Source organism: Pyrgilauda ruficollis, unplaced genomic scaffold (assembly GCF_017590135.1).
Source record: "Pyrgilauda ruficollis isolate IOZ18807 unplaced genomic scaffold, ASM1759013v1 scaffold3, whole genome shotgun sequence".
Classification (NCBI taxonomy): Eukaryota; Metazoa; Chordata; class Aves; order Passeriformes; family Passeridae; genus Pyrgilauda; species Pyrgilauda ruficollis.
In genome coordinates this window covers 13,932,463-14,185,916 of record NW_024524377.1, presented here as the reverse complement: position 1 = coordinate 14,185,916, position 253,454 = coordinate 13,932,463, and the positions used below count along the sequence as shown (strand labels likewise).

Genomic DNA, 253,454 nt, shown 5'->3' with positions numbered 1-253,454 from the left:
CCAAAGAGATGTGTTGTTACATCTTTTCATGCCACATCTTTCTTGGGCGATGGAAAGGTATCCCCACCAGAGACAGGTAGATTCAGGTCAAACTTATCTGCCAGATATTGGGGTTTGTCAAATCTCCACCTGCTTGTCTTTGCAGATGCCATTCCAGGACAAAATTTACCTCCTGGTCCCTTTAGCAATTCTTGCAGCATGTCTCTGAGGAAAAGACATGTTCAGTGCACCTACCCAAGGTGGACACAAGCCTGTGATGGGAACATTTGTATGCAGGTGATGCCCAGCATGGCAGGACACAGCAGAGGGTGGTTGTGGCACAAGGTTTTCAGTGGGCAGCATGATTCCTCAGCAAAGTCCTTTCTTCTGGCTGTGCCTCTCCAGGGCACTGCCCTTCCTTGTGCAGGGATCCCCCTCCCTCCCGCTCTCCTGCCTCTGCTCCCTTTGCACACACACACTTTTGTAGCTGGGGCATGACCAAGGAGCCGCAGGCTGTTTGAAATTTGTGCTGTACAGTCCAGAGGGACCATAGGGAAAAAATAGTGGGTTTGCATGCTCTGTTGACACTTGACCAGCACTGGTTACCATTGCACAAATTCCCATTTAATTTAACCCCCTGCGTTTTTCTTTCATCATGTTACCTCCCTCAGTGTAGTAACAGGCATCCTCAGTCTCTTGTAATAATAAACCCACTGTAATGAAAACCATGGCATACACTTCCTCCAGGGCATTTGCTTGGTTAAAAGCTAAATTGCACACATTCAGCAACTGGGCTCTAAATCCTCAGCTCAAAAAAAAAAAAATCCACAAAAAAATGGAGACCTCTACTTGAGCTATAATATTTCCTTTGGCAGCTGGTGGAATGTTGGTTTTAAACCTCTGCAGGCCAGCAGTGATATCGTACAGTTTGGTGCAGCCCTGATGCAGATGTGTGAGTAACCATCAGGAACAAACCCACAGGCGTCCTTGTGATCTGAGATGGAATCATTTAAGATGGATCGTGGTGCTTGGAAACACAGCCAGTCTCGGTTTGGCCAGTAGATGGTAGTGGTACACACAGAGCTGACAAAACGAGCTGTGCAAGAGAAAATGTCACAGATCTGCTCTGGTTCCTTTAGAAGTTCAGTTAAACAAGCATCAAAACTCCCAAGTCACAGGGCAGCAAACAACAGTGTGGTTCTGAGCCCTGGCCACAGCGTTACAAAGCTGGGTTCAGACAGTTTTCTGAGTCTCAGTGTTCCTTCTCAACCACTTTAATGGGATGCATGGAAGTGCTCGGAAATGCAAGTCCTTACATTGGTGTGGGGGCTTTTCATTTCTGTGGTGAGTAAAGTGAAAATCCAGTCAGGTTCCTTAATAAATAAACATATCTTTGTGCTATATTTTGATTCTGGTGTCTTTCATGGAAAGGCAACTCAGTGGAAATGCTTCAGCCATGTATCTCTCTGGATTTATTTTAATATTTTATTTCCTGACTGTATCAGTACAGGCATTTGCTTACTACTTTTCAGGGGAAATGAAAAATTAAGACATAGGAATGCTGCATAAGTAATCATTCCACTACACTGTTGAAAGTAGATTTATTTTCTCCTTCTCCCAATTTATTCTTTATGTTGCCCAAAGCATGAGAGTTCCTGATCCACTTCTACATCCTTTATCTTTATGCATGGAAGTAATTCCCAACTGCAATTGTTCCCAAAAGTGCACAGCTAGGAAACAGCAAAAGTACTTCTACTACCTTATCCTACTTTTTCTTAATCTCAGCCTAAAGACAAAATTTCTACTGTGGTTCTCAGAAGAAAATGCTTGAAAACATTTTCTTTTAGTAAGCACAACAGCTAAACTTGTAGATACAAAATAAATCTTAAAATGCAGAGTGGGCTGAAAGTTCCTCTCCTCTGCATGCTAGCAAAGGAAAATAGGGAAGCCTGTCTTTCTGAACCATGCCCAGAAAGGCACAAAACTAACAGCCTGCTACCTAGAGGTGGATGGCCAGCAGCAGTGGTGGTTGTCACTGGGTGCATGAAGGGTGACCAACACCACTATGTAGAACAGGAGAATGCAATAGCTGGGTCAGTGTCTCAGAAAACAAGGCAGAACAATAACATCCCTCTATCTTTTCAGATTTTTATAGATGGATGCTCATCTTTGGAAAGTAAAAGTTTGCATTTATTTTGTACCAAAAAAATCCTTTTTTTTTTTTTTCTTAACTGAATACTGAAAATTATCCCATCAAATCTATTCCTCTCCTATTTATTCAGGTTATTTGTTCTAAATCGTGATCTCAGGCCTTTGATCCCAGCTATAACCTGATTAAATCTGCTTTGCCGCTTATTTCTGCCATAAACCTTGTGTGCATTGTAGATGAGAAGCGCCTGGAAAGTCCCCACAAAGCTGAGAACAGACAGACTCCACCTCATCAGCAGCTTTGGGCTGTGTTGCTTCACTGATGATGGATTTGGGATATCATCTCAGAGCTTGATGCTTCCAGGTTCACTGAGGTATGCAAGCAGAATCCCTAACATTGGATATTGCCAATGAACTGGAGTACACAGACTTTTAATATAAAGTAAAAGAATATTCTAAGTCATGTAAGGCTTCATTTGTTATGGTCTCAATCCAAATTTGCTTCATCTATATTAGTTTCTTTTGGTACTTACTCTTCACGCTAGCAGGCTTACCTGTTATGTACCTGAAATCTGACAACTATCTAAAGGCTCACATGACCTAGGCATGATATTTCTGGTGTTTAATATCCAAGAACACCAGAAGGATTCTTTCTGAAAAGGTAAGAAGGTAAAATTTCTGCTGCTGCATATCATGCCCTGTTAGTCTTATGGGATGAAAATTATGTTGAGGGGCAAATTGAATTACTTTAATTATTGTTTCAAAAGCACATCTTAAAGATGGAATTATACATATGGGATAGATCATGGCTGTAAGAGATGTGAGCTACCATTCAGTTAAATGTGGAAATGCATCAGAACAGCACTGTGAGGCTTTCTATCTGGAAAGAACAGACATTTAGAATACCTACAGAAACAGTGGCTACTTTACCCTTTAAAATTCTTGTAGTACAAATAGCAGAGTGGCTGTTCCCTTCTCACCGTACCCAGGAACACAGCTGATGTAGCCTTTATCCCTGCAGGCTCCTGGAGTGCCTGTCTCACTGACATGGCACCTCTGGAGCATACACACCATGTGTCAAGGTATCTGGGTGTAGTTAAGTTATGGAAGAAGGAAGGAAGCCAATGTGGGCTCTTTTCTTCATCTTGTCCTTGACTATCCACCCCCCCTAACCTTCCAGAATCTAGTCTGCGTTGAGGATATTCATCTTGTCTTTCATTATTGCTATGTATATGTAAATTTGCTTAATTCTTGTCTGATTGAAAGAATGTAAAGGTGAAGTTGGGCGAGTCTCAGCTGCTCTTACAGGTTGATCAACCACTTGCTTTGATGTAGCACGAAGAAAACCCTCATGGAAGGAAAGATGAAAGGAAGAGCCCTTCACTGGTGAAAGCAAAAGTATAAAGAGAACAGGAAACAGTTATTCCTGCTGTTTGGGAAGACTAGAATGAGAATTAAGTGACTGAACCGCAGCAGGAAATACTTGGTAGGTAACTGTGGGGATGGCTGGGCTGACAAGAAGCAGCCAATGCGAGTGGAAGGGTCAGTGTGCACTGTTGCATTCAATAACTGTGCTTTAGAAATAAACAGATCAATCCACCACAGCTGCTGGGGATTTGATTCACAGCACTGCTGGATGGCTCTTTCAGGTCACCCTGGGTAAAGATGGGTAAGCCTGACCTGAAAATATTGGTTTGTATATGTTTGTGGGACTGCTGATGCATCATCCCACTGCCTTCCAGCCCAAAGCTACCTTCCAGCTTTCTGACCCACACAAGTATTCAGCAGCCAGAATTCAGGATCTCTGGGCACAAATTCCATGCAACTGGGACATAAGAAACAGCTCTGCTTAAATTTGCGTTTTCCCTCTGGACAGAAGAAGTTGTTTCAAAATTAGTGAAGCTGAATCATCCAATTCATCTACTACATCAGCTAGTGGGACACAGGCACCCGACTTGTCCTGGGTATCTAAAATCCAGATCCAGGGTAAAGGACATGAAGGTCCAGAATCATTACATAAAGAGCACAAAAATAGACAGATATATGCAAAAATTGAAAACTTTTTTTTTTTTTTTGCTTTTGTTTCTTTGACACTCCTTTTGGGTGTGTGTTTGTTTGTTTGTTTGTTTTTAGCCCTTGAAGTCACAGACCCACATGATGGGATGCCTGATGATTACTCAGGCTGTACTTTGAGGATGTTTCTGTGATGCACCTTTGGGTGGTCCCACTGCCCCATTGGGTCTGGAGCTGGACCCCAGGTGGGGAAGCAGCAGCCCTCCCTGCTATGCAGGAGGCAGCAATGTCACAAACTCCCCTTTCTTCCTCTTGTGTAACATGGTAGTGGAAATCAACTTCCTGCACAGCAACTGCCTGGTTCAAAGCACTGAGATCTGACTGACTGACAGGACAGCTTTTGGCAGGCTTACAAATATCTGTTCCTAGCTCCATGTGGATCTGCTGAAGTAGATCTATGTCCAAATCTGGTTCAAGAGCTGTGGGATACACTGCAAAGCCCATGATGCTTAAAGCAAAGCCATAAGCTATGAGAAAGGGCAGGAATGGTTGACCCCAGTTCTACCAGGATCATAAAATCACTAAAAATTTTCCCTTTTGAAATTTGATGCATTTAACCCATTTGGATAACAACAGCAAAATGAAGAAAATTATTTCTGATGTGGACATTCTTGTCTTTTTGGAAAAGATATTTAAACAGAGCTCTAACACAGCTTGGACGTTTTCTGTCTCCCTCTTGGGACAGAGGGACATTCATGGGATGCTGAAAAAAGCTAAAAACCTCATACTGGAGCATGTTCCCAAATATAAGGACATCCAGTACAGATGCAGAACTTAACCAAAGGTGCACAGTGCTATGTCAGGGTCAGTGTTTATTGTTTTTATGATTGTGTTTTTAAGCAGTCATTCTTTTGATCCATACTAACTGCTGGTCAGGGAAAGAAAAATAAAGCTTACACAGAAAATAACAAAATATTCTGGCTGGAGGCCAAAACTTCACAAGAGAATACTGAAGCCTAATATGTTTTGTTTGACGTCTTTGTTTCTGATAGATGTTGACTGAATTCAGGAGGATGACGGCACTTTGAACAAAACCAGCTGGGTAAGTCAGTTTGCTAATTATTAACTCTCTAGGGAAGAGACTGGATTGGAAATGTGCATTCCAAACATTCTGGGAAAATATAAAACCTAATGTAGATCTCTTTGGAAAAGAAATACTTTGCACTGTGGTTTGTATTTTTAGGAGGAAGGGAGGAGACAGTTTGTGATATATGACTGGATTTCTCAAAATGGGTAATAATTCAGGCTTAGACTTCTTTTCTGCCTCTAGTAGGATTCAACAGTCCTGAGACTGAAGTAAATCTAACATTAAGGAATGACCACAGGGAATGAAGAGGCTGTACATTTATTGTAATAGAAATCACAGGGAGAGGGAGAAAGGGCTGTTGTCAGTCTCTTGACCATTTTTCAAAAAGAGAAGGTGGGGGGAGGGGGGTGTTTAAAAACTGTTAAGCAGAAAAAAGTCTCAAATTTCATACTGTGCCTTACAAAATATTATTCAGAAGCTACTGTGATAAATATTCAGATACCCAAATGTAAAAATATAAATCCTGAAAAGTGAGAATAAAATTATAATAGTCTTAAACAGTAGACTCTGCTGTGACATATTTATATCTCATTCTACCCAGATGCTCTAATCCTTCCTTTGTAACCTGGCCAGAGATGGCTGTATAGAAAGTACAGAGGTTTTCTTTCCTCCATTTCAGGAGTCCTAGGAGTAAAAGAAGAGTAAGATATGAGTACTACACCAAAATTCAGTGCAGTTTAGTGCTTAACTAGTGCCAGGCTTAGCTAAAATTACAGCCTGACATGGAAAAAGATAATAAGGGGGGCAGGGAATGGAATCCTGGTAGAAATCTAAAACAACCAAATATCAAAGATGAAAAGAAATTTAGGAATAATTTTCACAATTTGCTTAACCTTGGAGCTGTTTTCCTGCTTGGCATGTTGGTTGCAGCACAGAGACATCGCCTGTTACAAGTAAGTGCCAAAATAGATGTAGTAGGATGCATTATTGTTTAAAACAAATAGGTCATATAGGATGCTGATGTTTTTTGTTTTCTTCCCAATAGTTCAGTGTAATGCCATTAGGTGTCAGTTAAAGAAATACCTTAGTGTAGAGAAGCTTTTTAAAGTTAAACTCCTTGACAATTAGTTTAACATCAGAACTGTGAATATTTTTGCCTTTTTAATGTCGTACTCTCTCCAGCAGAGAAAGTGGTAGATAGCAAAGTACCTTCTAAACTTGTTCATTCTCTGACTATTTGCAATTCTTTAGTTGCTTTGGTATTTGCTGTGTCTATGTGTGTACTGACAGATGTTACAAATGATGAACTGGAGTAATTATGGAGAGTGCCATATCCAGAGTGCTACAACAGCCCACTGTCCTCCCTCCAAGGACTGATTTAAAATTGCAACTGGTTATGTAAAGTGAACACTTAGAGTATTTTTGACAGAAAGCTAATTAAATTCATGTGTCCCAGAGTGACCACGAATGAGAGTCCTAGTTTGTTACCACACACTTCAGGATTAGAGGGAAAATCCACACATTTGCACAAGAATTAATGCAAAATGGACCCAGCCTTGACTGAGTGTCAACTGTATGAGATGCCTTCAGTCATGGGTCCTGCTGCTTTCATCCTGCCTGTGTGAGAGTAAGCACAGGCCTCCAGCCAAGCAAACAAACCCAACAGGTGGAATATTCAGGATGTTTAGGCATTCTCCGCTGTTTCTTTGCTTGGGTAGGTACAATACTAGTAAGTAGCCAAATGACAGGAGAGGTTAGTCATTGATTCCATGAATAAACCAGATTTTATATCTCTGTTTCACAGAAAAACTGGGCTAAGTGAAAGGAAAACTGTGCCTTTTACTGTTGAGCTGTTTGTCGGCAGGTACAGATAAAAGAATTTGCCCAACGCCAGGAGTGGGGCAGCAGGTCCAGGCTTTGTTTTCAGGCTTCATTATTACTGTGTCATGTTAGCCAGCTCACCTGGTTTCTTGCTTTGAGTTTTCCACACATAAAATGGAGAAAAAACCTTATTCTTTGACACGTTATTCTTTGGCAATGCTCTTTTGAGAAATATTGCCAAGTACCACACAAGCTGCAAAACCAGCACTGTTACTAAAGGGAAGTCCCCTTGCAGCAACAGTGTGAAGTACCTCATTCCATCACTGTTTCCAGGCTGCTTCCAAGGCCAGACAGATACCTATTTTGTCAGAAAATTGTTGGTAATATTTAATTTTCGAAGGGTGTTTTCCCACTTTCCAACTTGAAGTAACTTTAGGTCAAAATTCAGGCTAATAGCAGTGTCAGGAAGGGGCTAAAATGACGGTGTAAAGAAATGGATAAATTAAGTCTATTTTCAGTTATGTGTTGGGTTAAAAAATTGAGACTATCATCCTGTACTTTTTTTATTAGCTTTCCTATGGTGTTACGTTACAGCATTAGCAGTCTATCAAAATCCGTGGTACTGTTTATAAAAACAAACTAATTGAAGGCAAAGTGATCTCTAGCGCTATTTGTGTTTGCTCATGCTTTGTTTTCATGTCCAACACTTGTGTTGGAACTTGTTTTGTTAGAATAATAAAATATACTCGGACTTGGAATCTCACTAACCTTTGCTTTTAAAGTCAAGACTCTTGGCTTCCCTTTTGCTCATTTCTAATTTGCCATGTCTGTCACGTCCTCTCTTGCAGGGCTCACGGTTATAAAAGTGTGAGGGAGTAAAGGTTAAAGATATATATTAGGTTTAATGAATACGGTTATTCTTGCCATAAGGATTGACTTTTGAATTTAGTGTTTGGTTCATCCTATTTTTAAAGTAGAATCTCAATTGCATTCCATATTTGTGCCTGAGTTAAAGTTAAAATCAGTATACTTTTAGCACTCTATCTCTCTGAAGACTTCAGGTTGTCAACTCAAGGGCTAGGTTTGTAAAGGGAACACAGTCCAGCCACTGGACTTTATACTAACAAGTAAATATTCAACAGTTCACAATGAAAACAGGAGTGAGACTGTGCTCCACTAGTAGCAGTACTTTTTCACGGGGAAACAGAATAGGGATACATAAATTTCACTTTTTACTCTAGTAGATATTTCAGTGCTTTGAATGAAGTGCATCAGCTCCATAAGAAACACTGAGCACTTACTTTAGCTTGGTAGTTATTGTATTAATCTGGATCAATGTGGATTCAGATTCAGAAAAAAGGATTGCATTTGAGGTTTTAATAGCAAATATGCTCAAACTGTTGTGTATGATTAAAAGGGGGAAAACAGCATTTTCTTTCTCACTGTCTGGGGACTTTCCTAGGGCACCAGTTCATTGACAGTTTGGAGAACAGTGAGGAGCTGAATAGCTCTGCACTGTCCGTATTTCTGCAAGTGTATTGGCAGAAAATGGAGACTAGAGAAAATGTGAGCCTGCTGCTGAGTGGGGTCGTGGTAACAAAGGATGCAGACAAGTCAGAGATATTCAATGCCTGGTTCACCAGTCTGTAGGATTTGTTTTCAAAAATCCCAGGACCCTGAGACCAGTGGGAGCATCTGGAGCAATGCAGGCTTATCCTCAGTAGAATACATCAAAACATTTAAAGAAACTGGACACAAACAAGTCTGTGGGACCCAGTGGGCTGCATCCACAAGTGCTGAGGGAGCTGGCAGATGTCATTGCAAAGCCAGTCTCATGTACCTTTGAAAGGCCACAGTGATCAGAGGAGGACTAGAAATTCAATGCAGATGCCATAGTTTGCTTCAAGATATGAGAGAAGAGGGAGGATGTGGAGAACTATGGGCCAGTCAGCCTTGTCTCAATACCCAGAGAAGTGTTAGAACAAATCATTCTGGAAACTATTTCAAAATATATTAAGGACATGGAGATGGTTGGGAATCATCAGTATGGATATATGAAGGGGAAAATTATGCCTGATCAGCCTGATAGCCTTCTGTGATTAAATGACTAGCTTGGTAGACAAGGAGAGAGCAGAGGACGTTAATCATCTTAACTTCAGAAAGGCTTTCATCACTGGCTGTATCCTCATTAACCAACTGCTGACTAGATAAGTAGATAGTGAAGTGGATTGAAAACAGGCTCCAATGCCAGGCTCAAGAGATTATAATCAGTGGTGCAAAATCCAGCTGGAGGCCAGTCACTAGTGATGTACTCTTGAGGTCAATACTGGGGCCAATACTGTTGAACACCCTCATTAATGATCCTGGATGAAAGAACAAGTGCACCCTCAGCAAGTTTGACTTAAAGACTTGAAGGAGGAATGGCTGATACACCAGATGGTTCTGCTGCCATTCAGAGGGATCTTGGCAAGCTGGATGGATCAGCTGAGACGAATCTCATGGAATTTAACAAAGGGAAAGGCCAAATCCTGCACTTGTTGTGTAATGTCCTTACTCACATTACTAGGGGCTGAGGACCAACTGGCTGGGAAGTAGCTTTACAGAAAGTGTCTGGGAGCCCTGGTGAAACCAGCTTGAACATGTGCCAGCACTGTGCTGTGTCCTTCTGGCACAGCTGGCCAAAGTATTCTGGGCTGCATTAGGAGCATTGCCAGTAGGTTGAGGCAGGTGATAATTTCCCCCTACTTGGCATTAAGACACATCTGGAGTGCTAGATATCCATATCTGGATTTCCCAGTGTAGGAAAAATATGGTTTCACTGGACTGAATCCAGCAAAGAGAGCCACAAAGATGATTATGGGACTGGAGTGTTTGTTGTAGCAGGAGTGGCTGAGAGCTGGAGGAGAGAAGCCTCAGGGAGATCTTATCAATGTATCTAAGGATCTAAAGTTAGGGAGAGTAAAGAAGATGAAGTGAGACTCCTCTCAATTGCATTCAGTGAAGGAACAAGAGGCAATAGGCACAAAGTGATCCATAGGATATTTTTTTAACAAAATTAAAAAGGTGTTGTTTTTTGGTTGGTTGTTTTTTTTTTTGTTGTTGTTTTTTGTTTTGTTTTGTTTTGTTTTTTTTTTTTTTTTTGCTATTGTGTACATCAGAGAGATGTCCAGAGACATTGTGGAGTCTTCATCTGTGAGGATATTCCAAAATGCAAGTGGCACCAACCCACGGCAATCTGCTCTAGTTGACTGCTCTAAGCAAGAGGGTGCACTAAACGATCTCTTCAGATCCTGTGATTCTTTGACTTAGGTACTTTAATTTATTTCAACAGCATCTGAGTATTTCTACCAGGTTCACTGTTTATAGAGATTTCTGATGCTTCCAAAGTTTTGCATGCTGATGGGACTTAAATTGTGGGCCACACGTTCCTGCTGGGTCATTTAAATACTGCCTGTGCTAGATCCAGCCCAGTTTTCAGTTTGAAATAAAACCAAATCTTAAGAAACTTATGGACTTCATAGAATGAAGTGCCACTGCTTAATAGAATATATATAAAAATAGATTGTATATTACTACGGGCATATTACTGCCTCCAAAAAAGAAGAAATGTAGATGCATGTATCTAAGGATCTAAAGTTAGGGAGAGTAAAGAAGATGAAGTGAGACTCCTCTCAATTGCATTCAGTGAAGGAACAAGAGGCAATAGGCACAAAGTGATCCATAGGATATTTTTTTAACAAAATTAAAAAGGTGTTGTTTTTTGGTTGGTTGTTTTTTTTTTTGTTGTTGTTTTTTGTTTTGTTTTGTTTTGTTTTTTTTTTTTTTTTTGCTATTGTGTACATCAGAGAGATGTCCAGAGACATTGTGGAGTCTTCATCTGTGAGGATATTCCAAAATGCAAGTGGCACCAACCCACGGCAATCTGCTCTAGTTGACTGCTCTAAGCAAGAGGGTGCACTAAACGATCTCTTCAGATCCTGTGATTCTTTGACTTAGGTACTTTAATTTATTTCAACAGCATCTGAGTATTTCTACCAGGTTCACTGTTTATAGAGATTTCTGATGCTTCCAAAGTTTTGCATGCTGATGGGACTTAAATTGTGGGCCACACGTTCCTGCTGGGTCATTTAAATACTGCCTGTGCTAGATCCAGCCCAGTTTTCAGTTTGAAATAAAACCAAATCTTAAGAAACTTATCAACTTCATAGAATGAAGTGCCACTGCTTAATAGAATATATATAAAAATAGATTGTATATTACTACGGGCATATTACTGCCTCCAAAAAAGAAGAAATGTTTCATTAAAGTTACAGGACTATTTAGGTAAGCATCAATTAAATAGATCACTAATTAGAAATCTGCACACACTTCATTACTATGAACTCTTGTTTGGTTTTTGGTTGTTTTGGTTTTGTTGGTTTTTTGTAATTTTGTGATTTATTTGGGTATATTGAGAATTAAGACATATACAAATCAAAGAGTGATAATAGTACGTTTAGGTATTTTGCTGAATGTGCAGTGTTACTATAATTTTCTTTTTTCTCTTTTTAACATTTAAAAATATAACTAGAGTTACTCATACAGCATTGTAAAGTGTGTCTTCCAGAAACTGCCATAGAGAGCAGCATTACTCTTTGACAGCCTCAGGAAAGGAAAGAGAGTGGTCTTTGCTTTCCCAAAGCCAGGAGCAGGTGCAGCTTGGACAAAAATAATGATCTCTACAACAGAAATATGTCACACACAGAGGTGATCTCTGAAGTGACAAAATCCTGAAGCCTTTATAGCTTAAAATCTACTCTGGAGTTTTGCCTAGAGGCTCATTACTGGTTAGTCTGGCAGAGCACTGCAGATCTGAGTCATGAGGGATCTGTGCTGCTCTGTGCTATCTCCATCTTTCTCGTTCTCCCTCGCGCTCTTTGTCAAGCACATGAAACCAGCTCACCAGCAGTACTTGTGCAGTGATGACAGCCTGATAGCAGCACCCTCATAGTCTCTCCCTGATTCACCCATGGTGTCAAGCACACACAGAAGTCCAATAAACTCATTTATATGCACTGTCCACCCACCAACTTTATCTCAAGTTGTGTGAGTGTTGAGTCACAGACAGGTACTTCTTGTTCGAGCCCCAGCTGTGGGTAATAACAAAAGCTATTTCAGACTCACAGAAATAATGACTAAGGTACAAATAATTTCCTTATGACAAAGGCCCTTTAAATCAACAGAAAAATGCAAAAAGCAAGTTCTTGTGAGGAGGATCTGCTGATTTGTTCACCAAGCAAGAGCTTTCATCCAGATAAAGAAATAACTGGTGGACCATATCAACCAGGTCACTCTTGTCTGCATGCTTGCAGACCTCACCAAAAAACTGTCTAGAGGCCTAGACGGTAAATACTATATTTAGAGAAGATGCATTGGCACTGCCCAAATAGATCATGTTTATCCAGGTGCACAAGAATTTTATCCTGTATTGCAGTTTCTACTGCTTTGACTGCTACTGATGTTAGGCTTGCCAGCCTTTAGTGTTTTCCATCATGTCACCTCATTTACCCTCTGGAATCTTCTTTATGGAGATTGTTGTCACATTGCCACTCTCCAGACCACAGGCACATGGAAAGTGTGAAGAGAAAGGCAGGTCCATTTGTAGGCCCTCACTCAGTGCTGAACACTGCCTCAAAAAACTCAGATGTCTGCAGATTTGTTACTCTGCCTAGTTTGGTTTATAGCCTTTCCCAGTTAGCACACTTTCAGGAAGAGTCTCTGCTGACTCTCAAAAAGAAGGGTTTGAGTATGGGGATCATCAGCTTATTCCAGTGAACATGTGCAAATAGATCATTTAGCTTCTCTGGAAATGTTTTGTCCTCTCTTCTTTCTTTACCCTGCAATTGTCCTTTGAATTGTCAGACTCCAGTGGGTTTCTTGGTCTTGATGTACCTAAGGCAAGATTTAATATTAGTCTGGATTTGTTTTGCGAGTTGCTGCTCAGAGTTTTTTATTGTAGTTGCACTGTGCTTTTCATTAACATGTTGGTTTGTGATCCTTTCTGTGGTTTTGCATTTGGAGAAGACTTAAACTTCTGATTTCTAATAATAACCTACCCAGTGGTAAGGTTATTGTGCCAACTTCCTTTTGCCAGTTCTCAAGACTTTAGTAGATGGCACACACTGATGCTGTGCTGTGCCTCCTTCAGGGAGTTCAGCTCCACTGGTGAGAATTTGCTGTTCCTAGCTGCTACCTTTTGTTTCCTCTCCACAAACTCTTTGCTATGTCTCTCTCCCTTTTGAAACTGGGTGCAACTGCTGTGAGTGCTTGGCCTTTGTCAAGTCTCTGGGAATTCTGAATGTAAACACAGGAACAGAAACCATGAGCTGAAGATGTAGGTCAAGATCTTGCACATAAATGAGGACCAAATGAGGGGCTGCATTTATTCTGTGGCTTCCCTGTCCCACTGCTCTGTGAAGCAATATTGATGGAGTGTAATACAGTGTGTGTTACATAACAATGCTGCAGTGTCCAGACAGCATGGAGGTTACATGAAGCACAGTGCTGGTGACATTTCCCACCCTCTTTGCCCATCTGATCATTCTCAGCATGCTCTCTCTGTCCTTCTGGTCAGGCAGGCAAGTGGCAGAGTCAGGACTACATATGCTCAAAGGTGACATTTTGGTGCTTTGGCATTCTATGCCACCTGCCGGGTTCCTATTTTGTTTACTTGATCTGCTTACAAGGTCTCATTAATAAATTTCATTATCCCATTACCAGCAGAGGTTAGACCTATATTTTCTGTAAATTTTATAATCTGGTACTAAAATGTCCAGCATGTGTGTAGCATGTCATTGCCTTTGTCTAAGACCAGACATTTTATTTCCCTCCACTTACTCATTAGATGTTTGGCATTGTTGTTGTGGTGTTTGTTTCGTCCTTCATTTCCCATTTGAAAGGTATTTTATTTGTTTTCTTATTTTTCTTGTTTTATTTGTTTTTATTTGTATTCTTATTTTTGCTCTCTGGCCTCTCCTGCACTCAGAAAGGCACAATTTCCAAACCATTGCTTATGGCATGTTGAACTGTGTGTTCCCCACTCCTGCTGCTACTCAGTTTATATCTTAATCAATCACAACTTTTAAACGCCAGCAGTTTAGCCCTCAGTGAGTTCACAATTTCTGTACAGACCTTTTTTATCTCAGAAGTACTCCCAAGCTGAGATCAATCTGGAATTTTGCCCTTTAAACCATTCTCTCATCTGCTTGTTAAAAGTTTGCTCCTCCTGGTCAAACATAAGGCAGTGGGGGCATTTTAGAGATTGCTATTAGTCAGGGATAAATTTGCCTCCAAAACATGTGGGACCCGAAACTACAGGCTCTTCCCCAGCACTCTTAGGAAATTTTTCTGCTTTGCATGTTTAAAGAACAAAAACAAAAAACAAAACCAAAAAACAACAACAACAACAAAAAAGCAAACAAAAAAACAAACAAAAACAAACAAACAAACCAAAAAACACCCCAAACCAAAAAAACCCAAAAAAACACCAAAAAACAAAAAAACCCCACCACACCAAAAAAAACCAACACCTTTCAAATTTAAAATTGAAAGCTCTTCTACCTGAATTAATTTTTATTTGCTTCAAAAAACATTTTCCAAATTATTACCGATTTTCTTTTAAATCATTCCTTCAAATGATGTTTTCCACAACAAATATAGTGCAGTACAAAATATCATCTTGTTTGCCAGTTCCCACAACCATAATTTGAGTAATCCCACACTGACACAGTGACACGGGAGAACAGCTTTTGAGGAGCTTGAGCATACAAACTCTGCCAGTAGACCTACTAAACCAAGGCACACTTTCTGTTGAAAATGCACAGTACAGATGTCAGAGACCCTTTTTTAAAGTGCTACAGAAAAGTGTCATTTACCACTTTGCAATTTCAAGCAGTTGTCTCAATGTTAAAGTCCTGCTTGTATTACTTTGTCGTTGTTCCAGAAGCACACAGTGATCCTAGCAGGAGTCAAAGCCAAAGCAACACCAAGAGAAAGACATTCCTTGCTATCAACAAACATGCAATGTGGATGTGTCCACACTCCTTTCTTTGTCTTACTTCCCAGACCTGTTTCTAATATTTCAGTGGGCCTGAATATGAACATTTGAATATGCATCAGGGCAGAGCTGAAGGAGCACTACAGAAGTTGCCACTGTCACATTTGAGTAAAAAAGGAACTTGACATTAGAAAAAAGGTCTGTAATTCCTTTTATTATTTCTCAAAGTTATCTACCACATGCAGTAGAAGAAACAAAACAGTCTCTAAAATGCTGTAATAACATCTAGGTATTTATTATGAATGGTGACACTTAAAGAGAATCACATGTAAGGGTCCCTAGCAATAATAAACCCTTCAAGCACAATAAAAGCCTCAAAACTTTGGAACTCATGCCAAAGATGCATACAGAGATTGCAGAAGAGATGCAAGAAATACACATAAACTCAGCTGAGAGAGCATTTGATTCATCTTAAGTTTACTGTGCAATAGGACAGTTTCATAATGTGCTGAAAGGTTTGGCCACTGCAACTGGAAACAGGAAATCTAGAGCAACAAGGGAGAAAAGCCATCTTCCTTTGTGTTCCCTTTTTGCTAAAAGCAAAATATTCTTTGATGTTTAAAAATAATTTAGTCCTCAATATCCATTTAAAAAAACAAGGCAGCAAACAAAGTAAGTGTCCATGAAGAAAAGACCATCCAGATGGAGTTAATGCAAAGCTTAATTGAAGTTACTGCTTAAAAACCTCTCTGGATACAGTCTCTCTTTATCCAAATCAGTTGCTTTTCAGTGACTTTTTTCATAGCCATGCATGGGATCGACTCCATCAAACTAAACTTATGTATCTGTCAAAAAAAGAATAATTTGGCTTTTATCTGCATTTATGGTAAAAGTTGCAATTGTCCAAATTTCTTCTCCATTAAACTACCTTTAAACATACAGATATTTTAGATTATTAGTAGGCACTTTACTCAAACCAGAGGCATGTTCTAATATTAAACTTAGCAGCAGAGTCTAGGTAGCACTGAAATCTTTGTCTGCTGGCTGCTTTGTGGGTACCATCACCTTCTTGGAGAGAGTCCTCTCCCTCAGGAAATAACTGCTCCTGTAACTCTTGTAAGCCTTCATGTGGCTGTTGGGTTTGGTTTGGTTGATTTTTTTTTGTTTGTTTTTTTGGTTTTTTTTTTTAGTTTGTTTTTGGTTTGCTTGGGTTTTTGTTTGGTTTGGTTTGGTTTTTTGTTTGTTTTTTATTTTTGTTTGTTTTTTGTTTTTTGGGGTTTTTTTTTGTTTTGTTTTGTTATGTTCTGAAAGGACTTAGGTATTGTAAACACCCATGTTGCAAGGTTAAAAAGGTAGTAAATAACTAGTGATGTCTGTTCAAAGTCTTTGCTGGAGGAAGCAGCGAAAAGCAGAAGTTACCATCTCCAGAACCTCTTCCTATTCTCTTGAGATGCTGTAGGCAGCAAATCCTTTTCCACCATTCCCTTTGTGCTCACTGGCACATGTGGATGCACTCAACTTAGCCAGAAAAACTGGATTGCAGTGTGTTGGATGTAAAAGGAGGAAGGTTGCTCATGCAAAGTATCTGTTTCATGTGGTGAGCAGAACAGAGATGGGGTGGAGATTTGTGGATAGACAGGTGTTGACACTTTCTACAGGCGTTGCTATTGTTAAAAACATATGGGCATAAGGGCAAAAAAATTATCCTTTGATAAGCAACAAAGACTCCTGCTAGAAATACAAGGCTCCTAGTCATGATGTTGGCACCTTAAAAGGCTTTTTGTTTGGAAAGGCAAAGTAGTCTTCTTGGAAACAAAAAGCTGCTGTGCATTTCTGGGAGCTCTGTGGCTGGGCCCTCCTGTACCTGAAATTCTGTATTTGGTTATCTCTACAGGCATGGTTGAAATTTGCTCAGCCATTAGCTCTGCTTTGAAGTGAGCTGTAGGTATTCACGGGGATATATAGTGCTTGTGACTTGCAATACAGAAACTGCTCACTGATTATGCTGAGTGATAATGTGCAGCTCACATTAAATGCAGAAACCTCATTAATAAAGGATAAATCCTATAAGAAGTAGGCTTTGGCATTGTTACAACTTTGATAAGCTTTAATGCAAACCCACTTTTTCAATAAGAGAAAACTGTATTAGAGTTCCATAGGTTATGACATGACATACACCAAATCTCTTTTTTTCCTGCATGTTCTTTCAGACATTTTGGTTGGTTGGTGGACTGTACATTTTGTATACCCTCTTCCATTAATGTAAAACAGAATTTAAGTATAGGACATGTACATGGACCCAAAACTGAAACTAAGAGGCACCAATGTAAACTGCAATTTTTCCTATTCTTGGGCATCCTTTAATTTTTGAGCCAGGATCAGGGTTTGAGTCTATACTATCAAAGATAATATTTTATAAACCAATAAACAAAAAAGGAGCTGAAATCAGAAGTGCGTATCTGAAAGCATATGTTACATATGTTAAGATACCTTTGAGAACCTCCCCTCTTTTAATACAAATATTTGCTGATATATGTGTGGTAAGTAGGATGCTGATAATTTCAGAATTGCTGGTTTGTGTTCAGTAAATATGCACTGCATGCTATTAGTTTCAAAGTGAAACTCTGCTACTAACCATTCCCAAACTGGGACAGTCAGTGCATTAATAATAACAACACACATTTGGAAAGACTGATGGGAACGCAGGGTTCACCCCTGCTTCTTGTTTTATTTAAAAAGAGCCACACCATCCCACCATACATTTAATTTTCATTTCAATAGCTTGCTTTTGCATCAGGCTCACCAGTGGGGAATTTCTGCTTCCCATTCTCTGTGTGGAGACTTTAAAGCTTTGCTCTTCCTGAAAATGAATTATTTCTGGTAACACAGGTTTGATTTTGCTACGTCTACAGGCTCCTCTCTTCCTGGACCTGACTTCTGATTTTTCAATAGCTCCTGGCTTGGCAGCCATGTGCAGTTTCCAGCAGGAGAGAACATTTGTTAACTTGCAGGTGGCTGGTTTTGTTCACTGCATTTCCACTCAATTCCCAGCCTGGCATACCCTCAAATCCTGTGTCCCCAGGAGTACACATTCCTACATGATGGGCACACTGGAAGCATATAAAACAGACTGCACATTGCATTTCCCATCTTTATGAAAATTTACTATTTCTTTCCATGAACAATGGCTCTTCCAAGTCTAATCAAAATGGATTTTCCTAGAAAAAAAAAAAATCTTTTTCTTGTGACTCTGCAAATCGTTTTTTTAAGCAGATGGAGTTTGAGGTATACAGCCTGTCCAGGTAAGCATTGACTCGGACAGCATGTAGCTATAAACTTGATTTCATTTCACATCGTTTCTATCAGTTTTCCCTTTTTTCTCTCTTTTTCTCCTTCAGGCCAGCTGGTTCTCGCCGTGTACTCACGTTATTCGTGTAACACAAGTTACTTTTGGTTTCTCTAACTTCCTGCTGCCACCCGCAACATTTTCTCGGAGCGGTTGCCGGGCCCCGCGCAGCGCCGTCCCCTCCTCGCCCGTCCCGGCCAGGCCGGGGCCTGGTGGCGATTCCAGCAGCCTCGGCCATGGCACATGGCCAGCGGGGAGCGAGGACCGCACCGCGACGCCCATTGTTTGTGCCATTTTAAATGTTTTACTTGCGTGTGTTTGCTAATTTTTAGATTATTCTATTCACCTTTTGCCTTTTCTTCACTTCTAGCAGTTTAGTAGTTACGCGCTCCCCTTTTTCCCCAACTGAGCTTCTACGTTTTTATTGGGGTTTTTTTGTTGGTTTGTTTTTTTTTTGTTTTTTGTTTTTTTTTTTTTTTTTTTTTTTTTTTTAGTTTTTATTGGGGTTTTTTTTGGGGTTTTTTTGGTGGTTTTTTTTTTTTTTTTTTTTTAGTTTTAACTTTTATGACCATCTGACAATTCGATCTGCTTTTCCAATCTTTCTTCAGGTTGCCCACCTTTTTTTTTTTTAAATTAAATTCATTTTTCCCAGTTTACTTTTCCTCTTTTTTCCCGTCCTCCCCGCCTTTTCCCTTCATTTTCCCCCTCACGTTTTGGCTCGCGGCTTCACGGCCCCGCTCGGGCCGGGCCGGCCCCGCCTCGCCCCAACCTCGGGGGCCGCTTTCCTCCTGGCAACAAGTGACGCGCGCGGGGCGGCCAATGGGCGGCGCCGGCGGCGCGGCGGGCGCGGCGCTGGGGCACGGCGAGCCCGGCAGCGCGGCCGCTCCGCGCAGCCTGCGCGCCGCGGGGCACCATGGCGGGCGCCGGGCGCTGCGTGCGCGCCTGCGGCCTCGTCCTCGTCCTCGTCCTCGCCTGGCTCCTGCTGTGCTGCGCGGCCCGCCCGGACCCCGCAGGTAAGCCGGGAGCCCGCCGGGCGAAGCGGGGCGCGGGTGCGCTGCGGGCGCGGAGGGTCCTTGAGCGCCCCGACGGGCGCCTGGGCGGGTCAGGGGGCGGCGTGACGGGCCTTCCGCCCCGGCGGCTCCTTCGGGCGCTGCGCGCGGCGGCAAAGTCCGACTGCGTGGAAACAACCTGGCAAACTTAGAAGGAGAAGCGAAGAAAGCAGGAAAAAGCCCCGGACCGCCCTCTCGGACCATGCGCTTGGCCTGGGGCGTCGCGAAAGCCGCCGGCCGCGGCTGCCACGTTCCCGGTGCCCGCGGAGCCGGGGCCGGGCCGCGGCCTTTGGCCTGACAGCTCGGGGACAGGAGTCGCCCGGGCCGGGCAGTTCCCGGCAGCGCGCCCCGCCGCCGCTGGTATCGCCGCTGCCTGCGCAGTGAGCCAGAGAAGGAGGCTCGCCTTACCCGACAGGAAGCAGGTGGAAAAGTTTCACGTTGAGCAAATTCTCGTAAGCCACGGCCGCTAGCCCAGTCAGAGCTTCTGGGAAACAAATTGAGCTCTTCGCTAAGTTGCACCTCACATATTTTTTATATCCTATGATAGTAACAGGCTCAGATAGGTAGCTGAAGATGTAACTAAAACTTCATGGCCTGGAGTAAACTTCATTGAACTGGAGTAATTGTTAATAAATTGCTGCCAGAGAGATTTGGTGAGACAGCATCAGCACTTTTTCCAGGGAAATTTTAAAAAGTGATTTTCCACTTGGCATCAGCATGAGGGTTGTGGAGGAAGAAGTGAAAGAAGATGTGAGAAGATGCTAAAAAGTTGTTATAAGAAATAAAAAAGAGGAAGAAAGTCATGAGGGAAGAATAAAAAGCAAAAGCAGATAAAGCGCAGGGTTAAAGGATACCACGAAAACGTTTGGTTGTTAAAATGTCTTAGTTAGTAGGATGAAAGGGACAGTTGGTTGAAGTTGGTGTGCTCCTTAAAAAAAATCACTGTAGTAGGTGGGTGACTTACAGATTCTTCTTTGCAGTGTGATCAGCTAGGTACTATTTAAATACTATTTGGCACTTACAGTGGAAAATTCATGGGTATACTGTGAAGTAGTGGTAAAATTCACTGCATTAACATTACTGAATATTTTCCTTCCTGTTCAGCCAAACCTATTAGTAAGTCATAACAGAAAATGCAGTAGGAATGTGATTGACAGTGCATTGCTATTAAAAGCAAAATACTACTCAGCAGATTCCGTATTTAAGCAGCAGAATAATAGCCTTGTGGGTCTGGGACAGCCACGGTCCATTTCAGCCTGATTAGTGGAAGTTCTACACTGTGGAGCCATCTTTATTGTGGCATAGAAATAGTTTCAGGGCATTTTTTCATGGTCTGCTTAAACCTACCGCTGCTTGTAAGAAGTGTTCTTATACTGACATAGGTGTTAGCTTTTCTTAGCAGGGTTAACCATATACTTTTTAAAGAGTATACTGTGCTTTATCAACTTTAATTTTTGTCTTTAATCATAAACTATGCCAGAACAGAAAATGAAACTCATCACAACTGAAAATGAAACTAGTGTCCTTATATAATTTTTAAAATTATACTCCTAATCTGTTGTGTGCTGTCTTTAGCAGGATACTCATTCTAAAACTTTCTCCTCAAAGCAGTGCTCATTAACTTAGTAGTACTGCAGCTGCACCCACAAACTGGTTCAAATGTAAACCTCACATGCTGTGTATCATATAGGATACACAGTTTAGAAAAAAGTGCTTAATAAGTGAATATTATTGTTAACTATATTTTATTGTGTCTGTTGTGTGTGTTACTGTGTTTGAAGACAGGCATGAAGACAAGATTCTTTACCCAGTAAGCTTGCAAATTAATCAGGGGCTGATGCAATCAGTGTATGTTAAATATAGAGGAAGAATTCTTATTACTAGAATTGGACTCCGAAGTCTCATTTTGTCTCTTCTCATTTTATAAAGACTTGGAAAGAGCTCTTTTTCCATAGAAGTTAAGACTCACTAAAGAGCAGGAAAATGCACTGAATGTGGCTTCTACAAAAGAGGGGGTTTTATAGACAAACAGCAGTTGTGGTACTTCTCTGAAAGCATTTCTCAGAATGTGATTGCCCTTTTAAAAATGAGCTTCCTGTGAAAATGACACTGAATCATAGCCATATGTTTGTTCTTTTGCAGGCAGTGATGCGTTTACCATTCGCCATGACAAACAGAACAAGTGCATACAAGTTAAAAACTCGCTGATAGTCATAGATGACTGCAGGGACACGAGTGAAGCTTTATGGAAATGGGTATCCCAGAATCGCCTCTTTCACTTGGGGTCCAAGCAGTGCCTGGGACTTGATATATTCACCCAATCAGTGTCTCGCCTGAAAATGGTTGATTGTAACTCAGAATTAATGCTGTGGTGGCGATGTGCTGATGCTTCCATCCTTGGTGCATCTCAGTACAAAGTAACTATCAAGAATAACTATGTGACTGCAAGCATAAATGCAACAGACCAGTGGAAAAGCAACAATTCCTCCAGTGATATATGTCGGTATCCCTACCATGGTAAGTAAGTTTGCACTTTGAAGATTTTATTTGTTAAGGGCTTTTTGAGTACGTCTGAGGCAATAAGTTCTTAAAATTAGTTATGTGAAAAGATTGATCAGTAAAGCAATAGAATAGAATGTTGTGCTGTTGAGAGAAGCTTTGAAGGCTTTTAGTAAAAAATAACAGCACAACTGCAAAAGTTGTGTTACTGAGTGGCTTTCTTAGCAGGTTTAAATCCCCCCTGCCCCATGTTTCAGTGCAAACCTATTCAATCCTGAAATACCAACCACCTTCTATCAGAACTGACACTGCCCTCGCCACCGTGATGGGCATTTTCCTGTTAGCAGGGTTTGAGGATGTTTTCTTTGCTGGTGGGCTATACAGTCAAATTCAGAGCATGCTGCCAGCTCACAGCCTGCTGGACTGGGAGCTTTGGTGTGGTAGTGTGTGCACTTGCCATGGAAGCTTGTCTTGTCTGAAATCTCATGCTTCCTGGAAGAAGTGGTGAAAATGTGCTTTACCTTATCCCTCTTCTGTATGTGTTGATTGTTAAGAGTCCTTGTTCTGTAGGACTCTGCAAACCTGGATTTCAAAAGGACAATGAATTATCTCTTATCTTACCAGGAAGGGGGAGACAAGTTTCTGCTGTTTCGCAGAAGAAAATGTACAGAAAAATGTTTCTCAATGTATTTTGTTTTTCAGTTCTGGCATTGCTGTATATTATCTGTAAGAAGATATGGTATTTTAAGACCACAAGTGTGATTGGCATGCATTTAGGCTAACTGTATCTGTGCAAACAGTAACACTGATTTGCTGTATTTTCCATGTCCAAGCAAGGGGAATGTATTTACTTCTTTGTTTTACTTCTTTTTGTCTTTTTTTTTTTTCCTGCAGAAGTTTATACCAAAGATGGTAACTCTTATGGTAAACCTTGTGAGTTCCCCTTTCTGTATAACAAGGTGTGGCGTCATGACTGCATTCAGGATGAAACTCACACGGGTGGGAAATGGTGCGCCACTTCTGAAGATTATTCTCGCGATGGAAAATGGGGAATCTGCTTACAGCCAGGCACGTTGGGTTTCTAAATAGGCATCCCAAAAGCATTCTGTCACTTCTCTGATGTACAGCTCCACCTTTGTGTGGCTGTTAAGCTGTGTAAAAGCTTTTCTGTTGCAGTGTTGGCTTAAACTGCAAGTATTAGTGATAACCAGTATAAAAACCAATAGACCCTACATATTATATTCAAAACTTTTTCTTTTGAAACTTTCATAATGTTTCTGTTTAGTTTTAGTTACAAGTACCTTCTGCTTCTTTTAAACAGAGGATGGTTGCCACGATATCTGGGAACATGATCCAGGGTCTGAAAATTGCTACCAGTTTAATACACAGTCTTCTCTTTCTTGGAAGGAAGCTTATATTTCATGTCAAAGGCAAGGAGGAGATTTACTTAGCATCCAAAATGCATCTGAATTAAGTTACATACAAGGTAAGTGTAATTATTCATATAAAAATATTGGGAAATCTTTATAAAGTGGAGACAGCACTTCAGTTTCTGTCCTTAATCGCTGGGTCAAAAGTTGATTGTACTTCAAATATTTTGGCTTTCACTTGTGTAGCAAAATTAAGGTTCTAATCCCATTTTAGGGAGTTATTTAAATTTATCTGTATGATTTCATTATAACAGTTAGATGTTGTTCATATTGTTAATGAGGAATATCCCCAAAATCTTAAATACAGGCCAGAGTGGCAGTTGGTGTTTCAGCAGCATGTTACTTTCTTGCTATGAAATTGTCCCCCCTGGTGTTCAGTCTTGACCTGGAGAAATTATCTGAGTGTCTTTGGGACTATGAAAACAAAGGAGAAGCACCTGAAGACACTGGGAGGGAAGGCTTGTGTGGATTAATTCCTCCTCAGTTCAAGAAAGTTTGCATGTCCAATTATAGTGGCAATGTTTCTTTCCTGAAATGCATGCCATTTCAGAATGCATTTTCAATTTAAAGAAGACCAATAAAGGATGAGCATTTTATACTAATTGTTTTCTTTAAAAAATATATATCTCTAGGCAAGGATGACATTGCCCAGATCTTCTGGATTGGCTTAAATCAACTGGATGTTTCTGGTGGTTGGCAGTGGTCAGATCACAAACCTTTGAATTTTCTCAACTGGCATCCAGGTACTGATATTTCTGGTGGTATTGACAATATTCCCAACAGTAACTAGTATTACTTTTTTCCCATCTCATTCCACTTTCAGAAGCACCTTGTCCTCCTAGCCAGCAAATCTTTCTGTTCTCATTTTATATTTACAGCTGATTAGGTTAATAAATCTCTAAAAAAGTATAACTTAAATAGTTTTTTGAAGTCCATTTTAGTAAAGCATTCACAGCTGCTAAATTTCTCCTTCCACTGACAGAATGACACTGATTTCCCTCAGTCTGTGTTTGAGCAAGGACTGATGTTAATTACTTAGAAGCTTAACTTGGGTTTTTAAACTTCAAGGTTGCCTAAATTTGTTTCAACATGAAGATGAAAGAGGTATAAAACCCTTGAAAAACCTTTTTTAATTACTCCAAAGATGCTGTAAGGTTAGTGAGAGTATGTGGCATTTCCAGGATGAATTTTTAATGTTTTCACAAATATTTTATGAAGCTATGTGTATATGAGAATCCCAGAGTATTAGTCATCAGGAATATTGAAGCTAATGTTGTTCTGTCATTCAAGCTGAATTTGAGCTTTTTTTAAGTGGAATTCTCTTTTTTCTTTTAGTTTCTAGAATAGTGCTGCAACTGGAATTCTGTGAAAAGTTTGAGAAGTGGTTTCTGTTACTTCTTTGATAACTTTGCTAAGAAATTTCTGTGGGATTTTCCGAATGTACTCTGTCTTTTGGAAAGGTTAAGAACTTTGCTGCTTGTACTATTGACTGCACTTTCTTCTGGAAATGTGACCACTCTGTAGGACTGTAATGCAGGGCTAGAGGCCAGACTATCCTGAGATACAGTGGCATGATTTAGTCTGCAGTCATGGCAGACATATTCATGTCTGCCCCTCTTGTGAAAGTACTTACTGGTGCCTTACAGGAATTTTCATAGCTGCAAGTTGAATCCATTACTTTTCTTTTGCCCCTCTGAAAAGACCCTGTCCTTGTCCTGCTGTTCTTTTTCATGAAGAACTGAGATTTACCCTGAGCCTTTTTTCTGTGAGCCTGAACTAAGCCAGTACAGGGGGAGCTGAGGTGCTCTGTGTAGGTCACAGCTTGGGTTTTGCATTGAGGCTCAAAGAAAAAGAAAGTCAAAAAGTTCCATCAGAAAGGGGCTCCAAGGGAAGCTGAAGACTGCAAAAAATAATTATTCTCTGGGCTCTTTCAAATCTGGGGCATTGTCTAAGGTTTCTGTTATGGTAAAGGTTATGGTTAGCATTGAGAGAAATTGCAGAACTGTGTTTGGAGTGGGGGTGGAATGGGACTGCCAAAGGAAACTGAGGGCTGCGAAAATGGCTCTCCCCTGAGATATTTCTAGTCTGGGAAAGTGCTCAGCCAAGGGTTTCTTGTATTGTAAATAGAACATTCCTCCTGGTTCTATGATTAAACATTGGAAAAGAAGTCAAGATTCCTTGATTCTGAAACTTTCTCTGTCTTAGAAAAAACATTCTGTGGGACCTGTGCTAGGACAGCTGCCCTCAGTTGATGCAAATTACCTTCTTCAAATACAAGGTGCCATACTATCCAAAGAGTGTTATTCTTGTATTGAACACCAGTAGTGAAAAGAAACAGTCACTGCCTTAGTGTGTGATAACTTGTGCTGTTATGTTTTTATTTGTTCCTGTCTATAGATATGCAAAATTCATCCCCACTGGATGGGATGAGCTGTGTGGTGATGAATGCTGCTTCAGGTCAGTGGCAGAGTTACCACTGTGGGGCTCAGCTTCCATATGCTTGCAAGAAGCCACTCAATGAAGTTTCAAGTGCTCCAGGTAGGACAGTTTGCATTTTTGAGTTTTGTATGTTAATGCAAGTGTAATGTTCACTTATGGAGTCATTCTTTTCCCTCCCAAGCCTTTTCAGGCATCTCTGCCAAAACATTTTCACAACAGCTTTGGTTTTTTAGCGGAGCAGAAGCAAACTCTGTTTCTTCAGTGTCAAGATGATGCATCGCAAACAGTTTTCATTTTTTGCAGCTTTCTCATTCACACATAAAGCATTTTGCAGCAGTCCTGCCCTTTTCATCACATTTTCTTCCATGGCTTGTGCCTTCTTTCATCTATTACTGGAAGTCTGGAACTGGCAGTTGCATCCCAAACCTTTCCACCTTTGCTTTAAGCCTGTTTCTCTCCCTCTTGGTGTGTATTGACATAAAATGGGACTTACCTGGATCTTGGATCAAGCTCTGTTGAATTCAAATAGAAGTAGTCAGGTAACCTTACTGTCCTCTGAAACCAGGCCAAGCACTGAAAATCAGAGTGCAAGAGTGGGTAGTTTGCTCAGTGTGTAATCTTTGCTGGACCTGTAACAGCTCTTACAAGATAATAATTCCTTTATCTTGACCTACACACACACACACACAGAGGCCTTCAGTGTTTACAGTGACATATAACTGCTTCCATGCTTTTGGCCACTTATCTACACCTGAATGTCCAACCCTTCCCATGCCCATGACCTCTTCTTCTGTGTATGCTTTGGCCTTACCCAGTTTGCTTTACCCTCCCAGGGCTTCTCCTGCAAAAACTTTTTTAGTAAAAGGTAATTGTCCTTGAATGATAGGGAGGTCTAGAGGAGAAGAGGTGTGGAGTATCTCTGGCTAAGGCATGTCCTCTCCTGCTTCCCCTGGAGAGGTGTGTGTGTTTGAAGAAGAAATAGTAATCAGTTTAAATTTAACTGAGCTGGTTCAAATTTTGCAGCGATGCTCTGAAAGCTAATTGTCAGTTAACAATTCTTGTCTGTTCTCTGGCTCCCCAGTGGGGTATGTAGAGTTATTACCAGTCTTTATATAGTGTTTTATTCATTAAAAAACAAAATTCGTGTGGTTGGAGTATTTTATAGTGTGTTTTGAAACAGAAAGGCTATCGGTATATACCTTTTCAGCATCTATTAAAACTATTTAGAATTTTTTAATATCTTGAGAAGAAAAAAATATTTAAAACTAGGCATTTGTTGAGTTGTGTGTTTCTTTCCTGCAATGAATCAACTTGATTTGTCTTCAGTTGCTTTTGAAATCTTGCTTACAATTACTTTTTAACCTTTCACTTACACTAAGACCAGCTTAATGTAATGTGGTCCTGCCTTTTGCTTTCACTCCCACTAACTTCTTTCTCCTTCTGCCTACTTCATGGCCCCAAAATATGAGTTCTCCTAATGCTGCATTGAATTCTATTTGTTTGACTAAGCTGTGACCCTTTCTTACCTGAAGGGATATAAGCACGTTCTGATTGCTGCCTTCTGGCTATTTTCAAGGGGCTACTGACTTCAAAGCCAACCATTTGCACCAGGCAATGTAAAACAAAAGCCTCTAATTCCATTTCTCTTCATTATTAGAGTTTTGGAGGCACTTGGATACTCGCTGTGATCCGGGCTGGGTCCCCCACGATGGGTTTTGCTACATGCTGATAAACAAGCAGGCAGCTTGGAGTTCAGCAGATGAGTTATGCAAAGCAAATAAGAGTAACCTCATCAGCATTCACTCATTAGCAGATGTTGAACTGATTGTTACAAAGCTTCATAATGGTGAGTTGGGGTAGTTGTAAAGGTCAAATACCAAGTGCTGTACACCATAAATTACAAACTGCTTTCCACCTTGTAGCATAAGGTTGTCATAACCTCTAGCTTTTAAGTGTGGGTGTTAAAGCTGAGCTTGTACTCAGGCTAGTGTTGAATGTTGCTGTGCAGATCCAGGCCCCCTGTGTTAGGACTTGTTCTGCTTCAGTCTATTAATTAATTTATTTACTGGGCTAACCTACTTCTACTTTTGTAATACTTTGTGCTTAATTTGCTCATTCAAAGAGAATAGTAGATAGTCGGGTCAATATTTTGACATCTGAGTCACTGAACTAATAAATAGTATCGGTAGTGTTTGATGTTATGTCTTTGCATACACTCTAAATTTGGTTGAGGATTTTTTTGCTTATGTGTTCATTATTTCTGTTTGTTTGTGGTTGGGTTTTTTTCCTGTTTGTTCCTTCTCTGTTAAGCTTACTCATGGTCATGTGATTATAAGTTAAGAAACAAGATAACAAACATATGGTCTTTTCTCACTGTAAGAAAAATAATACCACTATACTGCTGCACAGTATTTTTCACTGCTGCACAGTATGGTAAAAAATTTAATTTTGCTGATAACACATTGCTTTCCTGTTAGTTTGAATATTATATTGAAATGAAAATGTTGTCCTAATTTTCAATTACAGATGCTGAAGAGGAAATGTGGATGGGTCTCAAGAATGATGATGTGCCAACCTTGTTCAAGTGGTCAGATCACTCGCCTGTGGTTTTTACCTACTGGGATCAGAATGAACCAAAAGTTCCCTTTAACAGCACTCCTAACTGCGTGTCATATTCAGGCAAGGTAGGAATACAGTGTTGAGTTTGGCTGTTGGTTTGTATTTTTTCATCATAGTAGAAGAAACATTGGTGTGTGTGAAAGTCAAGGAGGAGGGTAAAGCAGATAGCTGATCTTATTTCTGGAATCTTTAAAATACATGTTTCTGCAAGCAAATTTCTTAGAGTTATTTAGCTGTAACTTCGTAGCTGTGTACTGCAAAGAATGGAAGAAATGACTCCTAGCTCTGAGACTAACACACTGTTGGCCAGACAGTTGGCCTTGTCACTCTGTATTTTGGGTTACTGTACTCTTGCATGTGTCTGGCAGAAAGGTAGGAAGGAAGGGATATCTGGGTTCAGTCATCTCCCACACCAATTTTGGTCACCTAGTCTGAGGATGGAATGTTCTAAAAAGGGTGTTGGTGAAGGAAGGAGGTCACTAAGAGTAGGACACAGGCTGTATCTCATCCTGCAGATTCATTAGAAAAGTGGAGCATGCATTTGCCTGCTGTGTCAGCAGCCTGGCATTGGAGTTTGTGCTCAGCTCCTCTGAGTTGTCTCTGAGCGACTTCCACATTAAGCTGAATACACCTCCTGCAACCATTCCCTGCCTGATCTAAGAGAGTTGGCACCACCCTGGCCATTCCTTTCCTCTCTGGATGTGATCCAGAATCGTCCCATCTCCATGAGTGTCAGCTTTCTCTCTCCATTCCAAACATGTACCTGTGCATATAATCCAGGGCATCCCGTATCTGTACTGGAGGCATTTTGGCTTTCTCACCGGTGGAAACAGCCCCTGCAAACACAGATATTCAAAGATTGTTAGAATTTAAAATACTTCTTTTTCCTTTTATTCTTACAGCTGGGACAGTGGAGAGTCAAATCCTGTGAAGAAAAATTGAAATATGTTTGCAAGAAAAAAGGAGAGGTTTTGAATGAAACAAAATCAGATAAAAGTTGTTCATTGGAAGAGGTAATAGGAAACCTCTATTTCTTTTATTGTCATTTGGCTCAGAAAGCTGCTTGAAATCACTTACTTCCTCTACTTCCATTTCTTTCTTGTCTGTTCAGTAAATTCTGTGAAACATTTTATCTGAGAAAGGACATATACATAGCATAACCCAAATGTCACATTCTCCTAAGCAGGCTCAGGATGTATTATCAGTCTCTTTATTGATGAAAGTATTATGAGCTTGGACCCAGGAGAGGTTTGTTTTATTTATTTATTTAAAAGAAATGTATTTTATTGGAAATGTTATTGATAACTCCATTTGTTCTGTTGTTTTTGCTGAAATTATGTTTTAAAATTAAATAAGCACTTTGCAACATAATGATATGCAGAGATTGTTAACTGGGATTATGTTTGTTGCACTTCACTGGCTCTCAGTTTTGTTCTATGACTTGAATAAAGGTGGGGGCTTTTTTGGTTTTTGTTTGGTTTTTTTTACAGTATGACATCTTATGGCTTAAATAAAGCTTTTGTCTCTTGAGCTAGGCTGGGATGGTATTGCTAGCTACTTCAGAGTTACTTGGTTCAGCTTTGTGTGGCATATTGCTTGCAGCAGGAAAAATGTTTACCCCTCATCTTTCTTTCTACATGACCTTTTTACTCTCTTTTCAGAGACTTCCAGCATGTAGAGTTACAGCTTTCTGTGCTGTTCAGACATCAGTGGCACTGCTAGGCTACAAAAGAGTTAACGCATTAATGTTTCTCAAAATTTCAGTGTAAATATGGGGAGAAATGTTCGAATAATAGAGAAATTTTGGAAGTTCACACATTTTCAGTATTGAGTGTTTTTCTCAGAAGTAAAGAAACACTGGTGTATGATATTCTTGTTTGAATTTGTTTGAATCCTGGCGTTGGTGGAACAGCATGAAAACTCCTATTGTTTTGAATAGGACTGGGCTGTTGCCCTTGTGTTTCTCTGTAAATGCAATAGTGGTCAGAAGACTCTGCCCAGGCAAGCTAAAACAGTGGTGTATTTTATTCCTGTGGCTGCATTATTTTTTACAACTGTGAATTTGAGAGTTGATGATAGTGGACCTTGTGTGTGACACAGTGCATTTCTTTCTTCTATATGCTGTGCCAGCTTGTGGGCACCAACCAGTGTTGGCAATGATTTATTTTCTCCTGTAGGTAATGCCTAAATTAGGTTGTTTTGTATAAATGTGGTTTTTGTTCTCTAACCAGGGATGGCAGAGACATGGAAACTACTGTTACAGGATTGATAAAATGGAAGTTTCATTTGGAACCCAGTGCAATCTTACTGTGATGAACAGGTAAAGCACATTTGTAATTTATGAGCAAATTTATCATCACAATCCTGGAGATAAAATCAGAGATGAAAACTGCTGTATAATTAGTGGTCTATATAGTAGAGAGAGAATTGCTTTTGCCAAGAACTAGAAATGTGTGACAATGGTAAACCTACAATGTGAAACCTTCCTGGAAGTGTGAGAATTCCCAGCCTGCTGACCCCAAGTTGAATATGGGGAATGCCTGGATGACTGCTTGAACTGACTCATGTAATATCCCTGGTTTTAAAATAACCTCAGTAGTTTGGCGTCTTTCAAATACTGACTCCGATTAATCTGTGAATTTTCAGATTCGAACAAGAATTTATTAACAGTCTAATTAGAAAGGACACAAAAATTGAAGAAAAATACTTCTGGACCGGTTTGCAGGATATCAGCCAGTCAGGAATATATTCCTGGGGTACAGTGAATGGGGAAACACCTGAAGCTGTGACATACACTAACTGGAATTCCATGCAACCAGGTAAATTTGAAAACTAAAAACACATAAAAATACTGTCCTTTTTACATTGAGCAAGCGCTGGAGTACCATGTTACGGAACTCCAAGCATGCAATAAAGTAGTAATTCACAATTATGTCAGGGGTTTTTTGGAAACCAGCCAACGGTTTTAAATGTGGTTTTGTTGACTTGAATTTTAGAGTTTTCAGGAGGATGTGTGGCCATGTCCAGTGGAAATTCTCTTGGAAAGTGGGAAACTAAGGATTGTAAAACCACTAAAGCATTTTCTGTCTGCAAAAAATATATTGGGAAGCCCAAGGAGCCAGAAGTGCTCCCAAAGCCAACTGATCCCTGTCCCCCTGGGTGGCATAATGGATCCGGCCTTGCCTGCTACAAGGTAAAATGTTATTCCTGTTTGATGTTAATTGCTCATTACTGCCTTGGAGGAATTGAGTGATCAGCCATTTTGTGGGCATAGCTGTCTTGAGGGCATTTTCAAGGCGCTCCTCACCCGGAGAGGGAATTGGTGTTGATTCAGATTGACTGCCTGTAGATACTGCCATTCCTGGAAGGTGCATTGTGCCTCTCTCTGTGGGCAGCTGACTGGGGCCACAGCACTGGCCCTGTACTGCTGCCCTCAGGCATGCACAGACACCTGGATAGGAAGGAAAGCACTTTGCATCACCTTCCCTTGCCCTTTTCCTTTCTGTACTCCGAGAGTATAGATAGGAGAGGATTTTCTCTGGTTTGAATATGGATATATAAAAACATTCAGCCTCAGTTGTATTTTACTGTTTTGAAGTGAACCGTGGAAGCAAGCAGTTGTGCTGTTTAGCTGGAATGCTTTAAGCACAATTTTATTTAGAAATGCAGTTTTTTTAATCAAGTTAAAACTGAGGCTGTTCATTGGATTCATTATTTTTTGACTCAGTGTCTGCAATGAACTGTTTCTTGTAAACAGCTCATATAGCAAAGTGGGGAAACCCAGCGTGAATAACAAGGGTTTGGCAAGTATCCCAAATGGATAGGTCTGTTGTGCTGCTGTGCAGCATAGCTGTCCCATAGCTGATGGATATGACAGCTGGCCCTGGCAGATTCTCCACAACTGCTGTTGACCAAATGCAGCATGTCTGTGCAGAGAGATCCAGCTGATGGGAATTGTCTTGGACTGAAACCAAGGGGATCAAGTGGATGTGTTAGCTGAGGTGTATGAGCCAAACTTGCACCTCAGTGCATACAGGTTTCCAAGGGTGTGCCAAAGAAATTTCTTCATGCACAGCACTTAAGTGAGCCCAGTTTAAGTGAACATTGGGCTTTGTAGTTCACCATAAATTTGAAAGAACAACATCACTTAAAACTTATAACTTGACTTGCAGTTATGGAATGAGCTGACTGGTGGTTTCTAAAATCTTTCTGGTAAAGAAAAGCAGAGAAAGTCTGTCATGTGGAATATGTTGTGTTTGAAATAAATTTTGTCAGCTAAACTTCAGAGTCTGGCTGTTGTCAAGCAAACTGAAAGAAAAAATGTTAAAAAGTCAAGTTCTTTCCCTGTGGAAATACCAGTTATTAAATCTCAGGTGGCCATATTTTAGTAGAACAGGAGTGTTTTAAAAATACTGCCTCCTGTGTCATTTTCTGCTCTGACATTTGGCTGTTGTGAAGTTCTTCCATAGTGAAAGAGTGCTGCGAACCAGGACCTGGGAAGAGGCAGAAAGGTTCTGTGAAGCCCTTGGAGGCCATCTGCCTAGTTTTAGCCACTCAGAAGAAATTAAGGCACTTCATTCTATCCTGAGAAGAATGATCAGGTAACAAACTAGCCATGTTCTAAAGTTTTGATTCTGCAGTGGATTGCAAATGCTGCTGCTGACCACAGATGGCAAATATGAGATAGTGTGTGACACCTGTGTTTCCCACAGAACACTTAGATGTGGCATTTGAACTGCCTTGCTGGAAAATGTCATGGGAGTACAGCTTGGGCCAATATTTCACATTGCTACAGGCAGCGCAGGAAGAAAAATTTATGTAATGGAAGATGCTCAAAGCTCAAATCTAAGTCTGTTGTTCCAATAAATTATTCCTTCTCTGTGTTGAATTTTGGTACACCTAGATGGTAAATGTACCATCTACTCTTTACCGGTACATACTTTAGAGATGAGTTATTATTTCAGTTTTTCAGATACGTCTCATTTTTATTCATGAAATGCTTCCTGACTAAACTGGGTGCTAACTTTTGAAAATGTGAATAATGTAGTGTCCAGCAATCTGGTTGGCACAGATCCTATTTGGCATAGCTGCACTAACACTATATGGGCATTAGATGGGTGTGCTGAGTGTTCTGGTATCAACAGATTAAATGCTAAATAATTTATGAGTTTAAAGCTTTATTTTTAATCAAATTAATTGTCACTGCCAAGCTTTATTAGGCATTGGTGTGATGTCAGATCCTTGTGTAATATGGTTTTTTTGATTGACAGTCTGTTTTTTCAGAATTTTTGCCTTCTAAAACTCAAATGCTGCCAGTTACATGATGTAAATTTTTTCATCAACAAACTAAATCAGGATTATTGCAGCAGCTGCCAGCATGCAGCACTGTGATTAAATTTTTAAACCTGATGACTGAAGAGATGCCTTCTTGAGAAACCAGTGAACTTTTTTTAGAAGTGCACAAGTCATGAAAATTACTCAGTGTTTATGTTAATAAGGGACAAAACCAAACTTGTATGCTCTATATATAGATAGTTTAGCTTGTGTAAAAGCCACTTGTGATTCCTTTGCTAAACTGGCTGAAGTCCCACAATGAAAATCAGTGCACAAATTATTTCTAGCTGCAGACCTTATTAGATGGTTTTTCAATTACGAATTTTGTTTTAGTGCACCTAATCTACTATGAAATGTGAATAGAGAAGTAACATTTTATTTTCCTACAAGTACTTGGAGCTGCTTTTAAGCTTGAAGACTGTCTGAGGTATTAATTACATTTTCTGTTAGGAGTTTAAAGATGGAGACTTCTGTCTTTGCAGGAAGTCAGTTGACACAAAATGCTTCTGCATTTCCCATAGTTCAGAAATTTCAAACTTAGTCTGAAAGATGATAAGTCCCAGTATTTCAACATTATTCCAGCAGAACTTAAAATGAGGGGCAATATATTGAGCCTGGTAGAAATTGACTCTGCAGTCAGTGTTGCTGTAACTGCTCATATCAAATGTGACTGAAAACACAGTATTTTCATCTGGGCTAACTCCTTTCTCAGCACTTCAGCACATTCTGAACTGAAATACTACATAACTGATACTGCCTGAGGTATTTTAAATAATGTTTGCTTAGGTAACATGATGAATTGTTGAGGATAGTTTTGCTTTTAAATTACTCAGAGGTGTTGATTGCATAAAATATTTTGGAGGTCAGATGTCAAGGGCAGTTAATATAAAAATCAAGTTCGTTTGAGATGGGAAACCATGTGAATTATTTCACCAAGAACAAATACTTTAGCTAACTGGGAGAAATCACACTAAGGTGATATTAGATATGATTAGCTGCTGGAGTGTGCTGGCATGCAGTTTGTTCGTATTCTCTGTATTTACTCAGTGCAAACTCCAACCTAAAGCATTCATTCAGTGCATTCATTTCAGCTTGGGGAAGGAACCACACCTCGACTCTTGGTTTCAGGTTTTTTCCCCTTGCACAGTTCTCTGGTGACTCATTGAGAATTGTTTGTTTTTAAATGTTAGCAAGAGTCATTTTGGTTCACCAGGAAAAAGGGCAGCTTGCCTAGTCCATTCTGTTCTTTACTCGGATTCCACCTTAGAGTCAAATAAGAGCCAGAATTACTCCAGCCAAGTCAGAGTACTGCCATTGGAAAGGAAAATAAAATTTGCCTGCCAGCCTTCCCCTCTGTGGAAGAAGTAGGATAACCTCTTTTGGCTTTAAGGGACGTGATACGGGCAGAACAGATCCAGTTCAGCTACTTCCATTCTTTTTGGACTGTGTTTGTGAGCATTCTGCATCTTCTAGCTGGCAGCAATGCTGGACACAGGAGAAGCAGCAGCTTGGACTGGTTAGAAGTAACATTTCAGTGAGGACGCCTTACTGGAAAGAAATCCAGGTTGCCTTTTATATGAACAGCTCTGCTGCTGTAATTGTTTTGAGTCTAGAAAGCCTCACAAACACTTAAGTTTGAAAGAAAAAAATCATCTTAACAGAATGACCAAAACAGCAATGAAGTCAAGATGCAAGTTTTAGTAATTTTGTTAATTCAGCTTCTCTTTTCTTCCAATCAAGACCAGGTAATTAGCAGGATTAGTGATTTAGCTATTGCAGTAACCTGTTACAGCAGGGAGAACAAGGTGGCCCAATGGGCTTCATGCAGAGTTTTAGGTCAGCACTGCCTAAGATTAAATAGTGCCTTAAATTGAACCATTAAGGAGTTGGCCCAGATGTATACTTTGCCTCTTGTCAAGAACTAGGTTGACCTACAAGCCCTAAAAACTTCACTTAGGCTCTTAATCTTGTGTTGGAGCTGTCATAAATGACAGAGAAAATAATTTTCTATTTTGGCAGTTAGAATATGATCAGAAAAATTGCAGATTTATAGTCCCTTCACAGTCTGAATTGTATTTATTTGCTCCTGTAGTATTTGACTTTTATGAATGTTTAGCTCTGTGTAAAAGAAAAACCAGCAGTATTCTGCAGGGATTGCTAGAGATTTAGGGTCTTTCAGTGTCAATCAGTATGGAGTCCATTGTAAAGCACAAATTGCATGTATGTTTTAGTTTAAAACTCAGGATACTTTAGGTTTTTAGAAACAGTTGCTGTAGTGTAGCTCAAAGAATACCCTGTCAGTGATAAATCCATTTTGATATCAGTCCACAGGATGAATTTTAGTGCTTTGCAATGAGGGGACAGATACTTGAAGCACAAGCAAATTCCTTGCTGCAAGCTTATTTGCAATAGTCTTAATTTATCTTTGTCTTAAATAGTTGGTGGAATTCTTTCCTGTGATGAGATGACAGTATAATTTCAGAGGGTTATCAGAAGGCTTTACTGAAGCTTAAAAGTACTGTCAATTGTAGTGTAGCAGTTACTAAATTACTCATGGTCATGTCTGAACAATTCCAAAAGAAGCAAAAGAGGTTACATGAATGTGTAAGAGCCCAGTCAGCTGAAAACATTGTTCTGTTTTCAGGCTAGTGATTGTAAACTGGGAGATAAGCTGGAGAAATTCTTGACCTGGCACAGTTCTTGGTTTTAATTTATTTATTACACAATAGCCAAATACAAATTGAAGGAGTTTGAAAAATTGCTCTGAAACCTCAGGTAATTACTGCAAATAATTTCAAAATTAGTGTCTCAAATTTTCTATTTAGTAGATATTCCTGTGTGGTGATCAACTGCTTAAACTGCACTGCTTAAACTGCACTAAGTAGGTGACAATGAGGAGGGGATCTCTGCCTCTTAATTGGAAGAACAGCCACAGAAAAATGAGCTCCTAAAGGCAAATAGCCAAAAGTCACTTGGCTGTTTGACAGCTGTGAATGTTTGGCTCGCAGTTTTCCCACTGCAGTGGTATGGGGCATTTAGGCTCTTTAAAGGCTCCTTAGCTGTATCATTGAAAGACTAAAGATTGATCAGTATGATAAAATCACATTAGAGTGATCACACTATCTCACCAATGTCAGAAAACTATTACTGGAGTTGAGAACAAAGATCAAAAAAAATCAGATCTGTTGATGGCTGATACTTTCTTCCTGAACGAAACTTTACCAAGTACTGTTGTCCTTCTTGGATTTCACACACTTAGCTCACAAACCCTGGGTTAAGCTGTTTCTTGGTGCTGCACCATCAGTATTTTCAGACTGTTCAGAATCTTTGTGGTGATACGTGTGGAAAGCTAGTGACAAAGCCTGATTCTGAGTCCATCCCTCCAGGTAATAAAGTAATTTTAACATAAACTTTCCAAGTTCTGGCTTCAAATCAGTTTGTCAGCCCTACCTTCTAGGGAGCCTTTTACGAGCTCTGACCTCTGCTGGTCAAATGTCTCTGTCCAGTTTTGAGCTTAAATTTATTTTTGAGTTGTGGTTCCCTCAGACGTGATGTTCTTTTTGCTCAAATCACTTCTCTTCTTGCAGGTTTAGTCTCCTAAAATATTATAAAGAATAACTGTATCCTTTCCCTGTCTTTCTGTGGGAAGACTAAACAAGAAAATCCTTAATCCTTGTTAATAGCCTGAGCTCCTAATTTCCTCAAATGTCCTGTGTTCCTTCTCTGTTTTTGGTGCATCCTGATGCAGTTCTACAGGAGCTCTGTAATGTGGCATCAATGCTTTATTGTTGCTCTCAGACCACCTTGATGAGAGTGCCTTTTCCACAGCTCTTTTGCAGTAGGGTTTCATGTAGTCTTTGATTTCACAAGAAACTCATGGTCTTTCTCCCCTCTGCTGCTTCCAGCTGACACAGTCATTCAGAGAAGTGTCTATTGACTTTATTGGGCAGGGTAGTGGATTGGAGTGAGTTATCATAAAATTCAGTTTATGAGCCCTGCACAAAATTGAATCATTGAGAATTTGCAGTGCAAAACAAACCTTGCAGTTGGACTAGCACCTTTAACTTTCTTACAGCATCTTTAGATTCATAAGCAAAAGCTTATTGTAAAGGTTCTTACTGCAGATTTGAGTATTTGCATTGTAAACCTGTTTTTTTTCAGGTAATTTTACATCTTTGAACATAACTGAAATTTTAGATTTAAGTGTCTGCTGCTTTTGAAAATGAGGAAGAAAAATCTAAGAAAAAAACCCAGTTCTGACTGGACTAAAATATCTACTGCCACTTGTTCATGCAGCCATTGTAGTCAGTGGTGTTAGGTGCTGATTTATGTCCGCCTCATTTATGAGGGTTCACAATTGAAATAGGTGCTCATGTTTAGTGTGTTCATACCACTTACAAAGTTAAGGGAAATCTGCCAGTTCTTTGAGTAAAAGCTTTTGTGTGGTTTGAGGAAGAGTGTATTTGAGCTGATGGTATCTGGGAGATAGCCCAAGGTGGACAAGAAAAAGGGAACCAAACTATATAAACATTCTGTGTATGATTCTGGAAGAAAAGAGACTATTATATCAAATGAGAACTGATGAAGTGGTGATGCAGCCCACAGAGGAACTCCCTGATTTAGTTAGTTGTCTTTTGTACAGAAGAGGTCTTAGCTCTTTTGTCTGTTTTCTCTTTGAACTGCTACAGCTTGCTGTAGTAAAATCTTGGTTATGCTGCTTGGTCCTAAATAATGCCATGCCATAGGTCAGTCTTCCTATTAAATGAGCTGAACCATATGCTTGGCATAAGATTGTATCTTGTTTATTTACAGCAATGACAGATGGGTCTGGATTGGAATGAATAAGAGGAGTCCTGATTCTTTGGGAACCTGGCAATGGAGTGATAACAAACCAGTAAGTTAACTTTAATCAGGAAGTGTCACATACTAGGACTAGGACTGAAGTGTCTTTCAACAGATTAATAATTCAGAAGAAGATTGTGCCATGCAAGCAGATTTCCAATTAAAAACATATCTTTAACAAGGCTAACCTGATTTCTATCTCCATTATATTAAAATAATTTCACAGAAATGTAGTAGTAAACATCCAGGAGCTGGTGGAGAGAACAAGGTGTCTTCATGCCACAACAGAAGGGAGGGTTTATCAGCTCATTTCCTTGTTGTCAGACTTTTCCAAAAATATCTTCCTCACTGTAATTGTTTTATTTGTCTGAAATTGTGAGTTCTTCCTCCTTCCCCCCAAAAAACAGACAAGGAGACTCAAAACTGAAGGAGTAACTGCCATTCAACACATATTTTAATAGTAATGAACATAATGGGACCCCAGGTTTGAATGGTTATCTCTTGGGATTGCCACAGCAGAATGTTAGATGCTGATTCTTTCACCCTGTCACTCATCCTGTAGGTAACCAGTGTTGTTATCCCACTCGACTATTCAGAAGATGAGTATGATACTAGAGACTGTGCTGCATTAAAGGTTAGTTTCAAGGTTTTTAGTAATGTATGTTTTTACTTGGAAGTACTTGGAAAAAATAATTCTTCCAGTTGTAAACTGAACTTAGGTTTAGATGTTTTCTTAGTATAATGAAAAATCTGTTGTGTTCCTTTTATCAATCTACACCTATTACAAACTTTCCCCTAATTATTTTTTTTGAGACAAGTTCTATTCTAATGATAACCTCTCATAGGACTTCTTCTGAACCTTTTTAACTACAAAATGTTTTAGTAACAATGCTATTCTGTATTGCATAGTGCCATACTATGGATCTCTTGTGTATTACATATAATTCTTAAGGGCGTGTCATGGAGTCCAAAACAAAAAAAGCACAGAGAGTCCTACCAGTAATTAAAACAAAAATTTATATTGGCTTTTCTTAGCTGCAGATTAAGAAAAAAATTGAAACCTGAAGGGGAATGCAGTAGCCAGGACAGAGCATGTGTTTGTGTTTATTGTGTGTATTTCCTTGTTTACTTGTGAAATAGACTGTATGTTCTCTGTTGGTTTCTAATTTCAAATGTCAGACCTCAGCCTGATTCCTGATTAAGCTCTTCAATACTTAATTTAGTCTTGATGGCATGAGTTTTAAAATAGCCTTTAATTTTTCTGAAGTATCATCTGACTTTTTGCAGTACCTACCATCCCTTTTAACCTAAATAGAACCACCTCTGCTTTTAGGATTTATTTGAGGAAAGGATAATTGCATCCCTTTCCTTCTGTTCACAGCCATTTCCCTCATTCACTTCTCCTGTGTTCATGACCCCAGACTGAGAATCTGGTCGGCACTGAGCTCCTAAAATTTTAGACCCAGGAGAGCACTTTGAAGGGAATGCTGTGAACATAGTTACTTTCCTCTCCTGCCTGCTAGTTATAGACGTGTTGTTTCAGTAAATGATAAAAAATTCGCTTTACTGGAGAGACCAGCAAGAGTAAAGTCAGTTCTTCAAGCTTGATTGTAAGAAATAATTTTAAGTAAGAATGATTGTTTCTGTGCCAGTTCAGATGGTTTCTTCTTTTCAGCAGAAATGAGATTCATTTCAGGGGAACAGGTTGCAATAGATAATTTAATAATAAGCATTGGTGGGAAACTGGGCACTACAAAAACCCTAAGAAACATTATTTCTAGAAAAAACTTCTAAGATTTTTTATGTAGACTGACCTTAAGCCCTTTATGTAATTGCTTGACAGCATCAGCTGACATGGAGAGTTATAGTTGAAGTTACAGCTGTATTTGCTCTTTTATTTACAAAATAAATTGTGTGACTAACAGCACAGTAAAACACACTGACTTTGCCAAAGGAACTTTTTATTACAGTTTAATTTTACATTTCAAAGGCCTATGCTGGCCTAACTCAGGACTGTTTCTATTTGTACGCAGACCACACAGTTTTCACGGAGATCATTTTGGAGATTTTACTTCCATGAAAGCAGAGACCTTGAATTTTACTTCAGGCCTTTTGATTGTGAAGCTAAGCTTGAGTGGGTCTGCCAGATAACTAAAGGTAAACTGCAGTTACATCCATCTGTTCGTATAAAGAGTTAATACAATGAGTTGTAATTATTGCCATATAATAGAAACTTTGCAAACAGTATTTTATTGTTTCCTCTCTGGACTGCTAAGAGGACAGTACATGAAATGTCTCCCTGATGTTACATACAAACAGATGTACGCTTAGATCAGAAACTGGCCCTGAGGAGGATGCAATATCACTGCTCTCGTATTCTTTCTAGTCCCATGAAGTAAGAAGTGGTTTCTTGTGTGGTGATGTAAGCCACTGAGTTGCAGCATTTGTGGACTTAAGTCAAAAATATCACTTTCTTAGTGATATTTTTAACTAAATCACCACAAGTACTTTGGGCGTACAGTTTGCTTCCACCTTAGGTCACCTAGCCTTCTTCTGGTAAAACTGATGTACTAGCTCCTCATTGTAGTGAGGAGTGGGGATGCAAAAGCATAGCATGGCATATCTGCACACATCCAGGTTTTTTCATGCAGTAGGAAATGTAATCCAGTAGACTTTTACATTTGGGTTGTTGACTAAAAGTGTCTTGGCATGAAACTTTCTTGTTGGGATGAGATTCTGGTAGAAATGCTACTTTGATGCTTGAGAGATGAAAGAACCACAGATATGTAAGATGGAGGTATGCAGTACTCCCATTAATTTTATACCAGCTAATTTTAAACTATTAAACCCATGTATGATTTCATTCTCCTTTTTTTTTTTCATCATGAATACTGAGAAGTATGAGTACTAACCATCACTTCTATTGTTGGTGGCCACAGTCTTGTTAGAAAGTGAATTCAGTGACTTTTCCTTTTTTCTTCTGAACAGGTAGCACTCCAAAGACACCAGAGTGGTATATACCAGGTAATTTGACTTCTTTTGTATTTTTCCAGTATGTTGTAGGGTTATTTATACTCAATATCTTTTATTAGGTTTGTTACATTGCTACTGCAATACCTGTTTCATTCCAGAAAAGGTTATGACTGGTAGAATTTGATAGAATTTGATTTTGAGAGAGCTCCAAATGCAGAGCGTTGAATCCTCCCGGTGTCAAATTGACATTTCTTAATCAATTCAGAAAAATAAAAGACTTGTATTTCAGAATTCATTTCTTACTCAAATGATATTTCTTCTGTGTAGATGAAATTGGAATTCATGGAGCCCCACTTGTTGTTGATGGAGCAGAGCTGTGGTTTGTGCCAGATAAAAACCTGAGCTACCAGGAAGCTATTTCCTACTGTCAAAAAAATGATAGTGATTTAGCCTCTGTGGAGTCTTACCCAAAACTCAGGACAATACTATCTCAAATAGAAAAGGTAAGGGGGTGTAATCTGTTTTCACACTTACTTTCCCTTGCAGGGAAATTTACTTGCCAAGTTTTCCAATATAAGACAATGTTAATCCTAATTTCTTCTTTTTCCTGTTGGGCTGAATGATTTTCAATTGTACTTAAAAGGAAAAGATGGGATAAGAGAGAATTATTTTAATGGCAGTCTGGTAAAAGGATTTCTAAATTTAAAAGTAGGTTTAACAACATTAAAAAACCACAAAACTCTCTGGTGAAAAAGTGTCATAGCAGGACCACCATACAAGCATCCCATTGTCCGCAAATATTTCATTAACAATTGTGCTAGTTCTTAATTTTGTGCACAGGACAACATATAGTTTTTCACCTGGTGAGAGGATTTAATTAGAAGTGACAGATGGTCTGATAGGCTTGATGGAAGGGGTTTGTGTTTTTCCTGGCGTGAAAGTACATTCTTGTAAGGCATCTGAGAAAAACATGTCAAGTTTCAGTACCTCTGTGACTAATTTTGTCACACTGTTCTATGTTTGGTAGAGTCAGGAGCTCTTTCTATGTGGGTTGTAAAATACTGGGTTTTGTTCTTTACTTCCACAGTTATCAAACAGCGAACAGAAGTGGTGGCTGAAGTTTATTGATTATGGCTACAGCTATCATTCACCGTATGTAGAATAATTTTGAGATGCTTTGTTGTAAGCTTTACTTTGTGCTTTTTAGGAATTGTTAACTAGAGTAGTTAATTCATTGTAATTTTATTGTAACTAAGTTAGTAATCCATTTCTTGTGTGTGTCATCAGAGCCTCTAGATTTTGGGCTGTTGGGCTTAGGCATCTTAATCTTGTGTGAATCCTTGAAATGTGTGATCCTTGTAGCTAATGTATTCCTGTGATCTTTGAAATGCTTTTATTGGGGTTTTGGGCCAACTTCTGCTTGCTGTTAACATTTGGAGAACTGACCAAAAAAAAAGTGCCCTGTCTGTTGACTCTGAGGATTGAGGAATACCCAAGAACAGGGAATAGGAAATTGGTTTAAGACATCACACTTCTAGTTAGGTAGTGGCAAAGTCTTGGAGGACTTTGAGTATGGCCTTGTAGAGCTGGGATGACTCACAGCAAATCTTGCATCATTCCCTTCTTGACTGCAGAGAAGATTCACCAGCTTCTTAAAAGGAAAGTCCTTCACTTTCCAAAATACTATAGCAATGCACTATTGTGAAAAGAAAACCAGAGCTGTTTCCTATTCCCTTCACTTGTCCTGGCAATGTGCTGTGATTGCAGCATGGTGATAAATAACCTCATTCTGCACATCTCAACACAGTTAATTTGGGCACAGTATATAACTGCTGAACCCACCACATATTTATTTCTAGCCTAGTTTGTGTAGGGCATCTAGAAACAGTTAATAGCCAAAATTTTTATTTGCACTGACACTGTTGCTGTCAGAGTTTCTCCATGAAGGTCACATTGAATTGGAGATTAACTCTGAAATATTTATATCCAGTTTACAGTTATTTCCACGCTTCCATGATAGATTACTGAGAGATTGCTGGTATATTTCCAGAAAGAACTGGTATCGAGGTAAGGCTGATTTTATTTTTCACCCCCTGTGCTATTGTTGTGGTTATTTGAAAAGAAAAAAAGTAGTAATTACTGTTCTACCCAAACTCTTTTATTAACTGCATATTGATACCAAATTAAGAGTGAATGGCTTCTTCATGATAATCTGATTGACTGTTGAATCATTTATTACTTCCTCATGGTAGAAGCCATGGTAATATTTCTTAATGACCAGAGGCAAACCTGAATTCAAATGACAATTTTTTATGATAACTTGTCACTCTTATTGCAACAGAAATTAATTAGGTGAAATTTGGTTTTGGTGGCTACCTTTTTGTGTTTATGCTACATATTCTGAGCTCTGGAGTTTGTCTGAGAGGTGTCAGTTACAAAGGTTAACTCTGTACTTGTAACTGTGTACGTATCTGGAGACACAAATTCCATTAACTATTGGAGTCATATTGTAAGAGATAGACAAAGGAATGAAAAGGCCGCCTGGTGGTACTTGAAGTGTATTGCTTCCTTTCTTCAGCACTTTTATGCTGAGGAAAATGTATAACCTCCAGAGAACAAGAAGCTCCTTCTGTCTTCTACCGTTTCCATGTAAAGCATGTTTCCCTATTATTCAGTTGTTTGCTGCTGAACTGATTTCATCTGTTAGCCAAAAATTGCTCTAGACCAGGAAGTCAGTCCATTTATGACTACAGGAGTCCTGTAAAGCAGTGCAGGTCAGATGCTCTCCATGTAGATATTAAAGGATTCCTTCTGGCTTTTTTTGACAATTAGGTGTACCCTCTTTGCCAGAATACAAGGTTAGTCCTCATACACAAAATCTTTTTTCAATAATATTCTGTTTTCAAGTTCTCTCTGCCTATATGAAGTGCTAATACTGGAAGTAAGAGTAAGACTCTGGATCTTGAGGAATATTGTACCGCTGTCTGATATAAATGATTTATGCTTGCCTGCTGCTCTACTGCTATTTTTAATGCTTTCAATTGTGCAGTAGCTCACTGTGGTTGCACCAAAAAGGCTTTCCCTTCAGTTTGGTCTTTGTCATGTCATAAAGTATGGAAAGCAACTGGAGTGTGATAGGCATTACTACAACTGTTTTTTAAAACTTCTGTTTCTGCAGACTACCCAGTTAATTGTAATGTGAAACTGCCCTTCATCTGTGAAAGAAATAATGCCTCCTTACTAGAGAAACATGATCCCAGTTACCGCCCAGTGAGAGGAGGTTGCCCTAAAGGCTGGCATCAGTTCCGGAACAAGGTACAGAGATAAGACAGGTTCATCATCCTTGCCTATTCTTCACAGTCCAGTAAGCTGGAAGGCCTTTCTAAGAAAGGAGGAGGTAGCCCCTCTGCTGAGGAATAGACTGGAAATGGACTTTTGAAAACTAACTATAGTGATTAAAATAATCTCCTCCCATTTTTGTCCCTTATTCAGCACTGATAGTTTCTTAAATTCAAAGTATTCATTTTCAGATTGTTTTGCTTTCCCATCACCACACATTTAGGTCCAAGAACATAGGTTGTACTCTCTAGTCTTTGGCTTCTACTTTGAATGAAGAGAAGGATTAGAAAGGGGGAGGATGAGGTTTCTGTGGCAGAGGCATGTTGTATCTCTTCTGGAGTAATCATAGGCAGGCAGCAAGTTGGCAGACACTATTTCCTGAGTTGCCTGAATGACTAAACTGACTTAAGAATTAGTGAGCAGCTTTTAAGAATTAACCAACAAGTCAGAAGCCATAGTATTATTAATTATTTCAGTGCTACATTTTAAGACAGTCATCTAAAGTCTTAGTGAGACTAATTCCTGTCGTTTGCTCCATCTTTGTTCTGTACATGTACATCAAATCTGCACATTACGTTGTGCCAAGGTTTGCAAACTTACTTCACGTCATTGCAGAATAGACTTTGGAGTTCCCAGGTAGTTTTTCCCCCAAAGGTAGCTTATTACAAGTTGCTGACCAGCATTATCTGACTGCAGAGTTCATGTGTGAGTTCTCATTCCTAAAGCAGTACATGATTCTGAGGTAGCAAATAAGAATTACTGAATATGAGTGAGGAGTGAGTCAGGGGGATCATTTATATTTAGTTACTCTGCTGAACCAAATAAATGTTTGCAGCTAGTATCAGGTCCCTTGCTTTTTTGCAAAAACTGGTTATATTTTATTGCAGGAAATAAGAAGTGAATTTTTAGGGTTGGTTTAAGATTTTGGTTTATGTCTTAGGCAGAATGGTATGATGAAAATAATTTTCATTATATTTATTTTGCAGTGTTTTCTAAAGATGAAACCCGAACATTTAACATTTAATGCAGCTAATGAAAAGTGTGTAACTTTTGGAGGCTCTCTTCCATCTATCTCAGACCAAGCTGACCAAGGTATGGTGGTGAACTGGGGCACTTTAGTATGCAGCTTCTCTTCTATATTCAGAATAGTTCTGCTTAAGAACTCGAGCATAAATCACTTGGTTATCCACAGGCATACTAGGAGCATTCTAAAAATCCAGGACTGATTAAAAATGTTCTGTCTGTTGTTTGCATCACTGGAAACATGACATGGAAAAGCAGTTACCAGATACTTGAACAGTTTGAAGAGCAGCTTCTCTATATCATCTTAACCTGTTACAAAAAGAAAAAAGTTGCAAAACCTTGCACTGAAGGTTGAGCATAGAAGGGTAGTCATTGAATGAAGGATGATTTGGCTTTGAAAGGTAAAATATAACTGAGACTGTAGGCTTTGCACTCTGAAAAACCACCTTAGAAGCTGCTTCCAAGAGAAACTCAGCTGTGTATGTAGGAATGAGGTGGCAAATACAATGCATGCTGAAGCACAGGACCCTTTGTTTCTGCATGTGCCAAGCAGCTTAATGTGTCCAAAGTGACCCCCTTTGACCTCTTCAGGACACTGAGGAGAGGATAGAAAACAGGAGGACTGGAACACAGAACTGTTTCACCTAAACCAACTAAGGTCAATGAGAGAAATGCAGTGAGGAAGAAATGGGTTCACATTGGCTGCAAGTAATGTTCCGCAATAACCCGATGAATGATATGGCTGAATTTGCAGCTGTATTCTTGTGGATGATTAAGAGTTCTCTGAGGGTGTATCTGCAGTAGCTCAGCTGAATTCTGCAGTGCCCACAGTGCATATTTTCTTTATAAGCAAATAACCTCTTGCCAAACAAAATATGGTAAATAGACTAGAGAAGTCAAGAGTGTACCTGCAGGCAGCAGCTTAATGGTAATTTTCTTTTGCTGCTGTTATTGGGGAGGAATAAGGTTATGTACAGGAATATACATGTCTCAGGCCTGTGTGTTTTTGTATGTATTTAAGGTTGGAAAAGCACAGCCATTCTGAAATGTAACGTAGCAGGATCCCTCATGTGATTTGGTGCATTTGGAAGTGTTTGTTATTGTGTCTTGTTTTTCTTTTCTCTGTGTTGTGGAGACCACCTATATGGAAAGGAGACAGAGTTTTTTCAAAATGCGCTTCTTTCTGTGGCCTGCCTCTACTCCTCCCGGTGGTATTAGGGGCTAGCCCTGACCTGCAAATCTACAGTGGCTTTGTCTCCTTCAGAAAATAGGCTGTGGCTAGTCTGGCGTGTGACCAATAGCTGAAGCACGTCAGCAGTAGCTAATTACATAGCTTTGATTTGTCTTCCTAAACTAGTCAAGTTTAGTGAATGCCTTTGGTGCCTGGGGGGTTACCAAAGCCCATTGTTTCTTACCAGAATGCTCACAAAGAGGGGTCTGATACAAGGTTTACCTGGCTGAATTTTTTTTCAGCTAAATCTGACTTCCTTTGACCTGTCCTGCTGTCTCTGATGGTGGGGTGACAAACTCTGCCAGAATCCAAAAAACGTTCTCATTTATGGTATGTAAAAGAGAAAGATGGGAGATAAGACTTCCTCCATCAATTCAGAAAGGGCAGCAAGACAAGAGAAGATCTTGCAGGCTTGTGGAAAAGCGGCTTCTTAAATTTGTGTGTAAAAAGACTCCAAATTAGTGGACAAAGGAACAGGTTAAATCACCTACCTTCTCCTCAGCTCAGAATTTGAAGGACAAATACCAACAGCCTGCTCCTTTCAGATAAAATCAATATGAAAGGTGTTATCAAATGGAAGGAAGGGATGATAAGCATTCATCAATCATGAAGGGCTGGAAAAATTAAATTAACACAAACAGGGATTGCATTGTCTTACTTATGTGAAGTATTCTTTTGGAGGTTTACTGTTGCTTTCCTAACCACAATATGTACATTTACTCTTCTGCCCAACAGATTATATAACATCCTTGCTTCCTGGCCTGCCAAAAGATATTTGGATTGGTTTACAGTTCCTGTTCAGTACAAGGGAAAACAAATGGATAGATGAGAGTAGACTGTTGTATAGTAACTTTCACCCACTCCTGACAGGGAGATTAAGGAAAATTCCACTGGATGTAAGTTCTGACTTTTGACTTCTTTTGCCTGTTAAGTAATGAAATTTGGAATGTTGTATCAGAAAAACAAACCCATGTAGCAGACCAAATTCCCCAGTTAGTCATTTTAATTGGCCAACAGGGTGGCTGACAATACTGGAGTTCTGTTTACCTTTACTTGAATGACAACTTCTGAAGTGTATTTAGCTTAGGAAAACTTTCTGAGTCCAGGCACCTGGTAGTGTCTGTAAAACAGGTAAGCTGTTTAAGCTGTATTGCACCACTCCTTTGAAACTTCTTAAACAAGTTCAGACAGCTGGGGTTCTCCTAGACTCATGTTACTTCACCTCTACACAAGTATGTTTATACCTTATTTCAGTCTGATAAGGATATTTCTGTTTCTCAGCTTTTTGATGAAGAATTTAACAATCAGTGTGGTGTAGTCCTCAATGATCCCAAATCACAATATGTTGGAACATGGAATTTCACTGCTTGTGCTGACAGGCACTTCTTGGGTATATGCCAGCGGTCTGTAGGTAAGTCTGAAGAGTCAAAATAAATTGCAGCCAGAGTTTAAACTTAAGGTGCATGTGCCAGGAGACTTTAGTGCATGTAAATTATTTCACTTGAAGAGCAAGATTCTTGTAGAGACTGAGCAGCTAAATTTTAGAAAAGCAGAGTGTAGACGAGGGTCTGGGGCCTCTTTCGTCAGCCATTCCGAGTTTTCCCTATTGTGTTTCATAGCCCATTTGAGGAAGAATCTGTTTTCCTGAGTGACTTTGTGCAGTGTCAGTGGAATTATACTTCAGTAGATGGGTCTTTAATGTTCTGTGTGTATAGAGGTCATGTACACTGAGGGGTGGAAAAAGTGACTGCCTTTTCCTTTTCAAAACTGCAAGTGAGAAGCCCTAGGAAGGAATCTCACAATATTTATATCCTCCTTAAATACATCCTCTATCTTCTAGTGCTATGAGAATATAAAGTGTCATAGACTCTTTATGCTGAAGTTGGTCTCTCCCCAGAGCAAACTCGAGAGCTGGTGTGAGTGGGATTTTTTAATCTGAACTAAAAATAATATTCAGATATACCTGTGTGGGTTGGCCAATACCAATTACTGGAATAAGATCAAACACATATAGTTATTATGTGCATTTAATTACTGCTATGGGCTAATGTTCAGCATACCCACTTCTGAGTAGGTTCCTTTATATAAATAATCCTTTTAAGTGATGAACATCCTATCTTCTAAAAAAAATCAAACACAAAGAAACCTAGGTGTACAAAACGCCCAAGACTACGCCCACCTTCTTTATTCTCAAACAGGCAGAGATTTCCACCTCCCACCCCCCCACCTCCATTCAACATACAAAATCTTCTTAACTCAGTGCTAAATACTTCAGAAATTCTAGGTGTTAAGATTAGAAGTTTGGATGGAAGAGACATCTTTCCATCTTTTGGATGGAAGAGACATTTTTATGACATAAAAATGTGAAAAGGAAACTTTTATGAATTGGAGGTTGATAATATATCTGTTTATATCAATCTCTTATTAGTAACTAAATACTCAAAGTTTCTTTGTCACAGCTGTAGAAGGTGTAATGAGAAGTTTTTGGGCTGACAGAGAATGTGTCCTGCTATGGTCTGGTCTTATGCTGTCTTAGGGATCTAAGCATAGTTTGGGTTGGGAGGGACATCAGCAGGTTGTAGGCACAGTTGTGCGAGAGTCAAAGCTGTCTAGGGCTTTATCATCAGGAAAAGATGATTCCTGTTCATTGGAAATCTTGGCATGATTGTGATTTGCAGAATTTCTTGAGATGGTAATCATCAGCAATTATTTTTTCAGAAATGAACATTTTGCTTACTGCCTTGTTTCCAATTTGGTACCCCTTGATGTGTGATGGCACCCTGGGTTCCATGGTTCTCTTTTGTAGCTGTTTACTAAGTGAAAGGATTTGGCAGCAGACAAACTACTTGAAACAATCTGTTTGAGCCTTGTCAGTTTTCTGATCTATTGAAAGCTGTAAATATCAAATTAATATTGTGTTTCTGTTGTCATGTGTTTTAGAAAATGGCCCTGTCAGCCTATCAATCAGGCATTTATATACTGATATTTATAGTGATGCTTCCCCTCACCCCTTGCAGACCTTTTTCTACTTCAAGTATTTTAAATATTGGGAGGGTTCTGCCTTTTGCAGAGTGAGTTTATTTTTGGTTGCATATAAAGCTTTTGGGGTTACCATTTGTATGCTTAACCCTACCACCCACAGGAGTATTTGCACCACCTTCTATTAACTGCAGTAGCCGCGCATCCCTGAGCTGTGCCTTCAGGTGTGGTGCTGGTAACTGTGATAACACTCTGTGCTCAGAGCACAAATAATGAATTACATCCCTCCCTGTGCAAGCTGGATTTTCTGCAGTTAGTTAAGTGGAGGCAAAAACAGCTCTCACTATATTGAAGGAAGGCAGTAAGGAGTTCTGAGACTGGGCTGTACCAAGATCTGCATAGACAGGTTCTGTGACCCAATAGATTTGCATAAGCAAAAATCCACAGGTTTCACAGAGTTAAATGAGTCAAGTTTAGCTGTTGCTATATTACAGCAGAAAGCACTTGCTCTCTTGCATTTGTGTATAATTAAAGTTATAGAATATGTTTTTAATTCATAAATTATTTAGCAATTAATAAAAAATAACATATAAAAATATGTGAACCTGAGTTGAGAAAAAGGTATTTAATAATACATTGGCCGAAAAGAATAATTATTTTAAATATATGTTTTTCTATCTAAGTTATCAAAGATGTTAGCTTCTAATCTACTATCTAAGATTTTTTTTTTTTTTCCCAAGTGTAGTCAAACAGGTTTTTCTGAAGGTTACAGAGACATTGGGAGTTTAAAATGTACTGCAGTATTTAACTACCTAATTACTGGATTTCTTTCTTATGTATAGGAGCTGCTGATAACCAGACAGAGCAAGTAATTAATGAAACATTGAGCTATCAAAATGTTCAATACTTGTTAATTCTGAAGAATTTGTCATGGAATGATGCAATGGCTGCATGCATAAATAACAAGATGCAGCTGGTTAGCATCACAGATCAGTTCCAACAGGCTTTTCTTGCTGTTCAGGCTGCTCTTCATAATTACCCACTCTGGACTGGACTCTTCAGCAGAGATGTAAGTTTTGTTTTTCCTCAGACTGTGATTTAAGGTAATTTTTACAGTTGTGTGAAACAAAAACTGAGTTAAAGAAATTCAGTGACAAATTACTTTCTGGGCTAACTGTTTTAATTTAGGGATAACCATCTGGAGTGTCTCAAGATAAATGTTTTAAACCTTCAGTTCCCCAGGTTCCATATTCTTGAACTCTACTGGATTAATTGATGACGATGATAAAATTATTTTAAAAGACTGATGATGCAGGGATATATTGTAGGGTGGCTGCAACACGGGTTACTGAGTCATCTCTTGTTTACAAATGAATAATGAGTATTGCCATTTAATATCATCACCACTGTTTACAATAGCACTCTAGAAACATGACCCAAAAATCTGTTTTGGAAGGGCGAAACTACAAGTGGCAAATAAAATTCAAAATGAATCATTGTATACTTGTGGAGATAAATTTTTGAAGTTTAACTTAGATTCTGTTGTTACTTCATGTTATTTGTATGCACATTGTGAGTTTGAGGGAGAATCTCTGAGACAGCTTAATGGGTTTTTCTTTCTCCCTATGGTTTTTATTTGGTAAAAAAAAAAAATCAGGAGGTGTGCCTTTTATCTTTGTAATCTGGAGGACCTCTTGAAAATCTTTATTGTGGATTGAGAGATGTCTCAGCTGTTAATGGGATGGTTTGGGCTTGCTGGCAGGGTTTATCTTTGTCATGAACATAAGTCTGGAGATAATTGCCAGAAAAAAGTTAGAAATTTAGAGGTGCCTTACCTACAAAGTATGGTGGTGTTCACTCAGCACTGTGGTGTTATGTTCTTCTGTTGTCAGTTCTGGGCTACTGGATACTTTAGCAAATGGGGGAAAACAGAAATTTGAGTATATACTTTATGCGGAGTATTTTTAAATTTTTAAAGGAAACAACCATTTAATCTTAGTGAAAATGGGAAAACCAGACAACTTATTTTCCCATCTCTTTTCATTTTTTTATCTATAAGTGATGATCAAATTATTCATTTTGGGTCATATAGCTCAGGCATGCACTGGCTCTTCACTATTGCAACACTTCATTATTTGGGCACAATTAAAATGTCACATGAAAGGAAATTACAGTGCAGCTGGTCAACAGAACTTGTTACTCCAGTGCTGAAATCAGGCACAAAAGATACAAGATAAATTACACGACAGTAGGGGGATTTCCCAAAGCCTTTCAAATGTAAGATTTTTAAAGGATAGCATGCTGCTTGTTATGTCGGGTTTTTTTCCTGCATCCTCCAGGGCAGGAACAAGTCTGATCTATTAAATCAATTAGGTATTTCATAATTACTTTCAACTCAATATGAAGTAGCTGAGACTGGACTTTCTTCTCAGTAATTAGCAGTTTTTCAAGACCAGGAGATGATATTGTTTTGCAGATGCAAATGATGCAGTTTGGGCATCCCATTGCTAGGCCTTCCTCCCTAAGTACAGTAGTGAAAGATCACCTTTGGATAATTTACCATGCAGCTAATTTGTATTTTTGCAACTGCAGAACTTAAAATAACAAAGCTTGTTATATTGTGAGCAGGAATTCAGCTCATGAGGGCAGTGGAACCCTTACAGTTCTCATCAGAGATGCTGAAAATGTCTAGCCAGTGTAAATACATTATCATACCATTTTTTGCACCTTATATTTTTTTTAACTGTGTAAGCTCATCCCTTTTTCTTAAATAATGCCAGGGTGGAAAACATTATGGCTGGCTGGATGGGAAACATGTGAGTTTCAGTCGCTGGTCTGAAGATGATGAAGAAACAAATGAAGAATGTGTGTTTTTGGATACTGATGGCTTCTGGAAAACTTCTGACTGTTCCTCTGAAAATCGAGGAGCTATTTGCTATGCATCAGAAAGTATGTATGCTACCATAATTTTTATAAAAGTTCTCTTTTATTTTATTATGAAATGAATTCAATTATTCCAGCTTGTAACTTCAAAATTGCAACTTTTTAAAACTTATATTTTCTCCAACAGTCTGATTTCTATGCCATTAAAAAAAAAAACTGGCTTCAAAGACAGGGGGCATGCAACTGTTGCCCTTAATCTAATTGTACCTTAGAAATAGATTCAGCATGGAGGCATTGGGTCAGTACCCTTATTGCCAACTGATCCTATCTTTGCACTGCTTCTCTAAGTCTGTTGCATACTAATCTCTCCCACTTGCCTGTGGGAGAAGATTAAAATATCTCTGTACTGTTTACATCTTAATATTGGGATCTCCTGGAATCTATTCTGACATGGAAGTCTTCTTCAGGGAGAAGATATGTAGCTATATGGAGAAGGGTAGAAGATAGGCACTGAATTGAAAATTAACATCATCTGAAGTTCACAAAACCCTTCTAAATACCTACTAATTATAACAAGACAGGAATATAGTAGGATGTGGGGTTTTATTTCCAGGAAAGAGCTGTGCTAGTTATGTATCCTTCAGAAAATGATTTTTCTGAGAGATCATCACAGACTTCTCTGTGAGACCATAATGATTTGTTTTGGTTTTATTCTGTGAGGGGACACAAGCCATTGTGCATCCTGAGTCACAGTAAAGTGCTGTGTTATGACCTCATTAACTATTTTGTGCTTACAAGCCAAGAAACTGCAGGAAGAGTCCTTCTCACTCCTCAAATATTAGATAAAGCCTTAGAACTAAGATGTGTTACTAGCTGTGAAGTAGTTTATTTGTTGCAATGATCTGCCTTGCACTAGAGGCAATAAGAGCTTTTGGTGTTTGGCCTACACTTAGCACTTTCATGTAGGGATTTTATTTTTAAACCTATTTAAAATTACTGTGAAAACTTGCAAGTATCTGTATTTTTTAGTAGAACTTACTGCTGGTTTGCTACTTAAAAAAAATCACCATCATGAGGAAACTGAAAATAACACATTTAAAGATGGCAACTTAATTTGTTACATGTTTTTAAGTGGTACTTGAAAGGGGTTTGTAGGGTGCCAGGTCAGGTGGTGTTATTAGTGATTCATGTCCTGGTGTTGTCTTGTCTTTTTTTAGAGAAGACTGAAAAAGAACAAGTTACACAAGTGAAATGCCCACATAAGATTAAAAATACACCCTGGATATCATTTAGAAACAATTGTTACACTTTTATGATAACAAAAAATAGATGGAGAGAACTGAAGCCTCACGAAGCTCATCATTTATGCAGGAACATGAGTAAGTACTTTGTCATACTGCAGGTATTTATGGATTTCAATCAGCTTGGAGGACATGAGTGTTAGATCTGAGTCACTGTCCTACAATGACAGACAGGAGAGTGAATGTGGAGAAAGGCTGTGGCAGTAATGCAGCACTGCCTGATGCTCTTTGCCCTTGCACTGTCCTGATAAAAAGTGCCAGAGCATGGATAGAAGAGTTGAGGAAAGAGGCAGCTTGGAGCTACTGAGCTCTGAGATCTCTGAAAAATGGCAAGGTTTTTGTGTTTGGTGGTGGGTTTTGTTACAATATGCCAGTTTTAAATTGGGTAATTGTTATACCCTTGGCAATGTTCTGGCTTTACAGTTACATTTACTTCATGATTTTCTGCTGCCTCCAGCTTTGCTGAGTGGAACACTTAAGTGAACAGAGTAAATAGACTGAAAAGCACATGGACATTTCTGTCCATCCTGAATAAAGTATAACCTTAGGAACCTTTCCTCTTGCATTAAACCTTCAGACATTCATCTTTCCAATTTTTTTTTTTTTTTTTTTTTTTTTTTTTTTTTTTGAATTGATTTCAATTCAGGTCTTTTTCTTAATACTGTTTCTCTCCTAGGGCAGTTCAAGCATGAAAGGTTGCTGATATTTTTATGTTCTATGCAGAGAATTTTTACTGCATAAAATTTGAAGTGACAGTAGGATCCACAAACATCTCTTCATTTATGAAAGAAATCTTTCAATTATGAAATGAAATCTTTCATTTATCCACAAAACCAGGGATAGAACCATTGATAATACATTTGAAAATTAGTTTTGCACTAATTAATTATGTTATGTTCAATTAATTATGTTATAAAGATCTGGCATTTACAAAGGTTGACATATCTGTGATAATTGTTAACATTAATAGGGAAAAAAAGGGGGTTTTTTAACTTAAAGGTGGATTTGTAATAAAGTAATGTTAAAAAATTTTCAACAGACCCTGAAGCATTTGTTCTGAGTGTTCGAGATGAAGAGGAGAATAACTTTGTAACTGAGCAGCTTCATTCATTCAGCGGCCTGGCTCTGTGGGTCTGGCTGGGTGTGATTTATGATGACAGTGGTAAGATTTAAAGGTTTGGTGTTTTCTTTTTAACTGGATTTGAGACAAAATTTGCAGCATTAAGTGCATGTTTCTTGCATGTTTCAGTTTATAACTGAAGTCAAAGTGAATGCAAACCTGTAACAATGATTTATATTTGTACTTATATTCTAAAAGAGAATAACCTGACATGCTCTCTGTTTGAGTGATAATTAGATCCAATATGTTCTGTTTAGTTTAAATTTGATTTCCCTGGAAAGCAGGACTTAAAGTGGCTAGGATGAGTAATGCTAGCATATTTAGCATTGGATATGGAACTGATTTAGAATAACTTGCAGTATCACAGCATTTTTTCCAAAGTGAACATCTGTTAATATTATTAATATATTCCAGGTTAAATGGTATTTGTAGACATAATGCCAGTGGTTTAATAAATATGCAATGTTTTCCACAGATAAAGTTCTCAAGTGGTATGATGAAACTCATCTGGCTTACAATAACTGGAGGCTGGGAAGACCAATCATAAAGAAGAACAGTTTTTTTGCTGGTGTAAATCTTGATGGCTTTTGGGATATTTATAATTATTCTCAAAGTTGGCATGCTAATCACTACAACATGTACAGTATCCTTGCCTGTAAAATCGAAAGGGGTGAGTAGTATTGGGGTGTTGGGTGAGGGTCATAATTTAAATCATGGTTCCTGCTGAATAAGGCTTTGGTTTTGCTCCCAGTGAAACACATGGCACAGCTGTCATGACATCTGGGGTCATCTGGTCAGTCTGCATCACTGCTGTAATACTCTGATCAGGAGAAATGTGTTTGCTGTGCTCATCCAACAGCTGCTGAACTCAGTGTTCCAAGTAGCAAAAGTAAACTTAACTTGATAGAAGTGGCTTGTACTGAGCACTTCAATGCTTGAGTTACACGGAGATAGATGGACTTTAATGCTTTCTGTATTTTTCCTAGTAACATGAAAGAAATGCACACAACTTATCTTCTTATGCTTTGAAATAGGAAACCAACAGCACAAGCCTCCATTGCCCAACACTATTCCACATGGAAACAGAACGTACAGGATCCTTCAGAAAAAATTAACGTGGTATGAGGCATTGAGATTGTGCCAACAAAATAACAGTGATTTAGCAAGTGTGCACAGTGAATCAGAACAGTTATTTCTAGAAGACATTGTCAAACAGGATGGTTATCCTCTGTGGCTTGGGTTGTCAATTCATGATGTAAGTATATACTGTTGGGGATGTCAGTAACAGATCTGTAAATAATGTTTTGGACAAGATACGAAATATTTTCTGATTTTTTTTCCAGTTCCTTACAATCTCTTTTCCATATAGTATATTTTCTACCCTGTGTAACATGTTACTATTAAATTTTGGACAAGATACGAAATACTTTCTGATTTTTTTTCCAGTTCCTTATATAGTATATTTTCAACCCTGTGTAACATGTTACTATTAAATTTTGGTGAATGTAGGCATGCTAAGATATTTCTTCTTAATACCTGACAGTTTAAAATAATACAGTATTCTCTCATCATTTCTTGCAGCACAAGGAAGCATGATTTGCAGTACTGTCTCTAGAGGCTTCAGACTTTAATGGCCCTCTGTAGAATCAGATTTCATTAGCAAATAGAGACAGACAAGGCTCTGTGGAACCTGCTTAGTTGAGGTCAGGACTGGCTCTCCAGAGCACTTCAGGAACAGGCTCTCAGTAATTTAAGTGTCCATCCTCCCAGGAAACGCAATAGCAGGAGGCAGCTGCAGATCTACTTCCTCCTCTGTCTGCTTTAGTGTGGAGCCAAAAGCCTGTGGCCCTGACCCTGCTCCCCTCACTAATTGCCAGAGCTGGTAGTAGTGGTTAGTTGGCAGGAATAGTCCTCTGTGTCATTTCTATGCACACCTAGGAGTGGGTCCCTCCCAACTGACTCCTCATTGTCATGGGTTTCCAGGAACGTATCTGAAGTTGGAGGTAGCACTGCAAACCATCCCTGAGCTGCCCAGTTCTACTCACTGAGGCCATTCAACAGTTTAGCAGTTTGCAACATATCCACTAGTGTTCATAGCAGGGAAGGCAGATTGCTTAAATGAAACAGCAGGGTGGAACCAAGTAAAATGCTCCCCATAGGCTAAAACAGGCACATTGCAGGTTTGAACTTGTGAACATGCTGTACTTTCTCAGTTCCCACAAATAATAAAAATTTCTATGTTAAGAAAATGCAAACTATGTTGTACATTTATTTACTGTGAATTTAGATGAGACCACCTGCTCTTTAATTTATCACTCTACAAGGGACAAATATTGCTACATGACTTAATTCATGATGGATGAGATTTAAAGCACAGTTGTATGTGGTTTAAAAGTAGTGGGTTTTTTCTTTTACTAGGGAAGTAAAGCTAATTTTGAATGGTCAGATGGAAGTGAATTTGACTACTACCCCTGGGAATTAGAAAACTCAAATACCACTGAGAACTGTGTTCTTTTGGATACTAAAGGATTTTGGAATCGTACAAAATGTACTAATGTTGCTGAAGGTGCCATTTGCTACAGCCCTCCAAACAGTAAGTGTTATTTTGAAGGTTTTGTGTAGTTCTGTTTACATGTTGTATTTAGAAGTAGAAATTAAGGCTGAAATACTGCACATGATTCTTTTTTTAAGAAGAGTTTTCTATCAGGAATGATAAAACACTTTTTGATATTCAGGGAGATAAATTCTCATCATTCCAGTGATGAAACCTAAATCAAATCTGGTTACTTCTTGATCACCTGTGATAGGAATATCAAAGATATGCATCTTTTCTAAATCAAAATATTTATCAGATATATACCGTAAATATCAAAACCCACAAAAAAAGCAGTACAAATTGTTCCCAACCCTTTGGGATTTGTCTTATGCTCATTTTTAAATAATTTCATCCATGACACAAGAAGAAGGAATGTAAACTAATTGAATAGTGGTTGTTGGTAGGAATAGCAGTCCTTGTTAGTACTTATCATCCTGTTATTCCAGAGACTGTGCACAAACTGCTGCAGCAGAAATAACATAAATTTCTTTGTCTTTGCAGAGAGAAAATTAGAGCCAAAGAAAGCAAGCAGAGCCTCTGGATGCCCACAGAGCAGTGGCTCCCTGCAGTGGGAACAGTACAGGGATCACTGTTATGCTTTTGACATGGCATTCTACAATTTTTCCGTGTATAACGTGGAAGAGGCTAAGAGAATCTGCAAGAAGCTGAGTAGGTTTAGACTCTATCGCACTACTACTTGTCAGACAAGTCCGCTATTTGAGAAGAAATAAAACCCAATAACCTAAAATCTTACACTGGTTATACTTCAGCTTTGCCATTTTTATGCTCCTTGAGTTTAGGAAATGCAGTAGCATGATTTATCTTTGAACGACTGATGAAAATTCTTAATAAAATACTGCAACATGCTACAGATCACTTGTCACACAGGTATCAGTAGATAAAATGCAGGTAGCCAGTTGAAGAAGATTCAGAGGTTTAATGCTTATGGTTTGGAGGAAAACATTTTATTTACATGCAAAGTTAGTGTCGTTGGCAGGGCTTTCTTTTTATATCCTTGCCATAGCTGCTTGCTAATAGGGAGCTTGCTAACCTATCAAATGGTTCAAAGGGTATGTACGTTATGGATATTAAAGCATGTAAAAAACTTAATGTTATGTCAAATTCAAGGATTTTCTCTATTCTTTGCTGATCTACATGGGAATTGTATTGCAGAGACAATGTTAATCAATTTCATGGACAGAAGGTTTAATCACCCTAATGTAGAAGTTAGTGACTGATGTAACTTTCTTTTCTGGAATTATCTTATGGTGTGACAGTGGACTCACTATTTAGGGTCTAAAAACCCAGTCCTGGATGCAGTTTTCTGTTGAGTCAAATTTGTTCTGGTATTTGAAAGAGAAATCATCTGGCTTATATTTATATATACTTGTAGAGGATGGGTACACTGAGCATGCCTCTCTATCATGCCCTTTCCTCCCTCTTGTTCCTTAATGACTGTACATAAAAACCTGAGGCACAGTGGGAGGATTGATTTAGAAATTAACTTGACTCAGCAAAGTTTTTGTTCAACTATATTTTTGAAAGCCTATTACTTAGGCAAGACTACTAATTCTTAAGAGGCATATCTCTTGATACTTTCCATGTATGTAGTCTGCAGCTGCAGTAAGTTTACTCCCATTTTATTCTGTATAACCTGGTAGAATAACAAGCCATCTGAAGCCATCTTGTAAAATATGCTGTATTTTAAGTGATGGGAGGTTCATGTCTTTATTCAGAAGGTTATTCTGAGCTAATTTTACAAGCCCAGATAAACAAATCCTTTCCCATAGTAATTGTTCCCAAATAAATTCAGTGTACCAGAATCATGAAAAATTGTGTAAGTTGCAATTCTGACTGGTTTCCTCTGCCTTTTAGATCCTTCAGCAACCCTTCTGACAATAGTGGATGCTGAAGAAAATGCATTTGTGAGCACACACATAAAGGAACATGATCTCATCACCAGGAATGTATGGCTTGGCCTGGATCAGAGCTTTAAGGGTAAGAAGTAGCAATAATGAATGAGCATGAATGTTTCATATTGTAAATATAAATGCATAAATCCTCAAATAAGAACAGTTCTGTGGTGTTGGTAGGCTACAGTAACTTCTACTTGAGGCTGGAATCTGTCATTTAACATTTCAAAGCACTTTGGACTTCATTGTAGTTAAATCTCTTCCTCTTGCAGTTAGGGTCATCAGGAGTCCCTGAAATTAATTTTTCCCACTTCTATTATTGCTGTCTAATGTTTGATGCAAGAGCATCAATTGCTAAAGGTGTAGAGAAGAGGGGTGGCTAAAAGTTGTGTTCATATTTACTGCTTTTAATATATGGGATGGCTAGTCAGCCCTCTTCTTTTTAGAGCTGTAAAGAAATCAATAGGTTGTGAATGACATCATGTAGCATTAGAGGTTGTTTTGGTGATCTAGACTAAGTGATGTTTTTTTTCAACAGGACAGTCCCTGAACTGGCTGGATGGCTCATCAGTTAAATATGTCAACTGGGAGAATAAAACTGCAGAAGCCAATGAAAAATGCAGTGTTATCCTGTCCACAACTGGCATGTGGTCCAAAGTTGACTGTGCACGTAGTCGAAGCAGAGTGGTTTGTAAAGCTCCTTTAGGTATGGAAGTGTTGTTTTAGCAGAGACTTGATTTCGTAGAGACTGTTTTCAGGAATTTCTGGTTTATTGGATAAAGTCTGTGTGGAAATACTGGAAGTGCAATTCACAAATGAACCCATCAAGTACTTCTGCAAGAGTCTTCTGTTGTTGTTTAGCCATAAAACTGCATTCAGAGACAATTTGTCTAGGAATTTAGTTCTCCTGGCTCTCACTATCCACTCAGTGGGTAAGGAACAGAACTGAAATGTCCAGAAAGTGTAGAGTTGTCGATATTACTTCTTACCACAGGGTATCTGTTGTGGGTGAGTTCGTGTAGGTGGAATCAGAAAGAGTTCTGCTTGTAAGCAAGTACTGCACATGTTTTTTCAGTCTTGGGGAGGCTTCTGGAAATGTCACCTTGTAGCTCCAGAAAAAGACTCAGGCCTTTACTCCCTCATCCTTGGCTTTGTACAGGAAAACAAGCAGTTAAGCATTAGGCAAGCAAGTTCTTGAGAAGAAGTGGAATCTTTCTGATTTTGTATACATTTTCACTGAAGTGGAAATGCAGGAATAGATTAATCTTGGTGCCACTAAGGAAGACCTCAACAAGATCTCTTCAGTCTGAAGGGAGTATAATTACCTTCCCTTCCAAGAGCCTAAGATCTCATTAGATTTATGAAGTATACAAACCTCTAAATGAGTGCACCCTTTGCAAGTAGGTTTTTTTGAACTCCAGAAGTCCCTTCCAACCTAAATATTAGTAAATTAACAACAGAATGATCAAAAATAAGCTAATGCATTTCTGTCTGAATCAGCATCTAACTTCGTGTGATGAAGTGAAGACTATTGATAGGAAGTAGTTTGCCTTGACTTGAGCTAATTGTGCAGTATTAATGTGTAGCTGCCTAAGCATCAACCTTATGGCAAAATATTCTTGCCAGAACTCTTAAATAATAACTATTCATCTTTTGTTCTGTTTCAGGTTCTAACCATACTGGTGTGGCTGTAGCATTTGCCCTGCTAATTGTCCTGGTTTTCATAGCTGGACTGGTATGGTACCTCTACAAAAAGAAGCGTCTTCACTGGAGTGCCTTCTCTTCCGTACGCTATCAAAGAGGGATGAATGATGATGAAACTGATGATATGTTCACAAAAGATAGCTATTGAAAAACCTTCTTCTGATCCATTTAAGCACGAACTTCACTGTGTGAAGCCATAAGAAATGAGCTACTTGATGTTTTTATTACTTCTTTTTTGAAAAGCAACAAGGTTATTAGTGGGGGCTAAAATTAGTTTGTTTATATACAAGTGCAATTTTTATTCAATTTAATGGTAATTCTTTATATTTGGCCTCAGTCTTTTAAGATGCAAGGTGTTTAGAGTTCTGTTGTATTTTTTAATTTATAGTATTGTCTCTCTTTACTGGAATTTTTGATGGAACAAATTAATGCCAACAGTACTTCATGCAACATCACTTTAATGAATACACTTATAATTTACTTCTCCCAATACTCTTATTTATACTAGAATTAAATGCCTAATTTTATAGTTACCAACTCATAACTTTATAGGTGAAATATGTCATCTGTCCAAGAAAGAAGATAAAAGAGATGTCTAAGGAAAGAATGAGAATATATGGTAAACAAACTTGTGTACATAAATGCTAAAAATACTTGAGTATTTTTCATAAAACTGAAACTTGATTTTTGTACGTGATGTGTCACTGTAGCCTTTCCTATGCACTCCAAAGAATGCTATAAAGGGAAAAAGGGAAGACAAGAGTTGTATATATTAATTACTCAATTATTTGATCAACTATTGTTTTGAAAAAGTCTTTTGACTTTTGTTTTGAAAAAGTCTTTTGACTTTTTTGAATGCACAGTACAAAGAACAGGTGCATTTACTTTTATGAAGGAGGATATGCCAAAGACCAAATCCATTCTGCATGTAGTGATGGCATGAGGTGGTAAATAGGAATACATTGGCCTGGTGTGCTGAGAAGAGTACTACTGATTTCTCTGAAGCAGCAGAGCAAGGTCACAGTGTTCAACTGCCTTCTTTTCCTGCAGTTTACTTATGTTGATGGCACTTTTCTTTGTTCCTGTTTGCACTATTTTGATAAGGAAGTGTTTATCATTTGTGTTGAGAAGTAGAGAACTCCTTGTAGATACACTTTGAGCTTGTTAAAAGAGCAGCCTGAAGGGGCACGGTAAGGGAGCCAGTGTGGTAGTTTGCTGATCAAAGAAGTAAGCACTTTTGTTGTTTGTTTTGGTACTTTTGGGCACAATTGTGAACATTTGCTTTTCCTGAGGTAAAAATGAAACTACATTGTAGAAAATGTAGTTATGATGAAAATAACTCTCATTCTTTAACTTACCCTGGTAGGAGAAGTGCTTGAAATGTTGCAAAGTCTGGTTCCAGATGTCTTCTGGTTTAGCTTATATGCCTAAGTGCTTTGCCAAATGACTTTTAACTTAATGGACTAAATAAATATTGGTTATTGTCTTTTTCTAACTACGGTAATAAGTGGGAAAAATTATTTACAAGTTCCCATGTTTTGAGATTTAATAGTTTTATAGATGTTTATACTCTGAGCGTTTGTAGGTGTGAATCTGAAATTGAAAGTGGAAATTAGTAGTAAGATCCTGATTCAACACAAAAGGATATATACTTTTTATTAAAAATTGTATATTTTATTCTTATAAATGATGTAAATAATTTTTTCAGGCCCCATTTCTTGTGTTTGTTTCATCACACCCAAGTTGTCTAATCACTGGTAATTCCTTTGTGCATAAGCACTATGGCCTTAGTGCAGGTGAATAACCTACTTCATTTGAAATAGACAGGAAGATTATTTGGCAGTATTGTTGTTGAAAGAATAAAGTTAAATAAAACACTGAACTGCTTACACTGGTTTTATTTCAATAGAAGCAGTTGTCAAAGCTAAGGCATGGGTCATTAATCACTGGGTAAAAAAGCACAGCACAGGGGCTGTGATTAGAATTAAAGCCAGAAAGTGTGTGTTACCACAGTAAGAAAACTTTAGAGGTAATACATCATCTTTGATATATTTAAAAAGATGCCAGTAATTTTCTTTTTGCAGTTGAAAACTTAGTTATACCTAGCATTTATCAAGCTGCTTCAGGCTTACACAGGGAACATTCCTCTGTGCCTTTCTGTTCTAATCAGGGTGTAGTTCATTAGCACCTCAAGGCCCAGATTAAGGCAGTGTATCAAGGCTCCCTCCATAATGCCTCTTAAAATACAGGCAAAGTTAAACTATTTCCAGCTAAGTAAAACTTGCAATTAAAGCATAAGATGTATTCATTTTAAGTGATGTCTGAGCTCTGAATTCCATATGCCCAAAATCTCTGACTGCTGGTCAAAGGGCAGGGTTATTTTTAGCTTGCTGGGAGAAACATCCTATTGTGCAAGATGACCAACGAGGTCATCTGCTTCACAAACATTAATCTTAAAACTGAAGATGATGTACAGGGAAATGGCAGCAGAGAAATGCTTTCCCAGGTCCCAGAGCAATGGAGTTGAGAAGGCGTCGCAAAACTCTTTCATCCCAGAGGACAGACTGTCTGCCAGCTGTGGTAGCCTTAGGCAAAAAGTGTACAACTTCAGTTCTTCTTCCTGAATTTTGCCCAGGCCTTGGAGACTCTGGGTCATGGAAAGGTTAATCCACATTTGCCTCTACACCAGCCAGCATTTTTATTTTAGAAGTGTTTCTGCATCACTAACTTAAGGGACATAGAAATCAACAAGTCTTTATATGTGAGCACCCTTTGGGCTTGATGCTTTTGTTGTACTTCTCAGCATTTTCCCCTTAAACCAAATGCACCATCTGCTTGTTGCTTTGGACATATGTTATACATGTAAACATTTTTGAAAGGAGTAAGTAAATTTCATGGCCTGCTAGTGATTTTTTGGTTTTGGTATGGCTGCAAATAAATGAAGACCAAACATGACAATTTTTCTTGCTACAAGTTGGAACTACTATTTGGGTCCTTCATGCATCTGCTGTTGCTATGTGTATGGAGCACAGTGGGATATATAACACCCAGGTTTCTAAAAGTTAGTAAAATTCATTCTGTTGTCAAGAAGTACATAAAGTTCTTATTGACCAAATTGAACAGACACTGCAGTTTTAAAGCAAGGTCTATGAGCAATATTAAGGGACTGAGCTTAGGATAAACAGATTCCTTACTGGAGAATAAAATTCAGTTGCAAAATTCAGTTGCCACTCTGATGGACCTTTCCCACTTAGTTCTGAGTTTTACGATGGGAGTTGACAAAGTACTAGAGAGGGAATATTCTGTTAATAGCAAATTAACTTGTAAATGGTGCATAGTTTAAATGCCCTTATAAAATACTGTTATCTTGGGTATATTCTTTATGGCTAAACCACAGCAATGGTATTTGCACACTGAAAATTCCTGCACACTCTATTGTAATATCTGTCAGTAACTAAGATTTTTTTACAGATTTGTGGGGGTAGGGGAGGATACCAGACGAGATTTTTATTGTGATGACACAGTACTGCAACACAGACTGTAAGTCCTTATGGATTTCTCTTTACCAAAGCAGAAGGGACTATAATTACAAACAGTACAACAGTTCTTTGTTTTGCTACTTTTCATCATAAATAGAGTAATTTACTCCAAGGTGACTTTTAAAAAAGTGGATTCTGGCAATACAAAATAATTATTTCAAAATGTGCTTCCTGAATTATGCATTTTTTGCTAGAGCAAATGAGAACAGAGATATTTTTCTGCATGCTGTGTCTTGGGACACTCATACAGATAGTAAGAGTACTGCTCCTGCTTTCTACAAAAACCTCTCTTTTCAAATGCCATGTGTCATGTTCCCTTTAAAGAGACTTTTCAGTAGTAAGAGTACTGCTCCTGCTTTCTATAAAACTTCTCTTTTCAAATGCCATGTGTCATGTTCCCTTTAAGGAGACTTTTCAGAGAAGATAATTGTACAAAACCATGGTGCTTACACTTTGTTAAAGCTAACAGGCCTTATATGCATATTGAAATTAAATTTACAAAGTAGTGGGTTGAGATGGTTTTCAAATATGCATGAGTGAATGTCATCACCATTAGCAACTGAAATTTCATTGAAATGTCTTTTTTTCATAAACATAATCTGGGTATTTGAAGAGTGTCTTGTGCTAAATGAGAGTGTGAATTATAAATGGGTGTGGATAATGGGAAGTCACATTTGCCCATGGCTTGCATCGTGAGCTGCTTTGAGAAAAGATTGATTGGGTTTTTGAAATTCCATCTTTTGTTGTCTCCTGTGGACACCATTCTTCTTTGTACCTCTCCTCTCTCACCTGCTTTGCAGCACTGACCATTAAGCCACCAGATGGAGAACACACCACTGCGGGCACAAGATCCATGCAGGCAGCCTTGTACCACCGCTGCCTGCCAGGAAAGGGCACCAGAAAGCACCACTTCCTCCAAGAAGCAGCAGCCACAAGGCTGAAACACTGCCAACAGCCCCAGAGCACTCCAGGGAAAGGGCTGCAACAGCCACTGTGGACAGCTGGAACATCCTGTAGCAGCAGGACACCATAACCTCGGCAGGGTGGGTCTGTACCCTTCCTCTGCAAGCAAGAAAGCTGAGAGCAGCTCTCCTGATCCTGGCCCGAGTATTTATGACAAAACAATGGTGAGTTTGCTGTGGACAACAGCCACTTCTCCCTTCTTCCAGCCCCAAGGAACTCCCTCCACACCTTCTTCAACCAGGGTATCTCTTCCCATGCAGATTCAGTGCCTTTGTGCCCACAGCAGGCAGCTGCCTTGCCTTCAACCTCACACTGCAACAGGAGAAAGGAACAAGACAGGTAAGTTGCTCCTAATGATGTGTGTGCTTCATTAGTGGCCCTGCAAAAACTGTGCCCAGTGTCTAACCCAGTACAGAACCAATTGAGTTTATCTTCTTAGGCTTTCACTATGATAGTCACTCAGGATTTTTAAGTGTTTGCTTTCACAGGAAGAACATGTTTGTATTGGTAATCCTGAGCCCTCACAGCATTTTGGGGAAGGCCTGGGGGCCAGTGCCTGAGGGCTGTGAGGGGCTCCAGACGTGTCCCTGGGTGCAGCGTGGGGAGGAGGTGGAGCAGGGCTCTGGACACCAGAGTTCTGTTCTGCAGCCGGCTGGGCTGCCCAAGCCAGTGCTGGGTAGCAGATAATAGCAGGAAGCAGGAATCAAGCACCTGACTGCTTTGCTCTGTGTTGCATTCAGACCTAAGCAGGGTTGTGGAATCTGGGTGCTCCATGTGATGGATTCCTCCCAGCTGGGTGTCACAGCCGTGCAGGAGCAGCGCTGAGCTGGCACTGGGGTAAGTGACTGTCCCTGGTGATCCCCTTCACTTTGCTGCTGACTCGGGAATGGGGCCAAGGTGTATCCCAGCCATGCATTAGGAAATCCTGGTCAAAAAAAGTAGCCAAAAGCCTGGCAAATTTGCATCCTACTTCTTTAGGAGTTATTATTTTACAGAGGAGGCTGGAATTCTTGTGTGAGATCTGCTTAAAGGCCCAAGGGAAGCATGTTACTTTGAAGCAAATGCACAGGCATTGCTCTTCCTACATAGGGAGAGGCTGTGTGTTTTAAAACCAGGTACAAATAAATGTTTCAAGTTTACTGCCAATACTAACTAGACACATGACTTTGTGAAACAACTTACCTGAGGCAGTGTCTTTGTGTATAAACCATTTCATGATGTAGGTGCTGATCATAAATTGTCTAGAAACTAGTTCATATAAAATAAACAGAGTATTCAAACTTGAACTAATTATTACAGAAATACTTGAATGGAGTCCCAGAGGGGACTGCATGTCAACCTGACAGGGTGATCAAACATTGAAAAAAGAAGTCAGAGAAGGCTTTTAGCTGGGCACCTCTTTAGATTGTTATTCATGGCTACCACTCAATAAATGCATTTGTGTGTACTGTTGTAGTCATACTGGACCTGCAGCAGTGCATGGTTGTTGTCTTTATAGAGATGTGTTAATGATATAAGTGCAGTCTGAAATTCAACAGCTGCCCAGAAAGGAGACTGGCTAGCTTGTAGTAAGCAGAGGCATTTGCAGCCTCAAATAAAGACCCAGAAAATCTGTGCAAGGGGATAAAGATGAAGAACATAGAATCTGTGAACAGTTAAAGTGATATTGTACAGACTGATCTCCAGGGTCCTGAGGCTCTCAGAGCATCTGACCAAGGTATAAAGGGGAGCATAATGATAGGGATTATGCATTGCCGCATCACTGCTTGGATTCCATACCTGTGTATGGATTGAAGGAACTTTTGTCTGCTAGTGGTATGGTCTGTCTGTGTTGCTGAGAGTCAGCTGCTACCAGTCCCAATTTACTTCAGTCACACAAGTTCTTAGGCGAGTACTGTGGCCAGGCCATGCACTTGTGTGGGAAGTGCATATTGGCAGCTTATTTGAGCCAGAAGTGATTTTCTGTTATTAGTGACTTTGGAGGTGCTGAAGAGAAGGTATGGAGCTGATCCCACAAACTGGGTCTTAGGAGACAATTAATTCCTTGCTCGGCTGTCTCAGAACCAGTGGGACATCTCCCATTGAGCAAAGGTGTGACCCAGCCCCTGAGAGAAAAGCAGAAGTTGGAAACAAACCTTCCCCCACTGTAGCAGCAAACTATTTTCTATTGACCCCATAATTTGCTTCTGGGAGGAAGGGCTGTTGTATCCTCCTGCCGATGATGCCTGCTTTTCACTTACACATTTTGAGTGTTAAGCTCTGAGTAAACCCCTTAACATGGGCACACAATGCCTGTAAGTGAATACAGCCTGTGCAATCCAATAATTTATTAAACTTTCATCTTGTAAAGCCAGTTACAAATTAAAAAAGACAGAAGAAGGAATTTTATAATAGAAATGAGCAAAATTACAACAAATAGTAGTGGGAGTTATGTTTCAAGTGGGTTCAAGCTGCCTGCAGCAACCCAAGAGCCAGAACACAGAGCTAGTGCAGAGTTAGGACATGGATAATCAAGCCTAGTCTGATACATTAGAGATCGAGCCAGTGTATGCAGTGTATACAAAGTGTGGCTTCTCAGGTGGCCTCTGCATTCCTGTTCTCTCCCATCTGTGACCTGGTCATCTTTTAATTCCTCGTGACTACAAGGGGGTGTTTGTGGGCTCCATCAGTGACGCTATTTAAGGCAAAACTCCAGTTGAAGGGATGATGCACAGCAGGGGCCACCCTCTTTGGCTGATTGTGTAGCAAGTACACGGTGTGTTTGCACATGCTGCAGTGTAGTGGAAATGAGAGGAGCAGGGGTTATGTACAGTATTTCTTCTTGTACTGTCACCCTCAAAACTAGTGCTCTGCAACACAGTATTAGTAATACTGGCACAATTTGATGATGAATTGGAATGGAACCTGTTCCTTACTGACTCCTACTTTTCTATGCAATTTCTGTTTCATAGCTAACAGGCCTTAGCTGCTGCTGCTACAGAAATGGAGACAGCCAATTTTAAATGTGGAAGAAGGCCCACATTACACACAGCTCTGTAGTTTCATGGGCCTTTGCTTTCTGGGATCCCAAGACTAGACAAGGGTCATGGAAAATGGCTCACTACCAGCTTTCTTGTTTGCTAATGCAACTAATTTATGATGGGACTGATACTGAATATTTTTTAAACAATTAAATCAACTTTCTGAAGTCAAGAGACTGAAGATGACTGTCTTTCATGGAGAAGAAAAAAATTCTGCTTCTTCAAATTGCAAGTAGCTATAAAAACCTCCAAGAAGCAGTTGTTTTGGCAAAACAGAATAGTTTTCAAGTTCTGCCGAGGACTAAAGACCTAGAGGAGACTGGATGGGGATCTGGGTATTCAGTGATGTGAGCTTGTTAAAATTTGGGGTGGGTGAAGGATTTGGCATTTGCTTACTGCAGTAAAGAGGAAGTAAAAATCTTGCCTGTAACAATTTATCTAGGCACCTATTAACTCAATAGGAAACAGTTCACTTAAAACTAAGTTTAGGGACTTGAGTCACCCTAAAATCCCCCCTAAAGAAAGAAGGATCTTAATGCAAGGAAGCTGCTCATCATAAATCTCCAACATCCATCTAATACCTGGAGTTTGTGAAGAGCAGCTCTTCTGGAAATGCTACTAAAACCGTCTCCCCTCGTGGGCTGTACAGAAGAACAGCAGTCATTATTTTTTTATGCAAGAGGTGCAGTTGCAGTGTGACCTTAGGGCCTATTTCAGTGGTGCTAATGCCAGAGGTTTTCTCCTAGACTGGAGTATTTAGTAGTTCAACTGAAATGGCCACTTTTTACAGTTGTGTACCTGTGAACTTTAATTGGAAGGCAAACAACCACCTTGGGTGTTATTTGTTTCTTTGTTTAATACTCTCTCAAGTTTGACCTCTCTGTTGGACCACTTGGCTTCAATTATACAAAGACTTTTTCTTTTTAAGACCAGATCAGATCATTAGCATATCCTGAAGAAAAAAAAAAAAAACAAACCCACAGTGATTTATATTTTAGATCTGTTTGCAAAATAAATAAATATTCTTTCAGCAGACCATGCTGTGATCACATGATCCCAGATGTCTGCATGTTTAAAATTCTTAAGGAAGCTTAAGTCTGTCTCCTGTCCTGCAGAAATGATCCTTGTAAATTTTTCTGCCAGAAGGTGATAGTGAAAGCAGCAGGGAGGACATGGAGGAGGAGGATGCTTCTGACTTTGCTTCTTTAAGATAAATTGTTCATCAAACAAGCAAGGGGAAAACAAGTTTTGGGTCATTAGTATTTCACAACAGTTGTAACTGTTTAATGTCTTTGGGCAGAGGTGCAAATCCTATGGTACTGTAGATGTCACTTCAGGTTTTAAATACAGTAGTCAGTTGAATTCTTAAAAAACATCTTTGCTACACTTGTGCTGGCAAGTTGCAAATACCCATGACTAAACTAGTGCCAGTTCATCTGTATCACCTAGTCCAGATGCTTGCATGACTGTCCACACTGGTGGCTGATTTGACACTGCAGCGTTTCTTCACAATCATGTTGATGTATGCTTTCATGATCTTTATTATCTCGCCCACCTGGGGAGAGAACACAGCAACACAGCATAAGCACTTTGAAAACCTCAGTGCGCTGAGGCATACAGCACATTTTGCTGAAAGAGATTCCCCTTCTCCAAAGTCATGACACAATCAATTTTGCATGTTAATACTAAATGTGAACATGATAGTAAGAAGAGAAAGTCTTGACAAATTTGTGTGCTGCTGTAGCAACACTTTAAAATATTTTTAGCTCAAAGAAAAGCAGCTTCCATTCTACTGTATCTTTCAAGTTTGTGGAACTTCCCATTCATCTACTTGAAAGGAATGAAAAAAACCCCAGGCAAACTGAAAAGCACCCAGAACTCAAAACCCTTGATGCACTGGAATACCAATCAACCTCCTTCACTTTCCAACCAGCCTATTTTTTTTGTTCATCCCTGTATTCAAGAAGAGGTACCATGCCCTTTAGGCTTAAGCTCCATCCATCTTTTCCCTTGGCTGTGTAGTCCGTTAGTCAAGAGTTCTTGACAGGACAGGAACCTCTCTATTCCTTGAAGCTTAACTGAGGTGGCTGTGTGCTTGCACATACCTGGGAGGTTTCAAAGAACATTTCTCTCTCATCCACTGTAATTTTGAAGGTGTTGGGCTGTGGTGCTCCAAAGAAAACAATGTGCTCATACTGGAAAGTTTCTAATGGTTTAGGATCCCCTCGTTTGTAGACAGACACATTCTCTGTGCTGACGCCAAGCCAGAGATCATTGGGGAATCCACCCTCCTTGCACTGCAGAAAGAGAAACATGACCTTTTGTATAAATGCATTGGAGGATCAAATAATTTTCCATTCAAGAAAAAGCCTTCTGTTTCTGCTCTTACAGGACATTTCAATTCAATACACAAACCAGGGTACTTGCAGAATCTATGCTGGAGGCACTTTTGCTGCAAAGATTTGGAAGTGACACAGCTGTGAGTCAAATACTAGTTGAGTAATAAATAACTGTAATAGGGAACAGCTCTCATCAGATTTTAAAGTGATATAGCAAGTCAATATTCCACTTCTTATTTTACAGATAATGCAGAGAGTGCAAGCAACTTCCCATGGTGATCCACCTTGGCAGCAGCAAAACTGACAGAAGTGAACTGTGGCCTCCTACTGCAGCAGGCTGAGCACGGTGCTGTACACTCCCCAGTCTGCACATTTTCTGCTGTACTGCTGCAGACCAGGATTGCACTTTTTGCTGGCAAGAGCAGCAGAGCTTTGTTTTATTTTGCCTTCACTAGCCACTGCTTCCTTAAACCCCTCTCTCCTCCTCCCTTCCACCACTATTCTAACAAAGTGGGAAGCCACTGTCTCCCTTCATTTACCAGGATGACCTGCCTTGCTTGCTCTGTGCTCCCTGTGTCATAACTCTTGGGTATTGTGCTACTGCAGGCTTTCCCTGAATTATTAAGGCAGTATGTATCCAGTTCCCAAAATTCCCTTTCGTTACAGCTTTATCTGTTCTCCAGACTGATACCTCTCCTCAGCTGAGGTTTTAGAAGTTTATTAATCACTCACCTCAACATCAAAGAGGGTTGACCCATAACCTGGCCACTCCTTTACAATGGACATGTATTTCACCATGGCCTGATGCTGAGAGAGCCCCTGCAGCTTGGTCCATTTTTGTGCTATGCTTGCCCGAGCAGCTGAAAGCTCTTCTTTGACCCACATCTCCATCATCTGCTCCTCTTCCACCTTCTGCTTCTTTACAGACCCTGTCTTGAAGCTACGCTTCAATGTCCCTTCAAGGAAGCTGGTCCGTCTCCTCTCCAGAGTGTGACTGCTGCTGCTGCTCTTTGTTGAGTGCAGTATTTTGGATTTCAGCCTGTTAACTGGGTAGATTCCATCAAGGGTCCAGCTTATTTTGGAATAATCTCCATGAAGGTACTGCAGCCGCAGAGCTGCCAGACGCTGCAGAGTGTCCTCCGGCCCAGGAAAATGACCAGCTATGAGGCTTTCGTGAGCCTACAAACAAAAAGTCCCCCAAACTCATTAGAAAGCAAAAGCACACTTTATTCCCATCTGAGTCCATGTACAGATTCCTGTCACATATGCTGATCCCAGTAGGATAAACATAATTCAGGAGGTCAGAGCAGACATTGTAAAAGTCTGCAAGTGGTTGATATGGGGGGGGAACACCCCTTTCTTCAAGCCTGAACAGGACAGAGATCTTTGAGGGGCTCCTATCCTGTACAGAAAGTCCTACAATGAGGACCTTTTAGGTCTGGAACAGATGGGGGAGACCAGAATTGGTGCAATTTGCCTACAGCTCCTGTGTGAAGATTATATTCAACACCAGTGTAATATATAATAAATTCAAGATTCTCAATCTCAGTTTCATTACACAAAAGCACCTCCCACCTCTTCCTCCTTCACCTTATGTCTCCACAAAACCTATTAATGGGGCTTTCTGCACATCCATCTAATGTCTGGGTAACACCTACTCTCCTACTGTTACTTCTCTTTGCCAGTTAAAGCTGTGTAGACTAAAAGCCTTGTCAAGAGGGAGTTTGGTACAACTGAGGTTGTAAGCAAGCAGCTACTTCTAATGATTCTCATAAATCATTACCCAAATTTCTCTGCCTTCTAAAATTAAAGACCAAGTTTAAAAAAATATCATTATTAGTGTTTAATTTTTTTTTAAGCCTTTGCTAATTTTTCTTGCTTTTGTTCTAATACTCATCTTCCCTAGAAAACTTCATGGTCTATCTGCTTAGTAGATTCCAGGCAAAAATCCAACACACTAAATTCTTCTGCTACAACCAGAATTCCCACATCTATTGAAAGGTAAACCAGTTTTCTGTACCCTCTTGTGTGGTTTTGCTACCCTAGAAACCAAATCATTCTCCCAGTTTGCTTACCTGCTCAAACATGAAGGCAAATTCCACACCATCTTTGGGAACATTCTCAATATCCAAGAAGCAATAAAGCTTAAAATACAGTTGCCACTGTCCTTCCTCCTCTTCTTCTTCAGATCCAGCAAGTCTGTAAAACATAAAAGAGAATGAGAAGGGAAAAAACCAGTAAGGAGAAGTACCATGGTACTGGAATGTCCACAGTGCAAATCACAACCTGAAGGTAACCCTGCATTCTGAAATCCAGTGTTACAGCCAACGAGGACTTAAAGATTTAATGAAACATTTCTTTACCTTTCAAACTTGGCCAAGATATCAGCCACAATCACCCGACTCTCCACAGCACGGTCAACCTGCTGGTTGTGTTCAAAGAGTGCAAACATATTCCGGCTGTCCTCCATGGCCAACCCTCGGATCAGCTTTTCAACCACCTGCAAAAGCAGACACATCACACCACTCGCCCTTTCACAATGAACAATCAGTACCTCTTCAGGACACCTGTCATTTCATACATCTCCATCACGTTTCTCCATTAATGACCATGTTTTCAGACTAAAGAATTCTAACCCTAAAAGATCATTCCCTGCAACGAAGTCATTACTTATATTTGATCATCCTTGCTTTTCTTCTCTGAATCTCTTCAATCTTTGCTACCCTTTTGAGGATGGGGGAATTAAAATTCTGCACAAGATATAGGCACATAATGGATTCAGATGTCATTGTGACATTCTCAGTTCCTCTAGTAACAATTCCACTTTCTGCTCTGTTTAGCACTAATGTTTTCACAGACATGACTACTGCAACCTGGAATCCTGCTTCTGACCTGCTAATGATTAAGTTACTGGTGGAATAACCCTTTCAGAAGGATTCCATTATGAACTGGAATCTCTCCTTGTCCAGAAACCTGTGTTTAGCAAGTTTAGCAAGGGCAGAACACCAGAAGTGTTTAGATTTTGCAACACAGTTTTCAAGTAATACTCTACAACCTGGGCACTGGCCTTGTAGAATAAGCTAAACTTTGCCTAAAGATATAGCAAAAGAGTTGTCATTAAAAAAAAAAAAAAAAAAAAAGAGAGAGAGAGAGAAAGTGGAAATACAAGGGAAAAGGGTGTCACTTCAACAGACCCACTCTCCAGACACAGATGTGCTCACATCTGGTTAATTCTACTGATGCATTACCTCCCCAGCACTGGTGTGGGAGTTGATGGTTATTTTGCAGGAGCCACCACCATGGCAATACACTGTCGTGGTCATTTCCTCACGGGTAAGAAGAGCCTGTATTTCCTCCTGGGAGGGCACAAACTCCCTCGTCTTTGTTCTCTTCAGGGAATCACTTATGAATTGTGCATACCTATCTATTTCTGAGTCTGGGAAGAGATCTTTTACCCTAATTGTAAAGAGAAGCAAAAAAAAAAAAAACAAAAACAAAAAACACAACATTACACAGTGAACAACACATTACTCTAGAAATGAGACTACTGCAAGTAAAGAGCTTGGTAGAGATGCTGATGTCGAATGCAACCACACAAAAATCAAGCTGATTTGCTAAACAGTACAATCTGCTTTCACTGGTCATTTGAAAGACACTACAGTGGCATTTCTCAGCAATGTATGAAATAAGCAGTTCAAAGTTTCAGGAGTTTAGTGACAGCTGAACATAGCAGGATTGACAATCTCAATTTACAAAACAGAATAAAAACTGTGAAATCAAATGTAAATTTTTTTATTTATTCTTAATGTTTTTGATTTTTTTTTTTTAATTTGCTGGCTGTGTTTGAGCCACTTCTACAGTATTTTTGAGAATTAAGAAGACAGAAAGCAGATGCCTGTACACTGTTCTCTTCTCTTCAAGACCAGCAGGTCTAAGTATAACATTATTTGCAACTCTAGTGATAAAAGAATGAAATGGCTCCATGGAGTATCTGCATCTCTTAGACCCAGGCCATGGATGTAGCTATTTGGTGTATTGACACAAAACTCATCTCACTCTTTCCTAGCTTGCAAGGAATCAAACAGATTTTATTGATCTTTCTCATCATTAGGAATGGAGCAAGGTTACACAGACCCAGTGTAGACTGCCTTGTAAAGCTGCATTAGATACTGAAGATGACTTGGGAAGAAATGTAAATTATTTATTTTATGAAAATAGGAGGTCAAAACAGATTAAAAATACTAACTATAAGCATTATGTGCTCAGTTAAAGAAACCCTGAAAAATTATAGATTGGATTTACAGTACCTCTCCTACTACATAGTATGCTTTTTGCCTGTGCCAGCTGCAAGGTAGGACAGATTTCCATGAGAATGAAAGTACAGACCTGACCTTTCCTGCAGCTTGAAAATGTTTATATGTACATTAGTTAGCAGCAGGTCATCAGCTGTAAATCCACTGCAACAGTGTCTCATGGTATTCTGTTTGGGTAACTTGCACAACAGATGGGTGGCAAGCGGGGGGAGTATGAATGCGCAAAGGTAGGAGGCTGGAGCACCACAGGAAGATGTTTGCCCAGCAAGAGGGTGAGACAGGTAACTACAACAGGCAGTGGAAGATCAGCAGAGTCAAAGGAAACAAACTGCAGAGAAGAGACAAAAGAGACGTTCACCTTCGGAGGTGGAACTTGAGGTAGCGCAGGATCCCTCTGCTGGGCAGGAAAGTGCAGCTCATACAGGTCATCAGCTGCCAGTGGTGCAGGTTCCCAGTACTGTTGGGATGTGGCATGTGGTTGGTTTGCTTGATGAGCTGACAGTACACTTCATCACGGAGGGGCTTTAAATCATGGCAGGTCTGCAGGATGCCTTGGATGATGGGTATGGGGTCCGACACTGTCTCGATTTCCTGAAGGGAGTTAAAGATCTTCACTGCTTCATCCTGTAAGCTGCTGTAACCCTTCTCTTGTTGCACTGGGGAACAACCACAAAGATGACAGGAGGTGAGCATCTCCCTCATTTTCTACTGGCCCAGCAGTACTACGGTCACCTGTACTCCTCTGTCATGGAAGAACAGCAACTTGAGCATTAGCGCATATCCTGAACTTAAATTTATACTTTAAGTTCATTAATGCTTCCTCTCCAAATGTTCAAATGCAGTTTTAATTTGTATTTGCCAACATCTGATTTGTCACCACTCCCAATCCATTTCTGGATACACTGCACAGAAAAGCAGAGTAATATTTTTAGGGGAAATGAACATTGAAATGTAGTTCAGGGTTCAGTGTCTGCAATCAAGGTATTGGAATGTGGCCATTGAAGCCTGGCTTGTGTAATTCCAAAATTCTGTGTTGTGCCTGTATTAGCTTTGACCCCTGGACCAACACAGAACTTAAGCAAATTGCTCTACCTCAAATGTATCTTATACCTATTGTTTAGATTTAAAATGCTCAAACCAAAACTTGAGTTTTTTGACCACCTAAATGTCTGCTTTTTGAATTGCTCAGACATGTGTGATGCCATTCAGATGCAGGCTTGCATTCTCCTTTGCACATCTCTGGGGCTTTAGGTCCTTCTGAATCTCCTGTACAGCCACTGCTTCCCCAGTGGCCATGTATTAACTGCACAATACAAAGACACAGCTCTAAAAATAAGTTCCACGGTGTAAGTGATTGCTCTGTATTTCTCCTGTATTTCAGATTTTTTTTTTCTGTGCTTTTAATCGGCCATGTAATTGGATCCTTGTATTGTGACAGACCTAATATCCTTTCACTTTCTCCATGACAGTCTTCTGGCCCTAAAAACTTCACTTTGAGGCTGAAGAATCCTGCTCTCTATTTAGTCACTTAATTGTAGGCAAGTTCTTCAGTACTTTTGATCAACTTTGGGTAGTTTTTACACCTCCCATATCTCTGAGGAGATGTAGAAGGCAAAGCTGTATCCTGCACTCAATATGCAGGTGCACAATATATATACAGCTGCACAAAGACTTTATTTTTCCTTTTCTAAGCTTTCAAAACCTTACATTAGCTGTTTTGTTTCTGTACTCGCCAATAGAGTTGACATTTTCATAAAGCTATGCAAATTGATGTTCACTTTCCTAAGCACAGCTAGATCACTACCTGTGTGGCAGACTGTTTTTCCCAAACACCTTGCTTTGATTGAAATTAATTTCTTAAAAGATTCTGTAGCTCAGTCATTCCACATGAGACATTCTTCTGTAGTTCTTTACCAGCCTTCAGTTTCAATATGTCAAACAGCCTGTTATCACCAACAAATCACTTTGGTTTCTGGTGGCCCATTACTCTAGCTCTTTCATGTTTTTGACACTTTTGAATAAAGGGTTCATTTAGTCTGGTTTTACAGCAGCTTCTGTAGAAATACTACCTCATTTCCAGCTGCACGATGTAATCCTGTTGTAGTATTTCCACTGGAGCCACTCGCAACCCAGCTGTGGCTAAAGGATGACAGGCTGCGTGTCCCCTGGATGGATGATAAAACTATCTGCCCCCATTTACTCTAAGATTCAATGTTCCCATAAGAGGCAGTGAAAATGGAACACAGTCCAGAGAAGAAAGGAAGAGAAGCAGACTGCTCCCTCCCTGAACCCTGTGGGCCACACTGCCCCAAAAACACTTCCCCTGCACACAGAGAGCTTACAGACCCATTTTGTGGTGCTCAGGCTCCTCAATGGCCCTCAAAATGTGTGTGGATTCTGCCACTTGGGTAAAATACTTACAGTTGACACTGACATCTCCATAGGGTAATGGGAGCAGTGGGGAATGCAAGGGGTGCTGGGTGTATCGCAAGATTGGGTTCCTCCTGTACGTCTGTTCCACTACTTCAAAGTTTGTGCTGTTTTCCTGGAAAAGAAAGCAAAAAATCACTATCCTCAAATAGACACAGTCTTTTACAGGATGCCCTTACACATTGAGGTTCAAGCTCAACCAGCTTTGTCTAAATTTCTGTAGATGTCTAGGAGGACTAAGTGATCAAAGCATAATCTGTATCTGAAAATTACCGTGTACATTATTTCTGAAAATTAAACACAAGAATAGCCATGCTACATCACCCCACAGGTCATCAAGCACAGAATCTTGCCTTCAAAGTGTGACTTGCATAATATAGGTGGCATGATCCCTCTCTCCTATGTCCTTCAAGCTTTAAACAGGACATGGCTAATGGACTTTTTTTACCACAGATCAACCATTTTCAGTGTGTAATAGTGAGCCTGTTCTCAACTTGTCTGGTTGTACTCTATGTGTTTACAGAATGAACAACCAAAATGCTCCATGGTGCTCAAAATCTGGGCTTGTCACTACCATTCACACTGGATCACACTCTTCTGCATTTTGTCCAAGACTTCTTCCTAATAATACATTATGTTCCTTTTGTCCTTGAATCCTGAGCTGAAGTTTTACTTGGTTTTCTACAATCACTCCCAGCTCTTTCTTCCTAAATACAAACTATCTAATTGCATCTAGTCTAGAGTTCATCACAAACACATTTCTTCTGAAATTTGCTTTGGTATGTCTTCTTAAATGATTCTAGGTTTATTTGCCAAAGTTTCAGGCAAGTTTATTCTCAAAAATTACTTCTGTGGTAAAATTTCTGCTATTTTAAAGGGTATTTTCTTCCCACCCTTTACTCTGATATTTAACCATGCAAGCCTAAGGTATGAAGAGAACTTCAGGATACACTGAAGTCATATGGCTGGTAGGAATGGAATGTTTGTATTTGTGTCTGGAGGATGCTTAGGAGCAGAAAGGATGGAGCAGAGATTTGCAAATACTTGACAGTGTAATCCTGCATGCAATTTTTAATTGCACAGAGTTGCAGTCTAGACTTATGCAGATCAGCTAGCAAAATAAATTCATGTAATATTTGATTATTTTTGTTGTACAGTTATGTGAGTTTATGTTTTTACCCTTTTTCATTTTCCCTTAAGACAGTAACCCCATTTTTTGCCACATTCTCAGCGATGACTGGGTTAGGCCAGTGGTGGTCTGGCTGCTCGCAACTCATGTGGGGATTCGCAGGATGCCACGTACCCTGATGTCACGAATGAGCTGCTGTGTAGGTGTTTCTATGGGAACCTTGCTGTCAATGACACCCTGAATGGCAGAGGCCCAGCGCATGGCTTCATTCAGCAGCTTCGTGTACAGCCTGTAGGAGTGCTTCCGCCCGTGCACTATGATGTTCCAGTAGCCTGTGCAGAAACAAAGGTGGAAACAAAGCTGGAAGGTGAAACTGGCTTCCATATTATGTAGCTGACTAGAGGTTAGCAAATGTGACATCCACCTACAAGAAGGGCCAGAAGGAGAATCTGGGGAACTACAGGTCCATCAGTTCAGCTTGATACCGGGGAAGGCAGTGGAGCAGATCATCTCTCAAGGAGAGCAGTGGAGCTGGGGAAGGGTCTGGAGCACAAGTCCTGTGAGGACTTGTGGCTGAGGGAGCTGGGGGGGTTCAGCTTAGAGAAAATAAGGCTCAAAAGGGACCTTATTACTATCTACAACTACCTGAAAGGAGAATGTAACCAGGTGGGGGTCTGTCCCTTCTCCCAGGTAACAAGCAATAGGACAAGAGGAAAGGACTGCCAACAGACTGTCCAAGGAATTGGTTGAGTCACCACCCTGGAGGCATTTAAAAAATGTGTAGATGTGGCACTTAGGGACATGGCTTAGTGGTGGACTTGACAATGTTAGGCTAATGGTTGGACTTGATTATTAAAAGAACACTGATTCTCTTTTTGCCTGTGGTTTGTGGCTGATGTAAAACCCCTGCTGCTTTCATAACAGAACACAGTGTGCCTGGTTAAAATCCACTAGGTAGACATTAACAACCCCATTGTCCAAACAGATTTATCAGTAGGGAAGTCCCAGTCCAGATTTTGGTACAAAGACAGCTTCCCAAGATGGAAGTACCTTGCAGTATAACCTGACTACCTGACTGCCAACCAGGCAGCTCACTTTCACAGACAGCAGTTGGACTACACCATCCTGCATTGAAAAATGACCACTCTACACACAGCACCTAGTCAGATTGCCAAATCAACTCTCAGAACTTCTAAAAATATGTTTGACAACCTGAGAGAATGTGTCAAGGCGATGGCAATTCTATCTGCTAAAGGCAGCCCCAGACATCAGTTGATACCAAAAATGTGAACACTTTCTTGTGAATAAGCAGAATAAATTTCATCTCATCACGCTTTACTAAATACTTCCAGGTTCCAGCCCTTTTAAAAGGTATCCCAGACAACTCCAGTACTCAAATGTTCAGTATTTCAAGTCTTTTTTTAAGGTTCACAATCTTTGTTGGGGGATTAACTCTTCAGCACATAACCTGGGTTCCCTTCCAACTCCTAAGGCAAGCAATGGAGGATCATGCCATATCCTGCCCTCCCAGAACTCTGTCATGTTGCCCACAAAGCAAACACAGACCTTTGCTATCTTTTGTTTCTATCAAGTTGAGTGGTACCATAACATGCACTTTACATCCCTTACAGTGTATGGGATGGCTGCTATTTAAGAGGTTAACACTGACCCCAGAGACAAATGTAGGTCATTCTGCAAGTGACAGTTCTGAGATGTACTAATAATTACTGTCCACTACAGGAACTTTCACCTGTTACCTTGCCTGGGGAACACTGAGATAAGCAGTGGCTCTACTCAGTGAGAAACATCAGCACTGTGTCAGGTGTGAGGCACTTACAGTCACTTGCACACTTTGCAAATCTCTTACACTGTCCACGGGCAGAGACGTTCGCAGCCAGACACAAAGCCTCAGGTGACATCAAGACTGCCTTCTCAACATGCCACACCCCTACAGTCCTGCACCATCCCCTCCTCAGGAGCTGCACACCTGGAGCCTGCTCTTTACCACCTTGTCCCTCTCACCTGTGTCTTTGAAGACCCTCTCATCGGGCTGCACCACGGAGCAGAGGCTGTTGAGCACGAGCGTCCCGAGCTTGGCAGCCGTGCGCTCGGACGACTTGTAGTAGTCGAGGGCAGTGTTTGTCAGAACAAACCAGCGCTTCTTCATCTTCAGAGAGGACATCTTGTTGCTGCTCTGAACCTCCTTATGAAGCCAGCCTGGCACGGAAACACAAACATGTCATTGCGTGCATCTCTTGCTCCCATGGTCAGGACAAATAGTTTCACTGTTATTTTAGATTGGTTGCAAAATAAAGGGGAAAAAAAAAGATTAAGAAAATTCAATACTTCAACAGAAAAAAATTACAGCCTGCATTGTTAAAGCTGTCAAAAAGATAATTTTCTGCTCAAGAGGTGTAAACAGCAATGTCCACCCACAAGGCAAAGTGTTCAGGAACAGTGGGACTGAACCAAGAGGCTCAGAAAAAACAAAAATATACAGATCTTTCTGAATATAGGCCTTTATGTCTACTCTGCTGTTACAGAGACACCTTATTATGAAGAGTAGAGCATACCCTGCAAAGAATCACTGCTTTTTCTCTTTGACTAATGAACAACACCAGATAAAAGGAACTGTTGCCTTGCAATTAAGTATTTTGAACTTAAGATACTCAAACTGTTGTCTTATAGTCTCCTTTTTATCGTTCAATCTCCTTGAAATTTTACGGTGGAAGGCTTTTGCCACATTTTGGTGACCCTTTTCTTCCTGTTCTTCTGCCTTGCCATGACCACTCCATGATCTTTATTTCTTCATACACATTTCTGCAAGATGCAAGGCAATTTGCTCATGTACTTGCTTTCCACAGACTGTATCAGGAGTGTCTTCACACATTTAAGACCATGTGATGAGCTTAAAGTATAGAGGAAATTTAAAAATATTTAAAACAAATGGGTGAATATTTTGCAATATATGTGTGATCCCTACTCAGGCTCTTCCATCTTCAGCTAAGCTCTGACTAAAGATACAATGTAAACCTTCTGCTCAACCTCAGAGAATTTCTCTCATCTCACTTTGTCTACCATAACCAGGTTAGTTTAGCTGAGGACAGCAGCAATCCCACAAAGATCTCTCTCCCTCCCTCCCTCTCTATGTGACAGGTGTCAGAAGGAACTGAGCTGCAACAAAAGCCACAGTGTCATGTTATAGTCCATCTAAGCCAGCTGCTCCTCATCAGCAGCCATGCTCCTTCCTATTCCCTGGTGGCATTTGCCAGACATGTTTAAATAGGCTAGAACTATCATCAGAAAATTAAACATATGAAGCACTTTTTTTTTTCTTCACCTGGCAGGGAGTTAGATAAGAGCCAGGGCTGGCACACACATGACATGGCAAGCAGCAGGCAGGAAGGTAGAGGGGGACAGAGAATGACAGTTTTGGGGAGCAGCTAAACCCTAGACTGAGTCGGCAACAATCAAGTCTCCCTGTCAGATTATAAGCAGAAGAGGAGTTTCACATGTAATTGCATGTGTTTCCTTTCACCTCTCACAAGGAACTCCTGGCCATCCACCTTGGATTCGCCTTTGGGTTTCTGCAGCAGGGAGATCCAGTGATGCATTTCCTCCGGAGTGTCGCTGTTGCAGTGAATCACGCGATTGGCTGTGATGATCACGAAAGAATTTGGTCTGCCAGAAAACAAAAGCATTAAGCTTAGTTATAGCCATGCAAATAAATCACAGCACACCCAAAGTCATGCTTTTTACCTTCCCATAAACAGAAAGACTTTCTGAATACAAACTACAGAGGAGTGCAGAAATACTTAAGATCATCTTTTCTTCAGTTGCTCTGTCAACTGATGAATGCAGAGAGCAGCTAAACGAAATGGAACATCTTTCAAAGGCTACTTCCAAAGACTAGAAAATATTAATTAGCTAATAAGCAACTGTAAAATGTCCTTGGCTCATTAGCAAAGGACTTTGATTGGAGTGAACCAGTGCTTGTACCACTGGGCTGAGCTGGTACAGCCATTCTTCTTGTACTTATTAAAACCAGTGATGCAATAGCAAACACTGGTCTCAGCAGGATCAGCTAAAACATGTTAGGGACTGGTTTTGCAAAGGATGAGCTGATCCTGACAAAACAGAGGAAAAACTGTTTTGTTGCTCCTGGATGACTGTCCTTCTCTTGCAACTGTATCTTACCAAAAGAATATTCTGTACAGAATCGATGCTTTACAGAAAAACAGAAAAATAGAAGTATGACCAGTTCCAGGAAGATAGACTCATAAAACCTTTGAAAGCAAAACCACCAATTCTGTACAGAATTGATGCTTTACAGAAAAACAGAAAAAAATTTATGCTTTACAGAAAAACAGAATAGAAGTATGACTAGTTCCAGGAAGATAGACTCATAAAACCTTTGAAAGCAAAACCAGATTTCTATGAGAAAACAGAGAAATTGAAAAGTAGAATGCAAGTATGAAGTAAAAGGTGCAATCAAGCTCTGTTAGAAAAATGCATAAACCTATGGAAGATCAAAATCAGCTGCATAAAAATGTTGGTTGAGAATAAGCATTCTCCTCAGAATTTGTGTAACATTGCTTCAAGCACTGATATTCCAGAGAAGTATACCTCAGCACATACATAAACAGATTTCCAAATGTTAAGCATACTATTTGTTCCTAGTTTTCACAGGTTCACAGATTAATTATGAGGAGTACAGACTGAGAACTGCCTAAAATGTTTTCATCAATGAAATCTTAGTTCACTTCTGAAATGCATTTTCTAAACTACTAAAAACAAAGTCCTAGCAACCCGTGTCAGAGCCCAGGGCTCTGTCCCCAGACCACAGAGATAAGTAACTTAATGGCTAACATTTTACTTCAGCACTGTGGTGAGTATCTTTGCCCTGGCTGAACCTGTTAATACGTGGGAAATAATTAAATGTTAACATAAAGTGATATGAAATGTCCCATCATCTCTTCTCTGAACTAACTAACTAAAGGTCTGTGCTCTGTTGCATTGCAAAGATATAGAGAATAATACATATTTCTAAATTCATCCATTTTTCTTCCACAATGCCATTTCTTCCCCCTAAATCTACAAAACTGACCCAAAATTACTCTGCTGAAAAAACTGAAGCACTGCTTTTGCTGGACATATTTGTTCAGTGCTAGTGGTAGATAAAACTATAATTTTCTGACATTGAAATTATACTGTTTTCACTTTTAGGAGCTGAAGAAGAAACTCTGACTTGAAGACAATACATATATGGACTTCATGCCTACGAAGTAACAAGGCTGAAACAAGCTAAAGATTTCAGCTATGTTTATATGTTTGGAAAAAAATATGTAGGAGTTTAAACAAATACAAACCCCAAAGGAAACCTGGACCAACCCACAAAAATATTGTAGGGAGTTTCTGATCTAAGAGATGGTCAGATTGTTGTACCTACCTATCAGGATTGTCTGAGGCACAGACAGAGTCAATAAGCCCAACATCCAGGGTTCCCTGTAGAGTGAAGAAGACACAGATTGCGTTTTAGATTACAGGTGTTCTCCTCTGTGAATAGGACTGGAATTGGAACCATTCATCTGAATTCCAATAGCTTGAGCAGAAATGAACACACAAGAAAGGCACAAGTGAGTCATCTTTGCTCCCTAAACAGCATAAGATGTGCAAGGGACTCCACAGAAATGGAGGAAAAACAGTTACAAGTTTCCACAGGGTATTATGAATATCTGAAAAAACCTCAGCTGTTATCTCTGTACTGGCAAAATACATAAATACACTGTTTTTCCCAACTGCTATCTTCTGTCTGGAATAACTGTGACCCAGACTAGTCCTGTCCAAAGACATTTTATCTGTGTGAGGCAGCCTCCCTCTTCTCCTCCAGTTGAAAAGAGCTATCTGTGTTCAAGCTGAGCGACCCACAACAAGCACCACGTTGCCCTCTGCTTACCCTCTTTGCTACCAGCTTTGCTGTTTCTTTATAATTACCAGTGTCCAAGTTTCTTACACTGCTTTAGAAGTACAGCCCTGCACGTGCTGGAAAAACCTGCACAAATAGTTAAACACAGAGGGCTCCAAGCATGCCCACAGGCTGGTTGCACAGTAACTCACCACAGCATTCTTTGGATTGGCCTGCTCATCCTGCATTTCCCTCAGCTGCTGTGCCGTAGCGCTGTGTACTCGGCTCAGAACATTAAACCAACCACTGCCAACCAAAACAGAAGCAGAGTTAAACTTTCAGCAGTGAAACTGGCTCGAGAACGTGATCAAGGAACCTGGAAAGATTTCAGTGGGAAAATTTCTTCATTCACAATTTCCTGAATACTATGTCAAAATATCTCTTGGGCTGATCATACCAGATTCCAATGCCTTCCTTCCTCCTTATTTATCCATGAAAATTCTGTGCACGTTCTTCAACCCACTGACAGCTGCTCCTGCAAAATCCAGTTTTCCACTTGTTATTCAAGGAACTCTTAAGTAGGCAGTGGCTTTACAGGGAGCCCATGTCAGCAGACTGAGAAGAGCATACAGCACTTGTAAAAACAGGGTTAGCTGGGAATCTTCCTGGACTAGAGTCCTAGAGACGCCTGGGAGCCTTCTTGATTAGTCTCTCTCTGATCTGCTAATAAACTTGAAAGTCATATGGCTGGCAATTAATCATGGATTTGTTTATAAGTGAATTTGGAGTGAAGTTTTTTGTCTGCGAAAGGGCTTCTCTTACAGACATATCTGGAGGCTAATCACTGCTGCAGAAAAAGCAGATTCTTATCTGCAGCTTACAGTGAGATCAGCAAACATCCATACTTCATGGAGGATTCTCCAACTGGATACTCTGCAACATCTGCTAATCTGCCCTTTGCTACTGCAAGTGCTGGTGCTTTCTTCTCCCTCAGAGGAGAGACTGATAGGGCATAGACAGAGGCCACATTTGGTTTACACTCATCCTAACAATTCTGCAGTGTTATCTTAGGGCATGCCTACTGCAGTTGTGGAAGTTCTGGGTTAAGAAGTTACTGTTCCTTCCACCACTGCTCCCTACATTTGCCCATTTCTTGTCCATGCGGCTGTTCTTCAGTCTATTTCTGTTAAATTGTATCCAAACACCTTCCCCCTTTCTCTCCTACACCAAAATGATAATAAACCCTAAATAACTTCACAGAACCAGTAGATCAGAGAAACAGTTACACTGTCAGGGCTGAGAGAGCAAAAGCCTTGGTAAAAGTGGGAAGACATGAGTGGCTGGGGACAGTAACCTCTTGACTTGGCTTCGCACAGCCAGGACAGGTTGTCCAACCTGCCCTTAAACAACTGATTCCCACTGTCTGGCCAGGATGCCAAGAAGGAAGGACATGAGTCACTTGTTTGCTTTGCACTGGGAAGATTTTATCAGATGACACTACAGACTCTGATAAGCTGCAGCCTTTTTCTGTCTCCTGGATAAAACCCAGCTGCTCTCTCAATCATTTACAGACAACATGAATAGACTTTTTGTTTGATTCAAGATTCCATTAAATAAATAAATCAGCTATTAGATGTTCCAGTTTATATTAAGGTTTGTGTGTCTGCTGAAGTAACCCTTGAATTCCACATGCTCACAGCCACATGAGAAGCTGGCAGTCCTGTGACTGCCAGACTGAACCACAACCTTGGTAGCTGTAACATCAAGTCCCCAAAGTAGCTGGGATGCATCCCAGGAAGCACGAAATGACTCTCTGGAACAAATCCCCCCTCTTCTCCAGCAGAAGGGAATTGATTATGTTTCTCAAACTCTCCCATGAATAGCTGGGTCAGGCCTGCACTGAATGAACAAACCTAACAAAACTCCCTGTTGTACCTGGCATCTTCTGGTGACTCTGCAACGATGTGGTAAACTCGGTCTTCTGTCACAATGTCCAAGGCATTCTCCTTTTCATGAATATCCACAATCTCTCTGGAACACAAGAAAGCACAAGAGCCAAAGCTAAAAACCTTTCACGGGCCTGAGTTCCATCTGGTTGATTCTTTCACATCAAACTCCTCACCACACAGAAGGGAAAGCATTGATTCAGATGGCTTGTGATTCTGACAGAAATACAAAACTCCGCCAATACACATCAAGATGTTTAAAAAGATCTGTACAGTTAAAAACCAAAGCTTAAGGCATTACATGGATTTTCAAGACACCAGCAGACTAAATGGAAGAAGAGACAAGAGGGAGGCTGATATAGAGATCTGTTTACTAAGTCAGGTGTGCCGTTCTTTTTGGCACTTTATGGATCTGCATAATGCTAATAGGTGACCAGTCTGTCCTCTTACAGCAGGAGCTGAGGAATTGACTATGGCAGCAGAAAGAGCATTCAGGACTCAGGAAAAGGCACAGTACATGCTGCCAAATTCAAATCCCGCTGTGAGCTTCATAATACCTCTGTGAAATGCCTGGAGAAGCCAGAAAACAGATGGAGTCTGGGTAGGAGAGAACGCATGGGGTATGTACTTAATTAGCCCCTCCTGGTCTCGCTCCATCCATGGCTTGGAAAGAGCTTCTGTTGGATTATGAAAGGCAAGACTGGGAAAAGAACTATCAAGTAATTGCAGACTCCCTCCAGAGTAAAACTAGATGGAGTAATTGCCTTTTCCTTCCTTTGTTTCTGATTCTCCAAGCACCATGGGAGATACACAGGCCAATGAACAGCAGCACTGGACCCTCCATTGCTGATTTAGAGAGTGAATACTAGGGATCAAAGGGATTTGCTTTTGCACTCACTTTGCCCTTCTGATATCAATAGTCCCCTTCAGCTTCTCCTCACTATCATTCTCGAAGTACATCAGCTTGGACTCTCGCAGCACAAACCAGCGGCGTTTCCAGTTGCGGCGTGAAAGGGTTGACATCCCGCCGCCCTTTTTGTAGAGCCAGCCTGACTTGAGGGCCTCCTGCTTGGTGCGGAACCACATGAAGGCCTCGTTCTTCAGGACACACCAGCGCCGCCGCCACGGGTTCATGAGACCTCCTGCAAAAGCGAGGCAGCAACATTTCAGCAGACACGCAATGGGGGCCATGCTTCCATTCTGAGCCTGCTCCCAGGCAGGTAGAGCTGCCACTTCAGTTCCTACGTCAATAAAAGGAACTGAAGGAGAGAAACAAAGCTCTGCCTAATTTCAAACATAGAAAAAAACCAGAACAAAACTAGTGAAACAAAAGCAAAATACAGAAATACATGCACTACTCAAGTACTTTTGTTCTGACTTAGTTTGGTAGCTGAGAGTGAATCATTTAAGCCCATACCAAGTAGGCACAATCAAGTCTCAGTGGCAAAAATATCTCTCACACCAAGCTGTCTCTTTAATTTGTTGTTTTAAATAAAAGAAGAAGCAAAAAAAAAGGAGCATAAACTGAGAACTAAGAGCAAATAAAGATGATGATTCTGGACAAATGGAAGAGGAAAGCAGGTTTCCTGGATCCCATCCATCCATGGTTTTGGCACAATCTACTTACCTTTCATGTAGAGGTAACTGTGGAAATAGGGTGGACCTGAACCATTGAAGATAGTGATTCGTCCATTACAAAACTCTTCATCTGTATCAATGTAAACATCCACTTCTTCCTCGCTCTCCAGAAACTAAAGAAAAAAGAAAAGATATAGGCTACTTGGCTTCTCCTGGTTGCAGGAGGACTGGAGCAGTTAACAGGGTTAGAGAAGTCACATGATCAGAAGGTGCAAAACTACACCTAGCCCCTTTGCAAAAAAAGCACTACAGTAAAAGTAGAGGCTTGACAGCTTATCCATTAACGCCTAAAGCAAGAGCATGGAATTCTCATACCTGAAAGGAGAGCAGTGGACATGGCTAGAAAGCTCCAGTTCCCTGCAATAACAGAACTTCTTGTTTTTAAGGCACAGCCCACCTTGCAAAATCTGATTTGATGGGATTAAGAGAGAATTTTTCATTTTGGAGAAGCTTTCTGATTTTTCTGGCAGAAAGGCCACAATGCCAGTCAAGATAGAACAGTAATTTAACCCCAGCAAGGAAATTACTTGCTTTGGGTTGATTAGGAAAAAAAGCACAGTCCAGGATAACTGAACCCTAAAAACATCAGTCTGAATTACTGAAATAACAGTACTGAATTTACTTATCTCTGTTCTCCAACTAGATAAAGGTCTTCAGCCATAAGAAAATACTTCACACACAAAATCATTTCCTTTACCTTAAATACAATTTCCTTCGATTTGGTTTATTAATTTAATACTAATGAAGGCAGTTCCTTAGACCTTTTCCTTCCTCAAATGCATGTTGCTTCTTTTGATTTTCCCTTGTCTTCTCTCTGTGACCCTGTTTTGTCTCATCCCTGGTCCACTCATTCATTCTCCCCCTTGGCATTAAGTTTCAAAAATGAGGTAGTCTTGGAAGAGCAGCTACTGAGGGGATCTTGACTCAGCCATGGTTATCACTTCCTGTGGCTCACACTATGACAAAGTATCAACTGGTTTTTTCATTAGTCTTACTCACCAATGAGCCCAGTAAAACCCTCCACTTCTATTTGCATTTTAATGGTAGAAACCAGCCTAAGCTGTGACAGAATGATTCATGATTTGAAGATTACCTGACAGTGATCTATGAGTACCTGCCCACAGAGAAGGTACCTTTACTCAAGCAGATCACATAAAAAATTCAGATGGCTGGCAGCTGACATTAGGGAAATGCAAACAAGACAACCATGCAACTTTTTCAAGAAAGGTCACAATCTGTCTTTGAAAAACATATTGAAGGAAGTAAATAGAGTTGCTAAAAAAATATTTTGTAGTTCAAGTGTCTCTTCTCAGGGAAATAATTTATTAGAAGTATTTTTGTGGCTGTCATTGGCTTCACACCTGAACCCATCACAATCTTATGTGGGCTTTGACATCCTGTCACGTAAGGGGATTTATCACTACATTGTTAAGCAGCTGGCCCAAGAGCACTCAGGAAGTCCAGACCAAGTGTGGGATCTCAGCTGAGGTGCTGAAGTGCGAGGGCAATAGCCCAGCTTTACCACCCTGTCATTGTCCCTGCAGCAGGAATGAAAAGGTTCAGTGATCCTGGCTGCGTGCATTGGGACACAACCCAACCAGCACAGTAATTTCTCCCAGCTTTAGAATAGCTTAACTTGTACACAGCAGCTGAAAATAAACCCTTGACTCTGAAAAGACTTAGAACAAAAGGAGTTTTAGTGGTGGAGACAAATCAAACCCCAGTCTTTCCCATTTCCTCTTGTCAAAGCACACTGGAACCTTAGGTCCTCTCTGTGCAATCTCTCTAAGGTAGAACATACGCCTACAAAATACCAGTTGTTTGCTTTCCTTCCTCCTAAAGGGTGTTACAATAATATATGGCAATGGCAACAATCTAAAATAGGTACAGATGTACTAGCTTGTGTGCCAGCAGACACCAGACAATCACAAGCCCTCTGGCCTTCAGCCTAAGACTCTTCCCTTTTTATCAAGCTGATTATTGATATGAGAGTTACATATCAGTAACTATACCCAGAGTGAGCAGGCATACAGTAAGAAGACAAAGATATTATAAACATCAACAAAGTCACACTAATGTGCAGAAAGGTGAAGGGAGAGATTCTCACCGAGTCCAGGCTGCCACGGTTGGAGTCCAGGCTGGTACCATGGGAGTGCCTCAGACCCTCCTCATCATTCAGAGGCTCAGCTGAGGCGTTACCTGCATCTCCATAGCCATCAAACTCCTCATGGTCATAGTCAGACTCCACATCAGGGGGGGAGGTGTAAATGGGCTCTCCTGCCTCTCCACTGTTACTCCTCTGTGCATCAGAGACAGTGCTATAAAGGCTTTCTGCTGGGTCAGACAGGGCTCTCTGCTCCTTGGGGCTAGTGGTTCTTTCCACAGGCAGTCCTGGAGCAGGGGGAACCTCTCCCACTTCCCTCTGGAGAAGCAAAAGGCTTCTGTTTGCAACACCCTTTGAGTAGTTACCACTGTTTCTCGTGCCATGCTGATTTGAGACCACCAAACTGGAAGTTGGGCGTCCTTCATCATCAGCATGAAAACCCTCATCCACTTCTTCTTCAGCCAGTGGTGCCACCAGGCTGCAGTCAATGTTGAGTGTCCCCTCACTAGAAAGTGAGCGCTCTAAGTTCTGCACACTTTCATCCAGATTGCCAAAATCCAGCAGCTCCAAGAATTCCTGGGCAACCCTTGATGCCTCTTTTTCCAACCTCTGTATCTCTTCTTCTCGCTGCCGATAGATTTCATTCCTGGTGTCTTCAGAGATGACAGACATGTGATCCTCTTTCTGTTGCTGCAACTTTTCAATCTCCTTCTCAAGTCTTAAGATCTCCTCCATCTGACGTCTCTCTTCTTCTTGCAGGGGAATATCCACCTCCTCAGTGTTTACTGTTTCCACCTAGAAGAATTTAGAACAGTGTTAAAGCATTTTCTTCAACCTGTCTGTGTTCCTTGCCTGAACCTTTCATTCTTCCTGTCTCCTGTGCTTGCCTTATACTTACCATCTGCAGAAAGATGACTCCAAGCATCCTGCAATCGTTCATGGTGTAAAAGCTAAAGGTAGAACTATTGGATCCTCAGGTACCTCCTTTTCCCCAGCAATCTACCTCCATTATGAATCACACAATGAAGCTCACTGGGTTCAGTGAATTTTTAGAAAAGCCTTTCTATCTGGTCACTGTACACTGCAATTTGAATAAAAGCAGCCTGAAAGTCCATTCTCTCTTTTTGAACTCACACACAGATAGGAGAAAGCAACTATATATGAATACATGTATGCACAGACTATCTAAGAGCTGAAGATTTCTCAGGAATTCATTAAGAGGTCTGGAAATTTCATTGTTTCCTGAAATGAGGATCTGACCATCAGAATCTGGGGCTGGAAGGGATATTTGCATGAAACAGGACTGTATCCTCTCCAACCACAGCCAAACAAAACTCTACCTAGAATTTCTCTGCATTCTTTACCAATACTAGATGGCTGATGCCTGACTGCTGAAGACTCTGTCTCACTCTATTTTCCACACTGAAGTAACAGAAAATTTCCAGCAGATATGTGATAATTCAAAGACGAAAGATACTGGTAATTTTCACTGATGTTTAGGATAAAGCCACTCTCCCCTCCACAGAGGGTGTTGAAAACATACACATGAGAGAACACATACACACATGAGAAAAAGTAAAAATAAATTCCAATAGGATTTCTTTCCGGATAGGACTTAAGACAATGCAGTCAATATATTGGCTCATTTAAGCCTTAATCCTTGTTTTCTTTATTTACCTAGTTGCTGGTTCTCTACTTCATTCTTACTTGTGGATGAATGAATTTCTATGGTTCCAACCTCTCCTGAACAAAGATGGTCTGAAACTGGGAAACAAGTGGTATGGGGAAAAAGCCCAGGAGACACACAGCCATTTTCACACACCTCAGGGCAGGTGGTCTGCTCTTTGGTATGCCAAGTACCAACAATTAGATCAGTTACAAGAGGTTTATTTTAGCCATGGCAGCAGTTGGCTGCACTCTTATTTTGGCTGTTACAGGCAACAATCCAGCAAAACAGACTGTGTCACACTGTAGCACATCACAAGGTTATCTAACAAGCTCTAGCAGTAGAGATAAAAATAGGATGCTGCATGTTCAATATGGAAATTTTCAAATAGAACCAGTGCAGGCTCATACAAGAGCCTTGAAAAAGCCCTACCTTGTTAACTCTGTGCACCTCTGCCTGCAGGTTTTGAGTGAACAAACTCCATTATTTAAATAGTGTTGCCACAATACTGATACTGCCACAACAGCATCAGTATCCAGGCAAAGCAGAAGCAATGAAGGACTCTTCAGAGATATTCACAAGAAAACATGTGAAAAGAACAACTTTTAAACTTACCTGGGCCACCTGCAGTAGCGCATTCAGTTGCTCCTTTTCTCTGTTAAAAAACAGAACGTAACAGTCAGAGACAAACCTAGTTCTCCTGTGTGAGGTTTTCAGAATTACATGGACACATCATCCCTCCATGGATAAGGTTAAAATGAGGTACTTGCTGTAAGACTGATTTAAAAGCTTTTGCAATTTAGTAAAAATCCAATTCTCTGTGGTTGGCATGACCTTTGTGGATATAACAGATTTTCCCCATGCACTTAACTTCCAGATCAATTAGGAAATTGGATTAGTTGGAACACACCAGGAAGGACAATGCAAACACTGACGGAAATACAAATCAGACTCATGATAAATGTAAACAGAATCTTTTGAAGTACAATAAATCTGTGAATACTGACGTTGTATGTGTGTAATTGACAGATATCAGGAAACTGTTAATTTTTTTAAAATACAATTTTGCAACACCAGCACTGAATTTGTGTCTTGTTTTGCTTTTACTGTATTAAAGCCCCAACTCACATAACTTCTCAGTGGCATGCAAAATCCAGTTTATTAGTGAAGAATGTAAGAGTCAGAGTTTTTTAGTAAACATGAGCAGAGGAAAAAACTATCCCACGGTGTTGCAGCTCTACCCAGTTCAAAAAGGTTACACTCCAAAGCAAAGCTATCACTATGGCCAGCTTCTCCAGGGCGAGCATGCTACAAACAGCTAAACCAGCAGACAGACAAATGCCAGGGTCATGCTTAGGGAGCAGGAATAGGATGCTGCTGGATGGAAGAAAGTTACCACTGCCAGTGGTGACTTTGAAACCTATAATTCAACCCCAGGGAGAACAGGAGGGCAACAATTTATTTTTTTTTTTTTTTCCCAGACCTTGCAGATTTTCCCAGCCAAATTCTAAACTGCAGCTGTAAGTCACAAAGTCCTTAAAGCTCTCACTCTTGTGCTCACACTCTCAAAAAAAAAATCCAGGAAATATTTGTAAATGAAAGCTGACATAAGTGAGAACCAGATGGTTCCAACTCTGCTGAAAGATCCCTAGCAGTCATGAGTAAAACAACTGCCTGAAATGACAAGAGAGCTCAAAAGCACAACCATTTTAAAACACATTAGGAGTGCCACCTATAATCTACATACTAATTCCTGCAACTGTTGCTCACAGTTTTTAAACCTTTGGTATTTCTTCCTGCTTTCTAGTCATCATCAAATGATCTACACTCTTCCTGAAATGTGATACCCAAAACTTGGGACAGTACTCCAGCTGAAGGGTACTGAAGCATCACCCCATCCTACAGAAACAATTCTGTTTATAGAGAGCATTTGCTTTCTCCTCTCACACAGCATGACACTGGTGACATATTCAACTCAGCCTCCAGACCTTCCTCCTGCTGTTGAAGTTAGCATTCCTCCTCCGCTCCCTGTGCATTTGATTATTCCTGACTGTAAATTTGCATGTCTGTACCAAAAGTTATCCTGTTTTTCAGATCCTTTAACTTGCCAAAATTATCTGAACTGTAATCCTGGGCTATATGCCTACAGCCCCTCAGCAGATGGTTTTATCTGCAAATTGAAAAGGATATTCATATTTCCTCATCCAAATTCTTATGAAAACATTGCACAAGTACCATATCCAGCAGAGGTCATGGAAAAAATCCCATTCAAGAGTTTTTTTTTTTATTTAACAAAAAGCTACTTTTGTTTACTAATTAATGCAGTAAAAACACAAATCCTAATCTTATTTCACATGCTTTTTCCCAAAGCAAATTTCTTCAAGCATCTTAGAGTATTGTCACAACATATCAAAGCCCTTACCTAGTTTTTATCTACCCAAAGCCAAGTTACCTATCCTCCACGGCTTCTCCCTGTCCACAAGACATGCCATAAGGCACCACAGAAGGAAATAGGTAACTCTAATGCTGTTTGTTCTTCAGAAATCCACTTGGCTTAATTCCTTTATCAAGAATTTGCAACTGTTTGATGATTTGTTTCAGCATCTTCCTGAAACTGAGGTGAGGCTGACTGGTCCACAATTCCCTTATTCTTCCTTTTACTATTTTAAAAGGGGGTCATAATTGTTTGGTATTTTCCATTTTTATGGGAAAATTACTATCCACATTACTATCCACAAAGAAGAAAGAGAATAGCTATTGTTTTAAACTGCTTTAGCTAGTTCTTGAAGTACCCAAACATTACTTTCACCAAATCCCCATACCTTCTTTATAATTTGTAATTTGATTCATCTGAGCATTTTCTAACCTTTTATTTCCATGACATTTTCTGAATTCTTGTACATCCTTCCTAATTGTATTTAATATATAACAGTTAAGCTTTTGGGGAAGATAAAAATAGCATCAAATACCTCATTTTTCTCAACATTATTATTTTTCTTCCTGTTGAATGTTAGACCAAATTGTTCCATGTCTCCCCTCTGCTAAAAGTGTATGTACAATAACTGCATGCCAACTTCTGGCTCACTACAGCTCAAATTGTGCCTAGGTCCTTCTGACTTTGTCTCTACATTTGTGTTGTTTTTCGCTTGTTCTCAGTGGACTTCCACCTCATTTTTTAAGTCAAATGAATGTTCAGAAGTTAGACAAGTTGGTCTGCTAGTACCATTCCTGGCTACTCACTCAGGTGCCATTTAACATTAATTAGAAAATGAAAATAAAATGAGTGTGCCTGAGTCCTAGAAACACTGACATTTCTCTGCCATGATGCTGGGTTGAACACATCTCTCTGGAAACTAAATGGCAAAAACACTCTATAGCAAATAAACTAGACAGGTCCTTCCTTTTATTATAGAATCAAACACTGAGTTGGAAGGGACCCATCAGGATCATCAAGTCCAACTCCTGGTCCTGTGCAGGACACCCCAAGAGCCACACCCTGGGCCCGAGAGCAGTGTCCAAACGCTTCCTCAACTCTGTCAGGCTTGGTGCTTTGAACACTTCTCTGAGGAGTCTGTTCCAGTACTGACAACCCTCTGGGTGAAAAACCCGTTCCTGGTATTGAACCTAAATCTTCCCTAACTCAGCTTCCTGCCATTTCCTCGAGTCCTGTCACTGGGCACAGGAGTCAAGAGATCAGAGCCTACTGCTCCTCTTCCCCTCATGAGGATGTTGAAGATCACAGTGAGGTCTTCCCTCAGTCTCCTCTTCTCCAGGCTGAACAGATCAAGGGACCTCAGCCACTCCTCATACAGCTTCCCTTCCAGACATTCACCATCCTCACTGCCCTGCTTTGGACACTCTGTAGTTTGATGTTTTTTTATGTTCTGGTGCCCAAAACCGCACACAGGACTCAAGGTGAGTGCTTCTAACCTTAGAACTTTCTGATGTTTGCCACACAGTCGGAGATCCCCCTTTGGGAAAGTACGTAACAAAAGCCTAGAAGAACTACTTCTGAAAAGCAAACTATCACACAATTATATGCTGAAATTTATATAACAATAAACCCAGCAGAGTCCAGCAAGTGCAGCAAGCAGCAGTGCTGACCCCACACACAGCAGCACTTCTCATCTGCCACAGAACTGCTGGGTAAGTTCCTTCATTCCTGTGGGGATTGCTGCCATCCCTCCCCTTTATCTCCCAACAGCATGGTCACCTGTAAAGGCCGTCATCTTGAGGGGGAGGCTCTGATGCCATTTTCCCTTTGACTCCCTGTGCACCATGGCCTGCGGCAGGTGCCATCTTGGAAAGGGGTGTTTCCACCATTCTGGGTTCCAGTTTGTTCTCAGGGAGTTTGCGAGATTTAGCAATTTTGTATATAGTGATTATTTACTGTTGTTTTTTGCCTGTTGCGGTTTCACTCGTTAGTTATTTTTTCACTTATAGCTACTTGTATTCTTTCCTTACTGGTGGAAAGGGACTGGTTAAAACAAAGGGGCAGAACCCATTCTAGAATGCTCCCCTTTAAAGAGTCTAAACCCAAGACAGAGTGCAAGATACCATCTTGTACCTTTCCTTCACCTCTTCCTCTTCCTGTTTCCTCCTACGCTCCTCCTCTTCTTGCCATTGTCTTTCCTCTTCCTCTCTTCTGATCTGCTCTTCCTCCTCTTGCCTCCTTCTCTCCTCGGCTTCCTGCTTCCGCCGGAGTTCCTGCTGCAGCAGGTGCTGGTAGAGGCTGCGAGCCAGGCGGCCACGCCAGTGCTTCTGCAGGGTCACCGCAGAGGCCTTCAGGCGCAGCAGGCTCTTCTTCCAGAAGTATGCCCGGTAGTTCTTTTGGATTATAACAACACTGGATAGCACCTTCTGATACTTCTTCCTAAAAACAGAACCACACACGTAATGCATCGCTAAGTCATACAAGCTCTGCATTCCTCATGCCCTTGCACACTGACCACATCCACAGAAAAGTCCTTTTCGAAAAACAGGTCAGAAGTGACATGATTTCTGTTCCTCTCCTGCCACTCACTATGTGTAAATCATATTCACCTCACTGCTCTCCCTCCTAATCTACCAATAGTTTGTTTCAATGGGCACCCACTTTTGTGAAGACTCTCAGATGATGAGGGAGGGATGTGTGGCCCTGGAAAGGGAAGGTCCTCTGGCCCAAAGTCTCCTGGCATTGCACATAAACACATGCATTGTGCAGTAAGCGTAATCATTCAGTTTGGACTTATTATAATAGAAACATACAAATGCCCTCACTATATGAGAACAAATATTACAAATATTGTTCCATCTCTTAAGTGGTCAAAAGCAAATTACCCCAGGAAAGGCAAAAACAGCACAAAAATAGACTTGGTCACGTTAATTTCACATTGTCTGGGAGAAAACACACTGATACTACAATACTGATGGCTAAATCAAACGTTGTAACAAGTTCACATAAACAAATACTTCTATTGCACAACATTTTGCCTAAACAAGAATCACTGATTATCTTGAGTTGCAAGGGACCCACAAGGATCATCAATGACATCAAAATCAACTTTACGGCACTTTAAGAACATGATAGGGCCCCAGAACTCAACAATCATCATTCCGTATTTCTGTAGTCTAGTAATGCTGTAGAAAAGTCAGGTTTTGCCTCTGCATTGAAGACTACCTTTATCAAGGACATGAAAAAAGTTCCTGGTAGAAGTTTGTACATGATACATAAACTGGGCAAATAACAGGAGTTACCACTACACAGTAATCTGGATCAATTTGTAAGCTAGATTCAAGCAAACATTAAACAATCCAAAAGAACCAATCATAAGGTTTTGTCCTGAAGAATCAAAGGCCAAACACAACTGATATGGAACTATGTTGGGAAGCAGCAAGTCAAAACTGGATTTTTGGGCCCCAGACCATCACACAAAAGCAAACTCCCACCACAATGCTACAGAAAAAAATACTACTGAGATTCTTATTCTTGTAAGCAGAAATACTGTTGTACAGAATACTGCTTTTATTCTGTGCTCTGTGCTAGCACCCCCATTTCAAGAACAATGTTAGACCCTCAAGTGATTTCCGAGGAAGCAGGACTGGGACCAGAAATTCAGGCTTATAGAATGAGAGAAATTGCTCCATGCAGGACCTTAAGAAATAGAAAAGCCTGAGAAAAGACTTTACCCCAGTTAAAGTATCCACATTTCTGTTTTTCCAACAGGGGTAAGATTTTACCAACCTTAAGCTGACATCTATTAAGGCTGAAAATAAGCAGACATTTTTTAAAGTAATTTAATATATTTAGATGCCTTAGCATCTTGCACTGGGGAAACAACCATTGGTACTAGTCAAATCAAAAACTTCTTTAATCCAAACCAGAATGTGCAGAGATAAATTCTATGGGGCTGTTGCACAGGATCTTGGGCCAGCAGGCTACAGTAATCCTTGGGGTCTTACAGTCCTAGAAAGCACACTGGAAATAGCATGGCATTCTCACATAAACTTCCTACAGACCTTCTAAAACACCCTGAGGAAAAGACACACCTTAAAATCATTCTCCTGGCAAGGAAATTCCCTTCAAATGTCAACAGGGACCCATGCTGACAGCTTGCCACCTTCCTGCACATCAGATACATCAGCCCAGTCAAGAAAATCAGCAGAGGGATGCTAATAGCTGTAGTGTGCAGAGGTCATGCTCTTTTCCATAAGTATTAAGTCAAAAGGAGGAAGCAAAGAGAAAAGAAAAGGAAAGTAAAGAGGTGATAAGAAGTAGGAGGTTTTAGCTTAATTACTCCTGGGCTGCAGTCCCCTCATCCCCACTCTTTCTGTCTGCCCTGTGTCCTGCACATAGGATGTGAACAGCTGCACATGCACTCTCTGCCAAGGCAGACTAAGTGCATCAAAAAGGGTACTCTGACTTTTACAAAATGCATCTGCCAGAAACTCTCCCAAGCGCAACATGTGCCAAGCCCTGCCCAGCTCCAGGCCAGCTCTGCCTGCTAATCTGCCAGGCTGAAGTGCCCCCTCATTCCTCATGACCACAGCCAAGTTTGCAGATGCCCTTCAGCTGGAATTGCTGCTTAAAAGCTGCAAATCTCATTCCCCTAGTTCAAGCTTCCACTCAGCCTCCTGCACGGGCCAAAGAAGTCCAACCTGCAGACCAAGCGAAGGGACTGAGAGACCTCCTGACCGTGCATCACACCAGAGAAGGCAGGCTGGCTGCAAGGCTCCAATGCTGTATTTGAAATTTGCTTAATTATTCTGTCAATGAGCTATAGTTAGCAGTTATGCCTCCAAGGACTAGAGATCACAGGATTATGGAGCAATTTGCTGCTGTCTTCTTCCCATGAAGAACAGTCCTGAAGAAACCAGGGGCACAGCCAAATTCATACATGGATCCTGCACTATGTGGTTTTTAGCTGGTGAAACTGTTAGATGCATCTCAGAGCTCCACAGATTAGCTACATGAGAATGGGATCATTTCAATGGGCTTGATTTTCTTGTCTCACATTTTAGTGATCAGAGATACCAGGCTGCATAGGCTGCAGGGAATGAGAGCAAAGAAAATCTGGTTCTCCAGGCTCACAGAACAAGTTCACAAAGAGGGAGAAACCAGTAAAATCATTCATTCGCCAGTCTACTTTGCATGAGACCAAATGAATTTAAATACACTTATACTTGCAAAACTAACAGAAATGGTATCAAGCTCAAGGCAGCACATACTGGTATTCCTGCCCAGCTCTGCACAGACCATTCAGCACTTGCCCAAATGAACTCCTGCCTGCTGGCCTTTTTTCAATAGAGGTGCAGTGCAACTGGGAACTCTCTTCACAGAAAGTTTTACAGATCCCCCTTTCCACTCTTCTTTAGGTGCAGTGCAACTGGAAACTCTCTTCACAGAAAGTTTTACAGATCCCCCTTTCCAGCTCTTCTTTACTCCCTGCTCTCCTCCCTCGTGAAGTCCAGTTACCTCCAGCTGCTTGTGAAGATTTACACTCTGGCTGCAGAAGCACAGCTTATCCTCAAGGATGAGACTCATAACAGCAACATGTGGGATGAGGAATTCAGAAGTGTGGAGGCTGAAGGACCACAAGATTTCTAACCAAGAGGAACACTGCTGCCACAAAGTCTCCATCACAGCCCTGCAGGACAGCAGCTTCTTTACCAGGAACTCAGAAAAGCAGTAATCCAGTATGCCTGCCGTGTTGTTTCCAGCAAATCAATTTTCCTGGGCTAATCCCTACCCCTCTCTCCAAATGCTAGACAAAAAGTAAAAGAGAGAAGAGGCCCTGACACAAAGAACTTGCAATCTCATGTACAAACAATAGAGCGAGCTCATTTGTCCTCCTAGAGAGAAACAAATAAATTAATAAAAAGCCCCAGAGACTAAATGTGTATTTTGCTGATATTCCATACTAGCAAGGCAGGATACAACTCTTGTACACATTTCCCAATGAAAATTGAGCTACCTGGTGTAACTGGAGCCCTAAGAAGAGTGTCTGCTGAAACAGCTCTGCTGGCCAGGGATTTCACCTCCTCACAACCCTGACTGACAGGTGTCTGGAGCAAAGACCAGCCAGGAAAGAGCATCTTACTGGGATTAAGCGTGCATACCACAGCCATTAAGGAGTCAGCTGTTGCACTGACTTCGAGGGGCAGAGGAGGGGCCGTTTGTCTGCAGTTGGTTCTCCCAAACCTTCTCTGGTCAGGTGCAAAAGGGAGAGGCAAGAGGAGATTACTGTTGCAGAGCTGGCCAAAAACCAATTCTGAACAGTTAATTAAAAGGAGAGGGAGATCACAAGGCAAACAGGCAGGGCAAGGAAAGAGGGTGAGCAAAGGCAGAGCTGCAAGTGAGGAAGAAGCAATTGGCAGGGGGAGCAGAAAACAGAGTTGACAGGCACAAGGGAAAGGAGGGGACCCAAAGCGTAGGTGGGGCCCAGCCAGGAGAGCCCTGAAGGCAAGGAAAAGGTGTCATCACAGGCAAGCAATGGGTACAAAAGTCCACGGGAAGCCTGCTGAGCAGCGTTGAGGGAAGGTGCAAACGTGCACATAACTGGAAAAGAGGTGCCAAAGGTGCAGGAAGGTCTCAGCAGAGCTGATGCTGGCAGGGAGGGCAACTCTCCCTTAGAATACAGGAGGGGAAGACGGGACGGATGCTAGGGGACTAGAGAGCAAAGCAGGGTGTCGGGGCAACCCAGGCACGCAAGCACAGGGATGGTGGGGCAGCCCCCAGCACTGACCTTGCCATGTAGCCCAAGACGTGGGCCCGGATGACTATAGCTGCTTTCCTCAACTCCTCTTCCCGATCCTTCTCCAGCTTCTGCTCAAGAGCTTCCTTCAGGAAAACCTGACGCCACGGGGAGGAGTTTCAGTAAACACAAAGAGAGGAAAGAAGTCAGTCCCCGGGAGAGCCGGGCGGTTTCATCCCCGGCTGAGCGGCGCGGAGAGCGCTCCGTGCCCGGGCTGCGCCGCCGCCCCCGCGCCTGCCCCGGCGCTGCCCGCACTCCGAGCGCCGGGAAAAGTTCTGCGGCGGCGAGAGCCAAACTCCGTGCCCAACCCCCGCCGCCCTCACTCTGTGGTCAAGACTTAAAAGAGAGAGGGAGGGAGCAGAGGAAGGAGGGAAAGAGGAGGGAGGAGGAGAGCCCAAGTTTGCGCCTGTGATTAACTCTTTCCCAGCTGACAGCTTTCCCGGCACAATCCGGTACCTCCCTGCAGCAGGCACTGGGACCTACTTGGGTGATCAAGTATTTTGCAAAGAAACTCCTCCGCGTTTCAAGGAAAGGGAGGAACTTTTCGATTTCTAGACTCCAGGAAGTAACCTTTACAGGAATCTTAATGGAAGGCAGGCAGAAAGCCAAAAGCCCAGTCGAGGCACAAAGCAGCGTGTACTCTCAGCCCACCGGTGCTGAAGCCCTCCACCGACCCCCAGACGCTCTGGGGTGAGATGCTTCCGTGCTGAAGAGGTTCGACAGTGGAGCATGCACTAGGGGCAACTGAGCTCTGACCACAGAACTCTCCAAGTATTACTGGTTGCACGTCAGTGTCCAGTATTTTAATTCTCAAGCATCTTTCACCGCCTGCATTTACAACTTCTACTCGGTGCTAAACGCTTGTGAAGAATGCAGGTGCTACGTTAAAGACAAAAGAACTGAGATACAAGCAAGATAAGGCCATGTTTACAGGAATTGTGCTGACATGTCTAAGCAATGTTAAATCAGCTGGCTTGCATTAGGTTAGCACAGGATTCAGCACAAATTCCTGAAATAAATGTGCTGCTTTTTGAGATGGATTGCAGCCTGCATGGAGCTCCACGGTGCTGTGGGTACACTGCTAGCAGTACCCAGACTAGAACAAGCTGGTAAGACATGTCCATACAAGCTGCAGTCACAGCAGCAAGTGCCATATGGCCATGCTCGTGTGACCTGCTGCCTGGCTTTGGATAAATCCCTGCCAGGGCCAGCAGCAGAACAGGCTACACTAGGGAAGTGCAGCCCCACTTGTTAAAGCACTGTCATGTACACAGGATGTGAGCTGGTATTCATCAATCTGCAGAACTCAGAACCACATTAATCAGCAGAAACTCCTTACAAATCTATTGCATCCATGTGGTTGTGCTGAGAGGCCAAAGACCTGAACAGTCATTTAGTCCAGTGCCCTGCACAAATTCCCCTCTTTGCCACTTATCTCCCCTCTGTGTCTCTCTATACCTTCCCCTCCATCACTACTTTCAGCCTCATCCCTTAAGGCTCTTCCTTCCCCCTGCAATTACCATTTGTGTACTGACACCTCTCCCTGAGTTAGTACCCATAGCCAGTGGCTTTCCTGGACTTGAATTTCTCCTGGGCAGCAGCTTCCATTAAGAAATGAGCTGTTTTGTAATGACTAAATAACTATGGGTAGCCCGAAAAGAAGCTTCATTATCAAGGTACTGCCAACCATGAAGCTGGCATCCTTCCCTGCAAGTTGTACATCCACTCCCTCTGTCAACTCAACAATCTTTTAAAGATTTCTTTGAGGCAGGGATTGCTCTTTCCATTACATTCCAAAACCAAGCAGCAGTCACCCATTTCAAGAATGCGACCAGCAAAACACTGTCTCGGTCCATTATCTTCAGCAAATTGCAAAAATACTCAGGCCATCAATATTTCCCTAGCAAGCATAGTCTTTGCTGAGCCAGGCCAGTTGAGGCGGGGGGAGGAACTTCAGGGCATGCAGAGATCCATGAGACCCAACCCAAATCCTATAGGATTATAGGATCTATATATGCTGGAGTGAGGGGTTAATCTAAAAAAACCCAGCAATATCTAGTTATAAACTTTTTGCATTTTGAAGGTTTGCAGGTTTTTTAGATTCCACTAGATGATAAGGAAGAATAACACGCATGTCAAGTCCAGAAGTATTTTTGATGGCTTGCGGAAATAAACTGGAAAGTGGCTGTTTCTTTGTCATTATTCATAGTCATTTTCTGAAAACATGAGATTGTTTTCATCTGAGAAAAGAATGATTAAGCAAAACAAACAAGGTTACATCTATCATATTCTGCTCATACTAGACACTGGCCAGGTTTTAAACCACAGTGCATCCCCACAGTGCTCCTCTCATAACCTCAAAGCCTGCAGGCACCATCAGCGGGACAGTGAACACGTTAAGGTGTCACAGAGATCAGCAGACACAAATGCAACTGCTTGGGCACCCATGTGTACATAAGTGGGATCATATGATTCTTGGGGACAACACTGGGAAAGCAGGAAGTGGGTCACTGTGACCTGGATGCCAAACAGTGTACAGCAACCTCCTTCTTCAAACAGGCCCTGCAAAGCAGCAGGTTGAAATGTGGAAATTAATGCCTTCAAACAGCAAAGGTTACTGAGTTAAACCACTGTAGGAAATCTGTGTTGTGGGTATGGGCAAGTGTGGCAGAAGGCCCAGGTGCACTGAAGAATGGGTCATATGGAAGCTGCTGCCCCGTCCCAGCAGATCCCCAGTGCAGGCAAAGGCACTTAGCACAATCTCTTTCATCACCACACTGCTTGTTTGCATCCAAACCCTCAGCTGTGCCATACCACCATATAAAACCTGCATTGCATACATTAATACCTCTTCTAAACATTAATTTGACAATTGACAGCACAGCAGCTGCTCCATTCTTAATGAAAAACACAAAGATCATCCTGCCCTTCCTCCTCCGTTTCCTTTCCCAAGCTTCACAATCCCCTGCACTAATTCACAGAGTCTTTTCCTTCCTCCTTCAAACAATTGCTAGGGATATAATTATCCTTCCATTCATTTTGCAGGAAGTATTCCCCCTTCTATAAGCCTTGCTCTTCACCCACCCCTTATACTTCTTCCTAGGTTACATCCCCGTGGGCTTGTCACACCTTTTTCAGAAGCTACTCCTGACTAAGCCAAGATTAGTTCTGGGAATGCCAACCTGAGTACCCAGAGCTGCACCTGTAGCAGCAAAAGTGGCACTACGGCCATGCAGGGGACATTTTAGGGCAATGACCTATGCTCTGTTCCCCTTGGCTGGTAGCCTCACCTTTACCTGAAAGACCCTGGAAAAATTAAGGCTCTTTTCTCCATCAATCCAAGAATTCCAGGCCTATGTTACCTAGCACCAGCTGAAACATGAATGCAGACAAAGCAGTCTGTGATCCAAGGCACAACGGCAGGATCCAGACAGCAGGGAAGGTACTACCAGGAAGCACCCTGCTCTGCAAGACCTCACCTTGGCAGCTGCTTTCCTAGGGACAGGCTTTCTGGAGGCACTGCCACAAAGCTGAGTTGCAAACTGATCTCCAAGGGAGGAATGAAATGGCTTTGCATGGGAAAGAATGCAAAGAAACTCATCTGAAGAATGAAATGGCAGGGTAATACACCTTGGAATGACAGCACCTTGGAGCAGCCAGGGGCTGGCCAGCCATTCAACATGGCAGCAAGTATGGAACGTGCCAGGACAGCCTTGGAATGATCCATTCTTTCAATAAATAGAACTGCTCCCCTCTACCAGGACACACATCTCTAATACAAACCATGCCCAACAGAGAGTAACTTCTACAGCCAAAGAAGATGGCTCAACTGCTCAACCAGCAGTTGGGTAACCAACCAGATGGCTCAACCAGCTCAGGCATAAAGAATACAAAGATTGCCTCTCTTAATCATTACTTTCTTTCCACAATATCCAGACTCGCAGCATCCAGTGCCCAAACAGAGAGACTGCAGTGTACCAACATGCCACATACAGCTCTTCAGTCAGGTTTTAGTTTACAGGACAGTCATTAAAAAATAAATACATTGGCGTATATCCAGAGTTTTGACAAAACACACACACATTTTCTTTGCCACAATTACCACCCATATTGTTTTTTTCCAAATAATTTGTGCAGGTCAAGGAGTGAGTGAAAACAGACAGATGGACTCAGTCCTTCATGATGCACAATGGGGACTGAAGAGAAAAGGGATCCAATAGCTTCCAGGGGCTCAAAGCATCCTGGATTTCCTGCTTGTTGTTAGTCTATTTAGGCTTTGGACTCCAGCTGTATAGCTTATAACCTTTTGTACTCTAAAAGGTGAGTTATGTGCATGTGAGTTGGGTCCTCCATCGTGCTGCCCTTACTGTAGTGCAGCAATCTTCCACCTCTTGCCGTGCTAGGAAGTTCAAACTCTGTGTTTACCAGCTCTAACCACCATTTTCTAAGCCTTCCAGACAGCTCTGCAACACACACTCTCCTCACAAGCTTTAACACTGAATTGCCTGGGGGACTGGCAGTCACCCAAGCAAGGTGGATTATCCAGGGACAGGAATCACCAAAATGGTTCCTGGTTTGCAGGCACCAGTGAGGAGACTCCTGATTCCAAAATCAAAGATGGAGAAACACTTTAATCACAGACCAGAAATACAGCTAAGTGATAAAATCTTCTTTCTGGAACATCAGTGGAGGCACGGGGGGAAAAAACAAAACCAAAACAACCAAACTCCAGATTAATACATGTCCTTCCCACAACAATGGCCAGTGGTTTCTTTGATTGCCACATAGAGCTCATAGCCCAGACTATTAACTAGACTATCATCAGTCCTCTAGGAAAAGGAGAGAGAGGTCTTGCTGTAATAAATATTATTGTCTATCCACTTACTGACAAATAATTGCTCAAAGCAACAAATGTCATTATCTGATCTCCTGGACAAATTAAATGTGCATGTTCACTAGAATCACTTCTGGTTTCATTGTGGCACTGGAAATATTCTGAAGTACTTTTCTGAAGGCTTAAGGGCAAAAAAAAAGCAAGAAGTTGCTTTGATGTGCTACCATCTGCTCTAGATATGGACTGCATAGCCACTGTTGAGAAATGCTGCCTGCATTGGACACCATCCATCTTGGAATATTCTTTGAAGAATTTACTGGAGTATGTGGAAAGTTGTGATAGAGACAGCTTCACACTCCCAGATTTCTACAGCAATATACCTCAAAATGCTCACATCTATTTCTGCATGAAAATCCGACTATTCCAGGCAAGAGAGAAGTGTTAAACATTCACCAAAACAGAAGCAAGATCTGAATTACGCAAATGGGAAGAAGCATTTGGATACCTCTTCATGGAAAATGTATGCTAGCATCTGGGCTAGCTGCAAAAGCATCATCTGAGCTTCCCCAACAGAAAGCTGTCACACATCTGGTGATGTAGCTTAGATATATACCAAGATTCAGCTCACTGCCTTGGGCAAGAATTTCAGTTAGTCAAGCAGAGTGAAATACCTGGCACAAGAGGCAAGAGTTCATGGCACACATCACAATTACATAAAATGAGAGCCATGCTTGTTACCCTTGAATTTTTAAATTCGATCAGACACAACAAAATCAAGCTGGCTTGGTCAATTAGGAGTTCAGATAAAATCCAAAAAACCTGCTATGCCTCTAGGTACATAATATAATAAATATTTGAGATGCTGCAGGTCAGTGGCATAGGCCAGTGTATTGAAAGGTTCATGACTGCACTGCCTTGAAATCTAACCAGAGGCAATCACGTCCCCTTGCAGCTGGAGCAAAGCCATACCCTTCCCCACACTGATGAAGTACCTTGGTTTTACCCAGCTGCCATTCTTTCTTGCTGCTGTCATAGGTCTGAAGAAAACCTGCACATACAGCTTTGCTGTTGTCTGAGAGGCGTGGCCCCTTCACAAGCATCTTGTACCTAAGAACAAAACAGAATCTCTTCAGATTACAGATGACAGTAACTGCCCCCTTTCCCTCTCCCCAGTCTTTTAATTCTAATTATCCTCCTCTCATTAGTCCTTTTTCCTCTGGGACCCTCCTTCTTCATGTTTGCCTTCCAATTTGGAAATTTCCATCCCCCAACCTTTATCTGTTCCTACCACACTGGCAATTATTGTTGCAATCCCAGTAAAAGAATACAAACTCAACAGAATTTTTCAGTAAAGAACAACTGTCTTTTTGAAACATGTGCTTTCATCAGACACAAGTTATTTTGTTCAGTGTAGGGGTGGCATTTAGTGCTCCAAGAGACAAAGGAAGCAATGTTCAGTGTCCCTTCTAGCCTTAAACTTCAAAAAAAATCCTTTTGATGTAGCTCATTAAAAGAAATAATCACTCCTTCCAATATTAATCATCAACTATGCTGTCCATTAGAATTTTCTTCAGCTGCCTAAAGGTTTTAAGCATGGTATTTTCCTTTTACATATTATGACCAGCTGGGTTTCACAGCATCACACCAGCAAATCTGTGGCAAAGCTACCAAGAAAAAAAAAAAGACAAAGAAAAAAAGACCGAAGACCATCTGGCTATTTTTCTATTTTGACTTTTAGCCTAAAGGCAAGTCTCCAAAAGGTCTCCCAGACCAGTCCATGATATGAGCATTAAGGCCATGGTTAGAAAAACATCCCACAGATGATCCATACCAGAAGAAGCAGTTAAAGAGGGAACAGTCATGTAGAATCCTATACTTTGGGGCTGTTCCAGCATAAAATACAATGCAATGACAGCAATTACCTGCTGAGAAAGTCCTGGAAAAGGCGCCGTACAGGGAAACCCGCTCTCCGAACCTTCACTGTCTCCAGCATCCCTGAGTACCGGAGCTGATTTAGCACCACATCTGGATTAAAGAGGTTCGGCACCTAAACAGTGATCCAGAATCAAAACCAAGTAAGTGAGGCAGTGACAGGCTCTGTATCTGTTCTGCTGCAAAAAGCCAACCCCGCATGTTTGGGCATGCCAGGTAAAAAGGGGGAAGTTTGGGTCAAGGGGAAAGCCACCTCACAACACTGCATAGGGCAGAATAAGGGACAGAAGGGAACTGGGCTGATTCTGGAAGAAGGAAAACAGTTTGCAGACTGCACTCACAGTCAGACTATGGTAGGAAAGCAAAGATACAATGTCTGAACACATACAGCGTGCAGAACCCTGACTCAGTTCTCTGTGCAGTCTCTCTTTTCAGTTAAACTGGAGACAAACTACAGAATTCTTTTCTGGCACAAATCCCCTAAGCAGCCTATCCTCTGCCATATCATTCATGGTTTCAAAACACACAAATAAAAGGATCAGTTCAGAGCTAGTTAGCAGCATGTCCTCCTGCCACAGCTCACAGTACGGGAGCCAGCCTGTCCCTAAGCACTGTGACTTGCTCATGATGCGTCCACCTCCACTGCCTCAGAGCCAGGGATCTGCAGGAGACAGTGCCTACTGCACAAGCCCTTCATTCCAGAACAGATTTCTCTACAGGCGTTATAAACAGGAGTGGTTGCTGCTTCTTCCACAGCTCTGAACTCTGCACAAGCCTGGTTAATCCTCCAGGCTTCAAAAGCACTGAAAAAGGTGGGAATGGCTATATAATCTCATATTCAGAATGCAGTCTTTCCATCTAATTACCAGGATGAGGATGTGTTTTTTCTCAACTGTAAAATAACTAGAATGGAAAAGGGAAGGTGGGAGGAACTGCTCTTACCCTCAGTTTGAGGCACCTGCTAGGCATTTGTGCAAGGGCATGCCCATGCAGGCCTGTGTCACATGCACACATATGGCTGGGGGACAGACTCACCTTTTCTGTATTTGGTTTGATGCAGCGGATGAAAAACGGGTTGGAAGTACTAAGTGTGGCCATCAGGGAATGGAGAGAATCCTAAAGACCAGCAGGAGAGACCCAAAGGATCAGTCACTACAGAAGGGAAAGGGGCTACATTTGATGCAATAAGGTCTTCATGCAGCCCTCCCATTCCTAAAGTCCTTTGACTCTGCCTACCAAAATTTCAATAACCCATGAGATTCCTTCCTGTCCAAAACATACCACACAGTTTGCTCTTAAGACTATTTATATGGCCATCTTTGTTCTTGGAGCTGTATAGCTTCTGTAAGGTAGTTTTACAAGTCTCTCAAACTTTAAATACAGGAAAACAAAACAGTGAAATGAACAGAAGGTCTGCAGACAACCTAAGTGTGTGAGATTCATACTTGCAAGGTCCTCTTAATAAGGTTTTATTGGGATTGTCACTACACCTGTAAAAATGTGGCCTAAAAGGACACACACACTTAGCTGAAACACCAAGCCAGTATGAAAGATCAAAGAACCTCAAGAACTTCATATACTTAGCAAAGTACTCTTTTCCTCTGCCACTTGGTTCCATCTTATCATCTCACATTTCATACCAGACAGAAATCCTTGGGGCAGTGGCACTGTCTTTTTTTAGCACTGCAACATTCCTGCACATTTTCAGTGCTGGACACAAAACAAGGATGAATGACTCCTCTTGGCTGCAGGCCTTGCTTTACCCATCTGCTCCTCCCCAGAAGCCTGCTGCTCTCTTGGAAAACATCATACCCTGAACTGGGAACTGACAGTCGGTTTGCGCCTCTGGGTGCCCATCTTCAGTGTCTCTTCACTGCAACGACTGCAGACTCTTTCAAAAAGGTCATAGATGAAGTCCAGCCTAAGGGAGAAGAATTAAAGAAGATGCAAGGTACCTACCACCTGTGAGAAGATGGTTCTTATTGTCAGCTACTGCCCTGTCCTATTGTGAAACACCTAACTTTTACACCTGCTGTGCCAGAGGAAGCAGTTCAGCTGATACTTCAGTAAGGAAACAAAAACTTCCCACGTGGCTGCCCAGATCCTGTGGGCTGCCCTGTATGGCACACTCAGCTGCAAAGCCAGAAGTACCCTCCCACACTTTCAAGTAGGATATTACACAAAGGAAAATCTCCCTTCTGCACTGGCTAGGATGCTTCCCTTGAGCAAGGAGGGAGTGCTCAAGGGACACCTCCCAAACTAGCTCTCGTGATCAGCCCCCATGACATGATCATGAAATTGGAAGCCCAGCTCTTCTGCGGCCAGAGGAGTTCTAGAGCTACCCTCCATGTAGCTAGCCCTCCAGTTCCAGGGAATCTTCCACCATTTTGCCACTCCTGAGACACTGGTGCTGGTTCTTACAAAGCTGCACAAAGTTCTTCAGAGCTGCTTGTACCAGTTTATTGTTATGGCTGCTTCTGGCCCAACTTCCCTTCTGGCACGTTGAAAAAGCCTGAGCCCTTCTATTATGCTGGACAATAACAACCACAATTCTGGCCTCAAGCCTCATGTAAAATGCTCCCCAGATGCTACTGTCCAAGTAAGACAACTATGAGCAGCTCATGGTCTCAGCTCCCTCAGGTTGTTTCAAAGCTTCTCAGTGCACACTCTGCAGCAGCTTCAGAGAAGATGCAGTTCTGAAACAGTCTCACCATCTCAAAGGCAATACATGGACTGTGGTAAGAGGCACATGGTGGAGCTGCTGCTCAAAGACTTGTAGGATCCTCTGTAGTATTAAATGCCTCCCTCCTACTAGGTCCTGCTTCTGTTTCCCAGATCTTGCTCAAGATCAAAATGAGCTCATTTCTCTAAGATCATGTTGCAGCTCTGGGATATAACATTAGAGTCCATGCCCAGTCCCACAGCAACAGCTCAGTCTGGCTTGGATAAGGACAGATGATTTTCACTAACAAGCAGGCTGGAAAACAAGCAGCATCTGTACAAAGGCTGGCAACTGATAGCATGGCAAAGAGCATTGACTCACTCAGGGAAAACTTTGCCATTGTAGGTATAGGGAGGTAAGAGGAAAAAAGAAAAGGGAAGGGGAAAGGGAAAAAACCAAATTGCCTGAAGGGACGTCTGTCATGCTGTTAAAGCTCTTTTTAAAACTGGGACAACATGAGTCCTGATTAAATCTGTGCCTCATCTGACTTCTCCAGCTCTCCTTTCTTCTATCAGGACACTTCAGCACAAAGAGAAGAATGATTAAGAATAATGCCTGATGCTCTGGCAAAAGCAACTGCTTTCCTTGGTCTGGTTTATTACATGAATGTAATTAGTTCCACCCAACAGATGTGGCCTCCTGACAAGCCTACCTGCTGTCTTTCAGCATGTTTAAAATGTCATCACGAAAGGTGTCTCTGTTCTTCTCCAGAAAGCCTCTCACATCATACAGCACCTGCAACACAGACACAGCCACTAGAGCAGCCATGCAGATCATTAAGTCCTTCCACATTTACATGCTAATGTACAAAGCCTCCAGCAGAGCTACACAGGAACACTGCAGGCATGTGCCCAGATCTGAATTTCTGGGGTCAAAGAGCTAGAGAGTTCTGCAGTTCCTGGCAAGAAAGTGATTTTTAGCCATCAGTTAAAAAAACATACAAAAAAACCACCCTAAAAAACAAGTGAAAAAGCTGCAAAGATTTGCCTGGCAGGAGAGGGTCTGTGGGAAAATCCTCTGCAAGGTGTGAGGTACTCAATTCAATTCAGGACAGTGAAGAAAACAGCCACCCAGTGTCCCAGCTTCCCAACCACAAGTGCTCAGCAGATTATTCTCGGAGGAGGTTAGCCCTTCTTTAATGTGCAGGTGTCCTCCCTTGACACACCTTCATCTGCTTCACATCTCTTCACAACAAAGAGCAACATTTAACCTTGAAGGCTCGGGAACCTTTTCCGTTTTGCGACAGGCATTCAGCCTTTCCTCCTCCTGCTCCTCAAAAGTCAAATTTTCCTTGTGACTTTTCCTTTGTTTGTGAGTGTCCAAGAAAAGACAGCATGAATAACAGAAGTAAGGAGTTTATCCCCCAAACAAAAAGTTACCTGAGAAACTCAAGCATCCCAGCTGAAGAATACAGCACTGGAGAGTGACATGCTATTTTAAACCCATCACACTTGTGCTCTGGTACAGGCCATCAGATGTGTGGAAACACACAGCTCAGAGACGTTATTAGTTTTTGGAATCTAGAATTGAGAACCTCAAGTCCAGAATATACCAAGCATCTCACAAACACATCAGGAACACCCACCTCCCCTGCATAATGCCTTATGCCAAACTGATGGTCTGTCACCCGAGGCTTCACATAGTAGGGGTTGCTCTGAAATGAAAGAAAAAGAAGTTGTCTTATAATGCTGGTATAAGTATAAAAAGTCAGTCAGGAACTCTGTCATGACTATGACAAGGCTGGGATGGGCAAGGACCTTTGCTCTTGCAGAGCCCGACCACATCTGCTGCAGCTGTCTGCAGCTACATTACAAATATGTTACTCAAATTTAAGATGGAAATATCCAGCCCTTCAAGGCATTTCTCATGTGAGCAAGGGCTTGCAGAATCAAGGCTGCGGAGGCATGCCATGGATGAAATGTTAATTCTTGTGTGTCTGACACCTGAGGAGACTGAGCTCCACACAAACCATGTGGTGCAGGACACAGGATCAGGATGCAGGGAAAATGGCAGCTTGCATAACACCTCCACACCTTTTCTTCATCAAAGGAAATAACATATCAATTTCCTGTCTTCCTCTATATTTCATCTTTCCTTGCACCTCTCTTCCCCTACATTCAATATTCAGTTTTCCTTTCTCTTTTTCTTCTCTCATTTTCCCCCTCCTTTCTCTGTTCTGTGAAAACCATTTTAACTATTTAAGAGCAGCCATGCTGCTCTAGACCAACAATCTATCCAGCAGCATTCTGCCTCTAGCACTGGCTATGTAGGATAGAGTACAAACAAAGCAAGTAAATCATACTTTCATCCTAATATCCCCTCAAAGTCTAATTCTTTCTCTGAGGCCTGCCTAATTAGTAACCCCAAATGGATTTCTCTTCTAAATACTTGCTCATTCCACAGGTGAACCCATGCAGACTTCTTGCACTGGAGTGTCCTTTCACAGGGAGCTCTCGACCAACTACATGTGGAACTAGAGCTGCTTGGATTTAAGCCTGTCTTCCCTTAGTGCCATTAAACTTCTACAGGCCATGTGTGACTTTTACACCCATCACACCCACCCAAGATGTCTTGTCTCCACACTGCAGGTCCCTTCAATGCAGTTTTCTGTAGCACTGAAGCTGTCCCAGACCTGCTGTTCACCACTTCTGACAGAAGCTCTCCTTGAGGGGAGGGGCCCCATGCTGTACGTGGTTCAAAGTGAAGGTGATCTACAGACTATACAATTCCATAACAATGTTTTCTACTTTTACTGTTAGTTTCATGGAAGCTTTTACTACTTCTTTTGGGGATTTTTGTTACTGCTGAGCCCCGTGCTGGTATTTCCATGGAACTCCATCACAGTCTCTGTCTGGGTCTCACACCTGAAGAGCAATAGTCACTTCAGGGCCATCACTTCAAAGGTGAAATCGGGACTGTTTTCCTTCAGGCACAACGTTTTACATTTATCTGTGCCGCTTTTCCTTTTTATTTTCACTTTACAACACAATCAGTCTCATGAGGCCCCTCTCAGACCAGCCTTGCCCTGTGAGCCAGCAGAAAACCTCAGTGCTTGTAGGAGACTGTCTTACAGAGCCTCCTGTCATTGAGGCAACTGACCATTCACATTCTGTGAATTTACACAACTGTGAAATCAGAACTATAGGTCTATAGTTTCCTACAATAATTTCTAAAAATTAATATAATCCCAAAGTACTAAAGTACTAAGAAAATTTTAAGTAACATGTTACGTGATGCTGTTTGTAATTCAGCTCTTCAAGATCTTTTAGCAGTATTTAGCAGGTGGACAGCTTCTTATGCTATGATGCTGTTTGTAATTCAGCTCTTCATCTTCAAGATCTTTTAGCAGTATTTAGCAGGTGGACAGCTTCTTATGCTGATCATTTGTTAGTGCTACTGAAAATTTTTTCATGGCTGTTTTTCTTTTCACACTGATCCCATTTCATTGCTCTTCCCTTCCCCCCACACAGTCATCTTTTTCAACCACAAACCTCCCTGTCTTCCACTCCAAATACGACTGCTACTGAATCTCCCATGTGGATTGGCATCCTGTTCTCCTCTCCCTCTCTACCAAACTTTTGTATTTCACCCATGCTCACAACACTTTTGGTTCCTTCTGCTATCTTCCCTATTGCTCCTCTCTCCAAGTTGTTTCAGAGGTCATATTCTCTTAAATCCCAGCTTTAGGCTTTTCCTCCAAGACTACAGCATTCCACAGAAAATACAGAGAAGAGGGCTTGTTCTCATCAGGCTTCCCAGCAATGCTGCCTGGATGTCTTCCAATGCTCTTCCAGCCAGCACTAGAGACTTTAACTGGTATAAAAAATGCTTTTGCCTTCAGCAAATGCAAATCCTAGAGCACTCTCCACTGTTCCTCCCTGCACTTTCACTCAGCCTCTTCCATCCCTTGCAAGCTTCCTAGAGTTGTACATTAACTGCTATTGCCTCAAAGCAGACAGAGGTGACACTATGAACAGCTTAATGAAAAGGCTACTCAAGGCACAGAAATCACCAAAAATAGCAACCAAAATGTAGTGGGGCATAAAGGAATGCAAAATAATACTGGCAGTCTCATGCTGCTGTACAATAAACCACAGGTACCTTCTTACCAAGGGAACTGCATTCTGGTCTGATTATTTATCTCAGAAAAGAATAGAGAAAAAAAATATGTAGACAAATTCAGAAACAAGCAGGAAAAAGAAAGAGGAGCTTTGAAACGTCTCCATTTGGACACAAACTGAAGAGTTTGGGACAGTTGAGAAAGAAAATTCATAACAAGTGATACATTAAAAATATTCATTAGTTCTATACGAAGAAATACCAACAACAGTTTTTAAAAAAGAAGGTAAATCAGGCATTCTCACATTTCTTGACCTGTAATACCAGGCAAAGCCACAGTGGACTAAATTGAAAGCTTTGATTTAAGCCCAAAGAAAGTATATATTTCCTCAAAGCTGTAAGTAGCCAACCAAAAGTCATTGCTATTGCTTTTAATTTGAAGTCATGAGTATTACTAGCAGAGTTACAATGCAAATATGAAAAATGATAATATCTGCATCTATACCAATTAAAAAAATTCAGATAAGGGATACAGATTTTTATGTTTTCAGGCTTGGATGAAGCCTGAATTAGAAGACTAGAACACATATTTGCTGACAATGCTCTTACTAAAGTAGCTAATTATTCCATAAGTCCATGCTACAGGCTCTAATTTGCTTTGTTTTCAGTCTATTTACTATTTAGAACAAAGTGTTGGCTGTAGCAGAGACATGGCAAGGGATTGCTACAGTGATCTCAGCGGGGTTTCTGTGTCCCCAGGATAGCTTTCTGACCTGCATGAAAAAGTTCCACTACTGTGTCCAGAACACAAGACAGAGGATGAAAGAATTTAATTAATTAGGAACAATAAGAGAGCTTTCATTAAAAGTCATGAGGCAAAAGCCGTCCCCAGCCCCAGGAGACAGATTTGACATGCTTTGGAGCAGACTGCTGTGAGTCAGCTGGCAGGAGAAACCCACACACGCTGTGCAGCCACATCCTGTGCCTGGGGTGCTGCCTCGTGTCCCGTCGCAGAGCAGCAGAACCTGACTCCATCCCATGCTGCAGATTCAAACCTCTGCCCTCAGCCTGTGGAATGCACACTCCCTCTCCTCTGTGTGCACAGGAGAGCATTCTCAGGTTGCTTTACATATTACTGCTGTTCAGCGCAGCCTTATTAAACACTCACAGGTTCGGGCCTAAGGCGTTTTAAATTTACTGCACAAAGCACATATTTTACATCAACAAAACCTTCACTTTAGGTTTTGAAATGCTGATGGGGCTAACATACTGATCATTTGCCTGCCAGGTTATTTTCTTACTTACCATATGCTGGCTGTGAAGTTTTTCCAGAAGGGTGTTGTCTGTGCCTTTGGGGAATCGACTCTCTTCATTCACCAAAGCCAGTAGACCTAGTTTCTACAGCCAAACAAGAGACAAGCTTTTACAGTCAGCAAAAGCTTTAACTACACAGCACCAAGCCAAGAACTGGAGATCTGAACAGACCATTGAGCAATAACCCTTGAGTCATACCCAGCAAAACTCAAACTGAAAGCAGAATTCGGGACAGTTAATGCATTCAGCAAGCAGATCATAAGTGGAGATGGTTTATAAAAAAATCACATTAAGGTTTTACTTGAATGCTAATCCCTGTCTAAAACTGATACCCTTCCTAAGCTTATTCTCAACAATAAGCTGAGATCTGCTTTCTTGAGCTGGAACCATGGATAGAATAGCTCACACTTTTGATAGGTCACTATGGGAAGAGGATCTAAGCTACTATCTGCTTTTAAAACCAGGAAATGTCAGGGAAGATCTCAAGACACTCAGCAGTCCCCACTGATCCCTAGAAACTGTCACAGGTAACTGCTTACCTTCTCAATAAGGTCCAGGCACTCTGCATTATCCATCCAGTCAATGGCTTCCCAGTTTATCCCTTCCCTAATAGTCAAGAACAAACAGAAGAAAGTTGTGAAATGCAAGATCCAATGTCCTGGGGCGTAGGAGAGCAGAAGTAACTGAGCCTGGCAGCTGTCCCAGGACTCAAGGTGATTTGCAGGAATTAGGCTTTGCTATGGCTGAGGAAAAGAGTAAGGGACACAATGCACTGCTAACATAAGGAGATGGAAATAAGAGACAGCCTTTCTCATCCATACCAGTGACTTAGACTGATGCTTTTCCTATAGTCATTGAGCAAATTTCACATGAATTTTAAGCCTGTGCTCTTTCTGGAGTGACGAGCATCAGCCCACACAGCGGTGATGATGGACAGTTTGCTACACAGCCTCAAGAGTCAGCTGCTGACCCACCAATCTGGAAAGCAGACCTGAAGCACATCTGCCAGAAGACTGAACCACAGTTCACAGGCCCACCAGGAGAAGAGACTGGAGAGAGTTTTCAGGGAGTTTTGAAGAGGGTGACGCAGGTAAGCTTTGGCCTGACATGCAGGGAACCTACAGGTGGCCCTGCATCTTTCAGAATAGGAGCTGATGTAGGTACAGTAGTGCAATAATGTGCTTTGAAAATCACCCATGATACTCTGTTAATCTGCTGAATGTGTTTTTCCCCCTTACCATCTTCTTATACTCCTGTAATACAGGATATGTCTGTTTTCAGAATTCAGAGAAGCCTAGAATAACTCTTAAGAATACAAGGAAGACTAGAGGCTATGTGTGAAGCTACTTACTGACATTCTGATACCTCCTCCTTTCAGGTGGAGACTAACATTTCGAAGAGACTGGAGCTGTTGCCTCCAAATGCTTCAGCCCAGGCTTCATACTTTAATGTTCAAAGCATTAAGATGAGATACATGAATCTGCTTAATAAGCCTGAGGGAGCAGAGCTTATATGGTGAAAGATGAGCTTTAAGTACATTGCCTTAGAATAATTTGATATGTAGTCAATAAAAAAACCTCTCATTCCTTCCAAAGTTTAGCCACAGAACTCAAACTTCCATGCAACCGTCAGGAAAAAATAATTTGTCATGATGGTACCATTTTTAATACAAGATTCCTGCAATGGTGGAACTGGCCTGAGAAGTGAGCACATAAATAGCCTTGCAATTTTGCAATCTTTAGAATTTAATGAATTGCCTATTCAGCTGTCTCCCTTTACAAGGCTGCTCTCATTTGCCCTCACTGACCCTATTCAATCCTTTCATTCACAAACATAAAGGCTTCTGTTTCAGAGCAACAACTGAAGTATTTGACTAGCAGCCTTCTCTAGAAGCAGAAATACTCTAGAACATCACAGGTACTTCACAAAATACAATCCAACATGAAGCCCACAGAAGAGGAAAAAGCAGAAGGCCCCAAGCTCAGCCTGATGTAAATCTTGCTAAGGAAAAGAGTCCTTTTCATAGTATAGGAATCTCTAGGACAGAAAGAGCTGTCAGATATCTCTAATTGTCTATGTTTAGGGAATTTCCTTTTTGCACACCAGGATTCCATCTGCATTACACCACCACTGCCATAGATAAATCATTACCAAAGTCAGTCACACACCCATTGACCATATATTCTAATGGGCTAAAGCCCAGGAACTCTCCATTCAGCTGAGAGACAGAAGGAACTCTGGAGTTTCTAAACACTACAATGGAGAACGCTTTTTCCTGGAGACAAGTGACTTGTGCTGGAAAGCACAAGGACAATGCTTATCAAGACACATCCAAGGTCAGGGCTGTAGTAAGGCCCAGCTGCCTCTCCTGCTTCAGTGGCAGGGACTGAGCAGCACAAGAGAAGTGATGTCCTCCCTCCCACTACCCATGAAAGCAGTGGGGCCCCACTCCCACTGTTTGTCACCTGTTGTACTCCAGCTGCTCCAAGGAGAAGATGTGTTTGTTGAAATATTCCTGGAGTTTCTCATTTGCATAGTTAATGTTAAACTGCTCAAAACGATTCACCTGCAAGAAGAAGCAATTATCAAATTTTACATTCTTGTTCCTGAGCTCTAAAAGAATCTATACTAGCAAAAGGGAAGGTATCAGGCTTGGAGTAAAGCCAAAAAACATAGTGGTGTCAGGTGGATGTGAGGAGGACAGTATGGAGAGGTCCAATAGGAAAACAGCTTTTGTAGCCCATGCAAGGTTAATTCAGTAAACCTAATTCATAGTAAAGCATGCTAAAGACAATTATGTTTCTCTTCTTGGAAGAAAGAAAGAAATTCTTTCTGTTTCTGTTGACAGTTCTGTTAGAACTGTTAGGTCACAGGGCTTTCTCTTCTGTGAAATATCTGAGCAGTCACTCTATGACTGCTCAACATACATCCCACATCAGCTGTAGTTAGAAGCATCACATGCAGGATTTCCCCACACAACACAAAACAGATGTAAACAAACAATGTACATATAGGATTTTGGATAGCTGGTTTGCATACAAGTCAAAAATTCAGTATTATCTATCACAGCAGATCTGCTTAGGGTCTGTATCACAAACCAGACCTTGAACATCAGCCTGTATGAATATGGCTGGCAGAAATGGGCAGCTGAATATATCTTTCTGCTTTCAGGGGAAAGTGGCAGGGTGAAGATTTCAGAATGCCCTATGCTATCCTTACCAGGATGCAAACCCACCAAAGTTTCTTCCAAAATGCATCAACATCTCCAAAACCAACCCACCCCACAAAAAACAAAATCCTGACCTGAAAGTTCTCGAAGCCAAAGATATCCAGGATGCCCACAGACTTAAAGTTTTCCTTGCCTTTGATCTTTGTATTAATCTTGCTAATGAGCCATGAAAAACACTGGGAATAGAGTGCCATAGAGAGGGAGTCCCTGGAGTCAGCTGCCTGTAATACAGAGAGAAAAAATGAGTCACAAAGAGAACAGAAGGCACAAGGGCACACGAGTCCCTGTGGACTGCAGGTTCCTCCGCTCCTCTTCAGGTTTCTCAGCCTCTGTACTGGCTGTGTACAGTGCAGTATTTATTTGTAACAAGTTTTCAAGTAGCCAGACCACACACAGACAAGCCATAATCTTTGGGTAACTGCACTTGAGAGGGTGAAGGAAATAACAAAATCGGTGGCATTTTTTGGAACAAGTGCTGGGACAGGGAAGGTGGCAAAATACCTCACAACTAAGCCCACGGGAGTAATTTGTATCACCTGCGCCAACATTTGCAGTGACAGGCAAGGTATCTCGGTTCAGTTCTCCTAGCAGAGCTGTCAAATGGGTGTCTGCTCAGTTTTCAAAAAACTGGTAGGGCAGGATTTAATAGAATATTCTGTCACCAAGTTGCCCTCAAAAATTCTCTTTCCAAAACATTCCTGCAAACAGCATTATCCTACTGGAATCCAATTAGGCTGGCCAACAGCCAGGACACATGCTCCAGAAGTTCATGGGTTGAAACTTTCTGCAGTTGACCCAACATCCCCTGCAGATACCATAACCAAGTGTCACACATGAAAAAAATAACTTAAATTGAGATCACTAACAGGCAGTAGATAATTGAGTGTATGTAAGCATGTGGATGAACATCCAAAATCAAACTTCTGGTATCTCAAGCAAAAGCCTACTACCTGGTAGCTGCACAAGGAATGGGCTGGTTGCATATTTTGATAACACTTGGACAAACAAAAGTGGCACACCTTAAATCCTCCAATTAATAAAGAGACATGAGACAGAACCACAAATTGGGGAGTCTGATCATGTGTTGTCTTCTGCACATACACGATTTAGAAAGGGAAACCAGAGCTTAGGGTTCTGGAAGGACGAGAAGGCCAAAAATAAGGGTCCCTAACAAGAAGACATGATCTCAGAGAACAGAAAAAGGAGCCAGGAGAGAAGATGGCAAAGATCATGACTGGAACAAAGATTCTGGAAGTGGGGAAAGATCCTGGAGATCAGAGACGTGGAGATAAATGTCAGGGCATGCCCAAGGACCTTGGCTGGTAGTACCTGAGACTGATAACTGCAACTGCACAATATAAACCGAGACAAGCTGTTGCCCAACCCTCTTGGACAAGCCACAAACTCCCAACTGGGAAAAGAAGTTGACATCTAGAGAATTCCAGAGAATGTAATGCTGAGGGGAGAGCGAGCCAGTACATGAAATAATCAAGTAGGGTGAAAGCTGTAATCTTGTCATTTCATAAATAAACCACAATAAATAGATTACAGGTTGTTCCCTCTGTCTTGCCTGTGACACCAGCAGGGCAATTTCTTCAGTAGGCCAGACCAGCAGTGACAGATCTTCTAAATGCACCCTCACCCGCTTCAGTTTTACAACCCTAAATAACATGAGCTCTTTGCTAATGGCACAGGCCAACTGTTTCTGATCCCTTCCAGTGCCTCACAAACTTCTGAGGCCCAGCCTGCCAGATCCTCCTTTTCACCCAACCACACTGGTTTTCTCCTCCTTTTCTCTTCCTTGGTACTATTTCCTCTTCAGCAGCTCAAAGCTGACACAGAATAACCTCCCTTCTCCACTGAAGAGAACATTTCAAAGCATGGGTGCACACGCCTTTTTTGGCTATTTCTTCTCTCCATCAGATGATCTGCCTTATTGGTTGGGACTAAGAATGCCCTCAAGGCCATGCCTCTGTAGTGTATCTGCCTATGCAGTAAGTTGGACACATTTTCCAGGAACAGCACCTCCCCATCCAGCTGTAAGCAAAGCCACTTTCCCCACAATATGGCTCAAATGAGATTCTCAAAGACGCCTTTCATCCTCCCAGCTTTGCCTGCCTTGAGGCCAGTTCATCCATTCAGCCCACTGAAATGTCAAAGCTCAGAGGGGTAACGAGCCCATTACATAATGAGAAATCCCCAGCAATTCTACCCCACCACAAGTGGGAATAGGTGGGTGCAGCACTTAGGGCTTAGGCAGGAGCAGCCTTTACAGTGTTGAGTGCAACAGGCTCACCTAATGAAGACAGCTAAATGACAGCATCCAGGTGCTATCACAAATTTTTTGTGGCATTGGTACTTCATTGGGCTGCAAGCAGTAAGTGTGGGGTCCAGTACACACACATGTGAGGAATAGCTATGCCATCAGGGAAAGCTCTGTTCAGGGAGACTGTAAATCCTACAACTGCATGCCATTGCTGTGGACTGCATGAAGTGCCTCTGGTATTATCTGTTATCCAACCTTGAGCACTGCTAGAGAAAGATGTGGCTTATTTAGAATAGACAGCTGAGAAGAAAACGGTGGTGTTTGATATTGAGGATATCTACCACAGACTACAGGCTGAAAAATATTTTTCACACAATTTCACTGCAAAGAAAGGTCACAGACTATGCAGAAAAAGGAGACCATTTCTTAAAGGAAAGCCTAGTTTGTGATATATTAGCATGTGTGTCCACCACAAGAAAACAAGCAACTACTGTACCATAATGAGCAATGCTGAGACTTCACCTTGAACACAACTTGCCCCAGTTAGGGGCACTCCACTTCTTAAAAGATGTGGGAAAACAGAGACAGAAGACAAAGAGATTTAGAAAATTACTTACAAGGAAGCACTGAAGGAACTGGATTGTTTAGCTTAGAAAAGAGAACACCACATGAAAAACTTCACAGAAGCCAAAGCTTGTAAGGTGGACAGCTGGGATAATCTAAAATATGAGGAAAATCTTTTCAACTCCAGACTCCACTGCAGCTAAAGCAGGATACTTAAAGATGCTGTGAAATTCCTTCCATGGGAAATCTGAAGGAAAGTTAGACAGACATCCATCAGAGAGAGTCTCGTAACTCTGGCTTCTCTGCCAATGTAGGCGTTGGATTGATAACCCTCTGCAGTCTGTGCCAGCACATGATTTCCATTACAGATGTTCATTTTGCCACAACATGGTGCCTTTTCCATCCTAGTAATAGTACTCCCTGTCTTCCAGTGTCTTGCATTTTATTAATGACAGAGGATTTTCTGCAGTTATCTGTGCATGGGCCTAAAACACCAAGAGTGCCCTCAAGTGATCAGCAACACCACAAGAGCTACATATCAGTTTATTTGATCCTCCTTTGTGGTTGTATAGATCCAGAAAGAAGCTGCTGCAGCGTAACAGCCTAACATCTCTCAGATGTTTTGTGGGAATTGTGTGCCAGCTTTTACCTTCCAGTAAACACAGTGCAGCCTAGAAGCTCTGCAGGTTAAAGCATGCACACATGCAATTACCACAAAGCATCTGATGCACCTTCTCATGACACAAGTATGACTAGCTCCTGGTGAGTGAAGGTGACTTAAAACCAATATTGTGCACTGGCATTTGCAGGTGGACTCCCCTGAAAAGCAGAGTCAACACTGGGACCTGAGCTACCAATAAGGGCAAAATACCTGAGGAAACAGGAGGCCCTCGGCTGGAATGGGTGACACAGAGGAAGACTCAGGGCCTGGAAATGCAGAAGTGGCAGAAGTGGAAGCATACACTAGGACACTTACCTGCTCCACAGTGAGAGGGGAGCTGATCTCTTCCCCACGCAGAATCATGGATCTCTGTGTCAGCACTTCAGAAAGCTGAAAGGCGTCCAAGCCCAGGAGATCACTGGCAACATTCAGCACTAAAAGGAAGACACACGTTTTTCTCCTGCATGGATCCTCATCACTCACAGGGATATCTTTACAGCTTGGTGAGGAAATCCCAGGGATTTCTACAAGGCAGGTGACTAAACCCCAGCACAAAACACACTCCCCCTTACTTGATTCTCTGGGGCATACCCAAAGCTGTAGGTTCACATATCCAGTCTGGAGCTCATATACCCATTATAAAGCACAGTCTCATGTTAGTCAGCCTTCCTGCTGACAACAGGAAGAGCAAAACCGTGCTTAAGACTCAGCACCAGAAAAACACTGCATGAGAAGATATGCTTTTGTAAAAGCACGATACTGAGTGCAGTCTGAGCATGGGATTGCTAAACTTGGATGTTAAGATGAGAGGCAATTAACTTAAGACTTGAAGAAACACTTGTAATACATATTTATTACTTCTGTCTGTTTTGGGACTCACTTTGTGGACCAGCTCAGATTAAATAACTGTAACAGAGCGCATTCTAGCAACTGCTTCAAATGAAGATGGGGGAAAGTCTCTAACAGATCACTTTTATCTCAAACTCCTTCCTGATCCTATTTCTTCCATCTCTCTCAATCCAAAAGAGAAACTGAGGCTGTGGACTCAGTCTAAGAATATCAAGGAGCACAAATGGATCACAGGGCCACAGACCAACTAAATCCCACTGGCACCTGGGAGCCTTACATCCTGTGGCAATGCGTCTGAAGCGTTAAACTACAGGGAACCTGCTGGTGAAGGTACTGCAGACCAGCATAACAGAGGGAGAAAGGAAAAGGGAGAGGGCTTTATAGGGGGCCTTATGGGGCTTTGCATGGTCTACCAAGTTGCTAGGGTCCTACTTACCTGCTTTTGTTGTAACCTGGGCCCCACCAGCTGTCATAAATTCAACGTTTCCCAAATGAAGTGTGCCAGAAAGAAGTTTGAAGATGTCTCTGATTTCTTCAGTGCTGAAGTCCACCACCTTCATGGCAGTCTGTGCAAAACCAAACAGCTAATGTTAGCTGTATGTACAGCCAAGTACAATGCAACCACCGGAGCCAGGTCCAGTGTGTGTAAGATGTAAAACTCAGAATTACGGCCAGGTTACAGATGTTGCTGGATGGCTTCCACATTCTCACTTATTTTCTTCCCTGAAGGATGGATCCATATAAGATACTTAATTTACTCTGATCCACATAACCCCCTTAATTCATTCTTAGTATAGTAGATTTATGCAGCAAGATTTAAAACCAGGCTTTCAGCATTGACTGTTAGATGGCTGGAAAGAGATTATCAGATAATAAGGAAGTATGGCACATTCCCTCTTAAGGCCTGCATGTGAGCCAGGGTTTTTGAGGCATAAATTGACTTTGAGAGGTAGGACCTAGTCTTCATGCCTATACCCTGTAAGTGGGGCAGTCTGGGGTTCTAGTTCCCTTCTTTCCTCCAGCAACTCTTCAGCTGAAGAATAAATGCCATATTGCCACTGAATCTTCTGCTGTACAGGTGCTTCCTTCCCTTAAATCACACCTAACCAGGAGGTGCTGAAATCCTAAGCTTGCTGTACTCATCTTGCCTATCTGGTTTCACGTACATTATTAAAGCCTTCAGGCCTACAAGCATTATCAAATAAAACAAGAATTTGCACATTCATCCTGCTAATCCCTTAACCTCTGATAAACAGGTGTCTGTTAAATCTCTGTGATATTTCAGAATAGGTGGTTTGCCCAGGTGATGTGACTTCACTGGAATATTTCAGGAGACCAGTACCTTCAGATCAAACTCTTCCCCTTTTAATGTTCAGTCTGAGGTTTCCTGAATCAGGCTATCTAGAAGGCTTCCACGAATCATTATGGGGTGGGGTTCTGCTACCCCAAATTCTCTATCATTCTAAATTATTATTCATACTGACTGTTTCCCAAATTTCCCCATTTCTGTACACTAAAGCCACTTTTTTAGTCTTGTTTTAGCTGAGTTTTGGACTTGTTGAACACCAAATTCTGGCTTAGGGCAAATCAATTCTGCCTGTGAGATCTAGATCATGCAGCATGTTTAGTCCATGAGACTGTGCCCAAAAGCTCAGGAGGAGTTAGGACTGGACTCACCATGACCTTACTGAACATCTCTACATCATTCAGGTTCTCATCAGTCACACAGCCAGACTGGTTCAAGTAGCGATAAGTCTCTGGCTCACAGAGGGAGAGGCTCTCTGCAACAGAAGAAAAAGAGGCAGGGGAGAGACAACAATTTGTTTAGCAACCAGTCTTTTAGATCACAGAAGAGGAGGGTGGGAGAGTGTGCCGTAACAAAGCTTGCAGATGGTATGCAAAATAATTCAGAACAGTCAAATCTCAAGCTGCAGAGTCTCAGAAGAGTATCTCAATACTGAACTGACTCAAGAAAAAAACTTTTAATTCTAGCTCCAAAAGTGTACAGAAAAATAGTCTTAACTCTATACATATGGTAATGACCTCTCAATTAGATATCATCACTTGACACAGAGTTCAGAGAGTCACGGTCAGATTTCTGAAGACATTTGGTGCTAAGCAGCAGTTAAAAACTGAACAAAGTTCATAAAATTAACCGTAAAACAAGAATTGGGTCTCTGTATATTTGCTGTGCAACCATATCTTAAACACTATCTGCAGATTTGATCCCCCATTTTGAAAAGAACATAGGAGAGCTAAAAGATCAATGGAGGAAGGAGGCAAGGATGATCAACAGCCAAAACCACACTACAGATGAGGAGGTGAAGCAGCCTGGGACACCAGCTTGGAGAAGTAGATGGGGAGGAATAGCAGAGCTCTGCTGAAGAAAAGAATCTGTTTTGTATGTTTTCCCTAAGCAACTGATAATAACCACGATCCCCACTATTTTCCTTTGCTTTAGATTGATCTCTGAATTGACCTAAGTAGCCATTCCTGCATGTACCCCCTAAAACTGAAATCCTACTCCCTTCTGCTCTGTCAGGCCCCAATCTTCCATCTGATTATCCTAACACACAGAAACCAAAAGCATAAAGAAACTCCCCAGGCCCTCAAAACCAGAGTACAACTGTAACATCTTCCTGCCTGCCTATCTGACCTCACCAGAAACACCATCAGTGCTCAGCAACGCCTGGGACAGACACACACAAAAGTTGTTTAGGGGGATGCTGCACTACAAAGAGGATTCATCCACAGGCTGCAGCTACCACTTTCCCTGTGTGCACTTTTTCAGACCCACCTCTCCCTTCCCCAAGTTCAGAGCTATAAACCCTTTGTTCAGACACAAGACATGTTTTGGCTCTAGTATCGCCACTACATCACTGGTCTTTGTAATTCTTCTCTCTACTATTACCTATACTGAAGATTTGTTCTAAAAATATATCTATCAGACCATCCTTTGAACTCCTTGAACAGCTCCCACCAGCAACTGAATCAAGACTCTACCTTTCCTCTGCCTCTATCACTCACCTCATCACTGTGCACATACTTTTTCCTTCAGCACAGAATGCCTGAAGTCTTTTCTCATAAGGCATTTTTGTCATCCTCAGCCTCTTTCTCTTAACTCTCCTTTCTGTTTCCCATAAAATCACCATATGGCTGGCCTTCAAGAAGAAGCTACATATCAAGTACATGAACCATCCATGCCCTGACTTACACCTGCTTCACATGTTGGACTGGAAACAGGACAAGAGACATATCCCAGAACATGAAATTACCTTTCTGCTCCCCGCTCACACCAGCTAGCAGAGCATAAAAGATGTGGTAATTCCGCTCCCCAGGGTTCTGGTGTACCACCCTGTTCTGAAACAAAGAATACGAGAGTAGCCAGCAGAAAAAGATCAGACCTGTGGTTGCAAAGGCAAAAGAGAGGACTAGGATACAGGTAAATCTCCAGGGCCAATGCACAAGAGGGGTTTCTTGCTATTTAACAATGGTTTTGTCAAAGTAAATCCTACATCAAGATCTTTGTGGCTGTGCAACCGAGCATACACATTAACAAACTGAACTTTGTCAGTTCTGGCCCTGCTCCTCAGTGGATTCCTGACTCCAAAGTAAACTACATCCAATCAGAGATGCCTGCATTTGGAGTTGCACCCCATATGCTTCTCTGTGGAGCTGTGTTTCCAGGTACTTCTCTCTCCCTTTCTCCTTGGTAAACAGTTCTTTCTTGGAGTCTCTCTGTAATGCACAGAGTTTATCACAGATGGGAGAACAGGCTGTGATAGACACAGAACAACATTGCTCCTCTGCCTCTTCCTCAGCTGGGACAGCTGCAGTAGTAACAGCTCAGGAGCTGATGTCTACATGCTGCAGTGCAGACAGCCTCATCCAGGAGGTGATCTGGCACTGCCACACCTTCTCTGAGGAGAGGGCTCACCCAGCACTCAGTGGAGGTGATACCTACCTTTTCCAGTAAATCTGAATAGCATGTTAAGGAAAAAACATTGAAGCACAGATTTCTTGATGATAGGCAAAAAATCTTCTAGAAACATTGGGATGAACCCTGCAACCGGCAACAAATCATGAAATAGCTGACACTTTGGAAAGCAGGTAAAGAGTGGTTCTAAACATCATTTTAGCTCATCCTCTCTATTCACTGTCCAAGGAAGTATGATGTGCCAAAGAGATATTTCAAAGGGCAGGGCCGGGTAGAGCATAGATAACCTAACAAAAGATGAGCCACATTAGGGACACCTAGAAAGATTAGAGGCCACTCTTATCTGAAAGCCTGCATTGCACACAGCAAGTCTTGCATCAGTTCTCATTGCTGCTGCAGGAGACTTCTATCTTAAATCTACTGACAGCACAAGGAGCAGAGGCCAAACAATCCAAACCTGTCATTTACAACAGCAGTAAATTCATCTGGCTGCTACTCCAGTGCCAATTGCTGTGGCTTGCAGTCAGCAGCAGCTTTGAAAATACATCAGGAAATGTAGCCAGGGCAGCTTTACCTCCCTCATGGAGACAAAAGAGAAGTCAAAGCCTTTGGGAGAGGGGTCCCTGGCCATACAGGGAAGAAAGTCATCATGGCTCAACACAGTTTGACTGTGTCCAATCTTCGCTGTCTTTCTTGTTACTGGAACAGGCTCCCCCACAGAAGTGGTCAGGTCACCAAGCTCGTCAGAGTACAAGGAGCATCTGGACAATGTTCATAAGTCATATGATTTCATTTTAGGTAGTCTTGAGAGGAGCAGGGAGTTGGACTTAATGATCCTTGTGGGTCCTTCCCAACTTGAGATATTCTGTGATTCTTTGACTAGGGTTCCAAGGTCCACAGAAGATGGTAGCCCAAAACAGGGACTCATAATTCTCTTATTTATTCCTACTTTGATCTCACTTTTCTCAATCACGAATTCATTGGCAGAGCTAAGATAAGCGAACAATTTTATGTGGAGCAAACAGGATGTAATCAACTTAGGGGATCTTCCCAGGCAGAAAATTCCAGGGTTTTAAGTATTGAGTGTTGAGATTAAGGAAGTGCAAAGTCAAACTATGCCCCTACCTAATGCAGTACTGAGACAAAAGGCTCCCAGATTTAGGTGCTGCAGAGCCACAAAACAAACACTTATTCCCTCTTTAAGTTGCAAATTTGCCCACAGCTGTAAATTGACTTTGAAGACCTTTGATGAGGAATTTCCTGACCTACACTGAGCTCCTCCTCATCTTTGCTCACTCCGTCCCTTTCTGGTGCACTGCGGAAAAGGATACAGTCAGTTACTCGGCCTCCCTGGATGTGCCCATGTTGAGAGAAGTGCAGCTGGATGAACTTGCCAAAGCGACTGGAGTTGTTGTTATAAACTGTCTTGGCATTTCCAAAGGCCTCCAGAATGGGGCTGCAGAAACAAGGCAATGAGGATATCATTAGTGATGGGATACCATTGAAACAAAGCATGTGCCCAGTCTTTTGACATTTGCACGCTGTGTTCTGCCACGAGAGATTTATTTGTTACAGCACCAGCCTGGACAAGCAGGAAGAGCTCAAGGGAAAAGAGGGATGGCAAGAGCAATTTAACACGCTGCTAGATAAATTTTAAACCTTTGGGATTGCAGTTAATTAAATCAGTCCCCAGTCTGTATGGGCAGCTGGTGCACACACTGTCAAGGGCACTCCCCACCAGTGTGGCTTGAGGAAATGAAAGGTGGCAAGAGCCAGCCAGGCTGTGTCCTCAACACAGCACATCCCATGAATACAAGTGTACTTTTTCAAGGATTTTCAGAAGCATCAGGCATATATGGCAAACAATCTGTAGCTTTAAACCACATACTTCTGTATTCATTCTACCTTTTTTCCTTCTGCCTTTGATAAACCATCTCTTAAAATTACAGGCAAACATCTTCAAACTAACAAACAGTAATAAAACAATTTGTTTGGTGCTTATATTTGATACTGGAACACACAAGCCTTTGTTACCTGAATCTTGCTTAGGCTGATATATGTTACATGGTTTCCAGGTAGAGGGACTATACACACACTATAGATTTGGAAATTACATTCTAAGAGAGTATCATCATCCACTTCAGGTCCAAAAAAAAAAAAAAAAAAAGGGCAAAAAAGTCTATCACCAAACATCAGATCAGCTATAAATTGAAGAATTTTGTCTGCTGTTCACCTTTCCATCTTCAGGAAAAAACAGTTAAAATGCTTGTTACTTGCTTCACAGAACAGTACAAGGGAAAAGCCTAAACCACTCAAACTGACACACAGAATCCAGGATTAAAATATTCATTTCTGCAATTAAGCAAATTTCAAAATAATCTGAAGAGCTGACAAGCGAGGAATCACAGAGATGTTAGAAGAACAGCCTGTATGTTTTCATGTCTAATTTTAAAACATATATAGTTTTAAACAAAAATTATTGCTGTTATTACCCTGAGAAATACTGGCTTTTAAACATCTCCACAGATCTATTGTGCAGTCCCACTGGAGACTGGGGCAGATATAGGATTATTCACAAATTAGAAACTATAGCACAAAAAATAACCACAACTAGAGACATCCTGGAGTTTGCAGAAAACTTCAGGCCCTGCAAGGGTTAGCTAAGGGAGAGCTGTGCTTAAGGAAATAGTCAACAACCTGCAAGAAAATCCAGGCAGTATTTTCCTAACACCTCTTGAAACAATCGCTTTCAAGCAACAAGGATAGAAATGAAAATTCCTCTGCTATAAGACACTACAACCACTGAAATGCCAGTTAGAGAAATCTGGGTGCACAGATCAGGGAAGTTCCTTGCCCTGGAGAATCTGAACTCCAAGACCCACACCTCTGAATCAAGTATTCAAATAAGGACATTGCACAGAAATATCCACACCACTGCCACGAATCAACAAAATAACAGGACAGACAGGAAAAGGGAGGACAGCATTGCTCCTTAGTATGTGCTGGGCTGCAAGCATGAAAATCCACCAAAAGTGAACCTGAGGAGGGCCACTGTCAGAGCAAGTGCAGCTGAACTCCAAACACGTGAGGCAGGGTCCACAGGAGCAGCAGCAGCTTCTGGGTCTGGGCCAGGCCTTCAGCTTCTTGTCTTCAGAGAAAAGGTGACAAATCAGATTCTCTTGCACTCACATTGCAATAGTTCATGTAGCACTAGAGATGTACACTGAACAGGTTGTGATCTCTTACTTCACTCCAGCTCACAGCTGTGGCATCTTACAGACTCAGGAATCACCTACCCACCATCATAAGCTCTCTGGATCACTGTCAAGTTATCACTTCACTGCTGAGAGTGCTTGAGCCTTCTAAGCCGCTTGCCTTAAAGCAGATTTTGCAGACCTTAAGTCCTGACTGTGCTGCTCTTCAGAGCTTTTTTCCAATTTGCCTCCATGCCTGCTAAGACCTGCACACCTGCAAAGGATAAATCATCCAACCACAGTCTCTGGAACACCAGGTCCAAGGGCAGCAGTCCTTCTCCTCAAGGCTGCTCTGCTTTATAAGGACCTAAAACCCACAGTGCTCTCACAGCTGCCTCCTCTGGGGGTTTCTGCAGCTATCACAGGCTCCATCTGGGACTAATCAGCCTCAGCCTTGACAGTACCAAACTGCAGGACTGCCAGCAAGATCCTTCAGCCACAGGCAAGACAGTCTGGGAAATTTTAATGTAATTTGTTTAATATAATTCAGGTATTAAGGAAAACAAGGACACAAACAACAAAACAAATGTATCTTTCCTGCCTCTTTCCCCAGGCTTACCTGAAGTCAAACACCTACTGTCCTCCATTTCTTAGCCTCAGCTTTCTTTTATACCTCAGGTTACACCCACTCCCTCAAAATTTCCCCCAGCATTGCAGCACAGGAGCCTAGGGTCACACTCAGGACTGCTTCTGTCATTCTTTGCTTCCTTATTTTCTCTGCTGCTCTTTGCCTCTTACTGGTTTTCCTCAGCCACGCTTTGCTTCTGCAGGTTCTCCAGATACTTTTTGCCTTATCTCTGTGTTCCAGCACAGGTCACCTGTGGGCTATGGTCCCTCAGGGGTGTCAGGAGCTCTTCTGGCATGAAGTATTTTCCCTGACATGTGTCTCCATTCCCTCACTGCTGCCAGCTTCTCTCTCAAACACATTAGATTCAGGTGCCATGCGCTTCCCTGCCTGCCTGATGCCTCATCAGGGTTTAGGTGGGTGGTGGTTGTTCCCTGGTGCCAGCTCCCATGGATGGTTCTCCATGAAATCACTTGCCAGGACAGCAGGAGAGCTGCCAGGTTGCCCGTGGGACCCCTGAGGGCAAGACAAACCAGCAGCCTGAAACACAGGGAGGCCAGGGGAAAGCAGGGGCTCATGGAGGAAACCAGGAGCCAGAGTCTCAGCACTGAGAGGACAGCTACAGTCGAGAGCTACAGCATTAATTCTCCAGCTTAGGAGATACATCCCCACATTGCTGTTGGAAAGAAGCCTAATCCATCCATGGACAGCTGGGAGAGCAGCCAGAGGGAGGCATCGTGGCAAGACAGCAACCTTAGCATTTCCCTGATGTGACATCATTCTGTGATCCTCTCTACCCAGGTCTGGCTCCATCCCTGCCCCGAAGGCAGGGGTCCCCAAAGGCAAGGATCCCCAAAGGCAGGGCTCCCCAGAGGCAGGGCCCCCCAAAAGCAGGCTGACCCAGCACTCTGGGTGCCCACAAGGGTGACTGTACCTGCTTTCCAGGATGGCTTCTTCCACGTGAGTGCTCTTCTCAGACACAGGGGCTCCAAGGGAGGTCTGGCTCATGGCTGACAGGAATTTCAGTAGCAACTTGGTGCTCTCAGTTTTTCCAGCTCCACTTTCTCCACTGTTAATAGAAAACATACATTTCATTCAAAAATCCAGGACAGAGCTGATGACCATCCTACCGGCGGCACAGGAGTGATCTCTAGGAACAAACGTGCGACGTCTCCGCTGTGACAAGCAGGGATCAGGCACAGGCAGGGAGGGTGGTGTGGGCATGCAGGCAGATGTCAATGCCAATGGAACAGCAGGAGCAAGGCGTGTGAGGCAGCCATGGAGTAGCTGGTTCTCCATCTCTAACCTTATCAGAACACACTGGCTGTCATGACGCTTCCACAAGCAGCAGTAGCACTCGTTAGCGGTGGCGAAGATATGGGGAGGCAGCTCACCCAGGCGGTGCTGTCTGTACAGCTCTATGGCATCCACACCGTACAGACCAGGGATGGGTTTGTAGGGGTTTACTGATGCCAAGATGGAGCCAATGTTTGTCTACGGGGAAAAAAAACAAAACACAGAAAGGAAATGAAGCGAGCTCCTGGGGGAAAAAAAAAAAAAAATCACAACAAAGGCAGACCCTGAAATAAGTCATGGTGAAGGAGAAAGCCTAAATAAGGACACTGGGCTTCAGCAGAGAGCTGCACAATTTGGCAAAGATGTCAAACCCCGGAGAAGGAGCTGTACAGCTGGGTATGGATGGGGCACTCTGAATTTTGCTGCTTTATAATATAACATTCTTATCCAGTCGTCCCTATTAAATTAAGCTTACACAATATAAAAACGTGAAGCCATCTTCATACCCAGCTACTTTGCACTGTGCTTGAAGCTGAGTAGCAGAGCCAGGACTGAAGGAGTGTCAGGAGATACCTTCAATGCCCCCATCCACAGTCCTAAGCAAAGGGGGCTTGGAAGGGTTCAGGAACCTCCTGAACAGAGTTGGAACACACACACACACACTATACACATGTGCAAAGAACCACTAAAGCATATAATTGTTCTTCTGCTGAAAAAATGCTGTTTGGTGCAGCTTAAATCATTTGGTAAACCAAATCAAAATTGACAGCTGAAGATAAAGCTCTGGATTTCAAGTCAAAACACTTCTATATTTTCTAAATATTTTATTTTGAAAATATTTATTTTGAAAATCTCACAGTCCAAAAAAACAAAGCAGCAAGACTTAAAATAAAATACCCAGAAAACAACATTGAATTTCAAATGTATTATTTTGTGCAGTGAGAAGGAAATTAATTTTGCTTTTTGGGGCATGACTTTTTCAGTTCAGCCAACCAGCTCAAATCCAGTTATTCTCAGAGCTGCAGTTCAGAGCAATGGTGCCACCTCTCTCCTAATGATGGCTTTGTGATATGGTCAACATCCATGCTGCTGGTGTGGTGGCCTCCCTCACAGGGACATCTTGGACTGCTCTACTCAAGGAATACCCATTCTCAGCAGACATGACCAAATAAACACTTAGATTTCTGCAGGAGATGTCAAGCTTTGTGGTCAGGGACAACATCTAACATTATTTCCAAACCATGAACTAACTACAAGTCACCCATCAGATATAAAAGCATCTGAATGTATCTGCTGGAGAAGCTGTAAATTAAACACTTGGTGACAAGGAAGACTCATCAGGCCAAATGAAATCTGAGGCTACAGCAATGGCAAGCTCTGAAGTCAGAAGCCAGACTGGTAAGATGCTGTAGTCATCACCAAAATATTTAAAACTCATTTATGAAAGCAGCACTCAGAGATCATTGGGGAGGGGGGAAAATCACCTAGGCCAAATTGCATTATCACTATAAACACATTATGATGGATCAAGTCCTTAGGACCCTCTGACAGGGACCTTTGTGGGCAGAAATATAATTAATTGGTAATGAAAGCAATAAGCAAGCAGATGATCTTTGGCCAGAGAGGTGGAGAGAGAGAGAGAGAGGAAAGCACTGAGTGTCAAAACATGATTGGGAAAAAACATTGCACAGGCAGCTGAGGAACAGGCATTGTCCAGAGACTGTAAGACAGAAATGTCCATTCTAACTCTTCTCCCAGACCTTTGCAGCATCTCTTCTTCTCAGATGTTTCAGTCTGCATTCTCCACTGTAGTTTCACTAGGAACAGAGCTCCTTTCCAGAGAACTTCTGGAAAGTCCTTTCCAGAACTTCTTCCAGTACATCCATCTCTTTCAAAGGTGTTCCTAGAAAACTTTTCCACCACCCAGTTGCAGTCACATTCATTCCCTTATAGACAATTTCTATCCATAATTTTTAATAGCAGTAAAACCATGTACATGCTAGCTACTCTATCAGCAAAACAATTGCCCCCAAAGAACTCTCCAGAGCAGGACAATCCACACGTGGCAAGTCTACTTCTCAGCCTGCTTGGATGGTTAGGCATGGCTTTGCTAAGGACAGCACAAAATGTGGCAGTACAGCCCCTGTCTCATTCCTACATCACTCACATTATGTTTGGTCTACTTTTATTAAGGAATACAGGAATTATAAGAATGAAGAGGGAAAATGCAGGCTGTTGCTGTGCTCAGCAATAATTTCCTTCAACAGTTGGGTAGAGCTTGAATAGTATTTATCTGTAAAACAAAAGGTACTGTTGAGCTTGTCAGTATTGCTGTAGTAAATTAATTACGGGTGCCAGACCAGTCTAGATATACTGCTACCTACACTCCCTAATCAGAAAGAATTCCCTTTAGAAGCTCACAGTGGGGCTAATAATCCTACACTGTGGGGTTCTTCCCAGTGCTGAGCATGTTACAGAGGTCAGGCCCCTTCATACCTCTCCAAAAATTTCAGACCCAAGGTGCACATCTGAGATTCATGTACTATGCAAAGGCAAAAAATGAAGGGTAAAGGTGTTAAGCTTTAACACCTTTATGCAGAGATGGAGGAGGCACAGAACTAATGCTCAATAAGAGAAGGAATGACACCTCAGAGCTAGCTGAAAGGCTTGAGGAGGTGCGGCTGCTGTGACACTGCTGGTGTTGTGGCATTTCTGGTACAAGGCACAGACTGAAAAGGAAGAATCCTGCATCGCATTCTAAGGTGTGAGGAAGAAGAAACAGGAGGTATATACCCAAATGGGTCAAGAGCTGCACAAACATGTAGCATGTGTCAAACACAGGACAAGAAGAGCAGCAAGGCTATGGGCCAAGAAAGTAATGTGTGCACGTGCGTACTGTCACAGGGTCACAAGGCTGTGTTTACAGACAGGCAAAGGTGTCAACAGCAAAAAAAAAACCAAAAACAAACAATACCAAAAACCCCCCAAAAAACCCCAAAACAAAACAAAAAACCAGGAGAATTTACAGTCTCCTCTGCATCCAGTGCAGGAGGTGATTCAGAAAGAGGGTCACTTTACTGATAATTTACTGGAATACAGGTGCATATGCTTTGGTTGCCTTGATAACGGTTGCTATGCAACACAGACAGAGATTTTCATTTTTTCTGTCATATTCTGGAAATTCTGTGTGCACATAGCATGGACAAGCAAGGTAAGAGTCTTTGTAAACCATCTTCCTTGCTGTCTCCAAGTCTTAGGAGAGCACTGCCATCCCAGCAGTTCAGGGATGTCTTGTCCCAGGTGTGCCTTTCCTCACAAGTCCCTTTCCTAACACTTGTCTCCTTCCTGAGAGGAAATCAGGAGATGCTATTCATTCATCTGTGCAAGGAGAGCAGAGCAATCAAAAAAAAAAAAAAAAAACACCAAAAAAACAAAAGGCACAACTGCATGTAAAAGCACAAGAGAGGGGCAACAGGTTTGCATTCCTAGTTTTGTTAGGCAGTATCTTTTGTCTGTCAGATCAGGAGGGATACTCAGCAACCACCTGTGTACATTGCATTTCCAGCCTGCTTGGCCTTATAAACCATGGAACAGCCATAATGGGGAACCTGGGGAATGTGAGTGACAGCCCATCAAACATGGATGTTCACAGAGGATACAGAGCTGTGCAATTACCACAAAGCTCAGAGGTGAACATTCATGTTTTGCAAGTTCCTCCACAGAGGCAAAGAGACCCCTCTGATAAGGGTAGGATCTCACAGGGATGATGGAGCTGGCAAGGCAGGAAATCCCCTCCAATTCCTATCCTCAAGAGACAAGGATAACATCAGTACTCCACATGCAAAGTGGCAGCCCTGAAGCTAAACAAAAAAAAAAAACAAACATTAAGCCAAAAGGGAAGAGCACTTACATAGATGTTACCCTGTTGGTAGCGCTGGTGAAGGTTAAGCAGGATGGCAGCTTCATGCAGATCTCCCAGCATGGACATGTCTTCTACCCCATCAACGCTGGTCTGGTGCATGGGTGAGACCTTTTCTCTGGACAGGGTGGCCTTGGGGTACTGGAACACCTGGAAGAATGGGGAGAAGGACAAATAAGCTAATAACACCTGGGCACATGGTCTGATTTCCTACCAGAAATGTGCACCTTTATATTTTGGCACTGGAAAAGGAAATTAATAAGACACAGATCTGCTCCCTACTTTTACAGTCAGCCTTCCATTCCTGTTCCTACATATTTGAGCCCTCTGGCCAGAAACTACACAGCATACTCCCTTCCTTTGCTACACAGCCAATCTCTCACTTCCACAACTGATGGGGACAAATCAACACAAGGTTACTTAATTTCCCCTTAACAGGAGCAGGGCACCAGCCTCCAGCTGCCAGGCTAGACAGGTATTACACACTGCACTCATGACTGTGAATAATGATGGCAGCTGCTCCCAAGAGACCAGGAACAGTCTTTCACAAAAAACACAGGTGAGATCATGTCTCTGACCATGGGGAAGTAGAAGAAAAAGCTAATTCACATTGCAAGTTTGGCCCTGCACTCTCCATAGCAGCAGCCAGAGAGCATCTGGAAGAGTTTGTCATCTCAAGAGCAAAGGAAAGCAAAGCACATGAGAAGCCAAATAAAGTAGTGACATTCTCTCTGTGTGATGACACATATGTGTATGATACAGCTTTCAAAATATTTGTACAGAGACACCTATTAACTTCTATCACTGCTCCAGGAAGTACTCATCTCTCTGTGCAGTTGCACTCATCTTGCTTCAATTGCTGCATCCTTCTTCCTGCTAGAGCTTTATCCTCCTCAATAACCCACTCTTCAGTTATCAGGTCGTCTCCTTCACCTCCTTTCAACACAGCTGAGATTATGTGACTGTTCCCCTCCACCACATGCACATCCCAGCCCTCCTTTCCTCCTCCTCAGGCACGATGCTGGCATTTCACGCAAGTTATTTCAGTTGCTTCCCACTCTTGGATTCAGCCATGTGCCATCTCCCACCCAGCATCCAAAGCTGTGCTAGATGGTAAGACCCAAAGAAAGACAGATGGGAGACTTCATATAGGCATCCTGGAGAAGGAAACTGGTCCACAGTAACCCCTCCAAAGAATCTTGTGCTTTTCCTCCTCTCCTGGGGCTCTGCTCTCTACCTCCCTTCCATCCCTGCTTGTCAGCCCTCCTGAGTGCCAGGGAGAAACTGACGGGCTCCATAGAGAACCAGCTCTAATCTGCAGCGTTGCTCTAAGTGGTTTCTCCTGCCCACCACCCTGGAGTGCTCAGGCTGCCGTCACTGCTGGGGAGAGGCCGTCCCCGCAGCTGCAGGCTGCAGACAGAATGAGGTCACCCAGCCCCCTCCAGCGAGCCACCCCTGCCCGGCCCTCGCAGGGCGCCCACACTGCAGCACGCTGCAGGTGCTCACCCTCCAGGGCTCTGAGCCTGCACCCTGCCAGTGCAGGGCAGCAATAACCCAGCGCAGCATCCCCGACACGATCACCACGATGCACAACCACAAGGGCAGCTCTGTTCCGGGAGGGAGCTGGGCAGGAGAAGCTGGCTCAGTCCCTCAGGTGTATTCACTCCATTTCTGACCAGTCACACCTGTGTGGTAAGGACTACTCAGCCTCTTCCACTGGCAGACTCCTTCACAGTCCACTTCTTTCACCAGCCAGGAGGCTTTCAAAAATACACAGATCACGTTCATGATCAGCGTAAAACAAAGCCCAGTCCAGCAAAATTGCTCCCTCCAGGCCTCTCCACATCAGTTCTGCTCCTGCGTGTCAGAGAGGTCTGACTGCCAGCAGAAGGACCCTCACTCTGCAAGCATGACCCTAAAAAAAGAAACAACACTTTTTCTTCTTTAGAGCAGAGACCTCAGGCACTTCCACAAGAAAACTGAGGGAGCAGAAAGCGAGAATGGGACAATTAAATTCAGGAGAGAGTATAAGCTGCAGATGCACAACGTGAACTGGACTGTCAGGAACAAAATCAGTACAGCACTTTCAACCCAGGAGGCAGCAAATGACCCTGGCTCTCTCTTGTCCGCTGACTTACACAACATTTGGAAGAGGACAAGTAAAAAACAAAGAATGATGTGATCCTCCCTTATATCTGCCTGGTACTTACTCATTTACTACTGCTCTGTCAGCACTTGCAGCCATTTGGGCCAGAAAAGAAACATTAAGAAAACATTTAGACAAAAAGCTGAGTGGACAAGTGTCCTAAAAGATATCAGGCAGCTGGCAGCACCTGTGCCCAGAGGCTGCCACGCACGAAAAGTGATGGGTCAGAGCTCATTTCCTTGTTCTTGTAGACAACATGGGAGGAAATGGAACCCTGAAGAGGAGCAGAGGTCCTAAATACACAAGTAAATTATTAGTAGGGCTTAGAAAATCATGTTATACCTGTCTTCAGCCACTTGATTGGGGCCTCCAGCCCCACTGAGGTTTGGGAGGTGATGGCTCTGTGCCTCTGGAAGACACTTGTGACATGTGGGAGAGTTTTCAGGTCTTCCCTAGCACTGGGAAAAGCTGACTTTTCATTTGTTCTCTGCCCTCCAGGGAAAAGGGTAGTTTTTCCAGCCTCTGTATCACCAACAGGCTGCAAGGATCATCCATGCTCCTGGACACAGACACATATCCCAAGACTGTCAAAGTGACTTTCTTCAAGGAGCTCAGAGGTTTGAGGCACAAACAGGATGATGCTCCACCCTCAGAGTCCCAGTAAGGAAGCTTTTGTTACCCCACTGCTCACCCCTGGATGCTTCCAGCAATCTGCCAGGAGAGCAATTTCAAAGATCTTCCCCCATCATCCTGCTCCAGGAAGGGTATGCCAGGCTGATGTTCAGCACTACTGAGCTGAATATGACAGCTGATTTTTCCTGAAGCAAGTAGGAACTCGGGCAAACTGATCTCTCAGCAAAGTTGCCCCCAGAATATCTATTTTTTAACAAGCTAATATATAAAACACAAAGTTGTTGGTGTTAATAAGCAGATGTTTATTTTTGGGAAGGAAAATAATCAGCTTTCAGTCTAACAGGCACCTCACAGGCAAAGATTTCTACTTTCTTACCAGCGATAAACTCAATTTGCCTCAGATTTAGCCCAAAGTGAGGGTAAAATGACCATGACTCTCTCCAAGGCCCTGCAATGGTGAGGAATAAAGCAAAATGTGGGCAGCAAACAAGCCAAGATGAGGCTTGCCAGCGCTGCTCACCGGGCTCAGCAAGGGAGAAATGATTCCTTTTCAAACGCAGCTCCATCCATTAGTGCCATCCTGAGCACATAAGCAAAGCTCCCACCTGGCATCCAAGTTATATTTATCCATAAAGCATTTGGCTGTTTTGTCTGGATCGTGGTTTCCAATCTTGTGTTTCATAAGCAAAGCTCCTCCTTTCCTCCCAGGAAGTCACATTTCTGATGGATTTACCGCTTGAGGTGTTTTTAAGGAAGTGAAAACAAACGACAAAAGCTTTGAAGCATAACTGAACTTCTTACCTCAGAGCCACAGGGATGCTGGGCCACAGCAAACATGAGGACACTAGATTTGGGGGTCCTAAAAATCAGAGGGATCAACTGCCCCACCCAACCCAAAGTGAAGACATTTATCAGATTCTCACTGGGGGTAGGACTGCCAGTCCCTCCTATGAGTATGAAGCAATGAATGTGGCAGGTGAGGGAAGCACACAGGACAGCTCTTGTGGGTGGCACTGAATAAAGAAAGCCCTTTGATGATCACCATGAGCTTTTACTCCACGAGCCATAAAGCACATGCTCCTCTCCAGCCTAGTAGTTTCTTGTTTCATGGAAGAAAAAAACCCAAACCCAGCTTTTTTGCTTTTTTTTTTTTTTTCACACCTGTAAGCCACCAAGCATTATCCTGAGCATCTTTTCCAGCATACAGGGCACAGGCTGGAGGTGGGTGCACCCACACAGACAGCTCTAAAATGGGATTTCTGGTGTCCTTTCAGAGGTGCCAGGCGGGTTCGAAAGATTTTACAAGGCCACAGCAGCATGTCAGAAGAGACAGAGCTGGGAAAGTCACAGAAGTATTCACCATTTTTTGTCCCTCTGGAGGCTGCTGCATTATCTGTGATCCCACAAAATCTGTTAGTGATATCCAGCACTCCCAAAACAAGTCCACTCCTCAAGAAAGGGTCTAAGAGACTACAGTAAACAGATTTTAAAAATCTGTGTTTGCTAGGGGAATTTCCAGCTCTGAGAAACAAATCAGGCTCTTTATAAAGGAATGATGACTTCAAATCTTTCAAGGCAAGACTGAAAAACATGACAGTCCTACCAGTGACTCCACAAACCAGAGCTCTAAATCCCCTTCCCCCAGTGCCCTCCTTTGCTTGCCAGGTAAGAGGCTGAATAAACCTGTCCATTTTTCTGTAACAAAGCAGCCACCTGCAGGGCCCAGAACAGCTGAGCCGGTCTAATTGCTCACTGCTGGAGGGCACAGTCCTGCCCATTTCCCCATCCTCCTCCCAGCCCAGGCACCAGTCTGACTCACCAAGAACCTCCCTGAAGGCTGTGGATAGTTTTCCCAGGGTTAGCCAGGCGAGCTGACTCACTGAGGACTTGGATGATCCCCAGAGGTCCCTTCCTACCCATATTATTCCATGAGTACTGCACCAGGGAAGCACAAGGAGCACAGGGCTGGAAACTGGGGAGGAAAGAAGTTTGCTCTTTTCACTGTTGGAGAGCTCTGCTCTCAGGGGAGCTTGGCTGCCTTGCTGAGCTGTCCTGAGCATCTCTGCTGCCTTTGCACACTGACTGGCACAGGGAGCCCACTGCCACGTGCCCCTGGCACAAAGGGCTGACAGCAAAAGCTGCTGAAGCAGCTGCTGGTGAGCACAGGCACCCCTGCAGCGGCACATCTCGGCAGGAAGGGCTGCTTGGTTATTGGAGCCTCCTTCCAGGAGCATTTAGCCAATATAATGATTTTGTTAGGCTGTTAATGCAACTCCTTCAAAGGGCACAAGGGAAACCAAGAAAAGTGAGGTAGGCAGAGAAATGAAGAGAACAAGAAGAACAATCTTCTCTTTTTAACATTTGTTACATCTTTGGCATAACAGAGCCAGGTCACTTTTCAGAGAGAATTGCAGCATTTCCATTGGTAAATTTCAACATGATGGTCACACAAAACCAAAAAGTCCATCTTATAGCTTGGCATAGGGTACAAAGTGATGCAAACTTCACTTACCATGCCATAATCTGAGGTGAAGAGAACATTTCCATTGGCACACAAGCCAACAGTGCATGGCTGCAGCTGGTCCTGCTCCTGCAGCCATACCCTGGCACCCTGCAAAAACCAGAAGACATCCCATTAGAAAGAACTGGAGCCTGTGAGATCTGCACCCAAGGAAAGGTGGGGGAAGCTGCAGTATTCAGAGGCTACTTCCAAGGTACAGCTGCTTAAAATATTTAAGTAAGTCCTACTTACATTTTTCCGAGAAATTTGGCTTTTTTTTCTAAATGTAACATGAGCGGAAGAAAAAGCAATTTTAATGAGCTTCACGCTCATTAAACTAAAGTAAGGAAACACCAATTTTTATAGAAAGTGACATGGAAAGACACCAACACACAGAATAGTTGGTTTGACTGTCTAAATATTTTAAAACTTGGAATAGCCAGTCATTAAAAGTCATGCTATAATAATAATAGAAAATATAAATAAAGCATGTTTACAATGTAAACAATACACCCACGCATCATTGTAAGTCAAAATGCTTCCAGAAATTACCAGCTAAGAGGATTTCACAGAGCTTTGTTTGCAAACTCTGGCAAGTTTCCTTTGGTAAATGACATGACCTGAGTGTTTCTCTGATGTATATATACACTGAAGTGTACACAGTGGTCCTTATGTCTGATGCATGTATGCACTGGTGTTTATATCTGGCTTTATAAATAATGTTTCACATACATTACAACATCTTAAACTTCTCCGTGTCTCTCAAGACAAGCCTGAGCACAAACCCAGATTTCTGGTAACACACATGCAGGGATCTGCAGGACAGGTAGATCTCATAGCTTGCCTACCAAAATAGTAGGGAAAACAAGTTTGCTGGATTGGCCTCTTCTGCCTGTGGGAGCTGGTACAAGGGAAGAGCAGGAGCATGAAGGCAGATCAGGACGAGCATGACCTGCAGTTACAGAGCTAGGCATGAAGTCACACCACATTTCAGTTATTGCAAACTAATCACTTCCATGTCTTCCTACAGAAATCACATGAACTCTGCTTAGAAAAATATTGAGAAAAATCCGAAGTGCTCAACTGTTGAGTAACATTAGGGCCATTCTGCCTTTCAGTGATTCATAGACTGACTTTCTTCCTAATTTTTTTTTTATGCCCCTAAATTATTGATCGTGAGCTTTAAGCCCTTCCTACCCTCTTAATCCCATCAGCACCATTAGCTCTTTGCTTGTAGGCTTAATATGTTTGAAGAAATTGAATAGTGTTTCTATATTACATTATACAAAATGTGAAACACTAATTCTATTTTTAATGATTTGTTTTTAGTTTAGGTGGGTTTTTTTTAAACTGCTTAAGTCACTCTAAACACTTTAGTACCGTGGACTTTCCTTGCTGTAGGAGATACATCTATAGGCCAATCTCCAGTCCTCCCAATAAAAGATCTGGGTTTAATGACATTAAAAAGGTGTACATAATTCTAGCCTTACTGCTGTGTTCTGGTCTAGAGTTTCCACATCAAGCAGATTAATCTCCCCTCTCCAAGTGAATTAAAAGCACCACTGCATCTGATCAGCACCTAAACCCATGGATGGCCTGCAAAGATCATCCTCATGGCTGGTGAACAACAGCAATGGAAAAAAATGGAATCTTACACTACAGATTTGAGATCCCAGAGAGCTGGTATGGACACTACATCGCACACAGACTTTGAGGAACTATATGGAGGATTTGTTACATCCTCTTAGGTTTTCCAAAACTCTGGATGCTTGAAATAAAGTGTCCTGAGGCATCTGGGCAAGACATTGCTGTTGAGAAATCACCAACTTCCCAAATCACATTCTGACTAGTGTGCATAAACATATGAACATCAACACGTGTTTAAAGATTTTTTTGCTACTTTCACCAGACTCCTATTACCACCATGGTAGAAAGCAAAGAGTCAGAAAACAGGAAGGTTGTGTCTCCAAACAGTGGGATGAAAGAAAGCCTTTTAAAAGACACTTGGTGTAAACATCCCCGACAGTGCATTTCAATGCCTTCAGACACCAGTAACCCAGGATGGCAGGGATGAGAGCCTGAGGCAAGTGCAGTTTAATCAGAAGACAGGTCTGCAGCCCGCCGTGCACACTGTGCCCCGATGCCAGGGCACACACCCCCTGCGCGTGGCAGCGTGCCCCCATCACAGCACCCTACACAGGAGTCAGGGGCGTCCAGCTTACACACACCTCCCACTCCCTGAGCACAGAAATCAACTTGGAGCGACAGGCAGCTGATAATCTGACACAGAAGAGACAATCCATGGACATGAAAACTGTTATTTAATAGGTACCACTTAGAAGGGAAAAGGGGAGATAGCTGAGTGATCCCATTGTCTATCTTCAACGCACAGAAATTATCTAAAAGTCCAGACTGACTCAGACCCCTTTCCCAGCAGAAGTCCATGTGCAAAAGTATTAACAAAGACTCCTCCAAGAAGACATAGCTCTTTTGTACAACACCACACAAGCTCATGGCAGGTCCTTCTGTGTGCTGCTAAGGAATAGAAGTCAACATGCTGAAACTCCCAGGCCCTGTGATATTTCAGCTGCCCAGAATGACTCATTTCAGTTTACTCTGATGCTGTAGCTGTTTGTACAACAGCAATTGCCTCTGCACAGCAGAGTATCTGCACCCAGTTATGCTGTTTCCAAAAGGAATACTGTGCTGAGACAGCCAGAAAAGGAACCACAGAGCAAATAATTATTGTAACTTCTGCCTAGCATAGCCATAGCCCCATTTCCTGAAAGCAGAGTTTGTTTTAGTGCATCTCCTTCCACCAGCCCTTTTTTCTAAACATGAAATTCCCCAAGGAGCCTTGACTAAGTACAGGAGCAGATGGTGGCACCTAAGAGACTGCCCTCACTTTACTCCACTCTCCCCCAATGCCACACATCTCATTGATCAGTTGAAAATATTAAATTGAGCAGAAAACTTTCAAAAACTGCCAGGCACCAAGGCTGAACTTCCATAGGAGGAGCAAGGTCAGTAGGAGTGAGCAGTGCCCAGCAGCAATGTGCCAGCTCTGGGGGGCTCCAGCTCCCACAAGCACCAGAGATGATGGGAAAACCCTGCTCTTCTAGGACAAGAGTAAAAACCCTTCAGCTTTCATTCTGATATAGAGAAGGACCACCCTGACCCACAGTTTAACAAAATGAAGCAACAAGCAATCACCAATTTGAAGAGAACACCTTAAAAGACAGAGGAGGAACAGCAGCAATGATTTTGCGTAACCACTTTCCATCAAATAAAGCTGGCTGAATACTGAACATACAGTTAACTCAAGCCCCTTATATAATGAGCTCATCCCCACCCAATTATTCTTTTACAAGGAGTTTATTGGGTTGGTCTATTGCTTTGGTTTAAAAGGGAACAAGAGCAGGAACTGAAAGGAAGAATAAAACAGTAATGTACCAGTTCCTATATCAAGGGCAGGTCACTCAGATGTTAAACAAACTCCGAGACCAACATCCTCATTCCTATGGCCTCAGTAACAATCTGTCCATGAACTTGCCTTGCCACAAAATGCACAGCAAAGCACAATCCTGAAAAGTGATCTTGTACCATGGGGTTGTAATTTAGAAAATAAAGCTGCTTGCATACAGAGAGAGCAGTGTTTCATCAGTACTGGCCCATGGTCACACCATCATGCCTTCCACTGTGGACAGTAAACTCTAAGATGTCATTTCTCAGTCCAAATAACACATGGCACTTTGGATCCTAGACTCAGAAATAAATAACATTTCCTGCTATTCATGATATCAAAATTCAATTGAAGCCACAGATTTCTTGGCCTTCTATGCCACTTTTTTTTTAGAGTGACTGAAACCGGATGTTCTCCCTTGCACTCATATGCCTGTATCTCATCTCAGGAGATGCACTGTGGTGTGTCAGCAGGGAAAGAATAAGGGAAATCTTGTGTGCTGCATCCAGGGAATGGGCAGAGAGGCAGAAAGGCAGCACACAGCCCTTACTGCAGCAGCAAGGCATCCACACGTTAAAGCAGAGTGTGGAGCCAGCAGCTACATCCTCATCAGTTATCAGCTGTTGAAGGCAGCAAGGTAAGCTCCAGAGCACAAGACACAAAACTCTGCACATGCAGGTGCCTTGGCCTCTCCAGGGCCCCCCAGCCCAGCAGGACACCCATTCTTGGGGGATTGACATGAGAAAGCACTCCACAGCTGTATCACTCTTCAGAAACAAGTCTTCCTATTCTGTTCTCCTTACTCCATGTTCTGGACTACCCTTGAATCTTCACGTTTTCCCAGGATGTCCTCTGTCTTCTGGAAACTGCTTCTTCCCAGGCACAAGCAAGGATGAGCTGCCCCAGCTGAATTTCAGGACACAGCAGGGCTGCCTCTCTCTGAGAGCACTTAGACATCCCATATCTCCTTGTGCACAAACCTGCACAACTGCCAGGAGTAACATGCTCAGGAGGGGCTAAACCAGCATGGCTGCATCAATTTTCCATGGGTTATTCAGAGAGGAAAAGTGGTTTTGTTTGAGTGTGTGAAAGGAGCACACAATTGTCTGCTTTTTCCAGTACAGGATGTTTTTAATGTTTTCTTTGTGTTTAAACTTGACTGTCTCAGCCTCTAACCTACAAACACAATACTACAAGAGGTTCTTGCAGTGCCTTCCTTGATTTAGGTAATTATACCAAATCAGCCATTCTGCAAAGGGCAGGGATGTCTCAAAAATGTACACCCCAGCACTGACAATCTGAGACAAAAGCCTCTGTGGGTGCAACAAGTTTTCAACTACAAGTACTATATACATAACTTACCTTTGTCCTCCCAGCACACTGAGGCTGTTCAGTGGGTATTGGGCATCCAAGCCTTGTGTTTCTCCTGGCAATGGATCCATATTCTCCTAGGCTTAGGAAAGGCTCTCCTAGCAGCATAGTGCTGAGCCAGCTCTCTTCCCCGCCTCAGTGGGCTTTGTGGTTGCAAACCACGAGGCAGAGACTGGGCTGGAAATGCCCTCGCAATTCAGACAAAGCTGGAATCGGGTTTCAATAAATGCACTTTCCAAGAGATTGATCTGGGTGATCATGAATAAGTGATAGGACAAATATGAAGAGCCTTAGCTAATGGATGTAGGATTGGTGGGGAGGGGAGTCCCTGGCAGCCTAGACCCATATGGTAAGGAATTTGCTGTTTTTCTGATGGCAGGCTGAAATGAAGCCATGGGCTGTATCCAATCAGCAAAACCAGGACCAGCTGCTGCAAGGGAGGAGCAGCCCAGAGATCACAGGTAAGAGAGACAGAAGCAACAGCCAACATGGAGCAACTGGCAAGAGGGACAATACCTGTAACAGCAATAGGGATAACAGAAACAAAAGTCTACTTCTCATCAGGCATGAGGAAGACACACTGCAGAGCAAAAAGGGACTGGATTGTACCTGTCTGGTCCCACAATTCCCACACAGCAGCTCACTGAGCCCAGGCAGCCCCTGCAAGCCAGCAGGGCTCAGAGCTGGGCACAAACTGCAGCCATGGGTCCTGCTACTCCAGAGCTGCAGCCTAGGCTGAGCCCATGACTCATTCTAGTTCTGCCAATTAGCAGCACCATTCCTCACTAATTAAGGAGCAGAGCCCTCAGTCTGCCAGCAGCTTTGCAGAATAGCAGTATCAGGAAAAGGTTTGTGCATTTTAAATAATCTAAGAGCACTAAGAGTTTGTCACTTCTGGTCACTGATGTATATGCACTGCTTCCCACTCCCCTTTTGCCTCCCCCTCCCATCTGTTCTGCTCCTGTCTCCTCCCCCAGTTTGGCTGCTGCACAGCTTCTCTTCTCGATCTCCAGAACACCTCCAAATACTTCCCAGGAAATGCCTGGTTCGTGGAGGTAATTCTTAATCTTTTCAAAGAAGCAGCTACACACTACAAGAACCACATGAACTGCTTGTCATGGGAAGGGAGGAACGAGCCCCCAGCTCTTTTTCACACACTTCAAAGCTGCTCTTCGCCATGAGCACAAGGTGCACAGAAAGGAGGCAGGTGTGAGTCCTTCCAGACTTCACTGTAACTCTCTCCAAGCTCAGTTTAAGATGAGCTGCCCCCTGCAATTCCACCATGAGGAGTCACTCTCCTTCTAAGATGAATAGTTCTACAGAGTTTGCAACCACCTGAGAAATTCTCATCAGTCTTGAAAATGCATACTGAATTTCATTATCTTCATAAAAGTAAACACCACTTTCATGCCTTCATTACAAGCTCTTCCCTTCCTAAAACTTCAATTAGGAACTGAATTAAAATGAGCTGTTCCCTAAGCACACTGATCACATGGATATCTACAGATGTATATTCCCTGTCACATCACAGCAATACTGGCATTCCTACGTCTCTTCTGTGGCCCTGAAAGAAAGGAGGTAACATGGCATCTGCTACAGCCCAGCCTGGCCCTAGCTAAACCTCCCCTGACCAGCTTGCAGCTCAAAACTGAGCAAGTAAAAGGTATTCCTGCCCTGCTCTCAACTTGGGCAGTGCTTCTCAAAGAAGCCTCTCCCACTTGCCACCAAACATACAGTGAGGCAGCTTCCTTGCAGCTCCCTCCCTCTCTCAAATTGAACCAATGGCTCCAAGGGTGAGGCTGGGCTGACGGACAGTTGAGAAGTCCTCGAGGTCCACAGAATAGAGCTCAGGACCTCAGGAAGCCACAAGGATACAGTGGTCTGTCACTGAGCAGCCCCAGTGCCACATCTTTTGTAAAAATCTCAGGCAAGAGCCCTGAAACACTTCTGCAATGCTTATTATGCATAATTTGGGATTATGTCCAATATCTTTTAGCATCTTGCCACATCCTTAACTTTCCCTACCCTGTAGAGTTCTACCATCTACTCACACATTTTACAGAAACGTACGCTTTTAAACCAGTCTCATCACTGTGAAGCAGAAAATCCCTTTTTCTTGCAGTCAGAGGTAGAGGCACAGAGGAATTCAATCCACCTTCTCTGTCTCATCCATTATTTTCTGCTCTTTTGCCATGTCTCCCCCTATTTGTCATTTCACTAATAAAGTAATCTCAGGTTTTTTAAACTCTTCATGTGAGACATTTTCCTGGTGTTTGCTCATCCTCAGTGTCCTTCCTTCAAATACCACCCAGAAAGCAAGGGGAGTGCCTCTGAGCTGGGATGCACTGTCAGTCAATCTGAAATAAGAGTGGAAGTAGGGAAAAATGGGGCAAACAACCCATGTAAGAAAGAAGCTGGGAGACAGGAAAGACAAAAGAGTCTATGTTTCACTATTTTCCAAAATCACTGGGTACAAAGACATGTGCTAGTAGCAGCATCCAACTACTAGATGTGGATGGCAGCACTGTGAATTATCATAGAATCACAGAATAAACTGAATTGGAGGGAACCTGCAAAGATTATCAAATGCTACTCCTGGCCCTGCACAGGACCACCCCCAAGAGCCACACCATGTGCTCCAGAGTATTGTCCAAACACTTTCTGAACTCTGGCAGGCTTGGTGCTGTGATGATGGACTCATACAGAAGTTTCTAACAAACATCACTGGAAAGCACCCATCTTGCATCACATTGTGGTGCTGAAGTGTTTTCAGTAAATGGAAAGGCAATAAAACATTTTAAAAATCAACAGGTCCAAGAGTTCCCAGAGATCTGTCCAATAAAGTTTCTCAACAGTTGATATTAGTTTTTTATAAGTCTGGTAATGCTGAGGAAATTCCAAGAAATTGAAAGAGTCAGAGTCTAAATAGCAGTGAAAGCAGGATTATCCCTAGCAACCATGGGTTGCTTAGTCTGAGAACCCCAGGGAAAATACAGAGGTTTTGCTCTCTGCTGTTCCATCTTAAGGATACTCTGGCTTTAACCGTTGTCCAGCGCCAGTTAACATGGAGAAAGAAGTCTAGTCAAAAATGCTACTTCTTCCTCTGCATCCAAGAACATGAGCTAAATAGGACTGTGACTGACTCTCATGGCATTGCCCATGTAGAACACAGTATTTCAGTAAAAGTCAGCTCTCAAGGAGCAAACAGAAGCAAAGGGATCTCAAAACTGTTGTTATGGATGAGAAAAATCACTACTAATTGAGGGAATTTCCAACAAATGTCTGCAGAGACAGGGTCAATACTATTTTGTATTCTCACCAAGGACCTACAATCTAAAGTAATACTGACAATACACATGCCAACATCTGGTAGATAAGTAAGTACCCACAAGGATGTGACCATCAGAGCAGTGTGGATTCCACAGCCCCCTGTTAGAACAAAACAGGATTAAAGTACAGCCAAACCGAAAGGTCATCATCAGGAGAGAAGGAATGCAAGGAGTACTTCAAACAGAGGAATGTCTTCTGGAAAGTCACAGACCCAAAGAGGATTGCAAATTGCTGAGCAGAAACTCCCAGGACACTTGGTTGCAACAAGAGTTGATGCATGTCTGGGATGTATAAACAGGAGTAAGGAAGTTTACTGCTTACTTATGCTTTGAGGTGTGAGAAAGAAGCCTTCCAGAGACAACATAAAAGGCTCAGTCATTTTTGCTATTCAGAAAGATCCCTTGTAGTGCAAAAGTATTTGTGAAGATGTTAATGTCATTATGTAGATATGCCAGAGCTAGGGCTGACCTATCTAGCCCAGACAGTGATAGTGGGGGGATTAGAGCAGCATGTGGTCCAGCATGGGCTGCAAACCTCATCTCTGCCTCCGCATCCTCAAGTGACTCAGCCCTGCAGAGAGGACACGACAGACAGCAGCACTGAGACCCCTCTCTGCTACCTGCTGGCTCACCCTTGCCAGCAACCCAGAGGCAACCCATGCCAGAAAATAATTTTTTGCAGACAGAGAAGTTATCTGGGACAAAGAGACTGTCATGAAGCAGAAGACAAGTAGGACCCAAAAACGGATGGATCTGCCAGACACTTTAGAAATGAAGCAGGATTTATTTTAAAACAAGGTTGTGTAACCACTTGAAGAAACTGCAAAAAGCAAGGGATCCTCCAGAAATAAGAAGCCCTTCTAGAAAGTGTGATTCAGCCAAATCTTCATCATTGGCTCAAGATGCAAGTAACAGGAATAAACAGCACTAATACACCCCCCATCATTCTAACCCTAATTTCCACCTTCTCATCAAATAGACTGATGACTGGATCTATGAGAGGCCCGGCCACCAGTTCAGTTGCTGTGATAATTATTGCACTTGTATGACAGGACCTCTCAGTCCCCTGGGCACTGCACCAAGTGCAGGCCCTCCATAGGTGTTTTTCCTGAGACTTGGCTCTACAGCACTGCTGAACTGTGGGTGATCTCAGATGGAAACGAGGAGGCAGAACTTCAGAGTTTAGGGTAACTGAAAGATAACCAGGAAATCCAGACTCTCACAAGTTTCAGTCTTAATAATTACATTTAGATAGTTCGCATATTCTCCTTACAGCAAAATGGGAAAAAGAAATTGCAAAACATTTGTGATCATTATGTTAAATGTAAGTGTGGCAAGAAGTGAAACCAGAGCAGAACAAGGTGGTTTTGGAGGCCACAATGGGGCAGCTGCATGCTGGCCCAGGGCAACCTGGCTTCCTTCATGTGTGGGCTCTCATTGAGAGCATGTGCCAGCCCACCCTCTTGCTGCTGATGGGATCTGACAAGGTCACAGCTCACGCAGCCTGGCTCCAGATGAATGCCCTAAGGAGGGAGATAGCAGGACTCCCTCTCTTCCGCCAGACACTTCTCCGTGTCACCTTTGGCACAAGAGCTTTCTTCCTTGCAATTGCTGCTCCAAAACAGGGCAGTCGAACCCTTTTGTCCTACATCTGCCTCTTTATCACTCTGAATGGTTTAGGGGAGACACAGCTAGGATGGAGGATTCCGTGTAGCTGCTACACTAGCTGCATGGATATCTTCAAGGACAGTGGTACTTCTCTTCAGCTGCACTATACAGGCTAATTAAACAGAGAGGGGTTGCTCTGTGTGGTATTGATACAGAGAGCATTACACACACAAGATGGATGTAACAGTCAGCATTTCTCTGTCTCTTCTTAATCCCTACTCTTTCTGAGAGGTCACAATATTCTCAGTAGACTGAGAGGAGGTCGTCAGGGGAAGCTGGCAAAGCAGAAGTTCCTGAGAGGTGGAGAGAGGCTTGGCCAGAATACTCCTTCAAAGATCAGACTCACTGCTAAAGAAGATGATGTTCTAGTACCTTTTCTTTCCAAGATGGCATTTTCCTAAGACAATGGTTATTAACACATGGGCATTCAGCTTACTGTTATCTGTAAAGACAGCCCATCACTCACGGTCAGCATCATCCACATCAGCTGAACCATTTCCCTCATCTCAGGCAAGAGTCTCTGGATAGATTCTCCTGGACATCTGGCCACGTTCCTCTCTCACAGGAGCTCCTCCTTCTCCCAACTGCAGGGAGCATGGGAAGGGCAAACCAAGCTGTTGAGGAATCCTAATCCAGCCATGTACAAACCCTTCCCACCCAGCAAAACCTGGGCTCCCTGGGGACACAGGTCTCTGGATGATGCATCCAAGCAGCTTCAACAGAGAGCCCAAAGCTGGTGAGAACTGCATGTGCAACCAAAAATCAGACCACTCCTGTACCTGCTGCACCCATGATTCAGGCAGGCTCCACACTGCAAAGGTGCATTCACAGTCAAGTTCTTTCAGTTGTTCTCCTTACCCATGTTCCCCACCTGCCTGAAGATGTTTATGCACATGACTTCGTGCCATTAGATGCCCAAAGCACAGCAAATTCAGTTGAGTGTCTTGTGGCCAGTAAAGGGCCACACTCTGTAAACTCCCTGATGGCTTTGTGGAGCAGTCAGGCACTTCCCACTTGCATCAAGTAGTCAGCAGTCAGGGCAAAGCTGCCAGAGCAAAAGAAACCTGGCAGAGGTACTTGCTCCCCACCTCAGTCTGTGGCCAAGAAAGCAGCTCAGGTGCATGCATGGTGGCAACTCCAGTAGCCTTAGTACTCCTTCACAGCCGTGACTCTGAGGCTCCTCCCTGATCTGTGTGTATTCCCGGGAGAGATGGATCCTCTCCCTATCTCCATGGCAGATGTCCCAGGCCACAAAGAAGAGAAGGGCTGTGGCCAGGGAAGGATGGGGAACATGGGGAATAGAAGTGAAGACCATGACAGCTGTAGAGAGGACAATTCCAATCACCACAGCCATGCAGGAAATGAACACAGAATTACCCCGCCTTTCTCTCCCCATGTCAGAAAGCTTAAGAATTTCAGGGGATTTATTTTACAACACAGATGAAAAGCTTTGGATTTCACCACAAGAGCAAGGAGGAAAACTGTTTAACACTTAAAATGCCAGCATTTCTAGGCCAGTGGTGCATGAGAAGGAGAGCAGCATCTGTGATTCCACTGGATGCTGCTCCTCAGTGCTGACTGACTATGGGACCGTGCTAACTGGTCACTCCAACGGGAGTGCAGAAGGACAGGATGGGAGAAGTGTCTCCTTTAACCCTGTCCATGACATTCTTGCTCCTTAGGGGGGAATTGGAGAGCGAGTCACATCCTCTGTGTCAACCCCACATCCTGCCCACACTCCAGACACGCAGGGAAACCATCATCTGTCACCATGCCACAGCCTGGGCCTTCAGGGCCCCTCCTCCCTGCCTGGGCACAGGACTCGCTGTAGCAGCCAAGCAGGGAGATGGCAGAGCACACACACACAGCTCCTCCACTCACACCCTGCTGGAGCAAAGGCCTCATCCATCACACCTCTGAGCCATGCTGCACAGCAGAGCTCCGATGGCAGAGGCACACACACATCTTTGTGCTGTACCACTCACTGAGGATGAAGGTTTTCTAATCTTGGGACATTGTGGGAGAAGAGCAGCAGCAGCAGCACACTCCCCAGCAGCTCGCTGTCCCTGGGGTCTGCAAGCAGAGGAGGGCACAGCACATGGGAAACCCTTCCATAGGGTCGAGCTGGCACAACTGGCCAAAACTCCCTTGGCAGAACCAGGATGGCAAGTGGGTTGAACCCTCCACAAAGCCATTCTGGTCTCCAGCATGCCAAAGGGGGAACTAAGGGAGCTATGAAGACCCATGGCAACCCCACCTAATCCCAGATACTGATCACATAGCTGAGTGTGATAATCTAAATGCTGCAAGCACAGCATGGGAGCCTGCTAAGGCAAGACCAAGAGCACACTGGGGTTTAAGCTGTTCACTGTAAGACAGGACATGCATCCCCTGGGACAAGCTTGTACTCTGCTGCTGCAGAAAGAAGTGAAGCAACTCCCTTCTACTCAGGCTTTCCCTCCCACCAAGAACCCCCCATGGAGAAGGAGGAAGAGTGGCTGGGGTGCAGCAAATGCCAAACATTCCGGCTTTGGGGAAGTCACATTCCCTCCCTCCCACCCCCACTGCCTTTCCTGCAAAGCAAAGTCTGATGCTTTCCTGCACACACTCACCCCAGTTCTCCAGTCTTGCCTACCTTGCTTCATCAGGATTTAAGTCTGATTTACAAGAGATGCGTGACTCTTAGAGAGGCTCCAGGACTGCCCCTCAGCCCTTCCCTGGAAATCCCTGTTTCTTCAGATAATGGCAGAATCGTGCCTGGACAGGTGGGGCTGGACAAAGTAGGCAGTTCTCTGATGGGTGCTGTCTGCTGAGGCGTGCACCTCTGGGCATCCCCTTTCCAGCCTCCCATTCCCATCAGTTCCTTCAGGCTCCTCAGTGGCTACTCCCATTACAAGAGGCCAGGAGGCTGCTCCTGACAGAGGGGTGGGCATAAAGGCTGTGGTGAAATGGCCCTTTGGGAAACTCTGGCCTCCATCTGATTAGATACAGACGGCCCAGACTTCCAGGAGCAGCAGGTTAATCAGTTAATGGCTGAAGGATGCTGGGCGATGGATGCCGCATGCTGCGGGGCAGCCCCAGCCGCACAGCCCGGGGGCAGCCACTCCTTCCTCTCTGGGGCCAGATCTGGGAAAACATCTGTTCTGATAAAGAAAGCGCTTCAGCAGGGAGGGGGCAGGCCCGAGCCCATCAGCTGCTCCAGCCCAGCGACCAGGGGCTGTCCAGAGCGCTGCTAGCTCCCCCTCCGCACCCGTGACTCGCAAGGCCAGACACTGGGGTTAATGGCCTGGAAACCATCTGGGGGCTGGAGGGGCAGATGTGTCATGCCCCAAACATGAGGATTTCAGACCTCAGCCGCAGACCTCGAGAAGGCCCCATCACCCCACAGTGTCTGCCGTGCCCACTGCCAATGCCACGGGCACCCACTGGCACCCATGGGTCCAGAATGGGCTGCCCTGGCTTTGCACCCACCTGCCCCTCACAACCAAAGGCATCACCAGGCTGGGCTGGAGACCTGTATTTGCTCAGGCACGAAAAACGGCACAGAGAATTTAGGAGCGTCTGGGCTGTGCCCGGCACCCGGCCCCGCGCCCTCAGTCACTCTCTCCCCATGGCAGCACGGCCGTGTGCTCACCGCGGGCAGGCGGGACCAGAGCCGGCGGCTAACAGGTACGGCTCCGGCCTCGGGCATCGCTCTGCCCGCCGGCGTGACGGTGACTGGGCAGCGGCACCGAAGGGCAGGGCACTCCCGCCGCACGCTGCCCGCCTGCTCACCGCCCGGTGCCCCGGAGGCCGGCCGCTCTGTGACACACACACGCGGGCACGAGCAGGCTCCGGACCCTGAAGTCGTTCCAGAGGATTAAGGAGCCGGCACTGGGCAGCCATGACTATCATGCGACAAACCCTCTCCTCCCGCAGGCAGCCCCCGGTCGGCATTGCCGGCACCGCACATCGGTCGGGCTCCCTTCATCCCCTCGCACGGGGTGCGCGGTGCCGCGCCAGGCTGGGGATCGCTCGGGGACAAAACCCTCCGCATCCCATCGCTCCAGAGAAAGTGCAACCCGGACCGTCTCGGCGAGGGGGCAGCGGGGGCGCGGCGCGGCCCGCGGGGAGCGCAGCGTCCCACGGCCCCGGGGCGCTCCTGGCCCGGGGCACGGCACCCCGATGCCCGTCTCGCCCTGAGACCCAATCCTGCCCGTCTCCGCCCGGCCCCCGCCTCTCCCAGCCCCGAGCAGGGGCGAGCCCCGCCGCTGTGCCCGTCCCGCCGTTCCCACCTGGCGCAGAGAGGCGTCCATCGGCGGAGCCGCCCGCGGAAGCGCAGCCGCCGGCTCTCAGCGCCGCACCGGCGGGCCGGGCGGGCACGGCGTGCCGGCCCCGAAAGAGGAGCGCTTAGGAGCGGGGTGAGAGTGGCGAGGAAGAGGCGCGCATCCCGAGAGGAGCGTGCGGAGAAGGGTTGGGGTGGGGGAGGCCCGAGCGGCCGGTGCCACCCACGGGCACGCGGCGGGGACGGGGACCGCTGCTGTACGCTGCCACAGGAGCCAAGTGCGGACCTTTGTAAGGGCAAGTGATGTCACCCAGAATAGCGAACGTTTCGGGTTTGGGGTTCCTTCAGCAGACCATCGTAGCATGATGCAGGGAGAGAGACCATTAACAGGAATCCTGGTAGAGCTTCGAAATGATGTCTCTGGGATGTGAATCAGGTGGCAAAGAGCAATACTCTGGGCAAAGTTTCTCCATATCATAGTTCAAAGACAGAACTCGATCACAGATTGAAGTGTGGACAGATCATAGTTCCCATGTGCTCTTTGAAGGTGTTTCTTTCCATCAGAAATTATTTCTTTTTTCTGAAAGAAAGGAAATCTAATGGCAGTGTGTGGGGGAAGGTTTTTTTTTAAATTTATTATTATTATTATTATTTTAGTCAATAATGGGAGGGTTTTAAGCTGCTTAAAACACAGAGAGGGTTCTGAGGTAGATTGTCAGTATCTTGTTCAACATCTGTCATTGGACAGTCACACCGAGGCCACTGTCTAACCTGTGATGACCACCCTCACCACTCTTCCTTCCACCTTCACTCTCTGGGCCTTTTGGTAGTTTCCTGATACATGAGTCACTGTCAATGTGTCCTTCCATTTTGATACCCAGTTACTGAGAGCTATCCTGAGCATGATCCAGGCTCTTTTGTACTTGGGCTCGATTAGTTTAATCTACATCATTTTCCCTTTCTTATGAAAGCATCATGCAAGACAGTACCAGAAGTCCAACTGCAGTCCTTATCTCACATCTAATACTTCAATTTGCAAGGCCAATCGCTGTGTCAGAGAAGGGGGTAGATCTACTCACAGTGTCCTTGACAGTCCTCCTTACAGCCACACATGTGTTGCCAGGCTGTTTCTGCCACAGCCAGCTTTCTCCTCACAGGAGGAGAGGGGATTCCTGCTGATGCTGTTTCTGCAGACAATTTTGGCTGTTAAGCTTCTCAGTTGTGGCTGGTCACCAGGGGGCCGTGGAGCTCCTCACAACCACGGGAAAGTTGAGGAGCACACTTCTTTCTCCTCTATCTGCCTGCCAGCCAGCAGTCTCCACCAGCAAGCATCTCCACCACCAGACATCCCCTCCCAGACTTCTCAGGAGAAATTCTGGCCATGGTTCCTGTCATCCAGGGTGGAAGGGAAGGATACAACCTTTCAAAAGGGCAAGGTTTTTAGCATTTACACTATTGTTGACTGACACTTTCCAAGAGGGAAGTAGAAGATGCCTTGGCCCAGTCCTTAGAACAAAGTATCTTTCTAACTCTTCAGTCATCCAATAAACATTGGATTCCCCAAATGGATCATCAGTGACTGATGCTGTAAACCCTGTACTCTGTCAGCCTAGGAGAAAAGCTGGCAAGAATCTTGACAAGAAACATACACCTGAAATTTGTTCCTTTCTGTACAGGATTAAAGCACTAGTCCTGCATTTGTACAGCACACTTGGAATCTGCAATCTCTGAGCTGTTTCCTGGCTGGCTTTAGGTGCTGCTCCTGGGAAGGGATGGCTGTGACCATCTACTTCTTCACAGAGCTTTGATATGCAGGTGATTGCTGACTCACTATCACATGAGCCCCCCTGTGCAGGAAAAGCCCAGGACCTCTCTCCAGCCCATCAGCCCCCCACTCCTTGCCCCCAACCTCGGGGCTGCCTCCTTCCCCAAACCTGGCACAGTAGTGCTGACTGTGAGTTTGGCAGCAATGTCAGCAACCCAGCAAGCTCCCAAGCCTCCTCTCAGCCCAGCTGCAGACAGCACAAGAACCAGGATGCCATGGCCGTTCTCCTCTGCCTGTCAGCAGCGTGCTGGGCTCTGGGACAGGACAGCCAGGGCAGACAGGTGCTGGTGGGTCTGAGCAGTGAGCTATCCCTGCATCCATGAAAGGAGCAGCCCTCTGGTGCTGCAGGCAGCAGGGCCCCGCACCCAGCCGTGGCAGCAGCAGACAGTGAGTCAGCTTCCTGCTGGGCTTTCCATGCCGAGGGAAGGTCGGCAGAGGACTGGCAGGAACAAGCTGAGGCAGGAATTCCTCCTGGACTCCAGACAATATCTTAATTTCCTCTTCTGCCACGGGTCTGGCACATTCCTGGGAGTCAGGCAGGCCCGCATGCCCCGCTGTGGGTGGGAAGAATCTGACAGACTTGCTCTCCCATCATCTGTGAGGGGACAAGCTGTGACACCTTGGCTGCAGGTCCTCAGTGGCTCATCAGAACTGTGCTCACAGGGTGGAGGACTGATTTCCTCCACTGTCATCCCTGGGATGATCTCATTTGGGAGAGTCAGCAGCAGAGGAAGGATACCTTGAACCAGACAAAGGCATAGGGAGGCATAGATGCACGGTGCTCTGCTGTGCGTTGCCACCATCACAGCCCCCCTGCCAGGCCCTGCTGCTTTGCTGAGGCAACCAAATCCCCCCTTGCCCAAAGCACAAGACAGCCAGGAATGTGTTCACCAAAGACGGAGAACTACTGAGAACAGCAGCCAAAAATCAAGCCTGCTACGCATTGCCAGGCCCTGATGCCAAAGCACTCTCCTAACACAGACTGCATGCATGCAAGAGGAAGGGGACACACAGAATATGCAGTAGGGTCCAAACTGATCCCACAGTTCTGGCCCTTTCCTTTTTCTAGTTTCACAATTCCTTGAAATCAGCTTATAAATCAACACTTTAAAAGGCCAGGTCCTCCCTTCTCCCATTCCCAGGCGGTGGGTAGCCCAGCCACCCCTCAGACTTGGTCAGTCTGGGCAGGCCAGCCCAGGCTTGGGCTGCTGGAGCTCAGCTGATGAAGCTGTGGGTCTCTGCTGCAGCCCTGTCCCCTGCAAAGTGACAGTGGTGGTGATCAAAGCTCTGCCGAAGCTCTCCCTGCCCGGGGCTGCTCTGAGGCTCTATGACAGGAATTAGCCCGAGCTCCTTGGGGACAGGATCATGTTTGTACCAGATGTGTCCCTGTTCCAGAGGAATGTGATTAAGGATGTCTGGAGAGGCTTTCACAGGGTCACACCAAGCACTGCGGCACCTGCTCCCCCGGAGAGCAGGAGCGTGAGGAGTTCTGCTCCTGAGGGAGGACAGTGTGGGCTGGGGAGGGCTTATTTGTCCTGGGCACCCTGCTGGCTGCTGTATCACTTCAGCCACCAGCAGTGAGCCCATCTCACTGCGATGCACAGTGCTGCCTCTGCTCACTGCAGAGCTCAGGCCGGGGCGGCTACACCCTTGCTTAGTGGGAAAAGCTTCTTATCCCATCCAGGCAAGGAATGCCCTCCAGGGCTGCCCTTTCTCTATAGGTCAGGAAAACAGGATGTCGTCTTCATTTTCAGCCTGAGCACAAAAGCAGATCACTGGAGCAGATGCGCCCAGGGGGTGGATGCTGGGCACATCCCGCCCCCCCCCTCCGTGCCCATGTGCCACCCCCATGTGCCTCTGAAGCACTCTCCTGAGCTGCATCACTGGGGCCAGCCCTTCAGCTGGGACTTTCTGCCAGCCCCATCTGCACTTGCCTGTGCTGACAAACCAAACCCATAATCAGGTATCTCCAGCTTTCTCTGCAGATAGCGGTCCTGGTCCTGTTCCTTCAGCCCAACCCTTCCTTCCTTTCCCTTCCACATCCCAGGCCACACATCCAGCTCCTGGCAGTGACGAGCTGAGGTTCCCTGCCACTGCTCCCTTTGTGCTGCTGCTGGTTTGCTCGGGGCCACAACATATCTGTGTGTGGCTTTCACACCTTGGCCCTGAGAAATGCAGTCCCAGTGATGAGACTTCTGAATGAGGGAGCTGAACAGCACCAGGCCATAATTACAGCAGGAGCATGGGGGAGAGGCCAGCCAAGCACATCCATCTCATTTCCTCTCCTATTAAGTCTGCCCTGCTTTTGTTTGACCCAGACCAAACCTTGCTATTAATGGCACAATGCTGTGGAGGTCACAGATGATTCTGCTACAAGCAGCTTTGTGGATTCTGCTTGACTAAATGCATAAGCAGGGCTTTACTTGCAGATACCATTCCTCTGTGATTCATGCTGTAGAAAGTACGTCAGGCAGCTGTGGTGTAGACAATTCCCAGACTGGGCTGTTTTGCCAGGGGAGATTTTTGTCTCCTGCAAAACCAGCAACCCAGGCGAGCAAGCAAGGAGGTTAAATGGAGTCATATCACTACCCATGGCTGTGGCTGAATTCTGCTGATGGGTGCTGGTAGCCTGAGCCATGCACCTTTCCTCTTCCTGATGTTGCCTGCACAGTTTCAGCTTGCAAAATCATTTTTGTGCTGAAGGAGAGAGCTCGTCTCGCTGTGCACCTGCAGCCAAACTGTTGCCAATCCCTGCCCTGTTTTGTTGTGCTTGTCCCTTTTAAGTCCCCGCAGGCAACCCGAAATGCTGTGCTCCTGGACTAGTGAAGGAAAAAAGCAGGCGTGGCTGTGCTAACACCTCCAGGGCTAAAAAATGAGTGCAGCCCCAGTTCAGAGCACCAGTAGCTGGCCCCAGCATCTGGCCATGTGTCTTTGCTGAGGAAGAGAGCCTGGCGCAGCAGGAGGCTGCCGTGCCCCAGCGAGGTTGCTGTACTCTGTGTTCTGGAGAGGGGGGACATCCTCCAGGGACACTGAGCTGATGGATGAAGGAAATCATCCAGCTGGGCTCCTGCAGCAGAGATCACAAGGTCCCCCTTCTCTGCAGAAATCACATGAGGAGGATTACCCTCCCATCCTGCTCAATGACAAGATCACATCTGGCAGCCCAGGGGGTCACAGAACAAAGTGGCAGGAGAGATGGGGGATGTTGTACAGCACTGATGCTCAGCACTTCTCCTTGTTCTGATTCCTGCATGGCCCCCTCTGAGCCATGCAGGACACTCATGGGTGCCAGCTCATCCTTGCTGCTCCCTGCAGGGAAGAAGCTTTGGCAGTCACATTTCAGAGCTCAGGCTGAGCCTTCCCTGTCCACACCCCACAGCAGCATTGCCCCTCCCTGCATGGGAGCTCATGAGAGCCATCTCTGCAGAGGAAGACACAGCAGCTTGTGACCAGGTATGTCCCAGCCAAAAGTATGCACCTTGCACAGGCACAGAAGATTTGTTCCAGAAGTGCCTCAATCACTTCTGCAAAGAGTCCCTTTGGAGACCCAGTCCCAGCACAGGCACCTCAGAGAGCCAGAGGGCTGGAGAGCCTTGAGGGGACAATGAGCTGGGAAGGATGGGGCAGGGACACAGGGCAGCAGCCAGGAAGCAAACCTCCCAGGGCAAAGGAGTGGAGGCCAGACAAATTACAGGAGTACTCACCTGTATTGAAGAAACATGCTGTCTGAGCCTGTGCCCAGGATTCAGACATCCCTGCTAGAAAAATATCCTTTGCTAAGACTTGTGTGAGGGAGAAGAGCTGGATGGAGCTTCATCTCTGCCCAGTAGTTCCGTGGCAATGTCTGTGGGTCTGGCAACTGGCTCTGGGAAAGGCTGGCTGCAGCACGAGGGACATGTCCAAACCTGCTGTTCCCATGGGAAGGAAGGTTTGTGTCCATGCCTGGGGAGGGCAGGTTCCTCCCCTGGCAGTCAGTGGGGCCCTGCTCAGCCCTTTCTTCTCTTTCTGGTGCTTCTCCTGGGGCAGGTGAGTCCCTTCTTTTGAAGGGACAAAGGGGAGGTGGATGGAGGGCGGGAGACAGAGAGCATTGGGCTGGGACCATGGCAGGGATGTGCAAGGTCCCCAGTGTTCAGCAGTATTTGCTGAGGGTGGTCCTTGGCATCTGCAACAGCCAGCAGGACACCAGCCTCCCTGAGCTGGGGCTGCTCCTGGGGCTTCACACACAATCATTGTCCCCCTCAGCATCAGCTCTGCCCTCCCCAAAATGGTGCAATTCACATCTGAACAAACCCACTTGTGCTGGGGATGGCAAACCAGAGCCACTCTCACTCCTGCCAATGTGAGGAATGCACTGTGCTGCCACCTCCTGCCGTCGTTACCTGCTCCACGCCCCCCAGACCCCTCCTCATGGGGAAGAGGAAACAAGGTTTTCACAATTTATTTTAATGAAGTTTGAGTGTCTGAAAAGCAGACACGAAAGCCCCTGAGAGGACTTTCAGACAGATAAGGTAAAGGGGAAGCTTTGCCACTGGCCCTTGTTCACAGTTTTGTTGTAGACATTATTTTAGCTAGCAGTTTCCTTAACTTCCCAGCCATACAGCTGTGTGAATGGGTGCCAGTGGTATCTGACAACAGAGTGCGCCAGTCCCTCCTGGCTGCAGAGAACGAAAATAACTGGAGAAGATAACTTGAGTGTACTTGAACCCAGGTAGCAGAAACAGAAACCCAAACAGTTTGCTTAAACAATGCAGTTGTTTAAAATAATAAGGTTGATAATTCTGGGAAAGGACCTTCTATTTTTAAGTCTCCGGACAGGCTTACTTTTGTAAAAATAAACCCCTTCTCACATAGCAAAGAAGGAGAAACTTCTGGTAGGAGTGCAGTCCTGGTCTGGTATAAGTGAGTCCCCTGCCAGGGACCAAGTTAACACTTGTCCCATTCCAGAGCACCCCCTGGAGAACTGGGGGCCTGCAGACATCCAGGGTATTCTCCCCAGCCCCAGCACAGGAGCATCCCCTGAATCTGCAGGCAGCCCCTCAGCTACTCCCCCTGCAGTGCAGCAGTATTTTGTGATCCAGCAGGCTCCTGGTGTGCCAGCACCCAGCAGCCTCTCCTTCCTCCTCGGGTCTGACTAAAGTGGGGGTACCCCATGGAGTGCACACCTTGCAGCCCCTTTACTCCTCCTGCCTCAGCCTATCCCTGCTGCCCTCCTCTCCATGCACCCACTGTCTCTCCTTTGGCAGAGCAACCAGGACTGACTCTGAGCTGGACAAACGTCCCACTCTTTGAGCAGCACACCAGCCTTTGGTAGAACTGATTGCTGAGCCCACGTGTGATCCAAACCAGAGCCCCCACAGCAATCCTGCCTCCATTGCATCCTGGTGCAGTGAGATTTCCAGCACATCCAGGGCCCAGGACCATGTGGATAAGCTGTGATCCTGGGCAACTCTCCTCCATCACTGTGGCCACCCATGGAGGCCCTCTACTCTGCCCTCGAAGGGGAGGTCAGCACCTTCATGAGGCACATGTGGTGGTGCCAGGAGGGCTTTGGCCTGCCCAGCCTGTCCCACGTGCTGTTGCTGGTGCTGCACTGAGCCCCTCGGGGCAGGTGGAGAGCTGGCAGCACCTGCAGAGACTTTCCCACTGCCAGCCTGGTGCAGGCACCCCTGATGTGGCCAGCAGCTACCTGGACTGGCTGGCCTCCTACCTGAGCACCTGAGCACGCTGAAGGAAAGGTTCAATGGCAGGGTGGTGGTCCCTCCCTGTGAGGACTTATACATGCATGTGGAGCCGGCTGCCTGCCCTACCCAGCGGTCCCCACTGGCATCCATCCCCCGCCTGGCCCCACAGCTCTTTGCCCACTGGGGGCTGCTGCTGCAGGGGGGGACCCTCAGCCAGAAGGTCTTCAGCCCCCAGAACCTGCATGACCTGTGTGGCTTTGCTGACCTTTGTGAAGGTCCTGAAGCTGGTCCCTGATGTGTTGTGATGTGTCCAGCTGGTCCTTGATGTGTCCTTGTTGTGACCAGAGCTTGGCCACAGATCTTTCCCAGAAGTGGGTCTCTCTTCACCACAACAGGTACAGCTGCTCCCTGCCACCATCAGCATCACTGTGACCATCACTGCCACTGCAGCCACCAGCATGGAGCAGAGCAGGGTTGGCTCCCAGCACTGTACAGCCCCCTCCATGCAGCAGAGCCCTCCAGCAGCCCAGCTCTCCCCTGGGCTTGCCCAGCGCCATGATCCCAGTGCAGCCTCTAGGCACAGGCAGTAGTGCTGCGGTGCTCTGAGCCCAGCTGCAGGAGAGCCAGAAGGAGCTGCTGGCCCTGCTGCACTGCAGGGAGCAGATGGCCACCCTTTGTGCCCAGCCCCATCGTGTTTCCCAGCACATCTGCTTCCTGTGCCTGCAGCAGCAGGCGAGAGGCCAGGGCTGGCCCTGCCCTGGCAGAGCTCAGGTATGGGTATGGGGGCTCACTGGAGTTCAGGAGTGGGGAATGGGAGTGTTTCCTAACATGGCAGAGCAGCCTGTGGTCATGGATACTCCCATCCAGCCCAACTGAGTGCTCAGGAGAAAGACAGCCACGCTGCTTTCTCTCCTGCAGGTTCTGCAGTGCTGCCAGGCCCTGGAGAGGGTGCTGCGAGGCCAGGCACTGCCTGCCCCCCAGCACACCCAGCTCAGAAACAGGATGGCCACCACCTGTGTACCTGGGCAGGCTCAGCCCTCTATCTCTGCCTCAGCAGCCATCATCAGCATCCTGCAGCACTGGAGCAGCCAGTGACTGACCATGGGTGGTGGGACTTCCACATACACCCAGCAGCAGCACCCTGGAGAGCAAGACTGGAGGACATCCAACCCACCACCACAGGCTGCAGGCAGCCAGCAGTTCACAGGGACCTGGCTCAGTTCTTCCCTGGGAAGAAAGCATGGAAAGAATGTGGTTATTGAGATGTTTCTTCTATGCTCAGCTCATGGGCCTGCCATTCAGTGTATGGCTACAGACTGCACAAGAAGATGGCACTGAGTGCTGCCAAGCACACAGGCACAAGCATGGACACGTATATGGATGCAAACAGGCAGGAGAATGTGTTTCTTGTGGTTCATGTGGTTAAACACGGGGCTCAGCCTCCTGTTTCCAGCAGCCAGTGTGGAGGCTGAGTCCAGTCTGCTCAATGATGGTGACAGAAAGCCCACCTCCATGCTGGTAGTGGGTAACATGGTGACAGTCCTTGCTCCAGCTGGGGTTTGCTACCTTGCTGGCTGTGGTGGGCAAGGAAGTTTTGTGCTGGGAAATTTCAATCCATTTAATTTATTGCCATTGGTGATAAAACCAAAAGTGTAGAGCCAGAGGCACAGTTCCTGTGAAGAGTTTATTGGTGTAGCTGTTTCCACTACAGTCAGAAGAGTCACAATGCACAGAAACAACAGGCCTCCTACACTACACAGGGAGGACAGGACACACACGGCCACAGACACACAGAGACACTCGTCTCTCTGCCCCGGGCCCTGTAGGGGCCAGGCTGTGGGCAGGACCTGCTGTGGGGGAGGCTTCTTTTCTCTGATGGGGTATTTCTGCAGCCTCCCGAGGAAGGCATTGGACCCTCCCGGTAATGAAGCACCCACCATCTCTCGCAGGAGCCAGGCTGGTAAGTGGGAATGGGGGCAGCGTCTTCTCCCAAATCCAATGGCGAAGCGAGCATCCCAGCTTCCCCCGGAAGAACAGTCCAGCTCTGACCATCAGGAAGAGGCTGAGCTGCCTTTCTCTCCTGGCGCTAACCTTGGAGTTTCCAGGGGTAGCAAGGGCGCCATCAAACAGTTTCTGGGCCAGCTCTGAACAAAGGCTGCCAGCTCAGGGACACCCCAGGGAGCAGGTCTGTCAGGTGGAAAGGTGTGATGCACAGCAAGTTCCACCTGAACAGAGCTGCCCAGAGGTGCTGGGAGCTGAGTGCTGGGCACACTGAGTGCTGCTCCTTCCCCCCTGGAGAGCACCACTGGATGTGAAAGGCAATCTCAGTATGGCAGCAAAACTGGGGCTAGGGTTTCAGTGACTCCCTTGTAGGCTTGCAGGGAGCCAGGCTCAATGGATCACTGCACAGGGAAAGGGAGGGGACCCAAAGGACTGTTTTGTGCTCCAGCACTACATTTCTTGTGTAGCTTCTTAAATATGGTTTGTTCTCAGAGACAGGAATGTGGGGATCAGGAACTGGGATACAGCCCTGTGATGAGTGTTTACTCCTGCAACCTCTGTGGAGGTGCAGAATGGCAGAGGACTCCTCTTAGTTCCTGCAAGAGGGCAAGCATTCAAGCCTTCAGGATACTTGCTTGTCTCCAGCCTTCCCTCCCTGTGCAATTTGCCTTTGGAAATAAGATTGGGAAAACTGAGAGGGAGAGGAGCCAAACAGCCTCTTCCATGTCAAGCAAGAGCTGAAAACAGTCATGTGGGAATGTGACTAGAACAGAAAACAGTCTGGAGGACTGAGCTAGGGTGCCAGTCCCTCTTTGCCTGTCTGCCAGGCTGCAGCAGCCCCACGGGCCAGTAGCTGTGGCAGAGGCCCGGTGCGAGCACTCCTAGAAGAGGCAGAGAGAACAGGAGCAAGGCATCTGCCAACTGAGTAAGGAGGTTGCTGACCTGGGAGAAGAGGCAGCTTCTAGCCCATTCCTGTGAGTGCTCAGTGTCACGTGCTGAGATACCCGAGCTACCCAAGCATCATGGTAATGGAGGGGAATGCAGTGGCACCAGCTGGCATGGTTCCCCTTCACTGCCTGGAGACCAGGCACAGGCTGCCTCCAGCAGGGAGGGGACAGACCCCTGACCCAGGGGCACTCAAGACCCACACAGCTTTGGGATGTGAGAGGCATCTCTCAGCCCACCAGGTCCAAGAGGAGAGAGACTCACAGCCTCTGCTGAGCGAGCGATGGGGCAGCCAGAGCCGGGGCTGCATCCTGCAGGGCTATGGAACAGCCATTCATTGGTCCAGGCAGGAGACAGTGTGACTCATGGCAAGTCTCCAGTTAGTTCTTGGGAGGGGTGAGCAGGCCTGAGCTGCCTGTCTCGTGAGCAGGGAGAGCAGGTCCCAGCTCACACAGGCATGTGCAGCTCGTTGTACTCATCCCGGCCATCCTCGTCGAAATTTGGCTCCGCATCCTCCGAGTCCAACTGAGAAGAGGCAGAGACCAGGCTATGAAGGCCACAGCTGCCCCCACTGTGGGGTCAAGCTTGGCACAGAGGGATCAGCACACCCAGTCAGCTGAGCTGTGCTGGGAAAAGCAAAGCTCTTGCTCCTTCCCCTCCCAACAGGCTCCTTCTTTAAACCCTTATGCCCATCCATGCATCCCCAGCCCGATGCCCTTTCTATTCTAATGCCTGGGGCTTTGGTCCAGCACTGCAGCTCCTTCCTCTCCCCCTGCTGGCAGCACTCCCTTCTGGGTGCTGCTCCAGGCTCTCCTCCAACAAAAGCTCAGGATGTTGACAGCAGCAGAGGAGCTGCCAGCTCTTGAAGAGCTGCCAGCACCCTGGCACTGTGGTTACATGCTGAAGTGCCTACAGCCATAGGCTCTGATGTGCTGCTGGGCTGTTCTTGCTGCTGGTTCAGTGGGGAATTGGTGTGTTTCTTGATGAATGAGCCACAAGATGGAAGGGGAAATCCTTATTCCAGGCCTCTGCCTGGTAGGAACCTGTTTCCTTGCCCCAGGCTGCCCATCCATCTCATACTGCACTCCCAGAGCTACAAGATCCAAGGAAGCTATCCACCCACTTACTGCTATTGAGCAAAGACCCTCAAGGCTTTGCTGGCCCATGATCTCCCAGCCTTTCAGGCTGCCAAATCTCCTCAATCTCATTCCAGTGTTGCAAGCTAGACTGAGGACAGCTGTCTGCTCACCGCTTTGAGCTCCCTGTCGTGGAAGAAGCGGGGCAGCACGAAGCGTCGCAATGGCACTGTCATGATCAGGACAAAGGGGAAGGCCAGCGATGCCACTGTAGATTTCACCACCCAGAGCAGCACAATGCAGGCCAGTTGAATGCAGGTGAAGAGATTCATTCTCCAGGTCTTCACCTAGTAGGTAAATCTAGTCTAAGAACACATTATCTTTCCACACAGATTAACAAAGACCCAACTGGCAAAACAAAACTCTTCTGCACAGCATAGTACAGCAGAGTACCTGCTGCTGCAGAGTCCACCTGTCTTTACTCTACAGCCAGGTAGAACTCCGTAACACATCAGACTCTATGCTACCTGGCAGCATACCCACCTGGCAATGCAGTGTCCCTCCAGCCCCTCAACAGTGCATCAATCCTACAAATTATCTGTCCATCCATACAATATCCTGGCAATACACTCCTGGGTGCAGCATACCAGCACTGTACCACCTCTCTGCATTCCTTGCACTTCTCAGCACAAACCTGCAGCCAAGCACGGTCACCAAGCCAAGTACCACTCCAGCAAAATCCACTCTAGCAAAATACCATCCTCCCTTCACCTGCTTCTTCCTCTTCTCCTCATTACCTTGTTCTGTGCAACCTGCCTTTGCTCACCTTGACAACGTAGATGTGGTCAGGGTGGTGCTTGGATGGCATGAAGATCAGGAGCAGGCGCTCGTAGAGCTGGATGCCGGTGAGCGATGTAACCCCCATGTAGAGGAAGATGCCGAAGAGCACAGCCAGGGGGATCTGCCTCAGCATGTTCCCCATCACAATGGACAGACCTGCACAGACAGAGCTCAGGGCATGTGTGTCCCACACCAGCCCCTCTGCAAGGCATCTCAGCCTCTGTCCCTTTCCCACCTCCTCTGTGCCCTGAGCAAAAGGGAAAGAAAGCTCAGTATGGGTAGGTGTGGGCACTCCTGCAGTGAGCAGGCAGAGCATGGACTGGCCCACAGGGCAAGGACACTGCCAGGAGATTCAAGTGCTTGGTCCTGACCTCTCCCCTCCCTTGTTCCCTGCAGAGAGGCTCACCGACAAGGGCAGCAATAAGCACTCCGGTCACACGCTGCTCCTTCACCTCCTCGATGCGGGGCTTCTCCCCAGGTGCGATGGCCTTGCTCATGACGGTCAGGGCGTTGACGTGGGTGACGGAGCGCACTGTCGCCGCCGTCAGCCAGGGCAGCCCGAAGAGAGAGCAAAGCCCCCCCATAGTGCCAATGAGCAGGAGGTCCAGGTGGAAGCCAGAGCCTTTTAGCAACTTCCTTTCCTTCTTGCTAACAATCAGCCTGAAAGAAAAAAGAGCCTGGGTCACTGCAAGGCTCAGGTCAGTGCCCAGGGACAGCACTGCAGCTGAGGACAACACTCGCTCTCTGGAGACAGCACACATGGGGATAACGAGAAGATGGCTGAGGAGGGGGATGGTGGCTGTCAGCCTCAGGTTAGCAGTTCCTTCCTGTGCTTGGCTGAGGCAGGTCTCCACCACACCATTTGCCAAGAGGGGGACTGACGCTATCAGTTTCATTACATGGCTATGACAATGGATTGATGTGAGCAGCTCGCTATCTAGACAGCAGGCCGAGGAAACTTAATGTTACAACATACTACAAGATGATCTCAGACCTAGTTTCAGCCAATCACATAGAGCAAAAGCATACTGACAGTATTTCTATCCAACTACATGAAGCACACGTAGCTTTGGTTAAAAAAATAGCACCTTTTCTCTCATACAATGGTTCATTTATAAAAGATAATGCACAGAGCCCCATTCATATTTAACCTTCTAAATATTTACTAAAATATACCTTTTGCAACTTAGAAAGCCAAACTACACACCTTTATTGTTCTATTTCTCACGTCTTCGCTACTGCCGATATATCTTTTCTGCTGCTTTAGCATTTCACTATACTTGCTGTCTCTGAGGCCTTTCTTTTTCCCAACTTTCCTAAAATCCTCTAATCCTATAGATTCCCACAGGGACCAAAAGATGACAGGAGAAGCCAAGGTACAGTCTGAAATGGCCAGGATCCTGCTCTTGCTGGGATGTCCATTGCATTTCCAAGTGAACCAGCACCCATCCTGGCCTTGCCTGTCTAAGGGTTAGCAGTGGTTGAGGTTGGAGTGGGAGGTACTCACGTAGTGATCTGTGTCTCCATGAAGATAAGAATGAAGACCAGGAGGGCAGGGATGGCAGAGGCAAACATCATCCACAGCGGAAAGGTCCCACTACTGCCCATTGGGTGGATGAACCAGCCACGCTTGTGAGGGGATGTGACCGACAGGCCAGAGGGGACATTCAGCTTCTGGTGGTGTAGTTGCAAAACCCAGCAGTTACTCATTAATACAAACAAGCCCACAGCCTCACACAGCTTTGATCCTCCTGCTGTCCCTGTTCTGAATGCCTCAGATGACGGGATAAGCCACCCTGAACTCAGCAGGACTTTCTCATGGATAATCCCCTTCAGTATAAAAAACCCCATGTTCCCTAACGTAGCCCTGTGTCATTTCCTTTCAGCTACTTAAATTCCCTTCATTTTTTCCAAGAGACCAAGGAAATATCTTCCCTCAGGAACCTCGCTCCCATGTCAGTCCTTGCAGACCATGGTTAAAATGCTCCTTGACCTCTGCTTGGACAAATTAAGTGTTCTGAACTGCCTACCATTTTCTGAGGTGGCTTTCCAGACTTTCCAAGGCTTTTCTGAGACATTTTACAGCATTGTTTTTGCAGTGCAAACCCCAGAAGTGGCCACATTCTGTGGAAATGACCTCACCCTGACCATGTTCAGAGGGAATATCATGTTTGTGCTCCCATCAGACCACACAGACTCCTAGCTGTACATCATCCTGACCCTGCGTTCATCAGCATTTGAACCCTTGGCTTTGTGCTGCTCTACAGCAATTTCTGCTATCTGCACTGCAGGCAGAGTTTATGATTTGCATTTATGTTAATCAGCATAAGTATGAATAATATTTCTGGAATGTTTGTCCTTGAGTTAAGCTGTGTAACTAAGTACCATTTTCTCGGAAAGCTTTGTACATATGCTGAGTTAATACTAAAATGATAATGCTTTTGATATTAACTGTAGAAGTGTAGAAGGGTATGAAAAGAATGTAACAAAGTGCATGATTTTACTAATGTCTGATAGACTGAAATTTTTCATTGAAATTCAAATGAATAAAAATGCATTTGGATTCCACCAAGCCTTGGGCTGTTTTGATAAAAAGCTTGCATGATGAACAGGAAATACTTTTCACCCTCTTCCCAATCCTAGCCAAAAAAAAAAAAAAACCAAACCAAAAATATATAACTCCATATCTAATGAAAACGGAGAAAGAAGGAAACCTGTGAGATAAACTTGTTCGATAACATTAAGCTATCAAACTTAAGTTTATGCGTATACTGGGGAAAAAAATTGTATTTGAGATAAAGTGATCAAAATATTAGTATCCTACAGTCAAGGAGAGAATAAGTACATTGAGTACTAAACTCATGACAAATACCCCATTGAAACCATTCTATGTGCCACCTTCTTCAGTGTGCATAAATAGTTTATGTCTTGTTGATTGACTGCAAGTGATTACAGTTGCAAAGAAGGAATGAACTGCACTGAATCTCCCTAAAGTCCCTAAACCCTCCCCTACTAACAGCTAGAAGACCAGAAGGATACCAGGGCACTCCAGTCCCTGTAGCTCTGGCCTCAGCCTCAGCAAGACCCTTGGAGCTTCCCTTCAGCGTGGGAGTGAGGATGAGGGGAATGTTTCTGTTTGATTTGTGCTGTTATGGTTAAAGAGGCAGGAAATACAAATTCCCCTTTGAGCAGGCCAGTGCCACAGGAATCACTGCTGGGCTGCAGGAAAGGCTCTGAGGACAGTACGGGCTCCTACCTGTGTGTATGTGTCAGTGATGGTGTAATCCACCAGCACCATGACCAGGATGGAGATGGGGATCCCAAAGTCTCCGATGATCCGCCGTGCCTGCAGAACACAGACCTGTCATTAGCAAAAGGAACAGGCCAGCTCCATGCATGTATAGGGAGCCTATGGCAAAGAGAAGCCCCAGATGGGGCCAAGCACACTCCAAACATGAGCACTGCTGATGGGCACGGCAAGGAAACCCAGCCTTGACCCATGGGGCTGTGCATCCCACTGCCCACATAACATGCTCTTATTTGACTGGCTAATTGCTCCTGCTGGCCTATTTAGACAGTGCTCCAGGTATTACACAGATACCCTGCATGCAGAGAGATGTCCAAAGAGAAAAAGTTGTAAGCTCTTCTTCCTATATTCTAGTTTAACAGAATTGTATCCAATCCAAGGAGCTTTCCCCAGGTCCAGAGGACTTTCCAGCAGCCTCACTGGAGCAGGACAGTGCAGATACCGTCATCAACAATCAGCCCTTGTCTGCACCCTAGGGTGAGCTACCATCCTGCAAGGTATTTAAAGGGTTTCTGGTGTTTCTTTGGGGGACGTCCAAGTGTTCTGGAGAATAAAGATGTGTAGCCAGAAGCATTATTTGTTGGTGTGTCCCTTGTCCTTGACATGTGAATCCCACAAACTTCTCACCTTTCCTCCTAAGAAGCGGCTGTTCTTGAACTTGCGCATAAAGAAGGCAATGAAGAAAGTGCCCAGCATGAGGATGAGGGAGAGCAGAGCAGTGTTGGGCTGCATCCTGGTTCCCAGTGACATTGCATCCGTAGACAGCACGCTGGCATTCAGGCTGCTCTGCACGTTTGGTGGGTAGAACTTCAGCAAAGGATGTTCTGCAAACACCTGAGCAGGTGAGAGAAGCAGCAGACAAGTTACCACAAGGAGGGGCAGGGGGCACTCTCATACTGGGGGCAGGGGGAAGCGGAGGTGTCCTGCTCTGTGGAGAGGTGAGGGCAGTAGATGGTGGGCACGGACAATCCCAGCATCCGTCACCTCGCCTCGCAACCTACCCAGCTGGAGAGGGTTGGGGAGAGAAAAGTGGCCCCTCTTTAATGTCTCCTGCAGGAAGAGAAGGGGAGAGAGACATTAGGGCTCTTCCTGCCACTCTCTGTGGTGGCACAGGAGCCAGCTGGGCTGAGGCATGAGATCAGCAAAGAACTGCTCTGCAGAATGTCTAGGAAAGTTGTGGCTGAGCTGGCCCTGTTCCCTTGCCTCCTGTGTGCTAAAGCAGCAGGTTCCTAAGGGATTAAGAGATGCAGCAGCCCATCTCCCCAGGGAAGGTTCACCTTGTACAGTTTGTAGAAGGTCTCATAGATAAAGATGAGGGAGATGAGGAAAGCAAAGATCTCCTGGGTGAAGGGCGAGATGTAGCGCACCAAGAAGCTTCCTTCTGCTGCCACGATAATGAAGATGAAGACGATGAGCCACAAACCAATCCACACTCTGCCTGTGAGATACTCAATGCCTTGTGTCTGGCAGAACTGAAATGGAAAGGGGAAGGAGTTACTCATGGCTCCTCAGGCTGCCTCCAGCATCCACTCCCCATTAAGATCAAAGACTGTCCTGGAAAAAATGGCATCCAGCACAGAATCAGTGAATTCATGGCTAGAATCACAGGTAAATTTGCAGACTTTGCATTAACACCTGACAGCTCACACCAAGCAGGTCTGTACCGCTCCAGTCTTTGTAACAGTACCTCCTTCATGCTCTGCTGAAGCCAGCCCATGCATAACATTCCCCATCCCACCCATGGAGGTGCCATTGCTCAGACACAGCTCTCCATTCTTCCATGCACTCAACAGCACAAGCCTGTTCCCTACAAAGGAGAGCCTGAGCATCCTGCTACATCCACAGGCCACAACCTCACACACCCCCCTGTGTACAGACAGTTGTATGTGTGTGGAGAAAAGGCCCCAGGTTGCCATCACAGAGGAGACCATCTCCACTGCCTCTTCTCATCTACACACACCAACTGTTTCCAGGACAAATCATACCCCTCCCTTTGCAGCCTTCCTCAGTACCACCACAGGCAGAGGTACTCCACTGTACACAGTGACTGGACAAAGCAAAAGTGGTCAGTGAGAAGTGCAGTCACAGGAGAGCAGAGAAATTCCCACTCTGCAATAGCATCACCAGCTCCAAACTCTTGACAAGGTGAAAATCCAGCTGTAGAAAAAAACATGCTTTTTCAAAGACACAGACATGCTGGGAGTCAGAGAAAAGGAGAAGAATTAGATCCACTGCTTGAAGGTACAGTGATACAGGGATGCTTTCAAGAGCAAAGAGGTCATGCTACTTGAGAAAGAAACACATCCATCCTGGCTGGCCAGGATACCTCTCCACACACCCTTGGGCTCATCCTTAGAGGTGGAAGTAATATTTGTGGCACGTCCCAAACAGGTGGTACACTGAATGTTATTGAGCTCCCCATAAAAGGAAACCTGGACACAGATAAAAGTGGTGAAATGGACTTCAAAGGAAGCCCCAAGAACAATAAAGTTTTAGGATGCAGCTACAAGTGCTCATTATGCCAATGAGCTGCAGCACAGGGCTGGGGGACAGTGCTCTCCTCACAGTCAGCATGTAGAGGAGTGCTGTTATCAGTGTCACACCTCAAGGGATAATGGATACAGCAATGGGAGGTAGAAGTGGCACCTGCCAAGCCCTGGCTGAGCTGAGAGCAGCCTGGAAGGACTCAAGGAGTTCACAGTAACAAAGACCCTTTGTAGAGCTGAAAAATGCCAGCTGCCCTCTCCAGAGCAAGGACAGAGTGAGCAGGTGCCAAGCACAGACACTGCCTCACATGTACCTTGTAAAAAGCTTCTTCAAACACCAGCAGAGGCCCTGAGAAGCCAATGACCAGGAGTGGCTGGGCTCCAAGCAGGGAGAAGAGGATCCCTAAAACCGAGGTGGAGATTATCAGCTCGGAGACCCCCATGAGACCCTCAGTTTTCTCTCCTGGGAAAGAGAACAATGTATGAGTGTTATAGCAAGGACACAGGCACCATCACCACAGACAGGCAGGCTGCACAGCTCCAGACAGAGGAGGCAGGTCCCCATCCCATCAGTCAGAGGTGCCCTGTGTTAGGCAGGGAGCATGGAGGGAGCCCTGGCAGCCGAGGCTGGAGAGGCCAAATGGCAGGGAGGGAACAAGGCAGCAGCCGAGGCACAGCACTACCACTCTCCCTGAGTAAACAGCACCAAAGCCCACCCCAGAACAGCATCACACAGACACAGCCAGTGTCCCAGGGTGCAAAGAGCAGACCAGAAAGCAGGCCCATTACCTAGGAGTCCCCCGAAGGTGATGGCAGGAGAGAGAGCAGCAAAGTAGATGAAGAGAACGGCTGCGAGACACTGGCTGTGCAAGGCGTCTCTGATGTCACTGAGGTATTTGGGGTACCTGCGCTTTATGTCCCGAACCAGACCTCCAAAAAATATCCCGGTTCGCTTCAAAGGGTCATCCTCAGCTTCCTCCTCTTCTTCCTCAGCTTTCACTTCACACAGCTCTGGAGGTGCATGGAAGGCAAGGCTTCAGCAAGGAACACAGCTGGGCCCTGGGGCTGTCCCTCTCTCCAGCATCTCATAGAGCAGCACTAGGCTGCAACAGCACATCCCATTGCCTCCAGCTGTCCCCAGCCACCAGAGCTGCCCACAGTCACTGCTCCCCTTGCCCCGTTCCCCATTCCCCACTGCAGGAGCCAGGCCCTGCTCACCCTTCTGCCAGGCTCTGGGAGGGGAGGGCCCATTGGTGCACACAGGGCACTAGGCACAAACTTGCCCAAATGTGAATGGAGAGACCTTTGGCTTCCTGAGCAGTGCCCTCCTTCATGGACTTCTGCTCCCTCTCCTTCCTCTTCTTCAGCAGCAACTTCTGGAAGGTGGCAATGGATTTGAGCAAGTCTTTCCCCTCCACCTCTGATGGGGGGATGACAATGCTGCAGTCCAAGAACTCATTGATTGCATTGAGGAGATCTTGACGATCATCTGCCATGTATGCAGCCTCATGGAAGTGCTGGAAGGGGAAGGGAAAAAGAGAGAGGGAGAAGGCTCAGACCAAGACTAGACCCAGCTACTGCAGCCTGGAAAGACAATGCTTGCTGTGACCTTAAGAGTAACATTCTCCCCCTCCATCCACTACTCATCTCACTATGGCCACTCTGTGACCCACACTCCTGAATCCCTCCTCCTGTTTTGAGGGAGAAGCTGGTAGAGCCCTAAAGCATCACAGTGAAAAAGCACAAGAACCATGAACTGAGCAGGGAGCATAAGAGACTCTGGGGAGTCTCCACATAGGAGACAGAAAGAGAGTGAGAAAATAGGCATCTACAGCATGAGGGAAGCCATGCAAAGGAAACTAGGCAGAAAAGGGGAGATATTTCTGACAGCAAGAGCAGGTTAGCAAGGAAGGACTAAGGAGACCAGGCAGGGAGGTGCTGGCAAACAGGTGGAAGTGCTGCACTGCCTCTGGAACACGCCTCCAGAGTAAAGGCTGGAGGATGATGAATGAGTGAACAGCCTGCAAAGGAGGTAGGGGACAGCTAAGGTCCCTGCAGCACACAGACTCCCTGGAGCCACAGCTTCAATGTAAATGATACTGTGCTCTCTCCACGGCGCCAGGACTGTGTAACCTTGCTGTGGCCAGCCCCGGCTGCAGCAGCTGGCTCTGCTCTTCCAGCAAGAGGACCAGAGACTCAAATGAATGAGATCAGTCCACAAACAGCACTGAAGCTGGAATGGCACCTCACCTCTTCTGGCTAAAAACACATTCTTCACCCAGCCTAGCACACCCTGCCCCAGCCAAGTAAGTGTCTGTCCTACTCTTTCCTCAGCACTGGAACATTCAACCGTGGCCAAGCCAGGCTGATCTTAAAAATCCCAGGTGCTCACACCTGCCTACCCCACCTGAGCCCTTGCACAGCTCTCATCTCAGGACTGTCTTCTAAGCAGCCAGCAAAGCTCCCTCACAGCATCACTGCCCATCAGCTCCTCACCTTGTCAGACATGAGGGTGGAGATTGAGCGGCCAATTTCGTGGTAGTCCATGTTGGCCTGGCTAGGTCCCAGCAGCACAAAGATGAATCTGACAGGAATTGGGACCTCCAAGACAGATTCCAGGAAGACGGCCTCATTTAGTCGGACGAAGGCCATGGTTGGCTGCTCCAGAAACTGCACACAACCTACCAGGGGGCAATGTTTGGAGCAGAGTTAATCATTGGAGTGAGCTGTACTGGGCTGCCTTTAACAGCAGTGACAGGGGTTTTGGAGGTTCCTACAAGCCCTGCAGTCATGTACTTTCTTCAGACCATGGACACAGCACTGAACTTCAAGCTGAGGAGCTTCACTGATCATTCAAAATCCTAGTGCTTCACTGATCATTCAAAAGCAGTGCCCCTTTCTTTAGCTTCCCAGTTAGCCCATTCTCAATCACTTACAGATGGGCTCTACTTATACTATAAGGGGCTAAGTTTAAATCAGAAGGTTTTTTCCCACTTCTGGAAGGAAACCACTTACATGTTACTTTTATCAAACAAACTTCTAATCTCATAGAAGAATGAAATCAGGTTTGCTTGACATGACCTATTTCCCATAAACCTTATTGCTTGGCAATAATTACATTAATATTCTTTAGTTCTTTAGTAATTGAATCCCATATTAGCTCTGCCACTCTGCTGGCCAAGAAGGATGTCAGGTTAAACAGCCTATAGGAACTGGCTCACTGTTCTCCCCTCCTTGAGCTATGAGCTTTCTCTGTTACCTTGTACCTTCCCTCTATGCCTAAACTATTTTTTTTTCAGAGAAAAATAAGTAGTGGTCTAAAGACTCATAGGTGCAAACTGCACATTTTGTTTTACAATGTCTGCATCTCGTCAGTGCTTGGCATTCTCCTCAGTTCCTAACAGACTGGGAAGTACTCCTGCATCCTCCAGCACACAGCACACTTCCTTCACATACCCAGCACTAATGTTTATTGAATACTGGTATTTCACTGGCATTATTACTGATCTTTCTGCCATCTGTGTCCAGCAAAGAGCTGTGCTCTGTGTCAGACTGGCAAATCTGGGCCTTCTGAGAGTCAAAGCAAATCCCAAGACACACCCTTAGCTCAGAAACAAGCCAATGTTTAGTTATTTGAGTACTCAAAAGTGCACTTATGAACCTGATTTGGCCTCATTGGGATTAAGCATCAGTTTGGTTGAGCTGACAAGCCTCTTTGCCTGAGCTTTTAATCTACTGGGTAGACAATGGCATTTACTTTGCTTGTAGTGTAGTTGGGTTTGCTGAGAAGTTAATGCCAGCAAAGTGCTGAGAAGAATATTCTTGCAATCAGAAGGCACCAAGCCCATTCATGCTCAATCCTTCCTGTTCACAGCCCTCCTCTACAGAGAAATACGTCCTGGTAGTGCTACAGTCAATTCCTGAGACCTTGACACCAGCCAGGCCCTGCTTCTGTCAACTCAAAGCTTGCTGGCACACACAGCCAGCAACCAACACTGGTCAGGGACAGGGCCCAGCTGCTGGCAAGGTGTTAAGAGGCCAGACAGAGCAGCAATGGTCACAGGGCAGGGTGATGACCTGGTCATCAGTCCCTCAGGCATCACTCACCTACTTCTGAATTGAAAACCAGATATACTGTGAGCCTGGCAGGACGTCCACCCCTAAGTTGAGCCTCAGCTCCCAGCAGCAGTGCCTATCAACCTTTTTTAATTTAGGAAAAGAACTACCCTGGCAGGCCATATATTTGCTATACACAAACAGAACATGAACCATCACCAAAGGAGGGAGTGTACCAGGCTCACTCCCCAGCTGAACATGTATGAGATGACCAAATATCCGTCAGGAGTGAGGGCACAGACTGCTGGGGCCACACCAGGATCTGCACTAGTCACTGCCACCTCTTACCCACAAGGACCACTGTGGCTTCTGCATCTTCAGGGATTTTCTCCATCAGCTTCAAGTATTTACGATGGCCCTCAGAGTTATGAAGATGAGGGTTTTTCTGCCATAAAGAATACAAACAAGTAAGGGTGAAGTCCCCACGCTTTGGTCTCCCTACACAGCCTTGCACCCCAATGGCACAAATGCAGCTGGGCTTATCTTGGCTGCACACCCAATGCCTGCTTCACAGCAAGGCACCCTCACAGCAAAGGCCACCCTGCAAGTGCCAGGGCTGCTGCTGCCATTACATGCTCAAGCAGACATCTGCATACAGTCCAAAGCCAAAACTAGGTACCAAAATCATAATGCAGCGACCCGATTTCCAGCGCTCCAGGTGATCCAGGGAGCTCAGTCCTTGCATTACAAGGTTTCCCCACGAAGGGGCTCAGAGGTGGGCACCATGGCCTGCTGTCAGCCAACAGCTGTTCCCAGAGTGTGGAAAAAGACACAGTAACCCCCCCAGGTCACCCTCACCTCCTTGCACTCAGTCTCGTTGGCCTTGGGGTCAGCCATCTCAATGCGTTCTTCCCCCATGAGGGGCACACATGTGTCTGTGGTGTGGTTGTGGTGGTGGTTCCCCACGATGGAGTTCATGCTGGAGCTGGAGTGGTTCCTCGGGAAGAAGCCCTCTTTCTCATCATTGGGATGGCTGAGGGGGAGAACAGTGGCCATGAGGGGACCTGCCTCCCTTGCCACCTGGGGCTCACAGATAACCCCCGGGCCCTGAGATATCCACGCACCTGTGCTTCAGCAGCAGGGCACGCAGCACGTTGGCTCGATCTTCTGCCCTGATCTGGTCAGAGATGATCATGGTCTCCACCATGAGGTGAGCAATGCCAGGCAGAGTGGTCTGCTCCAAGTCAAGGAGGACGGCACCTGCCAGTATGAGGGGAAGAGCCCTGCTCCTAGAGTGCAACACTCCCCAGGGAAGAGCCCTGCTCCTAGAGCGCAACACTCCCCATTACATTCACACTCTGGGGACACAGCTGTTCCACCAGGAGCCAGGCTTTGGTTGGGGTACAGATTGAGCTGAGAAATGCCCAAGTGCCCCATGTCCTTTCTGTAAACCCTTGCCCCAACAGAACCCAAAAGCTCCAAGATGCAGTGGTAATTCTGGTATCTCCTTTCATTTCAGTCTCCCACTCTGACCAAACTTGCTGACCACATCAAAGATGGGTCCAAGGCCTGCTGGCCAAGACACAGCTGGGGGTTGCAGCTTCCATGTGCCTGAGACCAGTGAAGCAGAGCATGGAACCAACACAGGCATCCTTGAGATAATGCAAACCCTGCCAAACAGGCTGCAGATTGTCTGTCTCCACAGAGCTGACATGAAGCCTGGGCACAGATGCTGTTTCAAGTCTCCAGGGAGGGACCTAACAGCGACAGAAGCTATCCAGAAAAACCTGTCCTAGAGCAAGAGGCAAGCCCTGGTCTGCTCTTCCTCACTCACCATGGGCAATAGTCTTCCTGAGCTCCAACAGACTGCGGAAGGACAGTGAAGCCACATGGGGTTTGCCCCACCTTGCTGTATCCTCCTCCACATCCTCCTCAAACTTGATCCAGCGGGCTGTCTCCCTCCAATGCATCTCCTGGTTCTTATCCACCACCAGCTCATTCAGCTCCACAAACACCTAGTGTGGATCACAAGGACATGAGATGCATACAGCTCTACCAGAAGCACACAGAAAGCCTCAGATCTGCTCTCGAGGTACTGCCTGGACTGATGTGCTACTGGAACAAACCTGCCACGTTGAACCAGAGGTTTACTGCACAGAAGCAGCCAGGATAAATATCACTGACAGCATGGCAGGAGCTTCCATCAGCACATGGAGCACCAGAAAGCTCCAAGTCACATGGTGTGGGCAGAAAGGACAGAATAATGCAATGCAGCATCCCTTTCTACCAAACTGCTGCAATTTTGTCCTCTGCTTTCTTCTTGGTGCTCCCCTAAATTTCCCACACTCTCCAGAGATAGTGATGTTACTGTGCTGCCGACTTCCACAACATCACCATTTCTGTGACTTTTAAATGTCTTTCCCAAAGTCAAAGCTTTGTGGTTTCAGGGAAATGTCCCCTTATATTGAAAAAAGTGTATTTTCAGCTCTCATGAGAATGGATAATAGCATTAAATGTCACCCTCAAGGTCATGTAAAGAATTAATTATATTGAAACACATTTATCACTTTATAAATTGCATGTTTCTAGTCCTGATTTACAGCTTCTTAACAAGTGTGGGAGGACAGCACATGGATACCTCGTGGGGCTTTCTATCCAACTTCTTCTTCTTCTTCTTTTTCTTGACAGATGGAGTTGATGCTAATTTTTTGCTTGTCCTGGTGATCTGACTCCGAGACGGTTTTTTCATCAGATGCCTCCTCACACCTGGGTTATCTTCAAAGCGGTGGCCTGAAGACACAGGAAAGGAGAAAAGGCCACCAATTTGTCTAGTGCACATACACTGTCTGGCAGGGAAATACATCCAAGCACATCCTTCTATCGTTAACTTAGGCTATCAAAGCCCTGGCAGCTGGAGAACTCACCATCCTCCTCCAGAATTTTGAAGATCTTTTCTGCCTCATTTGCCTACTTTCATCTCTTCCAGAGATGTGAGCTAACCTCTTCACAAAGAAGGCTTCCTCCTAGGCTCTGCATACACTTGGGGCTTCATCACAAATGCTTTTACTCATGGTACTCGAACAAGTGGTGTGGGAATCCTCCCCATATTCCCCCCAAAAAAGCAACCTGCAGCTTTGCCTGCAGTTCTGCAACCGCACAGCAAAGGCAGGCACCTGACTGGGCTTGCACCAGGGGAAGGCCTTGTGCTCAGCAAGCTTGAAGGGCAGTGAAAGGGAAGGATATTTAGCTGCTGGTCTGGGAGACATAAGGAAATATCAATGTCTGTTTTATTTAATTGTGTGACGAGACTGTAGGCTAACACTGCAGCCTGGGGGTGGCTCGGGGGCTGGCAGTGATGTTGAGCTATCACTGTTTCTAGATGATCCGCAGCGCCGCTGTAATGCCCTCAGAAAGGTCTGCCTCAGAGACTGGCTGGCTGAGGCAAAGCCTCACAAAGCCTCTGCAGAGGCTGTTAAGGCTGTCCTACAGAGCCATCACTGTGCTGCTGGCTAGCCAGTGCCCACCAAAATGCAGCCACAACCATGCTAGCCTTTTTGCAATGCCAGAGAAGCAGCACCAGGCAACAGCCTGCCAGAGAGAATTTCCCTGGACACTACCCAGGGACAGCAAGTGTATCTTTCTCAGCACAGACAACCCACAGGAATGTGGAAACCCTCAGAGTCTCATTACAGGATGGGCAGGCTCGCCCAACTAGATTATGGAGTCAGGGCTTTTGCTCAGCTTTGGTCCATGTGGTTTGCTGGCTGTGCTTGTAAGACAATGCCAAGGTCTTCTCCCTGGCAGAGTAAAGGCAGCTCTCCACTGGCTGGGGTGAATATTCTGCCTGCATATATCTTTCTGATATACTCAGATTCTATATACTTGGCTTCAAGACCTGCAGCTTTCAGGGTATGAGAGACAGTAAAAAGCACAGGGTTTTAAGTCTGAGTGGTCTCTTTGATGTTGCAGAAAAATATCTGTACACCTCTGGCATGGAAAGACACACCCAGCATCAGGCCAGGAATACCATGGCCTTGCACCTTGGAAATCTGGGTCGCTAAATTAAATATAAAATGAATCAATACTGAGCCTCAGGGCATTTTCCCCCATTGGCTGCCCTGCTGATGCACGTCCTGCTGATGGCCGACTCCTCCCTGCTCCACTTACTGCACTGCAATGTCGATAGGAGCCAATAATGGCCCAATAACCACTATGAACGTTTCTGGGAGCCGGGCACGTGTGGGGCTTCCATGGAGTTTCACATGGATTTCTCAGTTCCTGCACAGACAGTAGCCACTTCAGCACACTCAGTATGAGCTCATGCATGAAACAAGCAGTCCACCATGCAGGTGATCTTGGTATCTGGCATCTTTGCTCCAATCCCTGTAGCTTCCGATTCTCCTGTGCACCCTGGGACTCCTCTCTGTGTCCCTGGAAAACCAGGGCCCAAGTACACTCTACCCAGCAAGACAGAGGACAGCACGCTTTCCTCTCAGCAATGACAACTTAGTACAGAGTGCTCTTCAACAACAGCCCTAGAATGCATCCACAGGTGTCTAGTCTTAGCCAGACAATGGCTGGAGGACAGATAAAAAGCAAGGAGCCACGTTTCCTGACAGCACCTCCAGTGACTCCCACGCTCACTGACAGGCACAGGAATCAGAGTGCTGCAGGGTCAGAGAGCATTGCTGAAGGCACATCTCCAGAGCCCTACCTACAGCAGACTAAGGAGAGATTTACTTTGCTGCTCTTCCTAGGTAGTGTTTGTGGCTATTGAGATGCCAGCTGAGGGATACAACTCAGAGAAGCAGGGTGGGCACCCGGTCTTAATTTAGGAAAACCACTGGCTTTGGGAGTCCCATGCAGAACCCAGCTCTGCTCCAGGCTGCTCTACAGAGACCCTTTCTGTGTCCTGTCAGATTGGTGCCTTCCCCAAGGAAAGTCAAGCTCAAGAGAGCACCTAAAAGTCCTTATTCAGGACAGGATCTTAGACTGAGACCAAAGGGTGATTTGCTCAGGGCATACATCTGTCCTTCTTGCTTGAAGACAAACTCCCCAACGAGTACTGCTCTTGTTGTAGCTCCTCTTCAGTGCTCCCCAAGATGTGAGTGTGAAGACAGTGACAACATCAGAGGACAGAGAGCAAATCCTATGGTAGCTCCACTACAATGAACTATTATGTCACCCTCCCACACAGCATCTCCTACAGTCTCTTCCAGAAGATGATCTCATCATGTTAGCTTCCACAGTCAGATTTCTTCAGGTGAGCAAGTTCCTCTTCCACCAGATTAAATCTGAATATGACAAATATGACTGCAGTGGTTAAAATCTTCCCTAAGAACGCCTTTGTTAGCAGGCAATTGCCTTCAATTTACACCTTCCTGTTCCCCTCCTTTCATTTCCCTCCATCCATAAGAAGGAAGACCAGAAAGAGGCATCTGAGTATTTGTATCAGTACTAGAGAGCAACCTGCTATCCTGACATCACAAGGATAATACACACTGCCCAGCCACCCCAATGGTTAAGTTATAGCAAGAAAAAAAGAGATTTTAAACTCAGACTCTTGAAATATACAAAAAGACACTTAAAACCCACATACTTGAAATATTTAAAACTAGACTAAATGAAATGCTAATCAACATACTGTAAGACACAGCCCCATGCTGGCTTCTGGAAAAAGCTACTGCCCTGTCCTGCACAGAGCCCAAGTCTCTCCTGGCTGATGCTAAGTTCACTGTGATAGGGATAGCTCATCCCTGCTGCCAACCAAGTGTCCAGGTCCAGCACTCCCCATGCTCCAAACTTTTAAAGGAATGCAAGGAGACCAAGGACCCTATTCTGTTCAAAATATATTCCTCCTAGATCTGAGTTGGGCCTGGAAGAGGCATTGCCATGGAGTAAATAGCTGGGCAAGTGGCACTGGCTGAAAGTGAACTGGCTCTGCACAAAATAGACTCTGGTGTCTCAGCCATGTCCAACTCTGCCATACCTGTCTGCAGGATTAATCCACAATGTGGATTCATTATAAAATCAAGAGTTTACTGTACAGGCACCTACAGCATTAGCTGTAGCAATCAATGAATGTGTTAACTACTAGAAAGTCCAATTTCTCCACTTTGTAAGTGATGCATTATCACACCTTACAGAGTGATCTGCCCCTTCTACCTTCCCAAGAATATCCATGTTTTCCAAGGTGAACCTGGAATAATTTCTTCACATTTTTAATTCACAGTTCATTCAGCCTGGAACAGCTGATGGGACCAATCTGCTCCAGGTTTCTATTTTGAACTTTGCTACTATTATATACCCTCTCAATTTACAGTAACAAGTAGCAGACTTGTTACTGTAACAGCCAGAAGCTAATCCCCACTAGCTGGTCCCTGCAGAAGCACATAGGCAGACATTTTTTCCTGAAGGCTTGTAAAGATGGAACAGATGACAAAGAGAACACGATGCTGGGACTGAGAGGCAGGGCAAATTAAGTTTTTTGCCCAAGATCAAACAGTCTGTGGCAGAGGCAGAAGCTGAACCAAGACAACCTGAGCTCCAGTTACAATCCCTCTGCTTTCCCACTCTTCCGTGTTAAGCTGTTCAATGGGCTAGTTCTGGGACATCACCCTCCCATGTGCACTCCTAAAATCCCTTGAAAAATTAACACATGATCCAGATGAGGACATTTGGACAACCACCCATGAGCCAGGGCTATCAACAGTATCACTCCCAATGTGGGACACCTTTTAGCATCATGTACCAAGGAAAGACCCCTGAGAGAGATGAGAGTGAGGCTCTGGTTTCTGCACGGTCTCTGAGACGGCTCAGAGATTGCTCTGCAAGGGATGTGAAGGTACAGAAACAGATGCAGAGAACAGGAAGGCATTCTTGACTCTCAAGATTCCTATTCTCTCCTTCCCTGCTTTTCCTACTCTTGCTTCCTTTCTTCCTCTTTTCTCCCTTCCAGGCACCCCAGCCAGCCTGCCATGAGCTAGTTTCACAGCCATGCTCAAGCATGCAGATACAAAGACTAGCTTATTTTTTTTTCCTTTGGGCAATTAGGCTACAGTGCAGAACTAGAACCTGATACCCACCTCCGCTGTCAGATCCGCACCTCGACTCAAATTCCAGCAAAAAGAGCAACAGCACTCTGTCACCTTGTGCTACAAATGGAAGGGGAAATCTCTTTGTCCTTATACACACCTCAGAGCAGCTGCTTTTTCTCTGCCCACGGCATGGGCCACATCCTGATAAGCAGAACAGCAAGATGCAGCTGCCTCTGGAGCTGCTCGAGCGAGACACACACAGGAAAGCACCTCAGCAACACAACACAGATTGTTACTAAGACCTCACACAGACACACAGGCATCAGGCAGCTCCTCTGGTGCCCCCAGACACACAGTGGGGCAGACTGTACTTCCTCTAAACCAGAAGACCAACCTGTCACAGAGACGGTACAGACAACAAACGCAGGAGGGGGTTATGCACTGTAGCAGGGGGTTCTGATCTACAGCTGCAACCATGGGGTCACTGCTGTGGTACTTACAGGTGGGCTCCCCGCCTGGGTAGCCCAGATGGTTTCTGATGGCCTCCCATAAATCATAGTCTTCAAAATTGAAAGCAAATTCATCAAAGTCTTCATAGCCGAGTGAGTTGCGAATACAGGTGCTTATCACTACCTCTGGGCTGCTGCCCCCTTCTGATTCCTTTGCTGGCTCCTCTCTCTCCTGAAGGGTTGTCATGTTGTCCTTGTGAAGGTCAGGGGTCAGGTGTCATGAGCAACACGCCTTCAGATGAGGAGCCAGGACAGCCAGGCTGACGTGTGAAAAGCGAGCTGCCCCCCTGGGGGGGCTTCACCACAGCCCTGGGGCCAGCCTCAGAGCCTCGCTCCCCTGCTCACGGGGCATGAAGATGCCGGCTGCAGCAGCCCCGAGGACTGATGAGGTTCCAGGAAGACTGGCTCCACCCAGGGATGCTTCTGTGGGGGGCTGCCCACCAGCTCGTCCAGAGCAGGGTCCTTGCTTTTCCGTGGGGTCTTTTCCGTGGATGCCCAGGGATGCAGCGCCCGTGGCCGGGCACAGCCAGGCTGCATGTGCAGCACCGCTTTTCTCCCTCACTCCCTTCTGGTGTCTCCCTCCCTCTCCAGCCTGCAGAGCAACCTATTGAATTCTCCATGTCCTCAGGCCCGGAGCGTGCATTTCCATGACGTCTCTTGTCTCTGTCCTCGTGCCACACACAGGGGCAGTCCCCCTCTGAGGCACTCCAGAGGAGGCAGCTGCCTCTGCCAGGAGAGCAGAGAGGGGAGGCTCCTGACCTCAGGTTTTCTGCAATAGCAGAGCTGGCAGCGTGTCACACAGAGGGCTGATTGCTGGGAAAGTGTGTCAGGAGAGGAGAGAGCTGGGTCTCAGGGAAATGCTGGGAACCCTGAACTGGAGAGGACAGGGGGGTGGGTGGTAGAGCAGGCATCCATGGGGTAGGTGGGAGTAGAGATGCTGAAAACGTAAGGATCAGCACTGTGGACAATGCAAAGCTGACAGAGATGAGACACTGCTGGAAAAGAAGGATCTGGGGAACAGGAAGGTGAGGACCAGGTCCTGTGGCAGGCTGAAGACCATGCCTGAGGCTGCTAGGGGAGAGCAAGAGAAGCACAGGACAAAGGGACACACGCACTGGTAACGCAGGTAGTGTTGTAAAGCCTCACTTTTCATGCCATCCAAGTCAGCAGACGCCAGCATCTGGGCCTCGGCCTCGTCTGTGGGGACGCGCTGGTAGGCCGCGCTCTCCAGGGTGGTCATGCTGCCGATGCACATCCTCTCCTTCAGGTCATAGGTCACCCGCTGTCCACTCGCCACCTGGCCCCAGGCCTTGCGCTTCTCCCACCCACGTGACAGACGCTCTCGAGGCCCGGGGGGGCTGTAGGAACCAAAGAGACTGACGGTAGTAAGCAGGGTGAATGAGGATGGCCAGTGGCCTCAGGGGCTGGGGTCCCATGGCCCAGCCCTGACCAGTAAGCCCCTGAGAAAGAGCAGGGCCAGGAGTCATCTCCTGCAAAACCTGAAGGCTGCTCCTTCTCTTCCCTACCACCAGAGTGGGACCAGCTTGTGCCCAGTATCAGGGACCTACCCCTGAGTCAATGGGCTCATGGTCCCCTCCTGGGGCTTCCCAGCTTGCAGCTCAGCATGACAGCACAAGTTAGCTGGGAGGAAGAGTACTCCAGGTGTGCAGCCCAGTGCCTCTAACCCTGCACTATGGGGATCCCATGCACCCAGGGAGGTTGCAGGAGTCCCATGGAATCATCATCCCACCAGAGAGCAGCCCTGCTGCTCACAGATGCTCTCCCTCTGGGGCCCATGTCCCTCCTGACTCATCAGGCGAGCTCAGGCTAATCACAGCCACTGCCCCAGGGGACAGACTGTGCAGTGACCTTGAGCCAGAGAGAGCAGCAGGCAGCTTGGCACCGCTCACCTACCTGTGGAGAGAGGCAGGGCCCTTGTCCTGCAGCAGGTCAGCAAAGCGAGGCATGGGGGACAGGATGCCACACTCCTCCTCCACGTGGAACTGCGCGGGAGCCGCAGTGCTGCTGGACTCCTCCTCATCGCTGCCAATGGTGAACTGCAGAGACAACAGTCCTGACAGCAAGAGCTGGGCAGACAGCCTTCACCCCAATCCTTGGCACACAGATCCTCCCCAAAATGGGTCACAATGGCTTTCCCCACATGCCCCATGCCCTGGGACTGGTCATATTGAACCCTCCACTGTACTATAAAACTTAAGAACAGACACATTGATCTTCCCCCATGGGTCTACAGCCCCGAAATGCTCATGCACACCCACCCCTGCATCCACACCAAGCAATGACTTACCTGTCACTGTCCTTTGGTGGCCATCTCTACTAGGCAAGGACAAAAACACTCTTACCACAATACTGCACAGCTACTTCTTATCCCTGAGCAGCATACTTGCTGGCACCCTCCTACCACCTCCCTCCACACTCCAAGCCCCATTCAGATAGGCACGTCCTGGCCTTGCCTTTGGTTTGCTTGGGGACTCCAGCTTAGGGGATGTGTCCTTCCCACGAGCTTCGGCCTCAGATTCTGCAGAGATTTCTTTCTCCTGGACCTCCTCTGCCTCAGATTCTCCTTCTTCCTCTTCTTCTTCTTCCTCTTCTTCCTCCTCTTCTCCTCCCTCCTCGTCCTCTTCCTGGATGGTGGGGGTCACCTCTGAGGGAGGTATTGAGGTTTTCTTCTTTTTCCTTCTCCTTTTTTTCTTCCTGCTGGCACGGGGTGGCCTCTTTTGGAACTTGAGGGCAGAAGGGAGGTGAGTGGAAAGGGGATGATGGATGTGGTGCGAGGTTTGGCGGTGGACTGAGAGAGAAAAAGAGAGTCAGGGGCAGGAAAAGGCTGGGAGGAACCTGCCAGGCGCCCCTCCAGGAAACAGCATGGTCTGAAGATCAAGGGCCAGGAAGGGCAAGGAGAGCCACCAGCCCACAGGGACATAGCAAAGCTCTTTCAGTGATGCGGCAGGCTGTGTCCAGCCTGGGATAGGTGGGGACACAGCCCCTGTGCAATGCCAAACCATCCCAACACAGCTCCACTGCCCTGGGGAAGGCAGCACTCTCCCTGTGCTGCCAAAAGCCATTTGCATGGCTGTGCAGAGCTGCAGTGACCTGCCATGGGCAACATCTCCTTCCTAAACATGGGGAAATGTTTCTTGCATCCTCAAACAAGCATAATTTGGGCCCTTTACAAACCTTTTTGGGACATTAGTTAGTGGTTAGGCCATGGCTTAGTGGTGGACTTGGTGTTAGGTTTACAGTTGGACTTGATGATCTTAAAAGTCTTTTCCATCCTAAATGACAATGATTTCTTTTCTGCATAATGTTTATTTGAGTTGAATAGATGTAGCTTATTTATCCCCCAGGCTTTGACAGAAAGTTCCTCCTACACAGCCACAGGAACAACAGTGCAGAAGTAACCTAAGTCCAAATCCCAGGTACTTTGAGGGCTTGTATTGTACCAGCCTCTGAAATGCAGGTTCAGTTAGGAGGCTGTCTTTTAAAAACCAGGGTAAGGAAACAGGGCAGAAGGACTTTTCTTTAAACTAATCTACAAAGAGAAATTCATACAGGCTTGACCTGGGTGTCATGGGAATTACAGAATGAGAAGAAATTAAGGGCATTTCTGAGCCTTCACTCCAAAACAAAGGCAATGCATCAGGCAAGAAAGAGGGTAAGCTCAGCATCCCACTGTGAGAGAAAGAGAAGCCATTGCTGCCAGGGCTAGCCAAAGGCACAAAGCCTCCCACGGACAGTCTGCAGGATGCACAGGTCCTGGGGCTGCACCCAGGGAGGCTGAAATCAGGGGGGCACTGGCCACTTGGCAAGGGGGTGGTGCTCAGCAGCTCTTCCTGAGCAATTGTTTCCAGACAGTTTAAATTTGGTTCCTTCCCAGCTTTCCTGTGACATGGCAGCAAAATCTGTTTATAGTGAAAACTACCTTCAAAGGACATTTTCAATGTAGGCTGTAACCTTCTCCCTGGGAGAGCCAGGCAGGTTCATTGTTCTGCTGTCATGTTTCCTTTCCTTTGGTTTCTCAAGTCTTTTCTCCCTTGTTTCCCCCCTTGGGAACAGCAGGGATATTTCACACATCCCCCTGGTTCAGAAGAAACAGCTTGTGGCAAGATTAGAGGAGATTTAGAATGGTCAGATGTCTGCACAGTGGAAATAGTTTGGAATAGTTTTTCTCTCAAAAGTGTTTTTTTCTTTGACTTAACTGGGTGTACCCTATTTCATTCACAAGATGTGGAAGACAGACCCTCCTGTCCTGCTGCTGTACTTCCATAGCATGCCACAGGTAGGTCAGGCATGAATTTCTAATATAAGAAGCAAGGAGACCCCAACTACACACACGTTGCTCCTTCAACAGCACAAAGCTGCTGATGAGGACACAGCCCATCTTTCCCTTCTGGCTTGGTCACCTCAGTCTAAGACAGAAACATTTATGTTTTGGATCAGAAGGAAACTGAAGCCTTGGCTGCAGGGAAGGGCAGTGATGGTGTGTGATCCGGCACAGAAGAGGGGAGCATTGCTCTTCTCTTCACCCCTGCACTCAGCCCTCCTCAGGTCAACTGATCACATCTCCACAGAGGTGGTCTGGAGGTGGGAAGAACACACCTCTCCCAAACACAAAAGGATTCATATTTCCCTCTTCTTCCTCCTTGTCCTCCTGTGCATCCAGTCCCTGCCCTCCCTCCCTGCTCCCTTCCTTGCACTGCCTGTCTTTATGGAAAGTTACTGTCAAACTAGTGTCCCAGATGTTTGATTACATTTCTTGGTGAACTTGATACAAGAGACATGAAAAAGTAATTTAGATAGGGAGCCCAGAAGGAAGAGCCTACATATTAGGAATTCCTGGCTTTGACTAGAGCAGGAAGCATTTCTAAGCCCAGAGAACATTCACCTCTATGGGCTGGTATGTTATCTTTAAAAGTCTAATGACCTAACCAGATCTTCCAGCTTTATGAATACAAACTGCATAAAAATTTTGATAACCAGAATTGATGTAGCCCTAGACAACAGAAATACATCATGGGTTCAGAGGAAAACAAGCTTGATTCTGACAAAAGAAAGATAATTCTCCTATTAATAAGGGAAAAAAACCCCAACCCCAAACAGTACAAATCTCTAGTTAAAATTTTCAAAAAGCTTCTGCCATGCATGCTCAAGCAGATCATCCATGTCCTCCAAGCCAACCCGCACACCTGTGCACACAGGCAGAGCTGCTGAGCAGGTAGGTCCTATGGGCACAGGACAGGAATTCAACCCACAGCAAAGCTATCAGCACCTTGCAGCCATGTGCACGAGTGACTGTGAGCCCAGATGGGAAGTGTTATTTGAATGGAGCCTCTGTAGAGAAATGACACAGGCAAAAAAACCAGCAGCTGAGGTGCACTACAGTAATAGACTTTTACCAGCAAGCTTTTATAACAGCCATTGGAAATGAGTGGCCAAGCAGAAAACAGCCTGGTGATGTACTTGGGACATAATGTTCCCAAGGTTGTAGCTCATCAAAGCCAAGCTGGAAAAGAAGCACTATGTGACTGTGGAGAGCCACAGACTGGGAAAATCTCCCAACCACTGCTACGTGTCTGCCACACAAACAGGCTGCTGGATGGGGGCCTCCTCCTGCCCTTCACTGCTGTTATTACTAAGTAACATAACCCACCTACACCAGGCAACAGCTTATGGTCACTCCTGTCAGTACATTGTCATTTAACAGCCAAAGTGACTTTGGGCAGACCAGTTGCCTTCATCATGAAAGAAGAGCAGATAGAGGAATAGATATAGTGCTCAGATGAATTCAGGTGAGATAACTACAGCACTTCAAATTCACACTCCATTTTTATTTTGCAGTTCCTTTCTTTGATCAGATAAGCCCAGTGGATTCTTGAGTGTTATTTAGAAATACACAGGCATGTCTGACTGGAGCCATCTGCTTTCAGACTGGGGAGGACAGCCTGGCTTCTGGTCACGTTTGAATGTTTCTTTGCAGCCACATGGAAGAAAAATTGTTTTAAAACTGGAAAATTCAACTTGGGGAAGTAGCTGCAGAGGTCTCAGAGACTGGTCTGGGACGTGAACGAACACCCTGGGCTGAGCTACGGCTGCTGGGTGGGCTGTGCAGTAGCTATGCCTATGGAGACAGAGAAAACAGGAACAGACTGGAAACAGGCCGTGGGCACTGGTGCTAAACTGTGTGTACATAGCACCTTGGGAACGCTCTGGAGGAAGGAAGTGAATAGCAGGCTAATGCAATCTGCAGTCCTGGCACAAGGCTGCAGAGCACATGGGACTGAGTGAGGGCTGGTGGTGAGGGTGGTAGGGGGTACAATGTTTCAAAACCTACATACATTCAAAATCTCTCTCACTGTAGCTGCGACTTTGCTTCTCCAGATTGCTTGATGCTGACTTGCTTATCAGGTCCCCAAATCTCTCGATTGACAAAGTCTTATCCAAGTCCTCATCGTCCTCGGCACCAGGAGAGGCTTTCTCTGCGTCATCTCTGCCCTGCACAGAAACCGCCAGGTAAGAATCAAACACGGCAGACCCCTAAAGCCCTCCGGATCCTCCTGCCTTCCAACAGCTCTGGCTTGCTAAGGAGCACCAGGCTCCATACGACAGGCCTGGGGCACAATGTCTCACATAGAGGCACAGCTCTGCTCAAAACCAAGAGCCAGAACAGACCATCAAGCTCCAAGGCACACTCTGCAGACACTAAGGTATCTGCAGGGATACCTTAGCGGCCCTCCACACCTCTCTTGAGTGGCAGGTATCAAGGGAATATGCCAGTGCCTGTTGTTCCCATTAGACGAAACGCGTAGCTTTTGTTTGGCTGTAATTTCTCTCTCCTCACATTTAACTGCTGCTCTCTGGCCTTCCCTTTCCCAATCTGCCATCTCTCTCATTCTTAGACCTCCTCTGTATTTCATCTTGGGAGACAGCATCCCTGCTCTGGTGAGTTGCCATTGGGTCAGTGACCACCCTGCGCCTTCCCACCTCCCCTCCACAAATCTAGAGTCTCCCCGTTCCTCTTCGATGCTTTCTTCAGGTTTTTCTGCCCATTTTTCTCCTCTTTCAGGCAATGGGAACCTCTCTGCCTTTTGCTGGTGGAAGTGCCCTGACATGAGCATCACCAGGTGCCCGCTGGCCTCCCTTTCTTTCTTTCTTTCTTTCTGAGCAGCTGCAGCTGGTAAAATTTTCCATCAATATAGCCGAAATGCCAGCATGGAGCTGTTGTGGACTCCCGTGTTTCCATGGAAACAGGAGGAGGCCCAACTGTGACAAATCTGCTAGGCAGAAAGAGGGAGCAAGGCAGCTTTAGCTGAGAGATCCCTCTCCTCGCATCCCTGTTCTTAGCTGTGGCCTAGGAGCAGCTTTGTGTCTGTGCGTGCGGCTGCTTCTCCTCTCACCTTAGCACAGGTGTCCCAAGCCCAGCCTGAATAGGGACAGTCTGTTTTCAAGCTGCTCAGCTCCTCCTGTCACTTGTGTACCCCACCCAATGGCACGTGAAGGCACAGGGGCTTCACAGAGCAATCTCTGGCCTTTTCTGGGCCACAGTTTGCTGTCTGCATGGAGAGGATCCGGGCTCATGGGCAGCCCCAGGGCACACTTTGTGCAGACTGTCCCCAGTAAATGCAGGCTGTGTCTCCTACTGCAGCACGCTGCCAGGACACCAGCCCTGCTCTCAGCCAGCAGGAGCATGGTCCCCAGGGGAAGAGACAGCCCCGCTGCTGCTGCTGCTGCTTCTGCTGAATTCCACCTCACCTGCTGCAAGTCGATGAAGACATCTCCTACGGGAGGGGACTCTCCAGCTGCCATTTTGGTTCAGGACCTAAGGGCCTGGGCAAAATATCAACCCTTCTCTTTCACCGGCAGGCACCCAGCAAACCTGGAGAGTGGCATAACCTGTGGAGAGAGGGCAGGACAAGGGAATGTCGTGGGAGACTGCTGGCCACTGCCCTCAAGCCCCTGGCTCCTGGTCCAGAGGTTACCTCACCAGCCCCTGGAGAACCTCCCTGGCATCACTAGGACAGGCCTGCCCCAGTAGTGTGCAGGGGCAAGTGGCCCAGCCCACGCTGCTTTGGCCACCAGCTCCAGCTGATCATGGATAGATGGGATCCTGTCCTTCTCTGAAAGGTCAGAGGGTCCAATGGAGACATCAGCTATATATAGCTCCTGCATGGGCTGTGCAAGAGAAAGAAAAGCTTCCTGCTCAGCCACCTCTACAGCAGCACACCAGTGCAAAACTGGGGTGTGACTGACCACCAGGGAAAGAAAAAGTCAGAAAGATCAGGTGCTGGGAGTACATGCCAGGAGCAGGCAGCAGAGTGGTCCTGTAGCACCTAGCTTTAACTGGACAGATCCCAAAAAAGGCCAGAAGGAACCACAGAGAGAGCTGTGCAGACCACAGAGATAGGACAAGGACAAACAGTTCATCATCCAAAAGCCACACACAAAACAATACATGTTACAGGCAGAGACCAAGGCTGCAGATCTGTGCCCCGTCAGCACTGGCAGGGGTAAAGGACACCCATGTCCCTGAGGACAGCACAAAGGAACAATCTGCTCAATATCCAACTACAGGTGAGGAAGGCAAAGAGGTGCTATGCTTGATAAGGACTGGGATACAGACTAACACAGAAACACCTCTGGTCAAACCATCTACAGCAGCAGCACAGCCTAAACAGCATGGGCTGCACCCCAGGAAGAACTGGAGATGGTACAGCGACTGGCACTGGGAAGACACTGATCCCAAGAAACTCATCTGGAACAGAAGATGTAAGCATATACACAGTGATTTGGGCACAGGGAGAAGCAAAGTGTCCTCAGCTCACAGCACAAGAAAAGGGACATTCGTTAAAACTACAAGGGTAGAATACAAATTAATTCAAAATTGAAAAAATGTTTTCAGTGATGTCATCAAGGAGCAAAACACTGCAATGTCAGAGGATAGCTTGGCCATCTCTCTGGTAATGAGTTGTATTTATGACAAAGAAAATCAAGAGAAATTAAACCCATCTTTCAGAACAAGCTATTCTGCAGCTATGAAAGCTTTGGAGTAAGTATTATAGTCTATGTCCTAGCTATCTGCTGAGGGGTTTCTTACTATCTCATCTGAAGTACCTAGCATGGGACACTGTTCAAGACAGGTGACTAAAACACTAAAGTTTGTCTGCTGCTTATTGATGAAAGCAGTAAGGCCACTTCATCATCCCTTCTATCTTTGAAGATCTCCAGAAGGTCTAGAGTCTGCTTACTCTGCATCCATGAAGAGCTTATTCAAACCAAAAATCCCAGGGGCATCTGTAAGGCAAGATTTTGAGGAGCTAATCTGACAACTGATGAAGGATGTTCTTTTGCTCTACCTTCCTAATTATCAGGAACAAGGCAAAACATAATGGAAGAAACCCCTGAAACACACTTCATTGGACTCATCACTAATTTCATCCTCAGTAAGACCTCAACAGCTCAAGAGAAATAGACTGCAAAGACAGACATCTAAACAGCAAATGCAGCATCCAGGCCATCCTTTTAGTAGGAGACATGATAGAGAAAAGGTTAATACATGCCTTTTTTAACTTTTTTTTTCATTTAATTAAAGAAAAGGGTATAATTCCATGAAAACAAGCAGCAGTACATTTGGAACTGAAGGCAGGGAACATTTTATTCCAGTGGGAAGAGCTGGCAGGGGAACCTCACTTTGCAGGGCCATGGCATCACCACTGTTAAAGAAAGGATTGGACATTTTTAAGGAACAGAACATTCACAGCTACACAGTGACAGCAAAAACATGTTGCAAGGACTATAACTTAAGGAGTAAAAAGATAAGGGAGCTTTGGACAGCAGCTCCTGTAGAGGCAGAATGGTAAAGGTAATTTAACCAAAGAAATGCTACTGCTCAGCTTCACCTCTGTGCCACTAACATGCCTTGTGGGGCCTTTGAAGTAAACTAAAACTACCAGCAGGGCTGTGAAGCAATGTGCTTTGTTTCAGGGCAACCTTAGGTATGTCTGAAGCAAGGCAGAGGCTCCAGGGGCATTTTGTGCTCTGGGAGGGAGGAAACCCACATCCTGGAGAACTACTGGGTGCAGCATATTCTGCTGGCACCAGCTTTCCAAGATGTTAATACTGAGTTTAAAACTACAGCCTGACTGCCTAAACAAAGTGAAAAGGGAGGGAAAATCCAGCACCTAGTCTTTCTTTACCCATCACAGCAGCACATCCAGAATTATGCTGAAGCCATCACGCTAATGAGGCTGAACAGCTAAAACCCAGACAGTTTTAGTAGCAGTAAGAGAGCCCTGGGGACATGCTTTGAAATTTCAGAGGGACGAGGATATACCCACGGGGGTTTCCATCAATGACAGCAAGATGTGATGTGTGGGCACCTCAAGCCGGCAGGACTTGGGACCCAACTGTTGGAAGGCTCTGATGCTTTGGGGACGAGAGAGGAGGCAAGGATGAGAGGTGTGTTCTCCGATTCTAACCCGACCAGCTCTCCCATTCCTGGGGAATGGAGAGCTCACAGCCTGAAAGCACGGCTGCTTCCCTTCGGCACCTTCACGGCCGTCCACGGCCACTAGAGGCCACTTGCCTCTTATTTTGTGCCACCTCTGGAGGAAGGTGGGATGGAAACCTACGGGATCCTGCCTGGCGTTTCTACCACCCTCAACAGATGGAGTTCGGAGAAGAGCAAAATTTTGCCAGTGGGCCAGAGGGATTGATTTATAAGGAAAGGTTAGGAGCTAATTTTATCTAGCACAATATGGGATGACTAAGATGGGGATGGAACAAACCAGCAGTCTGGAAAGATCTCAAGGGTGTAAAACACAACTAAAGATTATTTTTTTGTCAGGCAGCCCTTAAAGAGACTTAAGAATAGGTTAAAATATAAAATAGAAACTTAAAAGGAGTATCAGGGAGAATTCTGCTAATAAGTGTCATGCTGAAGTGCCCAGCCATCACTGCCTGGGTTGCCACAAGAAGAGCACAAGTTAAAATGCGAAACTAAAAAAACAAACACCACTAAAGAAAAGCAAGTGATTGATACCTTCATCCTACTGTATCTCCTGGTTATGGGGAGTACGTGATTCAGCATTCCCGCTAGAAGTAATTTTCAGTAATAGAAGCGTCATGCCAGCAGGCCAGATTCAAAGGGAGGCCAGAAAAATCCACAGCCTGCCAACCTGTGTGCACTCACACATCCCCACTCTCTCCACAAGCACATCAATAAACAGAACTGGCTCACAAAAATCACCATACCTTGTACTGACCATTGTACTGACCATCTAGGCTTAAGGGATTCTGCAGGAAAGTGAGCAGGCATGTCCCTGCAATGCTGGCAGCTACAGCATCTCCCACATGTTGCTCACAGGGACTCCAGCGGGGCTCCCCCTCATCCCCAAAGGCTGCTTCACAGTGCCAGTGTTTCCCTGTTTTGCTGAGAAAAACGCAATTTGGCACATCTTTGAGGGCCGAGGCGAGCAGTTCACACTGTCCCTTTGCAATAAGGATGAGTCAGTAATGCTACAGGCAGGCTGCCCCAGCTCCGTGGGCAAGGGGCTGCATGGAGACACCATCAGGGCCCACATCCATCTCCACAGCTCTTCCTTAATCCCTTGGCCATTGGCTGAGAATAATTTAGCTGTGGAGTGTCTAGACTAGGAGTGGATGTTAAGATAGGGATAAAGCCACAGGGGCAAAGCTGGTTTGAGGACAGGGACTCTGGCTGATAGACACAGATGGGAAGATCTCACAAAGGAGAAGGATTAGAGGCCTTGGAAGATTGTGCTGGGAAGAAATACTGATGTGCATGCCCACGGAGAAAAGGAGCAGGAGGGGTGCTGCAGCATACATCAAAGCATTTGGATGCTACTGTGACACTCACAGCCTCAAGCCAAACAAAACAGGAGTGAGCTGCGCTGCCCCTACCTCTCCTCTGTCATGGCCGAGGAGCAAGACACACATACCAGAATGAAAAGGCAACACATAAGACAGTAAACATACAAAGTTTTGTGGCATGAAGGTTTTAACCTGTGGATCTCTCTCCCACATGGCTATGTTGAAATTTGTATTATTACACAAACACTTTAGAAGGCTTAAATATTTCAGTGAATCCTATACTGCACTGAACTACCCTGGATGAACCATCCATAGCCATTCACTCCTGAAGCACCGTCTGTTCCGTGACTCTCCCTCACAACAGGCCCTTCATAGGGTACCAGACGGGACGGAGCCTGCACGATCCACAGACACATAAACGAACACACGGAACAAAATTCACTCCAGAACGAAATGCTAACACCAGACAGTAACAATAAGCCACCCCTCCACTGGACGTACGGACGGCTCTGACAGACACACGTACAGTCGGGGAAGGACAGGGACACAGACAGCCACCGGGGTCACTGCACCACGTCCGTGCCGTGCCTTGCCAGCCCGTACGGTGCGGAGCGCGGGACTGCTCCAAGCCGCGCCGCATCCAGCCCCGAGCACCGCGCTGCGTGCCGTGCCGTGCCCCGTGCCGTGCCCCGTGCCGTGCACCGCCCCGCTCCGTGCCATGCCATGCACCATGCCCCGCACCGGCAGCCACCCGCACCGCGCCACGCACCGTGCAGCACCGGAGCGCTCCGCAGACGGGCCGGGGCAGGGCAGCCAGGCGGAGCTGCTGCAGCCGGGGCAGCAGCGCAAGGACAACCCACCCCCCGCTCCCTCCGGCCCGTACCTCGCACCGCCGGAGCAGGAGAGCCGCCCGCCGCCGCCGCCGCGCCGCGCCCCGCCGGGGGGCGAGGGCCCTGCCGAGCGGGAGGGGGACGCTGGGGCGGGCTCCATGGCAACCGGATGTGAGCGGCGGCCGCCTCGCTGGTGCGGCGGAAGGGCGCGCCTCGGCGGTAACGCGGAAGAGCGGCGGAGGGACCGGCCGTGCCGGGCCGTGCCGAACCGGGCCGGGCCGGGGTCGCCTCGGCCTCCCCGCGGCAGATGGCGGCGGCGGAGACGCTGGTGCGCGGCCTGGCGCGGCTGCTGCAGGACGCCGGTGAGTGGCGGCCGCCGCGGGCCTCGCCGGGCCGGGTCGTGTCAGTGCCCCCGGTGCGTGGACACTCACGGCCTGGCCCGTCCTTTCCCTGTCCTGCAGGGGACCTCGTCCTGGACGGCTCCAGCACGCTGACGCTGCTCACCTCCACCCTGCAGCACCTCACGCAGGTCTTCGAACAGCACCTGGGCTCCCGCAACCAGAACCGGGGCTTCGTGGCGCTGCCCTCGCACCCCGCCGAGACAGCCGCCATCCTCCAGGCTCAGTTCCTCTTCGACGTGCTGCAGAAGACCCACTCTCTGAAGGTCCGTACACAGCGGGGCCGGGGGTGCTGCAGGGCCGGCCAGCGGAGGTGGCAGGCACAGCTTCAGAGCAGCCCCCTCGGGTGCCCATTGTCCCCCCGTGACGTGCAGGCTCCGTGGGTCAGAGGGCTCCCCCAGGGCTCTTGCGTGGAGTCGTCGCTTAGCGCGACAGTCTATAGCTGCTTACCTGGGATCAGCCGTGCAAATCAGCAAAAGCTTCTCAGAGTTAAAAACGGGGGCAGCAGGAGTTAATTAAGTTCTAGACCTTGGTAAGGTGTTGTCATTGTTGGGGAAATTATTATTTCCTGAAGGGCTTGAGCAATTCAGGCAGTATCTGGCACCTGAACACAGCTGAGTGCTCCTGGAGTGATGATTGATGTGCCCAAGGCAGCAGAGCCAGGGAACTTAAGCAGAGGGGTCAGATGCTGTACACACTCTGAGGCTGCTGCTTACTTCGGCATCCTGGGCAGTGGTTCTGGTTGATCAGTTTCACAGCATGGGATAGTTCTAGTAACGTATCCTCATTAATTTTAACAATAAAGAGGCTGTAGTAAAGATAAAACTGTAGATCAAGAAGTTCTTCAGAGAGGTTTTTGAAAGGTGGCATGTGCAATGATGCTGCACATGATTCTACTCGGCACTGAGACATGCTGGGTGGGTAGTAGAGGTGAAAGGATCCTGAAAGGGGAAGAGGCATTAGCAGCTGTTTTGGATTCTACAGTGGGACTCAAAAGGTATTGCAGCTGAGCACTAAAATCTGTGACATCTTTAAAAACCTGTTTTTCCTGTGAGAGTGGAGCGGTATCGGAATGTTGTTGGGAGGATTTTGTAACAGTGTAGTGAGTGGGGAAATTAGAGTGGGGCCCAGAGTCTGTGGAGAAACGTGGGTCTCCTGGCAGGAGGAGGCAGGGAGGGACACTGCAGTCAGGAGGATGTTGTGGTGAGTGCTCCTGTTCACTAGAAAATGTGCTCTCTCTGCAACAAACCTCTAAAGAAGGGGAAGCTGCCCATTGATGTCTGGTAATTGGTTTACTTGGAGAAGCTAATAATTTATATCAGCCTGACAGATTTTTAAGACAGTGGAGGGAGAGGAGATGATCAAGACACACAGCAAGAATGGCATCTGAAATAAACTTTGCTAGAGCTGGTCATTATAGCTTGCCAGTGCAAGCTCCCCTTACAAATGCTCTTGTCCAACGTGCAGCATTAGTGCTGGCAAGCAGTGGGCAGTGATTCATTCCTGGCAGGGCTGTAGCTGTGGAAGGAGTGGTGGTGGTGAGGCCTTAGGATGTCTGTTCTGCATCTGATGAGTCACTTCTGAGTGAATGTATATGTAACTGGCAGAGATGGTCTTTCTGGTTGTACCTTGCTGTCTACAGTGTCTACAGTGTGCTAACTGCTTCATTACTCACTTTCAGTAGCAGCCAGAAATACTGTTTATGCACAGTGGGTAGAAAGCGTTAGAAGGTGGTTTTAATAAGCTGCTTTATGGTACATGAACACAGCCTAACTGCCCTGTGCTGAAAGGACCTGTGGCTGTACTGCAGAGCACAAAGAGGAGGTTTGCAGGCATCTCAATCTAACAGTGCCTTGGAGACCAACTCTGTTTTCCATTGTATCTGCTTGTGATTTGCCTTATTTGGCCTCTTGTGGTAAAATGTACATGCACACCTCCCACCAGAGTGCTAGTTCTACTCAGTTGCTTGATAAACATACCTCCAGCAGTTACTTTTGTCTTTAGTAGATTTGCTGGTTGTGGCTGATGAGGAATCCAGCTGTCAGACCTCGCAGTGGTGCTGAAGGTGGTGTAGCCATGAGGGCAGGGGAGATGAAGAGGAGCTCTGTGGGCTGGCAGATCACACTTGCTAACATGCTGTTCTCTGTGACCTCTATTGTACTAGGGATCCAGGGAGACAGTGCCACTGCCAGCACTGGGAGAGAGCTTTTAAGGGATTACCCGAGCTGGAGGGACAGGCTGTTCAAGGTGCTGCAGTTGGTGCATCAGGAAGGAGGTAATGCAGCATAAATCAAGCTTGACATGAGACGTCTTTTCTTATTTCTCCAGCTTGTTCATGTTCCAAACTGTGTTTTGCAATCTGCTGTGAAGATCTTCCCTTTCAAGTCCCTCCGGCATCTGGAAGTAAGTGTAGATGGCAAGAGTGGTTTTGAATCTTGCTGTTTGGATTTTCTTGGCTAGTTTTGTGGTTGCAGAATGCCTCTACTCCTAAAAACTGGGTATTTTTTTGTGGCTTCCCTGGAAGGCTAAGACTAAACTGCAACATTTGCTTGGGGTAAAACTTGGATCTGCTCCTCCACTGTAATATTTTGATGTATGTTGTTCTTACTTTCTCATCACTGCTGCAGTTGAGGTCTGTCCCTCCACACTGCCTCCGGGGACTGCGATTTGTCTATTCTCAGCTGGAATCTCTAACCTGCTGCAAATGTATCAGTACACTGGAGGTGAGTGTCTCAGCTCATGGGGTAGATTGCAAGAGAAAGGCTGTCTGGATCCTAAGCTCTTCACACTGGGAAGATGCAGGAGACAGTGTTAGCCCTTTTATTCGTTCATGTTGTGTATGGCTTCATCTCCCTTCCCTGTTCTGGGGTCCTACTCCTGTCTCAGGCAGTGTTGAAGGATTCCCTGCTTGCAGGCACATGTGCTCTGTAATCTTCTCTTTAGATTCTTGAGAATGTCAGACTCTAGACAATATTTGTGTTAGCTAGGTCTGACAGCTCTGTGTATCTGGCTGTTTCCACATTCAAGGACTGCAATTGGTCAAGGTTTATTTCATTGTACCTCAGCAGCTTTTTTAGAGCTTATTGTCAGAGAAAATGCTGTGCCTCAGTGTCTTGCCTGCACTGCTGCCCAGCACATTTCTGAGATGTGAAGGCAAGCTCCAGCCATGAAGAGCTGAGTAGCATGGGCTGTGCTGGCCATGGGCCTCTGGGCTTCTCTCTGGGATGTAGAAGCAGACACCTGCTGGAGAACAGGGGCTGACGGTGGGGAGTGCTTGCAGAGCTTTTTTTATCTGTCAGGATACAAGTGTGTATCTTGCTTTTGTTTGAAGGAGGCCTGAAAATGATTTTGTTAGCATGAATCGTTGTGCTCAGTGTTCTGAGCCTAAGAAATCTAACAGATTAGGTTAACTATTGCCACTTCAGAGTAGGAAACAAAAGCATCTCCCTTCTTTCTAAATATCTGGCCATGGGATTCCCACCACCTCCAAATACTTGAATTAGGGACAAAAAAGTCACTGCCTCTCTAAGCAAAACAAGGTCTGTAAAGCACAGTATGTCAGCCACCTTCTAGACTGTTGTCCTGTGTTCATCTGCTTTTACTGTAACAGCTATAACACCAAAGTACTCTCTTCCTCCTAGGAAATAATTTCAGCATGCGGTGGAGATCTGAGCTGTGCTCTGCCATGGTTGGAACTGCAGACTGTGAACTTCAGCTATAACTCAATCACTGCCTTGGATGACTCACTGGTGAGTGGGGCATCCTTCCTGCATGGATGAGGAGAAGAGAGGAGATCATCACAGCCAAGAGCCAGGCCTTCTGTTACTGATGCTGCTAGGTCTGGGTGGGAGGAAGCGGGCAGTGTTAATTTTTCTGGCTTTTCATGGTGTGACAGAGACAATTGTAGGACCTGATCTAGTATCTTTTTGTCCCTCAGCAATTACTGAATGCTCTGAGGGTCTTGGATTTGAGTCACAACAAGATCCAGGATTGTGAGCACTATTTAACGGTGAGTATTTTGGGCTGACCAGCAGGGTTTCCTCCTGTGCAGAGGATACTGCTAAAATTCTGTAGTCATTGACATCACATTCCTACTAGGTGAGGTGTAATGAAAGAAATCACAGATGTGGTGTGGCTTAGAATCAGCGCTTGCAGCCTGAAAACTGTTGTCCTGTATGTGCAGTCCTAGTGCCACTGAGGCAGAGAAGGCAGTGTTCCTCACCTCTAAGACAGAGAGTTAGCTCTAGTTGTCACTTGGCAGTCCAGCATGGCTGAGTGGTAAATGCACTGATACACACAGTGTGTGTACAGCCCCTCACAGGGTGGGCACTCCACTGTAGCCAAGACTTTGCTGTAACCTGTGCAGCAGGTGAAAATTATGTAGCCAGGCATGGGGCTGTAGAAGCTTACTGTTCAGTTTGTTCAAACTGCCAGTAGCATTTACTTCCTGCTCCCAGAAACCAGTCAGTTACTCTAGAAAAGGAATAGTCCATCACAATGGCACGTGTGTTTCTGGGGAACAGCAGTGAAATCCATGCTTTGCTGGGCTGGATCTGCTTCTTTGAAGGAAGGCTATGAAACAGCTTTTCGTGGAGTTGGTGGGGCTCACAGTGTATCATTCCCCATCATCTTTACAAAGGTAAGAAAGGGTTTATTTTGGTAGTTCACTCCTTTTGCTGAGGCAGGATGTCCAGTCCTTTCCTATGCTCCATCGAAGCTGGTGAGGAAAGAGAAAGGTGCTCCTGGCAAATTCTGTAAAGCAGTCAGATGATGCTGAGTGCCCCTAAACAAACCACTCCCAATGTGAACATTGAACTCTTCCTGCAGAAACAGTCTAAATAAACTCACTTGTTGGTTCACCCTGTTGGGATGAAAAAAAAGGTAGAAGCTAGTGGCCTACCTTGAGTTCAGGGCCAGGCTTTGAGATAAGGTCCCAGCTGACCCAATGCTGCTCTTCTCTGAACAGACCCTTACAGAGCTGGAATACCTCAATCTGGCATACAACTTCCTGTCCAAGGTGCCAAACCTTGGCATCTTCAGCCGATCCAAGCTGGGGACTCTGATCCTGCGCAACAATGAGCTCGACAGCATTAACGGTGAGCCCAAAAGGGAGAAGCATTTCAGAGTTTGAAGCCTTCCTGTCGTCCTTGAGAACAAACAGAACTTGAAATCTTGTGCACAACAATTTTTACTAGGGTTTGGTTTTGGGGGAGGTTCCTAAGTTATGTCATCTAACATGCTGATGGCTTCTTGCTTTGTTCACAGGGGTGGAACAGCTTGTGAATCTGCAGCACCTGGATGTGGCCTATAACCTGCTGCTGGAACATGCCCAGCTGGCACCATTGTCTACTCTGCACCATTTAAAAAAAGTAAGCATAAAGCCTGATGGGTTAGTAAATTAGGGATTTCGTGGTCAGGGTGTTCAAGATGGAGTTTGTGGTAACCAGAGAGTTTTGAAAGATAAGTTCAACTCTTGAGCATTTAATTTTATTGCAAGAAACTGATGGGGGAGCCTTACACAAACACCTGCATTTCAGCCTTCATTTTTAGTGACCCTTCCTCAAGCTAACCTTTTTTCATATATTCATCCCCACTGCCTTGCTCATCCTTTCTGATTTTAACATTGTCAAGTCAGTAAAGATCCTCCCACAATCCTGTTGTGGATTTGTGTGTTCAGAGAAGTCTGAGGCAGCATGGCAGTCACAGTAGTGCTTGTGAAAGAAGATCATAGAATCAAGAGCGTGGTTTTGGCTGGTAGGGACCTCAAAGATCTAGTTCCAACCCTCCTGCCACGGGCAGGGACACACCTCCCACTAGAGCAGGTTGCTCAAAGCTGCATCCAATCTGGTCTTGAACACCTCCAGGGATGGGACATCTGCAGCTTCTCTGGGCCTGCAAAGGACTATTCTTTCAACACTTCTCAGAATCAGTACTGAAAAAACTCATAATGATTTAGGCCATGAGTAGGAGGTACTTTAATCTGCTTCTCTATTTGCTGAACTAATTTCAAGAAGCATTTTAAAAGCCTAGTCCTCTGCTGGCTTGATAACTGTTCCACTGCAAGGATATTTCTTGAGGCAGAGTGAAAGACTGGAGCCTGCAGGCAGGATAGACTGGGGTAGAGAATATTGCTTCTAGTAACAACTTGTTTCCCTCACCCAGCTGCATTTGGAGGGAAACCCAATATGGTTCCATCAAAATCACCGATCTGCAGCCCTTGTCCATGTGTCTCCCAGGGCAGCCTTCTCCAATGTGAGTATTAGCCACCTGCCTTCTGCCCCTGCTGTTGAAGGCATAGGGTGTTCTAACACTCAGGGCAAATGAGGGAAAAGAAACTTGCAGATTTATTCCAGCTGTGTAACAGTGGTGATTGTTTTGTGGTTGCTTTTTTTTTTTTTTTTTTTTTTTTTACCTGCAGTAGAGTAGTTTAACCTTAAATTTTTAAGTGATGTGCTGGCTAGCACATAGTTGAATACTGATCTCATGTTTGCAGCACCTCAAATCTTAATATGTCTTCACTGTCTACTTCTTCAGTTTTGCTCACTGATGGAACTTTACTCTGTTAATGCTAGATAGTAACGATGTAGCTGGACTGTGCAAAGAAGGAACTCACAGTCTTTGCCCACCTTACCAAAGTATGTACTACTTTGGCAGCCATGGCCACCTCTTTGTCTCCTTCACTCTGCTCTCAGTCAGGTGTCATTACTGTTTCCTTACACTCCAGTGTTTAGGTCAGTTCTTGGTAATCTGATTTCAAATAACGAAGCCTGCAAAGCCAGTGTTTTGGCAATTTAGCAAAATAAACTTACTTGCTAAGGGTCAAAGGTGTTCCAGAACTGGTCTGCCCTTCATATTAGTGGCAAGTGGCTGGATTCGTTGTCTTCAAACCGCATCTTGGAAAAAGCTTTCACTGAGCTCAAATTACTGAAAGCTATGTGGAGTCAGGCTAGAAGTAGGATAAAGGCTTTGAGGTGAAAGTGAGTACCTTTCAAAACAATTTGAGTTGTTGTAGAATAATCCATTGTACCTCTTCCGTGTACTGTCTTGGATACGTTTCTGGAAGTTATAAAGTCTGTAAACAGGAAAACCACAATGGTCCCTTCTGGCCTTACATGCTATTAAGTCAGGTAGCTACAACTAAAGGAGTGGTGGATAGGCAGGAACAGGGTTGTTTCTTTGCAGTTTTTTTGCCAGGGATCCCAACCCTAGGGTGGTCTGAAGGGAAGTAGGAGTCAGCAGAAGTTGTCCTGAGTATGTGCCAGCCAAATGGAATCTGACTGCAAATGGGTCTCTAATTACAGTTCTTCTTGGACGGGGAGCCACTCTCTTCCTCAGACCTAATGGTAAGTATAGTTGTTAAAAACTGATCTTACTGGCTTTGGGACTGGGAACTCTGACAGGTTTTTGCATTGTCATGTGTCCTATTAAATCTTTATGGGCTACCTTGACTTTGACACAGATCATTTTGTCTCAGTTCATGCTGATTCCTAATAATTGTTGGAACTGGCCAGTGTAATTTATTCTGGCTTATGTAGCCTTGCAGGACTTGGAACCTTGCCTGTTTCCTCTTCAGGTACTGTATGGTACTTGACACTTGAGCTACATGTCAGCAAAATAGTTATCAGTTTCCCATCTGGTATTTTTAAGAAAGGCAGAGATTGAGGTAAATGAGAGTGGTTGTGATAAACAATCCAATCAGCCAGGCAGGGTTTGTTGTCAGTGCTTTGACTGAGATGGTGAAAGCTTGGGGGGAGGAGTAGGAAAGCTGTCAGCCTGAGTTCTGGCTTGGTTACCTTGTCTGCCCTTTGCACTCCTCTGGAAATACTCTATTTTTCTTGCTTTAGCACCTTCCAAGACTTGTGCAAAGTGTGTCCCAGTCCATCCACACTTCTACCTCAGAGAAGACTGTACTGGACCGCAGTGCACTGGAGAGCTCCTGTGCTGCAGACTTCAGCGACAGCCAGTCTCCATCAGAGAATGTGGCCATCAGGGTCCCTCGAAAGAAAAGCAAGGTCTGGGACTGACATAGCTTCTTAGCCATGTAGCTGGCACGTTGGGTGAAGGGGATATCTTGACGTGAAAGCCTCCTGCAGTGAGATGTCTGGTACTGACTGTGTGGTTAGTGAGCCTCTCCACTGCTGTGTGTTAGGAAGAGGCTTTAATATTAATCTTCATATACCCTCACAAGTGTTTCAGGGTGTGTCCCTACATTGTAACAGCTATAAACCCTTCAGCTTGGCAGAGCCCCTCATCAGGTGCTGTTTTAATTGTACTAGTTCCTCACAACTACTTTTATCCTGTTTTTTTTCCAGGGAAAAGTCAAAGTGCGCAGAGCAAGTATTTCGGAGCCAAGTGACACAGAACACGAGCCCCAGGCATTACCCCTCTCTGCTGGTGAGGCTTGTCATCTTCCTTAATAACATAGCAGCTAAACTGCCCACAGTCAGAGTGCTCTGGCCTGGTCACGACCTTCATACTTCCCAAGTTTTCTCTTTGCAGGTCTGGTCCTGGAGCATCAGAAGGAGATGAAGCGCTTGGCCAGCTTCAGAGATCGCTTTGGTGCTGACTGGCTGCAGTACAAGAGACACCTGGAGGAGCATGACCAAGCACCCGTCATGTCCCGCAGCCGTTCTGCAGATGAGATCACGGGCAGACCTGCTGCAATGGACTTGCAGAGTGAGAGCTCTGACCCAGAGCCAGGAAAGCCCCAAGTATCCCAGGAAGAAGGATCCTCTACTCCTTTGGATGGCACTGCAAAGGAGGAAGAGCCTGAAGTACAGCTGGATGAGCCTATGGAAGGAGAACAGAGAGGAGAAGAGGAGGCAGATGAGCTAATGCTTGGAGAGGAAGAAGAGGAGAAGGTAGAAGGTAAACAGGTCCTTTCACTGCTGTTTTTAAGGACTTGGATTACAACAAAATAGATTAATCAAATGTGATTTGTCTCTGAATCTGTATCATGGTGCCCAGTATTGTGGGAACGCTAAGGACCTAGGTCCGGCAGGACTGAAAGCCTGCTGCATGTACTGACCTGTATTGTGTCTTGTTTGGCAGTGGACCTGTGCCAGCCAGTGCTGGTGAGCCAAATAGAAGGAGAAGGGGACCCAGAGCCAGACTGGATCTTCCTGCGAATCACAGCTAGGCATGTGATTGAAGTGGAACTGAAGGCTGCCAGAGTCCTCCACAAGCTGGAGCTGAAATGCCTGAAGAATGTGGAGACCTCTGAGTTGACCTGGAAGAGGATGGTGAGTTACACTTCTCTGTGAGCCTTTGTCTGTGGACAAAGGCTTACTCCCTGTGAATGGCAGCATTCTGGACTTGGGCTCCTGTTAAGAATCCTGCAGGTCTTTTCCTAGCTCCTGCAAAGCCTGATTGAAAATCCCTTCAACCCAATGCATGTGTATCTAATGGCACCTGTGTTGCTTAGACTACCTGCTGTAATGCAGCAGAAGCCAGCACAAAATCTGTTCCAAAGCTGGAATTGAAGACAATGGCTGGACTTGTTCTGGTGTGGAGGAATGAGAGCCTTCTCAAGAGGAACTTAAATGAAATGGAGATCTCCTTCCCAGCCATTCCTCACTGGGATATCACTCCGGCCTTGGAGGACGCTTTGTGGATTGAATTGTTTCTAGAGCAGCACAGAGTCTAGTCTGGCAGCTCAGTGGGCAGTTTGCTCTAGGTGCACATTTCAGCATTACCAGCCCTATTTGGCTTTTGTGGTTCTTTAGAAAGGGAGTCTGGAAATCTCTTTTTCCGTGTGGTAAGATTTTAACATTCAGTCTGTATACAGACATGTTCATGGGTTTCTCTAATTCTGTTTTCTCTAAAAGCTCCAACTCATTTTTAAACCCTGCCCTTGTGCCTTTTTGAATGTTTGTGGTTTGATATTCTTCTGAAATACCTTCATGAAAAAGGTGTTTTGTTTGGAATGCTTTGTTCTAGGCCTTGAGAATTACTGTTGTAAGTTTCAAGCACTCACGCAATTTTTCAAGCACTCAGTGCAAGTCTTGTCAGCACTTACTAGCTTTATATTTGTTTATTTATTTCTGCCCATTTTACCAGACTCCCAAATGCTATCAGCTGTGGAGGGATGCTTAGGATGCACTAAATTAAGTGTTTGTACGGCCATGTTTCAGCCTTTTGCAAGCAAATGTGTTCTGTGAAAGCTTCTCCCTCATGCTAGAAAGGGTGTTTTCTGTCTCCTGCAGGACCTGGAGCGGGTTTTCCCTGTCCTCACGTTGCACTTCAGCTACATCCGCAAGGACCGGCAGAAGCGCAGATATGTGGTGCTTGACGACTGCCCGGAGCAGTGTCTGCAGGTGGGGGAGCCTTGGGGAGGGGGCAGTGTTGCTGCAAGACACTAAATTCTTCCAGCCAGCATAGGGCTGCTGTTCTCAGAGCACATGAGCACCTGCTGCCCGGGTCTGGCTTGTAGGGATTTCTTCTTCTGCACAGGTGACCTGTGGAGGGCCCTGTGAGCATGGCCATGGGCAGTGGAGCTCCTGTAGCATAAATGGTGCTCTCAAGGAGAGAGTCTTGCAGTTTTCTCCCTCTTGGGACAAAAAGTTTGTAGTCAAGCTAGTGATCATTACGTGTGCACATGCAGTGTAATATTTTGTGGGTGCTGAGTGATGTGCTGGCCTGTTCTTGGTCCTCTGGACAGTGAATGTCAGTGTTACGTCCACACAGCTGCTCTAGGGACTCTGGTCTCTAATTCAATAATTTCTCTCAAGATATCATTTAAGTACATTTGAACAAGTTGTTAGAGACAAGACACAAATAGATGGGACCTTTGAGATCAGAATTCCAGAGGGAGCCTGTCAGCATGTAACTATCAGGCACAGACCTGCAAAAACAGGTTGTCTTGGTCTTCTGCAGTGAAGCTCCATGCCCTTGGCAAGTCTTGCATGACTGGGAAATGTTCTTGCACCCCTCACCCTCTGAAATGCTATAGTGAGGCATGTGAAAAGTCTTGCTGGTGTGAGAAGCTTGATTTTATTAAGACAATCATAGCTACCTGACAGCATCCTTTTCCCTGTGCTGCTATTATAGTGTATCCTTGAAGTGTTGTCCCCAGCTGTTGAGGAGAATCGGCGAAATCAGGACCAACAGAAGGGATCCATGAAGCTCCAGTGCCTGAAATGCAAGCAGGAGTTTTCACAGTCCTTGCCCTACTGGCGTCAAGGTTCCTATTCTTCAGAGCTTGGAGACACCAAAATCCTGGAGACTCTAGTTGCCTCAGATCAAGGTAGGCTGTAGTGCCCAGAAGAAGGATGGTTGCTAATTAATGCCCAGGCAGACTTCCATGGTGGCAGCTGTGGTGCAGAGCATGGAATGTGTAGGAGATGTGTTGTCTGTACTGGAATTTAAAACCTATTGTGGGATGAACTCTCACTTGGCCTGCTTGGACTGGGAAAAGCCTGCCTTGTTTCCTAGCAGGAATAAACCACTGGTTTAAGGTTAAGTAAACAGCACTCCTGTTCTGGGTGGCCTGGGGGAACACAAGGGTGATGGAAACTGAAGTCTGGGAGAGGACTTAAAGGTCATGTAGTCAGTTCTGCCACAGAGTTCTCAAGAGCTTTTGCTAATGGAAGCTTCCAGGGAATCTGTGTCAGTATTTCAGGTAAAACTTTGGCTGTTAGACATCAGAAAAACAACTAGAAACCCTAATCTAAGTCTCCCTGTCTGTGATCTTAAGCCCACTCTTGCTGCCACTTTGGAGGAGCAATTTCTTTCTTTCTTTGTACTTGAGGGCCATTGTTCTCCCCTGGCAACTTTTCCTGGTTTCTGCCCTCTAGACTAAATAAGCTCAATTCTCTAGATAATTTACTTGTCAGTCATATCTCATACATTCAGTTTCTTGCTGGTCTTTTTACTTTTTCCCATTTGTCCACATTTTTCTTTGGCTGTTTAAAACTGTACGTGGTATTTCAGCTGAGATGTGGCTAGTCCTGTGTAGGCATCTTGTGATTGCTGTGTTTTTCAAAGCTCAGTTTATTCCAAGTGGGGAGTGCTGTAGCTGAGAAGATGCTGTTTGACAAAGTATTCTGGGATTGAAGTACTGCAGTGAACACAGAAGTGCTGTCCTGGCTGCAGCACTTTTCTCCACCCCAGGATACTTTCTTCTCCCTGCCAGAGTAATGGGAATCCCATCATCCAGCTGGGAATCTGTTCTCTTGTGGGTGAAGGGAGCAACAGGAATCAGTGTCAGAAGGGATAAGGACAGCTGGGGAAGGGACAGAGCATGCTGGGGATGGAGGTGGCTAAGGAAGATTGGATTGACTGGTCATGAGCTTGGGCTTCCGAGGCTATGTGAGCAGTTGCAGATGTGAAGTGGAGGAAAGTCATGAGACAAAGCCCTGATACAGTTTCAGTTGCAACCACAGCACACACTGGGCACCCTAAATCTGAGCAGAACTATTTCATGTGGCACTAATCCAGAATTTCTGGTTGATTTGTGAGGGGAGATATGTAGGATATGCTTCTGAACAAGTTGCTCAACAAGCTGCTCAAGTCAGACTGTAACTATTCTCTACTTTGAAAAGGGAGGGTTCATGGTTTGCAGAGGAGGTTGGGGGAAGTAAAATCTTGCTGGGGAGAGCTGTTCTGGCTTTTCTTTATATCTGACACAATCTTTCACAGGTCCTGCAGCAGCTGATGAGCCCATAGCCTGTCCCAGTTGTTCCAGTGACCATGTGGTCATTCTGCCTTCAGAGGAGTGCTCCAGCACACCTCTGCCGCCCGGTGCCGACAGCACGAGTGAGGACCTGTCAGACTCTGTGCTGGAGGGAGGCAGCCAGCAGGAGGGCCCAGAGGAAACATCTGTCCTGGCCAGTGAGAGCGGGAAGTTCTACATTGGTGGGGAGGACAGCTCGGAGATAGACACCAGCAACAGCACCAGGAGCCCGGAGCTGAGCGCTGAGCCTGAGCCTGGCAGCACTCTTCATCCCACCTGCCGTGGGTCAGAGGGCAGCTCTGGGAAGGAGCAGGGCGTGAAGAGCCAGTCCTTGTCCCTCAGCCACGCAGACACCAGCGGGGGCAGCCTGGTGGGAAGCTGCCGCTACAGCGTTTCTCGGGGGCCCACGCCTTCCCCGCTCTCTGTGAACTCTGATTCTGAGGAAACCTGGAATCTCAGTCCTTGTGAGTATGAGGAAGCTGTGCAGGGTTTAGGGGTGTTGACAGCTTGTTGCTGGTTTTATCACTGGTGCTTGCAAGGCACACTTTCTCCTTTTTAATGGGGAAGGGGGACATCAAGTATGAGCAGCCATAAACATATGGTTCTTATGAGCAGAGATTTTCTTTCCCCTCTCTGTTAAATCCTCATGCCTGAAGGTAGGAAAAGTGAGTCAGCTCCTAATATCTATTATTCCTTAGACTCTGAGTAATAGGGTCTTGTTCTGGAAGCTGCATTGCTCAGTTATGGACACACTGGGTTCCTGTGGCATCTGTGAGCTGCCAGCTGGAGCCTTAACTTTGGAGATTAGTATACATTATTCCTCTCTATTTATTCTTTGGCTTAAGTGCAGTGTGAGGCTGGTGTGCTAGTAGGAGGCTCTGGTTTGTGGATCTACAGTTACTTGTGCTTTCCTCACTTTTTTTTGAGCTTGAGATGACAAAACCTGTCCAAGAGACTGCATGCTGGCTGTGTGAGAGCTGTCATGCAAGACAGGAGGTCCACAAATTATTTTTCTGAAGGACCTTGGATTTCTGATGTAGCAGACTGCCTTTGCCTGGGTATCAGCTTGTGATTTACAGAATAACAATTTGGAAAGGAGCTATGGAGGTTATCTGGTCTAGCCCAGTGAGTGACTCTACTGCAGCTGAGTGTAGTTCTGATTTACAGCCTGTTGTTTTCTTATCTATAGAGGTCTCCCCCAGTCCTTCAAGACTACTGTGCCTCAGAAGAAGAGTCAGTGTAGAATCACGGTTTTAAGGTTGCTGTGTTCAGTCTTGTTGAAGTATGAGAAATAAAGCCATCTCTTTTCTGGGGTCAGATTGTGAGGTCCCAATTTAAAACTGAGCCTATGGAAAGTTCCTGGTGAGGAGTGGTTGATTAGCATAGCGTTTCTGGTGGAGAACAGGCTCTGCTGGGAAGTGTGAACTCTTGGGCAGTACTGTGGCTGTTGTATAAATTTTTTGGTTATACAATTTCATGACAAATCTAATTATACTCTTTAGCAGTTTTATTGGTGTCTTCCTCAGGCCTCTTTAACCTTGCCACGATCAAAGTCAGTTAAAAAGTTGACCTGAGCTGACACCAACTGAAATAAGAAATATCTTTCTGGCTTTGTGATAAAGAATTGTCCTCCTGCCAAACCCAGCAGCACAGCAGTGTCTTTCTTTGACTAAACAGCCAAGAACAGTTTGAATCTGACTTAGACCAAAGCTTTGTATATCTTAAAAAAAAAAAAAAAAAGCAAGTGTTGGAGCAATGAATTCCTCTTTTATCTCTACATGGAGACCTGTGGCCTGTAAAGCCCACGGGTTTGGCCCTTTGTCTTGAGGAGAGACTGGATGGAAGCAGGTGTGCAGAGGGGGTGACACTGCTGCTCTGGTGCCTGTCTGCATGCTCGGGCAGCCCCTGGTCAGTGGACAGTGTCATTGCTGCCCTTTGCTCTCCTCAGCTGTAAACAGCGTCCTGAACACGAGGGACTTCCGGTCAGTGGATCATCGCCTGAAGCTGTACCTGGACATGGAAGTTTTTGAGGAGAATGCTGAGGAGTTCCAGTGCTTCCTCAAGGTGAGCTCCCACAGCACTACTCCTACAACTCTTCTGCTGTCCCTCTTGCCACCCTGCCAGTTCTGCACTGAGGTGGCATCTCAGAGACTGTGGGGTGTGAAGGGAGCTGAAGTGTCTTTGACCTTCAGCTTTGACCTTTCTGTGGACGAGCTGTCAAGGGGCAGGCCAAAGCTGTGACCCACCCTCTGTGTGCTCTAGGTGGTCATGGTGAAGTTTGGCCGGCCAGGAGAGTTCCTCTCAATCCTGGTTGCTTCTGACCTCAAGATTTATGTGCTAGAAGTCACTGGAGCTATCAGGTGAGGACCCTGCAGCAAGTCTGAGTGCTGGGTAGTGCCAGCCTGTGCTATTCTTGCTGCCCTTACCCTGGTGGGGTGGTGACATGCACAGGCTCTTCTGGCAAACCCCCGGCTGCAGTCTGACGTGGGAGAGATGGGGCAGCCTGCTGCAGCTGAGGGCTGTGCTCTGTGATTAGGGGACAACCTGCAGACTGGCTGAAGAAGAATGACTCTCACTACCTGTCTGATATTTCTCATCTGGAAGTGGGACTCTGCCACCAGACCTTGCGAATGGAGTTTGAGAATCCAAAAACTTCCTACAATCTGCTGATCCGGAACCAAAGCTGCTGTGACCAGTTCCTGCAGACCCTGACAGGTAAGAGTAGAGCTGTAGGGGCGTGGGGGGAGAGGATTTGAAAGATTTGTTCTTGGGGAACTGTCAGGACAGCTATTGTTGGATATCGGTTGGAAATAAATTTCTTGACAGGTCAGACAAAGAGCTGGGAGAGAATCTCACTGCCATCATAACTTGCAACACCTCTCTGAACAGTAGAGAAGTGTCCTGAACTGTTACATACTGCCCTTGGGTTTGCAGTAAAAGACACCTGCCTTCTCCCCCTCTTTAGATCTCATGCAAGAACTGCCTGCTAAGCACAGGAGTAAAGTGAAGGAAATCCCCACTGTGGAAATGAATCCCCAACATTGGCTATGGTAAGAGCCTGTGAGAGGTTTGGATTCCAGGTAGAAAGGGATGTCTGCTTGTCCAGCAGACCCTGGGAAGCATGGTGCTGGAAACAGGGTAGCACAGAAGGAGGCACTACTGGAGTTGCAGCCAGGCCTATGTTAGTGGTTTAAGGCAGCTGTCTCAAGTGCCTGCTGCACAGAGGGTGGACAGGCCAAGGGGTGTCATGGGCTGAGCCAGATGTGCAACTTCAGCTCTTCTGGAGGAGCCAGGGTATAATGGAGGGAGAAAAAGTGGGAGGCATAGGCAGCCTTCTTACTTGGAAGAAACATTTGGCTCCTGGCTGGCAAGGTGGTGGTCAGAGGACCAGGTGAAGGAGGGCTTTGCGTTATCTGGAAGAGATATGGGTCCTTCCCTTCCCCAAGAGGACTGGGAACAATAGCTAGTTCAAAGCAAACCTAGCCTGGAAACAGAGTGCTTCCTTATCAGCCCACTGTTGTATCTCCTCCAGGCCTCTGCTGGACTCCAAGACCACAGATTCTGCAGCTGCAGATGACTCTTGTTTCTTCTACCTGCTGGCATACCTGATCCAAGGTACAGGAGATCTCAGTAGCCAGATGTCCTACACATTGTGCTGTCTGCTTACATGCTTGTGATTTTAGTGTACAATCTGGGGGAAAAGAGCTGTGCCCTTTTTCCAGCAATGAAATGGGTTGGGGGCTATTTTCTAGTGTTGGGTTGTGTATAATAGCAGCATACTTCTGTACATCCAGCAAATCTCCCAGTCCTTTTCTACATGGAAGTCTAGGCTGTAGGGAGCAGCTGGTCTTGCACACCAGTTTTGGTGACAGCTTGAGAAGCTAGAGATTATCTGAGGGCTGGATCATTGCCCTGATCTGAGGGAAAGATGAGGAGTCATAAAAACAGATGGTTTGTGTGAGTTGCTGAAAGGCTTCTTCATTTGGGAAAACAGAAGTAGGTGTCCATAACCTGAGATGGCAGTACAGGAGGAGCCTGCTGGAGCCCTTCAGGTTTTGTTCCAGGCCGTGCTGAGGGACAGATGTGTTAAACTTGGGGTTTGAGTCTTCAGTGAACAATTCCAGTGTTGTCATAGCTTGGGACATTGAAAAAAAAGCAACCTAGCTCTTAATCACATTCTGACCAATTTGCTAAGCTTTTCTACCCCTGGTCACCATTGACCATTGGGGAGGCATGGGAGTGTGAGGATCAGAAGGAATCTGTGGGAAGTATGTTTATTGCTATCCTAAAGCTGAACAAATAGTATGTGAGAGGGAAAACTTACAGTGCATTTTTCTTACTCTAGAGTTTTCTCCTCTTTTAGAGTATGGTGCCCAAAACTGGACACAGTTCCAGCTGAGATCTTATTACCAAGTAGACAGGATTAATTAAACATCCCCTTTTTAATAGTCCTACTAATTCCCAAGAGTGAGATGTGATGAGAAGAGCAACATACTGCTGCATCAGCTTGTGACCTCAGCCAGTTTTGCTAATGGTTTCCTATTACTGTGCATCTAACTTATTCCCAAGTTGTAGTGCTTTTAATTTGCATCCACTGAAATAGCTGGATTATATTTATGTTGCCTAAAGTTTATCAAAACTACTTTACTTCCTGTCATATTTATGATGCATCCCAGCTTGGTATTAAACTTTATGTGTGTGCTCTCTGTTCCACCCATCAGATATCTGCAGCCAGACAAATTCAGGCCAAAAAAGGCAGGCTTTGAGCTGCAGTTGTCATATTTTAACTAAGGAGTAGTAAAATGTTGTTTAAGAGGTCAAAGGACTCAAGTGACTCTTCCTGCCTCACTTGAGGGCATGGGCTGGACAAGCCTTGCTGGGCAGTGGTCTTTCATGTGCGTGCTCCTCGGATAAGCTTGGATAAGCTGGTCAAGCCTAGCCATTTCTCAGTACCCTGGTTCCCTCTTCAGTCAGGAATAAAGTCATTCACCCAAGTTACTGCTGCTGTAAAGGATTTCCCTAGGGGAGGAATGGAGAGCAAAGGTTCTGTGGTGACTCAGGCTCTCAGCAAAGCCTTTCTTATTTCCTCATGTCCTTTTAGGGGCATCTGCTTTTCCTGTGACCCTGCTGAGTACCCGAAGCATGCTATTTCTGCTGGAGGAGAATCACCAGTGGCAGGTGCAGCCCTCCTTGGATGAAGACCATGAGGCAGAAATGCCTCCTAGGAGCAACATCCAGTTGAAGGAGAAGCAGCCAATCACCAGTATTAGCAATATCATAACCTATCGCCTCTGTCCTTGTGACATCAAGCTGATGCTTTACGATGAGGTAAGCGGGAGGGCTCATGGGGTCAGGGTGCTGGGGGCTGACTGTGCTCAAATCCTGTTCCTGCAGGTGTCTTGGGGCTCTCATCTCCCATCCTAACCTAGGGCCTTGTACCACAGAGCCAGGGGAGCTCAGTGGAAAGTCATGCAAGGGACACTCAACTGCTGGCAGCAGAGAGGGACGAGGAGGTCACAGAGGAATTAGGAGGAGCTGGCAGCTGTGCTGGGGGATGGTGTCTCAGGGCTGACTGGTGCCTGTCAGGCCAGTCTGCTCATTCACCTCCCTACCTTTCCTCCCTGCCAGGTACTGAAGCTAGAGAGCACTTGGCACATCCGCACAGAGTGTCCTGAGCTCCTGGTAGAGCTGGTGGAGTGGATCCGTGGGCCCTGGGAGGAGATGTTCTCGATCGAGCTCCAGAAGGCTGTGTATGAGGCACTGGAGTGAGCCTGGTGGCTGGAGCAGGCAGGACTTGCAGTCAAGTGCTGCTGTGCCAGCAATAGTGTACAAGTGTCTCCCACTCCTATCTGACCTTGTGTCTGTCCTGTGGCCTCTGCTTTCCACTCTACTCTTGCCCCTGGCCCCTTCGGTGTACAAGTGTCTCCCACTCCTATCTAACCTTGCTGTCCTGTGGCCTCTGCTTTCCACTCTACTCTTGCCCCTGGCCCCTTCTGGTGAGCAAGAGGGAGCACGTGATGGTTCAGACTGCACAGTCATTTATTTGCACTGGACTGGCCACCGAAGGAGAAGGTGGAGAGTGTTCCTTGTAATAGTGTGTAAGCTACCCAAAGGCACTCAGGTGCCATTTCTGGCAGATGCATTTGCTGCCTTCTTAGCTGTTTCAGAACAGCTATCATATGCTGATTAATTTTTTTTTCCTTTCCCTCCTTCTTGTCCATGGTTTCCCTAAATCTACCTGCTTCAAACTGGAGCCTGATTGCACAAGGGGATGAAGCATGTTGTACACAACCCTACAGAGAGCCCTTGCCTCTCTGCCTGATGGGGCATGGCTCAGTCTGCTGCTGTAGTCTTTCACTGTCACTGGGAGGAAGGAGCCTCGAGGTTCTCAGCACAGAAATGTGTTGCTCATTGCTTAGGGGTCAGGACCTTGATGGGCACCAGCAAGTATAAGCAAGGCTTAGGCTTTTTCTGAGCAGTCCAAAAGCAAGAGTCTATTTTAACATGAGTTTTACTATTTTCTATTGTAATAAAAGCTTATATTTATTGAATTGTCATGTTTTCCTTGTTTCATTCTTTTGCAGTGCTGTAATGTCTTTCTAAGGGCTTCCATACTAGCTTTGCTGCTGCCTCAAGGGTTCCCTAACATCTCACTGGATTCAGGCCATTTTCCCTGTCCTGTTCAGGGTGGGTGTGAATGGGCTGCTAGGCTAATCTTCTCCACCTTCCTGGCTTCCAAGGAGCAGCAAAGGAACAATTTTAAACAGGATTAGACTGACATCAGATACAGGTTGTGGTGTTCTTCGACTGTTGCCCTCAGGTGGTCATCCTGGGGCCTTTCAGCCCCAGCACGCTGCTTACTGGCTGCACAGGCCCTCAGAGGCTTGCCAGTCTCAGGAGCTGTTGTTGGTGTGGCTGTGGAGGTCGGAGTGCCTGCCTCTAGGTTCTTACCAAACTGAGCTTTACCTTATCTCAACTTCTCCTACAGAGTTAAATGTGGCTCAAAAAATGCTGCTGCCTGGCCAGGGCTTTGCTAATGTCATAGTCTCTGCCCCTGCCCCATGAAGAGCAAAGATAGAACTGTGTGTGATGTTTTGATGCTATTGAAGCTCCCCATGGGGGTGGGCAGAAATGGACCTGTTACATTAGGTGCTGATGGGTGGGATCTGATACCCTAAGTAGGGACCTTCACTGATGGTAGCTTTTCCCAGACAGCATCTCTATTTCCCTATGAGTGTTCAGTCCCCAGCTTCAGGGCAAGTTTTTTGACTGTTCAAGCCTTAGTGACAAACCTGTATTTTATGTCAATGTGATCTTGATTTTTATAAAGACATGCATTTGACATTCAGTGACCTGATGCTTGTTTTCTTTGGATATTGATCATGGCAGCTATTCACAGTAGTCTCTGTGACATTTAAACTTTCCACATGTCCAAAGCTGGTGTCCATGGCTTCAGTTTCTGTCATAGAGAAAACAGCAGGGACTTGGCCCCACTCCATCCTGCTGCATCCCTGAAAATATGCAATAAAGTTTCCCTTTCTGCTCAAATCCACCTATGCCATCCTTATAGCCTTAGGAGAGCAGGAAGTTCAGTTTCCATCCTGGGTTTGAAGGCCACTCTTTCTTGGGGTCACTGTACTACTGGACGTTCTTCTGTCATTTCCAGAGCCAGCTGAGTTGCTGAAGGCCCACAGTGGCTGATATTTTTATCTAGCCTTCTATAGACTTGATAAGATCGGTACTGTCTGGAGGCAGATGTCCCAGTTCATCCCACTTTCCCCCATCTTCCTCAGTCGGCATCTGGCTGCTGCTCTCTGTTCTTTGGGGATCTCAGATCCTAAGTGGGAGTGAGCTCAGTCCCCAGCTTTGTCTGGGGGAAGGACTCTCAGGGAGCTGAGCCAGTAAACACCAGTAGGGTTTTATGTCTTCATCTCATCATTTAAGGAGCTTGTGTAAGTTCTGCCTTCACCTTCTATAGTCGCATTTTTCACAAAGGGCAAGAGTCAAATTTGGAGTTACTGGACCAGCTCATTGGTGTCTCTTCTGCTCAAGCTGATTCCCTGAGAAAACTCATCCCTGGAACTTGCTTTTCTGGTCCTAGCCAAGCTGCACCTTTGCTACTCCAGTGCCTGGGTATGTGTTGAGGGGCCTGACAAAAAGTGGACTGCCAGAACCAAAGACTTTGGTTGTGTGCATGTCCACAGCTCATCTCAAGCTCTTCCTGACTTTTATTTCAGAGGTGACTACTCATTTGCTTCCCTTCTTTGCCATGTCTATGGTGGTCTGTGCTGCCTGCTCAGCACCAGCCTCTTGGTCCCATTAACAGCACCCTGCTTTTCTGCATTCCTTTGGCTGCTGCATTGACAAAAAAGCTCACATGCACTGCCGCAACCTGGCTGCTGCCCCTTCATGAAACACTTGCTTTGTTTTCACTTTGCATTTTCTCCTGGTTACTACAGATTAACCCCTTTTTGGTTACTGCATGATCACAAATGCTTTGCTGTAGGGCCTCCTGTAACATGTTCCACCATCCAGCACTGCAGGCATCCCACTGATGGTTCTGTGGGAACTGGGGTTGAATAGGACAGCTGGGGTTTGCAGAAAGGTGGAATATATATTGAACCAGCTGCAGATATCTTCTGCCTGTCTCAGTTTTGATTATGCCATCCCCCAGCTGTACTCTTAAACAATCTGGATTTTGCTCCTTCTTCTCCTCCTTTTCTCAGTGCACTGAGCTCCAGCACTTAGCTGCTAGCACAGAGCAAGGCTGGTCTGAACCTCTGCTTCCCTCCTGCTTGCTTGTAGTAGTCTCTTGTCAAGGTGTTTGTAGCTGGAAGGATTCCCAGGCTGCCATAGGGCTCTAGAGACAGGCTGCAGGCAGCCGTGGGCTCAGGCGGCCATTGCCATGAGCCTGAAGCTATCACCACTGTTCCACGGGCATCAGCCCTGCTTTATTCGGCTGTTATCAATGAAAATGATGCCTTCAGTCATGGGTTTGGCTATTTCAGTGCTTCCTGCTGCATCTCTCTGCCCTCTAAAGCAGTACTGCCTTGAGCATACATAGCTTGTAGGAAGACTGTCAGCCCCCTTGCACTATGCTGAACTAGCAAAGCCTGGTGACTGGAGTGCCTGGTCATTTACTTCTAGCAGAATGTCCCTGCTGGCCCCCTCTCCAGGGGACGTGAGATGTAGCAGCAAAGGGCATGTGTTCCTCATGGGTCATGGACCTGTCTGGCCACCTTCATCCCTCCAAAGTGCCAGTGATCCTTACCCAGCACAGAGAGCAGTGTCCAGGGCCTGTGTAAAGCCCTTCCCTGTGGGCTACCCTCCACTTAGGGGAAGAACAGCCAACACAGGCTGAGCTCAAGTGCTGTGTGTGGTGCTGGCAGAAGTCAGCACCCAGGAACTGTGAAGGACACCACAGCATGAGAGAGGTGAGCAGGGGCTGTGGCCCCACTGTGCTGCATAATCAAGTGGGGGGATAAGAGGGAAGGAAACTATTTTAAAGCCATCAAAGAGGATGGCTATATCAGAGGAAGGGTATTAAGCTAGTTATGGAGCTGTCCTGTATCAGGACAAACAGTCCCTAATAGAGTTGTCTGCTCCCTGTCCCAGTGCCTGACAAGTTGTTTAATCTGGGTAGAGTGTGTTTGCTGCCAGGGATGCATGCTGCCCACCTACACTGCTGCCTGCCTCCAGTGCTGCCTGCTCGGCCCTGCTTGGAGGGTGGAGCTGGCTTCCTCACCCCACTGCCAAGCACCAGCCAGGCATTCTCCATGTCACCCCGCAGCAAACACACCCAGGGCACCCAGCCCCACCATCTGCCTTACTGCCACTGTCCCCGACAGCAGAGAGTCATAGCAGGGCCCAACCCATCCTGCTGTATTGATCAGAGCAGAAACTGAGGCTGCTATGAAGAGCCAGACTGGGCCCTGCACCCTGTGTCTGGTGGCCAAGGCAGGGGCTGGCACTGGCATCTCGGAAGGTGCCTCTCTTGCAGCACTGTGCCTAAACAGGGAGGAAGGAGTGCTTGCACAAGCTCTTGCCAATGTCCCTCCTGAGCACTTGTCCAAGTGGATGTTCTTCTTATCCCTCTGTTTACACTCCCCCTCAGCCACTATCTCCTCTTTTGTCAGCTCCCCTTGCTTTTGCTGGGCTGTGCAGCTGCCCTTCCGTGGCTCTGCCCCACAGACTCAGTGGTTTGGGGCTGATCCTGGTTTTTGCGGTTGGTGACAGTGCTCATTTCCTCTGCAAAACTGGTCTTTGAGCCAGACCCCACAAGACTGCTGGTCTGTACATCCTTCCTGCCCACTGTGCTCTGTCAGCCTCAGCTGATGTGGAAAGGGATGAGGGTGGGCAACACCCTTTGTCCCCTGTCTTCCTTTCCCAGATGATGAGGGTGTTCCCTCCACCCCAAGCTGAAAGAATGATGCCTCTGCAGGCATTTGGATTTTGCAAGCTTAAGAAAAGGGTAGAGTGCAGGGACACCCAGGGCAACATCACAGGGGAAGCTGGAGGGCTCTGACGCCAGTGGGATGCTGACAAGCACAGTAATTCCTGTCCGTGGGCTGTGTGACACCAGCCCGGGCCTTGCCTTCCAAAGACATCCCTGCCCTGCAGCCCGGGCATGGGCTGAGCTGTGCTGTGCAAAAATGCTGCAGCAGTGGTGCCTGACCCCAGCGCAACAAGCACTTTCTTTCTGGGCACAAGGGCTTCATTTTGCAGTGCCTCAGAGGTCACACTCCCCAGTTTAATGTGAGGCTGGTGAAATAGGGGCTTGTTCTTAATGCGCTGAGCACCAGAGTCAAAGGGTCACACAGGTCCCTTACCCTTGGCAAACTGCTCGGCTGCCTGGGGTTGAAGCCAGGCTGGAGGCAAGCTTTCCAGGCTGGAAACACTTGAAAACAAGTGGTTACTGTGGGGAAAGCCACAAGTCACTTCAACTGCCAGGCAAGAGCAGGAGGTTGAACATGTGCTGCTTGACCTCCCCAGCAGGCTGGAATGCTGTCCTCATGCTGGCAGCCCACTGCCCTGTTCCCACCTCTCCATGCTGCACTGCAGGTGTCACTTTCCTGCAGCTCTGGGTTTCATTTCTGGAGCTGAAAGCTTCCCTACATTCTTCCAAAAGCTTGCATTTCCATGCTCAGCTTGCTGTCTCCTTGCATCCACTTCTTCCTTTTTCTCCTGGCCTGGGATGGAGATTGTGACCAGAGTGTCTGTGCTGAATCTGGAACGCACTTTTCCCTTACAGAAATGTTAATGCTACAGTTGCATGCATGAGAATGGGATTCAATGAAAACTATTTCTTTATGTCCTAGTCAAATTCCCCTCCATTTGCTGCAGCTCTCCCTCCATAGAACTTAATGTGTTACCTGGGACTGATCCATCCATGAGCTGGGGAGAAGGAAGGAGTGAGCAAGAGCCCAAAGCAGCGCCTTTTTTCCCAACCTGTTGTGCACACACCTGCATCTCTGTCAGAGTACAGAACACTGCTCTGGGGGGTTCCAGTTGCCCTCCCACGTAAGAGCACTAAGCCTGTGTCCAGGTTCTGATGCAATGCCCTGGTGGCTTTGCTGATTTAGGGAAGCAGCAGGGCTGCTGCAGAATAACCAAAACCCCACACTGGATGTGATTGCCACAGTCCCCATAGCTCTCCTTGCCCCAGCCTCCTGGCCTTAGCCCTGCCCAGCAGACCCAGTGCTGCACCAGAGTGCCAGTTCCTAGAAATCCTTCAGCAGAAGGAGCACGTGTTTCAGTAAGGAGAAGCAGTGCTCCATGAGCTTATGCAGACACCAGCTTTGGCATGACTATTTGGGTTGTGCAAGACTTCTCAGCATCCCTCCTCGTCCCCACACAACAGGACCCAGGACGTCACCACCACGTGTGGTGGTTGGCCCAGTGTGGAGACTCAGCACAAACAAAATTCCCACAGAGCCAATTTTAGCAGTGCAGAAATTGAGTGGCCAGGGTCCTTCGGTGAAAGGACAGGGCACGGCTGCAGGGTGGTGACTCAAAGCCGCTGCTGCCACTGCGCTGGCCTTGGCGGTGCAGTAGGTGACTCTAAGGGCACTTCTCGAGGGGCTGCATGCTCAGCCCGGTCCTGCTGCAGGAACTTGGCCTGGGACACGAGAAGCAGCACAGGCTTCAAAAGGCTTGAGGCACATTACCGCCATACAGGCACGTCTTGTTCTGCATTCCCACCATGTGTGGGGCCACCTCTCCTCTCCTTTCTTCCATCCTCGCTCTCCACTGGGCGGGGAAGCACGCTATAAGGAACAGGAGGTTATTGTGCAGAAGACTGAGGCCGGAGCGGGTGCTCCCTCCTCTAACCCTGCGGCGGACTCACCCCTGAAAAGCCCGCGGGCTGAGCCGCACCCGCGGTTCGGAGCGTCCCCCTACAGCGGGCAGGGAGCCTCGGGAAGGAGCGGCCTCCCGGGAGCCAAGGGCTGCGCGGGGCGGAGAGACAGAGCCGGGCAGCGGGGCCGGACGGAGCTGCTGGGGCGGGAGTCGCCTCTGGGAGAGTTTCGGCCGGCGCCGGCCCCAGCCCGTAGCCCCGCGCGGCCTCCCAAGCCGCGGGCGGGGAGGACCGAGGGCAGCACCGGGCCGTGCCGGAGCGGGGCGGGCCGGGGCCGCTGCTCCGCGGCGCGGGCGCTGCCCGCAGCGGAGCGGGACACGCGGGGCGGAGATGCGAGCGGGGCGGTCGGTACGCACCGGCGGGCGGGCGGGAGCGGGGCGGGGCGGCCCCGGGCCCCTTTGTTCGGCGGGAGGCGGCGGCGCGCCGCCCCACCGCTTTGTCCGCCTGCCGGCGGGAGCCGCTCGTCACGGTGTGCCGTGAGTGGGGCCGGGGTGCTGCGGGAGGAAGCGGGGCCGTGGGGCTGGGCGAGGCAGGTGGCCCGGGGACCGTACCCCGGGCGGCGGGAGCCCCAGGAGTGGGCTGGGGCCGCGGGCGGGCGGGATCGGGGGCTGAGGGTCTCGGACAGGCGGGATCGGGGGCTGGGGGTCTCGGACAGGCGGGGGCAGCTGGGCTGGAGGCCCTCGGGGCGCTGGAGTCGGTGGGACCGGGGACCCTGAGAAGGCTGGGGTTGAGGGCTGGGTCCCCAGGGTAGCAGGGGTCAGTGGGACAGCGTCCCCCGATGGGCAGGGGCTGGTGAGCCCCATGGTGGGATGCCTGCTGCTGTGCCCCTGGGCAGGGGAAACTGGGGGTCTCAGACAGGGCAGAGGGGACTGGGAGCCCCACGAGAGGGGACTGGGGTCGGCAGGACTGAGGGGTAGGTGTAGGGCCCAGCCAAGGTATGTGGTGCTAGTCCTGACTCCCAGCGTGGCCGGGAGGCCCTGGATGGCTGTGCTGCTTTGAAAACTGGCCTCTGGACACCTGCCCCGGCTAGGGGACGGGCTGCAGGTAGCTCTGCCCTGGCTATGCCCACTGCTGCTGCCGTCCCACGTTGCCAGCCCTTCCCGTGCCACACTTCCATAGCCACCACAGCAATGCCACCCTATGGCTTTGCTTTCCTTGGGCTTGGTACCTGTCGTGGTTTGACATAGCTTGGTTTTAGTTCCTGGAACTGTCCTCCTGCCTCATCCTCTCACCTTGTTCTTCACCCTGGTGCCAGTGTGGTGTGCTGCTAGACTAGGGTAAAGGCAGACACAAAGCACCCACCTTCCAGGGAGGCAGTGGGGGAGAGGGGCTCACACCTGGGAGACAGAGCAGCAGTGAAACCTTGCAGGGCGTATGACCACAGGAGGGTGGTGGCCCTGATGGGCTGAATTTGGGTCCCTGGTGTTGCCAGCCTGTGCCACCTCCTGCAGCAAGAGCATGTCCCCAGCATAGATGCTTGTGCTGGAGGGACTGTTCTGCTTAGGTGAGGTTGGTCAGGAGGCTGGCTGAGCTCAGTGTAAAAGATCCTCTTGTTCTGGACAATAGTGGAATCAGTGCAGCATCAATCATCATCTGCAGGGACATGCCCTGGCCAGAGGTGGTGGGATGGGGCTGGCAGGGGCTGCTGGGGGCTCTGTGCAGACACATACCCTCTGTTCACTGTGAGCCATCCCTGCCACCTGCTGCCCTGGCTTGCATCATCTCATGCAGAAGCTGCTGAAACCAGGGGTGGCAGTGGGTGTTGTGGGTGTCTTGTGTCTTCTTTGGCCAGGAGATGTGACATGGTCCTTGTAATTTCCTCCTAAATCTCTACTGTCAGCTGTTTTGCCAGGGTTTTGTGCAATTCCTTGGCTACCCCACACTGCCCCTTGCTATCACTGTCCTGTCCCATGTTCCATCCCCCCACCAGCCCTTGCTGTGGATCTGCAGGGTGCTGTGAGCACTGGCCACTGCAGGCTTTGGGGGTTGGGATCCTGCAGGAGAGAGGGCACAGCACTGAGGTTGGGTGGGAGAGTGATGCTGCATCTCTACTGAGCCTCAGAGGAGAGCTCTGTGGAGCGAAGAGGACCTGGCTGATTAGCACGTGGGGGGGGATGTTGCTCTGGGGACCTGCCCCTCTCAGCCAGGGCTCAGGGTGGGCAGCTGCAGCGTGCCAGTGGAGCTGCCATGTATTGCCTTCCTCCAGTGGCCTGTGGACCCTCGTGGGAGGGTGTGAGTGCTTTTGCAGGGTGTGATGCTCGTTAGGGACCTGTTCAGTGCCAGGTGATAAATGGGTGCTGTGTCACTAGATGAGAAGGAAGTGGTTCTGCTCCTGCTTGTCCCCTCACAGTCCCCAGCTGGTGCTGCCCTACTCTGGCATGTTTGCTCTGGTTGTGACTGTGCTCACTCTTCCCCTAGATGTGTCCCTGCAGGCAACCAGGATGTCCCAGCCTTTCCCCATTGCCTCCACCCACCTGGCTGGTGGCAGGGTGGGAGCAGGATGCAGACGGGAGCACAGGGAGGCGGTGCTGAGCAGGGAATAAAGTTTTGGGGAGGCAGCTTCCTGAGCAGGGCTGTGTTTATGGGTAAGGAAAGGGACACTGGTGCTGGAAGAGGGAGCGGGACAGAGCTCAGCTAGCAGCTGGCAGACTTCAGGGTCCTGGTGAGATGCATGCAGAATTACTCAGTGCCTCTTTGCCTGTCCCTTCCTTGCAGGATTTGAGCCAACTGCCTGGTCAGGATGAGCTGGAGTTTCCTGACGCGGCTCCTGGAGGAGATCAACAACCACTCAACCTTTGTGGGCAAGATCTGGCTGACCGTCCTCATTGTCTTCCGCATCGTGCTGACGGCCGTGGGGGGAGAGTCCATCTACTACGACGAGCAGAGCAAGTTTGTCTGCAACACGCAGCAGCCGGGCTGTGAGAACGTCTGCTACGACGCCTTCGCGCCCCTGTCCCACGTCCGCTTCTGGATCTTCCAGATCATCATGGTGGCGACGCCGTCGGTGCTCTACCTGGGCTTTGCCATGCACCGCATCGCTCGCATGCCTGAGGCCTCGCGGCGCCGGCCGCCGTCAGCCCGGCGGGCGCGCATGCCGGTGGTGCGCCGGGGAGCCGGGCGAGACTACGAGGAGGCAGAGGATGACAATGAAGAAGACCCCATGATCTTTGAGGAGATCGAAGTGGAGAAGGAGAAGAGCCCAGAGGGCGGAGAGAAGCATGATGGCCGTCGCCGTATCAAGCAGGACGGGCTGATGCGTGCCTACGTCCTACACTTGCTGTGCCGCTCTGTGCTGGAGATGGTTTTCCTCTTCGGGCAGTACCTGCTGTACCGCTTTGAGGTGAGCCCCTCCTACGTGTGCAGCCGCAGCCCCTGCCCACACACTGTCGACTGCTTTGTCTCCCGCCCCACTGAGAAGACCATCTTCCTCCTCATCATGTACGCCGTCAGCGGGCTCTGCCTCTTCCTCAACCTCTGCGAGCTCTTGCATCTTGGTGTGGGGCGTATCCGTGATGCCCTGAGCCAAGCTGATGGCCCCCCACTCCCAACTGGTGGCAGTCCTGCACCACAATACCCAAAAAAAGCCCCCAGCGCCCCCCCCACCTACCACTCCCTGAAGAAGGAGCTGCCACAAGCCCCACTGACCAACAGTAAGCTGGACTACCGGGAGAGCCTGGCCCAGGGGCGCTTTGCCCTGGCTGGAGCTCCCCCGGTGCATGAGCTGGACCGGCTGCGTGAGCACCTGCGGCTGGCCCAGGAGCACCTGGAGGTGGCCTTCCACCTCCAGCCCCCGCCACGGCCCCCCAGCCCTGCCCGCAGCAGCAGTCCCGAGGCAAACGGCATCGCCGCCGAGCAGAACCGCCTCAACCTCGCCCACGAAAAGGGGACCGCCGCCTGCGACAGGAGCACGGGTGAGCTGGAAAGAGGGATGGATCCCGCCCACTGGGGTGGAGGCATGGGAGGCTGCCCCGAGGCTCCCCTGGAGAGAGCCTTTCCCCCTGGGGTGGGTGCTAACCTGCTTTCTGCTCCCCGCAGGGCTGTGAGTGTCGCCTGGGACGACAGCGTGTCTGCCGGAGTGGCTGCCACCGCCACCGTGGGACAGGCGTCCTGCCAGGAGCACAGGGCCAAGGATGCCACACGCCTGCCCAGTGGAGGAGTCTGGGCAGCCCTGTCCCAGTGGGCAGCAGAGGGGTCAGGGGCCATGGGGTTCATTCCTACTTAATTTTCAAAAAGGGAATATCTTATTTTTGTACGTTTTTATAAACTCATCAACGTGTGCACCCTGGCATTTTTATACTTCATCCCAATCTCCACTCTGGGCCTGTGCCCCCCATCTCTTGTTTCACCCACTTTTCCTCCTCCCACACCCATTTTCCCCAGCATGTTGTCTTCGCACCTCCCTGTGCCCCCCATGCCCTTTGCCACCCGTGGCAGCACTGGCTGATGCATGTGCTGGTGATTTTGGTACTGCCCCCCTAGGTGTGGGGGACTTAGGGGAGCAGGCTGGGGGTCTGGCTGGCCGGGCCAAGCTGTGGGACAGAGTGCTGGGCTGGCATTACTCTTGGAGGGGGTGGCACTGCACTTCCAGAAAGTGACTTTGTAGCCTGGGAGGCCGTGCTGCGTAGCATCCTGGCATGGGGCCGTGAGTTGCAGGGCTGGCCTGCTTGGAAATGTCTGTGCAGAGGTCAGGGGCTGTCGTTCCCACTGCCTCCGCCCTGTCCTGGCAGGCCGCCCTTGGACCAAAACTTGTCTCCTCCCACTCTGGCTGCAGGGCTGGGACCCCCTGCACGGAGCCAGACCCTGGCCTCACAGTGTGGGGACGTGGTGCCCCGAGCTGGGCTCGGCCGGGAGCCAGTGGAGCATTCCTCATCATCTCAGCCTGGGTCACATGGGGACTTTTGTAGCGTTGTTTTTTACTCGGAAATGATTGTCACTCTGTTTTTCTTTTTTTTTTAATATCTATATTAGTAAACGCTGAAGACGTTTTGTACTGAACTGCTGCATCCGCTCATTCGGGAGGAAGGGGTGGGAAGGGAATCCTGTGCATCTGGGCTGGCGCTGCCGTGCGTGCCTTGGGACCTCCCTGCTGCCCAGCTGAGGGTGACTCAGTTGTTCCTGCCGTGAGGAGGCGGCTGCGGCCGGGGCAGCCGTCATCATCCTGCTGGAAAGGGATTGCACTGGCCGCCTTCCTCTTTGGCCCTATCACTGCCAAGGGGCCAGGTCAGGGGCTTTCCTTTTCCTCCCCATCCTCCCACCATCCCCACGTCTCCCCAGCCCTCCGCTGCTCCTGTTCCTGCACAAGCTGAGCAGAAGGGATGTTGCTCTGCTCTGCACACCCCTGCCTGGGGCAGGATCAAACCCAGCCACACCATGCCCATTTTGGCCAGCATACTCCAGTCCCCTCTCTGGTACCCCAAATCAAAGCTGGATGCCTCTAACAGTATTTGCCCATCCCCTCATTTCTCCATCTAGACAGAAACTGGCGTTTCCAGGCTGCTTTAGTAAAGGGAACAGGTTTATTTCACTCATCCCATTAAGCTTTCCAACAAGCTGTGCTGCTGTGAGAGGGCACCTTGTGGTGCCACGTGTGCTACCAGCCCTGCCACCAGTGTGAGGTTCATGGGCTCACCCAGGCACATCCTGATCCTGCTGCAGCAGCCTGGCCCTGCCTAGAGCACAGGGGAAGCTGTTGAACTCTGCAGCAGGAGGAAGACACCAATCTTTGTGGGGGTGCAGAACTGCAGGAGGGAAGCATGTGGGGAGAGATGAGGGCTAATCGGGTTGCAGACAGCAGCCTGGCTTTGGCAGGGCAGTGATGCCTCTGCCATAGGCTGTGCCTATCCATGCCCCACCATGCCCTGATTTGCTCTGAGCTGGGGCTGGCCCTAGGGCAAGTCTGGCAGTGTGATGGTCACACTGGCCAGCCCAAAAATTTGGTTTGTGCAGGGGAGGGCGGTACAGCCAAACTGCCCCATCCCAGTGGCCAGGGTTCCACTGAGAAAGCAACTCCTCCTGGGTGGGATCACGGTCCGGGGCTGGGCTGCAGGGTGCCCTAGACACAGGTGCAGTCCTCGGCCAGGATGTTGGGCACCGTCTCGTACTTGAAGGAGTACCCGCCGTCGGAGGTGGTGCGGACGCGCAGGGAGCGCATGGTGCCGGGCAGGGCGGCGCAGCAGAGCTGCACACCCAGCCGGTGGCTCAGCCCGTGGCCTGCAGCGCAGCTCCCGTGGCAGTAGTGGAAAACAAAGCTGCTGGGATGCACAATCCACTTGTCCCAGCCCAGCTCCTCGAAGGAGATGTTGAGGGAAGCCCGGCGACAGTTGGTGTGCGCAGCTAGCTCCTCGGATGGACGCTGCAGCAGGCTCAGGGCGGCTGGGGACCAGGGCATGGCAGAGCGACGGGCCCTCTCACCGCCCTTGGCCCGGGTGGTGGCCACCAGGAAGGGCATCTTGTCCCCCTCGGCCAGGCAGGGGCAGCCAGGGCAGCGCACCAGGAGCACAAAGAGCGGCTGCCAGAGCTGGGGCAGCAGCACTGGGGCCAAGTGAAACACTGTCCAGTGCTCGGGTGTCCGCTCCACCATGGCAGTCACCGGCACCCGGCCCTGAGGTGACAGGGTCAGCACGTCAGGGCTGGAGTGGTTGGGGGCAGCCGAGGGGCCCGTGTAAAACCAGAGCTGGGCAGAAGTCACCACACGGCTCAGGGTGTGTGCCGAGGGCTGGAAGAGGTAGGTGAAAATCCCTTCTTCCTCCAGCAGCTTGTCTGGCTGTGTGGGCTCACAGGGAACATCTGTGTGGGGGAAAAGATGATCAGGGTGTGCACTCAAAACTGGGGAGAATCCCCTATGCCAGATGGCAAGTGGGATGTTGCAGAGGTCCCTGGAGTGCTGGCAGGGCACCTGGCTGCTGGCATAGGCTGTGGCAGGGTGCAGAGGAGCTGATGTGCTGTGCAGCAGCTTCTGTGCTATGTATGCCCCACAGCTGATCTCTACTATGCCCTAGGCTGGTCCATTACTGTCACCTGTGCTCCCCAGTATCCTGCCCCATAGCTGGTTGTCTTGCCCCTTCCCCCCAGGGTCCATATCATGCCCTGTGCCCCAGCATTCAGCCTCCACAGCATTCAGCCCCATTCAGCCCCATAGCTGGTCACCCGTCCCCTTCTCCCATCCTCTGCATCCTGACCATCTCCCCAGCATTCTGCCCCATCTCCTGCTGTTATAGCTGGTCATCCTGCCCCATGCTTCAGCACCCTGCCCTGTTTCCTTCATATTCCAACCGCCCTTCCAGTATCCTGCCCCAATCCTTAGCATCCTACCCTATTCCATCCTGCTCCTCAGACCTTCCCATGTCTCTGCATCCTACCCAGCCAGCTGTTTCCCAGCCTCTCAGCACCCTCTTGTGCTGCCTGTCCCTCTGCTGCCTGTCCTGAACTGTTCTGCCTGTCCCTGCCTGCCATACCTTTCCAACTCCTGGCTCTCCATCAAATCTCACTCATGCCCATGTCCCAACCTGGCATACCTTCTTGCCCTTCTCCCACAGACCACCACATCAACCTCTCCATCCTTCAGCATCTGCATTGCTCCAACCCCCCACCCTGCTTCACCCTTTCATCAGGATGTTCTCACCTGTGGCAGGGAATAAGATCGCCTGGGAGGTGTCCTCCAGCTCCTCTGGCTCCACTTCGGTGTTTTCAAGGACGTCTCTCCGGCGTACCCTCCTTGCTTCCATCTGTGGCTCCTCCTGGAGAAGGGGGGGACTCAGGTGTTCCAGCACCCGAGCCCGCACCTTGGCCAGGACGAGCTGCCGGTCGGCACCCGCCGCGGTGCAGCTGGCCAGGGCGGCGGTGGGCAGCATGGCAGGCAGCAGGTGCAGGAGCAGCAGCATGACCGTGGGGCACACAGCGGGCTGGTGGCTCGGGGGGCTCTGCCGCGGGCTTCTGCCTGCCTGCCCAGCCCGTCTGCCCACTGCGCTCCCCCCGGGGCAGGGTGGCATTGAGATCTATCTGACACTGACGCAAACGTCTGCTCGCCGTGAATATTATCTCTGAGCTGTGAAAGCGCTGAGACGTCTGGAATGCGAGGACTGCAAGGACAGTGTGGTCTGGGGGGGCCGGCGCCCGGGCAAGGGGGTGTGTGTGGGGGATGCTGCCGGGAGCAGTGGGTGCGTGGGGCTGGGCCGGGCTGTGGGCACTGTGGTGCCAGGAACCTAGGCTGGCAGGGATGGAGGGGGTACCTTGGGTGAGCTTTACAGCTGCTGATGCTGGGTGCCCCATGGCAGAGGAGTTGGAGGTGTAGGGCTTCTGGGGAGCTAGTGGGAAGTGACAGCAGTTGTGCACAGCAGGGAGCTCTGGGCAAGGACCTGGTGGGGATCAGAGGCCCATGAGGCTCTGGCATGGGTGAGGCACTTTGCAGGTGGCAGTCCCCAGGGCAGCCAGAATGTGAGGATGGGGCCTTGGAAAGGACAAGCTGAGGGGCAGGGCGGTTGTGGCATCTCCATGACAGTTTGGTGATTGGCAGCGTCCTGGGGACATGAAGCAGGAGGGATGGCAAAGGTCCCTGCTCTTCCTGGGGCTGTGGAAGGCTGGCCCGGCTTCAGGGGGAGAACAGATGAGACAGAGGCAGGCCAGCTGGAGACCTTGCAGCAAGTGCAGGAGAAGGATCCTAGGGTGCTGTTTGGGCTGTCTAGCCATGGACAACTCCCAGGGTGGGAGTTGCAGGAGAGGCATGGGCTGTAAGGCGACCCAGTGCCCTTCCTCTCACCACTGCCTGAGGGGACAGTGCTCTGTGCTCCCTATCCACTAACCCTGCCTGCCCTGTGGATGGTGGGCAGCCTGTGCATCCCCTCTGTGCCTCCAGCAGCTCGGTGTCCTGCACATCCCATCCAATACAACCTGGCATCTCATGCAGTATCCAGTGCAGCACATCCCCCCCCATGCAGCATGTCCCGTGCGACACGTCCTGCCTCACTGCAGCCTGGTGTCCAGCTCAGCGTACAGCACACCTGCGGCCCATGCCATGCTCTCCACAGGGCACGTTGTCCCTCGCTGCTGGCAGAGCCAGCACAGAGGCACAGCCAGGCCTGCAGCACCCCTGCAGCTCTCTGGGGAGGCTCCTGCCGGGCTGCTATACATAGGTAGGCCAGCCCAGCCTCGGCGAGGCGCTGAACGGAGCAGGCTCACTCTTATCAACCCCGCGTGTCATCAGAGGGTATTTTTGGGGACAGCAGCTGCAGGCATTTGTAACATTTGGTCCCTGCGCACTGACACCCAGGAGGGGAGCTGGGGGAAGCAGCAGGAGCTGGGTGCCGGCACTGAGAGACACAGGGGAGAGGTGGCAGAGCGAGGTACATGAGTGGGGCAGGGACTGGGCTGGGGGGCTGCCTGGGGCACGGGGTTGGGAAGGGAGTGGTGGGAGGGTGCAATGGTGCGGCCGAGCCATCAGAGCCATCCGCTTGTGTCCAAAGGAGCTGCTGTGGGGTGGCTCACGGGTCAGGGGCGTGTGGATGGAGAGATGGCTGTGAATGGGTGCACTGTCCCGGGGGTAGGGCTCTGCAAGGAGAAGCTGGCCGCAGTCCCTGTCCCTCCTTGGAGACCAGCCCTCTCCTATCCTCTGGTTCATTCGAGAAGTATTTTTGTTTCCCCTCCCCCTGCCCGAGCAAGTCAGAGACGAACCTGCCCCAGTCCCAGCCATGGTGTGGGCAGAGGATGGGGTGCACTCCCCTGGGGGAGGCACAGAGCACCCTGCCCCGCTCCTGCCCCTGATGGTGGGCACGGTTACCCACAAAGCCGGGGATGGAGGCAGTTGCAAAAGCAGGACCCACCTCCCCAGCTTTAATTTTTCCCCCTGGGACTGATGATTTCCAGCTGTAATTTTGAGTGAACAAGGGCTGGATCCTGCTTGTGGGACTACTCTCTGGAAGGGGGACCCCTTCCCCAGAGCCCCATTTTGCCCCAGGGCACGGCCCTGTGGGGTGGCCGCCCGGCACAGGGGGTCCCCTGCCCACCCAGGCCAGGGAGGAAGTCCCAGCCCGGGTCCAGCCGGGGCCTCGCGCCCGTGACAGCCCCGTGTCAGCACCTGCCCGCTGAGCCGGCCCAGATGCTGCAGGAATGCGGCTCTGCCACCACCCGATACTGCAGGAATGTGAATGCCCGGCGGGTGGGGAAGGGGCGGGCGGGGGCCCTTTTGCCTCCGCTGTCCCCCATCCCCAGCAACCAGCAAGCAGCTGCCCATGCTGTCTAGGCAGGGGTCCCCCACCTCTGGAACTGAAGTCCCCTCTGCAACCCTGGGACAAGCTCCAAGTGTCTCAGTCTCCCGGGGTGCAAAGAGCCACCTTTTGTCATGTCTCCTATTGCCTTGGGCTGGGAAATGGATGATTTGGGTGACTCGGGGGCAAGTCCAGTGGGGCTGTGCTGCTCCGAATGAGGGTGATGCTCCTGGAACAGGGGGTCCGTGCTGGGGATTTTGCTCCAGGTGTGGGTCCTGCCTGGTTGGGGGCTCCACACTGGTCCATCTCTTTGATGAAGCCCCCACTCTAGTCTGTCTGTACATCCCCCCCAGGCTGATGGTCCCTGCTGCTCTCCAGCCAGCTGCCTGCTGTGACCCTGGGGAGTTGGTGATGGAGGGGTTCGGGGGAGCCCCCAGGTTCCTGGCCTACCCACGTGCCTTCACGGTCCAAAGTGGCACCAACGCAGTCCTGAGCTGTCAGATCATGGGTGATCCCCAGCCAAGCATCCTCTGGGAAAAGGACAAGAATACCATTGAGCCCTCGGACCGTTTCCATATGGAGTCCAAAGGGGACATGTACAGCCTGCTGGTGTCCTGTGCCACCCCCAAGGACAGTGGACTCTACGTCTGCAGGGCCAAGAATAGTGTTGGCGAGACTTATGCTGCCACGGTGCTCAGGGTAGAGCCAGCAGAGCCGCAAGAGGAGGAGGGATGCTCAGGCAGTGTCGCACCTGCCTTCCTCATTGCCCCCTCGTCCATGCGGGTGTGCCGGGGGGAGGACGTGATGTTCACCTGCAGGGTGTCTGGGCAGCCCTGCCCTGTGCTGGAGTGGGAGAAGGATGGGCACAAGCTCTCCGAACTCTTTGAGAGCAGCCACTTTGCAGTGGGGCAGAAATCAGAGGACTGGCACTTCCTGAAGCTGTTCAGTGCCCGGCCCCAGGATGGGGGAGTGTATGTCTGCCGGGCACGCAGTGGCTCCCAGGAGGCCCTGGCTGCTGCCGTGCTCTTGGTTGAAGCCCAGGCACTGCTGGACGGGCTCCCCAATGGCTCCCCTGCTGCCGGTCCCGAGGTTCTGGCGGAGCGTCAGCGGTGGCGGCGGCACGCGGCGGGACAGCGCGTGGGACCGGAGAGCTGGGTGCCCAACGGCGTGGTGCCGGCCAGGGTGCCGGGGGCCAAGGCATTTGCCGTGAGCGCAGGGAAGCACGCCAAGTTTCGCTGTTACGTTACTGGCAAGCCCAAGCCAGAGATTATCTGGCAGAAGGATGGTGAGCCCCTCGCCCCTGGCCGCAGGCATCTCATCTATGAGGACCGGGAGGGCTACTTCATCCTCAAGGTGCTGTACTGCAAACTGCAGGACCAGGGGCTGTACATGTGCACCGCTTCCAACACTGCTGGCCAGACCCTCAGCGCAGTGCAGCTCCAGGTGAAAGGTAGGAACAGGTTCAAGGAGTGTCAGAGGTGGCCGGGCCCTGGGGAGCTCAGGGAAGTTTGTCTGGCAGGGGTGTGTCTGTGTGGGAGCCCATCATCTCTGGGCTCCTTCCTGCCCTGTGCAGCCAGGGTAACCCCAGGCTCCTCAGAACAGAGCTGTGGGCTGGAAGCAGGGGATGCTGGGCTTCTCCAGGAGCTGTATCCTGCTCCGTGTCTCTCTCCTTGCAAACAGAGGTGTGGCTTCTTGGGATCACTGCAGGTGTCCAGCCACAAACAGGGAAGAGGGACAGTGCCTTGGTGACAAATTCCCCTGGAAGTGCTGAGTGATTTTGGCAGCCAGCCCTGCAGGGCACAGCTCCAACAGTCTGCACTGGCAGCTGCCCAATTCCCCCCCCGAGCCATCCAGCCAGCTGGGGACAGCCCATGGCTGGGGTTACCCAGGAACTGGTGCAGCCCCTGCCTATACCCCACTGCTCCCCTCCACTGAGATGCCTGCTGCAGCATGCTGGTTTCCATGCTCCTGCATCCCCCAGAATTCCCTGCTGAAATACTGGAAGCATCCCTGTGACTCACCAGGCTGTGCCCTGGTCCTCCCTGCTCTGGGGGATGTGCTTGTCAAGGCAGTGTCTGTCTCATGCAAGCCAAAGGAGAAGGCAAAGGAGAGACAAAGGCTTGCTGCTCTTTGTGACCTGGGAGCGCCTTGGGCAGAGGGCTGACAGTGGATGCTGTACCCCACATGCCCCGAGCTCCTGTCTCTTCCTCTGGCAGAGCACCGGCTGCGGTTCCAGGTGCAGCTGGCAGACGTGGAGGTAGCAGAGCGGGAGGATGCAGTGTTGGAGTGCCAGGTGCCATTGGAGACCATCCCCACCTCCTGGTACCTGGAGGACAGGGAGCTGCAGCCCAGCCACAAGTATGTGATGGAGGAGCAAGGGCTGGTGCGGCGCCTGACCATCCGCGATGCCCGCATCGATGACGACGGCATCTACCTCTGCCAGATGAAGGACAAAGGACGCAGCATCGCCGAGGTCTCTGTCCGAGGTGGGGTCAGGTCTCTGGTAGCGCAGCTTTGCCTTCCTATTCCCCTCCTTGCCAGGGTCACCACTGCCCCTGCATTTGCCTTCCCTCCCTTTGTCTGGTGCCTGCTACTGCCTCTTCTCAACCTCCTCCTCCTCCTCCTCGTCTCCCACCTCAAAGAGTCCATCCTGGTCCCCAGAATCCCTCCTTGGCCCTCACATATCTCTTCCCATAGGGGTGATTGTGAAGCGGCTGCCACGGAAGCTGGATGTGATGGAGGGGGAGAATGCAGTGTTCTGTGTGGAGACGCGGGATGTGGTAGAGGGCAGCTGCTGGAGCCGGGATGGGCTGCAGCTTCGGGAGTCACCCCGCACCGTGCTCAAGAGCTTCAGCAGGACACACCTGCTGGTGCTGGTGCATGTCACCCGCCAGGATGCGGGCATCATCTCCTTCACGGTTGGGGAGTCGCAGACATCGTCCCAGCTCCGAGTCAAGTGTAAGCTCCAGGCCTGAAGGGGTCCTGTGTTCTCTCTGCTGCCTGTTCATGAGGGGTGATACAGAAGGGGGGATGGAATAGGCACCCAATGTGCTGGGGGTGTGATGCTGCAATGTGTTTTCTGGGAAGGGGGCTTTGAGCAGGGCGCCAGGATCCCAGCCTCACAGGCACTCACAAACCCCTGTAGCCAGCAGCACACTACATGGGAGCAAGATCATCCTCTCTATCAGAGAGAGAATCCCCAAAGAAACAGACTGTGCATCCCCACTTAGCACTTCTGCCACCCCACCTAGAGCCTCACTGCCATCCCCAAGCAGGCAACCTGGGCTGTGACTTGCAGGTGTGAAGCACGACCCTCCGAGTGCACCGGTGGCAGCTGAGATGAGTGTGGTGGAGACTAACGCGGCTCTGCTGACTTGGTGTCCCGCGCCTGACTCCCACCTCCGCCCCGCCAGCCACTACCTGCTGGAGCGTCGGGAGGCAGCGGGAGGGGAGTGGGTGCAGTGCCTTGCCACCGACCTGCCCAGCTGCGTGCGGGTGCTGGGCGACAGCGTGCCCCGTGAGGCCGACTACTGCTTCCGCATCTCTGCCGCCAACAAGCACGGCAGGAGCAGCCCCGTGGAGTTCCCTGGATCTGTGCATCTTGGTGAGGAGACAGGCAAAAGCTGGGGTGTCGTGCCACAGTGCGCTGGTAGTCAGTGCCACTGGGGCTCAGTCCGACTGTGCTCCAGCCCCTGCAGCTTGTCTGGAGAGGGGTCTGCAGGACGCGTGGGTGAGGGATGGTGAGGATGCACGGTTCTCCCTGGAGCTGTCAGCTGCGGTGCATGGATCCTGGTTCCTCAACGGTGCCAGGCTGGGTGAGGAGGAGGACGCAGGCGGCCGGTGCAGCGTACAGCGCCGTGGGATGGAGCACTCGCTGCTGATCCGAGGAGCACGACTGGTTGACAGTGGGGCCCAGGTCACCTTTGTGTCCGGTGGTGTGCGGGACTCAGCTACCCTGCATGTGCAAGGTGATCAGGGCACTCACCCTGGAGTCCTACCAGGGCCCCAGCAGCAGGGGCTGTCATGCTGGAAGATGCTTCTCACTGCTCCTCAATGTCTCTCAGCCCCACAGGTCCGCATTGCCCCGGTGTCTGAGGCTGAACGGCTCCAAAAAGTGCCAGCAGGCATGCCTGTGCTGCTGGAATGCCAGGTGTCCACCCCAGATGCCCCTGTCTGCTGGCTGAAGGATGGCAAGGCAGTGCCCCTGGATGACGTTATCGCAGTGCAGGCAGAAGGCTGCGTGCGGAGGCTGCTGCTCCGCTCAGCGTGTCCCTCAGACACTGGTGTGTACACCTGTGACGCTGGGGATGATGCCGTGAGCTTTGTGGTGACCGTGACCGGTGAGCTGGGGACTGTGTGTGGGAGCCTAGCCCTACCTCCTGACAGTGCTTCTGCCCTGCTTCTTGCCCCCATCATGTGGCTGATGGCTGCAGCCAGTCATGCTGAAGCCCACATTGTCCCTGGCAGAGGTGCCGGTGAGGATCATCAGCTCCAACGAGGAAGCCCCACACACGTACGTGGCCGGACAGCTTGTGGAGCTGTGGTGCCAGCTGTCCCGCCCAGCAGTGCCAGTGCACTGGTACAAGGATGGAGAGGAGGTGGAGGCGGGTGAGAGCCTGGTGCTGGAGCAGGAGGGGCCACGGTGCAAGCTGGTGCTGCCCTGCGCTCAGACACAGGACACAGGGGAGTTTGTCTGCGATGCTGGTGGGGACTCTGCCTTCTACACCATCACTGTGGCAGGTGAGTGTGATGCAGGAGGGCTGGTAGGGTCTTAGGGGGCTTTCTTTGCTGGTGCAGGATGCCACAGCACGTGTGCTGGTGTCAGTATTGCTGTCACTTGCTGCGACGGGATACTTGTCAGACATGCTCTTGCCAGGTGCTCACCAGCAGTTTGGTTGGTTGCTCAGCTGGGGTCCTTGTGGGACTCAGACCAGCTGCCAGAGGGAACAGCTCACTCAGCCTGTCTGAAACACTAGAGCACACGAGAGCACCCAGCACCTGCACACTAGGGTGTTTGCCGGACTTCTGCCATGGCTAGTAACCAAGCCCTCCTCCAAGGTCCTAAAAATAGTGGGCCTGGCACCTGGCGTGGGGTGACTCATGGTTGGTCATTGCTCTGATGGACAGCGTTAATTGCTGACCTGAAAATTAGCAGTTGCCTGGAGACCGATGGCTGGGATGTGGGAGCAGGGCTCAGCATCCTGTGGCGGCTGCCCCGGCTGTGCAGCGGGTGCTGGCATTACTGGCTGGCAGAGGATAATGAAAGCTGAAAGCAAGTGAAAGGCTTCCCCTTGCTGGCCCCAAAATCCACATCCCACAAGCACAGGAAGGCAACCAGGGGCAGAGCTCAAGCCCAGTTGAAAGGTGATGTGACCACAGTGGTAAAGCCTAACTGTGGTGTTAACACACGGCAAAGGGCCAAAGTTGATGGCCAAGGACGTAGGAGTGAAGATAGGATGAGTGATCAGAGATGCTGAAGAGTCAGTGGAGTGGTGACTGCTGGGAGGATGAGGAAGGGAGGGGGTTTTAGCGAGATAAAGGCAAAATTGCCAGTGAAAAGGACAGGCAGTGTGGGCTTTGGGAAGAGGCAGGAGTTGTGTGCTGTGTGGGAGTGTGGGGCATGGAGAGCTCTGCTTCCCTAGGGTGGGAAAGGGAACACCATCTGCTGGAGCTCAGCCTTTTGGCTGAGCAGCTTTGCATCACTTTGACAGAAGGGTCTTAGGGAGGCTGCCTTGGTTCAATCTGGATTTGGACATGAATGTCACCGGCAGGGCTGGGGGTGGGTGCCTGGAGGCTCAGGCTGACACCTCTCTGGCACAAGTGCCAGGCTGGCTGCTGCAGTCAAGCACTGCTGTGGCACGCTTGGGTTTCCCTGAGGCATCTCAGCTATCCCCCCTAGGGCTGTTGTGGCATGTAGCCTGCCGGCCTCAAGCTCAGCCATCCCCAGCACCCTCTGGGTTTTCTGTCAGCTGTTGAGCACTGGAGCTCCCTCAGAACCAGTGAGAGGCTGAGGCCAGAGCAATGCTGCCCACTGAGGGCTGGCACGTTGTCCCCTCATTTCAGTGCTGCTCAACATCTCCAGCTGCACTTCAGCAATGTGATTGCTTTTAGCAGGTCCAGGGAGAGAGGCAGCCGCCAGTCCTTTGATCAGGGAGCTGGGCGGATGCGGGCTCAGCGTGCGGCAGGTTAATCGCTGCAAACTGGCGCTGCACCATTCCCACATGCTGCGGGGCAGCGGTGTGCTGCTGGGCCCGGCCATCACAGCTGGGAACTGTCTGGGAAGCTTCCACCCAACGCCCAGCGTGGAGCAGCTGCGGGCTGTGAGAAGGGCAGGTTGCTGCTCGTCCACCATCGTGGCCCAGAGCTGGCTGTGCCTTGTGCCCGCATGGAGCCGTGGGCTTGATGAGCGCCCATGGCAGAGTCCAAGCCAGCTGCAGCTGGCTGCAATGTGCACTGCCAGGCAAGCAGTGTTGGCTGTAGATGGCATCCTGAACTTCTCCCAGGAGAGACGAGGGCTGGTCACCTAAAATTTGTGCTGGGATCCTCTCTGTCTTTAGAGCTCTGACTCAGTTCAGAGGAGCGGTGTGAGCAGTGGCACACGTTTTATGTAGCAAATTAATAGTGATTTTAATGATGTCTTCAATCTGGAATTGGGTCCTGGGTCCTGGTAAGCTGGAGGGATGGGGCTGCTGGCTGCAAGCGAACCACATGCCTGCGCCACAGTATAAGCAAATGCCAAGGCTGAGTCAGGACAGAAGCACTGGCTGGCCCTTGGTGGCCTCTGAAATGGGGAGATAGGCAGAGGGGAGGGCACCCCCTGAAGAGCAGCTGCAGGGGCTGGTGCTGGCACCACAGACAGTGGTTATCAGTGCTGGGGCTTGTCTATATGCATCCTCCCTCCACAACCTTCAACTCCACCACAGGGCAAAGCAGGGCAGGTACCAAGGGAGCAAGGTCATGGCAGCAATTTACAGCCAGTTCAAAGCCTGGTGCTCCTCCTGGTTGTAATGCGTGAGGAGAAGAGGGAGACCCAGGCACAATGGTCCAGAAGCTTCTGCTATGTAGAATGTGGGTGATGTGGTGCCTTCCAGCCTTAAAGCCAACAAGTGGTGAAGCCATCACTCCACACAGGGTTGTGATGGCCACCATCACTGGCTCTGGTCTTTATGTCCTGGCTGAGCCCCATGTCTCTCTGTCACAGAGGAGCCAGTGAGGATTGTCAGCTCCAACGAGGGCGTCTCCCACGCCTATGTGGCCGGACAGCGTGTGGAGCTGTGGTGCCAGCTGTCCCGCCCAGCAGCCCCAGTGCACTGGTACAAGGATGGAGAGGAGGTGGAGGCAGGTGAGAGCCTGGTGCTGGAGCAGGAGGGGCTGCAGTGCCGGCTGGTGCTGCCCTGCGCCCGGCCACAGGACACAGGGGAATTCGTCTGTGATGCTGGTGGGGACTCTGTCTTCTACACCATCACTGTGGCAGGTGGGTACAACAGACACCTACATCCCTCTCCCCCTTCTCCCTCTGCCCCAGCTCCTTGCTCACAATGTGGCTTCAGCACCTCAGCTGCCTCTCACCTCCTTGAGAGCAGTTCCTTGCCTATGCCCCTGGGCTGGAAGGGGATGTGGGCAGGAGTATACAAGCTGATCTGTCTCCTCCCAGAGCTCTGTGTCACAGTGCCCCCCTGCACTCCAGAGCACAACCAGCTGCCTGCCTCTGGGTGATGCCATCTCACACCCCAGCCCTGCTGTTCCCTCAGCTTGCAGCTACCAGCACTGCAGGGCTGGGATATCCGCCAGGGCAGGTAGGATGGGAGGCCAAGTGACAGGTCCTCTCAGTGCTGAAGGTCTGCCTCACCCCCGTGCTGGAGGCAGAGCAGCTCTGGGAGGTGCTAGCAGGGCTGCCCTTAGTGTTGGAGTGCCAGGTGTCCCCTGCAGATGCCCCTGTCCACTGGCTGAAGGACAGAGATGCTGTGGTCCCAACGCAGGTCCTGGCCATCTGCTCAGAGAGATGCTCACGGGGGTTGCACATTGCTGCACAGACTGACTCAGGGGGGTACACGTGCCATGCTGGGGACGATGCTGCCAGCTTCAGGGTGACCGTGAGCAGTGAGCTGCCCAGGGGATTCCTGTCCTCACGTGGGACTCACCCAGCACCACACCTGAGCCCTGCCATGTCCCCAGCAGAGGTACCAGTGAGGATTGTCAGTTCCAACAAGGAGGCCTCTCACTCCTACGTGGTCGGGCAGCGCGTGGAGCTGTGGTGCCAGCTGTCCCGCCCAGTGTCCCCGGTGCGCTGGTACAAGGATGGTGAAGAAGTGGAGGTGGGCGAGACCCTGGTGCTGCAGGAGGAGGGGCTGCAGTACCGGCTGGTGCTGCCCTGTGCCCAGATGCAAGACACGGGGGAGTTCGTCTGCAATGCCAGAGATGCATCTGTCTCCTACTCCATCTTAGTGGCAGGTTGGTGGCACAGCAGGGACATCCTGGAAAGGGTAGCACTGCCCCGGCTCTGTGCTCTGGGGTCCCCAGCCCAGCTCCCTGCCCTCAGCATTGTGGAGGAGGGCATGCAGTTGCATCTCTGTGCCTGCTGCCCCTGCCCCATAGCAGTTCCGACCTCTTTGCCCTGGGATGAAAGGATGTAGCTTCCATACAGCCCCATGGAGACAGGGACACAAGTGACAGTAAATAGACACAGCAGAGCCAGGAGAAGAGCGGCGAGCAAGTCTCACGCTCTTCCTCTACATCCCCAACAGAGCCACCAGTGAGGATCCTGCAGCCTCCACAGCGCTCACTGGAGCTGCTGGTTCAGGCACCAGGGTGTGTGGAGCTGCGGTGCGAGCTCTCCGTGCCGGATGCTGCGGTGCACTGGTTCAAGGATGGGTTGGAGGTGGACGAGACTGATAACCTGCTGCTGCTGGTCGAGGGGGCCTGGCGCTGTCTCTTCATCCCCAAGAGCAGTGCAGAGGATGCAGGCGAGTACATCTGCGAGACCAAGGATGAGGCCGTCTCCTTCGATGTCAAGGTGTCAGGTCAGTGCTGATGTGGTTCTGGCCACCCGTGAATGCCCATCCTCTGGGCCACCCAGCTTACCCGGGGCTGGCAGCAGTGGAGTGCCCAGGGCTGCCAGCCCCTGCGCTGCTTTGTATCACGGATATGCCATACCTGCAGAGCCTCCGGTGAGGATCCTGCAGCCCTGCAGACCTGTCCCTGTCATGACGGTGTCCCCGGGGGAGACGGTGACACTGTGCTGTGAGCTGTCCCGTGCGGATACACCCGTGTGCTGGGCAAAGGAGGGTGTCAGGCTCGAGGCTGGGGGTGGCCTGGTCCTGGAGGAGGAGGGTGTCCATCGCCGGCTGCTCATCCCCGCTGCCCAAGCTGAGCACTCTGGGAAATACACCTGTGACACCACCAGTGACACAGTGACTTTCACCATCCAAGTGTTGGGTGAGCATGAGGGTAGGGAAGAGCCCGGTGTGGAGTGCTGGGTGCACAAGCCCCAGAGACCTCAGCTCTGTTGGTGCTGGGTGCTGCAGATCCGCTGGTCAGGATCCTGGAGAAGGATGTCCTGCCGACCCACCGGCGTTGCCAGGCCATGGAGGACCTGGTGCTGGAGGTGCATCTCTCACACACCCATGGGGAGGTGAAGTGGTACAAGGATGGGGAGAAGCTGCAGGACACAGGGCGTGTGCGGCTGGAGGAGGACGGGGCACGCCGGTCCCTCGTGATCCTGGGTGCCACAGGCAAGGATGCTGGGGAGTATCTCTGTGACACTGGTGATGACAGTATCATCTTTTTCATCACTGTAGAAGGTGAGCAGGAGGTTCTGGTGGGGATGGCCAGGGGGAGAGGAGTGAGGTGGGTCTGTGGCTGCTGCCAGGGTGGTGTGAGGCTGGGCTGGGTGGCAGTGAGCACAGGGAGGCTGGTGGGGGGCACATGGGGAGTAGGCTGCATCTGTGTGGTGGCCCTGTGGAACCTCTGTGCTGCTCAGCTGCAGCCAGAGGAGTCTGGACAGGGTCTGGCCATTGTGATACCCAGCACAGGCTGCTTTTGTGGTGACAGCCCATCTCTCCAGTCCCAGAGCCACCGGTGACCATTGTGGGCAGCACGGGCACCGTGGTACATCGCTGCCTGGTGGCCGGGGAAGACCTGGTGCTGGCTTGTGAGCTCTCTCGGCCTGACGCCATCGTGCGCTGGCTCCGGAATGGCCAGGAGGTGCACCCGGGGGAACGGGTGCAGGTGGAGGCCCGTGGGGTGCTGCGACAGCTCACCATCAATGGGGCACAGCCCAGCGACACAGGGTGCTACGTCTGTGATGCTGCCAGCGACCGCATGGTGACAAATGTGGAGGTGTCGGGTGAGCTGGCTCAGAACCCAGGGACCCCCAGAATGGTGGGGTCATGCCACAGACACAAGGGGAGGGGACGCCTCTGTGACCCTGCTGATGCAGAGGCCAGGGTGGCAGCATGGCAGGGAAGGGTAGGAGCCCTGTCCCCAACCCTACAGGAGCCGTTGGTTAGAAAGAGACATGTCAGGGTCGTGGCGAGACATGTCCCTGCTGCCTCCCCCAGCCAGGGGCTGTTTAAATTTAGCCTTGGCTGGCTCCCAGGCGCCGCTCCTCCTGCTTCAGCTGCCAAAGGCTGAGCTCAGCCTGGACCCTTATCAGCTGGAGATGGAGGGCTGTGCAGGGTGGGAGGGGGCCTGTTGCAGGCAGTGTCCTGGCTCCCCAGCAAGGTGTTCTGGGTGGGGGGGGGTGCGGGGGGGGTACAATGAAGTTAATGGTCTCAACATGGCAGCTATGCTGCCTGTACAGGGAGTGATGCAGAAGTGATGGGCTCTGCTGCTGTCCCTTCCCTCAGTGAACCCTGAGCTGCCAGACCTCTCCATCTTGCATGCCTGCCCCTCGGGGACCCCTGTCTAGTCCCACCATGACCCCCAGCCAGCCCCACAGCCCTTCTGCCCCACGGTGACTCACTGAGGGATCGCCTCTCCACTTGAAACAGTCCTGTCCCTGCACTGCCCCACACTGTGGGGACATCCCTGAACCCTGCCTTGTCCCCTGCACCCCTCAGCCCGGCCTGTGTGCATTGTCAACAAGGAGGAGGCACAGAGCCCACTGGAGGTGCAGGAGGGGGACAGTGTGACACTGGTGGCTCGGCTGTCCCCGGAGACAGCGGCAGTGCAGTGGCAGAAGGATGGACAGACGCTGTGCTCAGGTGGGCGGCTGCTGGTGTGCAGCGAGGGTCCCACGCGCAGCCTCACCATCAAGCAAGCGGAGCTGGGTGATGGTGGCATCTTCCTCTGCGACGCCGGTGATGATGAGGTGTATTTCACACTACATGTGAAAGGTGAGCCTCGAGGTGTCCCTCGCCCATGCCAGGGGCAGGAGCAGTCTCATCCTGCCTCACGCCGGGATGCTTGGCACCCCCTTCCTATGCTGGTGCCACTGGCGGAGCCACAACTGAGCCCAATGCTCCTCCGGCAGAGGCACCCATGCTGTTTGTGAACAAACGAGAGGAGCAGGAGAAGCTGCTGGTGCTGGAGGGCGGCAGTGCCGTGCTCTCTGCCATCACCTCCACGGAGCGGTCCGATGTCACCTGGCTGGGCCCGCAGCGGGCGGCAGTGGCCGGCGAGCGCTGCGAGCGGCGTCGGGACGGCCGCGTGCACAGCCTCATCATCCACAACGTGGCCATGGAGGACGCCGGCACCTACACCTGCCTCTCACCGCACGACCAGATGCAGTTCGACGTGAGCGTCCGAGGTGGGAGCAGGGGGGCACTGGGGGTGCCCGGGGATCCCCCTGCAGTGGCAGCGGGTGCTGATATGGGGGGGGGTTGACTGTGCAGAGCTGCGGGTGAAGTTCCTCCGTGGGCTGTCGGACGTGCGAGCGCGGCAGGGTGAGCGGGTGGTGCTGTGGTGCGAGCTTTGCAAGGCACGGGGAGACGTGGTGTGGCGGAAGGACGGGCGGGTGCTGGCGCCTGGCCCCCGCCGGCAGATGACGGCAGAGGGACGGGAGCGGTCGCTGGTGCTGAGCCGCGTGGAGCCCGGGGATGCCGGCGAGTACTGCTGCGAGTCCAACGACGACCAGACCCTGGCGACGCTGACAGTGCAGGGTGAGCCCAAGGCTTCCCCACCACCTGGGGGACCCCTATTCCGTGGGGGTGGTGGGGATGCTGGCACAGTGATGTCAGGATTGCAGGAATGCTCAGCGTCTCTACATGACAGAGGGTCCCTTATGCTGTGCCCTGACAATCTGGCTGTAGTCCCCAGGGTGGTGGAAATCATCATGGAGCTGCAGAGCCTGACAGTGCTGGAAGGGGAGGATGCCACCTTCAAGTGCCTGGTATCCCCCGAAGATGTGGCTGTGACATGGCAGCTGAATGGCCAGCCTGTGGTCCCCAGTGAGCGTCTGCTGGTGACAAGGAGTGGGCTGTGCCACAGCCTCACCCTCCGGCAGTGCCAGACAGGTGATGCAGGCACTGTGACAGCCAATGCCGAGGGGCTGGTGAGCACAGCTCGGCTGGGTGTACAAGGTGAGGGGGCAGGAGAAAGCTGGGGCTCAGCCCAAGACACAGCCCTGGGGCCGGCTGCTGACCCAGCACACGGGCCACGCAGAGGCACAGGTGCTGTTTGTGCGGAAGCTGCAGGATGTGGTGGCAGAGGAGCAGGGGGACGTGTGCCTGGAGGTGGAAGTGAGCCATGAGGCTGCCGAGGTGCAATGGCTGAAGCAGGGCATCCTCCTTCAGCCGGGCAGCAAGTACCTGCTGCAGGAGTCGGGGTGCCGGCGCACCCTCACCATCTGCTGCCTTGGCCCTGCTGACCACGGCACCTACCGCTGCGAGAGCCTGCACGACCGCACACAGGCAAAGCTCCACGTGGAGCGTGAGTACCAGGCTGGGCATGGGGATGGAAGGCAATGGGGCTGGGGATGGGGACAGGGAGCATGTGGGCAGAGCTGGTATTTGGCTGAAGGGGTGCTCAGAGAGGTGGGTGTGTGGCCAGGGGTGGGAGTCTGGTACAAACAACTGTATTTAGACGATCACTCCAGCAAGCACAGACTGGGGAGCCGGGGGCTCTGCAGTGCAGCAGACACCTACTCACAGACATGGGTCCTTCACAGCCCGCAAGGTGTCGATCCGGACACCACTGGCAGATGTGGAGACCTTTGAGAAAGAGACAGCCACCTTCCACCTGGAACTGTCTCACCCTGGCGTGACCGGGGTCTGGACACGGGACGGCATCCGGGTGAAGCCCAGCAGTACGTGCCGGATCAGCGCCACAGGCTGCGGGCACAGCCTGACACTGGAGAGGCTTGCACTGGAAGACTCAGGCACTGTCACCTTCACTGCTGACACTCTGCGCTGCAGCGCCCACCTGCGTGTGCGGGGTACGGTCCCTGGGGCAGGCTGGGGGGTGTATGGCACTGGTGCTGTCTGACCTGCTGCTATTCTGTAGCAGGAGACACCAAGGCTGAGCTGGGCCACCCTGGGCACATGTGTCCCCCTGTCCTGGACAGGGGTGATGAGTGCTGGCAAGTGTCCCCATGTCCTCAGGGAGGAGATGTGAGCTAGGCAGTGGGGACACCCAGCCAGGGTCTGGGTCCAGAGCCAGCTGGAACACCACTGATGAGTGCTTGCCCATGGGTAGTGCCACTCTCACCACATGCTGAAATGCCCCAGCCACAGCTACTCTTCCCTGCAGCCCCAAGTCCATGCTTTTGTCCTATCAAGCCTTCCTGTCCTGTGTCCTGCCTCCTCAGAGCCTCCAGTTACCATGGTGAGGGTCCCACGAGACCTGGGTGTCCCAGAGACAGGGGTCGCCACCTTCGAGTGTGAGCTGTCTCGCCCCAATGCAGAGGTGAAATGGTTCAAGGTGAGGGCTCACCCTAACCCTCTCCAGCAGCACCTGGCCATGTCCTCCTCCTTGATTTGTCCCCTGGCCGCTGCCCTCCCTGCCAGGGCTGCACACAGAGCAGAGGGGCCAAAGCAGTGAGGTGCTGCCTGTTTGCTTCTGTGCAGGATGGGCAGGAGCTGCGGCCAGGGCCCAACTGCCGCATCTACTCAGCGGGACGGCGCCGCATCCTGCAGCTGAGCCGCTGCGAGCTGAGCGACGCCGGCAGCTACACCTGCGATGCAGGTGACTGCCAGGCCTCTGCCATGCTGCATGTCCAGGGTACGGTCACCCAGCTCCCAGCAGTGTGTACACCCCCAAACCCTACGCTGCCTGCTCCCCTTATCCTTGGCTGCTCTGGCACCCTGTCCGTTACCTGCAGAGCGCCAGGTCCACATTGTGCAGGAGCTGCAGGATGCCCAGGTCCGGGAGGGTGACAACGCAGTCTTCACCTGCGAGGTGTCACATGGGGATGTGAAGGGCGAGTGGTTTCGGGATGGGGAGAAGATCAAGGTCTCCAGCACAGTGAAGATACGGCAAGAAGGTGGGGATGCAGGTGGTTCCACACCTGGTTTGGGGCTGGGATAGGGCAAATTCAAGCAAGGGGAGTTTGTGTAGACAAAGGGGGGGTCCCTGTCCCCCTGCTTACTATGGGTGTGCATTGCTGTCACCTTGAGTCAGCCTCTCCCTCCCCAGGGACCCGGCATTTCCTGCTGTTCTGTGGTGTACGCCCTGAGGACAAGGGACTAATCCGCTTCACAGCCAGGACAGTCACCTCGGAGGCCAGTCTGCAGGTGGAAGGTACCAGTGCGGGCTGCGAGGCCTGGCTGGGCTCCAGCACCACAGCTGGGGTGTACCAGGTCAGCTTGCGGTGTCCCCATGGAAGCCTGCTCAGCCCATGATGCTGACACCCTGTCCCCACCTACCAGCACTGCCAATCCGGATTGTGAAGCCACTGCGGGACAAGACGGTGCTGGCAAGGCACAAGGCGACACTGGAGTGCACCGTGTCCCACGCCCGGGGCCGGGTGCGCTGGCTCCGTGGGGACACCGAGATCTTTGCTGGTGACAAGTATGAGATCTGCAACCTGGACTGCTACCGCACACTCATCATTCACCGCGTGGGCCCTGAGGACGAGGACTCGTACACCTGCGACGCCTTCGACGACCGCTCCACTGCCCGGCTCCTTGTGGAGGGTGAGTGGGCACCTAGAGGGACACCACTGGCAGCTGCCAGTGCTGCTCTGCCTTGCAGTAAAGGGACACCAGAACCTGTGTCCCTGTCCCCCATTGCTTGCAAGAGTCTGAGTGCTGGGCAGGAGGGAGCAGGCTGGTCAGGGGTCTGCTCCTCCTTGTCTGGGACATGCCTTTTGGGTGCACCAGCTGCTCTGACAATGCCCCAGCTCACTCTGACTCCCGTTGTTCCCACAGGGAGCTAGAAGCCAGGATGCAGTTCTCAGGGCCTGCATGCAGACTGGGATGCCACTGCTGAGAGATGGGGTCATGCTCCCCCTGGCATAGACAGACACATGGACACCATCCCCAGCCTGCCCCAGCCTCAGGGCTCTGCATTAAACAGCCTTTTTTTCTGACATGGCTTCTTCCACACCAGCAAGCTGGGGTCCCGTTAAGAGAAAAGGTGATGGCACCACTCTACATCCTGCTCAACATCCCTGGAAGCCCGGCCCTCTGGGCCCCCCTCACCCCTGCCCCCCCCCACAGTCCTTGGCTTTGCACGCCAGACTCCGAAAGGCTCTTTACTGTGTGGCCGAGGCCTCAACAGCGTTTGGCACATTTACAAAAGAGACTGAAAAGGGGGATGGCAGCACAACGCTGCAGGAAGGGGGTGCCTGGCAGAAACATGCAGTTCCTGGGGCAGCGGGGCCAGCTGGGCTGGGCTGGGGGGGCTCCCAAAGCAGAGGGCTCCCCAGTCCAGTCTCACCACCATCCTGCCTGCCTGGTCATGGGGAAATCCTGGCTCACTCCGTAATAAGTTAATACAAATCACAGCAAGAGAAATATATACAAGGCGTGAGCCTCTGCCCGCAGCAGTGCTCTGGGCAGGGGCTCCTGCCCTGCCCTGCCCCAGGGTCCCCTGGCCACTATAAAAATCCAGTCGCCAGCAAAACAGCGACGGTGTCTGATGCTGCAGGGGTCCCCGCATCCCTGAGGCAGCCCAGCCTTTGCCCAAAGGCTGGAGCCAATGTCCTGTCTCCCATCAAAACATTTTGTGGGGGATGCACCCTGCCAGCGCAGCTCCTGCTGGACAGGCACCGATTGCCAGCATCACCTTGGGAATCACCTGGCCGTGGCAGTCTCTGCCCCAGGACCACCCCGGTCCAGCTTGGGAAAAAGGAGTGGCAAGCCGCTCTGGGGTGTAGGGAGGGTGGCTAGGGCAGGAGGATCTTCTGAGGAGGCAGGTTTTGGGAAGCACTGCCTGGGAGCTGCTCTTGGGGACAGGGTGGGACAGGGCTCACATGCTCAGGGGATTCCCTGCTGGGAAAAGGGCCATAGGACCTGCTCTTTGAGGAAGGGACATAGAGGACAGGCACTTGGGGAGTTGCTGGGGGTGCAGTGGGGTGGGGAGCTGCTCCTGGGAAGGGGGGGACTCAAATATGGGGAAACGTTAAGATGCAGGATGAGCGTGCCCGGGCCGTAGGGTAATGCACAGCAGTGGGGGCTCGGGACCCACCACCCCAGCAGAGCCACTCGCACTGCACGTCCATAGGTTCTGGTCCTTGGGCTGAGTCCCTGCCAAAGGGCTTCCCCAGCACCTTTGGGCCCCACTGGCAGCTGGGGCTTCCCCAGACAAGTCCCATGTGTCTCCAAGAAGGGTTTCCATCTGCAGCCCCAAGCCGCATGTGGCCACCTGGGGCTGAGGACAAAGCCCTGCCTGTCTCAGGGGTTCTGTCAGAGCAGGCTGGGGTGCTGGTGTTGCTCGAGGTCACTGGGTTGCCTTATACCCTCACAGCAGGGCCAGAGCCTGAGGTGAGGGGCACGGTGGAGCTGCAGTCATAGTCCAGGTCCACCACGGCATGGGAGCTGGCGATGAGGCTGTTCAGTGATGGTCCTGTCTGCCGCTCTCGGAAACTCTGGATGTAGCTCTGTGAGAGAGGAACAGAAAGTGAGTGGGGTTCTGCTCCTGGAACACTCCACCCCATCCTAAATGCTACTGCAGCCCCTCCCTGTCCCCCCCACAAAAACAGCCCAGTGAAATCCCCAGCACTCGGGCTCTCCAGTGGCTGGCCACAGCAGGGAGCACAGCCTTATCCCTCCCCTAGGCATTCTGCACCTTGCCTACTGCTTATTTCTGCTATGCCAACAGTGCTCTTGGCCAGCAGTTTTCATTTGCTTGCAAAGGCTGAAGTGCTCCATAGTAGGAATGGCCCATTCCAACTTGAGCTGCTTAGTCCCTGGGACACCCCAGTCTCATCCCTCGAGGAGCTCATATGTTAGTTGGTGCCCCAGTCCCCCCGACACAGAGAAGGAATGACTGTGGAGACTGGGGGAGATCTCTACCCTGGCTGCGGGACTCACGGGGGAGAGCACGTCCCCATCAAAGCGGCGCACAGGGTTGGGCTTGCGGCGGTAAGCAGGCTCAGGGGGGTGGGCTTTGTGCTGGTGGGGTGGTGGGTGGTGGGGTCTCCGCTTCTTCTTCTTCTCCTTTCGGTCTTCCCTCTGCTTGATACGCATCAGTTGCACGCGGCGCTGCTGCCGGCTGATGATCACTGTGGAGCAAAGCAACCTGTGAGCACTGGGGAGCACATCCAAACGATCCCTGCAGCCAAACCAGCACCAACTTTGTGCAACCAGGTGTCCCTTGGGTGGTGAGCCGCCACAGAGTCCTGAACCCCGTATCTGATCTTGGGAACCCCATGCTGGAAACATCCACCCCAGTCCCCAGGTTCCCAGCTCCTACACTGACCCTGTGCCATGCCCATCTGCCCCACTCCCCACACACCTTCTGTATGGGAGTAGCCCTCGCCTGTGACCTTCCACTGGACCAGGACACCCAGTGTGGTGAGGAGCGGCCAGATGCCCAGGATGACCCAGCTGTACCAGCACACGGGGCGAGCAGGGGCCACCTTGATGCGCTCATAGATGTACTGCACCAGGAGGAAGAGCTCGATGAAGTAGTCGACAGTGACGGTCATGATGGCGCTGCCGAAGACGGCGGTGGAGAGGGTGGTGAAGAAGCGCTGCCACTGCAGTGTGAGGACAGCAAAGAGCATCCCCACACCCAAGAGCAGTGCGATGGGGATCCACACCGTTGGTGGGTGGTAGAATTGCTCCATCACCACCAGTGTGGCCACCGCCAGCAGCAGCCCCAGGAGCAGCCCCACCATGAAGAGGCCAACGCTGCGCACCAGCATGGTGACCAGCCCACACAAGACTCCAATGCCCAACCCAATGCCCACTGAGGCCTCCACGCTCAGCTGTGTGTCCAGCACCCGCTCCTTGTAGCACAGCATGAAGATGATGATAGAGCCGAACATCAGCCCCGTCAGGAACATGACAGCCTTGAAGCAGCGGTAGCCTGTGGAGAGACCACCATAGTCAGGGAGTGGATGGCCAGTGCCCCCCAGCTCCCCTCTACCCTCTTCCCCACTTGCCCCACCAGCAGTTGGGCTGGACTGGCTCACCGAAGAAGCAATAGATGATGCCAAAAAGGCAGCACATGGCGCACACCACTGAGGGCACCACCTGGTAGCGACGCTCAATTTCCTGCTGGCAGCTGTGCCCCCACTCCTGGCCTGGCTCGTGCGGCAGCAGCTTGAACCGCAGCGTCTGCACAGTTGCAGTCATGGCTCT

General features: G+C 46.7%; 8 protein-coding genes and 1 long non-coding RNA gene across 19 annotated transcripts in view; 5 read left to right on the top strand and 4 right to left on the bottom strand.

Moving 5' to 3' along the window:
- The first annotated feature begins 19,275 nt into the window (after nt 1-19,275).
- On the top strand, nt 19,276-63,585 carry LY75 (lymphocyte antigen 75). Of its 2 annotated transcripts, XM_041473605.1 has the most exons (35): nt 19,276-19,442; nt 21,621-21,995; nt 22,872-23,045; nt 23,299-23,463; nt 24,040-24,150; nt 25,805-25,945; nt 27,504-27,692; nt 28,373-28,530; nt 29,368-29,478; nt 30,697-30,785; nt 31,112-31,284; nt 31,462-31,658; nt 32,924-33,066; nt 38,612-38,693; nt 39,204-39,275; nt 40,675-40,798; nt 41,630-41,665; nt 41,942-42,117; nt 42,702-42,766; nt 43,605-43,681; nt 44,793-44,929; nt 45,940-46,045; nt 47,943-48,103; nt 48,489-48,618; nt 51,029-51,255; nt 52,967-53,135; nt 54,287-54,448; nt 55,410-55,532; nt 55,966-56,160; nt 56,525-56,745; nt 57,909-58,083; nt 58,588-58,755; nt 59,962-60,084; nt 60,538-60,705; nt 61,667-63,585. In XM_041473605.1, exons 1-35 carry the CDS (start codon nt 19,343-19,345, stop codon nt 61,849-61,851), a joined length of 5,208 nt encoding a protein of 1,735 aa, XP_041329539.1. In that variant the 5' UTR covers nt 19,276-19,342; the 3' UTR covers nt 61,852-63,585. The 2 variants fall into 2 exon arrangements, with proteins under 2 accessions (XP_041329539.1, XP_041329540.1); XM_041473606.1 differs by lacking the exon at nt 29,368-29,478.
- Nucleotides 63,586-65,586: 2,001 nt separating this feature from the next.
- LOC121356804 lies at nt 65,587-72,625 on the top strand. The gene is made up of 5 exons (XR_005955631.1): nt 65,587-66,369; nt 66,466-66,544; nt 66,946-67,042; nt 71,809-71,910; nt 72,491-72,625. It is a non-coding gene; the product is annotated as an uncharacterized LOC121356804 (long non-coding RNA).
- LOC121356802 (unconventional myosin-X-like) lies at nt 68,518-156,808 on the bottom strand. 3 transcript variants are annotated; one of them, XM_041473601.1, is made up of 41 exons: nt 156,714-156,808; nt 142,621-142,719; nt 137,321-137,479; nt 133,421-133,608; nt 133,049-133,183; nt 129,627-129,751; nt 128,323-128,336; nt 127,634-127,718; nt 126,036-126,139; nt 124,795-124,924; nt 123,825-123,943; nt 120,093-120,239; nt 119,255-119,355; nt 117,329-117,395; nt 116,781-116,873; nt 113,002-113,070; nt 112,069-112,151; nt 110,507-110,615; nt 109,730-109,810; nt 108,685-108,809; nt 107,755-107,869; nt 101,920-102,026; nt 97,263-97,568; nt 93,311-93,350; nt 91,033-91,824; nt 88,915-89,038; nt 88,186-88,429; nt 87,277-87,372; nt 85,554-85,647; nt 84,886-84,941; nt 82,975-83,117; nt 81,459-81,653; nt 79,611-79,768; nt 78,299-78,422; nt 76,236-76,533; nt 74,813-75,020; nt 73,928-74,064; nt 73,640-73,763; nt 72,297-72,743; nt 71,331-71,522; nt 68,518-70,780 (listed from the first exon to the last, which is right to left on the bottom strand). In XM_041473601.1, exons 1-41 carry the CDS (start codon nt 156,732-156,734, stop codon nt 70,667-70,669), a joined length of 6,168 nt encoding a protein of 2,055 aa, XP_041329535.1. In that variant the 5' UTR covers nt 156,735-156,808; the 3' UTR covers nt 68,518-70,666. The 3 variants fall into 3 exon arrangements, with proteins under 3 accessions (XP_041329535.1, XP_041329536.1, XP_041329537.1); XM_041473602.1 differs by lacking the exons at nt 133,421-133,608; nt 156,714-156,808 and having other exon boundaries at nt 142,621-142,718; XM_041473603.1 differs by lacking the exons at nt 127,634-127,718; nt 128,323-128,336; nt 129,627-129,751; ... (3 more) ...; nt 142,621-142,719; nt 156,714-156,808 and adding an exon at nt 125,028-125,081 and having other exon boundaries at nt 126,036-126,085.
- Nucleotides 156,809-166,447: 9,639 nt separating this feature from the next.
- On the bottom strand, nt 166,448-199,247 carry SLC4A3 (solute carrier family 4 member 3). Of its 2 annotated transcripts, XM_041472912.1 has the most exons (24): nt 199,194-199,227; nt 194,481-194,653; nt 194,234-194,374; nt 192,820-192,976; nt 188,941-189,275; nt 188,381-188,523; nt 187,613-187,824; nt 181,559-181,710; nt 180,755-180,935; nt 180,045-180,180; nt 179,779-179,953; nt 179,269-179,365; nt 177,361-177,545; nt 176,168-176,381; nt 175,654-175,875; nt 175,179-175,327; nt 173,656-173,850; nt 173,006-173,212; nt 172,328-172,417; nt 170,579-170,745; nt 169,478-169,731; nt 169,058-169,227; nt 168,405-168,578; nt 166,448-167,680 (listed from the first exon to the last, which is right to left on the bottom strand). In XM_041472912.1, the coding sequence occupies exons 3-24, from the start codon at nt 194,285-194,287 to the stop codon at nt 167,603-167,605; spliced, it is 3,747 nt and encodes a 1,248-aa protein (XP_041328846.1). In that variant the 5' UTR covers nt 194,288-194,374; nt 194,481-194,653; nt 199,194-199,227; the 3' UTR covers nt 166,448-167,602. The 2 variants fall into 2 exon arrangements, with proteins under 2 accessions (XP_041328846.1, XP_041328845.1); XM_041472911.1 differs by lacking the exon at nt 194,481-194,653 and having other exon boundaries at nt 199,194-199,247.
- Nucleotides 199,248-199,250: 3 nt separating this feature from the next.
- Nucleotides 199,251-217,986, top strand: LOC121356467 (serine/threonine kinase 11 interacting protein). 2 transcript variants are annotated; one of them, XM_041472913.1, is made up of 24 exons: nt 199,251-199,502; nt 199,602-199,804; nt 201,867-201,941; nt 202,166-202,261; nt 203,180-203,287; nt 203,476-203,547; nt 204,505-204,634; nt 204,804-204,907; nt 205,701-205,790; nt 206,840-206,881; nt 207,383-207,550; nt 207,851-207,932; nt 208,038-208,406; nt 208,590-208,780; nt 209,744-209,854; nt 210,588-210,783; nt 212,178-212,675; nt 214,160-214,275; nt 214,474-214,571; nt 214,748-214,926; nt 215,177-215,261; nt 215,744-215,826; nt 217,313-217,539; nt 217,840-217,986. In XM_041472913.1, the coding sequence occupies exons 1-24, from the start codon at nt 199,448-199,450 to the stop codon at nt 217,978-217,980; spliced, it is 3,519 nt and encodes a 1,172-aa protein (XP_041328847.1). In that variant the 5' UTR covers nt 199,251-199,447; the 3' UTR covers nt 217,981-217,986. The 2 variants fall into 2 exon arrangements, 1 of the variants encoding a protein (XP_041328847.1); XR_005955567.1 differs by lacking the exons at nt 215,744-215,826; nt 217,313-217,539; nt 217,840-217,986 and having other exon boundaries at nt 214,816-214,926; nt 215,177-215,260.
- Nucleotides 217,987-224,627: 6,641 nt separating this feature from the next.
- On the top strand, nt 224,628-229,552 carry LOC121356458 (gap junction gamma-1 protein-like). Of its 3 annotated transcripts, none has more exons than XM_041472893.1 (3): nt 224,628-224,914; nt 227,282-228,477; nt 228,602-229,552. In XM_041472893.1, exons 2-3 carry the CDS (start codon nt 227,307-227,309, stop codon nt 228,607-228,609), a joined length of 1,179 nt encoding a protein of 392 aa, XP_041328827.1. In that variant the 5' UTR covers nt 224,628-224,914; nt 227,282-227,306; the 3' UTR covers nt 228,610-229,552. The 3 variants fall into 3 exon arrangements, with proteins under 3 accessions (XP_041328827.1, XP_041328828.1, XP_041328829.1); XM_041472894.1 differs by having other exon boundaries at nt 224,910-225,042; XM_041472895.1 differs by lacking the exon at nt 224,628-224,914 and adding an exon at nt 226,695-227,151.
- A 547-nt stretch (nt 229,553-230,099) lies between these two features.
- INHA (inhibin subunit alpha) lies at nt 230,100-232,554 on the bottom strand. Its single transcript, XM_041472899.1, has 2 exons — nt 232,188-232,554; nt 230,100-231,352 (listed from the first exon to the last, which is right to left on the bottom strand). Exons 1-2 carry the CDS (start codon nt 232,552-232,554, stop codon nt 230,619-230,621), a joined length of 1,101 nt encoding a protein of 366 aa, XP_041328833.1. The 3' UTR covers nt 230,100-230,618.
- A 1,259-nt stretch (nt 232,555-233,813) lies between these two features.
- On the top strand, nt 233,814-250,234 carry OBSL1 (obscurin like cytoskeletal adaptor 1). 2 transcript variants are annotated; one of them, XM_041472891.1, is made up of 26 exons: nt 233,814-233,904; nt 235,119-236,215; nt 236,982-237,251; nt 237,463-237,723; nt 238,064-238,369; nt 238,455-238,733; nt 238,830-239,105; nt 239,233-239,505; nt 241,967-242,239; nt 242,944-243,216; nt 243,510-243,785; nt 243,925-244,200; nt 244,290-244,565; nt 244,829-245,110; nt 245,826-246,101; nt 246,239-246,514; nt 246,600-246,866; nt 247,017-247,286; nt 247,369-247,635; nt 247,874-248,140; nt 248,513-248,625; nt 248,772-248,925; nt 249,026-249,187; nt 249,340-249,444; nt 249,573-249,839; nt 250,074-250,234. In XM_041472891.1, the coding sequence occupies exons 2-26, from the start codon at nt 235,123-235,125 to the stop codon at nt 250,079-250,081; spliced, it is 6,846 nt and encodes a 2,281-aa protein (XP_041328825.1). In that variant the 5' UTR covers nt 233,814-233,904; nt 235,119-235,122; the 3' UTR covers nt 250,082-250,234. The 2 variants fall into 2 exon arrangements, with proteins under 2 accessions (XP_041328825.1, XP_041328826.1); XM_041472892.1 differs by having other exon boundaries at nt 233,830-233,904; nt 235,144-236,215.
- A 152-nt stretch (nt 250,235-250,386) lies between these two features.
- The window catches only part of TMEM198 (transmembrane protein 198), a 5,109-nt gene continuing 2,041 nt past the window's right edge, over nt 250,387-253,454 (bottom strand). For 2 of the 3 annotated variants that reach the window (XM_041472897.1, XM_041472896.1), the window contains 4 exons: nt 253,286-253,454; nt 252,604-253,179; nt 252,162-252,370; nt 250,387-251,746 (listed from right to left, as the gene is read on the bottom strand). The exon at nt 253,286-253,454 is cut by the window's right edge. In XM_041472897.1, coding sequence (XP_041328831.1) covers nt 251,600-251,746; nt 252,162-252,370; nt 252,604-253,179; nt 253,286-253,454 — 1,101 coding nt within the window. In that variant the 3' untranslated portion in view covers nt 250,387-251,599. The remainder of the gene's footprint in view (nt 251,747-252,161; nt 252,371-252,603; nt 253,180-253,285) is intronic. The other variant, XM_041472898.1, reaches the window with a different exon arrangement.

Coding starts and splice junctions, on each gene's coding strand:
- LY75 (XM_041473605.1), top strand. CDS start 19,343: ATGGCGGGCGCCGGGCGCTGCGTGCGCGCCTGCGGCCTCGTCCTCGTC. Junction 28,531..29,367: donor GCGTGTCATATTCAGGCAAG/GTAGGAATACAG, acceptor TTATTCTTACAG/CTGGGACAGTGGAGAGTCAA. Junction 29,479..30,696: donor AAAGTTGTTCATTGGAAGAG/GTAATAGGAAAC, acceptor TTCTCTAACCAG/GGATGGCAGAGACATGGAAA.
- LOC121356802 (XM_041473601.1), bottom strand. CDS start 156,734: ATGGACGCCTCTCTGCGCCAG. Junction 89,039..91,032: donor ACCGTGGCAGCCTGGACTCG/GTGAGAATCTCT, acceptor TTTTTTCTTTAG/TTTCTGGAGAGCGAGGAAGA. Junction 85,648..87,276: donor GAGTCACCAGAAGATGCCAG/GTACAACAGGGA, acceptor TTTGGTTGGCAG/TGGTTGGTTTAATGTTCTGA.
- SLC4A3 (XM_041472911.1), bottom strand. CDS start 194,287: ATGGCAGCTGGAGAGTCCCCTCCCGTAGGAGATGTCTTCATCGACTTG. Junction 170,746..172,327: donor TCACTGACACATACACACAG/GTAGGAGCCCGT, acceptor CTACACCACCAG/AAGCTGAATGTCCCCTCTGG. Junction 168,579..169,057: donor ACCACATCTACGTTGTCAAG/GTGAGCAAAGGC, acceptor TTTACCTACTAG/GTGAAGACCTGGAGAATGAA.
- LOC121356467 (XM_041472913.1), top strand. CDS start 199,448: ATGGCGGCGGCGGAGACGCTGGTGCGCGGCCTGGCGCGGCTGCTGCAG. Junction 199,805..201,866: donor AGAAGACCCACTCTCTGAAG/GTCCGTACACAG, acceptor TTATTTCTCCAG/CTTGTTCATGTTCCAAACTG. Junction 201,942..202,165: donor AGTCCCTCCGGCATCTGGAA/GTAAGTGTAGAT, acceptor TCACTGCTGCAG/TTGAGGTCTGTCCCTCCACA.
- LOC121356458 (XM_041472893.1), top strand. CDS start 227,307: ATGAGCTGGAGTTTCCTGACGCGGCTCCTGGAGGAGATCAACAACCAC.
- INHA (XM_041472899.1), bottom strand. CDS start 232,554: ATGCCACCCTGCCCCGGGGGGAGCGCAGTGGGCAGACGGGCTGGGCAG. Junction 231,353..232,187: donor GATCTTATTCCCTGCCACAG/GTGAGAACATCC, acceptor TCCCCCACACAG/ATGTTCCCTGTGAGCCCACA.
- OBSL1 (XM_041472891.1), top strand. CDS start 235,123: ATGGTCCCTGCTGCTCTCCAGCCAGCTGCCTGCTGTGACCCTGGGGAG. Junction 238,734..238,829: donor AGCTACCCTGCATGTGCAAG/GTGATCAGGGCA, acceptor AATGTCTCTCAG/CCCCACAGGTCCGCATTGCC. Junction 247,287..247,368: donor AGCTCGGCTGGGTGTACAAG/GTGAGGGGGCAG, acceptor CGGGCCACGCAG/AGGCACAGGTGCTGTTTGTG.